Genomic DNA, 214,015 nt, shown 5'->3' on the forward strand with positions numbered 1-214,015 from the left:
GTTTTAATTTAAAAAAGAAAAGGAAAAAAAAAGAAATAGCAAACCACTTTAGTATTTTTTGCCAAGAAAACCCCAAGTGGGGTCATGAAGAGTTGAACACTACTGAAATAACTGAACCACAAGTTCCTGAAGTCTTAGGAGGTGGTGGTTATGGGAAATGAGTAATGAGAATTATCTCTGTTTGATTTAAATGCTTATTTACCTTTCATTCTTTTACTATGTGTTTTTTTTTTACTTTGATTTATTATGATATCACATGATTATTTTGGCTTGAGAGGTACTTGTGGGCAATTGGGGTTCTTGAGCAATAGATTGAAATAGGCCCTTTGAGTAATATGGACCTGGAAATAGACACTTGGAGGGCACATCAGGGAGCCCCAGTGCTACACACAGATAGTCCAAAGCTTCATATGCCATTTTTGCAATTTCTAAGGCACTTAGGTCATAGGATTTAGGAGTACATCTAATCCAAATGCCTCATGAGGAAACCAAGGACAGTAACCTGGCCTGATATTTAAGGTGTAAGTTGCAGTAGGAGAAAGAGTGAAAATGATAGGTCCAAGATGATCCAAACAGTCTGCATAACTATGGTTCCATCTCAAGTTCTCTAATTCTAAAGCTCACATCCATCTGCCCCTTGTCACTTTTGCATTTCTTCTAGCAGATACTACAATGGTTCCTCTCCTGATGATATAAGGTGCCCCCTTGAAAAGGGCTGTAGCTTTCCAGAATGCTCCATTTGCCAAGAAACACTGTGTATTGTAGTTATCTTGGATTGAGTCTTATCTACCCTGTTAGACTGTAAGGCCCTGGAGAGCTTTGCATGTCTAACAGTGTCTAGCACATGGCAGGGCTCAGCACAGTAGGCACTAAATAAATGTTTGTTTAGCAAATGAATTCTGGTGACAGGTCTTCTGAACTCCAGTGCCCCACCCAGAAGCTAAGAGTAGATAAATACCACAGGGCTGTACTCTAAATAAGATTCAGCACAAACCAAAATATCTTAAATGGAAAAAAAAATTAAGATTCCTTCATGACAAATACCACAAGTCATTTTAGCAAGAACGCCCCATGGTTTAATATAGTTTTTATGCTGTTTATTAATCATAACTCATATTTATGTAGCAGGTTAAGTTTACAAAGCCCTTTTCTCATAGCAGCTCTATGAAATAGATAGTGCATGAATTCTACCCCTCAGATTTCTCATCTGTAAAATGGAAGGACTGGACAAGATGCCGTCTGAGGTGCCTTCCATCTCTGGAGCTATGATTCTTTTATCCTATGATCCAAATGAATGAGGAGGTTGTGGAGTGGGAAAGGATTAAAGAGGGGATAAGGGTAGATTTAGATCACAGTATCTTGAGAGACAAGTATAAAATTTGAATGTGGAGGGGGCTAAATACAGAGACTTCAGGCCTTGGGTGCAATAATTTTCAAGTAGAATAGAACTGATGGTCCAATAAGGGGCACCCTCCAGAGCTGACAGCTGACTCACTCCCTGATATCAAAGAAAGACAGTTGTTTTAGGCTGAATACCTAAGTGTTTCTAATTAGTTTTCACTCTCTGGTGTCATAGGCAGATAAGTACCAATTAGCCAGGAAGTACCAATCAACTAGCTGGAAGGTGGCAGCAAGGAAGATTCTCAGTTTATGGGTTATAGAGAAAAAGGAGAGGGAAGACAGTGGGAGGAAGAAGGAGTAGGGAACATGTCTATAGTAGAGATATCACAAAAATAAAAATAAAAAAACCCAAGGCCAGAAAACCAGAAGTTTTTCTGGAATACTACAACACCGAAAAAGGAATATTATTTTCTTTGAAAATTCAGAATTCAATTGAGTTGATATCAAGGTCCCTCCAGCTCTAAATCCAATGATTTGTGATGATTGAGATTGCATTGTAAACACTTTGAAATAGTTATTTAACCATGAGACTTCAGCTGAGACGCTTTATTCTGCTTCCGTGCAACAAAAAACAACAATTAAAATATTTTGGTGACTCACAAAATCAAAAAAGAAAGAAAATTCCGAATTAACAGAGGACTTTTCAGGTTGTATATACTATGTCCAGAAAAAAAATTTGGTGTAATTATCTCCTGCTTAATGCTTTCTTCTACCGCCCTCTGTCCATCAAAATTGGTCTCACTTTCACCCTTGGGACTGCATCACCCTCTCTGGCAATACTGGGATGAAGTTGTAAAGACAGCTCACAGATAGTAATCTCCCATCTCACTTCTGGCAAATGTGGAGAAACATACACTCTATGGACTCTTCAGTGTGGGGACTGGGCCTACTGAGGAAGTTTTGGTGTTATCTAATAAGGGCAAGATTACCGGTGAAAAGGGATACTGTGGGCCAGGTACTGAACTAACTGAGAAAAGAGGGCAAATGTCCTGGTGGCTGATAGGTTAAAGCCACCAAGATCTAGACTGGCATCACCTTTGTCACTTACAAGTGAGAGGGTCAAATGAGTTAATCTCAAAGTCCTTTCTGATTCTAAATCCTAGATTATTCATACCCTCCTGTGAATTCTTTCTATCTGATCACTGGATTGCCTAATAGGAAGTACTTTAGGGGTATGAAGCACTCTGGGGAAGCGCCTCTTCTGATTAAAAACTCCAAGAGCAAAGAGATCATATTTACCATTTCCTTTTTTATCTCCCCAAAGTCCAGTCCAACGTACAGGTTCCGAGGACGCTTACCAGTCGATTGAACACACTAGCCAACGTTGCTCCTGCTGCCTTCTGCCCTCCTCTTCTACCAGTAGCATAGGCTGCAGATTATAGGATGTGGTTTCATAAACTTAGAAGGAGCCATGCCTCCTCCTCACATCCTCATGCACATCCTCTACCTGTTCACTGATGCCCAAGATTTCACAATTAGAATCAGTTTCTCTATATGTATAAAAGCTATTGTTTACACTACTTAACTCATGGGTTTACACTACCTAACTCCCAGAGCTGCCCCCCCCCCACCCAGATGCTATAGAAATGTGAGCTACTGTTACTTATTCTTTTTTTATCTTGTCAAGGATTAAATGGAAAATAATTGGGGTGGCAGCAGGAGAGGTGTGTGTGTTTAGCACACTAACCATATTGGTCACATGCCTCTTAATGGGAATGATTTATCAGAGCTTTTCCTGAGGGCTGGTGGGAGTGGAGAGAGAGACCACGAGGATGCTGAGAAGTTAGAGAGAAGCAGAGGGACCCAAAAGGAGAAAGGGGATCCTGGGAAACTCCCCTAACCAATCTTCACGCATATTATAATTTGTTCCAAGGTCATTCTGGTTCCTCTCTAAAAAAAAAAATTCTACACTCTTCCCTCCCTCTTCTTTTCCCACAAGCCTTATCTCTAGCCTAGAGATAGGGACCTCATTATTCTGAGCTCCCTATGAGAACAGCAATGTAGTTATTGATACAGGTGGCTATTGTCTTCCTATCCTAAGGCCTAAACCAGCTGTGAAATACAAAGCAATAGACTTTTAAAAGGTTCAACTGGTCTATTTCTAGAGGGAGCTATGAAACATACCCAAGCACACACACACACACACACACACACACACACACACATACATCATAACCACTTTAGGAAAGATGACTTTCTAGATTATTTTTTTTAATTAGAGAAGAAACATAATGTGTGAAAATAAATCTGTTGATAAATTATCTTCAGAATATTGTTGTCCTCATGACCTTCAGGAAATGAAAAGGCTTCGAATACCAATGACAGATAATTACTCCCTTTTAAAGGGAAGAAATGAACAAGAAAAGACAATAAAAGTAAGGAAAACTAACTTGTTTCCAAACCTATATAACACATAGGATCCCAGATCTAGAACCACAAGGAACCTCAGGGGCCACAGAGTCCAAACTTCCACTATCCCCCCACTTCCACCATTTTATATACGAGGAACTGGGAAGCTAAGGGACTGGCTCAAAGTCATGAAGTCTCAGGATTTGAATGCTTCTAGAAAATAGATCTGCTGCTAATACTGGATAATGACAATAGTAAGAATAAACTAGAATATAGATTTCCAAAGTACTTTATATACATTATTTCATTCGCAACTCTGTGAGGTAGGTACGATTACAATCTCCATTTTATAGATGGGGAAACTGAGGCCTAGGGGTGTCATGTGACTTGCCAGGATCACACAGCTAGTAATAACCGATGGTAGCATTCAAACCCAGGCCCAAGTCCATGTAGTTCAGGAATGCACTCTCTATGGACCCAACTGGTTACTGGGAGAAGTCAAACAGATGTGTAAGCTTCCTCCCAGTCCTCCCAGTGACATGAGCTCATCTATTCTCCGTGTGTGTATAACATTCTAGAGGTGAGGAATCTGTGGCCTCCTAGGCCTTTGGGTGTGGCCTTTTGACTAAGTCCAAGTTTTATGGAATAAATCCTTTTATGAAGGGGATTTGTTCTGTGAAGTTTGGATTCAGTCAAAGGGCCGCACTTGAGGACCTAGAGGGCCACACGTGGCCTTGAGGCCTCAGGTTCCCCACCCCTGCACCCCTCTCTTCTCTGTACCCCTAGTACCCATGGAGAGCAAAGTCTGAGTTTGTTCCTCCATGGGGTAACTCTTCCTCCTCGCTGTTCCTTGGTTATGGCTCTCAATAGTGATGATAGCCCGCATTGATGTGGTACTTTAAGACTGGCAAAGTACCTTACGTGTGCCAGCTCTCGTACCCTCACAACCTCCCTGAAAGGTGGGTGCTATTATTGTCATTCCCATTTCACAGATGAGGAAAATGAAGCAGACAAAGACCTTCCACAGCATCATACAACTGAGCATCTGAGGCTGGATTTGAGCTCAGGTCTTCCTGATCCCAAGTGTACTTCTGTAGACTTCTCTAGACCTAAGAGTTTCCCTGGGATGCTGCCCAGCGGTGCAGGCTGCCCTTCAAAAGGACCCACGTTCACTCTCAGTTGGCAGCACTTTTTTCCTACTTGTTCTTCGTCATCTGCCACCATTTTGGGGGCCTTCCTCTCTAGGACCTTACTCTTTTGGGGTAGCCTGGTTCCCTGATACCCATGTTCTCTGGAGGGCATGCATGGGCCTGAGCCAGCTTTCCTCCAGAGAACCGGAGCCTTGGTGTGTCAGACTGGCCTCTCTCTGATTGCCTTCGTTATAATTTTCTGTGTCTCGTATCTCTGTCTCCCAGGGTAGAGCCTAGGTACTCTAAAATTAGAGGTAAATCATCTTTAATGTGATATCGATGGACTAAGGAGGCCTCCGAAGCAAAGGAAATTCAAACCCTATTAAGCAGACACCAACAATTCCAGATCAAATCTGGTTAAGGGATTTAGCATCTGATTGGTATTTCTCTGATCCACACTCTACTTGCTCTAGCATCATCGTATACAGCTTATTTTTAACCAAAAGGAAGCACAGTCAGGAAAGCGATAGGCATTTATTATTCTCTCACTAAGGGCCAGGCATCGTGCCAAGTACTGGGGCTACAAATACAAGAAAAATGAAAACAGTCCCTGCCCTCATGGAACTTATTTTCTAATAGGGGAAGGTAACACACAAAGGGGAGCCAAAAGGAGGGGTGGGAGGGAAGGAAGAGCACTGAAGTTAACTGAGTGGGGGCATGGTGACAAAGTCCAGAAAGTCAGAAGCAGAGGAGGGAGGAGAATGATGTTGGGCCAGCTTGGCTCCCTCCCCAAAATGGAGGCTCCAGGAGAAACTTACCAACGGGAGAAAAGAGCTGGCATGATGGAGGGATGTCCCACAGGGTAAAAAGGCTGCAGAGGAAAGACGAATATTCCAGGGTGAGGAGGCCTCAGGCACTGCGGGAAGTTCCAGTAACTGAGGCATGATGTCAAAGTCTCAAAAAGTGGTCATGGAAAGAGCCCTGGAATTGGAACTGATTCCAAATTCTTATTCTGCTCCTTTCTTACGTACATAACTTTGGGAAAGTAACACCCTCTGGACCTCGGTGCCTGAGTTCATCTGTCAAATAAGGGGAAAGAATTAATGTCCTTTCTACATCACAGGGGTTAAGGGAGCAGGGCCCTGCAGTCTAGAAAATCCACGAAAAATGTTTTGGCCCTCCCTTCGTACCAGAGAAGTCTGATTTTTTTTTTCTTTTTCTTTTATGGGGTGTTCGCAATACCTTACTGTAAAATTTGGGTTAAGTATTTGGTCATAAGCTCTGTGTTATCTGCTAGCTTTCAAGGGTCATCTGCGGCTTCTACAAAACTCCCCCAAATTCTAATTTAATTTCTTATGCCAACTCACAACATATTGAAGCCACAATGGGGAAAGTCCAGATGTGGACCCCTCTGAGTTCTAAATGTCATAATCCTATAGGACTGTGATTTGTCCTAAGTGTCTTTAGGAAATGTATCAGCAAGGCAAGAAACTGAACTTTGTTCTGTGAAATCGAGTATTTTATCTGAGATACTAATTCTTTCTAAAGGCCTTCTAAAGGCCTTTCTATATAGGCCTTGGGGACTCCTGTAGGGACCTTCATTATTTGTGTGGAGGCTTTAACAGCCAGTAGGAATGGTATTCCCAAAGGATAAAAAGGGAATATTTTGAGGATCTGTGGTTTTGTTGGTTTGCACACAACCAATCGATACTGGGTGGGTGGGGGGGGGGGGGCGGTACATTAACATAAAATCAAAAGACTTAGTAGACAGTTTTCCAGAATTGGCTATGAACAAACTGGTGATGAGCCTCTCTGAATCTAGTTTGGATATCAACAGGCCTGTGCTCAAAACTTTTCCACCTTATAAGGATCTGCAAGATTATACTTTCAAGTTTAATTTTCAAGAACTCAAAGTCACCGTCACACTACAATGAAACATCAGGGGAGGACTCTAGTGGAGAGAGAAGGTAACACTCTTAAAATATTATAAGAAGGAAGAGGAGCTGAGAATGAATCAGGAGGATTCCAGACCATCCTTACTGTCACCCTGGAGAAGACAGTATATGGAGAACATAAAGAAAACCTGGTGATTGTTTAACCTGAAGCTAAAACCTAATTCTAAACATCACGGTTCTTTCACAGAAAGCTCTCTACTTAGAGGTCTGTTTGTCTTTACCTGTCTTCTACTGAACAAATCAAATGCTAGGGAAGAATGAAAGAAAGAAATTTATATAGATAAACTTCTCTATGTTAGGGGGCATACTATTTTATGAGACAAATCTAGTCCTAATAGAAACTCTGTTATAAAGCAGTAATCATTGAAAATTTATCGTGGTTGTTGTTGAGTCATATTTGACTCTTTGTGACCCTATTTGGGGTATTCTTGGCAAAGATATTGTAATGGTTTGCCATTTCCTTCTCCAGCTCATTTTACAGATGGGGAACTGAGGCAAACAGAGTTAAGTGACTTGCCCAGGGTCACACAACTGCTAAGTGTTTTAGACCAGATTTGAATTCAGGTATTCCTGACTCCAGGCCCAATGCTCTATCTATCATGCCACCTAGCAGTCCAAAAAACTGTTTGATACTGGTGAAAAATACAATAGTAGATCAATGGAATATGTTAGACAAGGAAGAATCAGAAATAATTGAGCTCAGTAACTTAGTTCTGATAAAATGGAAAACATCAGTTACTTAGGAGAGAACTCTCCTTATGTATGTGTGTGTAATGATTTCTGTCTCTTGGTTATTTACAAATAGCCCCTAGACATAGCTGCACATCTCCATTCTCTCTTTTTTAATAATTAATTTTTAATTTTTAATATTTACTTCCACAAGATTTTAAGTTTTGAATTTTCTCCCTCGCCCTCTCCCCCCAACCTCCCTAAGATGGCGTGCAATATGATATAGTCTCTACATTTACATTCCTATTAAATGTATTTTCATATTAGTCATGATGCATAGAAGAGTTAGAACTAATGGGAGGAACCACAAGAAAGAAGAAACAAAACAAAACAACAAAAGAAAAGGAGAGCAAATAGTATGCTTCCATATGCACTCAGACTCCAAAGTAGTTCTTTCTCTGGATGCGGATAGCATTTTCCATCGTTAGTCTTTTGGAGTTGTCTTAGATCCTTGCATTGCTGAGAAGGGCTAAGTCTGTCAAGGTCAGTCATTACACAATGTGGCTGTTACTGTGTACAATGTTCTCCTGGTTCCACTCATTTGACTCTGCATCATTTTATATAAGTCTTTCCAGGTTTTTCTGAGGTCCTCATGCTCATCATTTGTTATAGCACAAAAGTATTCCATTACATTCAGATGCCGTAACTTGTTCAGCCATTCCCCAATTGATGGATCTCCCCTCAATTTCCAGTTCTTTGCCACCACAGAAAGAACTGCTATAAATATTTTTGTACATGTGGGTCCTTTCCCCATTTTTATGATCTCTTTGGGATACAGACCGAGTAGTGGTATTGCTGGGTCAAAGGGAAGAGCTCTCATTTTGACAAGAATTATTAGGAAAACTGGAAAGCAATCTGGTAGAAATTAAGTTTAGACCAATATGTTACAGAACATACTGTATGTTCAAAGTTGACATATCATATGAATGCTAGAGATCATACCATAGAAAGCATCACTAGTATATTCTACCTCAACACACCCTTAGCTCTTGCTACAGGAGCTTTGGAATTAAGAAGTGACTATTCAAACATGAGCAGACATTTTCCCCCAGTAGACAGTATTTTATTTTTTCCAATTACACATAAAGACAATGTTTAACATTCATTTTTCATGTAAAATTTTGAGTTCCAAATTTTCTCCCTCCCTTCCCTCACCCTAAAATGGTAGGCAATTTGATATAGGTTATATATGTGCAATCATGTAAAACATATAACCTTATTAATCATGTTGTGAAAGAAGAAACAGAACAAAAGATAAAAATCACAAAAAAAGAAAGTGAAAATAGTATGTTTATTTCAATCTGTATTCAGATTCCATCAGTTCTTTCCCAGGACGTGGATAGCATTTTCCCTCATGAGTCTTTTGAACTTGTCTTGAATCATTTATTGCTGAGGATAACTAAGTCAATTATCACAATGCTGCTGATACTGTGTACAATGTTCTCCTGGTTCTGTTCACTTCACTCTGCATCAGTGCATCTAAGTCTTTGCAGGTTTTTCTGCCTCTGAGCAGACATTTTTAGCCAGAGTTCCCAAATGATGCTGACATTGGAGTAGAAGACACCAGCATAGCCATGGGCACTAGGCTATAACACTTGGTGGCTATCAAACCCGTATCTGTTTTGTTCAATCAAGGAATAAGATAAAGATGGAAGAGATCCTAAAAGATAATGCTTGTATGTCTTAAAAAGAGATAGTGTAGCTGGTGAGGAGAAAGCCATAGCCAAAGAGAGTATGCATATGTTTCAGTCAGTCAGTCAATGAGCATTTATTAAGCCCTTACGATGTGCCAGTACTATGACTGGGAATATAAGCACTAGTAAAAAGAAAGATAGTTTCTGTCCACAAAGAGATTATATTCTAATGGAGAAGACAACACACAAAAGTACGCTAAACAGCATAGGCAAGGGAATGAAAGGTAATTAGTGTGGCAACAAAGTCAGGATGGAGAAATTAGAAATTCAGAGTACAGTCAGGTACAAAATGAAGAAATGGCTAGCCTGGTCCCCCTTCTTAAATGGAGGTTTTAGGAGGAGATACTTTTATGTTTTCATATTTTCCATGATTGATACTTTCATAACCTTTCAGAATATATACAATCCCATTCCTATCCTAGACTCATAGAGTGTAGGAATCAGCTCCAAGGCTGCTGAGGGTGTTGAGGCTGGCAGAGAGATTAAAAGTGATGAGACTGCCATTAGCCTTGGCAGAACTGGAGATCCTTGGCACGTCCACCCCATGGGCCCCTTCTTCCCTGGGGATACTTGACACCCACTGTATCTCAGTAGTAATATAAATTACACCCTTGACAGGCTGGCTCCAGTCTACCTTTCCAGGCTTATCACGCATTAATCTTATTTATACACTCTACAATCCAGCCAGACTGGACTACTTGCTGCTACTTGACAATCCATGACTTCCCTGGTGTCTTTGCACAGTCTCTTCCTAATGCCTGGAACTAGGGACACCTTATCCTCACCTATGTGTTCAAAGCCCGCTTCAGGTGACACATCTTTCTGATCCTTCCAGCTCCCTAACAACTCTGTATTTAATTCTAGATCTAACCACCAGGGGGAGAACATAAGTGAGGTGAGGTCCTGTGGTGGCATCACAAGACACAATTTGGAGCTCTCTGGCTCAGCTGCAGTAAGAAACAACTTTTATTTTCCCTCTAAGTGCTGTTTTTGACTTGCTTTATCCAAAGCGGAAGGTATCTAGAAATATCTCAGATTTTATATTTTGGATTTGTTTGTTTGTTTTAAAACATGCTTATGAAGCTCTAATACGAGTAGTCTCTCCACTTTGCTCTCCCCCCTTGGGTACAGTTCCCAGATCCATATTGGCTGAGCCAAATGTGTATTTATGTAATAACCCTTCTGGGCTTATCTCCCAGTTTGCTTTCATACTTTTGGACATCCTCCATTGGAATGATTACTCTCAGATTCTAGTGTACCCTGTGGGTAAGCCACTTCTAAAACTAGAGGTCACAAGCCCACACTAGAGTGCTTCAGTACAGCAATTGGCCAGTAGATGCCATTGAATCTAAGCAAAGGCATTTATTACAATGCATAGTAAAAGTAATAGTCAATAGGGTTTATTAAGCACTTACTATGTGCCAGACTTCATGTCAAGCACTGATACTAAGTATTTTCTTGGGGGAAAAAAAGGGGGAAAACAGTCCCTGTTCACAAGAGCTCACATTCTGATGAGAGAGACAATATAAGAACAACTACGTTAGTACAAAATAAATATAGGCTAAATTGGAGGTAATTTGGGGGGGGGTACCAGCTGGAGGTGGGGGAAGGCTGGGGGAAAGCCTCTTATGGAAGGTAAGATTTGAGCTAAGCCTTGAAAGAAGCCAGGGAAGCTAGGAGGCAGAGATAAGAAGGGAGAAAATTCTAGTCATTGGGAACAGCCAGTGAAAATGTAGAGATGGAGTGCCATATTCAAGGAACAGCAAGAAGGCCAACGGAAGTGGGTTATAAAGTACATGGAGGAGACAAAATTATATAAAAACAACTGGAAAGGCGTGATGGGGCCAGCTTGTGAAGAACTTTAAAAGCCAAACAGTTTGTCTTTGATACTAGAGGTAATAGGGAGCTATGGATTTTATTGAGTAGGACAGTGACTGCCCTTTTGAAAGATCTCTTTTGACAGCTGAATGGAGGATGGACTGAAGTGGAGAGAAACACAGCAGGGAGACAAACCAGCAGGCTATAGTCCAGATATGAGGGGATGTGGGCCTGTATTAGGGTGGTGGCAATGTCAGAGGGAAGAAAACGGCACATATCAACAAGAATCAACAAGATTTGGCAACCTGTTCGATATGTGGAACGAGCAAGAATTATTAATTGAGGATGATACATCCAGATTGGGAACCTGGATGATGGGGAGGGGGTGATGCCCTCGACAGTAATGGGAGGGGAGGGCAAAGATCATGAGATCTATTTTGAACATGTTTAATTTAAGATTCTATGGGGCATCCAGTTAAAGATGTCGAATCGGCAGTTGAAGATGTGAGACTGGAGGTCAGAGAGATCAGAGCTAGATAAGCATATATGTGAATCATCTGCATAGAGATGATAGTTCAATCCATGTCAGCTAATGGGATCTCAGAGCTAGGGAGTATAGAGGTGTTTCAACAATTCAGCTAGCAGCTGTTGTGGGGGTGAAAAACCAACATAAGCCCAACAACAAAAATGCTGCCAGCACAGGTTCTTTTGATCTGCTTTACTAAGGAAAGTAACATTAAGGGCTTAACAATCTTATTTCAATCCAACATGCAAATATCATTCACTTAGTTTAGGAGAAAAATCTAGCACCCTGAACTTCAGAGCAAACACAAACAAATACACAATATAAACAGACCAAACATAATTCATACTTACCAAGAAACCATCAACATCTAGGTTGACAGGCAGCGGGGCTCTAACAGAGGCTGCCCAGAGTCCCACGCAAACACTACTCCAGGAGTGAGAGCCTCAAGCAAATTGCTCTGTCCTCTCTTTTTGTACAGTCTTTGGATGTCATCAATCATCTGAGAGACCAGAGCTTAGGTGCATACTATTGGCTCTGGTCTTAGCAACTCCCCATAGAACCCTGAGGACTTCACGTCCACATCTGCTTAGCACCTAGTAGTTACGGGTTTGGGCCTGGGGCTTTGCACCTAGTAAGGCTCAATCAAAGAGACTTAATTAGTTTATCATTCTAAAACAGTAAGAAAGTCCCACCTTAGTTACCAATACAAGAGGGAAAAAAGAAGAGGCCCCAGAACAGAACCTTGGGGTGGAGGCACCCATGATCATCTGGAATCAACTGGATAAAGATCCAGCAAAGAAGACTGAGAAGGCTGATAGGAAAGGACAGAGCAACATCACTAAAAACTTAGAGAGAAGAGAATATCAAGGAGAAGAGTATAATCGATGGTGTCAAAGGCTGCAGAGAAGCCAAGAAGGATAAGAATTGCTACAAAGCATTCTCCACATTGCTGTTGTCTGTCCTTCATTTTTTTAAGCCAGGAGCAAACTCTCCCACAAAACATGTGCGAGGCTCGAATTTAGAGTACCATAGTAATGAGGCACACTTAAGATACATACGTGACAAAGGCAACTCGCAAGTCCTGTTGTTTCAAATCCTGGAAGTTCTTTCTTATTGAATTCTCACATAGCTCCCTTTGGGTGCGACATTCTGCTGAAAAGGTTTACTCAGCTATTCCCAAGATCTGCTTCTCTCTGTGTCTCTCCCTCTTTCTCTCCCTCTCCCTCTCTCTCTCTGTCTCTTGCTTATTTTTCTCCCTCCCTCCCCCTTCTATAGCATTCACATTTCATTGATTTTGGGGTAATCTTCCGGGTTTTTTTATTTTTTTAAAGTTAATCTATCTCTCCTATGACTCCTTTCCTGCTGAATAAATTTCAAAAAATAAAGCACTCAAAACATGGCTGCTAAATAAATTCCTATTTTATCCATGTGTGAGCATTTAAGTCTCTTCATTTTAAATTCATTATTTCTCTGTTAGAAGATGGGTGGCATGTTTCATCTTTATCTTTTTTTAGGGACTCACAGCTTATCATTGTATTGATTAGAATTTCTAAAGAGTTTCAAAATTGTTTTATTTATAATATTGTTGTCATTATTCTCTTAGTACTGCTCACTTCACTCTGAATCAGTTCATAGAGTTCTTCCTAATTCCCTTTGAAATGGCCAATTTCATAATTTTTTAGGGTAAAATTATATTCCAGTAGGTGGCGCAATGGATAGAATGCTGTGCCTGGAGGGAGGAAGACTCATCTTCCTGAGTCCAAATCTGGCCTCGGACACTTACTAACTGTGTGACCCTGGGCAAGTCATTTAACCCTTTTTGCCTCAGTTTCTTCATCTGTAAGATGAGCTGGAGAAGGAAATGGCAAACCACTCTAATACCTCTGCCAAGGAAACTCCAAAATGGGGTCACAAAGAGTGAGACAACAGGAGTCTGCATTCCCTGACTCTTCTCACATAGCTTCCTATGATGATGCCTATTGCTACTTCCCTTTTGCCCCTTCAACCTTAAAATCAGGATCAAAGTTGGAGCCTAGAAATTGGGAAACTGCATAAGCCCACCTCACACAAGAGAGTAGGTACCTGAGTCACTCATGATTCCTAAGCTTTTGCCCTCTCCAGTTGGAGCCAATATGTATTTACTGTTGTTTTTTTTTTTTTAGTATCTTTTTTTACTTTGTATTTTTGGTGTCTAAGCAGGATGTTGAGCCCATGGGCACACAAAGCAGGTATTTCATAAATGTTTGTTTATTGATTGACAAGTGTTACTTTGCCTCTTGCTTGAGATGAGACAAAATAAGAAAATATTCAGGTACTTCTGAGAGCTTCAGGCTTTGAAAACTTTCTTTGATTCGCTTTGAAAAACTACAGAGGAGGGTGGCAGAATTAGTTTATTCCTTGGGCTATTTATTGTACTCAGTTCTAATATCACTGGTTTTTCATTTGAATTTAACCCATCGTATGATCCTCCTGTGTTAGATTGGTCATAGAAAATGGACAAGAGTTGCCTAGGATGGGCAGGGAGGGATGAGTTGCAACTTGCTTGAATGAAGGAAGTCCTCATATTGATGCAATCATGGATCCAGTGGAGTATTGGAGAGTACTGGAGTCAGTTATGAACTTGAGCAGGATCTATCAGATCATTTGCAAAATAGCAAATTTCCTCTTATGAACCATAAAATATACATGGAATGGGGTATTGGGGGTGGAGAGTCCAGGAAATTTTATCAAAAATTGTAGTGGGACTAGGCTTCAAATTTCTTGAGCATGTAATTTTACTGTATTGCTAAGAACTCTGACCTCAGTCCAATTATGCCTTGATGTTAACACTCCTTGAACCTTTACTCAAGCCTATAGTTACCTTACCATCAAATGACCCCGAGTGTAGTAGGTTAGGGGCAGGGGAAAATTATGAAAAATGTTTCCTAGGCTACATCTCTTGGGATTCTGGGAGATAACATCAGTGTAGTAGAAAGAACATTGGCCTAAGAATCAGGAGACCTGGATTTGAAACTTGGTTCTGCTTTATAATGACAGGAAAATCGTATCAGCTCAGTGGACAAGTTTTCTTATCTATAAAATGAGATCAGAGTAGAAAACCTCTAAGACAGTTCCCTTCTGTCTCTAAAGTCCTGTGATCTTTCTGTCCTTGGCACACAGAGCTTCTCTTTCCATCTGCAGCCCCTAAACAATTATCTTCAGCATCTCATATTTAAAGGAACAAAACATGAAACCTAGGAATCTTAATCCATTTGTTTTATGTTACTCTGAGTTGGGCCAGAAGCAGATCCCAGCTCTTCTGAAATGAAGCCTACAAGCCCAAACTGCTGGCCACCACAACCTCCTAAAAATAGTTCCTCAGAGCTAATAGCCAATCATTTTATCTTGCCCCATAAGGCAAAGGCAGAGCACAAATCATAACTTTAAAGACACTGTAGCCTTCACACTGGGAGGGTCACAGCAGGCAAGAAAACAAATATAGCCTGGACCGTATTGTCCAAGGAAGGTAGTATAAATAACCAGGGATGGCATTTTCCTATGTACGGTCATGGTCAGGTTACCCATCAAGGACAGTGTGGCTAACAGCAGTAGGCAGTGATTGAACAAGGGATGCCACCATGAGCTCTGCAGGAGGGCTGGTGTATAGTACAGTGACCCCCATGATTTCACCTGGACAGACAGCTAGCTTCCAGAACATTCTTTCTCCTCACTCCCAACTCTGGCTGGGAAGGCTGGTGTTTGGTTGCAACATCTAAAGTTGCAGAGGGGGATTGCTGATTTGGATGAAAGAGAATTCGTTACTGTGACAAGGAGCACAGGAAAGCAGGGTTTGTGATCAGAGACAGATGGGGAGAGGGCTACACAAATGAGACCCCAATGGCTGCCATTCAGTCATTCTCTTCCAACCCAAGAGGGTTCTGACTTTAGAGTCATCATGGAATGGCCGTATGAGCTTGTTGTCACTGAACAACCAGAAGGCTCTTCCCTCAATAATCTCTTCTCTTTCTGTTTCTCTCTCTCTCTCTCTCTCTCTCTCTCTCTCTCTCTCCTCTTCTCTTTCTCTCTGTCTCTATCTCTGTCTCTCTGTCTGTCTCTCTGTCTGTCTCTGCCTCTGTCATTAGCTTCCATGGATTAAACTAGCATATCTATAAAGATGGTTTATGAAATTAAATTGAATTGAATTGCTCTCTACATGTTGCCTTCCACTGTAGCATCAACCCAAGCCCCCATTATATAGATGAGGAAATAAGCTGAGGTTAGGTTACTTGCGCAGGGTCACACAGAGAGTAAGCATCTGAGAAAAGGAGTTTGGAAATGGTATATTTTATATATACCATCTAGCTGCCTCTAAATAGGTGAGGAAAATGAGTAATTTAAGATCTGTATTTGTATTTAACAACGTGTTTTGGTGTCAGGGGCTGGTCACGTAGCCGGAGTGAGGGATACCAGATAGGCAGCACTCAAGTTTCCACACGTTGTTAAGAGACCTAGAGCAAGGCCACCCAGAACATTAGGGAACTCTCCAATGGAAAATCTACAGGTGGAAATAGACAAGAATCCATGTGACTTTTACTAGTTTTCTAAAATATGCAAAGTTTGGTGTGAACTGCGTAATGAAAAAGCAGCTGAAAACAATCTGTACAGCCTTAATATTTTTTCCAGGAGCTAAACCTGGTCTGGGGTATCTTGTCCCAAGGTTTAGAGACCATTCCATTAAACTTACCATAAAGGAGCAACAGGATAGATATTCTTTGATGGTTCAGAGATACAGCCCCTCCCCGCTAAATTCCATCCCCAGCAAGGGCTGAGGGCACTGGCAGCCCTGGGATCTGGAAAAGCTCCATCGGCTATAAGAGGTGGCCACAGAAGCACCTGGGGCCTAATTATATGTACAAATCAAAACCCAAGATATTCAGTTCAATCCAGTCAAGGAATGAGAGAAAGCTGATATCCCAGGAGAGTTTGTACCCACTGGCTCTAGTCCCAGAGTCAAGGGGCACTCAATCCTAAAGGACCCAGAAACTCAGGCTTTGTCTCTCTGGGATTCTGTAGTACCCTATATAGAGACAGATGAGCTTCACTGGAGAGAATGAAAAGCATGTGACACCTGCCAGAAGGCACCAAAAACTTTCTCTCACTGGCACCAGAAACCTTGGGTGCGAGGGTAGGCAGCAGGCATAGTCAGGTCTCCAGTGTGGCACCATACTATCATCCTCTCTGCTTTCTCCCTTCACTCTCCGCCCATGCTGTCAACCATATGGTTCCTAGGGCAGCCTAGGGAAGCCCTTGGGGTGGGGGTGTGGGGCAGCGTAACAGGAAGGGGGACAGAGCTTCACAGTTTGTCAGTATGGCTTGGAGATAGCCATTTTACAGAAAAGGACACTGAGGCATATGCATTCTTTCATTTATTCATTCAGAGGCAACTAGGTGGTACATTGGATAGAACTCTGGATCTGGAGTCAGGAAGACCTGAGTTCAAATCCAACCTCAGCTGTGCGATGCTGGGCAAGTCACTTAATCTCTACCTCAGTTTCTTCAACTGTAAAATAGTATTAATGACAGCACACACCTCCTAGGATTGTGATGAGGTCAAATGAGATAATAATTGTAAAATGATTATCAGAGAGCTGGGCACATGGTACATGCTCAATAAATTAGTTATTCTCTCTCTCTTTAACTGTAGGGATTTACCAAGAGTCCAAGTCCTCAGTCTCTAATTAGAGTTAAATTTCATGCCCCACCCTTCTCATCTCTATGATGACACTCCAGGACCCTTTCCATTCCCCATGGAAAGAATTCGGGGCCCTTTCCATTGCTATTACAGCCAGACCCTGGTTCTGGGAAGCCACAAGGCCAGCAGAAGAAGAGGCAGACAGTTTATCCGAGCTTTCACTTTGAGATAGGTCATATAGGGTGCTCTAATCCGATCCCATGGCAAGTTTTCTTCTGACCTTATATCTGTCTGACCAGTTAACCTCCAGCCCTAGCCCTGACCCTAATCTCCCTCAAAGGTCCAGGAAAGGAGGCCAATGGCAGCTGCCCCAGGGCTGAGGCAGGCAGCGGGCACAGTGAGTTCAGAGGCTTGCCAACTGGCTTGGCTGAGTGGTTCTTCCTTCTAAGGTATTAGCTTTCATGATTGGCAGTGCTGCATGTTCAGAGGGTGAGGGGACTCAAATCTCAGCTCCCTTAAAAGACTCTAGGTGAATTCCAACCTATCTATGGTTATTGGGAATGTTGATCCTATCTTGGGATAGGAACCCCATATGTGTCTTTTGAGTCCTATCTCAGGAACCAGGATACCCAGTTCTGTTACTCACTTCCTGAGTGATACTAAACAAATGAGGCCATCTCCTTGTGCCTTCGTTTTTTCTGATCTGAAAAACAAAGAAGGAAAATAAATGTTTGTTGTTGTTTCTGACTCTTCATGACCCCATTTGAGGTTTCCATGATTTGCTGATTCCTTCTCCAGTTCATTTTACTGATGAAGAAACTGAGGCAAACAGGATTAAGTAACTTGCCCAGGGTCACACAGCTAGTAGTCTGACACTGGATTTGAGCTCAGGTTTTCCTGTTTCCAGGCCCAGCGCTCTGTCCACTGAACCACCTAGCTACCCCAAACTAATATATAGCCCCTTCCAATCCCATCAGGTATGTAGGGTGGATTCTTGCAGTTCCCCATACCTTTTTAAAGAATAAAGAGATGGGGGCAGCAGGGTGGCACGGTGAGTAGAGCACCAGCCCTAGAGTCAGGAGGACCTGAGTTCAAATCCAGCTTCAGATGCTTGACACATGTACTAGCTATGTGACCTTGGGCAAGTCACTTAACCCCAATTGCCCTGCCAAAGAAACAAAAATAATTAAAAATAAATAAATAAAAAAGAATAAAGAGATATATACACCTTAGATATGTTCTACTCATCCAACATAAAAATGAAATATTACTTTACCTGTAAAAATGACAAAATCTAAGTTGACTAATCAATCTGTTGAGCTTTACTGACTGTCTACAACATGCAAGGGGCAGCATTAGGGAGTAATAAAGAAACACAAGATGCCTGAAGTCATTCTCAGTTACTTCCTAACCATGTGACCTTAAGGCAGTCACTTAATGTCCGTTTCCTCACCTTTAAGGTGGGAATAAGGATAGCATTTGACACACAAGGTCACCGTGAGGACTAAATGAGACAATATTTACAATATGCTTAACATCTTAGCAGGCACCTGGTACACAGTAGGTACTTAATAAAGGCTTGTTCCCTCCCATTCCCCCTTTAGTTCAACAAACCTTTATTAAACATATATAATGTGCTATAAACAATGCTAAGTGCTAAGACAAAAAGAAACCCAAAACAATCCTTGCCCTCAAGGAGTTTATACTTTCTTCCACTGAGGAAGCTCATAGTTTCATTAAGAAGAAGAGACATAGCAAACAAAATCAAAAACGGCCACAGAGGGCAGTATGCACTAGTGTCTTGGCCATGCCTTATAGGTCACCAATGGGAAGACCCAGTCAGATTCTTTCCATGGAGAGTTGTGACCTGGCCTAGTCCTCACTACTTTGTCCTTCAGTCACAAATACCCAAGGAATGAGTAATAAACCAGGGACTCAAACTTTTTGTCTTATTTCAATCCAATGCTGCCTTTCCAGTCTCTGGACTATTTAGCTCATCTCTGAATTCCTAAGTTCTCCTATCTGCAAAATGAGGCAGATCACAGACCTAGCTACTACCTAAGTGGTCTCCACAGCAGAGGAGTCAAACACGCGGCCTGCAAGCCACACGTGGCCCACAACACTCCTGTGCACGGCCTGAACCAGATTAAAATGTAATTCGGAAACATTCATGGGCAGCTACATGGTACAGTGGATACAGCACTGACCTGGAGTCAGGAAGACTCCTCTTCCTGAGTTCAGATCTAGCTTTAGATACTTAATAGCTGCGTAACCTTGGGCGAGTCACTCAACCCTGTTTGCCTCAATTTCTTCATCTGTAAAATGAGCTGGAGAAGGAAATGGCAAACCACTCTAGTGGTATTTCTGCCAAGAAAACCCCAAACGGGGTCATGGAGAATCAGACACAACTGAAATGACTCAACAACAACATGGGAAATATTTTTAAAAATAAATTTAAACACAATAGAATACAGATACTATTAATATGGGGTTTTCTAAGTTAACATGTGGCCTGGAGTGATCCTTATGTATGGCTTAATGGCCCCATTTCCATTTTATTTTGACACCACTGGGGACCTCAGGAAAGGAACCACTAGGGGTATGATAGACAATGTTGTTTTGAAGAATAATTGGTTAGCCAACAAACATTTACTGAGCAACCCAGGGTATATACAATTACATACTGGTGGGAGGAGAGAGAAGACACACTAAAGAATAAACATGATCTCTGTTCTCCTGTTCTCTGGGAGCTTATAATTAGCCAGTTAGATCATGGTACTAATAATGCTAAGCTCATAGGTTAGAGCCCATGATGTATGAAGTGCTTCAGTTCCGTGAACACAGGCTCCATCCCCTGCTTCCAGTCAGATTGTCTCATGGACATGGCCTTCTGTATAGTCCAGTGTGTCTGGGACACCACCAAGGGCTCCATCTGACCAGCCCCAAACTTTGGAGGATGTCTAGAGATAGAGGAAGGGAGAATTAGGCTCTAATCCAGTGATAGTTTCTGGACATCCCTTATCTCTAGTTCACAAGAAGTCTTAATTAAAGGCCCTGAAGGGCCTCAGTATTCCCTCTCCCTGGAAATCACCTGGTATTTCCTTTTCTATACATGCATTGTGTAGGCATCATGAGATAGTAGAGCAAATGGAGACTCTGGAGTCAGAGGGCCTGCCTGGGATGAATCTTGCCTCTGAGGTTAGCTAGCAAATCACTTAACCTGGATCTTCGTTTCCTTCACTGTAAAGTGAGGGGTTGGTTTAGATGGCCTCTGAATTCCCTTCTTTCTCTAGGTCTGAGATCCTAGGATGCCTGGGCTCTGCACTTCCCCGGAGCCAAGCTCAGGTTTTTCCAAGAACAGAAACTTCCTGTTAGTTTCCCTCCCCTTCTTTTTTGGGGTGGACAGAGTACAAATGAGAGAACAGCTGCCCATGCCCAGAGGATTTCCCAGAAAGGAGAGATGTTTGTCTTATGACCAGGTGGCCGCTGTCTCAGCTGTGACCCCAGGGTTTAGGTGGGGGGTTTGGAGGAAGCTCAGTAATTTGATAAGAGGACAGAGAATCTCCACTCTCCTATATCCACCAGCCCCAAACCCTTGTTATCAGATGAGGTGAGCAGTAAGAGCAAACATTCACCTGTCCTTGGTGAAATTTGCCTCAGCCCAGTTCAGAGCCCAAAAGCTACCAGAGTGCCTCTCAGATCATGGTGGCAAGGCATCATGGAAAAAACAATGGACTAAAAGTTAGGAGACTTGGGTTTATATCCAGTCTTCTAGACTTACTAGATGTGACCTTGGTCAAGTCCTTTCATCTCTGTTTCCTCATTTGTAATTTTTTTTCCTTGGCCTGGATGTCGGATTTACGCATTTAGATAATTCCCTATGCGTAACCTTCCTCTCCCAGTGCAGGTCAACACCAACTCTGAAATGTAGTCTTAAAGAGTTGCCTAGGGTACTGAGAAGTTAAGTGACTTGAGGAGGGTCACACCAACATGTGTATGTGTGTGTGTGTGTGTGTGTGTATGTGTGTGTAGATAGATGCATTTATGAAAGTGAGGCTGGTGACTTTGCACAGCCTTCCCTCACTTAGGTCCAATTCACTTGCAAGTCATGGCATCACTTTTCCTGACCACCATCATGGTCCTATTCGAAACAGAAGGACAAACAACAATAACACATATATACATCTATACATATGTACATACATATCTATTTATATCTATATCTATCTACCTATCCATCTATTTATCTATCAGACTCAGAACTTGAGGCCAGGTTCCCCCTGATTTTTATCTGAGGCCAGCTCACTATCCTCTAGGTCACATGTGTCAAACCCAACACCTGTGGGCTGCCCATAACACCCCAAAGTATAGCCTGAACCAGAATGGAAATATAATTGAGAAATATTTAACAAAAGAAATAAAAATACAGTAAGACATTTATGTTAATTACATTATATGTAAAATATTCATAAATACTAAAACCTATAGGAAACATTAATATTCCATTTTAAAACTAAGTCAACATAAAGCCCACAGGGATCCTTTCTGTACAGTTTCATGGCCCACATTCTTATCTGAGTTTGAAACCCCTGCACCAGGCCACACTGCCTACCTGTGAAATTGGGGTAATATTTTAATTGCCTATCTCACAGGATTGTTGTGAGGAAAGCAAATTAGTCATCTGTGACTTTTAGCCATTCACAGCAGCTGACATATATGTACAGCCTGATTGTGTGCCCCAATTTCAAGTAGTGAGTTAGAGGCTGTGAAAAGGGTGCTAGGTTTAGAGGGGTGGGGAACTTGTGGCTTCGAGGCCACATGTGACTGAATGAGATCACAGGTGACTGAATGTCAAAGGGCTACACTTGAGGACCTAGAGGGCCACATGTGGCCTCAAGACCACAGGTTCCCCACCCCTGGTTTAGACAGTCAGAGGACCTGGGTTCAGATCCTGGCTCTGTCCTTCTCTACCTTGAGCAGATCATATAATCTCCATGGGCCTCTGTTTCCTCCTCAATAAAGTGAAGGAGTCAGACTAGGTGGCCCTAAAAGTCTGTTCTAGCTCTGAACCTATGATCCTCTGATTTAATCAATCAATCAACATTTAAGTGCCTTCTACGTGCCAGGCTCTGGGCTAAGTGCTGAGGAGGCAAAAGACAATCCCTGCCTTCAAGGAGCTCATGATCTAATCAGGAGGATAAGAAGTAAAATATATAAGAGGCAATAATTAAAAGAAGAAAGGCACTAGAATTCAGAGGAGTTGGGAAAAGCTTCTTATAGAAAGTGGAATTTTAGTTGGGACTTAAAGGAATTAGATCATCTCTTTCAGGTCAAAGGAGATGAAAAAAATACGTATTCCCTTGTGGTTTTCTTGTCTCAGGGCTCCGAAATACATCTGTGTTCTTGATGATTCACTTAGCAGAACTCTTAGTCAGGAAAGGAGGTCATCTCAGCTAAGCTGTTATCATTCCTCCATCTAGGAGGAATGCCCCCCTGTCCCCTGACCTGAGGAAGCTTCCCCTTTCTCAGTCTATGAGTGGCACTCTTTGCTGGGGGAGAGGGCACACAGGGAGTCATGATCTCAAACTCCTCTCAGCCTTTACTCTCTTTGAGTACCCTGAGCTCTGTGAAGAAAGGAATTACTGGCCATATACCAAATGAAGGAAGAAACTAACCAGCCTCTTCAAAGTATCCTTGTTACAGCTGCCATGGAAACATGTTAAGCTGAGAACAGGGCCCTTAAGAATAAGAACTTGTTATTCTTAAGATATACTTGAAATATTTACGGTATTTCTTTTTAAAAGATCCATAATTTGGGGGCAGCTAGGTGCATAGTGGATAGAGCACCAGCTCTGGAATCAGAAGGATTTGAGTTCAAATTTGTCCTCAGACACTTACTAGTTATGTGACCCTGGGCAAGTCACTCAACCCCAATTGCCTCCAAAAAAAAAGATTCATAATTTCATCAGTGTAAGGGTGCTCCCTTAACCATTGAATTGGCAACCCCTCTAAGCCTTTGTGACAAAGGTCTTCCAGGGCCAAACAAAAAAATTGAGCACCTGGTATCTAGCCTTCTGGTGTTGAACTATAACATAATGTAGAGTGTGTCTGTTGCCTCTGTGGATTGTGTGCGTATCTACAAGGGATTCTCTAAATGTGGCTTGTGGCGAAGAATGAATAGCTAGTTCTGAAATGTCGCCTATCCATCTCCAATGGGGTCTTCGATTCTAGCCAGGAAAGGAACAGGAAATTGGGACAACAAATTTAGCTGGTCTGCTCTCCTTAGATAGGAGATAGTGGAATAGAATTTTATCTATTTGATCCCTTAAATAGTTAGCCTAGGAGAAATGATTTTTAGGTTTAAACTTCTTCCCTGGTCACTATCTCTCATAGGGAAGGGGGTATAGCGGATACCTGAAGGTTTGGTTTCTCTCCACCAAATGCTAGTTACACAAAAAACCATGACAAATAGTGAAGATTGAATAAATCAATTTATCCCATCATACAGTAAACAAAATCAAAGAAGTTATACAGATAAGAACACACTAGATTATTCATAGAGTCAATGAGCTCTCCCGATAGTGAGTCCCTTCTGGGGGCCCCATTTTTGGAAAGGCCCGAGCTGATCTTCATTCCCCTCTGTATCAATAAACATAATATCTATGATGTTTGTGATTATGCCTGTATAGTTCTGTATAGCAGAATATAAGATACTCTCCATGTAGAAGGCAGAAGAAGTAAAACATTCATTCGAACACCGGAGGATCAAATCCCCAAACCAATGACTCCAATTCAACATAGCATCTACATCCCCAAACCAGTAAGTCCACTTCATCATAACAGCAAAAACCTTAAAGCACAATATCACAGCAGGGACCCAAGTCATCCTATAACCTTCCCCCCTGCTGCCCCCCCCCCCCAAACACTCATGAATCCTGACTGTCTGCTTGCCTGTGTTCTCACCCCTCTCAGTTCTCTGGTCTCTGAAGCTCCCTGGTTTCCACTCTCTGCTCTGCACTCTCCCTGCAGCTCAGTCAACTCGTTCTTACTCCTTGTCCTTGGGCTGAATTCTGACTTCTCTTCTGACTCCTGAATTCTCACTCCTCAATGGCTATGTTCTGGGTATATATACTCTTTTTAGGGCCCAAGGGCTTCACACCTCTCCTGACCTAATTAGAGCCTGGGGCTTCAAACCTAGTAAGTAAAAGGTGTAGGCCTGCCTACAATCAAGCCTCTCCTAGTCAAGCTTTCCTTAACTAGCTCCACCTGAGGCCTATTGAATGGGTGGGGAAGAACTTTAATCACATTAACACCACACCCTCCCAACCTTAATCCTACTACTTTCATTTACTCCTTAGTTTCCTTTTGTGTGTTGTTATTCCCCATTAGAATGTCAGCTCATTGAGGTCAGGGACTGTCTTTTTGCTTGTATTTGTATCTCAACACTTAACACAGTGCCTGGCACCTGTTGTTGTTCGTTTTTTATTATGAGTGACACGGTGGGGTGATGTCTTGACTTGAGCATGAATTGTATACAAGTGAGGCAAAGTTGCACAAAGTCGTCAGCCTCACTCTCTCTTCCAGAGTCACTGAAGTCCAGTGACAAGACAAAAGTCAAGATGACTGGCAATGGCCTGGGATGCAGTGGATGACCTTGGTATCTTCAGTGTCTGCCCAAGTTCTAAGTGCTCCATAGAGCCTGCTTCAGCTGCCTTCATGGTTTTTGGAACAAATTGTTCCCATCCACTCATGCCTCGAGCAGAAGTCTTTACATGCTTGGGGTAGACACTACCCCTCAACTCACTTATGGGTTTGAGATCCTTTGGTTACCCTCAATCTGCCAAGATGGGTTACTGGAGTGTGGATGCTACACATGCTATAGCTTCTTGGAGCCACAGGTAAGAGTTGAGTGTCAGGTACACAAAAGCAAATGAGTAGCTCTGAAATTGGCTCAGCAGGCTCTCACACCAGAGGTACTAGTCCTCCTTGAACAGCACTTAATAGATGTTTCCTTACTTCCTCCTTTCCTTCCTTCTTTCCTCCCTCCCTTTTCTTTCCTTTCTTTCCTTCCTCTCTACCTTCCTTCTTCCCTCCCTCCTTTCCTCCCTTCTTTCCTTCCTTCCTTCCTTTCTCCCTCATTCCCTCCTTCCTTTCTTTCCTTCCTTCTTTCTTTCCTTTCTTCCTTCCATCCTTCCTTCCTCTTCCTCTCTCCTTCCTGATGCATAGTAAGCACCTAATAAAGGCTTGTTTCCTTCCCTTCTTCCCTCTTCCCTACCTTCCTTCTCTCTTTCATCTTCTCCTCTCTGTCTCTATCTCTTTTTCTCTTCCTTCTCTCTCTGTCTCTTTCTCTGTCTCTCTATTTCTCTCTGTCTCTGTCACTATCTCTATCTATCTGTGTCTCTGTGTCTGTCTGTCTGTCTCTCATTCAGACACAAAATTAAATCATGATCTTCACCACCAGTGAGGAGAGTCATGTGAAAATGATGCAGGCTTACAAACCACAGGTTACCATAACATAACAGCAATCCCAATGGTGATCATGATCACGGCCATGATATTAAATGATGTTATAATGAGAAGAACATTGGATCTGGAATCAGATGCTCTGTGTTCAAATCTTGGCTCTGTTACTATTTGACTTTGGGCAAGTGTCTTAACTTCTTTGGGCCTTGATTTCCTCAATTGTAAAATGGGGAGCTTGGACTAAATTACCCAGAGGTCCCTTTCCCCTTGAAACCTATGATTCTACATACACTATTATTTTATATTTAATATATTAATACAAACTGTTAAGCACCATATATTTCAAATGCCTATAATGATAATATAAAGCACTTTCCTGGTGAAATTTGCCCCCTTGTACCTAGGACTAGGTAGCTTGTTCTGATTCATTGTTTACTCCCTTCCCCAGAGCATGTCTTTGGTGGGAATGATCTGACAATTCTTTTTGCCTGCATACTGTGGCAACTCCAAATGCCTCATTATCAAAAAGGTGAAGATCTCCATGTAAGAAGGAGGGATTGCTTTTATAATTCCTATTTAGGCTTCTAATTATTCCCTCTGTCCTCAGTCTCTGCCATCAGAATCCCCATCCACAATGTGGAAGGCTTATTTAACAAGTCAGATATAGCCTGGCATGAATTTAAAAATAGAGAGACATGATGCTGGGAGCTGTGCAACGTGACTCAGAAGCCAGACTGCCAGTGGGGAAGCCAATCAGATGTTTGCTGGGGGCGTTCATTGAGCTGTGCTGAGCTCTTCCCAGCATGGTTCCTGAGGAGCAGATACCCAAGGCAGTAAATCATGGTTATTTAAGGTGGATTTCTCTAAGGCACTTTAACATTCCTTCTTGTTGGTACATAAGTCAGGAGGGGGTGGAAAAGCAAAACATAATTACAGAACTGTTTGTTCTATTTCGATTTTTGTCCTATGGTAGTCTCCCCTCCAAGAATTCTCCAGCCTGACAATTTCCTACATGTTACTAGCTCTAAATAATAAGTAGGATCTAAGCTTGTCAAGTTGAAAGGCAAATGTGTGAGGATAGTGGGAAGAGTATGAAGACCTGAATTCGAATCCTGTCTCTGCCACACTACCCGGGTGACCTTGGGGAAAACGTCTTCAGAGGCAACATGGTGTTGTGGATAGATTGTTAGCTTTGGAGTCAAGAGGATCTAAGCTCCAATCTGATTCAGACACTTGGTAGCTGCATGACTCTACAAAAGTCGCAGACTCTCAGAACCTCCTTTTCTGCATTTGGGAAATGGGAATGCTATCACCTATCTCGCAGGGTCATTGTGATGATCATATGAAATCATGTATGTTAAAGTGTTCTGTAAATGTGAAGTGTTACTGAAATCAATAAACCTCAGTTTTCTCACAAAATAGAGAGTTAGAGAAAATGACCTCTGAGGTCCTTTCCTATCCACCATTGAAATACATCCCAATGTGGACCAGCTCAGTGCTCAACTCTCGGTTATTTGGGGGCAATAACGGACCAATGAAACCCACAACTAATCCCTAAATCTCATTTTTGTCTTAGAATCAATTTCCTCTCCCTACCAAATCTTTTGTTAGAGCAGCGGAAAGGTTGCCCAAATGACTGACAATAGCAATAGCTGGTATTTATCATGTTTAATGTTTATGCAGCAGAGATTGAATTGACTTACAGGGGCCATCCCAGGGAATATATTCCCAGAGCTCCCCCAGAAACTTCCGGGAGACTCCAGAGACATGGTGCTTAGGCCCTTTGGAGATGATGAACTGCCTAGCTGCTTCCAGCCCAGTGGTGTCTCAGACGTGAAAGGACTCGTCATTTTGGTTTAACACAGAACACTGTGAGTGGTACCTTGGTCTTCCCGCTTCTACCATACCCACATAGTAGCAGGGAATGAGAGGAGACAGCTTGCTGTGTCAAAAGGATGGCTCCTTCTTTCTTCCTTTACACCTCTAAGTGGTATTGTGTAACTCTGAGATTCCCAATGACACGTGGGGAATGGTCTGACCCTTCGTCATCCCACCATAATGATGACCATTCTGATTTGGCAAATAGAGCAGGATGACTCCTGTACCTGAACTTCTAACTGCCTTTCCCAATTTGAGTTTCTTTTCCTGAAGGGGTGATTGGGCATTAATCTGGTCATTGATGTATCCAGGCCTTGTGAGATTGAGAGGTCCTGAGGTCCATCACATCCAAGAAATGGAACTGATTGGTGGCCAAGGAAGCTTCTTTAATGGAGAAGATGACCACCAAAAGGATGATGAGAGGGGTTGTTTGAACAGTGCAAAAGTGAAGTAAAATGTACTTAATAAATGACTTAGTAATCCCACATACTGCTTTGTGTTCTGATGAGATCTGTCAACCCAAGCAGAGATTTTTTCTTAGCAGCAATCAGTCAACCAGCTTTTAATAAATGCCTACTCATGTGCAAAGTGCTGAGCTAAGCACTAGGGATATAAAGAAAGACAAAAAAATCGCCCCGTCCCAAGAAGCTCACAATCTAATGTGAAAGATAACATGAAAGCAACTACTTACAAATGAAATATTCTGTTATTCAGTCACATCCCAATCTTTGTGACCCCATTTGAGGTTTTCTTGGCAAAGATACTGGAGTGGTTTGCTATTTCCTTTTCCAGCTCATTTTACATATGAGGAAACTGAGGCAAACAAGGCTAAGTGACTTGCCCAAGGTCACATAGTTAGTAAGTGTCTGAGGCTGGATTCGAACTCAGGAAGAGGAGTCTTCCTGACTCCAAGCCCAGAACTCTATCCACTGCACTGTCTAGCTACCCTAAAGGATAAATTGGAGATAATCAAAAAAGGGTAGGCACCAAGATTAAGGAGGACAGGGAAAGTCTTCTTGTAGAAGGTGGGACTTCAGCTAAGACTTGTAGTGAGCCATGGAAGCCAACAGATGGAAATGAGGAAAGAGAGAATTCCAGGCATGAGGAACAGCCAGTGAAAATGCCCAGAGTCAAGAGATAGGGTGTTATGCATGAAGACTGGCAAGGAAGCCAGTGTTACTGGATGGCAGAGTATACGGAGGGAAGTAAAGTGTAAGAAAACTGAAAAAAGAAAGAAGGGGCCAGGTTATGGTGGGTTTGAAAAGTCATATACCTTTTTATATTTCATCCTAGAGATAGTAGGAAGCCACTGGAGTTTATTGAATCATGGTGGGAGGTGTATGACATCATTAGACCTGTGCTTCAGGCAGACCAATCAGAAGGCTATTGTAATAGTCCACGTATGAGGTAATGAGGACCTGCACCAATGTGATCAGAGGAGAGAAGTGGGGCATATATGAAAAATGTAGTTGTAACCTAGGTTACCGAATTCTGTTTTAAGTCATTCTGCCAATGGACACTGTGAGTCTTTTGTGACTATTGACATTTCTTTTGTGTATGGGAAATAAATACCTGTCCCATATCTGATTTACATTGTAAACTGAGTACATTCTCCTTTTGGGGAGGCCATAGATGTGAGCCAAAACCTAAGGCTTAAATAATTGCCTACAAGATGCTGGATTGGGGATTTAACAAGTCAAAAAATATGAGAAAAGGGAACCAACCCCCCCTCATTGAAGAACAGACTACCCCAGGAATGAACTTGTTCCAGGTCATGCGCTTGGGTCAAGAGTAGAGAGGACCTTCTTTTGAAGGAAAGAGTAAGTAAAATGCCCCAATGCCCTGGGTCCAGGAAGAGTTCTTAATTTTAGATTAGCAAAGTGTTTCTGAGTTTTACCCCTTCTCCCTGGTCTAGAATACCAAGTACTTTACATATGTAAGGACTTTAGTGGACTACAACCAGGTCAATAGTATAATGAGTCAGTAATATTAAAATGGCAGAAAAAAAACAACCCTAAATCACATGGCACTAAAGGCCAAATGTCCAGGACAGGTGAGCTGAGAGTCCTGCTGTGCTTTGCACTGGTTAGACCACATCTAAAGCACAGTGTTCAGTTCTAGGTACAGCATTTTTAGAAAGGATATTGACTAGTTTAATTATGTCCAGGGACCCTCTGGATTCTAAGATCTACCAAACCATAACATAAGAACTTAGTAGAGAAACTGAAGATATTTCTTTTGAAGAGGAGAAGACTTTGAGGGAACATCTTACCTTTCTTAAAATTTTGGAAGGACCTTCATGGTAGAGGGGAATTCCATTTGTTTTATTTAGCCCAATAGAGCAGTACTTGAACTACTGGAAAGAAGTTGCAGTGAAGCATACTTGGATTGGAAAAATGAAAAAACTTTCTAATAACTTTATTGCCTTTGATGATAGTAGATTTTGCCTCCTTGTGGATTGTCCAGTGAGGGATGCTGGCAAGGGGATTCCTTTTCGGGTATACATTGGATAATATAGGTCAGTTCTGGGATCCCTTCTAATTCTGATATTCTGTGAATCTGTCAGTGATAACTTTAGGTGGTGAGCAAGAAGAAAAAGAAGAACCAAGAAAAATGCAGCAGCCAAAAATTGGATTCAGACAAATCAAGGTCAGACTATTAATGACTTAATTTTTTCATCTTGGCGAGAGTCCCTGCATATGTATGTATGTCTGTTTGTGTGTAGATACATACATGGAGGAGACATGCTCCCCTCTTCGACATTTAAAGCCCTTCCCAACCTGGCTCCAGCCTACCTCTCCATGATTCTTTTTGTTTCTCTTCTTTACATACTCTTCAGTCCACCCATGCTGGTCTTTTCACTGTTCCTAACAAATGGCTTTCCATCTCCTGTCTCCTTGTCTTTGTACACACACACACACACACACACACACACACACACATACACACACACACACGCACACACACGCATATCGACGCACACACTTGCGTGTGTGTAACCTCCCTAGCTACCCAAAGTATGTAACTATTTAACACACATATTTACACACATAGATATAGATATAGATATATCTGGGGGGGTTGTAGTTAACTTCCCTGGCTATCCAAAGTATGTATCTATTTAACCATGTGTGTATACACATACACACATATTTACACACACAGATATAGATATAGATATATCTGGGGGGGTTGTATTTAACTTCCCTGGCTATCCAAAGTATGTATCTATTTAACTATGTGTGTATACACATACACACATATTTACACACACAGATATAGATATAGATATGGATATATCTGGGGGGGTTGTATTTAACTTCCCTGGCTATCCAAAGTATGTATCTATTTAACCATGTGTGTATACACATACACACATATTTGCACACATAGATATAGATATAGATATATCTGGGGGGGTTGTATTTAACTTCCCTGGCTATCCAAAGTATGTATCTATTTAACCATGTATGTATACACATACATACATATTTACACACACAGATACATAGATATATCTGGGGGGGGTTGTAGTTAACTTCCCTGGCTATCCAAAGTATGTATCTATTTAACCATGTGTGTATACACATACATACATACATATTTACACACACAGATACATAGATATATCTGGGGGGGTTGTATTTAACTTCCCTGGCTATCCAAAGTATGTATCTATTTAACCATGTATGTATACACATACATACATATTTACACACACAGATACATAGATATATCTGGGGGGTTGTATTTAACTTCCCTGGCTATCCAAAGTATGTATCTATTTAACCATGTGTGTATACACATACACACATATTTGCACACATAGATATAGATATAGATATATCTGGGGGGTTGTAGTTAACTTCCCTGGCTATCCAAAGTATGTATCTATTTAACTATGTGTGTATACACATACACACATATTTACACACACAGATATAGATATAGATATGGATATATCTGGGGGGGTTGTATTTAACTTCCCTGGCTATCCAAAGTATGTATCTATTTAACCATGTGTGTATACACATACACACATATTTGCACACATAGATATAGATATATATATATCTGGGGGGGTTGTATTTAACTTCCCTGGCTATCCAAAGTATGTATCTATTTAACCATGTATGTATACACATACATACATATTTACACACACAGATACATAGATATATCTGGGGGGGTTGTATTTAACTTCCCTGGCTATCCAAAGTATGTATCTATTTAACCATGTGTAAGTGTGTATGTGTGTGTGTGTATACACACATATACACACATGGAAGAGACAACATGCAAACAACAATGAAAAAGAAAGATATGGACAGGATAAATTGGAGATGGTCAACAGAGGGGAGTTACTAAGATTCAGGGGGACTGGGAAATTCTTCTTGTAGAAAATGAGACTTTAGCTGAGGCTTGAAGGAAGGCAGCAAAGCCAGGAGGTAGAGATGAGGAAGGAGACAATTCTAGGCATGGGGGACCGGCAGTGGAAATGCACGTACACACATGTATATATGCCTATGAGTGTATGTGTATATGCATATGTATATACTTACGAAAATACACACACACTTTGTGCAGCTAAGGAAGTTAGATAGATGTAGGGCAGTGTAACCCAGTTGGTGGCTTTCTCACAGGGCACTTGGGGGCCTGGACTCTTAGGTACCTTCCAGTTTTGTGATGTCATTCCACCCTCTTGATACTTTGTTTCACCATCAGTGAAAAAAAGAAAAACCACACGGGCCTGGCAACAATAGGTGTGTTGACTCACGCAGCAGATTGTGATTCGAAGGAAGCTGGGAAGCCTCCCTCCTCATCCCTTACCTCCGAATATGCCTGAAGTTCCCATGTGTTACTATGAGTTAAGCCTTAGCTCCAGAAAGCCCCTAGTAAAATCCAAACATGGCACCCTTAATCTATTAGTTCTCTAGCTGAAGACACGTCCTAGAAGGATGAGAGAAAAGACCAGTGAGGTAGGCTGTGGGTTGGGGTAGGCTCAGTGGGAAGGCTTCATTGTTCCAACGTAAGAATTTTGCCTACAGTCCTAGCACATCATACCTTGCCCTTGCCTCGAGGGCAATCCTTTGAGCTCACCACGGTCTTATGTTTGAGGGGTTTGCAGTTAGATCCATCTTCCCAGAATAGCCAGAGGTTCAAAGGTGAAATTCTGAGAGTATAAGTCACTTTTTTAACATAAATGTCAAGAAGCTCACAGCAAAGGAATCAGAATTTTATTTTTTAAACTATTTTAAATTATTCTAAGTATTCATTATTTAAGTATTTTAAGTATGTAAATATTCATTTAGGTATTATTATATTAAGTATTTTTTTAAGAATTTGCAAGAGAAGCCAACAGCCACATGAAGTGTCCATGAGGTCTGTGATAGGTGAGCAAGTCTGTGGGGAGCTGGGGTCAGGGACAAGTCATTCATTTCCTCAGGGAAGCTTTCCTTTGCCTTTGGGATAGTAGGATCATAAATTTTAGAGATCATCTAAACGGGGATAGAGGACAGGCAAGGTTTACTTACCTTCCTGAGTTCAAGTCTGGCTGCAGATGCTTCTTAGCTGTGTGACTCTGGGCAAGTCACTTAACCCTGTTTGGCTCAGTTTGCTCATCTGTCAAATGGGCTGGAGAAGGAAATGGCAAATCCCAAACCCCAAATAGGTCACAAAGAGTCAGATATGACTAAAAACAACTTAACAACAACAACCTCCTCTCTTTTTAGATGAAGAAACTGAGGCCCAGAGAGAGGAAGTCATTTTTCCAAAGGGTGTAGAGGCAACTAGATGGCGCAGTACTTAAAATACTAGTCTTGGAGTCAGAAAGACCTGAGTTCTAATATGACCTCAGACACTTACTAGCTGTGTGACCCTGGGAGAGTCACTTAACACTTAACACTTAACACAGCACCTACCTCCCACGATTGCCCTGAGAATCCAATGAGATAAATATTGTAAAGTGATTAGCACAGAGTCTGGGCATATAGTAGGTACTTAATAAATACTTATCCCTTCATTCATGTAAAGCCTGATATGGGCTTAGGAACTTTGACTTCTCACTACACCATATAAAATCCCTTCAGATTTTGAACTTGACTTTATTGTTAATTCACTGTCCTTTATTCTATTCTTTTTCATTTTATATGCATGTGAATGTGAATGTGTGTGATCCACTGATCAATTACCCATAGGGGAACATAGGTTATAGTCACGGTTGTGCTGTAGCAAATTATTGGCTTTGGTCAATAAAGTGTGACTTTACTGCTCTTAATAATTCTTATAGTCATCAACATTTAGAACCTCAGAGACATCCTTGACTATTCACTGCCCCTCACCCCACATATCCAATTAGCTGCCTGGTTGTACCTCCAGGACACCTCTCACACTCGTGCCCTCCTCTCCACTCACAGGAAGGACGACCATCCTGGCTCTGGCCCTTATCTCTCACTTGACTGTTGCAGTTAGCTCCTAATTGGTTCTAGGCCTCAAATCTCTGGCTCTTTATTCCATCCTCCTCAAAGCTCCCAGAGGAACATTCCTGAAGCATAAGCCTAACCCTGGTACATTCCTGATCAATAAACACCAGTGGCACCCTTCTATCTCTAAGATCAAAGGCTAACTCCTCTCTTTGACACTTAAAGCCCTTCACAACCTGGCTCCAATTGATCTCTCCACACTTATTTTCTGTAACTCTTCTTTGTTGTGACCCCATGGACCATATTGTCTATGAGGTTTTCTTGGCAAGGATACTGTAGTGGTTTGCCATTTCCTTTTTGAGTGGATTAAGGCAAACAAAGGTTAAGTGACTTGCCCAAGACCACACAGCTAGTAAGTGTCTCAGGTTTTCCCGACTCCAGGTCCAGTCTTCTATCCACTGAGCCACCTAGCCACCTCCTAGGCAAACAGGATTAAATGTCTTGCCCAAGGTCACATAGCTAATAAGTGTCTGAGGCTGGATTTGAGCTCAGGCCTTCCTGACTCTAGGCCCAGTGTTCTATCTGTTGGGCCATCTAGCTGACCCTCACTCTTCTTTACAACTTTGTATACCCACTACCTGTAAGTGCTTAATAAATGCTTGTTGATTGATTGATTCACAATGATAAAAATCATCGATGATTCCAAATATTTCCCATCTGTTCTATTTTGCTCCTTTGGTCCACTTCTTTGCTAATGAACTATCACTTAACTGAAGGCTTGGAGCTTCACAGAAGACTTTACTTTTTCTCCCACCATGGCCTCAAAACTCAGCCCCAGAATCTATCACTCAAATAGGGTGATCTAGAATTGTGGCAGTTAGCTGGTACGCTGGATGGAGCACTGAGCCCAGAGTCAGGAAGATCTCAGTTCAAATCTAGCCTTGGAAACTTACTAGCTGTGTGACACTGGGCAAGTTACTTACCCTGTTGGCCTCAGTTTCTTCATCTGCAAAATAAGCTGGAAAAGGAAAGGGCAAACCACCTTGTTATCTTTGCCAAGAAAACCCTAAATAGGGTCGCAAAGAGTCAGACACAACCGAAAAATGACTCAACAAAGAATTATGACACTAGCCGGAATTCATTGTCCTTTATTCTATTCTTTTTCATTTTATATGCGTGTGTATGTGAATGTGAGTGTGTGTGATCCACTGATCAATTACCCATAGGGGAACATAGGGTTACAGTCGAGGTCATGCTATAGCACTCATCAGTGAATTACTGGCTTTGTGTCAAACTATACAAGCTGGGTCAGTATCTAAGCCTTGAATAGCATCAAAGTCTTCCAGATCCCAGACTCTTTTCTTTACTAGAGTGCATAGCACAGAGATGAAAGGCGCAGGCTTGTCTAAAAGTCCCTTAGCATTTTGTGACTGTATCTTGAGCTTTGTGGTATTCCAGGGACATTGACTACGTTCCTAATCCCCTCCAGCTGTCTTGTAAATGCATGCCTTTGATCACAAGTGTAGGGGTTTGAATAAGAGAGTATAGATGGATCAGCACCAGAATTAGGCAGCAAGCCCAAGACTAGGGAAGCGGGAAAGGAGGGAGAGAGCCCTGATGCCTTCCCCTTTTACCTTACCTTCTTCCATTTACTCTATATGTACCTTGCGTGTACTTAGTTATTTACATTACATTTACATTAGATGTTTGAGTCAAGGAGAATTTTTACCTTTCTTTTTTCCCTAGCACTTAGCTCAGTGAATGACAGTAGGCGCCTAATAAATGTTTGTTGACCAACTGTTAGAAGGACTATTGGCACTGGCCCAGCATAAAATAGACAAGAACACATATCTTGCCTTTGATGTTCAATTTCCCCTCTCTCCTCTTTCAGTGCTTCTCTCTCTCTCTCTCTCTCTCTCTCTCTCTGTCTCTCTCTCTCTCTCTGTCTCTCTCTCTCTCTGTCTCTCTCTCTCTCTGTCTCTCTCTCTCTCTGTCTCTCTCTCTCTCTGTCTCTCTGTCTCTCTCTCTCTCTCTCTCTCTGTCTCTCTCTCTCTCTGTCTCTCTGTCTCTCTGTCTCTCTCTCTCTCTGTCTCTCTCTCTCTCTGTCTCTCTGTCTCTCTCTCTCTCTCTCTCTCTCTGTCTCTCTCTTTCTTTCTCTCTCTCTCTCTCTCACCACCTCAATGCTTCTAACCAAGGAATTACTCCTTTCAAGAATTATTTTTACAAATCTCTTAAAGAAAGATTGGAAATCTGACAGGACTCAAGAGAATTATTTTCTCCAATTATCTGATGGATTGTTGATCTCACAGATGAGGATTATCCTCCTCACCAATGAAGATCACAGTCATCCATGCCATTAAAAAAAAACCCAGTTTTTACATTTAATTTTTATTTTTTCTCAATTACATGTAAACAAAATTTTTTAACATTTGTTTTTTAAAATTTTGAGTTCCATATTCTCTCCCTCCCTTCCCTTTCGCCTCCTTGAGAAGGCAAGCAATTTGATATAGATTATACATGTATAGTCATGCAAAACATTTCCATATTAACCATACTACAAAAGAAAACTCAGACCAAAATAAAATAAACCCCAACAAAAGCAATAAAGAAGTTTTAAAAAGTATGTTTCAATTTGTATTCATGTGTCATCAATTCTTTCTTTGGAGGTGGGTAGAATTTTTCATCATGAGCCCTTCAGAAGTGTCTTGGATCATTGTGTTGCTAAAAATAACTAAGTAATTCACAGTTGATCAATGTACAATATTACTGTTACTGTGTACAATCTTCTGGTTCTACTCATTTCACTTTGTATCAGTTCATGTAAGTTTTCCCAGGTTTTTTTTTCTGAAAGTATCCTGCTTGACATTTCTTATAGCACAATAGTATTCCAGTTCAAACATGTATCATAATTTGTTCAGTCATTCCCCCAACTGATGAGCATCAATTTCCAGTTCTTTGCCACCACAAAAAAAGATGCTATAAATATTTTCATACATATATGTCCTTTCCTTTTTACTTTGATCAATTTGGGGTATAGACCTAGTAGTGATATTGCTGAATTAAAAGGTATGCACAGTCTTTGGACATAGGCCCAAATTGTTCTCCAGAATGGTTGGATCAGTTCACAACTCCACCAACAGTGTATTAGTGTCCCCACTTTTCCACATCTTCTCCAATATTAATTATTTTCCTTTCTGTCATATTAGCCAATATGATGCATCCATGCCAGTTTATTCTATGCACTTCTTATTAAAGTCCTCCCGTAAATCCTCCATAGAGGACCTACTTGTATGTTGAAGGCCCTCTTTAAGGTCATTTAATTATTCTTTCATTGAAGTACAAAACTCAGACACTTATCTCTTGTTCACATTATTTGATCAGCACATTTTCTTTTCTAATTCTGTGCTTGTGATGATGATTTTTGCTCCATTTCTTACATGGAAGTCATCCGTGGCACTATACCTAGACCTACTAACAAGCATTATGGAGCTTTCCATTGACTTCTAAGTACTTCTGAAATAATAAAGTTCCATGATTCCCAGTATGAAAGAGTAGGAATGACTCCTGGAGCAAGGTCTCCAAGGCAGTACATGGAATGGAATCATGGACACAGGTAAAAACATTAGCCTTAGTAAGTAATGGAGACATCTCTTCTATGACTAGAGTAAAAAAGAAGAGAGAGGGTCATGATGCTGCCAAGGTTTGATAAAGGAAGGAGGGCTCAAGAATGTCAAACTGACCCAATCTTCTTGGTGAATTAGGAGGCTAAGTTGTTGACTATGACTGGAGAGGGGAGAGCAGGGTGGTGAGAAGGTATGAGAGAAAGACCAAACAGAAGGATGGAATAGGAAGATTATTCATGTCAGGGATGGCCCAGGTGAAGTTATGTACAATGAATTTATAATTCTCTTCCATTAAGAAGATCAAAAATTAAATGAAGATAATATGAAACCATGTGGTTGCTACCAACTTCCGTCCACCTTTTCCCACTCCACCACTTTCACTGAGGAAAGTTAAGATGGCGCACAGTATTTCAGCATAATTGGTATTTTTTAAAATATCATGGATTGTCTTGGCTAAAAAAGTCATCATTTTTGGCCAGCCTTCTAGGAATGAGCCTCTCTGTTCTTAATTAGGTTGGTCATTGGACAGCAGATAGTCTGTCTCCAGAACTATGTCCAAAGCCTTTCCAAGTTTATATAACCTATGAGAGATTGTGCTTTATGGCGCAGCCTTCAAGGTTCCAAGATTACCTCCAGATCATGATGAGGACTATCATGGAGGAATGAAACTCTAATTAGAGAAATTCATTCATTCCATAGACTATTTGGAATGTTGTGGTCCAGGACACTAGAAAACTTGGGAGGCTTGAGATAATCTCCATACTCTCACAATACTAATTAGTGCTGTTGTAAACCAAGACTCTATGGAGCAGACCTGGAAGAGTATGAGGTAATTTTGTCCCTAGGAAGCTCAATATGGGATCCTGATGGGAGCACCTTATGCAACAGCTATATAAAAACAGAGCTTCTGAGAACCCAGGCAACTTCCTCGTCAACTATTTTTAATCTCCTCACTGGTAGTTTTTACTTTCCTGGATTTATTACTGCTTTGGTGACTGCTTTTACCTGGGGATTATTAGATATGTGTTTATCAAAAGACTTATTAATCTGAACCCTCAGGCTTTGAGTGATACACTGAACTATACATGGAATTGCAATCTGGATTGGGGGATATTTGAGGATATCAATGGGCTTTTTTGTTCCAACTAAACTGGGCCACCTACTATTCCCAAACTCAACATTTCATCTTCTCTCACTATGTCTTTACAAATACTGTTCCCTGTAGATGGAATATACTCCCTATTCCCTTGCTTCTTAGAATCTATAACTTCCTTCAAGTCTAATGTGAGTTGCCACTTCCTTTGGGAATCCTTTCTCAATCCCCTTGTTTATTAGCATTTTCAATCCCCTTAAATTATCTTATATTTACTTATCTGTAAAAATGTTACAACCTCTCCTCCACAGAATGCAGAGTCCTTGCAGTGAATCAGTACAACCATTTGGGAAAGCAATTCAGAGTTATGTAAATAAAGTGATGAAAATGTCCATAGTCCCAGTATGGATACTCCTGGGCATATAGCCTAAGTAAGCCATTGATAAAAAGTAAGTCCCCATGCGTAGCAACAATCTTGCTAGCAGCTGTTGTGGGGTACAAGAACCAACAAGACCAGCAACAAGAGTTGCCAGCACAGGTTCCTTGATCTGCTTTACTGAGGAAGGAAAGTAATGACAAGGGATTAACAATCTCACTTTAATCCAACATACAAATATAACTCACGTGGTTCAGGAGGAAAAGCCAGTAACCTGAACTTCAGAGCAAATATAGACAAATTACAAACACACATTAGAAACACACCAAATCACAATTCATAGTTACCAACATCTGGGTTGACAAGCCGGGAGGCTCTTAGAGCAGCTGCCCAGAGTCTCCACATCAACACTCCTTCAGGAGTGAGAGCCCCCAAACGAACAACTCTGTTCTCTCCTTTTATACCATCCTTAGCTGTCATCTGATTGACCAGAACTTAGGGGCATACTATTGGCTCTGGTCTTAGCAACTCCCCTTAGGGCCCTGGGGGCTTCCCACCTCTTTCAAACTAGTGAACTAGTTTGCTAACCAGCCTGGGGCTTTGCACCTACTAAGAGTCAATGAAAGACAATTAATTAAGCATTCTAAAACAGTAAGAAAGTCCCACCTTAATTACCTACACCATGTACAACAAAATGTAATGGCAAAGAATTGAGGGAAATGAAGTAGTTGCCAACCAATTGGGGAATGTTTTATTTTTTAATATAGTATGTGAATGTAACAGAATATAACTGTGCTTAAGGAGTGACAAATTTGATGAATCCAGAAAAGCATGGAAAAATTTGCACTAGTTGATTCAGAGATAATTAAGCAGAGCTAAGAAAACAACATACACAACTAGCCATTGTGTAATGTATAATTTACAACAGCATAAATGAACAAAATAACCAAAAGTGAATGTTGTAAAATTACGAAGAATAAACGTGGCCTCAAAGAAAAGATATGAGAAAACATTCCACTGCTTTGCTGAGATAGGAAGATCAAGACTGTGGTACATTGCACATATTTTAAAAAAAAGTTTTTCCCATGTATTGATCAATTTTGCTGCTCTTTTTGCTCTTTTTTTTCTTTAAGAACATTCTTTGTCACGTAGGACGGCTGTCTAGGAGAAGAGGAAGAGAGATATTGGAAGAAATTTTGGTTATGTTAAAAAAAAAGATGGGGGCAGCTAGGTGGCTCAGTGAGTAGACCACTGGCCCTGAAGTCAGGAGGACCTGAGTTCAAATCCGGCCTCAGACACTTCACACACTTGCTAGCTGTGTGATCTTGGACAAGTCACTTAACCCCAATTGCCCTGCCTTCCCCCCTGAAAAAAAAAGATGGAAAAGTTAGTTTTTAAAAATATTTTTAAAGAAAGTTCTTCCAGTCATTCTTCAAGTGATAAATGGTCAAAGGATATAAACAGGCAGTTTTCAGATGAAGAAATCAAAGCTACCAAAATCATATGAAGAAATGCTCCAAATCACTACTGATTAAAGAAAAACTAAAATGACTTTGAGGTACCACTTCACACTCATTAGATTGGCTAATATGACAGAAAAGGAAAATGATAAATGTTGGAGGGGATGTAGGAAAATTGTGACACTAATGCACTGTTGGTGGAGTTGTGAACTGACCCAATCATTCTGGAAAGAAATTTGGAACTGTGCACAAAGGGCTATAAAACTGTGCATACCCTTTAATCTAGCAACAGCACTACCAGGTTTGTATGCCAAAGAGATTTTTTTAAAGGCTGGGGGAGGAAGAGGAGGGACCTATTTGTATAAAAATGTTTTTTTTGCGGTGGCAAAGAATTGGAAATTGAGGGAATGTCCATCAATTGGGGAATAGATGAACAAGTTGTGGTATATGATTGTAATAGAATGCTATTGTGCTATAAGAAATGAAGAATAAGATACTTTCAGAAAAACCTGGAAAGACTTACAAGAACTGATGCAAAGTGAAATGAGCAGAGATTGTACATAGCAACAGCAATATTGTATGATAATCAACTGTGAATGACTTAGATATTCTCAGCAATACAATGATCCAAGACAATTTCAAAGGACCCATGATGAAAAATGCTATCCACCTCCAGAGAAAGAACTGGTGGAGTCTAAATGCAAATTGAAGCATACTCTTTTTCACCTTCTTTTGTCTGCATTTTCTTTGGCAATATGATTGCACATGTATAACATATCAAATTGCTTAGCATCTCAGGGATGGTGGAGAGAAGGGAAGAAGAGAATTTGGAACTCTAAATTTTTAAAAATATTTTAAAATTGTTTTTATATGTCATCGGGAAAAAACAAAATATTATTTTAAAAGTTCTTCCAAAAATACACTTCTTGAAAGAGATTTTATATTGTCTCTGTGACCCTGGCATTGTACCTTGCACACAGGAGACACAATAAATGCTGATGGAATTGAATTGACTCTCTGGTATATCTCAGATTATAACAGGTGGGTGGCTATTGATCTATTTCACCAATTCATGAAGTTGAGCCTTCTGATTATAGCTATTTTAGGAGAAACCAGACCAAGTCATGACATGATCATTTTTCTCATAAGAATCTTTGCATTCTTCTTATGAGCATTCAGCTGAGGTGCCTCCTATTCCATGAAGTCTTCCCTGATGCCCTCAGTTGTTATGCCATCTTAGTCCTCAAATATATTTGCCAAAGCAAAGACATATATATATATATATATATATATATATATATATATATATATATATATATATATATATATATATACATATATGATATTTCCACTTTATGCCTTGAGAATAGTCAGATCTGGAAATAGGGGTAGGCAGTCACCTGTGATATAGCATGCCAGGATGGTACAAGGTATACTTGTTAATATTATTATCGTTTCCCACCAGAAAGCTGTGCTTTCTATATTCTATAGGGATTTATTTTGTGATAAGGCATATATGTTATGGTGAAGATGCAGTCTCTGGTAAAAGAGAGTGGGCACAGTCTTCAAATATAGGCAAGTACAATTTTTCAACCATTGTCTAGAATGCGAAAATGCCTATTTCTGCCTAAGAAAAAAAGAAGTTGTATTTGCCAACCTTTCAAATGCTTTCTTTCCATCTCCTTGAAGCTTCAGTATTAGATGAAACTACCAGGAAACTAAAGAAAAGACAAATCCAGGGAGTTGCTAACACAGAGCTCTACAGGCTGTGAGGAAAAAAAATATGTTTATGAGTTCCATGTCCTTGCTTGCCAGCCCTCTTGAAGTACGGTCACTCCTTGCTATTGCTTGCTATTGCCACCTTTACTTGTAGCCATGGCCTTACTTCACAGGGACAGAGAGGAAGGTATGGGGACAGAAGAACCCACTAACAGTAGTTTAACTGCAGCATAATCTAATGCCTATTTTCTTGGCTTCTTTGTGAATGAGTCATGTGACAACAGAGATAAAAGATTTTAAAGGGGAGAATCTGTTTTGGGATTTTGAGCATCACTTTTTTTGATAGATTGTTAGCTTTGTTGCTTCTCCGCAAAGAGGACTAGTTGGTTTAATATTGTTGGCAATATCCAAAAGGAAGGGCAGTGATTTAGCACATTTAGAGAGAAGAAGAAAGAAGAGGAGGAGGATTTACTGTCTGTGTAACATTAGGCAAGTGTCCTAAATCTTTATAAGCCTAAGTTTCCTCATCTGTAAACTGAGAGGGGTTGGACTAAATGTCCTCTGAGGTCCCTTCCAGGTTTAAATCCCTGATCCTATGATCATAAGGAGATTGAGAAGTAGGAAAGACAGGGAAGAAAGAGGGCTGGAGGAGAAATTAAAAATCATTTTTCAGTGAGTTGGCTAAAAGGAGAGGAATAAAGGAAATAATTGGCATTTCAGAGGCAGTGTAACCTTGTAGCAAAATCTCGAACACTGGCATAAGGAGATTTGGAAAATGATCCCAACTCCACCACTGATTAAAAGATGTTTGCCACCACAGCCACCATAGCCCATCCCCCGACACCTCTATGAACCTCTTCTGTGTTCAGTAAGTTAGCTTTGATGAAGTAAAGATCCCTGCAGTTGTGAGAGGCAGTGCCACTCTCTGGGTTACACAAGACCAGGGTATTGGCCAGCCTTCCTGTACACAATGGGGAAATGTTCTCCCCAACAAGGGACAATATCTGGAATTCATTCATCTACATTAGAAAAACAATGTTTTGTAGTAAGGAAATCAGCCTCATGTGGCTTCTGGGCTTGGATCTGAAGTCCATCTACAGAATCCACAAGGGCTCAATGCTCCTTTGTGCATTATCCTCCCTTCCCAGCAATCTTCTCACAGTGACAGAGAAGGTACCAGAAGAGCTACTCAATGAAAACAGAAGTGAGGACTACGTGGCCATGTTGGTAAGCTCTTAAGTTCCTAGAGGGAAGAGATCCTGTCTTACTATTTTTTACAACTCCTATAACACCTAGAATGTAGCAGATCTTCAATAAATGTGTAGTGTGTGAATGAACATCAACAAATTATCCAAACATCTAAGGTTCTTAACACATATAAATTGATGAAGAGGTCATATTCTTAAAAAGAGATACTGAGAAATAAGGGGAAAGGAAGAAATGAAGGGGACTTAGCAGTAACAGATCTCAAATTATGCTACAAAATAGTAGCCACTAAAACTATTTGGTGCTAGCTAAACAATAGAAAGGTTGATCAGTGTAACAGATTAGATAAAGAAGACCCAGACAGTGTCTGATAAAATTAAGGCCATCAATTATTAGGGTAATTATTCTCCATTTAATAAAGGATTCTGGGAAAACTAGAAATCCATTTTGTGCAAATTAGGATTAGACCAATTTCTTACACCACATACTACAATAAATTTCAAATGGATACAGGGCCTAAATACAAAAAAAAAATGATTTTCCCCCAAAATTAGAGAAGATGCCTCTGATAACTATGGCTAGGGGTCATTCTTAACTAAACAAAGGCTAGAGATGATCATAGAAGATAATATAATTATAGAAAATTAAGAAATTTTTGCATAAGTGAAATCAGTGGAAATAGAATGAAGTGTTAGAATGGAAAACATGAACTAGAAAAAGTCTTTGCAGCAAGTTTCTCTGATAAAGATCTGATTTCCAAGATGTATAGGGAATTGATATAAATAGCTTTAAATGATGAAATATAAACCATCAACAACCATCTGAAAAATGTTCCAAATCACTAACAAAAGAGAAATGCAAATTATAACAACTTTAAGATGACACCTCATATCTACAAAATTGACAAGGATGACAAAAGATGAAAATGGTATCTATTGCAGAGATGGTAAGGACAGATGGAGGTAATAAAGGATCCAAGTTCTCTGGAAAATAAGACTACATTTTCCACTGGAATGTGGCCAAGGTCCAGGTAAGGGTGAAAACAGAGGGATGGTGGTAGCACCTGCTGTGAGGATAGGGACAGCAGTGGGATAGTCTTCTGGTCCATCACTAAGAGCATGCCGAAGAAGAGAAAAACAGAGGGGAATGTACCATTGCTAGTGAAACTGTGGAAACCAGCAGAAATTCTAAGCAGAGATCTAGACTTGGTATGGATGAAGCTTTCCAAACAGAGATTTTACCATGGGTTTTTTTTTCTACATAATTTTGGAAACAAGTATGAAGATGTACTTGTTCAGGAATGGGTACTGAATAAGAGATAATGAACAGGCAGATTTCAGAAAAACCTGTAAAACTTGTACAAACGGATACAAAGTGAAATGAGAAGAACCAGGAAACATTGCACACAGCATCAGAAACATTGTGTGATAGTCCACTATGAATGACTTAGCTCTTCTCAGCAACACAATAATCCAAGACAAGTACAAAGAACCCATGAAGGAAACTGTTATCCATATCCAGATGAAGAACTGATGGACTCTGAATGCAAATCAAAACATTTTTTCACTTGCTTTATTCTTTCTTGTGTTTTTTTCTTTTCTTTCGGATCTGTTTCTTTCACAACTGTGACCGATACGGAAATATTTTTACATGTTAGCAAAAGTATAAACTATCAAACTGCTTACCATTTTCAGAAGAGGGGAGGGAAGGGAGAGAGGGAGAAAAATTTGGAACTCAAGATCTTGTAATAACGAATGCTAAAATCTTTCTTGACATGTAACTGGACAAAAATACTACTAATGCAAAAAAAATGGGTGCTGAGATTGGTATTCTATTAATTTCTCTAAGATTCCATCCTGATTAAATATTTTATTTTAATATTGAATATTGCTTGCCTGGTCTGGTAGCATGGTGAAAACTGAATTTAGTCGACCTTAGAAGTTCCAAGTTTTTTTTTGTTGCTGTTGTTGTTGAGTGGCAGCCCAGTAAGCAAAAGCAGGTGGTTTGCCAGAGGAGGTAAATTATAAATAATGATACCTCCACAATCTAAACCGTATTCCATGTCAAATTAGGAATGAGTGGCATGCAAATTATATGTCAAGAACAGAAGGCATCATCTTTCCTCCCAAACCAGCTCCTCCTCCAAACTTTTGTATTGCTGTCAGGAATATTAGCAAGTTTGCAACCTCAGAGAACCTTCCCTCTCTCTCAACTACCTATTAATCAGTTGCTAATTTTTGTCATTTCAGTCTACATTTCCTGCGTTTGTTCCCTTCTCTTCAATCACATGAGTACCACTCTAGATCAAGCCTTCATCACCTTTCATGTGGACTACTGTGATAGTCTCCTCATTGGTCCTGCTGCTTTTCTTTCTCCAATTCGTACCCCTTTCCCTGCCACCCCCACCCCCGCCCCAGCTATGAAACTGGTATTCCTAAAACTCTGCTCATTCCTTGTTTAATCATGGGCAAGTCACTCCATTTTACTGGGCTTTAGCTTCCTCATCTGTAAAATAAGGGTGTTGAAACTAGATGGTTGCAAATGTGGTGCCTTCCAACTCTAAATTCTATGAAAAATTCAGTTTGGGATCCTTTCCTTTTCAAGCACCTTTCTGGGAGAACTCCACCCATTTTTAGTTTTTATATATTTCTTTCCTGGCCCTCCACACCCTTACCTTAAAGGCAAGGAAGAGACTTAGTCCCACATGCAACTAAGTGGATTAATAGTCAGCTAATTCAATACATAGACTCATTTTCATAGCAAAGCATCTAGACAGTGGTATCTGCCCAACCAGCATTTTCACTGGGCCCAGGGGAAGACCTAACTCAGAAAGACCTGAATTCAAACTCTGCCTCCAATATTTGTTAGCTACGGGACCTTGGGCAAGTCGCTTGACTTTTGTCTGCCTCAATTGTAAAATGGGGATAATAGCACCTGCATCACAGGATTGTTGTGGGGACCAAATGAGATAATATTTTTAAAATGCTTAGCACAGTGCCTGGAACATAGTAGGCATTTAATAAATGCTTGTTCTCTCTTTTTTAAGAAGGGAGAAAAAAAGAGTCATTCTCTTCCAAGGGATTCTTCTATTTCATTCATTGTAGGATCATAGAATACCAGAATGCTAGAACTGGAAGAGGCCTTAGAGATCATCTAGTCTGAGCCCCTCATTTTAAAAATGAGGAAACTGAGGACCAAGTCTCTTCAACAAGATACTTGCATCATAAAAGGTCGGTTTCCTCAGGGCTTGTGGTGGATCAGCCTCTTGATATTCAATGAAGAGCTGCTTTCTTTGGGTGACTCTGTTCTCCCAGATCACCATCAGAAATACCTGAATGCTACTTAATTATAATACCCAGAGTTGGCTCTAAAGAAGAGTTGAGGAAAATCCAAGTCCCTCCCTTCCTTGCAGAGGTGGGAACTCTGAGTAAGGAATATTGCATATAAGGACAGATACCATCGATATGTTGGTAGTTTTGCTGAATTGCTTTTCCCCCCTCTTTGTTACAAAAGATAACTTCCTAGGGGAGGAGGGTGATGCATGTGTTCAAGAATTAATGTGATATAGGAGCAGCTAGGTGATCCCGAGGTTAAAGCACCAGTCCTGGAGTCAGAAGGAACTGAGTTCAAATCCAGTCTCAGACACTTACTAGCTATGTGACCCCGGGCAATTCACTTAACCATGACCGCCTCAAAAAAAAAATAATAATGTGATATAAAAACAAATGGAATCAGCCAAAAATAAAGGTTTTTGTAAATAAAGAGGTAGAGGTTTATTTTAATAAAGGTAATGGAAAATAAAGACAGCTTAAATTTTGTTACAGAAGTAAGGCATTCTCTCTCTCTGAGGAAAAAAAAAAAGCATTTTCGAGTAGCCAAACCAGCTAACTTGTATGCTACTGAGGCTTATCAGGGCACACACGTAGTCCTCCTTTATCACACCAAAGTTTCTTCATCCTCTCTGGGCTCTTTAGCAAGCAGCAGCAACATATAAATGTCATCCACTGTCAGAATCCTTGGAAAATATGTTGGGATAGTCCCCTTCCCTCTCTCAGGAATATAGATAAACTTGTCCCCACATTACAGCTGGGAAAACAGTGGTTAAATGGAAGAGTCAGAAATCTGTGCAGCAGAATCATACAGGACTTAAGTTACTATTTTTATCATCTGTATCACTGAGTACTACTCTATCCCATTTTTACTGAATTCCTGCCAATTTGACTATAAAAGACCACAATCAGCCCCCAAATTAGAAAACCGTGTTTAATAATAATTTCTTCAGAGCTATTGCTAAATTGATACCCTATCTTGCTTTTCAGTGTCTACTAACAAAAGAAACCACCCAATGATTTTTTCCCCAAATTTCTGAGTTGTAATTCAGCCTTTGAATAAATGACAGAATTATTAAGAGGATTATCTCTGTCCCAGAAGTGTCTATTTATAGACACTAGTTTTTCTCCTCTTTTTCTTTTTTAAAATAAAATTTTATTGATTTTTTGGTTTTTTTTTCCATTGCCCAAATTTCTTCCTAATGTCCCCCCTCCTACCACTGTCAGAGAGCCATCCTACATAGCAAACGATATTTTAAAGGAAAAAGAAGAGAAAAAATAAGCAAAACTAATCAAGAGACTTTAAAAAGTCTGAATTATGTTTTAAATACCATGCTCCTGGACCTCTCACTTCTGCAAAGTGTGGGAGAAAGGAATAGGCATTTGTGAAGCACCTACTATGTGCCAGGCACTGTGCTAAGCCCTTTACAAATACTATCTCATTTGATCCTCAGCAAAGCAATGGGATGGAGGTGTCTTTCCATATAACTTCCTTGCAGCTAGACTTATTCTTTGTAATTTTGCAACATTCATTTTTTTATTGTTTTGTCATGTTTGTTCTTTCCATTTACACTGTTGTAGTCATTGTGTATATTGTTTTCTTGGCTCTGCTTACTTCATTCCTCATCAGTTCATATAAATCTTTCCATGCTTCTCTGTATTCATCATAAACACCATTCCTTATAGCACCAGTGATATTCCATTAGATTCATGTAAAAGCACTAGACCTGGGGTCAGGAGGATCTGAGTTTGAATCCAGCCTCAGACATTTACTAGTTATGTGACTTGGGGCAAGTCACTTTAACCTCTGCCTGCCTCAATTTCTTCATCTATAAAATGGGGATAATAATAATACCTATTTCCAATGTTGTGAAGATAAACTGAGATAACATTTATAAAGCACTTTGCAAACCTTCAGGCACTATATAAATGTTTGTTAGCTATTATTACTATTATTATATACCACTGTTTGTTTGGTCATTTCCAAATTGAAGGACAGCAATTGTTTTTAATTGAACATTTTATCTGACAATTTTAGCACTTTCTTTTGAATTTCTTTGGAATCGGATTCTGTAGTAACTACTATGGTGTCATTTCACAAAAAATCATTGAATAGAATTATTTATTTTTTATTCTCTCATTCACTCATGCAACATTCTTAATGTAAATAGTATTTTGTTTTTTCTAATTACATGTAAAGATAGTTTTCAATATTCATTTTTTATAATATTTTTAGGTCCAAATTTTTCTCCCTCCCCCTTCCCCAAGATGGCAAGCAATCTGATATAGGTTATTAGCCATGAAAGAAGAAACAGACCAAAGACCAAACAGACTAAAGAAGAAACAGACCAAAAAAAGATGAAGCAAGTGAAAACAGTATGCTTTGATCTGCATTCAGACTATCAGTTCTTTCTCTGGATGTGGATAGCATCTTCCATCATGAGTCTTTTGGAACAGTCTTTGACTGTTGTATTGCTGAGAAGAGCTTAATCTGTCACAGCTGATCATCACACAATGTTGCTGTTACTATGCACAATGTTGTTCTGGTTCTGCTCACTTCACTCAGCACCAGTTCATATAAGTCTTTCCAAGTTTTTCTGAAATCTTCCCGCTCATCATTTCTTATAGCACAATAGTATTCTATTACTTTAATATACCACAACTTCTATAGCCATTCCCCAACTAACAGACATTCCCTCAATTTCCAATTCTTTGCCACCACAAAAAGAGCTTCATGCAACACTTATGAAGCAACTACAGAACATTGTACTAGCTCTTGGAAAAGTACTAAGATAAATAATGCAAAATCCCTTCTCTTCATGGGGCTTGTGGAGATAAAAACAGACATGTAAAAAGTATAATAGAAATTAAAATATCTATGCATTAAGGATATAGCTCTCAGCTCTAGCTGAGAAAAGTCTGGTTGGGCAGATACCACTGTCTACATGTCATTCTGTTATTTATTGAATAAGTTGACCATTAATCCACTTAGCTGCATATGGGACTAGGTCTCTTTCTTGTCTTAAGGGTAGAGGTAGGGCCAAGAAAGAAATATATGAAATGCTATACATTAAGATGGAGACATCATGATTACCAAAGATGTTTCTACAAAATATAGATGTATAAGGTAGATGTCAGAATGGAATTCCATTACCTATATTGGACATTTTTAGAGTGTCAAGTCCAATGACAACATTCAAAATTATCTCTTTTCTTATCATCAATGATATATAGGGACTGGAAATCATCAATGTCCTAACTCACCTTGAGCAAGCAATAAGGTATGTCGAGTGGAAAGATTCCTCCCATTTGCAAGTAATTTCATTTTCCTTAAATCAGTCACTGAACTTCATTTGGACCTCACCTATAAAACTGATGTATTCTAATGTGTGTTACAGCTATTAGTGTACCTTCTATATTATAGTATGGTAGAGCAGATAAATGCTGGACTTGGAGTCAGTCACTAAGAATTCATTAAGTATCAATTATGTGCCAGGCACTGTGCTAAGCAATGGGGATACAAAGAAAGGCAAAAGTCGGTAATTGGCTCTCAAAGAGCTCACAGTCTAATGAAGACAAGATATGTACAACCATGTACAATAAGGACACAGGAGAAAGTGGAAACAATTGACAGAGGGAAAGCACTAGAATTAAGAGGCACTGGGAAAGCCTTCTTGTGGAAAGTGGGATTTTAGCTGAGGCTTGAAGGAAGCCAAGGAAGCTAGGAAGTTCAGGTGAAAATGGAGAGCACTCTGTGGGGGACGGCTAGGAGAAATGTCCACAGTCAGAAGATATAGTGTCTTGTTCAAGGAGTCAGGAAGACCTGGATTCAAATCCTCCTTCTGACGTTTAAGAGCCATGTGACAATGGGCTAGGAGCAGCTAGGTGACACAATGAGTACAGCCCCAGATGAGTCTTCCTGATTCCAAGCCCAGTGCTCAATCCACTGCACCATCTAGCTACTCCATTTATATGTACACTTCATTATTAATTTTTTTCCCGCATATGATTAGATATCAATAGATTAACATCCTTTACCCTCATGTCAGAATGTGCCCCACAATGTGATTTGCCACGGGTGGAAATCTTGTCCATAAATTCAAAGAGAAGTTTCTCAGTTTAAAAAAACAAAACAAAACAAAAACATTGCATAAGTCACTTCTTGATCATTCCCAGAGGGAGGGAGGCATTATCTTGTAATAAATTGTATCTTAATCCTAATAATCAGGTTGGTGCCTTGGGCAAAAACTTGCTTAATTTAACAGATTAGTCACCTTTTGAAAAGTCATTATTTTCTGGGCTACTGACTATATTAATCATTCAGGTTGTACAGGCAGATGAATGTATTCATGCATGTGTATGTACTCCTAAGTGTATGCGTAAGTCTATCATGATTATTTATGCTTTCCTTGAAACATTGTTAAACTCAAAATAAGTTTGGCTCATTGTGGCCTTCCCCTAACCTGGATAGAATGTTAATTTATACTTTATGGTGACTAGGGTGGCAAACACTTTTTTATTCAGTTCTCACATTCTACTGAATAATTTTCACGGCATTTAGACTTACCATACCAGTGCCCTTGAGAACTCAATAATAATTCACATTTATGTAGCACTTTGTAAGTTTTCCTTTCAACATTTCTATGTGTTAACTAATCCCTTCCTTCCTTTCTTCCACCTGCAAAGATCCCAGTCTAGGCCTTCATTATCACCTGCTTAGGTTATTGTAATAAATAACTCCCTAAAAGGTCTTTCTCCCTTCCCACTCTCCACATGCATCATTCTGTGGTGACAATAATCTCTCCTATGGATAGATGGGGTCATGTTCTGATCAAAAAATATTCAATGACCCTTTTTTGTCTATCGAGCAAAGTTCAAACTGTGATACCTGTCCTTCAAGGCCCTCCACGGTGCTACCATTCCAGACATATCTAATATAACCAGCTTCAACAACCTCACCCACAGAGATAATACATGCTGTTACTGTATCTTTGAGAGGAAATGAAATCTTGGAGTGACAACTGTCATTCTATGAGGAGTCTGTTAGAAGAGGGAGAGTGGAGTCTGTGACCTGTCATGGTAAAAGACTCATTGAGATACTGACAGACAGAGAATGAAGAGAATTTCTTTCCTGAGAGATTTGTTTTAACTCTTATGTTGCAAAATTATAAATTATAAAGAGAATTCTTGAGAGACTTTGGCTATTATTTTGAAAGAACTGAATGGGAGGACTTTGTTTCTAGAACTGAGAAGTCAATAGCTGGACCTTAGCTGTCATCTTTCTCGTAGGCTGTTGAAGCTGGTGTTGTACTCACATTATTCCCCTCCATGTTCTCTACAATACAGTCAAGTTGGACAATTTCCCCAGATGCATTCTGCCTTCTCACAGCTGTCTTTGCTCGGGATGTTCTCTATGTCTAGAACACTCTCCCTCTCTTTTTTGTCTATTGGAGAATAGACAATGCAATAAATTAAATCTTAATGTAAATAGTACCTTTTCTACAAAGCCTTTCCTCATACCCCTAGTTGGCAATAAACATCCCTCTCAAACTTCACATTGCACTTTGTTTTGTAATTCTTTTATATAATTATATGATAATGCTACTATAATATTTTGCATATAGTTGGTCCTTGGTTATTGTATTATTCATCATAGTTTTGTGTTGTCCTTAGGGACAACTCCTTGAGGTCTGGGAATATATTTTATCTAAGCTTTTTATTTCCCTAAGCACCTAGCCCCAGAATATTGCTCTGCCCACAGTAGACACTTAGTGCCTACTTTGTTGTATTGTATTATATTATTGTAGTGATAGAAGTGTTGCCCACATTTTACAGACAAGGAAATGGAAATTCAAGTATTAAAATGAATTATCTTGAGTCATACAACTAGTAAGCACAAGAACTGGGATTTGAACTCAGATCTCTTGATTGTAAGCCTAATGTTCAAAGAGAAGTAGCATATATGTCTGGGTGCTAGTCATGTGTATACATTTAATTATGAAATCTCATTTGTGGCTATGTCTGGGTCAATATTATCTAATCAGATGATAATCAGATTTCTGGGAATTTGTCAGGAAACCCCCTATGCTATTTTTTGGTAAGATATTTTCCTAACTTGGAAATCCTGAATTTTCAAAGGGAAAAACAAAAAACCTCTGCTTTTCTACTGTACTTCAATATTCTGAATTTTATTATTACTGCTTCCCTCCTCTCTCCTCACCTCCTTTTCTGTCTCCACTGCTCCATTCTACTTCTCTCTTTGCCCTACCCTTCCTTCAAAGCTCAGCTCATGTTCCATCTCTGCCATGGAGCTTAAGACTTAGGTGCTTAATATGTGGTTATTGGAGAAGAGAAAAAAAGTAAACTGGAAATAAGATACGTATTTTTTTTCTATTGAGGAGAAGAAAACGTTAGCTGAACTCTGAACAGATCTCAGTTCTGAAGCGGCTTGGGTTAATCACCCGGATGCTCTCATGAGTTTGCAGTGTACAGCACCATGGTCAGCGCCTGTGCAAGTGGGACTATATTCTCCTGCCTCTTGGAGAAGAGATAAGGCTTGCTCTTTGACATACATGTTGCTCATAGACAAGATTTATTTCATAAATTGATTTCAATGTTAAAGAAGGCTAACCTCCAACCTGTTAAGGTACAAGAAGGGCCTTTGTAAAGAAGTGATCCAGAGAGGAACACTACAAAGGACATGAAGGTGGAGCCTCTCTACAGAATCACAGGATTAGGAGGGATCTCTGAGATCAAAGTAAAAATAACAGTGGCTGTCATTTACATATCAATTTAAGGACTGCAAAACACTTTATGTATATAATTTTATTTAATCCTTAAATCAATCCCATTAGGTAGATACTATGGGAATTATTCGTCACATTTTACAGATCTTCTAACTGAGGCTTAGCGAGGCTTACTAACTTGCCTTTGGTCACATACCTAATAAGTATCAGAGGTAGGAACTAGGGCAGCCTGGCTCCAGCCCTCAAGCCACCATCCCAAGCTGCTCCTATCTGATCTCTTTCTAAAGGAGAATTTCCTTTAATGTATACCTTTCTCATGCCCATTCTACTTTGAGGTGTCTTTAATTGTGATTGGAAGTTTTTCTTTATTTTCAGTCAATCAAGCAACCAACAAGTACTTAATAAGTATTTTCTATGTTCCAGCACTGTGGTAACCACTCAAGATACAGGGAAAAAGCAAAAACAGTCTCTGCCTCTAGAAGCATGTAATTCTAATTGGCAGTTGCTCTGAATCTAAGTCTCCTTCTATGCAATTCCTATCCATAGTTCCTAGGGTTGCTCTCTAAGGCCAATCTTTTTCTTTTTTTCCATATGGCAGCCCTCAGAAACCTGAGGTTGCTATTGTGTCACCTCGTCTCTAAGTCTTTTCTAAGATAAACATCCCCAATTTCTTCAACAGGTTCTTATAGAAATGGTCTTTAGTCCTCTCACTATCTTAGACAACCTTCTCAGAAGTATTCCAGCTTGTCACACTCAAAACTGAACACAATGGGTCTGATGTGGCCTAAGCACAGTGGTCACAGTGGGCCAACTATAAGCTTCCTCCTTTAAACTGTTCAGTGATGTGGGAGAAAGAACATGGAACATGGAGTTAGGAGACCTTATTTACAATCCTGGCTTATTATGATGATTCCATAATTATGTGTGTGTGTCTGTGTGTGTCTATGGACAAATCATTTAACTAGTCTAAGCTGAGCTTAGTTTCCTAATTTGTAAAATGGGAATGGTACCAGTATTACCTATATATCATGTTTATTTTGAGGAAACTATTTTGAAAACCTTATAGCCCTAACAACTGTGCATGATTATTCAATAGTGTGAAATTTGTTAAAGTAAAGAAATGAGGTGAGTGTCCTGTCCAAAAGAAGTGAAAGTTATTATTCTCTTCCCTCCACCACTCCCCACCCATAAGTAAATAAAATGACAAGATTTATGGGACTTGACAGAATGACTGAATTTAATGCTTCTTGAAGTTTTCCATTTCAGCAGGGTTTTGTTTTAAAAATGACAAGACAAGATAAAATAAATTAATTTATGTACACTTTACAAATGTTGTATCAATAGGGGGTTTGCAGCAACAATAATAGAAATGTTAATGCCATAGTTATTTGACTGTTGCAAGAGCTCAACCACCTGCAACTCAACAACATCTGTCATCCTGAGAATAGTGAGTACACTGATCTTGTAAACATGTTTAGAAGCATTTGCGGTGGACAATGGAGGGTCCAGCTTCATCATACTCCTGTTTGGTGATCCACATCTGTTGGAAGGTGGACAGGGAGGCCAGGATGGAACCACCGATCCAGACAGAGTATTTCCTCTCAGGAGGGGCAATGATCTAGAAGAGAAAGGTAACAATCACAATGATCAGACAAAATAAGAAAAGAATGGAGAGGGGGGAATCCTGAGGTGGGAGGGAGAAGCTATGTAGATGAGAAGTGCCGAACTCCAAGAGATGTTCCTTGTCTTAGATAAGAGTCATTGCTCAGTGAATTCGGAGATTTAAAAATTAACTAAGAATGATAAAGTCTCCATTGGCTTCTTGCCCCCTTTAGGACCCTACCTTGATCTTCATTGTGCTGGGGGCTAGGGCTGTGATTTCTTTCTGCATACGGTCAGCAATACCAGGGTACATGGTGGTACCACCAGACATGACATTGTTGGCATACAGGTCCTTCCTGATATCAATATCACACTTCATGATACTGTTGTAAGTGGTCTCATGGATACCAGCAGATTCCATACCTTGGGACCAAAGGCAAGACAAGGGAAGAAGGAAGAGAAGTGAAGGGAGGAAGGGGAGGAGAAGGAAAGCAGAAAGAAATTTTTAAAAAGAAGAAACAAACAAACAAAAAACAGAAATCAAAGTGAGCCATTTGGCTCAACGGGCTTCTCATGGATTAGATTATAGACAAAGTGGACCCTGAAAAAGTCCCAAAGCAGTCTCTTACCAATAAAGGAAGGCTGGAAGAGGGTTTCCGGGCAACGGAAACGCTCATTGCCAATAGTGATGACCTGACCATCGGGCAGCTCGTAGCTTTTTTCCAAGGAGGAGGAGGAAGCAGCAGTGGCCATCTCATTCTCGAAGTCCAGGGCCACGTAGCACAGCTTCTCCTTGATGTCTCTCACGATCTCACGTTCAGCTGTCAAGTGGATGGGGGGCAAAAAAACACTGACAGGTTAGCTGGAGAAAGTGGAATATGGAAAGGCCCAATGCACACCCGTGAGAACGCTCACGAGCCCATCTACACATCCTATTTGCTTAAGAACCCCGGACCACAGGAGGCGGCATACATGCGTGGGGGCAAGGACCCGCTCCTGGTTAGGCAAGGTTGAAGCCCTTGCAAAGTTCGTTTTTTCTTATTGTTAGGGTTGGAGGGGGCTCTCGGGAGGAGGCAGCAGTTGAGAACGAGTCCTGTGGGCAGCTTCCAAGGGCCTGGCTGACTCCCATACCTTATTCCCCGTCCCGATCTCCCTCCCCTCGGCTTCAGGTGTCTGCTGCTGCTCACCAGTGGTCACGAAGGAGTAGCCACGCTCAGTGAGGATCTTCATCAAGTAGTCAGTGAGATCCCGACCGGCCAAATCCAAACGCATGATGGCGTGGGGCAGCGCATAACCTTCATAGATGGGTACGTTGTGTGTGACACCATCGCCAGAGTCCAGCACGATACCTAATAGAGGGGGAAAATGACAGATTGAAGAGGATTTAACAGACCAGAATGAAAAAACACATAAACTTACTACGCGCAAGCGCACGTAGGCACACACACACACACACACACACACACACACACACACACAGACCCCAAAACGCAACAGAGATATGGAAAACTGCTGTAACATTTTCCTTCACATCAGAGCACTGCGTGGGGTGGGGGGGGGTGGGGGGGCGCTACTAAGTAGTAGGATAGGATGTGCACCTAAGTAGGCCAGCAATGCTGCTCTGTAATTTGGTGTGGGTTTAATAACTTCTTTAGGGGTGAAGGTACTTGTCCAGTAGTATCCTGGATCTATGAGGCCACTTTAGGTGCCATTTTGCTTAAAAAAAAAAAAAAAAAACTACTGAAAGGCGGAGCATGTAGTCTGATGGATTTAAACGGTGCATGCACCTAAGCGCCCTTGCTAATCTGGCCAGTCTGGGAGAGGGGAGGGGAGTTGGGGTGAGGTGAAGGGAGAGAACTGCGAAAACAAGCAGAGAGAGGAGAGGGACGTCGGAGGTAGTTGGTAGATAGTTTCGCCAGTGCTGAGAGTCTGGAGGTGCTGTGACTGTGGGCCAGGATGTGTTTCTTTGTAAAGGCAGGTTCCTGTCTGGAAAGAATGAAAATGGGAGGGGGTGGACCTATATAGTGAGAATAACTAGTGTGTGTAGAGTGAGCCTAGAGGCCAGGGCGGAAGGCCCAGTCCGTCTAAGTGTGGGGTAGTGTCTTCCTAGCCAGGTCCAAGCCTATTTCAGACCCGGATGGATTGACCTCTTACCGGTGGTACGGCCGGAGGCGTAGAGGGACAGCACAGCCTGGATGGCCACATACATGGCGGGGACGTTGAAGGTCTCAAACATGATCTGGGTCATCTTCTCGCGGTTAGCCTTGGGGTTGAGGGGGGCCTCGGTGAGCAGAGTGGGGTGCTCCTCGGGGGCCACTCGGAGCTCATTGTAGAAGGTGTGATGCCAAATCTTTTCCATGTCATCCCAGTTGGTGATGATACCGTGCTCGATGGGATACTTCAGGGTCAGGATACCTCTTTTGCTCTGAGCCTCATCGCCTACGTAGGAATCTTTTTGACCCATACCCACCATGACGCCCTGCAGTGCAGGAACAAAAGAAGAGAAGGGGGGTGGAGGGGGAGAGAAGCATTAGGCTCCAAAAAAGGAACTTTGGAGTGACACCACCCTGTGCTGTTGGACAGACTTGGGGATAGGGAAAGTCCCACTAACTCTGAGTCATTTCTATCTAGTAATCCTAAAAAAGTCCCCGAGGTTGACCTGAGGGAGGTCATAAAGAATTCACATTTACATGGCACTTCAAGGTTTTACAAAGCGTTTTCCTCAATGCTACCCCAGGAGGTATTTGGCACGAGTGTAATTGCTCCCCTCCCTCCCCATTTTGTTGTTGTTGACTCGTTTTAGTAGTGTCCAACTCTTCATGACCCCATATGAGGTTTTCTGGGCAAAAACACTCCAGAAGAAGTGATTTGCCATTTCCTTCTCCAGCTCATTTTACAGATGAGGGAAACTGAGGCAAGCAAGGTTAAGTGACTTGCCCAGGGTCACACAGCTGACAAGTGAGGCCGAATTTGAATTCCGGTCTTCCCGACTCCAAGCCTGACACTCTATCCACTGAGCTACCTAACTGCCCCACCTCCCATTTTACATAGGAGGAAACTGCAGTTCAGAGACGTTACTTGACCAAATCATTAAGCTAGTCAGTGTCAGAGTCGGGATTCGAACCCACATCTCTTCATTTAAGTTCCTGTGCTTTTTCTTCAGTATTTGGTGTCCTCACTGGCTGGATGCTAGCGCTTTGAGGAATATACAGGGTTGGTGCTTTCAGAGGGATAGCATCTCCGTAAAACAAGACCGGTTCTGTTTTTCAACACCCTCTCCCTCCCCTGCAATATCTACCTGCATTGGGGGAAAGGGAAAGGGTTTGATGTACTAGGTCTCACCTGATGACGGGGGCGGCCTACAATTGAGGGAAACACTGCCCTGGGGGCATCGTCTCCGGCAAAGCCGGCTTTCACCAGACCAGAGCCATTGTCGCACACGAGGGCGGTGGTCTCATCTTCGTCGCACATGGTGTCTGTTTTCTGCAAAGAGAGGCCCTGTGTTAGTGCACTGTGTTGCCACCCGCCTCCCACCAGCTTCCCTGGTCCCTGGTCTCATGGACAGAAGCAGAGCTGGGACCATGGGCCCGCAGCTATCCGGGCTCGGAGGGCAGGGAGACTTGTGCGATTCAAAAAGGCCGCTATGTTCCTCGTAGGCACTCGCTCAGTAACAGTGTTCTGCGTCTTGCCCTCCGGTTAAGTACACTTCAGCTGAACTGCTTTGTTTCTTCCCATGGTTAGGAGTCCAGGGGTGGGTAATTAATTGACCTACACTAGGATTGGGTTGAAGGACCCAGTAACATGGAGATTTGTGCCCATCGTACCGTCTTACTACGTACTTAACAACGTCTTACTACGATCCAGAGTCAGTAGGGGTCCAATCTTTCTCTCCCCGCCTCCCTGAATTATTGAAGTTGAATTATTTCGGATTGAAGATGCTATTAAAGTAAACGTGTCCATATGCCCTTTTTATACAGACAGAGGGAAGCTCAGATAGTTTGGGGACCTTTAAAAATAGACGAGAATCCGCATAACTGGTTCATAGATGTGCAGCTAGAAGGGACCTTAGAGATAAGCCATCTCTATCAATCCCCTTAGGTGGGACATTTCCATCTGACTCATCTCCCTAGGTGCAGGAAAGAGTTGGAGAGGGAGGCTGAATTCCCTCCTCCTCTCTCCCCAAATCATCTTTTCAGTAAGCTCTCCGTTTAACTGTGTCGCCTGAAGAATTTTCCCCACCCGCGTTCCTTGCCGGCTGTCGCTGTTCTAGCAGCTGTGACTGAGTGGAGCTCCCTGTAAAATCTCAATCTCTAAATCCAAAAGGCTTGGATGTCAAAGTCCTCTCGCTGTTTCCCTGGGGTGGGGAGTGAAGGCTGAATGAGGAAGACAGCCGTCCTTCCTTTTTGTCTAGCTCAGGTGGCTTCCTCGGTTTGTACCTGGAGCTCAGCTTAGGAGCGAGCTATCCTCTGCTTCCTAACTGTCAGTGGGACTTCAAGAGGAAGGTCATAGTCCCTGAGACGGCTAGATTCTTTTTCAACTAAATCTGGGACGGAAGGGAAAGCGGAAGCCCAAGATGAAGTGGTGAAGTTGAGGAGTGGTGCCTCGAGAAGTTGTTGAAAGCCTGGAGAAGCGGGTAGGACGGGGCTCGACGTGAGCAGGGCTGGGAAGAAGCGGTTCTGTGCGCTTGACAAGTGGGAGACAGTTGCGAGGGCGGTGCTGAGCTAGGCTGATTGCTGGTCTCTCCACTAGAAACTGTTCCCACTTTCCCTCCTTCACACCCTGGTTCTCCTCCCCTTTCTTCCCTCCTTTCTCCCACTTCCTCTTCCCTACCTGTGTGGGTGGCTACTGGTGCCTCTTAGCTCCGACTCGGGCCCCTGGGTATGCCGCGGGAGGCTCTTCTCTTGGAGTTGTCCGGTGTGGTGGGTCTACAGCCCCCCAGGCAGGTTTTTATATAGCCCGCGGACTCTCCGCTCCCCGCCCGCGGACTAGACCCACAGGAATGTCTCTACCCTTCTGTAGCCATATTTGGGTGTTGGGCACTATGAGCCCCCTCCCCTCTGGTCCCTCGGCCTTGGCCCCCAACCCCCGAGCTCTGCCCAAAGAAGGAGAGCCCTGGCCCTGGCCCAGGTAACACGGGACAGGCCGTATAAGGAGTGTCTCCCCGGGCCTGCAGCTCCTCCCCAATCCGCCCCTCCAGCTGGTCAGGGGAGTTGGGGGCAGGGGAGAGGGTCATCTCGGAGGGAGGGGAAACAAGAGGGGTGTGCACGTGAGTACATTGATGTGCACGTATGTGCTCATCCGCGTGTATGTGCTGGGGTGCTTCCCATCCCTGATCAATAAGTGACTATGAATATAAAGCAGAAATTGAGAGGATGGGTTTGGTTGGATTTGGAGAGATCAGAGGAAATATGAACGGTGGGCCTCCGCCCTAGAGGTGCAGCCCCTACTTTTCACAAGCCACCAAGCCTTACTGACTGACATCTCTTGGGAGAAGGGAGGAGGAGGTGTGTAAGTGGTGGGGCTATGAGGAGGGGAAGAACAACAGCTGCTGTCCCGGGATGCCTCCTGCGAGTTCATCCGCCTGAGCGAAAGGGAACAAGGCCACACTCCATCGGCTTTCCATCACCCCACCCCAAGGGGAGAATCAGGCAGTACGCGCAGCTGTCCGGGAGAGAACAACTGACCAAAAGATCTGAGGAGACGCGGAGAGAAAGCAAGGGGGCTCCCAGGGCCAGGGGCCAGGCAAGGCTCATACACACTCCCAGCGCAGGGACCCAGTCCAGCAAGGAGCTGTCCTCTCTCGGGCTACCAGAGTGTCGGGGCTGGAGGTTCCCATCACAGTAGTTTTCCCGTAAAGTTTGTTATAACCCAAACTCCTGGCACTGCCCTGACCCAAGGGACTCTATGGAGGGCAGCTTAGAATTTATTCGGAGATGACCTTGGGCTATAAAGCTAGCCTCACTGCTCCGGGACAGATGGACTGGAAGTGTGAAGCAGCGACAGTTTACTAGCGGGGAGGGGAAGGCAAGGATAAATGATTAGGGAAACGCTACTAAATAGAATCTGTCCCCCCTCTCCCCACGCCCACTCCCACCCCCCGCCTTCCCCAATTAAGAGGGAATACAATTATGGTCCAGTGGTTTGGGCTCATTTGGGTTTTTGTTTTTGGTGGGTTTTTTTTTTTTTGCCACTCCAAAAGGCTATGTAAAATCAGCTTTATATATAGAGGATGATTTCCAACCCTGCGCAGCCAGGCCACTTGCCAGGATGCATTGGAGAGTTACCATATACCTAGAGCCTGGGGCAATGTATTCTATTTATATCTCTGATATGTTAGAATCTATTTTTTTTCAATTTTCTAAATGGATTTGAATTTACTTATGTCAAAGTGGAGGTCCAGTACTAATGTGATGTCAGTAGAGTTTACACCCACAGTTGGTAGTGACAGTCTCATTTTTCTTTGGATAATTCGAGCAACAGTAGTAGCCTGACTGAAGGAAGATTTGAGTGTTTTATTTATTCTCACATTTCAGGGGTGGCTGCCAGTGGCTTTTTGGGCAGTGGACAATCATTCTGGAATTATCAATTTTTCCAACGGTAGTTAAATTTCTGGTTCATTGCTGAAATAGCATTTCACATTTGTCGGAGATCAGCTTCTAGAACAGGTGTGGCTTTTCTTAGGGAGGGATAGAAAAGCAAATGCTATGCACTCTCTTCTATTCAACAGCATCTATTCCTCTACATGGTCAAGGGCAAAAGAAATCAGCTTAAAATAGAGACGGGGAAGCCCAAAGGAATAGTGTTCTTAAGTTTCTGTGGCTTCACAGAATGCTGTTATTTCCTCCATTTCTTCAAGGAGTTTTCTCTTCCTTAAGCTTTCCAATTATTTAGTGTTGGCTAAATGGGTCAAGAGAATGAAGAAAGCTGCATTTCATTCTTAACTCTTTCCTATTCGATTCTATGGAAGGGAGAAGGAAACATTCAGAAAAGGTAACCTGCCAGAAAACTGGAATATACCTTTTACAGGGAATGACTAGTTTGGGTCCTTGTGGGGATGGTAAGCAACTTATTTGCTTTCAAACAATAGCTATCTAACTTCTCTTTTGTTTAAATTTCAGTGGGGGAGGGGAAGAGGAAGGGAGTTTTAAAAGACTAGCTTAAAGGAACACAACTTTAACTCTATAGTAAGGTCTTCCTAGCTGACAAAGCCCATTTAGAGTCAACTGCAAAAGTACATTAAAGTTGCTTATGAATAAAACATGCAAAAACTAATGGAAATCAGCTACTAGAAACACAGACATCTCAGAGATGCTGAGAGGGAGAGAACACCCTATTCAGGGATTTCCTTCTACCTCACATGATTGAAGCTGGTTTAATTGGCCTCTAACAGAGCCTAGTAGGAGCTACACATAGTTCCATTACAGACCTGCTAAATTCTCATTGGTTTAAAGGAACAGGCTTGAAGGGTATTTTGGGGAGTTGCTTATCCATACATGTACAATTTTGGGAACAGTAGACTGCTTGTCCCCTGAGTGAGCTAGTACTCTGTGCGTAACATTTGAGAACTATCCATCAATAAAGGCCAACCATGTAGGGTATGTTTGACAGAGATTCTGTTTGGCAATGTTTCTAAAATTCCATGTCTTGGTACTCCCCAATAGGGCCCCTTCTGCTCCAACCTAGAAGCTCCCTACCCCACCTTCCCTCCCATCCAACTTTCCAGTCTTCCCTCATACTGTCCTCCCACCCCAGCTCAAACGCCCTGCTCTTTTCCTCCTTTATCTATATACTTAAAAAAAAAAATCTTGCTTTTTTTTAATGTGCCTGTAACTTTCCAGAGATTCTCCTGTCCTCTCCACTCTCCCTAAATATTACTTTAAGACTTAGTTCATATTTTCAAGCTTCCTTTGCTAACTTTATTCTATTTGTTTAATAAACAATTAAAGCATATTTGTGAAAAGCCCTGGACATAGGGGGAGGGGAGAGAGAAGAGATACTCCAAAATGACAGCTCATTCACTTCATACCCTCATAGCAGTTACATTTTGTATTAGAGTATTTTTAATGGCTCAGCTCAACAAATATATGATACATTCGCATTGCATAAATGCTTGCTGACAGTCTCCAGTTGTTTCACACATGTTGAGTAATTCAAGAAGCTAGATTATAAACTTAAGAACAGAAGCAAATAGTGCTGTGCATATAGTAGATCCTCAATAATTTTGAATGAATGACAAGTTTGACTGGAGTTGAGTTATAGTTTTACCAATGTTACCATACTTGACAAGAAGAGTGAGAATTGGCAAAAACCTAAGTCAGGATCTTTTTCTTAATTTCATACCAGATTAGTTAAGGGGTATGATAGACAAATGACTTGGATTTTCCCTTTTCCTGTTTGGGAGAGCTTTTCTTCACCTCAGGCTGGCCCATCTCCACTTCTGTACAAGTCTTAAAATTTGATCATGCAAACAGAAACAGCAAGCTTTTCCCCTCCCTCCCTTTTCCACTGCGATTTATTTCTGATAATCTTCCTTACAAAGACAAAAAAGTTAGAAAGGTTAATGTCTTTGCAAATTACAAGGATGGTTTTATACAAAATAAAGCATCAGTGGTATAAAAACAGAATTATCTGATGTTTTAGGATGATGAAATCTATATACGGCACCTGAAAATTAGAGGGATTTTTAAATACCCTTTTCAAAAACATACATCAAACACTTTATTTAAGACACTTAGTGTTTAACTGGAAGACTTTTAAAGTGACATACAGCATATAGGAAAAGCTATTTTTTTCTTTCAAAGTTTATTAATTTATTTTTAGTTTTCAACATTCATTTCCACAAAATTTTGATTCACCTCCACCAGATTTTCTCCCCATCTCTCCCCTCCCTCCGCCCCAAGACAATGTGCATTCTGATTACCCCTTCCCCCAATCTGCCCTCTCTTCTATCACCACCCGCCCCCATCCCCTTCCTTTCTATTTTCCTGTAGGGCAAGATAGATTTCTATATCCCATTGCCTGTATATCATCGTATTTCCCAGTTGCATGTAAAAACATTTTTTAAAAACACTGATCTCCACATTCTCTCCCTCCCTCCCCACTCACCCTCATTGAGAAGGAAAGCAATTCAATATAGGTTATACATGTGTAGTCATGCAAAACACTTCCACAAGTCATGTTATGGAAGACTATATTTCCCTCCATCCTATCCCACCCCCCATTTATTCTATTTATTCATTCTATTCCATCTATTCATTCCATTTATTCTATTCTCTCCTTTGACCCTGTCCCTTCTCAAAAATGTTTGCTTCCCATTACTCCCTCCTCCCATTTGCCTTCCCTTCTAATCACCACCTCCCCACTCCCTTCCCCCCTACTTTCCGGTAGGGTAAGATAGATTTTCATACCCAATTGAGTATGTTATTCCCTCCTTAAGCCAAATCCAATGAGAGTAAGGTTCACTCATTCTCCCTCACCTCCCCTCTTCCCCTCCATTGTAAAAGCCTTTTCTTGCCTCTCTTATGTGAGATAATTTACCAAGTTCACCTCTTCCTTTCTCCTTCTCCCAGTACATTCCTCTCATCCCTTAATTTTTTAGATACCATCCCTTCATATTCAACTCACCTTGTGCCTTTTGTGTACACACACACACACATATACACACACGTCAACTCACCCAGTGCCTTTTGTGTATATATACATACATGTATATATATACACATACACACGTGCGCACACACACACACACATATATACATATATATAAATTCCCTCCACTTACCCTAATACTGAGAAAGGTCTCATGAGTTACAAATATCATCTTTTCCATGTAGGAATGTAAACAAAATAGTTCAACTTTAATAAGGCCCTTATGATTTCTCTTTCCTGTTCACCTTTTCATGCTTCTCTTGATTCTTGTATTTGAAAGTCAAATTTTCTATTCAGCTCTGGTCTGAAAAGCTATTTTTTCCCTTATGTACCCTCAGGGATTAAAATGTCCAGGAACAGGCAGGTGGGGCTAAACCAATATTTTCACAGTGCTCAGCCACAACACAGACGAAGGTATCATATTTCAATAGGGTAGTGTTTGATCTCCATGGTGGAGTGGAATTTACCTTTGCTCAAATTATTGGAGAAACTGGAGGTATGTAAAGCACTGTCACTGATTTCAAGATCAAAAGCAGTTGTGCTAGTTTAGTTCTAACAAAGAGCCCCTGATATTCATGGTAGACATAAATTCTTTAAGTACTGTATGCTATGTTACAGATCCCAGAAGGGGAAAATATATCCAAATTTTAAACAAAAATTAGTTTAGCATGACCAAACTGCATGAAGGTAAAAATCACATTTTATATTGAGAAAATGAGGTTTCAAAAAAAGTTTTTTTCTTATTTCTAAAACCCTGCCCTAATCTTTAATACATCAAGTGTTCAATCCAAGATCTCCATGACCTCTTAACCACCACTCTTCTGAGTCTTCATTAATGTTCTTTGTGCTGAATTTACATTATGGCCACACCATATTTTCCCTGCTTATTGCCAAAGAAAGAAGTCTTGGATTTCTGAGAGCATTAAAGAGCTATCAAAGGCCCAAAGGTCCCAAAATGACCACCTTTAAGGCACACATACTTTTTTGTAGAAATATCTATCTGAGAGAATTCTTATATGGGTATTCCTTTTTAGCAGAAGTATATTCTATGGTGTTATTTTATAGAAAAGCATTATGTAAGAAAGGGTGCTCAATGTTTTGTAACTGAATTTAAATGTATTATCAGCAATGTTTAACTTGGGTTAAGATATAATCAATCAACAAGCATTTATTAAACATTTACCATGTGCTTACATTGTGCTAAATGTTGGAGATAAGAAAAAATAAAAACTAAAGAAGGAAGAAATAAAAGATAAATTTCTGATTTTGGAGCTGTGGAAGAGAAAATTGCTGTATCTATAATTTTCTAGGGAAAAAATATGATCTTATTGACCCAAGCAAATAATTAACTTTAAAAAACCCCAGATTCATAAGGTACCACCCTAATCCAATTTTTAGAAATTGAATAAACATAAAAATTATTCTAAATTCCAGTATTTAAATCTAACTTGATTTTTTTAAATGTTACTTTTTAAAACTTATCATTAGGCAACGTGGTCAAAGGATAGTTCTCAAAGAGTTGCAAACTATTAGCAACCATATGAAAGGATGCTCTGAATCACTAATAAGAGAAATACAAATCAAAACATCTCACAGCCTGCAAACTGACAAAAGTGATAAAAAAAAATGGAAAGTCAGCTTTGGAAGGGCTGTTAGGCAGGCCAGTTGATGCATTGTTGATGGAACTGTGAATGAGTGCTACCATTCTGGAGGAAAAAATTGTAATTATGCAAATATAATGTCCATACCCTTTGACTTAGAGACTCCAATGCTAGGCACATACAAGGTAGTAAAGAATTGGAAACAAAGTAGAAGCTCATAGATTTAGAAATAGCTAAGCAGATTGTGGCACATGAATGTAATAGAATATTTTTCTGCTGTAAGATCTGGAGAACGTGATGAATAAAGAGAAGCAGGGAAAGACTTCTATGAATTGATGCAAGTGGAGCAAAGCAGAGCTAGGGGAAAAATATACACAATGGCAAAAAAAAACCCCAACAAAAAACCAATGTAACTGAAAAGAAGATGAATGTTGCAAAATAATGCACTAAGTTTGATCCCAAAGGAAACAAAGAAGATGCCTCCTCTTGCTCCTTGGCAGAAGTGAGGGTATATTAGTGTAGAATATTGCATACAACAGATATTTTTCAAAGTGTTGATTGATTTTGATGATATTTTTTCTTTGTTATAAGGGATGGCTCACTGGGATAAAGATACGGAAAAAAAAGGTAGATGATATAAAAACAAAAGATATCAGTATAAATAAAAAAATTTTTTAAAAGACCAGAAAAGAATTTTTTAGGTTAAAAAATTATCATTGATAATTGAGACACCAACACAGACCCGTTATTTATCAGGCAGCCATAAGATCTGAAATTTCTCAGTCCCAGGTCACCAATGACCTCATGATTACTAAACTTTATTAGTCTCCATCCTTACTCCTTCTTGCTGAATTTAACAATACAGTCCACCCCCTTGACTTATGGTCCTTAGCTACTAGGACACTAGTCTTCCTGGTTCTGTTTCTTCTCACCTGTTTCCTTCACTAGTTCATTTTCTTTCCACTGTGCCCCCAAAATTGGAGTCCCCCAAGAAGACTCCTCTTTACTCCACATTCTCGCCTACTCCCGTCCCTTCAGTGATCATCAGCTTTCCGAAGATGACTCCCAGATCAAGTATGACAGCAGATTTCTTCCCAGAGTTTAAGTGCCATGTTATTTTGTACTCAACATAGCCCAAAACTCAACATCTCACTACATTATTTGTGCCTTCTCATAGCTTCCTTATGTCTGACAGCATGCAGACTCAAAATCTGTCATTCTTCTCTCTTCCTTCTCCCTCACCTGGTAAGTTTATTGAGCAGGAGAGTGACACGGTCAGATCCATGCTTCAGGAATTTAGATCCTGGATTAGGGTGGTAGCCATGTGAGCAGAGAAATGTGGAGTTAGACCTCAAAACTGACTGGATGTGTGGCACAAGGGCAAGTGAGGATCCCAGGGTGACACTAGTATTTCAGATGGGGTTTCTGGAAAGATGGTGGTGCCCTCAGCAAAAATAGGAGAGTTTAGAAGAGCGATAGCAGGGAGAGACGGAAAAGGAGGGAAGATGAATTTGCTTTCGGATATGCTGAATTTGAGATGGTGATGGGGCATCTACTTCAAAATAAATAGTTCAAGAGATAGTTGATGTGGGATTAAAAACCAGAAGGGAGATTAAGGCTGGGAATATATAGCTGAGATTCAATTATGTAGAGATAAAGACTGAACCCATACAAGAAGGTGATGTCACCATCTTTTTGAGAGAGGATAGGGTCCAAGGCAGAGTCTTGGGGGTAAGACCACACTCAGGGGTCAGGATACAGATGAGGATTCAGCAAAGGAAACTGAAGAGTGGTCAAGTCAGACAGAAAGGATCATCCAATCAACAAACATTTATTAAGCACCTACTATGTGCCAGGCACTGTGTTAATCACTGGGTTTACAAAAAGAGGCAAAAGACAGTCCTTGCCCTCGAGGAGCTCACAATTTAATAGAGAAAACAACCTGCAAATATGTACAAACAAGCTATATAAAGGATAAATAGGAAATAACTAAGATGGAAGGCACTACAATTAATGAGGGATTGGGAAAAACTTTCAGCAAAATAATAGGATTGTAGTTGAGACTTAAAGGAAGCCAGGAAGTCAACAGATGAAGACGAGGAAGGAGAGCATTCCAGGCACTGGGAAACAGCCAGAGAAAATGCCTAAAGCAGAGACGGAGCGTCTTGTTCATGGAACAGTCAAGAGGCCAGTGTCACTGGATCAAAGAACATGTGGAGAGGAGTAAGGTATAAGAAGACTGGAAAGGTAGGAGGGGTCAGGTTATGAAAGGTTTTTAATGCTAGAGGATTTGGGGTTTGTTCTTGAAGGCAATAGAGAGCCAGTGGAGTTTATTGAGTCGGACGGAGACACAGTGGGGCCTGCATTTTAGGAAAATAACTTCAGTGGTTGAATGGAGAATGAGTTGGGGTGGAGAGTCTTGAGGCAGGCAGACCCACTAGCAGGCTGTTACAATAAAGGAGTGACATGATGAGGGCCTGCACTAGAGCGCTAGCAGTGTCAGAGGTGAGAAGGGGGTGTATAAGAGATGTTGTAAAGGTAAAATCAACAGGCCTAAGCAACAGAGTGAATATGGAGGAATGAGATAGTGAGAAGCCAAGGATGACTCCTAGGGTGTGAGCCTGAGGCACTAGGAGGATGGAGTTGTCTTCTATGTTAACATGGAAGAGTGTGGGTAGGATTTAGGGGGAAAGATGATGAATTGTTTTGGACAGGTTTAGTTTAAGATGTCTACTGGATATCCAGCTTGAGATTTCTGAGAGGCAATTGGAAATGAGACTGGAGGTCACAGCAGAGAGGTTGGGGCAAAGATAGGTAGATTTGAGGATCATCAGCATAGAGATAAAAATTAAATCCATGGGAACTGATGAGATCACCAAGTGAAGTAGTATAGAGGAAAAAGAGAAGAGGGCCTGGGTGACACCTACAGTAACAGAGTATGATCTGGATCCAACCACTGAGGAGCGGTCAGATAGGCAGGAGAACTAGGAGACAGTGGTGTCCTGAAAAATTAGATTAGAGAGTATCAAGGAGGAGAGGATAATCAACAGCGTCAAAAACTGCAGGGAGGTCAAGGAGAACGAGGACTGTGAGAAGGCCATTGGATTTAGCAACTAGGAGATCATTGGTAAGCATGGAGAGAGCAGTTTCAGTGGAATAAAGTCAGAAACTGAAATGCAAGGAGTCAACAAGAGAGTGAGAGGAGAGAGTGTGAGAGAGAGAAAATGGAGGCACCAATTGCAGACAGCCTTTTTGAGGAGTTTATCTACAAGAAGTATAGGACAATAGTGAGCAGGGATGGAAGCATCAAGAGAAAGGAAAACCTAAATTCCTTATCTTGACATTTAAACCCTCCATAATGTATATTGTACATAATGTAGCCCTTCCATGCTACTTTCCTTTACTCTACATTACAAACTGTACTGGGGGCTGTCTTCCAGTCTTGTCTTGCCCTCTCAAGCTTCTTCACATAAATAAAAGCTTTATTCCATGCCTAGAAACACATTCTCTACAATTCTATTTTTTGAAATCTTTCTTCCAAGTCTAATTCAGGTGCCATCTCCTCTATGCCTTTGCTGAAAGTAATCTCTCCCCTCAAATGTTCTTATAGCATTTCGTCTGGTCCACTCCTTTGCCTCATCACATTCGATCTTGCATTATGTTTATTTGGGTGTCTCCTCTCACTATTAAACTGTAGGCTCATTGAGCAAAGGGACTGCTATTTTTCAACTTTGTAACCCCATAACTTCGCACACTGCCTTACACAGGGGAGCTGTTTAACCAAAGGGTGAACTGAAGTCTGCCATTGTTTTGAGAATATCTTGATAGTCCTATTGCTTCGGAACAGTTCAAATGTTTTTCCATATAAGAAATCAACAAGCATTACCAAATACAAAGACTGAAAACGTATAGTTCCAAGAGATGCTACTAATTGGGTTTCTGCTGCATTATTAAAGGTGTTTTTCTGTGAATTCCTTTTGGCATTTTAGTTTAAGATGTCTACTGGATATCCAGCTTGAGATTTCTGAGAGGCAGGGGGAAGACAGCCAGCAGTACAGTTTGTAATGTAAAGTAAAGGAAAGTAGCATGGAAAGGCTACATTATGTACAATCTACACTATGGAGGGTTTTTAATGCGGGATAGGGGGCACCTAGGTTGCACAGTGAGTAGAGCACCAGCCCTGGAGTCAGGAGGACCTGAGTTCAAATCCTACTAGCTGTGTGATCTTGGGCAAGTCATTTAACCCCAACTGCCCTGCCTTCCCCCCTGTAAAAAAAAAAAAAAAAAGAAAAAGAAGAAAGAAAAAAAAATTAATGCCAAGATAAGGAATCTGAGTTTCCTCTGCTCTTTGTATCTTGGACCTGTGTCTGTCCCTCTGGTGAAGCCTATGGACTTTTTCTCAGAATAATGTTTTCAAATAAATAAAATACATAAAAGTTATTAAAATAAATTAATTGAAATATTTAAAAAAAATTTAAAACAAGTTCATAGACCCCAGGTTAAGAATACCTGATCTAACAAGATCCTTTTTTGGGGGGGGGGGGATGGGGGGGAAGGGAAATAGTGAATTTGTAATTTTATTAGTGTATGGGTCTTGGGTGATGAAACTCCCTCTGTCAATGCAGACAACTGTTCTGCAACTTAGTCTTAAGAGATTCATGGGGGAGGGGGTGGTATGGAATGGCATAATTAAGTACTAACATAATAACTATTTTACAGTCAGAAAAACACTGGACAGTTGACAAACTGACTTCTTTTTTCCAAGCTGTTGTTATCCCTCTATTCCCAGCCCCCACACTTCAACTATGCTTAATTTGGGGAGCTCTAATATATGCCAAATTCTAATTTACAAGTTATAAACATGGAATTAGAAGAATTAAATTGAGGGATCACTCTCTCTAGGTTGCTAATGCATTTCTTTCCTTTGTTAGCCACCACATCGTTAGCCTATTCTTCTAAACACATTCAGTCTTTTAATATATAAGCTTCTATTACCCAACGTGAAGAGAAGGAAAGACAGCTGCATTTTATAGAACTAAGAACCCATCTCTCCTCAACTAATTTAACTTATGACCTTTTCAGCTGTTGGATCAGGTTGTTTTGGCAGGCATTCTGCCAGAGCCACAAAGTATGGACACGGTAACAACTCCCTATCCAATCTCTAGCTGTTAAGCCATCTGTTAGACAGAGATTGTTTGATGACATTAGTCAGAATGAAACAATTCCCTAACTACTACCTTCACCTTCTAGATTAAATTAAGTTGTACCAGAGAAGGAAAACCAAGATCAACGATTAACCATCATTTTGGGCCATTCTGTGAACAATTTCATATACAGTGTAAAGAATAAAGGTGCATGAGATCTAGGGTGGATGCCATACTAAAAATGTAGTTTCTGAGGGCAGGACTGCTTATGGGTTTTGGTTTAGGTTACTCTTTTACTAAACAGAATTACATTTAATCTCAAATTTAATGAAGATCCATTTCTTTCTTTTTCTTTTTTTGGGAGGGGGGAAGGCAGGGTAATTGGGATTAAGTGACTTGCCCAAGATCACACAGCTAGTAAATATGTCAAGTGTCTGAGGCTGGATTTGAACTCAGGTCCTCCTGATTCCAGAGCTAGCGCTCTACTCACTGTGGCACCTAGCTGCCCCTAAACATTTCTTAATTTGAACTATAAGGTGAAAAGGTTTGAGACTATTTCAGTTTTGCTACCAATCCTATATAAACTAGGCCTCCCTTTGAATAAAAAAATAACACTAAAAAATTCTGTAAGGTTTTTATATCTCTGGATATTTTATCCTTAAAAACATATGCCAGATGCCCCAGACTGTCTTTAGCGTGTACTACAACAGAATTTTAGAGTGGGAAGACGTCTAGCCTAATCCCTCACTTTAGAAACAAGGAAACCCAGAGTCAGGATAAGAACCTAAGTTCTCCTGACTCACAATCCAGTGTTTAAAAAAATAATATTAAAAACAAAGGTCAACAATTACGACAACCAAACAATTGATATTTCTAGGCTTAAGAGAGATTTTTCGGAATGCAAAAGGAAACAAATACTGCAGGAATGGAAGACCAAAATTCCACAAAGGCATAAAGATTTTGTGTCAGTTTCCAAATAGAGTACAAAAGAAACAACATACTATTTAGTCATAAACTTTTAAACATTTTCAATAAAATGAGATCAAAATGCTCCAAATTTACACATTGATACAACTCATCAGAAACATTTAATGATTTTGAAAAAGAAATTACATTTGCCCCTGGACATAATGTTCATAATTTGCTTTCAAAACAAATTCAAAATAAGGATTGCTCTTTAAGCTTCCAAGTTCTTCTGCTTGTAATAAGTCTTTTACCTCTGGTAAATATTCACTAAGCTGAATACCTGTAAACATAAAAATATATTATTAACACCATAAAACTGTCTACTCAAGAAATCTGACTGAATGCAGAAACATCTATGCTTCCATTTGGAATTGTCACTTGTTTGAATTTGAAAAATATCCTATTCTAATTCTGTTTCATTTAAAAAGGCACTTTAACAATTCTAACATAATATTCTTAAACAGAAATTTTATGGGGCCGAATTGATTTTCCTGGATTAGTTTAAATATCCACCATTAAAGTTTTAGTCCAATGCTTCACTGATGCGGTGGAAGTCACAGGTTCTTGAAGTCAATGTCAGTGGAGTGGAAGCTCTCAAGTGAAAAGGCTTTATGTAGGCATCTGGCCACAGACTCTAGTTCAGCAATGGTGCATCTTCACCCAAGGACCAACCCAGCTAACTATGGAATGGCTCATTACCATAACAGGGAACTGAATTATTTGGCCACAGTATCTCAAGAAAATTGAAAAAGAATGAGGAGTTGTGGGACACACACGAGATTATACCAACAGAGGCAAAATGATAAAACTCTTTAAGAAGCTAAACTATAAATTACATATGAAATCCATGCTACGGTTCTGAAATGTTAATTTTTCACTTTCATCCTTACTTCACATTTTCAGTTAATACAAAAAACTGTTACAACTAAGAATTATTTTAAAAGTACTTCCAAAAAAACCTGCTCTATTTTTTGTTTCATTTCGGGGATATTTAAATTAAAAAACACTTGTCATTTTGAAATTTTGGCCATATTATATAGAACTGATTTCATAAGGTATTGCAATTTTATGGTTAAAAACCACACAGATTTAAGGAATCATTTTGTTATGTGTTGTCCATTAAAAAAAACCTGGCTGACTTGTTTAGCTAAATCAAAATGAGATATTTTGCTAGTATAAAAATGATGGAGGTCCAAATAATAATTTTTAAAAAGAGTTCATTAATGATTGTAATACAAAAATGTATATGTGGGTACAAGTCCATTTTCATAAATAATTTCAAAAATAAGTATGTGCATTTTCTTCATTTAATAAATAAGATCTATTAGCCAAAATTCAGGTTCATAAAAACAAGTTACTTAAGATACCAGACTATGAGGTTTTCAAAATCAGGGACTATATATTATGCACAAGGCTCTTTTATATGCAGTAAATGTTTTGGGTTTACTCATATTAAGAGAACAAATTTTTAACAATTTAATAAATTATTAACACTTCCAGTAAAGCTTTAGTATCCTTAATTTCCTATGAATAAAATGATGCTAATCATATTTGTGAAGTTATCACATTAATTTAAGAAAGGGATAGTTTTTGTGAGAAAATAGGTACTATAATGGTGAACTTTCTTATTAAAATATATATTTTAACCCTAACATAGGGTCACTGTATTTAGAACTGGAAGGGATCTCAGAGGTTACCAGTCCAAGTCCCTCATTGATTTAGTGTTGCTGGGTTTTTTCTTGCAGAATTAAAGGCATATTTTTGTAAGGGAAAACCATATAAGCAACTTAGAGAGGGTCCTTAAATACCTAAATAGAAAGGTGACAAATAAATTCATGATATGCTTACAACTAAAGATACCAAACGTCAAACTCAAGTGTCCAGTCTGTAGCCATGAGGATGGCAGTATGGAGCAGAAAGAAGAAAAGATTTGGTGTTTCAGGCTGAATTCTGATTCTGCCTCTTCTTGCCTACAGTGATGTTGACCAAGTGACTTGTACTCCCCTGGACCTCGGGATTCTATGGGTGAGAGTTCTGAACCTGATGACTTCTAAGGCTCCTTCCACCTCCAAATTTATGATCCTATGATCTTAGCTTGTTGGTACAACAAAAGTACACAGGTTTCTAATGTTATCTTGCCATGCCAGCTTTGCAACCTAAATGAGTATGAGGCATCAAGTTCTTTTCCAGGCCCTGACTGCTCTAATAAAGAGACAAATGTGGAGAATTTCTGAAACAGACTGATAAAGAACCTATTCAATTTTAGCCTCCCCACCACCATTTGTAGAGAGAAGGATTATCATTTATCTTGCCCCAGACAGATGACACATACTCCTATATCTTAGCAGATAATTTTTAGGTGCACTTGCAAACTACCTTTCCTCTGTTTAATTAATTCTTGACTTTGAGATTGATGATATAAGTTTTAAATTGTTTAAACTACACTTTAACCACTTAATAAGGAATTAAACTTATTTCTCTATATAGCTGCTAAAAGAATTGCGTAAAAGAACTGATGGTGAAATTATAATTCCTAATTCAGCATCTATTCATTCATTCAACAAATATTTGTTAAGCAACGAAAATGTGTACAGCACTGTGCTAAACAATGAGGAAAATACAAAGAAAAATAAGAAAATTCCTGCCCTCAAAGAACTTATAAGAGAACTAATCACTTACCATCTTTTAAAAGTTTCTCTAAGATTTTCACAAATATACTGTCTTTAGATGCTTCAATTGGATCATCTTTACCATCTGAACTGGACCAACTACAGAACAAGAAAATCAGCATGAGGTTTGAAATTCACAAATTAAAACCTTACAGATGACTAAACACATGGTACCTTGTGGATGGGAAGAGGTGGGGCAAAGATACAGAAGATTATGTATTGGTTGGTCGTTCTTTGTACTCAAAGAGGACCAAAATGACATCACTATGCTAGAGTCAAGTTACAATGTATCTGATTGTGGCTGATCAGACCAATACGAGCTCAGAATGCTCTACTACAGCTCAAGCACAAATAGTCCACGTGAAGATTTGGGGTGGATTCTCTAAATTTGTGCAGCTCATGTTTTTTTTGAGCTACTTCAACTCTGCTTAGCACCTCCTCTGATGAGGGCACACCATGCTGAGTGGTCCTGTGCCAGTGTCTCCGATGTCACAGAAGATTATGTATCTAAGACTAATTAAACATTTTGGAATATAAGAGATGCACACACTTAAGTTTTCCAAAATGCATCCTGAACTTACCTATACATTTTGCCAGAGCTGGACGTGTTATATAAATATTTAAGCAGAAAATCATACTTTAAAAATACCACTTAACTAACTTTCCCAAGGAAATGCTGAATAGCAAATATGAGCAATAGCAAAATGAGTTTTGCAACCTAAAGCATGATTTCCTAAAGAACGGGCAACAGTCAGAATGCATGAACACATATGTTTTTTAAAAATGCAAGTAAAATGGGCAGTGTTCCTTGAACCTACATAGGGTTAGACATATGAAGCTGGGAAAATTTTTGTTGTTTGAAAGCACCTAAATATAAACCACAGGCAAGTAAATCTACATAGTCAGTTGTAATTCTATATTCCACAACACACTACAGCTTAAATTAAAACGATGATTTTTTTTAAAAAAGCAGCCAAGATGAATAATTTTGCACAAGTGGGGTGTGGCACAGAATCAAATGAGAAGACTTGCTGGATGCTTTTGAGGATGGCTTCTGAGACCAGATTAACAACAATTTTAACTATCTGGGAGTGCTCTGGGGAGGGAGGAGGTAACTAAATAAAAATAGCTCTATTCCCTCCAATAAGGAAAATGGTGAGCAGGGGAAAAGTTTTTTAACTATCAGGCCAGGACATCTTTAAAATTTTTTTTCTGAGAAAGAGACCCATGCCCACAACAGACTGTCTTTAATCCTTCTCACATGGCAAGTTTTAAAAGAACCATTCCCATAGATGGAAATGAAGAATACCTAGGAAGAAGGCAGATACACATAAAGGAAAGGCTTGAAAATTTGGATACTATGCCCTCAAATCTAAGAATTTTTAATCAAAATGAAACTGGTATCTCTGACCTTAGTTTTGTGAAATGGAAAAATAAATATATTTCCACATTTTCCCTCCACCAGTTAATACAGAAAAATTGCTTTGCATTCTGGATTTCTATCAATTCTATGCTAATAGATTTACATCCTTGAAATGTTCCATTTTTGCCCTTAAAAAAAAAAATCAAGGATCACACTGCTCCTTTCCCAAACTAGGTCTTAAAGTCCTTACAGGTTTGCTTTTAGTTTCTGGTTTTTTTTTTTAAATGGGCAGGGAATGTTCAACTACAAATGACAAGAGGACAAATTCATCAACAAATTCTAATGAGTGACCCAAATGGAGTAAATTCATTGTGCTGTTAAGTCTTACTTGTCTCTTAGAAGAGCTTTGCAAAGGATTTCAAGCTTGAGGTCATTTATGTTTGCATCTTCCTCCTTCATAAAGGGGAAAAAAAGTTGATTAAATCCTTATTTTAAAAGAATGATAAAGATCACTTGTTTCTCACTAAAACTTCCCACTACATTTAGATTCAAGGCATGTCAGCTCACAATTATGTACTCTTATTCTATTTTGGCTACTTGGCGATAAGAGATAATTATACTTCTTGTTCAATGGTGGGATATAATTACAACAGTCCCACTGCTATGCCTAGGTAGAGGTTTATGTTAACTGCATGCAAGAAGAAAAAAATTACAAACTCATATGTGATAAGGGTAGAAAGACTGTACAAGCTCTAATAAAAACTCATTTTTTGAACAAAGAAAAATCATTATCATAAATCCAAAGACAGCCTCTTATTTTTCTCTGCCTTATTAAATTATTATCAATCTATACAGTGAAAATTAATGCTTTATGTTAAATATTTTTCTTTTTCTCCTTAAAACATAATCAATCCCTGGAAGGAATAACAATAACATATTAGGTCACTAAGAGAACCTTATGTGAACTTATTTACCAGTATATGCTATGATAACATGAGAACAGTAGGAACCCTAGGAAGCAAGAAGTTTAACTAAAATTGGATCTTGAAAAGTCATACATAACTACTGACTAAAATTTGTTCAACTTACTTCATATACTCAGAGTGAAGTTTCAGAAAAAATAAATATAATCAAGAATTATCACCCAAAACTTTTTAAGAAATGCTAGGGTCCAGTTTCTGTGGCAAACAATTGGAAAACATAAATTGCTAAAACTGATTAAGTTCATATCTGACTAATCAGGTATAAAACTAAAGAAATCATCCACATAAACTTAAGACAAAAACCAATAACTAACAGTTCTTGAGTCCCTACTACTTTCAAGTAGTGGAACCAGGTACTGAGTGTCATGGCTATATATAACTTATGGAGAGGTAATGAAAACCAAATATATAGATTATTTTATCAAATCATTTAGGAACTTCTGGGTCTATTTATTTATTTATAACATAACTGAAAGAAGCCACTGCATTTTTCTTCAAGGGGAACTGAATGCTGGGTTCACCATTACTAAAGGTATTTAAACAAAGATGGGGTGACTACTTAGTGCCATACGTATCTCAAACTCAGTATGTCCAAAATAGAACACTATCTTTTGCTCTTCAAACCTACTGGTCTTCCAAACTTCCCTATTACTGCCAAAAGACACCATCAGATTTCGAATCACCCAAGGTTGTAACCTCAGTATTATCCCTGACTCTTCACTTTTACTCACCTGTATATCCAGGTAAATCACCAAATCTTGCCATTTCTCTTCTGTGTTCATATCACATAGGTATTGCCTTAGTTCAGGCCCTCAACACTTTTCAGCTAGGCTACTGCAACAGCTTCCAATTTGTTCTCTCTGTCTCAAGCCTCTCTCTACTCCAATTCATCTACCACAAAGCCACCTAGGTGATCATCCTAATACTTAAGTCTGGATCATGCCACCCTCCTGCTGTTCAAACATTACCAGTGGTTCCCCACTTCCCCAAGATTAAACACTCTTCTATTTGACATTAAAATTTTTTCACTATCTGTCCCATCCCTAACTTTCCAATCTTAGATTTTATTCTCATCCTCACACTTTGCAATATTGGCTTACTTACTGTTCTGGACACACGACCCTCCATCTCCCATCTCTATGACTTTGTGATGGCTGTCTCCTGTGCCTAAAATATGCTCTCTCCTACCTTTACGTCTGGGAATCCCCAGTTTCCTATAAGACATAGTTCAATGATCCAACCATTCTGGAGAGCAATTTGGAACTATGCCCAAAGGGCTATAAAAATGTGCATAGCCTTTGACCCAGCGTGTGATACCACTGCTGGGGCTGTATCTCAGAGAGCTCATACAAATGGGAAAAGGACCCACATGTACAAAAATAGTTATAGCTGCTCTTTTTGTGGTGGCCGAGAATTGGAAACTGAGGGGATGTCCATCAATTGGGAAATGGCTGAATAAGTTGTGTTATAAGAATGTAATGGAATACTATTGTGCTATAAAAACGATGAGCAGACAGACTCCATAAAAACCTGGAAAGACTTATACAAACTGACGCTGAGTGAAATGAGCAGAAACAAGAGAACACTGTACGCAGTAACAGTCACATTGCATGATGACTAACTTTGATAGATTTAGCTTTTCTCAGCAAGGCAAGGTTCTAAGACAACTCCAAAAGACTCATGATGGAAAATGCTATCCACATCCAGAGAAAGAACTGTGGAGTATGAATGCAGATCAGAGCATACTATTTGCTCTTTTTTCTTTCTCATGGTTTCTCCCATTGGTTATAATTCTTCTCTACAACATGACTAATGTGAAAATATGTTTAACAAGAGTATATATGTAGAGCCTTTATCAGACTGCATGCCATCTTGGGGAGGGCAGGGAGGCAGAAAAAATTTAAAACTCAAAAGCTTATGGAAGTGAATGTTGAAAACTAAAATTAAATTTAATTTAAATTAACTTAGAGAAAAAAAAAGACATAGTTTAAGAGCTACCTTCTACAGAAAGCCCTTCCTAGTCCCTCTTTCTTTCCCCTGCCTTCTAGCTGCTTATACATTCCTCCCGGAGAAGGGGAAAGGGAGAAATAAAAGCATAAACAGGGGGAATTAGGATGGAGAAAAAGACACAGATAGAAATCATAACCCTGAACGTGCAGGGGATGAACATTCTCACAAAACAGAAGCAGATAGCAGAATGGATTAAAAACCATAATCCTACAATATGCTGTTTACAAGAAACGCATCTGAAACAGGGGGATACACATAGGGTTAAGGTAAAAGGGTGGAGTAAAATATATTATGCCTCAGCTAAAGTAAAAAAAGCAGGTGTAGCAATCCTAATCTCAGACAAAGCAAAAGTAAAGATAGATCTAATTAAAAGAGATAAGGAAGGACATTATATCCTGCTAAAAGGCACCATAAACAATGAAGCAATATCATTGCTTAACATATATGCACCAAGTGGTAAGGCATACAATTTCTTAGAGGAGAGGTTAAGGGAGTTACAGGAAGAAATAGACAGCAAAACTATAATATTGGGAGACCTCAACCTCCCCCTTTCTGAACTTGATAAATCTAACCTCAAAATAAATAAGAAAAAAGTTAAGGAGGTAAACAGAATTTTAGAAAAGGCACATATGATAGACCTCTGGAGAAAACTGAATGGGGATAAAAAGGAATATACTTTCTTCTCAAAAGTACATGGCACATACTCAAAAATTGACCATGTACTAGGGCATAAAAACCTCACAATCCAGTGCAGAAAAGCAGAAGTAGTCAATGCATCCTTTTCAGATCATGATGCAATAAGAATCATTTTTAATAAAGTACCATGGAAAAATAAGCTAAAAACTAATTGGAAACTAAATAATTTAATTCTAAAGAGTGAGTGGGCCAAAGAACAAATCAGACAAACAATTAATAATTTCATTCAAGAGAATGACAATAATGAAACAACATACCAAAACTTATGGGATGCAGCAAAAGCAGTTCTTAAGGGGAGTTTTATATCTCTAAATGCTTACATGAATAAAATAGGGAAAGAGGAGATCAATGATCTGGGCATACAGCTGAAAAAGCTAGAAAAAGAGCAAATTGAAAACCCCCAATTAAATACCAAATTAGAAATACTGAAAATCAAAGGAGAGATTAATAAAATTGAAACCAAGAAAACTATTGAATTAATAAATAAAACAAAGAGCTGGTTTTATGAAAAAACCAATAAAATTGACAAACCTTTGGCCAATTTGATTAAAAAAAAGAAAGAAGAAAATCAAATTACCAGTATAAAAAATGAAAAGGGTGAGGTCACCTCTAATGAAGAGGAAATCAAAACAATAATTAGGAATTATTTTGCCCAACTGTATGCCCATAAATTTGACAACCTTAGAGATATGGATGAATATCTACAAAAACATAAACTGCCCAGACTAACAGAGAAGGAAGTGAAATTTCTTAATGACCCCATATCAGAAAAAGAAATTGAGCAGGCCATCAACAAACTCCCTAGGAAAAAATCTCCAGGGCCAGATGGTTTTACATGTGAATTCTATCAAACATTTAAAGAACAACTAATTCCAATACTTTGTAGATTATTTGGGAAAATAGGTGAAGAAGGAGTCCTACCAAATTCTTTTTATGACACAAATATGGTACTAATACCCAAACCAGGTAGAGTTATACATTCCTCCCTCTCAAATCTATTTTGTTTTTTTTTTCCTGTATGTAATACACATGTACACATGGTTTCTCCCATCAGAATGTAAACTCCTTAAGGGCATGACCAATTTCATGCTTGTCTGTGTATCCCAAGAACTTAGCAAAATGACTGGCATAGAGTAACCACTTAATAAATACTTATTTATTCATATGTGTCTAACAATGTAGTTGCAAACCAAAAGAACTACCAAATAGCTTACTAAGAAAAACATCATTTTTCAGTCACTCATTTACCCTTCCAACCACAACCATACAGGACTCCAAATGCTTGCTAGTATTGTCATCTCAGAATAACAATCCTTCCAGCTGAAAACATGAACCTTTTGGGTAACATTTAAAAATTATGTTGGAATAGACAGACTAACTTGTCACCAATACATTCAGGTCTGAGTGAGTCCCTGAGTCTCTCTACCGCTTAGGTCATCTTTAAAGTTTCTTTCAACTATGAGAGTTCATGGTTCTATGATTTGTACCTTTGAAAGTTCATTTATACATGATTTTCTGAAACATTATTTAAAATACCAGATCAGAGTACATTTTGAAATGAAAAAAAGTACAAATTGGTTCTCCAGTTTTAAGATTAAAAACATTAAGAATGCCATCAAGCATAGAATTCTGTATCAGGGCCTTCAAATGACAATGTATTTCTAGGACACATTACAGCATGCAATACACCCCGGCAATATGCTGATGGAGAACACAGAAGTTACCCAGAATGCATTCAGTGACAGAGACAGAAGTAATGGTCAAAGCAACTGTGTGCCTTCAAAGGAAACAGGGTATTCCCCTACTAGCCCTTTCATTTACAAATCTTGGTGAAGACTGAGAAATTTTGAATTAAATGATACATGTAAATAGACTACAGTGAATATTTGACTGAAATCCTGTGTGTTCTTTCCTATTGCTGTTAAGATCATACTTATGCTTCCAATATTGTATGGATATGCCTCATTAACCAACAGAACAAGGAAACTCACAGCAACCCCATAACATATTTCAGAACAAAACAAGCATATCTAATTCCTTTTCTATTCCTCTCACTCTCTAAATGTGTCTAAGAATAAAAGTGGCAAAAACTGTTATCCTCAGTGCTATAGATACATTATAATAACAATAATTAAAAAAAGGATTCAAGGGACAAGTACTGTTTGTAAAAGCTGTTACATACTATCAACTGTTTCAAATCATAAAACAAGTGAAAAATTACTGTATTTTGGAAGTCAAGCATCAAGGTAAATAGGCTTTATCCTATTTTTACTGCTGCTTCTTCACTATCCTCCAACCTCCAATCCCTGACTCCGATGGGTTTACCTAACACCCATATGAAAGTGACTCCCAGATCCAGCCCTATTCATTCTCCTGAATGACAGTTCCACGTCAGTAATTATCTGTTGGACAGTCCAAACTGGATGTTCTATAGGTATCTTAACCTTTACATGTTCAAAACAGAACTAATGTTCTCCCCATGCCAATCTGTCCCCACCCCAATCCTACCATTTTGTCAAGGGCACTGTCTTCTTCCCTCTAGTCACTTGGGTTTGCAACCCTGGAATCATCCTTGACTCCTGCCTCACATTGAACCCATATACCCAGACACTTGCCAAACCTTGTCATTTTATGTCCATTATGTCTCTCGGTTGTATCCCTTTCTCTATATGCACACAATTTCCCTTCTAGACTCTCATTTCCTCTTCCCTGAATTACTAAAATTGCTTAGTAATTGATGTCTGGGCTTCAAGCTTTCCCCCTCTCTAATCCACCTTCTACCTAGCTCTAGCTGCCAAAACGATTTTCCAAAAGCACAGATGTGACTATGTAATACCTCTGCCCAAGAAACTCCAGTTTACTAGACCTAAGAGCTCTCTATAAACTTTAGGACCAAATATAAACTCTGCTGCTTGGCATTTAAAGCTCACCACAGTCTGGCCCCTTCTTAGTTCTCCATTCTTTTTACATATTACTCCCTTTTACACATTCTACTATCCAGGTGAACTAGCCCTGTTGCCGCTCCTCACACACAACTCCATTTCCGACCCCTGGCCATATTCCATGCCTAGAATGCACTCCCTCCTCACTTCTATTTTTTGGAATTCCTGATTTCCTTCAAATCTCAGCTCTAATATCATCTTTTGAAGGAGAAATTTTTTGGTTCCCCCCGCTACTAATGCCTCCCACCTCAACGTTGTCTTATATATGTCATCTATGGTTTTATATATAGTTGAGTGTTGTCTCTTCCAATGGAATGCAAGTTCTTGGAGGGAAGAGGAACTGTTTTACACTTTTGTCTCTGTATCCCCAAAGCCTAACATACAATAAGCACATAATAAATGCATGTTGCTTGAGCAAATGGATCATGAAAAAGAGAGAAGGGGTTACACTTAGCAAGAAGTTAGGACATTTTTTCCTTAAAAACAGCACAAAACAAATCTTGGTGAAGACAAATTTTGAATTGAATAATAGGGAAACTTGAGGACATGTAAAAAGACTACAGTGAATATTTAACTGAAATCCTTAGGAGCTATTCAAGAGGATGTTTTAAAGATGGAAGTCTGTCCCAAAGCTTAAGTTCTGGAATTAGTGAACATGAAGTATGTCAAGCAGATGTATCAAATGGAGGGATTTTTTTGAGAACATAAGAAGAAAATGACATCTATATAGAATATAATAAGGAAGGGAACTGGTTCCAACTGAATAGTTTTCCTGAAGGGTTAGTACCAAATATTTCTGTTTTTTTTTTTAACCTATGATAAAGCTTCCTGAACAATCACCATCTAAATATTCCAATCTAATTGGTGAAATATTAGGTTCTCTTTTTCCTCTTTATATTTGTTCTCTTCTTCACAAAGTTAAGAGGTATGAAAGTTGACATTGGTAAGGGATTTTAATGGGATATTCTTTTATTGTGTATGAGCTTTTCAACTGATTTTCCTTGATTTACCTCATTGATGTAGTCTAGCAAGTCTAGAGCTTTCTTGAAGTCATACTCATTGGCTCTTCTGTTTTCCTCACATATGTACAGCTACGGCAAAAAAAAAAAAAAAAAAAAAAAAAAAAAAAAAAAAAAGAGGGATTATTTTTAGTAAGATCACAGGATAGATAACAGCTTATTCTTATCCCCAGAGCATAGTGCCTGGCACAGAGTAGGTGCCTAATAAATGTTTACTGAAATAAAAAAACATCCACAGAAGGTCATCTATTCCAGCCCCCTCATTTCACAGATGAGGAACCCAGAGAGGTTAAATGATTTGCTCAATGTGATCCAGGTGACACACAACAAAGCTGGGATCTAAAATAAGATCTCTGACTCCAAATCCAGCATTGTTCCCACTATATCACAACAACCCTCCATAGGGGCTTCTGAAACATTTAGATACAAAGAAGTAGCTGTAAGACTGTGTAAAATACATACATTGATCAGCTGTGGTGCAGTCAATACTGGCATTGTACTGAAATTAAACTGTTTCTCAGCTAGTAGCTGCTCAGGTAGGGTCTCCTGATGTAGTAGAAAGTGTTCTTGCTCAGACATTTCTAGTATGCAAAGGAAAAAAAGAAGAAATATCAGTATAACTTCCAGGTCTGTTTTGTTGTAGTAAAAATTTGAATTTTTTTTAAAAAGTAAGTTTAAAGACTCTCTTAGATCTGTTACTGTATGATCTTATGTATGTTTTAATTAACATACGAAGTGGACAGGAACCTGGGCAAATGATATATTTGTAAAAGGTTCCTATCACAGTGCCTAGCATACAGTAGGCACTACAAAATACTTATTCTATTTCCTTTTCTTCATTTTCCCCTGGGCGATACCAAAGTCAGACAAAGTAAGTGATAAGCAGGCTAACAACTATCCCATATTCATGAATGGTGGTTTCTTTATAGCACTATTTACATGGTTTTGCTTTTTTTTTTCCTGGAAAAATACTTTCCCCCCGTGAGATTATTATGGCATAATTTCATTAAAACGGGGAAACCGTTCTTATTTAAAAATTTTAAGAGAGACTTGCCCATGTCACCTAGGATAAGAATACAAAAATATTATAACAAAATAATTGGAGCACAAATATTAAATATCAAAATATCACCATTAAAAGGTTTGGGGAATCAGAATATTGATTTATAGGCTACTAGTCCTGAAAACATTCTCATTACATGATATAGTAAAAGACAGTGTTAAATTTAAGAGGCTTCACCAAGATATCTAAAAACAAGAAAAAAGGAAAGAAATTAGAATAAATATCCATTTAAATTCTTTAGATTTTGAACACATTGTTAATTCCTGGCAGATTCTGAAAAACTTGCTTCCTCTTTCACAGTATGAACTATGTCTACAGACTATGTATACTTTAAAACAGCTAGCATGACCATTTCTTTACAATTATAAAGGACAAAATTTTTAGAATTTCAATGAAGGATACAGATAAAATAATATGGAAAACCACCACCAAGTTATAAATTATATAGGAATTTCTAATTATTTTAGAATAATGTTCATAATTGTGGTTATGATTTTAATTTATGAAATTTAATCTTTGTATGATGAACTAACAGCAAAGACTATTATTACATGCCTTTGCTTAATTGTATTTTGGGAGTGTACTTTGTAGAAAAGTTGTCTTGAGTGGTCTGTGGGGTATTGTCTGTTGTAGTAAAGCAAGCTACCAATAAAAATATATTTTAAAATCTAATTATGGCATAGTAGAACAAAATGACACGTACTTTTCTAAACAAGATTGAAACATTTCAAGAAAATTCAATTCAGCAAGCATTTATTGACTACCATAAATAAAACACTATGCTTGGCACCAAGGACAAAAAAAAACCCCAAAAGCATCACCCTCAAGAAGTTTACATCCTATGAATGTAGCACATATATAATTAAGTATAATAAAAAGCAGGAAGTGATGAGGACAAAGAAGAGATGGATACAAAGAGCTATAGGAATGTCTTAGGATGGGAGTGGGGAAGGCAACGTTGAAGAGATGTCACCTGAGCCAAGTTTTGAAGAAACATAAAGATTCTGAAAAGCTGAGGTGAGGAATACGCAATGGTTTGTGCCAAACTGATCAAGTCAAAGTAAAATGTTTTATTCTTGGAAAACAGAAGATTGTATCCCAAAGAGATCAAAGAGGAAAGAGACCAAAATGTGCATAAACACCTGGAATGTAAAGGGACACGACAATTGGGAAAGGCTAAACAAATTATGGTGCATTAAGTATAATGGAATGCTATTATTACACTGTGGAGATAACAAAAGGGACGGTTTCAGAGAAACCTGGGAGGACTGCATGAATTGACAGAGTGAAGTGAGCAGAGCCAAAGTAACTTATATAATAACAGGAGCAATGTAAAAAAAAAAAAACCTTTGAGAACTAAATACAATGGCCAATAGACTCCTGATGAAGAAGCAATGAAGAATCTGACAGAGAGGTGATGGATTCATAGGAAAGAATACGACAATAAGACATACATATTTGAATATGTTCAATATGGGAATTTGTTTTGCTTGGCTACAAACACGTATTCCAAAGAGTTTTTTTTCTTTTCTTTCCTCTCAATTTGGGGCTGAGGGAAGGGGTGGGGGGAGAGAGAGTAGCAATAGGGTTTCAAAAAAAAGAAAGAGTGGTATTGAAGCCTTTGTTAAATGCACTGAACAGAAGGAAATACAGTTAAGCAGGACAGCTCTGAAAATTACATGCAGAATTTATTATATATTTAAAAGGAAAAGCAAACCAAACATAATAGAAATTCATGTATAAGCCTTTTCCTGTTCTACTTGATATAAAGAAATACTCATTTTATTTAGATTAAGTTCAGTCAGTATCAATTACATAAAAAAGCGAGTAACTTTATTATAGTACAATATTTATGAATGCCTGCAAATTATTCATTCTACACTGCACATGGTTGTTAGTATACCTGATTTATAAATGTGTTTAATCCATGTGAATTTAAATGTGCTTGTGAATTTATTTTTCAATGATCAATAAGCTCCAGAACTAAAAATTAAGGATTGCTATTTAAGATGTATAGGAATAATCACACAGTAAGTCTAAGGAAAAACATTTCCCTTAAAAGAAAGACTGATACGTGCTGAAAGGAATGTATACAATTCAATGACAATGGAAAACAGTCCCTTTACACTAAAATAATTAACAAGCCTTGATTTAGCTCTTCTCATTCCTCACCCTCGCATTTAATCAGTCACCAGGTTCTGCAGATTCTTCTGCATTTTTTATGACCATCACCTCCTCTCTACTCATATCACCCCCTGGTTCAGGCCTTTACCTTCCACCTAGACTACAGTAATTGGCTCACTTGTCTCCCTCTAGTCACCCATCACAACACTGCCAAAACAATCTGCCTGCAGCACAAGTATGACCATGTTATTTCCTTGTTCAGAAACCTTCAGTGGCCCATACATTAAAATACAAGCTCCTAGCCTGGCATTCAAGACCCTCCACCATTTGGATCCTTGCTACCAGGCCAGCCTTACTTCCCATTACTCACATCCATATGCTCTCACTTCAGACAAACTGTACTATTAGCTATTCCACAAAGTTCATAACCCATCTCTTGCCTCCACAAATTCACAAAAGCCTCTGCAAGGCTAGGAATGGCTGCCCTCCTCTTTGTTTTTTAGAATCTTTCTCTTCCCTCAGGGTTCAGCTCAAATGCCTCTCCATAAACAGCCTTCCCGGATTTCCCAAGCTCAGAGGGCTAGTTCCCTCCTCCCATTTTCCTAGACACCTTGTCTGTGTCTCTTCTTTGTACATATCACTGTTTTGTGTCATGCTTGTGTCACATCCCTCCAAGAAGAAACGTGAGCTCCTCTGGGGCCAGGGAAATATCGAACCCAGAATGTGCTTTCACAAGAATCCATGATCACAATACAACTGTTCTGATATAGATTTAAAATTTATACCCTGAGACCAGCAAAGGGTCTCATACATGGTGGGGACAGAGACAAGAACTAGGCCTGTGATTTCACCGGCAATGGAAGTTCCCTGTGCTGATGCAGGTCAGAACTTTGTAGGGTTTTGGCAAAGGTCCCCCAGTCACTATGTGTCAGAGGCAGGACTTGAACCCAGGTCTTCCTGGCTCTGAGGCCAGCTTGCTCTTCGCTATGCTATGAGGCTAGTTGGATGGAATTTATCAAATTGTCTCTTCTGCCCCTCAAAACACTCCGTCCTTTTTTTTACCTTCAATTTTTTCTTGAATTAAATCTTCTGAAAAATCTGAAGCTAATGCAGCTAATTTACTCAGGCCAAGGAGTGTTTTCTTTTTTGCAAAGTAACGAGTCTCCATATTTGCCAAGCCCAGAAGCGTTGTGTGAGCCTAGAGTAAACCAAAATATAAGAACAGATTAACATAATGGGTAATATATTTTTACTTTGAGGAAGCTGAAATAAAGAATGAAGAAAATTCGAATACACAACTTCTTTTTACTTTATATAAAATCATACATTCAGATCTGGAAGGAACCTTAGAAGCCAGAAAGTCCAACTTCTTCAGTTTACAGATGCAAAAATCTACATAAGATGAGATTCAACTACTTGTTGAAGACAAAAAGAATAAGTTTCTGAGGGAGGATGTGAACCCAGGTCTTCCTGAGTAAAAGTTCAGTGACTTATCTGTTTCATTATTGCTATCTCTTTTGTATCAAGACTTACCAACTTAAGCATGCCCTTTTCACTAATCTGTGAAAAGTGAGCACCCTTCAAAGACCCACACTCCACCATGTAAAAGAGCCAAGACGAGGACCCAGACCCGGGGTGGGGAACCTGCGGCCTTGAGGCCACATGGGCCTTCTAGGATCTCAGTTTTGGCCTTTTGACTGAATCCAAGTTTTACAGAACAAATCCTTTTATTAAGGGGATTTGTTTCATGAAGTTTGGATTCAGTCAAAGGACTGCACCTGGGAACCTAGAGGGCTTTAGTATAGCATTTTACCAAACCTGTCCAAATATGAACTGGGATAGAAGTCCAATAATACAATCACTATAAACCCGAGGAAACAGGTTCTGATTTTTCTGGGGTTTTGTGTGACAACTATTTCTTCTCTTTGCCATCAAAGAGCAGCTATAAGTTGCCTGGGCAAGGCTGGAAGTCAGTTCTCCTGAATCTCAATAGAGAATGTCTGGTAACCAATACCAATAAATCAAATAGATGAGACACCTAGAGCTTCTTTGTGAAAGGAGGTAAGTTATGAATTATTTATACTGATATTTTTACAAGCAAAAATCAAAACTACATTTATTTGTTCTGTAAAAAAACATTCTTTACCTTTTCAAAGTCCTGGCTATTGATTTCATGTAACCAGCTGAGGTGCTCATGGGCCTGCAAAAAATTTGTTAGCTGTCCATGCTGAGAAATGGGCTGTGATAATAGTTTGCCACGCTTTCCCTTCTCCAAATACCAACGGAAGAGGAAATCTGAAAAATTCTATTAGGAATAAAGGCAAGAACACATTATCATATAGTAATACACTTTGAATAAAAGATATGTATTAATAAAATGCCATTTGTTCACAAGTCTTATTTGGTTCCTAAAACAAAAATGTTATAAAAATCTGTTTGATATATATGATAGAAAGGCACACAATGAAAGGGCTGGAAGTTATTTTTGCAGTGATCCACGCTAATGTCCTCATTTGACAGAGGAGAAAATAAGGCCCTGAGAGGCTAAGGAATGTGCCTAGGCCACAAAGCTGGCAGTGATGCCAAGGCTAGGGCCTGGGACTTCTGATTCTCCATGCAGTTCTCTCTTTCACACATCCTACTGACTAACCAAAAATGCTTAATGAAACAACGACCACAGAAAACAGACAGAAAGGAAAAGTTTCTTAGAAACTGTAGATTACTGTGCCCAGTCAATGAAAGGAATCCTGCACCTCTGAAAGTGTGTCCACGCTATGTTAAGGAAAGTGGTTTTGAGAAGCAAAATTGTCATGTTTTATACACACACATAGGGGCTGGGGGCCAGAGCCAGTAAGAATGGGGCTCAAGTCCCACTTCTTTGTCTCTCTGAGCTGCAAAGTCACTTAGTAACTAAGACCACTGCACAAGGGATCCTGGCAAAGTGAGTTTCCTCACCAGAGGTTTCCTGAGACCAGTGAAATCTATCAGTCTATCTCTGTCACTGTCTGTCTGTCTATCTATCTATCTATCTATGCATCAAGATCACATATCTAGACTTGGAAGGGTGTGTCAAAAGCTAGTTAGTATTACCTCCCTCATTTTACAGAAGAGGAAACCAAGGCCTAGAAAGGGTAAGTGACTTGCCCAAGGTCACACAAGGAGTAGCCAGGTCCTCCGACCACAGAACAGTGCTCTTTCCACTGTCCTATGCTGCCTCCCTAATATAACAAATGATGACAATGTTTATCCATTTGTATTAACTAAAAGGCCACCTGCTGCTTCAGCTATTTCGGAGCTTGACTCAATATACTCAAAACAAAACTCATGATTTCCTTCCTCTAAAACCAACATTCCAGCACATGTTCTATTTTTGCTAAGGGTATCATGATGATACCCTTCTAGTCACTCAACTTTGCAACCTTGGGATCATCTTCCAATTTTTCTCTCTCCACATTCAAGAAGTTGCTAATTTTTGCCAATTCTACCACAAAATACCTTGCATCTGTCCCTTTTTCTAACATAGGCATCACCAGAGGTCAAACCCTCATTACCTCTTGGCAGCTCACAACCTCTTGATTTCCAAGTTTCTGTTTCTTCTCTAATCCATCCTTCACAGCCCACCAAAATAATCTTCAAATCATGTCACTACCCTGCTCAAGAACCTTTAGTTGCTCCCTATTGCCTCCAGGATAAATGAATATAAACAATTGCTTGGCATTTAAAGAAATCCCTTTAGGAGATCATTTTGAAGTATTTTCCCAGACTTACAAGGTCATGGATCCAGTCAAAATGTCTTACCTATGTGATCTTTTCTACAGTCACCACTTCCTCTTCCCACTCATGCCTTTGTCCCCTCATTCCTAGAATGCACTTCCTCCTCATCTGTGCATCTCAGAATACCGATCCAACCCAACCCAACAAGTATTTGTAAGCACCTTCTATGTGTAAGATACCCACTCGGCATGGGGGAATACAAAGACAAAAGAGAAAAGAGTCTTTCTTCAAAGAGCTTACATTTTGCCAGAGGAAGATGGCCCATCAACATGCTTACTTCAATATTCACCTCCCTCACTCCCTCCTCCAGGAAGCTCTTCTCTTATTCCTCTACTTGTCAATGCTCTTTCCCCCATCTTATATCTACATACTGGTATATATCTTCAGTCCTAAGCAGCTAGGTTGCTAGGGAGAAGGATTTGAAGTTGGAAGGCCTGAATTCAAATCTTGCCTCAAACACTAGCTCTGTGACCCCGGGCAAGTCAATTAAATACTGCATGCCTCAATTTCCTCACCTGTAAAATTGGGACAAAAATGACACATACCTCCTAAGTTATTGTGAGGACAAACAATATCTGTACAGCACTTTGCAAATCCCAAAGAACTATATAAATGCCAGCTATTATTATCATTATTATTATTATCCCCCCCCCCCAAAAAAAACTGCCTTGAGGGCAGGGACTGCTTTTTGTTTTGTCTTTACAGACCCAGAGGCTAGCGCAGTGCCTTGCAATAGGCTCTTAATAAATGACTGAGTGACTTAGGCAGAAAAAGTCAGGCAGAGTGTTCCCTTGTGTTTTTGCTGCCTCCCATAAACTGGTTCTTCTATTTTCTATAGGAATTTAAAAATAAAAAGCAAAAAATAAAAAGTCCCCCCTACCCGCCTCTGAAATGTCCAAGCTAAGGGGGGCTGAATATCCCCAAACCTCAGCAAATTTCAGCTATGCTTCCATCACAATGAAATGACCCCTTTGGCTTACTCGATAACTCAAGACACTGCTAAGAAAATGATCATTCGCACTACCACAAGTTGCTACAGAGCTGTCCGAGCTGTCAAAGGCACAGAGACCCGGCAGAGCTCTAGAAAGAAAAGAACATTAACTCAGAGTCACCAGATCTGACCTGACCTCCTGGCCCTGGGTCTAGGGGCAAGATACTTACTCTTTAGATTAAACCTTGGCTTCCTTCCCTGTAAAAGGGGATGGTACCTATATTACAAAGCTAAACTGTATCATTGACAGGAAAGTATTTGGTAAAATCAAAAAGCACAATTAAAAGCAATTTATTCTTAGGGTCAAATATTAGCGCACTGCTCCATGTATAAGACATACCCTTTTTCGAAAAATTTGGGGTCTAAAAACTGGGTTTGTCTTATACAGTGGTTGTAGATCTTTTTACTTGCATTTCCCACTTTTTCACCCTTGTCTTTGCACTCATCGTTTCGCATTTGTTACCAGTACATTAAGTTACGTTTTGCCACGTTCTGCCCAGAAATGGCTCAGAAAAGATTTTCATACAGTGCTGAATTCAAGTTAAAAGTGATCCAGTTTGCAAAAGTGAATGGAAATCATGCTGCTGAACGTAAGTTTGGTACTTCTCCAAATGAGAAAACAATCTGAGCCTGGCTACGGGAAGAAGAAACTGCACTGAAAACACCACCGGCAGAAGAAGGCCATGAGAGGCAAGTCAGCAAAATGGTCTGATTTAGAGAGGGAATTGAAGATATGGATTGAAGAGCAAAGGGCAATTGGAATTCCTGTGTCCACAACAATGGTTCAGCATGAGGCAAGAAGAACTGCTGATGAAAAAGAAGTTACTGATTTCAAAGGAGGACACAATTGGTGCTTCACGTTCATGAAACAGAATGGATTAAGCATGCGTACATGCACCAGACTTGCCCAAAAGATGCCTGAAAGCTATGAGCAGATGAATAAAACTTGAGTTCAATCACTTCATGTAATATATTTAAAAAAAAAAATTTTGGGTTCCAAAATTAAGGTGCGTCTCATACATTGGAGCGTCTTACACATGGGGAAACACAGTATTTTCTTTGAGAGGAAAGGGAATAGGCATTTGTATTATTTATACAGAGCCTACTTATGTCAAGTACTCTTCAAGTACTAACTCATTTGATTGTCACAACAACTTTGGGAGGTAAGTGCTGTTATTATCCTCCTTATACAGACAAGGAAAACTGAGGCAGATAGAGGTTAAATGACTTGTCCAGAGTCTTACAACTGGTCTGAGGATGAATTTGAACTCAGGTCTTCCTGACTCTAGACCCTTTGCTGTCCACTGTGTCATCTTGCCTGGTGCAAGAGAAAGAGAACTTACATTGGAAAGACTATTTGGAGCCAGAAGATCTAGGTTCAAATCCTGGCCTTGTCCATTACTGAGTGACCTTGGCTATGTCCCTGAGCTTCTCTGTGTCTCTCTTTCCTTCCTTTATATAAAATGAAAGGGTTGAACCTTTCGATGGGACCTCTAAAGTTCTTTTCAGCAATTAACCAATGATGCTCTAAGTATCAAATTCATGAAGTTCAAAGGATACGGTGTACATCAAGTCTAAAGCACCACTCAAATATAAACTACTACTACCAGTCTCTCCTTTCAGGAGTAAAGAGGGCAAACATTATTAAACAGGTGTTGAGCTTTCTAAGAGCAGGGCATACATGTACTTTTTCTAAGTTTTTTTCTTCTTTCTAGAAGTTGTAATTTGCTAAACAAATTAGAAGACAACTTAGAGAAAGTAATTAGATTTTAAAATGAATAGGGAGGCCTCATTAGGAAGGGCAGAAAAGATCTAAGTCTCTAAAATGAAGTGCTGAGGATTAATATTAGGGGCTTGAGCACTGTTACACAACTGGGAATTTCAGGGTCTCTAGACGTGGCCACGTTCCATGAACCAGTTAAACATAACTAGAAGAGCTAACAAGAGGAAGACTTTAAGAAGATGGTCAAATGTGAGATAAGTAGGCTCTAAACTTTCCCTCTAAGCATCCTCTTATGCATATGTATGTAGCTTCTAATATTCTGTAAGTGTTCATGAAGCACAATGACTTTTGCTATACTTGTTTTCTTTTCAAACAAATACTAGATTTAAAATATTGAGGTTATGCTCTAAGATTCTCCACCTAAATATTAAACTGTGTTACCTGATCAGCAAACTGAGTCATGTAACGTTGTAGTCTGGTCTGGTTATCAGTTTGCTCACACATTTGAACCAAGATATCAAAGTCACAGTATTTCTCTGCTAAAGAAGCAGCCCACTGGTGCTGTCCAAGAGAAACTATGAAACCAAAAGGAGAGGAAAAAATGTATTAATAACAGCACTACTTAGGTGGAAATATTTAAGTGACTTCAGTACTATCAGTGATTTCACCTTTGCAAAAAATGTATGTGTAAGTCCATCTTTAATCTATTTTAAAATTAAAATGTTAAGTAATGAGAAATTTAGCTAATGGATTTAATTTCATGCGCTATACAAATTCATAATAGATGCAATTGCTCCAATTACATTTGGAAAATAGATTACTGTTGATTCGTGATTAGTTTCAATTAGAGAAATTATATTAAGCTGCAAATGATTTAACCAAAAAAATTTTACTGAACGTGTGGCTTTCTCTTTGTAGTGTCTGCAAATATACATGAGTACTTACGAAGAGGAGACAAGATATCTGCTCTTTTCTGAACATACTCCATTTCCAGATTATTATATCTTTCTTGATCACTGGGTTTGTCCACAGATTTAAGCTGAGAAACATAACTATCCAGGTAAGAGTCAATTAGTGCTACGACCTGCTCAGTCAGGATGTTTCTCAGATTGGTATCTACTTGAGGATAAACCACCTTTAGAACAATTCCATGTTGTCGCACTATGGCAGTTCGTACACCAGCAGGGCCACTGGTTGCTTTAAAGCAAGGAAAAAAAAAAATTTCAGAAAAAAAAAAAAAAGGAATCTTGTCAGATACAAAAATTAAATGGTTATATAACTGTATAATCACTTACTTAAAATTCAAATAATTTAGTTATCACTTCTGGAAGAGGCAGGCTTCAAATAACATCATCAAGGCCTATCTTCTAACTGTATCTAGAGGTGATCTGCAATTTATTTTCATTGGCATTGTTTTCTGTGTTCAGCAATTCTAGGCAGTTTTCTTGCCTTAGAGCATGAAAGCTTTTTTGATCTGTAGCGTTTTTCTTGGAGAGCTATAATCCTTAAATTGTCTATACATCCTTCTTTTGAGATTGCTATATTTTATTTATAAAAGCACATATAATGATTTCTTTTAATGATATTGTTTTCTCCCCCTCTTCTTCTACACTATCCTTCACATCTGTGTAGCTCCATTCCCAATCAATTTATTTTTTCTTTTGTTTCCTTGGTGAGACTTGCCACCATAGATTCAAGTTTTTCTACTGAATTTCTGCTGTGTGGGCCATAAATTCTGCTCTCGCAATTCTTATTTCTCTTTTAAATATTTCAAGAACACCATCATGGGCTCCATGCTCTCTTGGGAATCCCTAAGGTCCTCATCTAATCAGGTGTTAATTCATTTTCCTTTGTCTGGACTCTCTGACCTGATCTGAATTATTAATATTTTCCCTGTTACCTCGTTATGCTTAAAGCCTTTGAGATTTCTTCCTCCAGAAGCAATTTCATTCTTTTCCTCATATTTTTCCCTATTAGTCATCTTCTGACTTCTTCCCCTTTGATGATGGTTTCCCTGGGGGCTGGATATCAAAGCCATCTCTGCATCCTCCCACGTTGGACAACTTACAGTTCCCCAGTTTTGATCTCTGCTCCAACTGGCCCCAGTTGGATGCTAGGCTTTCTTCCTCAGGCTTAGTGAAATATTATACTTTGTCAACATATGTCCTGGCCCAATTTCTTTGTTCCTCAGCTCTCTCTAGCTGAGCTCTCTGTTCATACTTAGTGCTAACGCGATGCTGTCCTAATCTTAGCAAGCATGTATTAGGGGGGAGCAGTAGAATTTTGAATTTTTATTTACAAAACTAGCATATGGAAAGATACAAACTCACGGATACAATAAATCATTAGAAATAAAATGTTTTAAGAAGCAATAATAAAACTAGAATTAGGTGCCTAATTTTTAGAAGCTTACCTGTCCAAGGAACATATTCAGGTTCTTTTTCTGTGAGCTCTTCTATTCTATATAAGGTATTTCTACTTTGGCGATACTGACTGGCTGCTTGCAGCATATCCTGGGAAAACAAGAAATTATCTATTTCTGAAAATGGAAATTCAAAATATTTTTAAATTTAAGTTGAAACAAAAAAAATCTAAATATGTACTAACACCTATTAAGATATGTGTACTTGAAAAAAAATTCCCTATACTTTACATTTCTATTACCATAAATTTCAGTTTTTTGAAAGAATAGATAAAACTGGAAATATAAGCACCTTAAAAAGAAATTAAATAGAGCATACTTTTGTACATATTCCAGAATACTCTCAAATAGATGTGATCTCATCAATGTGGATGTTCCTTCCAATGACACTGCTTGCAAGTCAGCCAGGCCAGTCAAGTCTGTGCAACTCTTATCCATGTTCTCATATAAACTCATTAAAATGATCTGCCTGAAATGCTGGAGACCTGCTTCACTTTCTCTTGACATCAGGATGCCAGTGGTGTAATCAAACTGCCTGTGTGGCATTGCTTGCTCTCATCACGTGACTAGTTCACCTTTTCTTCCTATCTTATTGGATCTTTTATTCCTATTCTTCAAAGTTTTTCATTGTTTATGTAGTGCAGCCTATTCAAACCCCATATATTGACCTATTCATTTTCAATAATTCAAATTCAATTATTCAATATTCAATATTTCAAGTCATTTTCAATTCTTTCAAAAATAATGTGTTGCATGTCCCTCAGCCATACAATAATACTGATACAGACAATTCTTACTTTACACAAATTCATATTATGCAAATTAAACTTTACGTAGAGAATCGTGAAAGATTAGTTGAGGATAAAATTGCTTGCTATTGTCAGATACATGAGAGAAAAAAAGACAGCTGCTGTCCAAACATATCTCAATAGCATCGTAAAAAATGTTGGGCAGCCAACCAGCAGGGATAAAGACTAGGTGCAGTGAGTGGGGAAGGGGCAACATTTTGCACACTTATGTTTATTTTACCATACAGTACTGTGCATGCTTTATCATTAATTTTACCTTTCATTTCATAATTCTGTTTATTATCATGGTACGGTATTTAATATATCTGCATTTTAGTACATTTTACGACTTGCATAAAGGTATTATTTTGTGTATGTCTTTGTTAAAAAGAGACCTGGGAAAGACCTTAGCTTAAAAAGGCCAAGGTCTCCCACTGCATCTGGGACCACCTCCAGTCGTCCTGATTTATATCTTGCTACTAGACCCAGATTGCTCCAGAGGAGAAAGTGAGGCTGGTGACTTTGCACAGCTCTCTCTCACTTGACTACAATTCACTTACAAGTCATGGCATCACTTTCTTGACACCATGGTCCTCTTTGAGAACAGAAAGACAAACAAGTGAAATGGGGCTGGGCATAGGGGCATATTTGCATTATGTAAAAAATCACTTTACACAGGTCTGCAAACCGGTCCACTCACTTAAAGTGAGAACTGTCTGTATTTTAAAAGTTAAGCTTGTTTCCAGAAGCCACAGGTCTTTCAAAGAATTTTACAATTTTCTGAAAGGAAGCCTGACTGCTTTCTCCCTTGAGTTTTATTCTAGAGGTTTTAATTATTTATATTTTTGCTCTCTTTTGATTCTCACAACAATTCTTGGAGGTAGGTGCTAATACAGCCCCATTTTATAGAAGGAAAATTGGGTAAGATGTTAAATGGCTTGACTGGAGTCACACAGCTAAATAGGGGTAGCTAGGAAGCACAGTGGATACAACACTAAGCCTGGAGTCAGGAAGACCAGAATTCAAATCCAGCCTAAGAAGCTAGCTGTGTGACCCTGAGCAAATTACTTAATCTGTTTAACTCAGTTTCCTTATCTGTAAAGAGATAATAACAGTACCTACCTCCCAGGGGTGTTGGGAGCACCAAATGAGCCAATAATTGTAAAGTGCTGAGCACAGTTCTTGGCACACAGTAAGCATTACATAAATGTCAGCTATTAGTGGCAGTAGGTATCTAAGGCAGGTATCAAACTCAGTTCTTCCTCACTCCAAGTCTGGTGCTCTATTCAATACATCACCTAGTTCCTCAAGTTGTCCACTTAATCACATCTACTTAGTCCTTCCTGTCTGTGTGGTCAGGCCAAACTTATTTTAGGTCTTTTATAGTAGGTTCTTTACTATTTCAGGACTTGATGCAAAGAGCAGTGTCATCCACAATCAGGAACACCTGCAGGACCTCATTATCCATGGGAAATTCCTCTTAGATATGTTCTAGCTTTCCTACATCTAGGTGATAGGCAAAGATGTCCCTATTTTATGCCTTGCCTGACATTTATGACCACAGAGTCATTAAAAAGGGCTATCTCTATTGTTATTCTTTTAAGGACTCATGATTTTGTGTATGGATGCTAGAGATCTTGCTGAAAGAGAACCTCAAAGGCAGTGTTATGCGCTACTGAATCAAATGCTTTTTCATAATCACCAAACAATAAGCACAGCAAGGATATATCTTTCAAACAACTTTGAAATGGAAAAGAATATTACTGTGGAACTGGGATTCGTGGCCTAGGGTCCAAGGACCTCTAAAGGTTTGTCTTTAGTCAGATTTCACGAACTTAGGAGGGGAGGAAAATTACATCTTCATCCCAATATAACTTGTTTCCTTTGTAACACTATGTATTTTATTTTATGAATTTAAAAACATTAGTCTGAAAAGAAGTTTAAGCGCTTCTCTAGACTACCAAATGGGTTTATGTGAAAAAGGCTAAGAATCCTTGCTATGGAATAGCACTTGTGAAAGTTTATATGTTTCCTTCTTAAAACCTTTCATCAAGGATGCCCTTAATTCATGTATAAGTGAATTTCACAAATATTTTGTAGAGATGAGAAAGCAGGCATATTGGTTGGTAGTTATTTGTGTTTTCTCAGTTGTCCTTTTTTGGAGTATAAGTAACATGATATTTTTTCTACACTTTGTTATTTTCCTTTCCTTCTGATACCTTGAGAATGGTTGCCTCAATGCCTTCACAATTTAATCACCTTCAGCATGAACCTCCACTACACAGACCTGGTCCAATCTGACAGCTTATCCTACCTTCAATTCTAATTAATGTCATTTTATCCAGGACTGTAATATTAGAGTACAATATTAGAGTGAATATTACTCTTCAATCTTGGAAATATAAATGTAAATATTTAATCTACATCAACCTTTAAAAAGTTTGAAAGTTCTAGACATTCCTTTCCAAATTAAAATACTTCAATATGCCAAGCAGAAATAGAGCAACAACTAAACTTAACCTAAACATAGTACTCATTGGTAGTATTATAAACATAGTAGGTGTTTAATAAATATGTATTATCTGGTTCATAACTATTCCTCTTATAAAGTCTTACTATGATGCATAATCTGAAAGGAAGTACCCAGAATTCTTACAAGTTAAGCCAATGTGGCATACATTCAGGAAAATAGTCCTAACAATCTAAAAAAAACCTTCCAGTATTGGCCAAGACTGTCTTGAGGGAAAGCCCGAGTTGGAGTAGGATGACAATCTGGTTTCTTGACCTTAGAAATGCATGGACCTATTTGCTATGGTATGGAAGAGTTATAAGCTGCATTGTGGAAAGAGGTCCCACGTAGTAAGGAAATAACAGATCTTTTGAATTACTGATGCACAATTAATCACTTTTTTTTAAAAAAAATTCATTATACCGAACACGTGGTTAAAACCACAAATTCCCAAACATTTACCCAAATGGAATATCTGGGATCCAACCTTTTCATTTCTTTCTACACTCATTGTCTCCCAATCCCAAAACTCTCTTTTTCCTTACCTCTGCCTCCTGGCTTCCTTTAAGACTCAGCTCAAATCACACTTACAAAAGGCCTTTTCTGGCTTGATATTTTACTTTAATGAAATTTAGACTTTTAATTTGTCATTTAAGTAAGTGTATTGCACTACACTTTAGTACCTTCAGGATGTTGTTCACATTGATCACCACCTGTGCCCATTCAACAGATTCCATTGGAGTATCTTTCAAGATTTGTTCTTCTTGTTCCAATAAACATTCAAAGATGGTATCTATCTGTGATACCTGTGAAAAGAAACACACAAGACTTAAAATGAACATTAAGAGATACAGAAAAATATTGTGACAAAATACTATATATATTTATGTTAAACACCCTAAAAAGCACAGAGGTGAAAAGATATTTAATACGATCAAAAACATATATTTAAAACCAAGAGATAGATTTGCAGTGGAGAAGCACTGGAAATTTTCCCAATACAAACAAGGGTGATGTGAAAATGGTACCTCTCTCTATTATTGTTCGGCATCTATAAAAATTAGAGAAGGAAATTTAACAAATTAAAGTAAAATGTTAGCAAACATAAAATTGTCTCTATTTTCAGATTACAAGATGATTCACTAAGAAAACTCTGGAAAACTGGGAAGAAACTGAGATTATTATTAGCTTGATTAAAGTAGCAAGATACAAAAGCAAATTCATAAAAATTATTAACACTATATAAATTGCAAAGAAGGTTCCAATCTATGTTGGTAGAGGAAGTTTCTCACTATGAGTTCCCAGCATCAAAGAACTCACATCTATGGTTTAAAAAAATTAACAAAGACCAAGAAGAAATTATATTAGAAATCCAACTTAAAATAACAACAATAGCTAATATTTATAAAGTGCTTTAAGTTTTACAAAGCACTTTACATATTCTTTCATTTGACCTTCACAATAATCCAACGAGGTAAATGCTATTATTGTATCAGTTTCACAGGTGAGGAAACTAAAGCTGGGAGAGATTAAGTGACTTGCTCAGTCATACAGCTAGTAAGTATCTAAGGCAAGAACTGAATTCAGACTTTCCTGCTTCAACTCCAACTTCAACACTCTAGCTACTATGCCACTTACCTACCTTACATAATGTATAAAATACTGGTGAATTAACATCCTAAAACACTCCAGACATTGAATATTCTATCTTTCCCCAGGCCTTATGAACATCTAACCCTGTCCTTCATCCTCACCTCCATCCCCTCAACCCTCAGTTCTTTTCCAGGCTATCACCTTTGCATTGGCTACACACTATCCTCTCTTCCAAATCTCAACCCCTTGGTGAACTAATTCATGCTGACTTCTACTCTTGAATCTCTTGACCTCTGTCCTATCACAATCACACCTTGCTAAACCCCAACCATATATTACTTCCACCTTATGTCTCCTTTGCTCCTATCCATGAGCTACTGAATAAAGCTGAAGGAAATCATGAAACCTTAACAAATGGGGCCGCTACAAATTTGTTATGTAATCTCAATTTTCCTCTATCTTCAGCATTATTCTACTGCTCCCTAATCAATTTCACTATCCCACTCTCCATAGCAACTATTCCAAATCTTTTCATCTCTCCTCAAGCTTTCTGCCATGGAACTTGCCTCATAATTCACCACAAAAAGTGAGGCATAACATGGTGATCTCCAAATTTTGTATCACTCAGGCATCTTCTCCCTTTATCTCTCCTTCAATCGTATCTTGGATGGAGACGAGGCCCTTGTCCTTGCCAAGGCCAATTACTCTACATGCATCCTCCAGCCTATCCTGTCCTGTCTTCTCCAAAAGATTGTCCTCACTATCATTTATACTCTTTCCCTAATCTTTAATCTCTATCTACTGGCTCTTTCCCAGCTGCATATAAACACCCATGCTCCTCCATCCTTAAAAATATCTCAAATTCACCCATCCCTACTGGCTATCCTTCTATTTCACTCCTCCCCTTCTTTGCTACATTCTTCAGCTTGGTTCTTCCATTTCTTCTCTTATCATTTGCTTCTAAATCCTCTGCGATATATACATACATACACATTCACTTATATATATATGAGGTAATCAAAAACAAACACTTTCAAAAGGGGACAGGGTCAAGGGAGAAAATTCAATAAAGGGGGATGGGTTGGGAAGGAGCAAAATATAGTTAGTCTTTCACAACATGAGTATTGTGGAAGGGTTATACATAATGATACACATGTGGCCTGTGTTGAACTGCTTGACTTCTTGGGGAGGGTGGGTGGGAAGGGAGGAGGAGGGAGAATTTGGAACTCAAAGTTTTTAAAAACACACATTCAAAAACAAAAAAAACTAGAAAATAACTAGAAAATGCAACTAGAAAATAAGATACACAGGCAATGCGGAGTAGAAATTTAGCTTGCCCTACAAGAGGGGAAGGGAAAAGGGGATGGGAGGGGAGTGGGGTGACAGAAGGGAGGGCTGACTGGGGAACAGGGCAACCAGAATATACGCCATCTTGGAGTGGGGGGGAGGGTAGAAATGGGGAGAAAATTTGTAATTCAAACTCTTGTGAAAACCAATGCTGAAAACTAAATATGTTAAATAAATAAATTAAATTAAATTAAATCCTCTGCGATCTGTCATTCAACAACCAAAAATGTCTTCTCCAAAGTTATTGATGATCTCTTGATCACTAAATCTAAAAGTCTTTTATTGATCTTCATCCATCTTGACCTAACTGCAGTCTTTGCAACTGTTCAACAACTCCTCCTGGATTTTCTCTCCTCCCTAGGTTTTCTTGCTTGCTCTTGGTTCTCCTCCTATTTATCTGCCTGTTCCTTCTCGGTCTTCTTTGCTGACGCACCCACTCACCAAGCATGTCTTCCAAAGATCTGTCCATAGCCGCACCTCTATTCCCTCTATACTATCTCACATACTAATCTCATCAGCTTCCATATTTAATTATTTTTATGTACATGACTCCTAGAATTCCATTTCCAGCAAGAGTGTCTCTCTTGAGCTCCAGTCAGTCCTGCATCACCAACTCCCTTTTATCAACTTGATCTGGACGTCTTTATAGGTATTTCAGACTTGACATGTAAAAAACAGATTTCATTACCTTTCTCTGCAAACTCTCCCTTCTTATTTATTCAAGTAATAAGCATTTTATATTAAATGCATATATATTATATATAACATGTAATGTGCTGTATTGCATGTTTACATACATAATTATATTATATTATATATATTAACATTATAGCTTTACCAAATAGATAAATACCAAGAAAGATAACATCTTACCTCTCTAAAAAAGACATCTGCAGGAGTAAGACTTGGTGGAACATCACGTTCTCTTTTGTTTAAAGCACTTAAGATAGCAGTATTCACCAGGTCAGAAAGTCTAGAATGGTGGTTTTTGAGAACAATGGCAGCCGACAACTTTTCAGCATGTTCACAGAGCAATAGCCGTGTTGCTATGGGCATCCCTCTTAAAGGAGAGGTGCCCAGACGATCAAATAAGCCAACCTTGTGAAAAAGATAGACCACATGCTCTCAGAAAAGATTTATAGTAATATTTTAAAAATCTAGTTAATTTTTCACCTAGATTGAGTTTAAGAAATCTTCTTTGATTCCTACAGTATCTGACCCTCTTCCAGTCAAGGTCAGGGAGCTCTTGTAGGCTTCCTGTCCTCATTCTATCAGAAGTATCAAAGAAATCTATGGGCAAAATAAACCTGAGGAACCACTTCAGTATTTCTTTTTGAACACACCCTTTCCTACAACTTGTAGACCTTCTTGTTTCAATGCCTACCTTTTTGCCTTGACTTCTGACATTATCACCTAGTCACCTTGTAGCAAATGACCTGGCAGTTCTAAATTTTCAGGTATATCCTTGACTCAATAGCACTTAACAAATATTTATTTTTATGAAATATAATTTTTTTATATCATAGCACTGAACAATTCTTATAAGTGAAACTCACTCTGGACACATAATGAAGTTAAATTGTATTCCATTACTACATTTATTATGTTACTGTATTTCCATGTTCCAAGTTTAGACTTAACTCAGTATACCTATTTAATGAAAATAAACAAAAAACATACTTAGATACTTCAACTTATAACATGTAACACACACACGCACACGCACACACACAAAAGAATAAAACATGACATGGATATATGCAAATCCTTATTTGAAATTCTTAAAAATTCCTTCTTAGAAGACAAAAAGTTAAGGCGATGACTTATACAGTAAGTTCTCTTGCTAGAGTTAAGAACTCTGGCTCAAAATTAAAAGCTCAAAGCTTTGATCATCTTTTATCATCTTGATTTGGATGTCCCATAGGTATTTCAAACTCGACATGTAAAAAACAGCTTAAAATTAAAAGAATGTAAAATTCAGGACAGAAAGCCCATAACAGACATTTAATGATATAGTAATTAAAAAAAAATCCAAAACCTCATCATAGCTTTCCTTTGTAAGGCAACTACTATTTCTTAAAGGAGCCTAATGAATAACTGTGTGACAATTATATCCAGCAGTAAACATTCTTTTTAATCCATATTTAAGAAAACTCCAACAATCTGATCAAACAAGTTATTTCTTCTTTTGATGGATAGGGAGAACTGGGTTTAAGTGCTACCTCTGCCACTCATTAGCTAGGTCACGTTGGGCAAATCTCTCTGAACTTGGTCCTTCATACATAAAATAATAATAATAATATTTATACCAACTGGACAGGGTTATTGTGAGAACATCTGATAAACTTTAAAGCATTATATAAATATGACCTTTGTCATATCTTCCTTAAAAAATCATTTTTTCTTACTTCCTCCACCTAAATTTGAAACTTATTTTTATGTTAGAAAGTTCCTCCCTAAATTTCCAGAATTTTTTCTTCCTAATACAGAAAATATTATTTTTACAGAAAATATTAGAGAAATATTATTCATGTATGACAGCAGATCATGCCCACAATGGCAGCTCTCTCAATAAAATATATTAAGGGGATTAGATTTTCCATTTTCTTCATTGTATGGACTTGAAGAAAGTTGTGGTACACCTCATAACTGTTAAACAGGCAAAAATGGTTTAAAAAAACGCGGTAAGACAATGTTGGAGGTATGACTAGAAGACAGGCACGTTAGCACTACTTACTAATAGGAGGAGTTCTGAATAGTCTAATGACTCTAGAAAACAATTTGGAACTATGTGTGATAAATCATTAAACTGTTCATATGCTTTGATCCAATAATTTCTCTACTAGAGTATATATATCTAGTATATCCTCCAAGGAAATCAAGGACAAAAAGACACACACACACTACTCACAGCAGCACTCTTTGAGGTAGCAAAAAACTAGAAATAATGAATAAAATTTGGCATTTGAATGTAATGGAATGTAACAGAAACAACATGAAGAACTCAGAAACTTGGGAAGGCTTGTATGAACTGACACTGAGTGAAGTAAAAAAGTCAAACCAAGAGAACTATACACACAATGACCACAATGACAGAGAGAGAAACTGTAAAGGACATGAGAAATCAGATTGATGCAATTACTAATTTGACTCCAGGAGACTTATGATGAAATGTACCTTTCTGTTCTCAGTGGAATGGAGGTGGAGTGTAAGGGCTGAATGAGGCATATGCTGCCAGAGAGTCAATATGTCAGTTTATTTTAACTGTATTTCTTTGTTACAAGAGAGAGATTTACTGCAGGGGAGGGGGAAAGAGGGAGGGAGAAAGATACTGGGAAATTACAGTACTGATTTTTAAAACTATTAATAAAACATTTGTTTAAAAAGATGTGATAAACCCACATCTCTCCAGGAATGTTTTGATCCTGGGTGTCTGAAGTTCTCAACAATTTAGACTCTTACTTGATGAATAAAATCCATAAGGAAACAATGGGCTTTCATCTTGTCTTCTAGTTGATGAAGAATGATAAGTGATGTATTACTGAATCCTGGTGCTTCTGTTAAAACATAATGATAAAATCTGAATACTAAGTGTGTTCTAGTTTTATATTATTGCTAATAAAAAAAAGAAGAGTAAAATCAAACATTAGGCACACAGAAAGACAACTATTGGTAACATAATCCAAGAATTGTAAAATTTAGAGGAACACTTTTGAGACCAAAATAATTCTTTGTTGGGACTCTCCATTTTTTTTAAAAACAATTCTAGTGCTATCAGGAGAGAGATCCTCCCTTTGATATTTTTGCATAATCATCTCACTAAAAAAGGTTAATCATTTATAGCATTTAAAGGCTGATAGCTATAAAGAATGGCCATCAAGTATGTAGATTCAATTTTCTTAATTTCAGCAATGGAAACTACTCAAAAATAAAATTATAATGCAAACTCTGGCAGTCTCTTATAACTAACAGGGGATAAAGAGAGTCTGATACCAAGTGTTGTCGCTTATGTGATTATACATATGATTTATGTGAGCTGAAAGCAATAATCACGTTAAATTCATTATTTAGTTCCTGATCATATATGCCAAATATCTGAAAATTATAGTTGACAATCTACTTTAAGAAATGAAAAAAAAAATGATGTAAATATATTTCCCCAAGATAGCACAGTTAGCAGATTTTAGAGGTGACCTGCAAAAATGATACTAGGCCCAATGCAGTCCAGGTATTCAAAAGTAAATTCTATCAAACTTTTACAGCACAAATAACTCCTGAGTTAATAAAGCTTATTCAAAACATAGAAAGAGATGGTAAAATACCCAACTCCTTCCACAAGCAATAAGATATTGATCTCTAAACTTTAAATGAAACTAAGAAAACCATAGACTAGTGGCACTAATTTATACTGATATGAAATACTAAATAAAATATCTGCAAATAAAATATAACAGTAGATGCTAAAAAAAATCAATTGGGACAAAATACAATTTATAAGTAGAATGTAAGGATGGCTTTGCATCTGGAAATATCATAACTTTTAACACAAGGAAAAAAATAAAAATATGATCATATGTCCAGTGACACTAGCCTCTTTTTTGTTCATCAAACAGGACACACAATCTTTGGGTTCTGGACATTTTCACTGGCTGTCCCCTATACCTAGAGTGCTCCCCCTCATCATTTACACCTCCTGGCTTCCCTGAAATCACAGCTAAAATCCTATCTCCTAAGAAAGCCTTTCCCAACCCCAATTCTAGTGACTTCCTTCAATTGGTTATTTCCTATTCATCCTATATACAGTTAGTTTGAGCATAGTTGTTTGTATGTTGTCTCTCCAATCAGACTGAGAGATCCTTGAGGCCAGGAACTGTCTTTTGGCTTTCTTTGTATCCCCAGGGCATAGCACTGTGCCTGGCACATATTTCATAAATTGCAATAATAGTGGTTACTACTGTAATTTTTTATAAAATAAAATTAAAATACCCTCTTTCCTTCTCAGAATAAAATTAACATAACCAATGTTAAAAGCTTATTAATTTTCTTACCCTCAGGGACAGATTCAGCCCATCGTGGATCAGAAGCTGGGTAGTCATCCACCAAATCAACACTGATTTGGGTCACAGCTCTATCCAGCTGAATGTCAGAATCCGAATCAGAATGAGATGAAAACAGTTCATCAACCATGATTTGGGCATGAACTAGATCTTTTCTGCAACAAAATTAGAAATTAGAAAGGAAATTGCATAGGTATATAAATAACCACCCATTAGATTTCTTTCACTAACGGAATAAATATAAGAAGTCAAAAGATGCCCAATCTGATTAAGAAAATAATTCTGAAGGAATTGATTTTGTATCATTTTAATATTGACTCTACTCTGTAATTGAGACAATTCTGTATTATTGTCCCATTTTGTATGATTACTTTAGGCAATTTGTTTCTTTGCCTGTGAGCTAAGTTTAGAAGTTCAGTTCTCCTGCTAACGATTGTTCTATTCTTGCCTCAGGGAAATCTATTATCCTTGAGGGATGCAGGTGGACACCAGGGAATCTAGTCCAATTTCTTTACAGCACCAAGCTATCCTTCAAGGATGTCTGGTTTGTTATCCAAAGAACTCTGGTCCACTATCTCTGACTTTTCAGGGGGACTCAAACAATGAACATTTCTTAGTCACAGGAGGGAAGGAGGGGATTGTTGCTAGCCCCTCATTCCCCTATGCCACAACTCTGTAAGTAATCATACTAATTTCACCATTTATGATGTCAAACTCTTAACCAATCATAAGTTATTCTCCACTTATGAAGTCCTGTTCTTTGTTCTGCACTTCCCTGAAAATATAAAAAGGCTAGCCATTCTCACTCTCAGGGGTCTTAGCTTTGCTGAGGAAGCCAAGATCCTATTTATTGGTAAATTTGCACTTTCCTAATAAATTGATCATGCTCAGAACTTTGTGCCTTAGCTTACCTTATTTTGATTGCACCAATTCTTAAAAACAGTCATGACCAAAATAAAGAAATATACATTTTCTCTGGGTAAATACCAGAACATAAACTCCTTTAAAAAATATTGTGATTAGAAGTTCAGGGATGAAATAATAAATGATTTTAATATATGGATAGGAAACACCTTGTTGGGGGGGAAAAAGTGTTTTGCTCTCTGAGTCAAATGCTTTTTCATAAATATCGAACAATATACACAATGGGATCTTATAATCTCTACATCTTTTGGACAACTGAACAATGGTAAAGATGTAGCCCATGGTTGAATATTGTTTATGAAATCTTGCATGCTCCTTACTAATACCCTCATAAGTAAAGATAATGCTCAAGAAGATTTTTTATAGATGGCAAAGTAGGCATACAGTAAGCTTTTTTTGGTATAAAGTCTGAGAATTTTTCTAAACCTTGCATATCTTTCTCTCTTTCTACTACTTTACATATTTATCCCTCAATAGTCTCATAATTTTGTCTCTTCCAGTATGACAGTGCAATTGTTCCATTTAGTGAAATTCCTATCATCTTTATAAGCATATTCAAGACTATGGTATTAGAGTCCCAGTGTGACTGTTCCACATTCCTTGATAAGAAAAAAAAAATGTGCTATAGTAATCTTTACAGATCTTTTTCACTTTTCTTCTGTTTATTGCCCTCTATATATTTAAACTTATATGAATTGATGCAAAGTGAAGCAGAACTAGGAGAAAATTGTACACAGTAACAGCAATATTATAAGATGATCAACTGTGAAAAACAAGACAATGTTCCAAGACAATTCCAAAGGACCCATGATGAAAGATGCTATCCACTTTCAGAGAGAGAACTGATGAACACTGAATGCAGACTGAAGTATACTTTTTTCCACTTTCTTTATTTTTATTGTTTTATTTTGTTTGTATTTTCTTTTATAATATGGCTAATATGGAACTATATTTTGCACAACTTCACATGTACAATCAACATCAAATTGTTTACCTTGTAAAAGTGGGGGGGGGGGGGAGAGGCCTGAGGAAGGAGAGAATATGAAGCTAAAAATTTTTTTACATATAATTGGGAAATATTTAACAAAATAAAAAATAATTTCTAAATAAATAAGTACTGATAAGTAAGTAGCTGCCAAAAAAATACCATGAAAAATATTGCAACTTGTGCACCAACATTAGTTGGTAAGAATAGAGAAGCAGAGAATTCTATGAAGATCTTGCTATCACCCTCCAAATTAAATCTACACACTTAATGACCTCAATAAAAAGGAGGGGAAAGGATAGGGTGGTAAGTAATAGCATGGGACGAAAGGTATAAGAGAGACCAAAGTGGTGTAGATTACACAGAAGCCTCATGTCTTTATATCATGAACACTTTCTTCAAGAAATTAGTTGATATGTGTTGGCTATCATATACAGAAACAATATCACAAAAAAAAAGAAATAGATTATATTTTAAAATACAGGAAGTGGGAGTCATCCATAAATCAGCTATCTGTGTATAGTTCAGAATTGTCAGTGCAAAGATCAGAATTGGTAGAAAGCAAGAAGACTAATGAAAAAAAGACATAATGTACAATTGAAATAATTCCATTTTCATCTATTTAAACAAGCAATTAGCAATGACGTCAATTTTACCTTTAGAAGAAATCAAAAAGAGCCCTCTCAACATTCTGCACCAAACAACTTTAAAATAATGCCTCAAAATGAATTCTGGAGTGGCAGAGCTAACAAAAGGTGAGACATTCTTTCAACCCAAGATACCTTAGGACTTCAGAAAGAGAGATCTATGACACAGGAGTGGAGGCTGGCCTGGAGCCCACATGGATGAAACACTACTAGTAAGACTAGGTGGTGGCAACAGAAGCAGCAGCAGTCTTGGGACCTACCAAGCCAGAGATGGTAAGGGGACCTGGCAACTGGTCAGAAAGAGACTACAGGGTACTCCAGTGCTAGGCAGGACCAGACTCTGTTTGGCAACTCCACTGCCTAAGCTCACTTACGGGTCATAGATCATACCACCTAGAAAGTACCAAAACCTTCCAAACCCCCAGAACTTGCACTGAAACAGCAGTGAGAAAAAGCCTGAAGCTTGAGAAAGTACCCTTCCACCCCTCACACCTGCCACAAAGCCTAATAATGACACAAATTCCAAATAAAGAAACAGGATGGGAAAATGAGCAAAGAGAAAAAAAAAGGAACCTGGCCACAAAAAGCTACTATGGTGACAGGGAAGAAAAACAGAACTAATTAAAAGGGATGAGCAGGGAAACTACATTTTACAAAAAGGAACCATATCCAAAGAAGAAATATCAATACTTAACATATATATACCAAATGGCACAGCATCCAAAGTCTTAAAGGAACGACAACTTTCCCCTCTCAGAGCTAGATAAATCTAACTATAGAACAAATAAGAAAGAACCCAAAGAGACAGAATCTTTGAAAAGATTTCTGGAGAAAATTGAATGGGAATAGAAAGCAGGATACCCTTTCCTCATCTGTACAGGGCACCTTCACAAAAACTAACCATGAACTAGAGTATCAATATCTTACAACCAAATGCAGAAAAGCAGAAATATTAAATTCAACTTTTAAAGATCATAATGCAATAAAAGTTAAATTTAATAAAAAGCTATGGAAGCACAGATTAAAATTTAATTGGAAACAAAATAATCTAATACTAAAGAATGAGTGGATCAAAGAGCTAATCACAGAAACAATCAATAATTTCATTAAAGAGAATGACAAGAATGAGACAACATTCCAAGATTTGTGGGATGCAGCTAAAGCAGTACTTAGGAGAAAATTTATATCTCTAAATTTGTACATCAATAAAAGAGAGAAACAGTATATCAATGAACTGGGCATGCAACTAAAAAAAACTGGAAAAAGAAAAAATTTAAAATCCCCAATTAAACACCAAAACAGAAATCCTAAAAATCAAAGGAGAAATTAATAAAACTGAAAGTTAAAAAAAACCCACTGAACTAATAAATAAAACTAGGAGCTGGTTATACAAAAAATAAAATAAAACAGATGCCCATCAACCAGGGAATGGCTGAACAAGTTGTGGTATATGACTGAGAGAAAATTATTGTACTCTAAGAAATGACAAGCAGGATGCTTTCAGAAAAGCCTGGAAAGACTTATACAAACTGATGCAAAATGAAGTAAGCAGAACCAGGAGAAAACTGTACACGATAACAGCAATACTATAAGATGATCAACTGTAAAAAACAAGACAATGATCCAAGACAATTCCAAAGGACCCATGATGAAAGATGGTATCCACTTTCAGAGAGAGAACTGGTGAACACTGAATGCAGAGAGAAGCATACTTTTTTCCACTTTCTTTATTTTTATTGTTTCATTTTGTTTGTATTTTCTTTTGTAATATGGCTAATATGGAACTATATTTTGCACAACTTCACATGTACAATCAACATCAAATTGTTTACCTTGTAAAAGTGGGGGGAGAGGCCTGGGGAAGGAGAGAATTTGAAGCTAAATTTTTTTTTAAATGTGTTAAAAAAAATTTTTTTACATATAATTGGGGAATATTTAACAAAATAAAAATAATTTCTAAATAAATAAAGGAAATCAGACTGTGGAATCAGAGCATCTCTTTAAAATGTCCTAACTCTATGAATGCCTACTTCTTAAATGCTATGACTACAATCATCATAGAAATTCTCAACTGATAAAATATTCAGGGAGCATAGTGCAGTGGACAGAGAGTTGGTCCTAGAATCAGGAAGACCTGGATTTTGAGTGAGACCTCTGATACATAACAGCAGTGTGTTATGAACAAGTCACATAACAATCTCATTCAGTGGAAGATATATTTGGAAGAATTCCTTACACAGAAGATTACAAGTCTAAACCAATCTATTCTCTTACTCAAACCTCAAGACCCTGTAGTATTCTGTGAAACCTAAAGGAACAGACATGCCATAAGGATTGTTCATTTATTCAACAGTGAGTACCTACTACTATTGTACTAAGTGTTGTAAAGAATGCAAAGACTAATAGGACATGCACTGGTCCTGATAATGTTGCACTCTGGAGCCTCCAGTAAAAAACTCAGGATTTGTTATGAAGTGACCTGACACATTATTATCGGTGTAGCCCAAAAGAAAAGCACTCAACTTAGAAGGCTTAGATCTTAGTCCCAGTTATGCCACTATTTAGCTCTATGTCTTTTGGCAAAATCACTGGGCCTCAAGTTTCCTCATCTGTAAGATAAGAGGACTAAACTAGAAGATCTCTAAGGTACCCTTAAGGTCTGAAATTCTGTGATCCCTTTCCATCCCGACCTGGATTACTGAAAATCTTCCAGAACTTTTACAGTGAAGTCACAACATTTTTACAACACATATGGATGGCCAGATGAAGGAAAAACTAAGATTCACTGCTTAAGGGCTGGGTCTTTTAAAACAGAAAAGGCTTGTCTCATTGCTCCCTCTACTGACCAGAAGACTGAACGCAGTTAAGAAAATAGTATAAAGGATAAATACAAAAAAGCAAAAACTTTAGAAAGGTAAGTACATTAGAATGCTAGTCCAGGGATCCCCCAATTTTTGGCGGGGGGGGGGAAGGGGAGAGGGGAAAATTTTTTCATTTCCTAGAAACCGTGAAATCACAAGAGTATGCCTTCATATATGGGCACATACTAATGCTAAAATCCCCGACCAGCACAAAGGGGACAGAACTGACTGCTATATTCCTTCTCTCCTGAAAATCCCCTCATTCACTAAGAGGGGCACATGGGGCAAGGTATAATAATAGTAATTGGCTTGGGGAACTACAAAGTAGGGTTCTCAGATCTAATACATCTAGTAGTTCCCAACCTACTGGCAAGAGACCCTCGATCTAGCCCAGTCCTCTTATTTTACAGACAGCAAAACGTAAGCTGAGAAGTTAGATTTGCTCAGTCACATACCTCACTAAGGACAAAGCCAGAATTAGAATCAAGAATCAAATATATTCACCAAAAAATTATTCAAATATAATCTGAAGACCGTTATTTCATATTCTTCCTAGGAAAAAAACTTCAGTTTTTTTCAATTTCACATCAAAGTACATTAATCCACTGTGTTTATGGCCTGGTTTTAAAATATGCATAAACAGACCGTTCCCACCCCCACAACACTGCAAAGCTCAAAGTTACAATTCAATGTCATTAGCAAAACCTCCCACTCCTACCCTTTGAGGGTCTGACTGTTACAGGATCATAAGATTTTGAAGTGGAACAGACTTCAGCATTCACCTACTTTAAAATGTTCTCATTTAATTGATGAAGAGGCTGAGGAGCAGAAAAGCAAAGAAACTTTCCCAGGTTCACATGAGGGATCCCCCAAGATAGTGGATCTGGGATGCCAATCTAGGTCCTCTGAATTCCAAATTCATTACTTTCTTCTTCACCCTCTCCTGCCTCTCCAAGTTGCTAACTTTGTTGGTTTTTTTTGTTAAGTGATATATTGAAATAAAATTTATCCTTGGACTTACAATCATGCTTCACAAATATTGTATACCTGCAGTACTGAAGAAAAGCAGCTTTTAGCAATCTTGTCTTGTCTTCTTGTGCTATGACATCCATTTTTGCAGTGTTTTCAAAAACTGGACTCTGGAATAACAAATTGTATTTTGGAGATGGAATCAACAGAACATTTAAAGTTGTTGGAATAAATAGCTACATACAGACTCACAACAAAAAATAATGTCCTAACATGTGCAGAACACACCTATAGGTTTGAGTTATTTATAAAAGCAAACTAAGCAATACCAATCTTAATTGAATTCAATAATCATTTATTAAGAACTTATTTTATGCCAGGAACTATGCTAGTTAAGAGAGACAAGAGGATAAAAATGGCAGTTGCTACTCCCAAAGTGCTTGAATCTACCAGTGGGGATATATCGAATAAGAGAGTACTGGGACAAACTAGAGATCACAAATAGAACTCTAGGAAAATTAAGGAGAGAAAACTTTCAGCTGGGGCAGGGATTAGAGAACATATTGTAAACTGAGCTTAAGTGAAATATAAAATTCTAACAGGCAGAAAGGAGGAGGGAGGGCATTCCAAAAAGGCACCACAGCATAGTAGAAAAAATGTGAGATTTTAGAAAAAGAAATTAAAGACTTATGTTCAAATCCTAGCTTTGATATTTACTTTCTGTGTGGCCTTGAGAAACTCACTGTACTTCTCATCTGTAAAACAATATGGTTAGACTAAATGATTTCTCACATCCCTTCCAGCTTTAAATCTATGATCCTATGGTTAGTGTAGGCATACAGGATGGTTGGTGTGAAGACATGGAGGCAAGACATGGCATTCCAAGTTCAGGGAATAGTTAGTTTGGCTGGAACAGAGTACATGAAGAAAAGAAATGTGAATAAGGCTGGAAAGGTAGGTTGGAACTAGTCCATGTAAGACCTTAAATATCAAACTTTTTTTTCATATAACTATAAATTATTTTGATTTCCTCATTGGAAAACTGTCTGTTCATATCCTTTGACCATTTATCAATTAATAACTAAAATAAATGCAAATTAAAACCTCAAAATATCATTTTTCACCTACCAGATTGGCTAAAATTGAAGGGGAATGTGACAAATGTAGGCAGGGATGTGAAAAAACTGGGACACTAATTCATTGTTGGTGGAATTGTGAACTGATCTAATCCAGAACAATCTGGAATTTTGGCCAAAGAGCTATTAAACTACCCTTTGATCTAGCAATACCACTACTAGGTCTATTTCCAAAGATGATTAGGGAAAAATGAAAAGAACCTATAATACATTCAGAGAGAGCTGAATGTTTATAGAGAACGTTTATATAGAAAATGTTTATAGCAGCTCTCCTTGTGGTGGCAAAGAACTGGAAATTGAAGAGATGTCCATCAATTGAAGAATGGTTAAACAAGTTGTGATAAATGATTGTGATGGAATACTTTTCACTATAAGAAATGATGAGCTCAATGATCTTAGAAAAACATGGAAAGATTTGCATGAAATAATGAAGAGTGAAATGAGCAGAACCAAGAGAACACTGTATACAGTAACAGCAATATTGTTTTAAGAACAACTTTGATCAAATAAGTCATTCTATTGGCAGTTTCATGTGCAATCATCTTTTTTATTATACTATGTCATAGAAATGCTTGTTTTATTCCATAATTAAAAATAAAAATAAAATTGTTTTTAAAATATCAAACTTAAAAGTCATGATTTTATCCTCCTAAGCCAAAGGTGTTAAACATGTGGCTTCTGGTTGGCAACACTCCAGGGTGTAGTCCAAACCAAATTAAAATGTAACTGGGAAATATTTAACAAAATGAAAATACAGTAAAATGTAGATATTATATTTTAAAACTAAAGTCAATATGCAGCAGGATCCTTAGGCAGTTTGGTGGCCTCTATTTCTATTTGAGTTTAACACCAATGCTCTGTGTAGTAAGTTCTAGTGGAATACAAATTCAAAATCAGTCAACGATGTGATATGAGAGGCAAAAAGATGGGATCTTAGGCTACAAAGGATCCTGGTGCCCAAACTAGAAAGTCAAGAGTCTCATTTTACACTGTCCCAGTTAAGGAATAGCATGTTCAGTTCTGGGGGCCATTTTAGGAAGGACATTGATAAGCAAGAGAAGGTAATCAGGATGGTGAAAGATAAGAGGACCATGAGTATCCAGTGAGAATAACTGAAGGAATTAAGAATGCTTTGCCTGGAGAAGAAAAGATTTAGGGAGGACATGCAAGCCATCCAATTATATCTGAAGAGGTATTATGAAGAAGGACTCATACTCTGAACCTTAAGAGGGCAGAAAACAGGAATGAGAGAAAGTTGCTGAGAAGCAAATTTAGTCTTGAGGTAAGGAAAAAAATTCCTAACACTTAGAAATACACAAAGGTAGAATTTGCTGTCTTGGGAGGCAGTTGGCTCTCCAATCATGAAAGGTCAACAAGACTGAATGACCACTTCTTGGGTATTTTAGCGAGTGGATTTCTGTTCAGGCACAGGTTCAACTAGTGGCTCCTGAGGTTCCTTCGGGTTCTGAGTTCATGTAATTCTGAGCTAACTTGTGATGTGATTGCAAGCTAGTGATGTGATCAGAACCCTGCACTGGGAAGATTACTTTGAAAGCTATGTGAAGGTTGTACTGGGCAAGTGACCAGGTAGGTATCTATAACAACAGCATAGGTAGATGATACAAACTTGAACCAGGGTACTGGTAGTATGAATGGTGTAGAGATCAGTACAGTAGAGAGGGGCAAGAGATGTTGTGAAGGTATAATCAACAGAATTTGGCAAATGATGGCTATGGAGGATGAGAAAGGGGGAAGAATCAGAAATGACTCAAGTTTTAATTTCAGAAGTTTGTGGTATCATGAAGAAAAAAGGGAAACTGGGAGAGTAGGGTAGATGTAAAGGCAAATGATGATAAATTTGGCTTTGGATGGCTTGAGGTGTTAGAGGGACATAACAATTGGAGATACAGGCCTCAATTTCAGTTAAGGGATTACAGTTAGATATAAAGATTTGGGAGTTGTCTGTGTAGAGGAGATACATCTTTTTGTTGTACTATATATATACACACACACATATGTGTGTGTGTGTGTGTGTGTGTGTGTACATATATGTATATATAAAATATTGTGTTCTACGGAATGTCAAAATTTCTTAACAATTTCTAAGTTTAAATAACACATACATTAGCACGTCCAAAGGGAAAAATATACTCCAAATTTCTCTACTTTGCCAAATAAACTTTTAAATTGATTAGATGTTTTATATTACATAGGCATAGAAAATGGTGAACAAATTCAAATCACTCATTATTTTCAGTCTTTTCATATAATGTTGACAATTAACTTGAGGGACTATATAATACCTCATTGTTTGGTCCAGCAACTGAAGACGCCAAAGAATCTTCAAGGTCTTCTGGTAATACTGAAACATTTTCCCTAGAAACAATTGCCACAAGTCCACTGTTCCTAGAGAAAAAAACTGGAAGACCAGCACAAGAACCAGCTCCTAAAATACTGTCTCCTAAAAGAAAGAAAGACATAATGATAAATGTTATGCAACAGAAAGGAAATATTTTTCACAAAATACTCTATGGTTCAGAAATTTTCCTTAATAAAACTTCACTTGCCAACCATGATCTAATCTCAATCACACGTGATATTAAGGATTAAACATAAATGCAAGGTATTAAAAACTTTTAAAGATAATTACAGTTCAAAACTTATTTTTTTCTCTTTAGTATTTCTGCAAATGAACACTCAAGCCCTTTGAGGAAATGAGTGGGAAAAGGAAATGGACTGAGAATTAGCAGGGATGCTGGGCATGCTGGTGCACACCTAGAACTCCTGGTAACTTAGGCAGCTGAGAGCAGTCAATCTCTCAAGTTTGAGAGTTGTGAGGTACAGTATGCTAAGTCAACTGGGTGGCTATACCATGTCGACACAATGCCTAGGGAGAGGAAAACTGGTCCAGGTTCGAAATAAAGCAGGCCAAAGCTCCCAGGCCAATCAGTAGTGGAATCAAATCCATAAGTAACCATTGTATTTTCAATCTAGGCAAGAGAAGGAGATCTGGTCTTTAAAAATTTTAATTTAAAAAAAAATCCACAGAGCTGAGTTAAAATCTGGATTCCTGACAATTACTAATGTGACCAGAGCTAGTCACTTCTATGAATTCAGTTTGCTCTTCTTTAACATGAAAATAATAAATAACATGAAGAGTATTACTTACTTCTCAGGACTGTTGTAAAGCTAAAAGTACCACATAAACATTGTTTTTCAAAGCAGAAGAGGCAGTTCGTTGCAACACAAAGAGCCCTGGGGGAAAACCTCCAGTCAGGGAGTCCCTGCTCTCATTCTGACTCGTCTACCAATTAGTTCTGCTGCAGGATTTTATCCAAGTTGCTTAACTTCAATTTACTCCTCTGAGAAATTAAGGGTTTAAATTAAATCACCTGTAACATCACTTCCCAAAAGTCATAATGGTAGAGATAAAAAGCTAGCTCTGTGCCCTTCCTTCTTAAAGATGATCATACTATTATAGTAAGAAAAAAGATGGTAAGTTGATATAGCATGTCTTATGGCAAAGTGGGAGGTCTTGAAGACTGGGTATGCAAAATTATAATAGAATTATGGACTCTACTTTCCAATTTTCTCCATCTTGTCAAAAGTAATTTAATCATATTTACATAGTACCTACCATGACCAGACCACTGTAACAGTCTTTGATCGCTTCTCTTATTTATCAATTTCTTTCCTATCTGCTTCTCTACTCTAGAGAAAAATATTATTATTTTCTTCCTCTTAACAGCATGAAAATTTTACCACAGCTGTTGTCCCCCAGTAAACAGGTGATGTCCATTATGGAACTAGGGATAAGTGTCTTGTAAGCCTCTGAGGACATTATATGCAGAGAACCATTGGACTAGGGAATAAAGTGAAAGAATGGTAAAGAGGATTAAGAAGCATAAGCCATGCTTCCTGTAATTACTACTTTACCATGAGCACTGAAGGTGATTTTCTCCTGAGGTAAAGAACATCTTCCAGTTCCTGTGGAACAGGCAAAGACAGCATTTTCACCATAGAGATAGGCAGCCTGGTTTGAAAAATCAGGGACCAACAATCGGGACATCACCAGTTCTTCAGACTGAATAATTTCATTTAAGATTCCAAAAAAGCAAAGAAAAAGAAAATTACCTTTTTTTGTGCTTAATTACCTATTTCGTATTATACACAAATCAATACAAGAACAAAATATTTTAAAATTTAGACCTAAGTCAAAAGGACATTTATGATAAATGAGCCAGAGACAACTTCAAAAATAAGTTCATATACAAGTGTATAGGAAAATAAACCATTTATAACCATAAAATCTAAAATCTTATTCTATGTCAGAAAATAATAGCTGACAATCATAAAGTACCTGAATGTATAGTGTGCTTTACAAATATTACTTCATTTGAGGATAACAAAAATCCTCTAAGGTAGGATGTTATTATTATCCTCAATTTACAGATGAGAAAACTGAGGCCAGGCCCAAGGCCACAGGGACAGTAAGTGTCTGAGGCAGAATGTGAACTACAGTCTTCCTGACTCTGAGTCTAGTGCTTTATGCACTGAGCCACCTAGCTGCATAATTCTCGATAGGAACTACAATATAGGCATTATCTTCACAATTTCACAGGTAAGGAAGTTGAGGCACAAAGGAGGTAAATGTAGGGAGCCAAATTTGAATGCAGATCTTCCTGACTCCGGGTCTAACACTAAAATCTTCTAGTAAATGGGAGTTTAAAAAAGTAATTTAAAATATATAATATAATTTAAAATAATGTACTGATTTAATTTAGAATTGACATTAGCATAGGACATTTTTATTCTTATATCCCTGACCAAAAACCTGGAGCACAGAAAAACCAAGCAACTTGTCCAAGTTCATAAGTCAGTGACAGAATTAGAAACAAAACCAAGTTGATTCTCAATCAATCAATAATCCAAAGGATGATCAAATTATCAGATGAGCTATTGTTATTGATAGGTAACACTTTGCTGTCTAGTTTTACATAAAGGGATTAAAATATGGTATGATTTTATTAAATTCATTCTATAATAAGAATTCAAATTCTGAAAAAGTCTCACAAAATGCATGCTTTAATATTTAGCAATTTTCATATGAAAGTCCTTAAAAAACGAAATGAAAAGATTTAGTATACCATTTAATCTATACTGATAAATTTTAACTTTAACGGTTCTGACTTCTGATGGCTTCTGCCAGAACTTTCACAAAGATCTGATTCTGCTCCTACTTGTCTGATCACTTCTCAGTCTCCTTTCTCATGATGCCCATTCTGGCCTCTCTGGTAGAATGCACTTTATAGCTCTCCTTTAGTGATTTCATCAGCTCTCAGAAGGTTGGGCTGTCATTTCTATATATATGACTATATATATATATATTCTATATATTCTATATATTCAGCCCCTAGCTCTCTTAGCCCCTGAGCTCCAGGCCTGAATCACCAAGTGACTCCTGGATATGTCTACCTAAATGATCAATGAACATCTCAAATTGAATATATTCAAAATAGAACTCATCGTCCTAAACCAGAAGTTCTTCATCTTTTTGTGTCATGGAATCCTCCAGCAGTCTCTTAAAGAGCCCTTCTCAAAATAATGTGTTTAAGGACATGAAAAATTGGTAGAAGAAACCACTTACATTGAAATACAGTTTATCAAAGTTAAAACACAAAACAAGTTCACAGATTCCAGGTTACAAACCCCTGCCCTAAATTCACCCTTCTTCCTAACCTTTCTATTTCTATAGAGTGTATTACCATCCTTCTAGGCACCCAAGTTCTTAACTTCAGTCATCCTGACTCTTCACTCTTTCCCCTCCCATACTAAATCAGATGTTAAGCCTTGTCAGCTCTATCTCCAAAACATCTCTCATATCCCTCTCATTTCTTCACGCATGGCCACCACTCTAACTCAAATCCTTATCACCTCTCATATGGACTACTGCAATTGCCTCCTAATTCATTTCCCTGCTCTTATTCTCTCTCCTCTCCCAGCTCCTCCTGCTGAAAAGCTCCAGTGGCTTTCTATAACATTCAGATCAAATATAAACTTCTCTATCTGGCATTTAAAGCTCTCCCCAACCTTTCCAGTCTTCTTACACCACTCCCCTCCACAAACTCTGTGATCCAGTCACAATGGCCTGCTCGCTCCCCTATGACCACAGCACTCCATCTCCCATCTCCACGCCTTGTACCTGCTGCCTCCTATGTCCAGAATGCTCTGCTCTCACACATCTGACCTTTGTTTCCCCAGCATGCTTCAAGATTCAGTTTAAATTTCATTTTCTGCAAAAGGTCCTTCCACACCCTGCCAGCTTCAAGGAGTTTCCCCTCTCAGATGACTTTGCATCTATTCTACAAACAGTTAGTACATACCTAGTTATTTACATGCTATCTGTCTGAATATACTGTAAAATCCTAGAAAGTAAGGGCTTGTTTTTGCCTTTTTTTTTTTTTGCATCCTCAATGTTTAGCAGAGTGAGATAAATGCTTGACCAACTAGATCACCTCAGAAATCCCAACAAACTCCAAGACTGCATGATGTGGAAAGACAAAGATTTAAAGCAACAAGTGACAGGTTTTCAATATTTTTAAATTAAGTGGAAGAATATTTCCACCATCATTCAAAACATAATCAACATAATTAATTGTACAATTCCATCCTGATGATTTAAATAAAATTCCATATAATTCCTTACCTGAAAAGGTGGATTATACTGAGTAACTTCAACAGTAACTTCCCCAGAGAGTTGATAGCCAGTATCCTCTACTGTTATTAAAGAATAATACGTGAGACATGGACTATCTCCTGGGTGCCACGCTGATGCTAAAATCACGAGTCCATCACTATTCAATTAAAGAGAAAAAGACCCTCAATAGAATACCTAATCAGTCCTATAAATTCATTTATTACTACCTAGGGAAGAGAACACACAGCAATGTTGATTATTTGTTCAAGTTTGTGAAGTCTCTACTTAGTTGTTCATGCCTCTTATCTCAAAAATCCAGGGTATTTTTAAAAATCAATTACGCAACTTAAGCCACTGATTCTCCAGGTTCAATACTACCTCAACTACCAAAAGAATCTTATTTCTTTCTCTCTCGCTCACCCCTAACATCCATTGGAGTCACTAACACTTCTATTCAGTGTAAAAAAAAAAAGAAAAGAAAACAAAAGGCAAATTCCCAATGATAACATCAAAAAAAAGAAAGGAAAAAAGAATTACTATACTTAACATAACTGGCTAGTTTTTTATGAAAACTAATTCCAGTCCAAATGGACTTCAAATATAAGGGTGAATCAACAATTTTAACAAATGCAAGCATTTTTTCAAAATATTTTATATCAGAAAAACACATACATACAAAATTGCCAAAGTTAGAAAAACTATGTATCCTATTCGGACATAGTAATGAAGGTATGCAGAAATGTATATATTACTTATTGACTTATATTTATATATTTACTTATTATATTTTACTTATTTCACTAGAATGTTCAAAAAAATTAAAAAATAAAAGTAGAGTGGTTACTGGTCAAAATGAATACCCTGTTGGTTATAAATGGCCACTATGCCAAATGACAACTTCTATACATAATAGTTTCAGAGGGGATCTAGGAAATTACAGACAAATAATCCTCACCTCAAAAAAAGCAAAACTGTAAAATCTATTATAAAGGGCAGGATCACTAAATGCTTAAATAAAAACAACCTATTGGGAGAAACACAAAATAGCTCCTGCAAAGAGCAATTATGTACAAGCCATGCTGAAGTACAGTCCAGAGTCAAGAGTGCAGCACGAAGAAGAATGATGATGCACCTAGGCATTCTTCTTAAAATGGAGGTTCTGGGAGGAACCAGCCAATCAGAGGAAGAGGCTATAAGGGCTAAGGGTACTTCAACTGAGAAGTTTAGGGCATCCTTCTGGTATGTCATTTTGTTATTCTAATTTAATAAAGTATTCTCTTGTCATAGAGAAATGCCATGAGGGTACAGACAATTTTCCTGTTGTTAACTGTAAAGTTTAAATATATATCAGAGTCTCTTAATAGTCATCTATAATTCCATGATTCATAAATTGGTTAGAACTTGAAAAATTAATTTATCAAATATATACCATGCATTACTTTGTGCTAAGCATTTCAGGGGCTACAACAATGAGCAAGACTGTTCTAAAGGTATTTTACAGGGAATCCTTTTATAATTTCTGTTTTTATCTGTTTTTGAAGCAATTACAAGTCTGCTACTTACTAGGTGAAGTACCACTTTATTTGCCCTAAGATTAGCTTTCTTCAAGTTTCAGAGGATGCCTCCATTATTCTAATATTTTGAGATTTTGTGAAAAAATTTATGTTCACTTTACCAACATTCTGATAGGTCCCAGCTTTCCCCTGTCCATTTCTTTCCTTCCTTTTTCATTTTTCTTTAATATGCTGTCATCTCCCATTAGACTGTAAGCTCTTGAAAGGCAGGGACTACCTTTCCTTCTGCTTGAATTTATACTCTCCATGCTTAGCTCAGTGCCTGGCATATAATAAGTGCTTATTAAATAGTGGCTGACTTGAACAGACTTGTTAGAAAGAGACAGAAAAAGAGAAGAGGTTTGAGCTGAGAAATGAGAACAAGTAAGAGAGAAAAATTCAAAAGCAGACAACTATTCTGTGCATTACAGCATATTCATTTATCTTTATAATCAAGTCATCAAGAAACTATTATGTCTAGCATCCTGTTTAAGAAGGAACTAGTTCATTTTAGAAAGTTTTCTATCAAAAATGGTTAAACTAAATACCATTTTTAAAGTAAAAGTTGTATACTTAATTAATCTTGAAATTTCACTTAGAGAACATATGTCAGTCTTCAATGACATCTAAAAATTGAAGTATTTCTATGGAAAAAAATTTAAGGAGAGAATACTATGAACATCTATTAGAATACCATGGTATGAATATCATAATAGAATGCCATAAAATGATCTGAAATAGAATGATAATTCCTTTATTTCTATGTATGTTTCTCTCCTGTACCTTTCCACCAGGGAGAAATGGTACAGACAGAAAAGCAAGAGGGTCCTTTATAAAACTGCACTGAACATGAAATGAGCGAAATGCCTGACAAAAGTATCTGAATGCACTATAAACAAGTTCTGAGAGGTTTTTTAAAGCACACATTGGGAATATGAAATCCTAGTATGTATCTTAATTATACGTCACACCTCAAATAATCTAATTTTTTCTAAGCTATACAAAATACAGGCATTTTCAATATGAAAAATTTATATTCTAAAAAATGTATTTGTAAGTTAGCTATCTGGAACTCAGGAGACATTTCCCACAGAAACCATATTACAAATGGTGGTTACCATCATAGAATCACACACCAAGAGTTGGAAAGGGTATTAGAGATCATGTAGCCTACTCCCTTTGTTTACAGACGAAGCCTTGAGAACAGTAAAGAATTGAAGTTTACCCATGAAATAAATGACCGTCAGGATTTGAACCCAGCTTCTCTGATTCTAAATCTCGATCTATATTCCCTATAATAAACATTACCAAAAACCTAGCCTCAGGTCTGTCTACAGAAGACAGTCTGGTTGAACTTTAGTACCTGAGCATTATTTCTATGTGAAATATCACTTTGAGTTTCACTTTGGAATACAATTATATTTACCCCCCTCCTCTTCCACACCAAGAGACAGGAGCAGGTACAGCACTGCTGAGGCTGCTTGCAACACTGGGAAATGTGAATAGGAAAAGGCTCCAAATACCTCCAGTGAGAGTGGACAGCAGTGGTCTCTTGTTGTTTGGTGTGACCAGGATGTTTTGACAAAGTTAGATATTCAGAAGTCAGGGATTAACATTGCACAAAATGTGGAATCAAAAAGACCATTCAGACAGATAAAATATGGAACATGTGGAAAGGCAAAGGTAAAGAATGCTTACCATAGTACCAATGATGTTTACAAACTATTACTATCCCTTCTTCCTTGTAAAAAATTAATTGCTTACCAGTTCTGCTGCAAGTCTAAATATTCAACGTTGACACCCCCTTTGATTTCTTCATAATTACTATCTGACCCCTAGAGGAAGAGATGGATTACAATAATGAACATAATTAAATTTTAAAAAAATAAACACATTAATCAATGATTGCAGAGTTCCTAGAATTTTGTTAACTGAACATTATTTATATATACTATATGTACACTTGTACAGAAGTGCTACATGGTGAGGTGCTCTATACAAGTGCTACATTCTCTTTAAAGATAAAGAGAATAAAAATTAGTTTTGTTTTGAGAATTAAGAGAATCAAAATTAGTTTTGTTCTGAGAATTTTCAGATACTCTTTAAAATAACTGAAGGCGACATCATCTTGGAAGAAGGACTTATCCACAGAGAATGGTGTACACATTGCCAAACATAGCTACTATATCACTTATTTTTGGCTGTTTTTCTTTGTTACAAGGAGAAGGTTCAATACTTGGTGGGTCTTTAAAGGGTGTTGGGGAAATACAGAAGTGACTATTACGTAAAAACAAAAGGTATCAATAAAACATTTTTAAAAGATAGGTATCAGTCACAAAAACAAAGCTGAAAAAATCCACTGGAGAACAGTTTCTCCCTTACCCAAATTGCATCTGTGATGTTTTCCTTAAGGGCTTTATTTATGTCCCAACTTTGGCCTTGTCTTTCTGAAGTACTGTCTATTTCCCATTTGCTTAGGGTTGAACTTGTAAGGGTGTAATAACTCGCCTTCTCTTTGTCCCAGAGGACACTAGAAAGCTGCATGGGCAAAGAAAAATCATTCTTAAGTCAGTTATAAGAAATACAATTTTTATCACAAATCCCAAATATAGTATGGTTTTTGGCTATGTCATTTATAATTCCAGCACAATTATTACTCAGATAAAATCTTATAAAACTATAGCATTCAGAATTGTATAGATTTACCAGGGTAATCTGAAATTTGGCTTTTAACCAGTAACTGAAGTATTATGGTTATAATTATGGTTATAATGTACTTAGCAATAACTGAGTATCTATCTGTATAATAACTATTAGGATCTGTTAGGGGTAATAGATTCTATAGTCAACTTTAAACATGCTTTTATTAAAATAATTTTATTTTTAAGAATATTGTAAAGTCAGTATACGGTTTTAAAATTATACAAAGTATTGATAGATATACCATTTGGGTACTTTGATGGCCTATACAGATGAGTCCTTAATAAATATTATTTGATGAGGACTCAAAGTTGCACTTCTTTAGTGATTCTACAAGACCGTACTACTATAAAAGAGAAGAATACACTAAGTCATCAGAACATTAGACAGAAGTGAAAACTGATTAGGTTCACATTAGTCTTCTTACTTCATTTTTCAAACTTACTATGTGGTCACTGCTGGGAGACAAAATTCCCAAAAGAGAAGAAACTTTTCGACCAATTCCTGAAAGCATGCCTTGACCCTGTGGAAGGACATGTTGATGAATCTTGCCCAAGTTCTCAGGTATCAGTCGAATTAGCTGGGTCCTTGAAGAGGCCAAAATAAAGCTTCCACCCTAAGAAAAAATAACACTGCAATCAAAATAACTTCTAACATGTAAACTTTTGAAAAAAATGAACAATAGTAACAAAAAGAATGCTCGCTACAAGCAAAATCATATGTATCCTAAAACTAATGCTAAAGTATCAAAAATGCAACTTGTTTTTGTCCAAATACTTATTTATATAGCAGCCCACACAAATTTCGCAGAAAAAAAGATTTTCTGCGTAAAAATCTCAAATTTCTCAGGGTTGTGATCTCTATTTTTATAAAGATTGCTCAATTATAAATTTAATAGATCAGTGATTAAATTTAATAATATTGATAAATCCATTTATCATAGGGAAAAGCTATTCTTCACAATTTATGCTGTGACTTCTAATCACCTGATAAAAATAACCTGTTTGTCTAAAATGCTGTTTAAAGAGAAGAGGTTTGAGCTGAGAAATGAGAACAAGTAAGAGAGTCTGTCATATTATTCTCATGTGTTAGAATTCTATTATATAGCATTCACTCCCCATACTGACAGGTCAAGACATAAGATTGAATTGAAGCCTTTCCCCAGACTACCTCACTGCTTTTCTTCTTCTGCTTTTCTGGCCTAACTGGTCTGATCACTGACCCCATTTTTCAACCACCCAACTTCTACCTCTTAGATGCCCCACATATACTCCTAGGACACAAAGGAAAATATACACCATACCTGTACAGCTGTTAGAAAATTCCATACTTTGTCTGTACTTCCAAAGTCAACAGAAGTCTCTACATAGCTTTCTTCATGCACAAGGCTGGGCCAGTATCGAACAGATCCTTCTCTGGTGGCAACCATTACAGCCACAGACTTGAAATTAAATTATATTAAAATACACTTAGCAATTATAATATATAGGAAAACTTCTGTGATGATTTCAAAATGCTGATAAAGATGTTGGTTTATAATCTTAATACTGGAAAAGGTTAAGTAAAAGCTGTGTACATGTTTTTGCTTTTGATTCAGACTTGTGGTTTCACATGACATTGCAGGGAACCCCCTACGTGGAAACTCCTTCCATCAATTCTAACTTAAGTCTTAGAGGATGGTCAGGAACACTGTTATTTTTTTGAAATAATATTTCATTTTTCCCAATTACATGTAAACACAAATTTTTAACAATAAATTTTCTTTTTTCACATTTTGAGTTCCAAATTTTCTCCTTCCCCTCCCCTAAGATGGCAAGCAATTTGATACAGGTCATATATATATATATATATGCAATTTTTAAAAATATATTTCCATATTAGTAGTCATGTTATGAAAGAAAAAACAGACCACCAACAACAAAAAACCAAACCCATGAAAAAATAAAGTGAAAAACAGTATGCTTCAATCTGTATTCAGACTCCAGCAATTCTTTTTCTGGAGGTGGAAAGCATTTTTCACGAGTCCCTTTAGGATTGTCTTGGATCACTGTATTGCTGAAAAAAGCTAAGTCATTCACAGATGATCACTGTACACCAATGCTGTTACTGTGTACAATGTTCTGGTTCTGTTCACTTCACTTGGCATCAGTTCACTTAAGTCTTTCCAGGTTTTTCTGAAATCAGCCCACTTGTCATTTCTTATAGCACAATAGTACTATCATATTACTATCATATACCACAACTTGTATAGCCATTCCCCAATTGATGAGCATCCCTTCAAGTTCTAATTCTTTGCCACCACAAAAAGAGTGTACAAAGAGCTCCTTTTCTTTTTTTTTTATGTCTTTGGGATACAGACCTAGTAGTGGTACTGCTGGATCAAAAGATATACGCTAACTTGATTTGCCCTTTGGGCATAGTTCAAATTGCTCTCCAGAATGGCTGGATCAGTTCACAACTCTACCAAGAGTGCTTTAGAGGAACACTTTAAGTATGATTATTTTAATAAAGGTATACGTTATTTACCTGAATAGAATGACCTTTATAGGTTGCAGGGAGGGAGAGAGCCACCAAATCAGCACTCCATTGGAAATCACTGGGTGGTAGTTGAAGTTCTTTGCAAACCGATAACTGTAACACAGTACCAGGATATACAACTCCTCTGATCAAACAGAAATATACATGTGACTTCTCTCTTTTCTCTTCTGTTCTGAACTCTGATCCACCGATAAAAATTGCTACACTACACATGTGCCAAGTGAGTCAAACACTGTCACCACTTCCCCTTACGGAAAACAGGCCCTTCACCCCAAGGCCAGTAGTGCCCCCTCAGCCATCATCCACAGAGGTAATTCCTGGGGAGATGTGGCCTGGCAACTCTGACTGTAACCCTCACCTCCTTAGCAGCCAAAGCTCCTTGAAGACCCAGAAAAAGAAAAAGTTTTCCCCAGTCCTTGTCTCTGTCATATGATTCCATATCATAAACTGCTAGGGTTTTAGTCATGAAAATGATACTAAGGAAGAGACATTATCATCTGCTTTGCTACTGCATCCTTCTAAGGACCACTGGGCACTGCCGTCAGACTTATAGCTGCAATTGCTAATGGACCTTGAGGGCAGGGCTGTTTTACTTTTTTGTCTGTTATCCCCAGCACCTAACTCAGTGCTTTGCAGTAGCGTTTAATAAATGCTTTTTCATTCATTCTTTGCAGTTTAAGTTATGAAATACTTTTTAAAAAGTCAAATTTTCAGCTTGCTATTATTATTTTAAAACAAAGTAGCTCAAAGAAATGACTGAAGTATGTTAGCTACTATAACAATTGCTTGGCTATTGTAATAATTTCCTTAAAAATTAACTAGCATCTTCTCAGTTGGTCTGTTTGATTGTTTGCATGTAAAGTTAATTCTTAATTATTATATAATTCCATGCTTTTGGTTCTCTTTCCTGTCTTGCAGCTAGGCACCAACAATTCTTCCCAACTTGTTTAGTGGGACTCTTTGCCCAATGATATTATTTCAATGATAGCAAAGAAGTCATCTAACTTTGAAAGCAGTGGGCAGAAAGAAGTAAAGCCTTGTGAGTAACATGAGAGGAACTACAATAGTCAGAAAGTCAGGAGCTAAGGCTTACCTTTACACTTAAACATATTTATGCTGCCTCTGCTATTAGAATGGCTTTAAGTTACCTTGAAAATTTTATCAAGCATTATACAGTATATGTAAGATATAGTTCCAATCCTATGATAGGTTCTTTCTAGTTCTTACATGAGAAGGCTTTAAAATCCTGGCTGAAAGACAGTGGAAATCAGTCCAGCCCTGTTAAACCAATCTGCTATCATCGGTCTATCCTGCCCCATTTTCTACAAACTAATTTTGATAACACTGTTACTAAGAATTTGGCTTTAGTCACTGACATCCTGCCCCCCGCACTGGCTTTCAATCCCTCCCTAATTGCCTACTGTTTCTAACTGGATCTCAGCATTCCAGACCAGTACACAAGAATGCTTTCCACTTTTCACATGACCATTTTCTGTGCTGTTTTGAGCAGATTTTCCTCAGTCTGGAATACATTCATTAAAAATTTCTATGTTTCTTTATTCAACTAAATTAACAGTCAATTAAAACATGAATCTCTAGAATATGTTTGGAAATTCTAAAAGGGGAAAAGGAAGAAATGATTCATCATGTTATTTCCCAATCTATCTGCATATATATACAGTATCATATAGTTAGTTACTTTACAAAACTAATGAATATGTATATTCATAAAAAAGTATCCATAAAGAACAGTTTTATTTCTAGTCAACATTTTTAAAGCAAAATTTAAAAAAATAATTACTTTCTCTTCTTTACAAAGCTCTTACCTTAGCAACTGGTGACTGACCGATCTTCCAAATAATGAGCCTTTCTTTGAAGACCAGCCATGCCCATCCACTTTCATCTATATGGACAGTCAACTGATCATCAGCTAAGAAAGAAAAGGGAAATTAAATTATAAGACAAGCCTCAAAATAGGACTTCAAAATACAAAAGAAGTTAGCAAAATTCATAACATTACAGCAAAGCCACACTAAAGGGACTTAATCTAACCCAAAGGTAACTTAATCTAATATGAAACTAATTAAAAAGAGAAAATATCCTTGGATAATTCAATTACTATAACTTATTTCCAACATATCTTTTTTTTTAATATAATCACTTTTAAAAAATACATATAAGTAGCCACGTAAAATCCCAGAGAGAATTTCTTGAAAAAAATGTTCCAGTAAGGGCTTCTAAAAAGCATCTAGGTTCCTTATCTGTTTTGTAAAAAAGGGAGGAGTGGGGTGGTAAGGCTCAGATATTCAATAAGCTGACTTGCAACTGTCACATTCTAGTATATAAAACAGAACCCAATGATTTCATTAAACAGAATGTCAAGCATGCTTTTGGCAAAACTTAACTAGCATACCTATGTCACTCTATTATTGTGGTAATAGAAAACAGTGATAGCATGGACAAGTAAAATCTTTGATCATCTAAAAACTGTTTTCAGTCATTCACAAGCTCTTTCCCTTTGGAAAAAAATAGCTACCTGTTAATGTTTACGGAAATTTTATTGATTTGAGTTTCTCTCTCTCCTTTTTCCTGTGCTAAAGGTTAATGATATCAGAGGATGATCAAATAAATGCTATCTTTACTGGAACTAAGTAAGCCTCTCTACCCCGGCTAAGTAGTATTGAATGAAACAGGGATAAGATTAGACTTGTTGATCTTCAAGTATGGAGATCTTGAGAAGGTGGTGCTGAAGCACTGGGCTGTGTAGATTTGCAAAGCACTCCTCTGGCTCCTCAGGAAGAGTCCCCCTGAAGTGGCATCGATATTTCAGGATTTTGAGGAGTGTAGTCCCTGTGGAGCAGAGAGTTTCAATCTATTCTACTTCTTTTAATTGAAATAAGTTTAAATTGGGATCCATTCAAAATATGAAAAAGTTCCAGGGCAAAAATTTCACTTAGTTCTAGTAAAGATAGCATTTGATCATCCTCTTTGTGGATTTATCCCTGCCATTTGTTTTTTCTTTTCCTTCATCTGATTCACGTCCTCTGATATCATTAACCTTTAGCACATGAAAAAGAGAATCACTGGCAGCTGCAGACAACAGTGCACTCTTTTGATGATGGGGCCATTGAACTGATGTGTTTCACTGTCTGTTTGTTTGTTTTTTTGGAGGGGAGAAGGCAGGGCAATTGGGGTTAAGTGACTTGCCCAAGGTCACACAGCTAGTAAGTATGTCAAGTGTCTGAGGCTGCATTTGAACTCAGGTCCTCCTGACTTCAGGGCCGGTGCTCTATTCACTGCACCACCTAGCTGCCCCAAACTGATGGGATGCACTGGGCTTTACCTCTGTCATACTGAAGGTGACTAGTTATAAAGGGAGATATGTACCCCTGAAGAGCAAAACTAAACCTCCACTGAAGAAGGAGCTCATGTGGAGTGAACTGTGATATTTGGGATAACTGAATAAGGAGCCAAATATCAGAACTGGCTCAAAAGTTCATCAAGAAAATTCATTCTAACCTGCAAGCTTCAAAACAGTCTTTTCTTGGCATTTCTGAAGGTCCAGGGGATCAAGGTCAGAATTAGATTTTAGGTGGAGTAATTGGTCATAATTAGTTTATGCATGTACTCACAAGCACATACACATACACATTCTCTCTCTGTATATACACCCATATATGTGTGTATGTGTATGTGTGTAATATGTATATGTATAATACATGTATATGTAACATGTATAATATATATGTGTATATATGTGTATGTGTGTGTGTGTGTATGTATACATATAAAAATACCATGCATCATTGCCAAATCTAATGGCCTATTCTCAACCCTCATACATCTTGACTTCTCTGCAGCCTTTGACATTATCCATCACCCTGTTCTCCTTGACACTCTCTTCTCTAGGTTTACATGACACTGCTCTCTCTTGACTGTCTTCCAACCTGCTGAACTGCTTCTTTTCAGTTTTCCTGGCTGGATCTTTATCCAGGTCATGTCTGATATGTGTCCTCCAAGGTCTGTAAGTGTCTCCCGAGGCTCCATCCTCAGCCCTCTTGACTTCTTCCTCTATATTATTTCACTTGTCGATCTCATTAGCTCCCATGAATTCAATCATCATTCCTATGCAGATGATTTTCAGATCTATTTATCCAGCCATAACGCCTCTCCTGACCTTCAGTCTCACATCTCCAACTGCCTATTAAACATTTTAAATGAGATATTCCATATCATATTAAGTTTATTATATCAAATTCTTTCCCCCAAAATCCTCCTCTCTTCCTACCCTTCCTATTTCAAGACCACCACCATGTTCCAACTCACCCAGGCTCACAACTGAGAGGTCATCCTTGGCTCCTCACCCTTTCCCTTCTCCCCCATATTCAATCTGTTGCCAAATCCTGTAGATTTTACCATCATAACAACTATCACATATGCCCTCTTCTCTCTTCTGACATTGCTATCACCCTGGTGCAGGTCTTCATCACTTCACACCTAGACTATCAAAATAGCTTTCTGGTTGGCCTCCCTGCCTCAAGTCTCTCCTCATTCCAGTCCATGCTCCACTCAGCTATCAAATCGATCTTCAAATATAAAATCCTGTTTGTCTTTTAAAGCCCTTCATAACCTGGCTCCTTCCTATCTTTCCAGTCCTCTTATACCTTATACCCCTCTATTTATCCTGCAATGAAGTAACTTTGGCCTCATTGTATACTCAGTGTTTAGTACACTGCCTGGAACATAGCAGGCACTTAATAAATACTTACTGAATAAATAACTGTTCCTTGTACATGATACTCCACCTCCCAATTCCAGCATTTTCACTGACAGGTAACCCACACCTAGAATTCCCTCTCTCTTCATTTGTCTCCTGGCTTCCCTAACCTCCTTCAAGTCCCACTTAAAATTGTACTTTCCCATCTCTCTTAATCTTAGTGACTTCCCTGAGATTATCTCCAATTTATCCTGTATATATCTTATTTATGCATAGTTATTTGCATATTGTCTCCCCCATTAGACCATGAGCTCCTTGAGGGCAAAAACTATTTTTTAACTCCCCCCCTGTCGTTTTTGCATCTCCAGCACTTGGCACAGACTACTTAAATATTTAATTCATGTAGAATGATGGTAGAAATTTTGATGCCTAAAATTTACTGCTGAGAGCCAGGAGAACATTATACACAACCACAGATATGGATTCTGTGAGGACTAACCCTGACAGACTTTGCTCGTCTCAGCAACACAAGGTACAAAGACAACTCCAAAGGACTCATGATGGAGAATGCTATCTACATCCAGAGAAAGAACTATGAAGTATGAATGCAGATTGAGGCACACTTCATGCTAGCCTTTTTCCCCCCTTTTTTTCTTTTTCTCTCTTTTGTTTTTGGGTTTTTTTGTTTTGTTTTGTTTTTTTGGTCCTGTTTCTTCTTTCTCATGATTCATTTCATTGGTCATAATTCTTCTCCATAACTTGACTAGTGTGTAAATTAATTCAATGCGAAGTTATACATGGAAGTTATATGGGATTCCATGCCGTCTTGGGGAGGGAGAGGGAAGGGGAGGAAGAAAATCTGGAACTCAAAATTATGTAGAACCGAGTGTTGTAAACTAAAAATAAAAAAAAATTAAATTAAAAAAAAATAATAAAATTTAAAAAAATTACTGCTGAAATCCTTTATAAAAATTCTAGGAAACTCCAGGGACACTGTGATAGCATATGTGAATTAAAATATAAATACTCCATTATTTAGGAAAAACCAGTTCATCAAGTAAAGTCAGCAAGCATTTATTAAATACCTACTATGTGCCAGGAACTGTGCTAAATGCTGAGGATTCAAATAAAGACAAAAAATAGCCCCTGCCCTAAAGGAGCTCACAACCTAATGGAGAGGCAATATGCAAACAACTATGTACCAACAGGATAAGAAGGAGATAATCTCAGAGAAAAGGCACTAAAATTAAGGAGGACTGGGGAGCACTTTTTCTGGAAGGCAGGACTTTGTAGACACTTGACAGAAAACAGAGAAGCTAGGAGGTGAAAATGCCCAGAATTGAGAGATAGAGCATCATGTACAAGGAACAGCAAGGAGGCCAGTGTCACAGTGTAGAGTATGTGGGAAGGTGAAATGTTAAGAAAACCAGAAAGGTCATAACTTAGAGTTGAATCTCTTAAATGGACAACGTGGCTAACCTTCAACCTTGTCTTTCTCCACATTCTCTCTATAGTCATGACGGATTAAAGGATAAGAAAGAGAAGTGGAATACTTTCCTGTTCCTTTTGGAATTCTTTTCTATAGAATTTCTGTTATAGGTTTCTCATTCTGAAGGCAGAATCCTCTTTGTATAAACAAGTCAAAGATCACAGAACAAACTTGTATGAGCAGACTCTGTGTGCGATACAAAGACTATGGAAATAAGACTTTAGCAAAGACTTTGTTAATATCTATGCTCACCTTGGTTTCTTCTGCAATAGTTAGTTAATATCCTTCATTTCAAAATCCCATTGACCTATTTTGGAGGGTTGAAACTATTATGATTCTTATTAGTCAACTTTTAATACTGGTTTAGATTTTGGCTAAATAAAGGTTAAAGCTGTTAAGATTTAATTTGGTTACTCAAGAAACAACCCAGGCAGTTATTTGGTTATTGAAGTTACTAGTTACATCCCTCATGGTCTTAAATATATTGTGAAAAGCAGAGTCAAACACATATAGATGCAAATTATAAATTCTGGTCCTTTATTCCTATCCTAGGCTTTCATTTAAAGTTTCTAAGATAAAAAATGACCAACATCACCTACCTTCTGCCAGTGCTAGAGCTTCCATAACTTTAACAGGAAGAGAAGATCCAAAATTTTTCACATCATAGTTGATAGTCTCACCAATAGACTGGTGCTGTACCATTCTCGTGGGTGTTCCGCTAAATGAAATAATACAGCTTGTCACTTGTTTTGTAATTTAATTTCCTCTACTAGCTTAAACTTGACGTAATTTTAGCTTATAGGTAATCTAAAAACAGGGGATAGGATAAGGAAAAATGAGATATTGTGGAAAAGGCACCTTTCAGGTAGTTAAGAAACTTAGGTTCTAGTTTCAACTCTACTAATAACTAGCTATCTGGACTTGGGCCAGTAATTACCTCTCAGAGCCTCAGTAAAATATGACCAGACGATCCCTTCCAGTTCTAAAATTATGAGTTTCTATGAGATATATGCTCATTTGTGGTACTATATAAGAAAATTAATGAATCAATTAGCATCTAATACAAGAGATTTTTGTTGTCATACTATTCTTTACAGCAAATATGGTAAAGTGGAAATAACTTTCTTCTCATTTTTTAAATTATTCAAAATGCAGTAAAAATCCCATTTCACCATTTACAAAGCATTTATTTCGTATACAGTGCTCTACAAGGAAAGAGAGATTAGAAGATTTTTTAAAAATCATTGTCCTCAGGAGCCTTACATTTTACAGTAAATAGTATCTTATTCCAAGAATCTTGCAATGAAGTTCAAAAATCTTTTCCATGTACACAGTGCTCCCTCAATGAAACATGAAAACTTTATAATACGGTTTTAAGTAGCTAGGTGAGATAAGTGCTGCATAAAGTGCTGGACTTGAACTTGGGAAAACATCAATTCAGTAGTGCCTCAGATACTGAGCTGTGTGACCCCAAGCAAATCCTTTAACCTCTTAACCCTCAGTTTCTTTATCTGTAAAATGAGGCTAACAATAGCACCTACCTCCTCACAAAGTAGTATAAGGATCAAATGAGATAGGTAAAGCTCTTTTCGAGGTATAATGTCTGTTGTTAGTATGGGGCCTTATATTACCTGAAGGGCTGTTATTTCAACATGGGCAGCTGAGGAACAGATAAAATGAGTCTTGTTCACTACAAATTTTCATTAAAGCAACAGGTAATACAACAAAAACATTTTGTAGAGCATTTTGCCCAAACTGGATGCATTAGAGATGAAGTCACTTGTTCAAAATGCTTGTTTCTTTTCCATAGAAACTATAAAAGTAACTTTTCCCATAGAAACTACAAAAGTACCAATCTGCAGCCTTCCTACTTCTAGAAGAATACAAAAAGTAGCAAAACAAAGTGCTGTGTTGAATGTGACGCAGAAAGGAGATCACCATATGCTACTTGATTAGTAGCAATTAAATGAGTAAGTCACGCTTTGGAGGGAGAATACCATCCATTCTCCATCACTTAGATGACAAATTGTTATTCCTAAAATATAGACCTAATGGGAAATTGGACATTCATTATCATGTCTCTCAGAGCAAGTCACTTAAGCTCTCAACCTCAATTTTCATCATTGGTCGAGATTTTGATACTGCATGACTTCCTTCACAGAATATAAAGGAAGCTCTTATAAACTGTAAAGTACTACAGGAATGTAAAATACTATTGTTATTCTGAAAACAATTAATCATCCTCTCCCTGAGTCACTCATTTCAGCTCATGAGAATGACCATAAAAGTGCAAATTCAGGCCAGCAAGCAAACAGTTTCAAAAGCAATGGTATATGACTAAATGTGCTTTCTGCCCCCCTTCCCTGTGGTCTACAAACATATCTTTGTCTCTCCTATCTTTACTGAAAAAAAAAAAAAACCCTCACTTGATCCTACTATCCCCACTAGATATTGTCCTCATATCTGCTCCCTTTCTGAGATATACGTCTTGAGAAAAATATCTCCATTTTGGTGCCTGCACTTCCCCTCCTTTTACTGGATTCTAAATCTGCAATCTGACTTCCAAATTCATCATTCAACTGAAACTACCTTCTCCACAGTTTTTTGTTCAGCCATTATTCAGTGGTGTCCAACTCTTTGTGACCCCATTCGGGGTTTTCTTGGCAAAGACACTGCAGTGGTTTGTCATTTCCTTCTCCAACTCATCTGACAGATGAGGCAAACAGGGTTAAGTGACTTGCACAGGACCACACAGCTAGCAAATATCTGAGGCCAGATTTGAACTCAGCAAGATGAATCTTCCTGACTCCGGGCCCATCACTCTATCCACTTCACCAGTTATCTGTCCATTCTCCAAAGTTACCAAAGATCTTTTAAATGCCAAATCCAATGGCCTTTTCTCAGTCTTCATTTTTGTCAACCTTTCTGTAGCCTTTAACACTGTCAATCACCTGGATATCCTTTCTTCTCTGGGTTTTCATGATACTGCTCTTTTTTGATAATTTTCTGTTTTCTTGGTCTTATCCACTGGTTCTTCATCCATGTCATACTAACTAAGCTCACATTTCCCTCAAGACTCTGTCCTGAGCCTTCTTCACTTTTCCCTCTATATTATCTCAGTCAGTAATCTCAGTTCCCAGAGGTTCAATTAACATCTCTATGGACATGATTCCCAGAGCTATTTATCCAGACCTTGTCTCCCACTAGAGCTAATCATGCATCAACTGTCTTTTGGACTCTTCTCAAACTTGATGTTCCATAAACATCTCAAACTCGACATGTCCAAAACAGAACTCCTTCCTTCCCCACCCTACCCCAATCCTCTCTTCTTCTCAACTTCTTTAAAGTCGAGGGCATCAACATCTTTTCTCAGTCCCAGAGGTCTGCCACCTTAGTGGCATCCTCACTGTCCAAGTCAAATTCTGTCACTTCTACCTTCACAAAATCTCCCATATTATGTCCCTTTCTCTCCACTCCCACAGCCACCACCCTAGCTCAGGTTCTTATCACTTTTCACCTGGCCTACTGCTATAGCCTTCTAACCAGTCTTCCTAATTCACATCTCCCTTTTAACTCATTCTCCACTCAGCTGTCAAGATGAATTTTTCTTTTTTTCCCCCAAATTTTTTAACATTTTTATTTAAAGTTTTGAGGTCTAAATTCTATTCTTCTCTCCCTCTTCCCCGCCCCCCTTAGACAGTAAGTAGATATAGGCTATACATGTGCAATTATGTAAAATGTTTCATATTAGTCATTTTCTATAAGACTCAAATAAAAGAAAAAAATGAAAGAAAGTAAAAAATAGCATGCTTCAGTCTATATTCAAACAATAACAGTTCTTCCTCTGGAGGTAGATAGTATGCTTCATCATTGGGATTGTCTTGGATCATTGTATTGCTAAGAATAGCTAAGTCATTCACAATTCTTCATCGAAAAATATTGTGTTACTGGGTACAACTTCTGGTTCTATTCACGTCACTGTGCATCAGTTCATCTAAATTTTTCCAGGTTTTTCTGAAATCATCTTGCTTGTCATTTCTTATAACACAATAATATTCCATTACTATCATAGACCACAGTTTGTTTAGCCATTCCCCAACTGATGGGCGTCCCTTTGATTTCCAATTCTTACCCACCACAAAAAGAGCTGCTTTAAACATTTTTGTACAAATAAGTGCTTTTTCCCTTTTTTTTTTTATGTCTTTGGGATATAACAGTGGTATTGCCTGATTAAAGGATATACAGTTTGACTGCCCTTTGGGTAAAGTTCTCTGCAGAATGGCTGGATCAATTCACAACTCCACCAATAGTATCCCAGTTTTCTCACATCCCCTCCAACATTCAACATTTTCCTTTTTTGTTGTAGCCAGTACCAGATTTCCTTAATAATCACCACTTCATAATACAGTTTGAGATCTGGTACTGCTAGACCACCTTCATTCGTTTTGGGGTTTGTTTTTTGACAACCATGAGCTTTTGTTCTTCCAGATGAATTTTGTTATTATTTTTTTCTAGACCTGTAAAATAATTTTTGATAGTTTGATTGGTATGGCACTGAATAAAATAGATTAATTTAGGTAGAATTGTTATTTTTATTATAATGGCTCAGCCTACCTGTGAGCAATTAATATTTTTCCAATTGCATAGAGCTGACTTTATTTGTGTGAAAAGTGTTTTATAGTTGTATTCCTGGATTTGTCTTCGCGGGTAAACTCACAAGTATTTTATATTGTTAAAATTATTTTAAATGGAATTTCTCTTCCTATCTTTTGCTGCTGGACTTTAGTTGGTAATATATAGAAATTTATGTGAGTTTATTTTGTATCCTGCAACTTGCTAAAGTTGTAAATAATTTCCATAAGTTTTTTAGTTGATTCTCCAGGATTTTCTCAATGTAACATCATATCATCTGCAAGGAGTGATAGCTTTGTTTCCTTGATGCCTATTCTAAGTCCTGTAATTTTTTTTCTTCTCTTATTGCTATATCTAACACTTCCAGTACAATACTGAATAACAGAGGTGATAATGGGCATCCTTGCTCCACTCCTGATTGCATTGGGATGGTTTCTAGCTTATTCCCATTACAGATAATGTGTGCTGATAGTTTTAGATAAGTATCACTTATCATTTTAAATTAAGCTCCATTTATTATTTTTTCTAAAGAATAAATCTGACTAGACTCGTTAGCCCCCTGCTCTATGAACAATTCCTATTACCTTCAGAACCAAATATAAAAACCTCTGGTATTTAAAGCTCTTCATAAGCTGGTCCTCTCCGACCTTTCTGATCTTATACTTTACTGTTCTCCATGAACTCTAAGTACCAGTGACACTAATTTATTGAAAGCTCTTCATACACCACACTCCGTTCCAGTGCTTTTGTACTGTTTCCCCCACGCCTGCAAAGTTTTCCTCCTTACCACTGCCTCTCAGTTCCTTCAATTCTCAGTTCCAGTTCCCCTAGTTGATAGTGCCTTCAGCTTCTCAAAATATCTTCTCAAAGTACCTATATCTTGTCTAGTTATTTGCATGCCGTCTGTCTCCACACACAACGAACCCCCCCCAATCCCCCCCGCCGTGTGTGCTTCTTAAGGATTTACCAGTGACCAGCACATTTTAAGCTCTTATTAAACGCCAGTTGACTAACTTCTGGACTTTGGAATCCGGAAACCTGAACTTGAGTGCTGACTCTAACATTTCAGCTGTATCACTATCAGCCAATCACAAGCTGAGCCTCAGTTCGAGCATCTGTAAAAAGGGGGCCATACGTGCACAGTGGACTTCACAAGATTTTGGTGCGGAAAGCACTTTGTAAACCTTAAAAAGTTCAATCAACATGGATCATTATGACTACTCAACAACAGGTGGTGGGTGTGAAAAGGTTTATGGGCGGGGGGAGGGGGATTTAGAGAGGGACACCTTCCTGTGCGCTTTTCATTGCACGACTCAGTTCAGCGCCACAAGCATTCTTTGGGCAGGGCCAGGCCAGGCTGAGGGATGGGCACTGGGACACAGCCGCCCCGCCCCCCCCCCAACCCCCAAGGTGGTTGGACATCCCATTCCGGGAGCCCAAACAGCGCAGGGCATGGGATACGCGCGCGGGGAAGCTGCCCCTGCAGCCCCACGGGATGTCACGAAATGGTCCACGCAGCGGTTGACGTGGCGGAAGCGGGGGGGTGGGGTGGGTAGAGGAGATGGGGAGAAGAAATCAACTTACCGCACGCTCAGGGAGCTCCGGCGGCTAACTGGTGAGAACAGCCCGGGCGAGCCCACGGCTGGCCCCAGGGTCAGGCCCTTCCTACCCCCCGGGCGGGGAGTGGAGACCGGCGTGCCTCCCCCCAACGTGCCCCTGCGGACCCCAGGTCCCGGGGTCCGCGGGGAGGCGGAGGCAGTAGGGAACATGACGGGACCGGAGCTGTATGGATCCAAAACACGAAAGCTAAAGGGAACGCGGGCCGGTTGAAAACGAGGCGCGCTGAGATGACGTCATGACGCCCGCGCCCGCTGGTGCTTTCCGGTCGCATGATTGGGCCTGGCGTGCGCGTTTTACGGGAGTGAGGTCGGAAGTGGAACTTCCGGAAATCCCGCCTCCTTCATCCCGGAACTTGGATTGTCCCACTTGTAGATGGGCAGCAGAACTCGGTGGTTTTTAAACAAAGACCCTGAAGGTTCCTCCTGGGGCAGGGAGGAGGAACCTGCAGCCTGTGGTCCTCTATGTCCTCAAGTGCGACCCTTGGACTGAATCCAAACTTGAGTCTAGGCCCTGTGAAAGGTCCCCAGGCTTTAGATTTGGCAGAAGCCACGAGAGCAAGCGGCGCGTGAAGTTCAAGAGAGGCATCGCCAGCCGCCAATGTACGGAAAAGGGTTCTTTGCAAAAATCCTACTTGCTCCCCTAGGTAGCGAGGTGGGACAATCTGTAAAGTTTTAAACTTGGAACCAGATGACCCAAGTTCAAATCCTGCCTCTAATACTTAGCGGTGTAGCCCGGGACCAATCACTTAACCTTTCCTCAGTTTCCTCACCTATAAAATGGAGATAAGAATAGCACTTTCCTCACGGGGTTGTGAGGGTCAAAAGAGACACCACGGAAAGCCCTTAACGTGTAAAGCGCTTTGCAAACCTTAAAGCAACGTGTAAGTGCAAGCTCTTATTACTGTTCCGGGCTTTCTGAGGCAGCTGGATAGCGTCTGTAGAAAGAGCGCGATCTGGACACAGTGCCAGCGTTCAAACGTACATTCTGCCGCCCGGTGTCCGAGTGAGCTCCGGCGATCGATCGTCAAGTCCTCCGTTTTCTACCTGGGTCTCTCTTCTGTGACCCTTTTCTCCTCTGGCACTGCTACCAGCCTGGTGCGGGACCGCATCACCTCACACCGGGTGTCAGGTTACTTCCTGACCCCGAGATCGGGCGGATTCCCCCCTTCGTCTATCTCTTTTGAGCAGTCATTTGCAATTGTCCGCGTTCTGCAGTAAACGCCTTGGAAGCGTGGAATCTCTTTTGCCCTTCTTTGTGTCCCCTGCGCTTAGCACAGTTCCTGGCACATAGTAGGGGCTACATAAATGCTAGTGGGCTTGGCAAATCACTCATCCTCCCACGGCCTCTGTTTCCTCATCTCTTAAAATTAACAGATTGACTTCTGAGTCCCTTCCGGCTAGAATGCATCTGTGGAATTTTCCACATAGGTAGTTGGATACTTCATTCATCAAATATTTATCGGGCATTTAGCAATGTTCAAAGCACTGGGATTAGCCCGTGTGAATGAATAAACGAATGAACATTTATTAAGGGATTACTTACTATGTGTTAGGCTTTGATCTAGGGAAATTTCAGTCTTCGGGAAGTTGTGAGAATGGTGAGCGGACAGACAGTAATTCCTTAACACGCTCTTTCCAAAAGCTACCCAGTCAGTCAATGAGCACTAATTAAGCACCTACTATGGGCTAGCCACTGTGCTAAGCACTAGAGCTTGGCCCAGAGCAAGAAGTGAGAAGAGGGTAGGGCTATATAGGATTATAAGGCATGGCTCCCTGGAAAGGGAAGGAGGGAGAGATATTGGGAAATATAGTTCATGTAAAATCTAAAGATTGCCAGTGGCACGGTGCGCCAGCCCTGGAGCCAAGAGGACCTGAGTTTAAGTGCAGCCTCAGATACTTACTAGCTATGTGACCCCCAATTGCCTCCAAGAAAGAAAAGAAAATAAAAGATAACCATAAAAATTTATTTAAAAAAAATTGTGGTGACTATGTGGTGACAATCATTGGTGACCTTAGAACAAGTCAGAAGTCATATCATAAGGGGGTGAGAACTGAGAGGGAGGTGAAGTGGATGCAAGAGGTTTTTGAGAATTTCACTGAAAGAAAGGGATATAGAACATTATCAGGAGGAAATTGGAAGGTCTAGTAGCTGTTCCTCCTCAAACACAACAGCCCATCTCCTGACTGTGCTTCTGAACTCAAACCTGGAATATTCCCCCTCCTCACCCAGACTCTTAGAATCCCAGAGTCCTTCAAGATTCAGCCCACAGGCTACTTCAACAGGCCTTTCCTCATCACTCTCGCTAGCCTCCCCCCCCCCCACCATAAAGTATCTTCCATTTACTCTGTATATATACACACATATATCAATATACATGTCCTTGAGGGTAAGACCTGCTCTTGCTTTTTCTTTGAATCCCCAGTGCTTAATGCAGTGCCTGGCACACAGTAAGTGTTTAATAAATGTTCTCTGATTGGTTGATGGAGTCAAGTAAAGGATTTTTTTTTTAGAGTTAAGAAGATAATGCATAGAGATTGAAGATGGGAGAAGATAATGGTGGAATAAAATCAAGGGCACAGGTAGAGGGTTTTAGCCTTGGCAAGGAAAGGGGCATTGCTTCCTGTAATATTGTAGTAAAGAAGGAAAGAATGGGAAATGAAGTTGAGGGCATTTGAGGCACAGAATTGGAAAGAACTCCTAATGAAACAGTTTTAGTCTTTTCAGCAATATGATAATTCTCTGCTTAGGGCAGAAGCAGGTGGTGGAGGTGGTTTGAGGGGAAAAAGATACAAGTTTGGAATGGTTGCTCTGGGCATTTCAATGGCCCATTAATGAAAAAAAGGCAACAAGATTCCTTTGCAGCAATGAGAGTAAATGTAACATAAATGTGTAGCAAATCCAGTCTTTAGGTTTGTGTGCTTAGCTCCAAAGGTGTGCAGTAGCACTTTACTAGGAATTGGATATGGAGGCAACCCAAGAACGGAGTTTGAAAAGGGATGAACAGTGATGTGGAAGGGATCCAAGGATAGCAAACAGCTGAATGAGTTAATAACATCGAGACAATAAAGAAAGTGAATCCAGAGCAATGGTGACAGACTAGGAGAGGAGGGAGGGATGAGGTGCTTGGAGGTAGAGAGAAGGACAAATAATAGATTGAGGAGGAGTGAAGTGGAAGAAGAAATAGAAGGAGTTATAGTCTTTTTTTTTTAATCCAGAGATCCTGCTGCTAGGCATGTGTGTCAAGATAGAAGGGTCCCACATATGACAAAATGTTCCTAACAACATTTTTTGTGGTATTGCAAAGAACAGGAAACAAAGTAGATACAGACCCATTGGGAAATGGCTAAACAACCCATGGTGTATGAAAGTAAGGGACTATTAATGTGCCATAAGAAGGGATGAATATGAAAAATTAAGGGAAGCACTGGTAGACTTACATGATTGATCAGAACAAAGTAAAGAGAACCAGCAAAACAACATACACAATGACCACAAAAATATAAATGGGAAGAACAACAAAAGACACTGAACTTTGTGCAACTATAATGACCAAGTATAACCCTAAAGAAGAGATTTTTTAAAAATGACCCTCCTTCCACTTCTTTACAGAGGTGAAGGAGGGGGTCCATGTATGTAGAACATTGTATATGCTGTTAATCTTGTTGAACTGCTTTATATTTCCTTTTTTAAAATTCTTTGTTTCAAGGGAGGACTTGCTAGGTAGAAGAGGAAGGGAAATATTTTAAAATGAAAGTGATGTAAAAACAAAATACAGCAGTGAAAATTAAATTTTAAAAAATAAGCTATAGTGTAAGAGGATTTTCAGAGTTCTGGATCATAGATGCTGAATAGTTAGAGGTGGTAATGGAGAGGTCAAGAGTATGACCATCCCTGTATGTGACCAAGACATCGAGAAGGTACCAGGTCATGGCAGTTGGAATTGATTAACAAAAAGGACAAGGTGTTGGAGGAGACATCGGATGCATATTGAAGTCTACAAGTATGAGAGCAAGAGCTAGGGTGGAGGGTAGACTGGCTCTAGGTGCCTGGAGATAACAATAACAAGGATCTGGCTAGAGCTGTTTAGATCAAAGGAGTGAAGTACAAGAGGTTGCTGAGCCATGACATCAAAAGGCAGGGTCTAGAAGTGGCTATGAAGAATAAGGAGCCTTATTCCAGGATTAGAGGGGTGCTGGGAGGGAAGGAGGCATGAAATAAACTGCGATGAGGATTGGAAAATGGTGACCAGAGAAACTCTCTTCTGGGGGAAGCCAAGTTTCTAGGGTTTAAGATAAGTCTAAAAGAACGAGATTCTGGAGAGCAAAATGGAAGGGGAAAGTTGAGCGGAAAAGGGACAGGGGAGTGAGAAGGCTGAGGTGGCTGGAAATGAAAGTGAGAGCTTTCAGAGAAATTATTCTTGCCTAGGTAGCCTTTTTTAAGAGATTGAAGAGAGGAGAAAAGTTGGCAGAAATAGGATAATAGACTATTATGTTTTTTCCAGTAAGCAATGATAGCTCTGCCTCAATCTCTGGTTTGACAGTCAAACGGCATTTTTTTTTAAGCACTTATTGTGTGCGTGAAACACTTAACTGTGTGCCAGGCAAGTTCTGAGGATATAAAGGAAGGCATAAACAGTCCCTACACTCAAAGAGCTCGCATTCTAATGGGGGAGACAACAACAAATAACAACGTACACAAGTACAGGATGAATTAGAGATAATCCCAGAGGGAAGATACCAGCCTTAAGTAGGACCAGGAAAATCTTCTTACGTAAGCTGTGATTTTAGCTGAAAACTTGAAAGAAGTCAGGAGGCCAAGGTAAGGAGGGAGAACATGGGGGCCAACCAGCAAAAATGATGAACTGGGAGATGGAAGGTCTCGTGTAAGAAACAGCACAAACCAGTGCCACCAGATTGTGGAAGTGTATGGAGGGGATTAAAATGGAAGAAGATTGGAAAGGTAGGGAGGGACCAGGTTATGAAGGGCTTTGAAAACCAAAGCAAAGGATTTTGTATTTGATCCTAGAGGCACTAAAGAGCCACTGGAGTTTACTTTGGGGACAGTTGATTTGTGCAGATCTGTCCTAGCCAGGATGTGGGTAGATGGGGAAGTGTGTGTTCGGAGGCCAGAGCTGAGTCTGACCCCATAGGTTGAGGCTTGATAACATTTAAATAGTTTAACAGAGTACCTAATTTATTGTACAGACTAATGGGAAACCTTTCCATTAATGGGAGAATTAAAAACAACTCAGCTTTATGTGGACCATTTTAACAATTGTTAGGCATGATTTGGACTGGGACTCATATTAGTTTCTCAACACATTTTGAACAGTCAAACCATAAATCCTTCAACTTCCAGATGTTTTATCCTATTAAAAATACATCAAACCAAGTTATCTTCGCCCTTCAATTTAAGGAGGGGAACAAGACTGACATCTCCTCATTTCCTATCTGGCAGCATTCATTTTGGACTTCTTTGACTTCTCCGCCATACTCCTTTCCCCCCAACTACCAGTATCTTCCTGGCTCCTCCCACCCCTTTTCAGCTTTCTTTTGTGTGTGTGGTCTTCCCCGATTAGATTATAAGCTCCTTGATGGCAGGGGCACTCTTTTTTTGTATTTATATCAGAAGTGCTTAGTAAAGTGCCTGGCACATAGTAGGTTAATAAATGTTTGACTATTGTCAGAATCCCCATGCCAAGACCACCCCTCTCTTTTTACCATTAGGAGACACCCTGTTTTCCAGAGCTGAGGCCCAGCAAGCAAGCTGTGTCTTGAGCTTGGCATAACAATCCTTTGTGCTCACCCTATGGATGAATTTTGCTGCAGCAAAATCCCTCATTGTCATGGCTACAGCTCACTCTACAGCCACTGCTATACGTATCAAGGTTTGGCTTCACTAAAGTGGGTCATCTCCTAGGGAAAACCCTGGCACATGTGTCTAGTTTCCCTTCTCCAACAGAACAAAGAAAGCTTTTTGCTTGTGAAACCTGTTAGCTCTTTGTTTTTATTTTATTTTTCAGAGTTAAATGTGGTTGTGATAACCTGTGTGAGTTCTTTGATACTTTCAGAGTTAACAGTGGTTGCAGAGCTGCTGTGGCTCTTTGGTTAATTATTTGGTTTGTCAGAGCTAGCAGTTGGGGCATTACTTCTTTGAGCGCTCTGGTATTTTATTTTCCAGAGTTAGCAGTGGCTGTATAACCTTTGACTCTTTGGTCATTTATTTTCAGAGTTGACACTACTGGCTCCAAAAGTTGTCAGAATCTGTAAATGGATCTGTTGCCATGGCAATCAACTACCCAACATATTTACTACAGGTACCTAGAAAGATACTATACATGATTTGTGAAAAAGATACTAATAAAATCCATTTTTAAAAGAAAAATAATCTACTTGATAAAGTATCAGCGCAAGAGTGCTTTTCCAATAGGAAATTGGAAAAATTTTTGCTATTTATTTTTTTTCTAATTCATATTGCAAGGTTTTGTTTTTGTTTTTATGCTTGAATCTGCATAGCTGAATGTCTAGTCAGTGCCCCAATGTACACTTAGATAAGAAATGACACTAATTAGTAGTTATAAATTTTAATTCGTGATACAAAAGTTTACAGAAAAAAACTGAATAGGGCAATGCTAGAAAATAAAATATAGTGATCACATTTGGAAATATCTCTATGGCATAAGGAGATTTAGCCTTTTAGATTAGCTTTTTAATTGTGCTTAATTTTTTTTTTCTTTTGCAGGACCAAAGTAGTGACATATATAAACTAAAGAATACAGGTAAATCTTGTTAAAGTGATTGTCACAGATGTACTATTTTTTTGCTGATTCAGAATATGTGGCAATTTATTAATAAATTCTCTTACATGGAAATAAAATGTAGCTCTTGATACTTTTGTTACTTTTGTTCACACACAAACTCTTTCTCTCTTTCTTTCTCTCTCATAGATACAGCCTTCCAGTGCAACAAGAAAATTAATGAAGACCTAGCATGTACGAAAACTTTCATTTTAAAAAATCACTTCCTAGTTATCACCAACTTAAAACAAGTATAAAAAGCATAATTAATGGCACTGATATGGAAAATAAGTCCAATGGTTTTCAGCCTTGTTTTTAGGAATTTGAAATATAAGATTACTGCTATGCATGAAAGAGAAATGGGCTGTTTAAGTTTTACATTCAACAGAGTGATTAGTTTTTAATTGTAATTATTGTTTTTGTCTTATAAAAGAAACTAATAATGAAAGATCTCCAAATGTTTCGAGATTGGAAATCTCAATATCTCAGCCTTAAATTCAAGGATATTTAACCAGCATATACAAAGTTGAAAATTTTAGTTTGCCTGAGAAATTACCCAGTTTTTAGGTTATTCACCAAGCCCCCATTGTATATGTAAGTAAAATCACTGGAGGATATCAAGTGGAGAACTGACAGCTAGGTGGCAGCTCTCTTCTTGTTTCCCAAAGCATTCATACTAACATGTATATATATTAAGTAAAAATATATAGAATGAGTCTCCCCTATTTTGAAGCTCTCCAGGATAACACAAAGTTATTAAAAATAAATATCACCTCTTCAGTTCTGCCCCATGTACTTCCAAATAAATTCACAAACCCTTCAAACCAAAGAAGAATGTGACAATATCAACTTACCCTTTACCCAGGTTAAGTTTCTAAATTTATATATAATTCTTAAAATTATGTGGTAAGGCTTAGCACATACAGTTAATACAATGGCCACAGTAATGAAAAAGGGAAACAATATTGAAAGACATCAAAACCCTGATCGATACAAAGACTTTCATAATTTCAAAGGAATTACAGTGAAGTCTGCCTTCTGCAATGGCGGCCTTTGCCACCTTGGTTAAAAAAAAATAGGGGGGGCGAATTATAGGTTAAAAAAAAAAGAGGTGCATTTTATCGGTCATGGCCAATGTATTGATTTGTTTTGCTTAAGTATTCATTCTTACAAGGGAAGGGGTCTACTGGGGGCCAGCAGCAATAATTGAGAATGAATAGTTATATAACAAGGAAGGAAAGAGAATCAATAAAATAATGTTTTTAAAAGAGCTGCATTCTCATTTTATGTAGCTCTCTCAAGAAACCAGTTTGGCCATGAAGCAAGCAGAACATTAAACTGGCCTATAGTAATCAGGATTTTTTTACTTAATTTCCCTTTTAAAAATTGTTATTTGACAATATTTCCAATGAATATAACAAGAGACAACAGAAAATGACATGTCACACTATATTCTAGTATATAACAAGACAAAGAAATTATATAAAACCTTAAAATAATTTTGGTGGTTTAGACATTTAGAAAGTTACAATAATTATTAAAACTCTGAATAAAAAGGTTTTGAACGCAAGTTTCAAAACAGTATTTTGTACAATTTGCAAAAATATATATTTCAAATAACTTGAAGCTTAAATTATAGATTTTATACATATCCTCCAAGCTTTTTTTTTCCTGTCTGTGGCTTTGTTTTAATGTCTCTGGCATAGATTTACTGTAAATTATATATTTCATTATGCTGAAATAAAGCTTTGCTTTTTCATTAATTTTTTATATAGTCCATCTGGATTTGAAAGAAGTTCTTCATGTTTTCCACATTCAGTAATTTTTCCTTGATCAAGAACAGCAACCATGTTAGCATTTTTAATGGTAGAGAGACGATGGGCGATAATCAATACTGTCCTTCCTTCCATTAATCGATCTAGTGCTTCTTGTACGAGATACTCATTTTCAGCATCCAGTGCACTTTCAGAGGGAAAAAAGACACAAAGAAAGCAAAATGTTATTCATAAAATTTGAGTGACCATGTATATTATATACTTGTGTATGTATTTATTGTGAAGTACTACTCTTTCGTTAGAGCTGAATTTTTGTGATACCCAAAATTGCTTCATGGTTCTTGAGTGAAGCATGCTATAAATAAAAATAATCTTGACAAACTCCTTACCTTCATGAAAAGACTAGTAAATAAAAGCATTTTGCAGTATGGTGTAATGGGGAAAGAACATGGAATATTGATCCAGGAGACCAGGGTTAAAACCATTGGATTGAAACTTAGCTGAGTGATTTTGGGCAAACCACTCCAGTTCTCAGTTCAACTATCTGAAAACTCATGCTAACACTTATATTACCTACCTCAAAAAGTTAGGAAGAAAGTGCTCTATAAGCCTTAAAGCTCTTTAGAAATAAAAACTCATTACTTTGAGTGACTGAAAATGAGGAAGAAAAATGATATATAAGTGAATTATCAACAAGTATTTGATGGGGAATAGACCAACAAGTTACGTCTCTCTTGAGTATTTTTTTCTAACTGCAGCACAGTTTGCAATAAAGACCAAACAAAATAATTAAAATGGAAAGAACAGCATCTTTGCATTTTTCAGTTTGTGTCACAGAATTAAAAGTGTTTGCTGAGGCTGGAATATATTCTAACAAAAAAAAATGTGTATGTTTTTCAATTATCCTCACCTGGTTGCTTCATCCAGTAGAAGAATTTTGGGATTCTGAAGAAAGGAAATATTTAATTAGGAGGTAGGTAAAAACCTAAGTAGCAGTAAGTATACAGTATCAAGTGTAATTCCATAAAAAGAAAAGCTAGAAATATTTATTAAAAACTCTCACTTCCCTTTTCGACAAGAACTGATGAGAAGTTGGTGTTTCATAAATCTAAAAACATAAATTATCTAAGAAACAACTACCTATTTGATAATAAAAGCTGAGCAAACTGGAAAGCAGAATAGCATAAATTAAGTTTATATCATTCTGGACAATAAATTTTAAATGGCTACATAATCTGATTAAAAATAATAACATAAAAGAAAGCAAATCATATATTTCTGTTTGCCTCAGTTTCCTTTTCTGTAAAATGGGGAAAATAATACCACCCACCTTCCAAGACTGTTGTGAGGGATCAACTGAGATAATAATTGTACAGCACTTAACAGTGAATGCTATATACATGTTATGTATTATTATTCTATAAATACTCTTATTGTTACCACCACCACCACCCCACTACTGCCACCACCGTTACTATTACCATTCTCTGCCAAGAACCTTCAAATTATTTTATATGTTTGCCTTTTATCTTCACACCCATATTCCAAACCATAAACCACTGAATTTACATTTCCCCAAATGGTTTCAGGCTTACCTTCAGCAGAGCACGAGCAATTGCAATACGTTGTTTCTGCCCACCTGATGATGAAAGTAATTTTTAAGGTTGAGCGTTAAACAAAATTTTTCTGGCTAGTTACAAATCACTAGTGAAATAGACCAGGTGCAACCCGACAGGATTAAATCATCAGGATTCAACTTTTTCAGAACAGAAGGGCAAAAGGGTATGTGCGTGGGCGCGCGAGCGAGAGTGTGTGTGTGTGTGTGTGTGTGTGTGTGTGTGTGTGTGTGTGTTTCTGAGCACCCACCTATCACACCTTCCCTTCTCACCTTGCCCTACTCTCCCTACTTTCCTTAAAAGGTCAGATAGTACACAGGTAGCAGTAGGAGGTAGAGGAGGATCCTGATGGAGTGCAAAAACATTTCAGCTCACATGCTTTGTAGTGGAAAGAGTTTTGGGTTTAGAATTATGGAACCTGAATTAAAATTTAGTCTATTGCTATGTAACTTTAGGCAAGTCAAATTATTTGTGTATTAGTTTTTATTTAAAAAACAAAGGAGGGGGGAGAGGGTAGTCAGAAGCAAACACTTTTGAAAAGGGACAGGGTCAAAGGAAAAAATTGAATAAATGGGGAAGGGGATAGGATGGAGAGAAATCTAGTTAGTCTTTCATAACATGACTATTATGGAAGTGCTTTGCATAATGACACATGTATAGCCTATCTTGAATTGCTTACCTTCTCAATGAGGGTGGGTGGGGAGGGAAGAAGAGAGAGAATTTGGAACTCAAAGTTTTAAAAACAAATGTTAAAAATTGTTTTTACATGCAACTGGGAAATAAGGTAAACAGGCAATGGGGTATAGAAATCTAACGTGCCCTACAAGAAAGTAAGGGGGAAGGGAATGGGGGGGGCCGGCAGTGATAGAAGGGAGGGCAGATTGGGGGAAGGGGTAATCAGAATTGCATGCTGTCTTGGGGTGGGGGAAGGGGAGAGATAGGGAGAAAATTTGTAACTCAAAATTTTGTGGAAATGAATGTTGAAACTAAAAATAAATCAATTAATCTAAAAAAGAAAAAAACAAAGGAGGGATGACATCATCTTTAAGGTCTCTTTTAGCTCTAAATCCTATGCTCTCATTTCCTTCTCCTAACACCTCAAACTCTGGTTTAAAGCAAGCAAGCATGTTTGAGGACAGTGGGGAAAGGCTTGTTGGTAATGGAAAGAGACAGAAAGTAGGACTGCTATCAACCTTTGCTGTCATCCTACCCTTTTCCCATTCATCCAGAAAGATCATAAGATCACAGATTTAGAGTTGGAAGGGACCTCAGAGGCCATCTAGTTCAACCCCCACATTTAAAAAAGGAAAAATGAGGCCCAGAGAGAGTAAGTGATGTGTCCACAGCTTACTAGAGACAGAGGAGGAATCTGGTCCCAAGCAAATTCAGCACACTTCCCACTGGACCATACTGTTTCTCAAAACCCAATGAACCAGATGACCTCCAGCACCATTATAACCAGAAAGGGGACAGAAATGTGTATCTTTTCCTACTTTCCTAAGATATTCAGCTAGAATCTACAAATAAAAAGGAGTGTACAAATATCAGTCATCTCAGTGGAAGAAGACAAAGCACTGGTGGAATTAATGAGGGAACAAATATGAAAGGACTTTTAAAATGTTAAGAGTAATATTCATAGATATGTTGTTATTGTTCAGTCTTGTCTGATTCTATGTGACCCCATTTGGGGTTTTCTGGGCAAGGACATTGCAGTGATTTGTCATTTCCTTTTCCATCTAATTTTATGGATGAAGAACTCAGGCAAACAAGGTTAAGTGACTTGCCCAAAGTTGAACTTGGGGTTTTTCTTGACTCCCAGTCTGGCATCCTATCGACTGTGCCACCTAGCTGCCCAATATTACTACTATTCATATAGAAAGTATTAATGTTATTATTATTGGTAATAAATAATGAAAACCATCAACCTTATGGACACTTTAACATTAATTAATGCCACTACAAACTGTTTGAACAATCACATATTGAGTTTTTTGCCAAAGATGAAATTGCCAAGTAGTAGCCAACTACAATCCTGGTAAAATGGAGGAACAATGGACCTTACCATCTGCCCTGGCAATAATACCCTGTACACATCTGGCACTGACATCTGACCTGCCACCATACCTATATGCCTGTGTTCTACCCACTGGACCTCGCTATCTCCTTTGCTACAGAAACCGAGGGCCTCTTCATCTGCCCTACAGCTGAACGCTCTTTGTGTGTTGTTTTTCCCAATTAGAATATGAACCCCTTTGAAGCTGGGCCTTTTTTGCCTTTCTGTTTGTATCTCTAGCTCTTAGCATAGTGCTTGGCATTGAGTAAATGCTTTCTTCATTTATACCATCTGCCATATAGAGCAATACAAAATAAATCTGGTCCCTTTTCCACGTGACAGTTCCTTTGCAAATTCCCCCATGCCCATTCTTCTTTAGGGTAAGCATTCCTAATTCCTTCAGCTACTGTGCACATGGCAGCTTCTACACTAAACGTCCTCCTGGGTGCCATCCTCCAGATGTTGTCTATGCTTAAAGTGTGACATCCAGAATGGAACTCAGTAGTCGGGCAACTAGCTTCTATTAAGCAGGCACATACTATATGCCAGGTACTGTGCTAAGTGCTGGGGATATGAAGAAAGGCAAAAAACAGTCCTTATTCTCAGCGAGATCACAGTCTAATCGAGGAGATAACATGCCAACAACTATGTACAAACAAGATGTGCACAGGACAAATTAAAGATAATCTCAGGGAAGGCACTAATATTAAGGGGGATTAGGAAAGGCAGTCAGCAGAAGGTACAACTTTAGCTGGGACATGAAGTTAGTTAGAGAGCCAGGAGACAGATGAATAAGGATAGAATTCTGGGCATGGGTTACTGCCAATGAAAATGCCTGCAGTCAGGAGATGGTTTCCTGTGTGAGGAACAGCAAGGAGACCAGTACCAGTAGATTGTAGAATACAAAGAGGGGAGTGAGGCATAAGAAGACTGAAAAGGCAGGGTGGGGCCAGGTTATGAAGGGCTTTGAAAGCCAGAGGATTTTGTATCTGATCCTGGAGGTGAGAGCATTCCAGGAGGGATCTGGCACAGACGATGGTGGGCCTTCTCTATCTAGCCACCAAACTCCTATTAGTTCAGTGGGTAGAACGCAGGCCAGGGAAAGAAGATGCCGAATCCCAATTCTGCCTTTGATTCACTGTGTCCATCACTTTGAGCAAGTTACTCTATCTTAGGCACCTCTAGAATCTGTGTCCTCATAGACTGTGCCAAGTCACAAAATATCTTTATCTTGAATCAGGCGTGGGGAATCTGTGGCCTTAAGGCCAAGGGTTCCAAATAGTAATAACTATTTATGGATCCTTTTGGGTTATTTTTGTGTGCTTATTTTTAATGTATGTAACAGATTTTCTAGAAAGTCTGGAACGTACTATAAACCAAAATATAGTGACTCAAACTTCTTTGTCAAATAGAAAGTGCCACAAAATTGCGCAATAATAATTTAGTACCAATCTTTTTGCTTCAAAAGGAAACAAAGACATACCTGAAAGCAGAACACCCTTTTCCCCAACCACAGTATCGAAGCCTTGGGGAAAATTGTTGATGAAAGTAGCAGCATTAGCTATGTCAGCAACTTTCCGGATCTCTTCAGGAGTCACCAGGGAAGGGTTGTCCGCACCATATGCAATGTTTTCAGCAATTGAGCAAGAGAACAGAATCGGCTCCTGTAAATTCAAACATATCACTTACTGTAGATACAGCAGTGGTCTCTAAACATCTCTGCTAAATATAATGAAGCTTATACTTTCAAGTGCCTGCTGCACATCAAGTTTCTCAGGATATGTGACAGTGAGTAAGGGAAGGCAATTGATAGGTGAGGTAAATGAACTTACTTTACTAGAAGACTGACAGGCCTCAGTGGAACTTTAAACTAGTGTCAGCTACTTCCTGATGTTGGCAGACATACATATGTCAACACTCACCCACTTCTAGGTTCTGCACTTACCAGTGCCAGGAATATCAACAGTATAGCCACTGAGGAACTGAGAGCTCTGTGTCCCATTTCTACACTCACAAACTAAGCTTCTGTACCACCTTCCTGCACAACCGAGCCCTTCACCGTTCCACAATTTTTCTTTTCTCAATGTGCTATTGGGGCACAAGTACTCCCTATTCCAAATGGTGGGCTTCAGGGAATGTGATCTATGGCAAGTCACTTTATCTCTCAGAGACTCAGTTTCCTCCTGTGTAAAAACAGAGATTAGGGCAGCTGGGTGGTACAGTGAATAGAGCGCCAGGCCTGCAGTCGGGAAGACTCATCCTCCTGAGTTCAAATCTGGCTTCAGGCACTTACTAGCTATGTGACCCTACGCAAGTCACTTAACCCTGTTTGCCTTAGTTTCTTCCTTTGTCAAATAAGCTGGAGAAGGAAATGGCAAACTCCACTATCTCTGCCAAGAAAACCCCAAGTGGTGTCATAAAGTGTCAGGCACAAGTGAAATGACTCAACAAAGAAACAAAAAACAAACCAGAGATCATAAGGCTGTATTTCTGTTTATCTCAGAGGATTATTGAGAGGATCTAATGAGAGACTGTAAATACATGAAAATGCTATGTGAACATAAAGCATTATGCAAATGTTGTCATTTTATTATACATAACCGAGGCATGAAAATTGCAAAACAAATTTAATTCATTAAGAATATTACATTATCTCAGGCACTGGCAGATTGTTATTTGAAACAATAGAGCTTAAGTAGTTAAACTTTTGGTTGAAATATAGCCGCTATTCAGTTAGCATGACATATTCAGCTCTTATTAAAGAAAAATAAGCATTCATAAAGGAACTGTAAGATATTATTATTTTCTTCTTCCTACTTTGCAGTCCTCCATGAATTCACATAGCTGGCTTTATTTAAGAAAGCCAAATCTAAACTCCATGGAGCGGTAGACACGTGCTGCACTTGAAGTCAGAAAGATGTGCATTCGAATCCAGGATCAGACACTTACTAACTACATGATCCCTAGGCAAATCACTTCACTTTGAGCCTAGTTCCTCCGCCAGTGAAATGAAGATAACAATCGCACCTACTTTACAAGATTGCTGTGAGGATCAAACAAGAGAAAATAGATGCAAAGCGCCTTGCCAACCTTGCAGTACTACGTAAATGTTACCTGTTATTATTTATTATTGAGAAGAAGCATGGTTATAGTGCAGTGGTATCAAATTCAAGTAGAAACAGGGCCACTAACGCACACAAAAGCATCCCTGCCAGCCCCATATTGACTTAGTTTTAAAATGTAATGTTATCTGGCTAATACAGAAATACGTTTTGTATGACTTCACATGTGTAATCAATACCATCTAGTTTGTTTTCTCAAGGGGTGGAGAAGGGGCAGAAAGAAGGAAAAGAATTTGAAACTAGAAACTTGAAAAAATGAGTGTTAAAAATGTTTTAAAATGCAATTGGGAAATATTTAATAAAATAAATAAATAAATTTTAAAATGAACATAAAATGAGAATAAAAAATGGAATGTAATCCACATCTTATTGTTGCTGTTGTTTTTATTTCTTTCTGCTAAATATTTGCTAATTATATTTCAATCTGATTCAGGTCACAATAGGGGCCTGCAGGCCTAAAGTCTGACATCTCTGCTGTAGTGAACAGAGAGGGGACCCTAGAGGCAGAAAGGCCAGGGTTCAGGTTCTGCCTCTGACCCATAATGGCTGAGTGGGCAGGGGCTCTAGCCATTGTCTAAGGCCGTAAGTTGGAAAGAAAGGACTGGTGTACATCGGTAGGGGAAGTTTCCTTATCTGGGGGCTCCCTACATAATAAATGAAGTCACAGCTCTTCTCTCATATAACTTTACCAACAGTCATTCCAGCAACAGGGAGCTGGCAGATCTTGGACAATTATAAGAATTTTGGTTTTCCTGACAATGCCTGTCCAAAACTGCCTGGCTTTGATTCAAAGCAAAGGGAAATGGGGAGATACCTGGCCACACCTGACAATAACAACCCCTGCCTGTGAGAAGACACATTTTCTGCATCTAGTTTGCTTGCTAATCTTTGAAGCATTTTATCCAGAACAAGATCTGGTGACAGAGAAAGCAAATAAAAAGTGATTTTGGAAGAAGCAACAGGAGGCAGAATACAAGTTTCACTCTTTCGTCATTGCACAGATACTGACTGCCCTTTCAATTCTTCTCCTAGTCCTCAAGACTGACTGCTTTGTAGAAGTATCACTTCCTCTAGTACCCAGTGAAAAAAGTAGTGTTACATCTGTGTAAAGAAACCCCACGCTTCAAGGTACTGTATTTCTTGAATGCTTAAACAAAAGACAGTGGCTTAACTGTTCAGTGAAACTTCTATTCTTTCCTTACAGGAAGGTGGCAAGCTAGATTAAAAACAAATGACAGCAAAGGAACATAATGAAAGAATCCACAGGAAAAATGGAACAGACTGTCATCACTGCCATACCTGGCTCACCGTCCCCATCTTAGATCTCAGCCAGACCGGATTTAACTGACGGATGTCACAACCATCGACACTGATAGTTCCTTTTCCAAAGTCAGGGAGAGAGAAGGAAGAACATACATCAGGAAGAATTGAAGAATTTCTTGATCCTAATGATCAACCCAGAATACATATAAGAAGAATTCCGTGGGGACGTTTCAGACTTAAGTTTTTCCATAGATCAAATCCAAAGAGAACCTAAAATTTTAGCTAGCAAAATTAACTCCAGACCCTAAGTGCCTAAGGCAGCATCCTTCAGTCAGTATTTGTTGACAATGGTAAGAAAAGTTATAAAAATACACCTCTAGAAACAAAGGTCAAGGTTATGTTCTCTTGTCCTCATCTGGGATGACGTAAACTCTGGATTTAAACATTTAATTAACTGGTCACTTTTTGATACCCCTCAGTATATCCCTTTCTCTTGAGACAGAGGAAAAATAACCCATGATCTACATAAGACACTGTACCACTTGTTCACAATTGTAATGAGCCCCAAATTTGTATTCACGTTATATTATGGAAACACAATAGGATCGTAGCTTTCTTATTTAAGGGGAACATCTAGTCCGACCCCCTCACTTTCAGCTGAGGAGAACAAGCACAGAAAGGTTAAATGAATGTCCAGAGTCACACAGGTAGTAGGAGACAAAGTCTGCTACTACCTCTGCTGCCAGTGCTCTTTCCACTACATCACACTGCCTCCAACTATTAGTTTCTCTTTGGCAGGGAATCCTTGAACTCAAAAATTCGTGGAAAGAGCAAGCAACTTTTCAATATGATGGTTCTACAAAGGAAAAAGCCTCAAGTGGAGCCCAGGAAAGCTCCATCTGAACACACCAGGAGCCAACTAAGTCTTTTATTGATTTAAATGGCCACAAAATACAGCAATGGGTTAGGCCAGCTCAGCATAGCATTGGTATGAAGGTGTCCCATGCAGGAGCCATGGGACACACAGCCAGCCAACAAGGCTGAATCAGTGAAGCCCTAAGTCAGAAAGCTTCAGCTTTTTTGTTTTCTCAAACTAAGATAAGATGAACAAGTATTTATGGTGCAACCGCCTATATTCAAAGGGCTGTGCTAGGTGGACTTGGGGGATACCAAGTGGCATATAGAATCCCCACTGTCAGAGAGGATAGAAATGTCTTTGTGAAAATAAAACAAAGTACGAAAAGTTAAATAAAAGGCTCAAATATTTCAGGATAGTAATAGAGATTTGAGCTGATCTTATGTTGGGTGGTAATTAATATCATAAGTTATTAAAAGGGCAGGCAGGTGGCGCCATAGTGCACGGAGCACTGAGCCTGAAGTCAGGAAGACTTCCTGAGTTCAAATCCAGCCTCAGACATTTACTAGTTTCATGACCCTGAGCAAGTCACTTAACTCTATTTGCCTCAATCCCTCTTCTGTAAAATGAGCTGGAGAAGGAAATGCTAAGTCACTCCAGTATCTTTGCTGTATAAACTCCAAATGGGGTCACAAAGAATCATCCATGACTGAAATGAATGAACAACAAAGATATTAACCACTGATAAGCTCTGCCCAGGTATGCTGAAAGCACTTAAAGTACATTTTTAAAATAAGTTATAAAACTTTAAACTGTAAACAAAAATAATGAAAAACTAGACTTTCTGAATTTAAATTTGATTTACAAAAAAACCCTCAAAATTGCATTTAAATGACTGACATAAAGAAAAAATACACAAGATAATCATGTATAATTTTAAAATATATAACTATGTCAGTGAGAGAGCTGCCATGGCTGGAGTCCAGATTTTCTTGGACTCTTGGCTGACACAGAACTTTAGCAATGTGTCTGAGAACTGGACTCAACTGCATTTTTCCATCTCTAATTTCAAAGGCTAACAAGTGCGGCTCATGAAAACAGTTTCCAGACTTCTAGACTGGAGGAATTTAAAATCATACTCTAATCCATGTGCGAAGTAAGCAGCATTTTCATTATGAAGAACATGAGCTAAGTACTATAAACCTTAAAAGTTCACCAGGAATATAGTCTATTATATTTTTTACCCTTTCTCACAATAATCTTGCTTTGGGGTTGGGCAGCATGCTTGCTGTAGCTTGTTAAGAAGACTTAGGTTATACCTTAAAAATAACTTCCTGTCCCTGAGTTAAGCATTTTACACTAAAGAAGGGTGTGAACATATCTTTTTTGGTCTGGATCTGCATTTTCACTGGTATAAGGAACTATGAAATTCCCTCTGGAATTGCATATTCGACATTACTCTGCAGGTTTTCAGTCTTAAAGTTGTCTGGGGCTAAGAGAAGTGACCATTTTTCTCTGAATAGATTGAGGAACGTCTTCCCATAATAACTTCGGTGTATTTCAGGTTACAGGTGAAGAGATGAAGGGAGCTGGATTAGGGGAAATCTAAAGTTCCTTCCAGTTCTGAGCCATTCAAAATGTGAGGATGCAAAATACAGAGAACTGTATTATGCCTACTGGGGAATTCTTGCACAAGGGGCTACCATATTGGTTAAGATATCACTTTGTTGGGAAAGTGACATCTGGAGTTTGATTAAGCATGGTATATAGTGGATAGGATACTCAACTTAAAAGTAATAAGACTTGGGTTCAAATACCCCTCTGTCACCATCTGTGTGATCCTGGACAAGTCATATAACTTCTCTGGGCTTCATTTTCCCCATCTGTAAATAAAGAAGGCTGGAATCAACAGCCTCTAAGATCCCTTCCAGCTCTAAATACATGATCCTATGGTCGCTCAGCTTGTCCTCACTCGGAGTAGGCATGGAAAGAATTGAATGACCAAAGTGGTTCTACCTTCTAAAGTCTCTACATGTATTACTTACCAGAAATAGGATCGTACAGCCTTAATAAAAGTGATACCACTGTGGATTTCCCTGAACCACTTGGACCAACCAGAGCTGTGACAGATCCAGATGGAATTGAAAGGCTAAAATCTTGGAAAATCTTCACTTCTGGGCGAGCTGGATAAGCAAAATCGACTCCTTTAAATTCTAGAGCACCATGGAAGTTTTCTTCATCTAATAAAACACCCTCTGAAATAGAAAGCAAGACATAAATCATTTAAACAGAAAATCCAACTTGGGGCAAAAGTCACATCTGATGAACCAACTCCATTTTAAATACCAAGAGAACTCAATGTAAACCCACCATTAAAAGGAAGTATTGGCTTTCTCTCAAGGAGCTCCCAGAGGCGTCCTCCAGCACCTAGGCCTTTCATCAGCTCTGAATAGAAAGAACTCAGGCCTGGGGGGAAAAACAAGAAATACAAACTTAGAAATATAACATCAAGAAATAATGATTTTCCAGAAACTTCTAGGAACATCAGCATCTCTATGTAATCAGAACTTCAGCTGAAAATCTCATGCCCTTGTACAACTTATGATTCTCATCCTATAATCCCACTTATTTCTTAGAAAAGCTCTTTTAAAGTAATATCAGCAAGACATAAAAACGGTAAGCTGGCCCAAAACCTAACTGCATTGTGTGCAGGTGTCTGTATGTGTGTTTTTACCCTATACTTCTTAACTAAAAGAAGAGCATGAGAAGAGCTCATTTTACAATTGAGGAAAATAAGGCTAAGAGAGAATCTTCCTATAGAAAAATTGTTTTGCTTTCCTCATAGTTAAAAGGTATATAACACTTTCCAATTTGTTTAAAGAAAAGGCCAAGAAATCATGAAGATCTCATTTCTATAGAGTAAGAATTGAAAATGAAAAAAAAAAAAAGGCAACATGTCATGAAGCAAAGACAACCAGTCTCAGAGTCAAAAAGCCCCAGGTTCAAGTTTGACCTCTAACACATCCTCACTGAGTAAATGTTAGGCAATCACTAATCTTTCAGTGCCCCAGAAAATTTTCTAATACTCTGGGGTGCAGAGCAGTAACTGATCTATGTTGGTTAAGGGAATTTCATCACTGCTGATTCCCTGTACCAGTAGTTCTCAAAGTATGGTTCAGGATCAACTGGGGGTCTCTGAAACCCTTTCAGGGGATCTGCAAGACCAAAATTTTTTTTATAATACTAAGATGTTTTAGTTTCAAATACACTAAGTACAGATAGCTATAATCAACATAAACAAAAGCTCTTTGGGGAGACCTCAATAATTTTTTTTGAAGAGTTTAAAGGAGTTTGATATAAGAAATGTTGAGAACCATTATCCCATACCAATGAAACTGCATATCTGAACCACCACTCTCAAAAAAAAAAGGAATTTTAAAAGAACAAATCTCAAAGCAACCTCTTCATAAATTATCTTCCAAGCATCACATAATTAGTATTCAATAATAAAAAACCCCAGAGGCCAGTGTTAACTGACAGAACATACATTTTACAACCTTCCCCCTCAGTAATTGTATGCTCTACCAGAAGGATGTTTAAGCCAGACACAATTGACCCAATCCATTAAGTGGGTAAAGGACAGTTGGCTTAATTAGGCCACATTGTGAAAGCACCAATACTTAGGGGTCTCTTAAACAAACATATTGTCCTTTGCATGATATTACTAATTTATTGTTAGTAGGGTGTGTGCTTGGGGTTGTCTTTCTAGCATATGTACATTAGCTTTAAGCAATAATGTTTTTAAAGTTTAGGTTCCTATAAGAAATCAGTCCAGAAAGGGTTTTTGTTTCATAGGCCCACCACAGAATTCTCATAAATTCCAAGTCTTCTTAAAGCATTTAAAATAAACTTTGCCAAAATCAAATGCATCTATTTTTCAAAGATTATTGATTGCACAAAGTGAGACACACTTGCATCAGTGGTGAAAGGGACCTCAGAGATAATCTAGTTCACACTTTTTATTTCTCACTTGAGGAAACTGAGGTCCCATAGCTAGTTAGTTGCATGGTTAGGTCTCCTGTGTCACCATGCTCTTCTACTGAACACAACCTTTCACCAAATACTTCTTATGACAATAAGTCAAATAATGGCCTTGTAGATCAACTCTTTGTCTCTGTGACTCCTCGGTCTTTCCCTTCTTTTCTCCGCATTAGAATTTAAGCTTCTTGAGAGCAAAGACTGTCTTATTTTTTTGTTTGTTTCTATCTCCAGCACCTAGCACAGCACTCAGTAAGTACTTAATAAATGCTTTTTCATGCATTCATTTATCTCAAAATTGAGATAGGCTATGTGGCCATGAGATGAAATGGAGATAATTTATAACCTTGGCCTCCATAGCACCATACTCTAATCAAATGGCTAAAACAAGGGATTCCAGAAAAGATAGGGCAGCATTTTCCAACCTTTCAGGATGTGAACTATCTGTGAACTTGCCAGGCTGGAATGAGTAGTCAGGTACTAGAAATATCCATGACAAAGTCTGATAACTCTATGAATCACCAAATCCTCTGTCTGTCTACATTCATTACCACAGTATCCCATCTACATATGTATACTCACAACAATAACTGTAAGAACAATAAGAAGGCTGTATTCTAATGACACATTTCTATGTTGTAAAATATATAATCAGAATGAAAAATAATAGAGGAGGCAGTGGATTGAGGGTCTAGAATGTTACATTTTGAAAAATCATTACTTTAAAATAATGCCAAGAAACAAACAAACAATATACATTTTGGAATCTTGGTGCAAAAGGAGGAAGAGAAGTCAAGGGTTAGGTTAAGGTTACACTCTACTCTAACTTAGCTGTAGTAAAAGCATAAGCAGCCAATCATTCAACAAGTATTTATGACTACTTGGCAGATCTTCCCAAACTTGGCTATGAGGGAGGATGTGAATAAGGCAGGAAGGCATGGGAATTCAGAAGTACACAGAGGGATCCCTGGTGGGCTTGAGGGAGAAGAAGGGCAGGAAAGGAAACTTCTTTGACTTTACAATTTGCCTAGTGCTAGTCCTGTTTACTTTCAGTTAGGCAGGACAGACAGGTATTTTTTTTTCAGACAGCTGCAAAAACAGACAGCTTTGATAGGGCAGGTCAAAGCAAAAGTTAGATGGAAGTAAGTGACGAATCATTGGGTTTTGTTTCATGTATGATTAGTTAATTTTTCCTCTCTAAGTCCATCATTTAAGTGTTGAATTTTTTAAATCTTTTTTATATTACTTACCACTAATGCTTATTCCAACCCAGAAAGCATACATTAGGAAGGAAGAAAGTTCACCCACTGTCATGTGGGCACTGCCCATCAGCAATCCACCTTTGTAGAGGACAGAAAGTACAATCAGATTCCCAGAAAATCCTGTCTGTCAAAGGAAAAATACACAGAAATCAAGTCAGAACAAACAAATGGAGCATGTCATCATAAAGCATTCTGATTAGTAAACAACTGCAAACAAAAATATTTTCTCAAATGCCATCTATGAGTAAATATTGGAAGTAATCTTATCATCATCAAAATATAAAGATAAAACTTAATTTGGTGGAAAGAATGAAAACAAAAACCAAACCCTAATGGCGTTGGCCTTGGAGTAGAATAGAGAAAATGTACTTCTGTCCCTTTTTTACAAGGGACTAGGAAATATTAAATATTTTGTCAGATATCATTGACAGATTGATTTGTTTCACTGAAATGCTTTAACTCCTCTCCTCTTTTATTCTTTGAGACAAGGGATAACTCTGTAGGGGACACTTATTGTTACTTCAAGGTATTTATGTGTACATATGCATGAATGTATGTGTGCATATATATGCGAGAATGTGTATATATACACACAAAAATGTGGGGTGGGGAAATTCATATATATATTACATACATACATATACACACACACACACACATTCATACAGGATGGGGATATATATGTGTGCATATACATACATACACGCATACACACATAGATATCTGTGTGTGTGTGTGTATGCGCGTGTTGTTATTCAGTTATGTCTGACTCTTTCTGACATCGTTTGAGGTTTTCTTAACAAAGATACTGGAGTGGTTTGCCATTTCCTTCTCCAGATGAGGATTTCCTTCTCCATCTGACAGATGAGGAAACTGACGCAAACAAGGTAAAGTGACTTGCCCAGGATCACCCAGCTAGTAAGTGTCTGAGGTCATATTTGAACTGAGGTCTTCCTTACTCCAGGCCCAGCACTCTATCCACTGTGCCACCTAGGTGCTATCTATTTATCTACATGTATGCATGTGTGTAAGTAATTGGATGGGGACTGGAATTGTGATTTCAATGGGACAGGGGGTTTCTGGTGAAGAATTTTCTCTACAAGCATAGACTGGTATCTTCTCTTTGACTTAGATTTTTAAGAAACTGTCTAAAACATTGAGAGGTTCAGTACCCTGCCTTGCAGCAGTGAGGATGGGTTAGGGTCATGGCTTGAATGCAGGCCTTCCTGGCTCCAAGACCAGATCTCTGTTCACTATGTCCTGCTGCCTCTCAGATATACATGCTTAGTGTTAACTGTGGATAGCACTAGTCTGTTCTATTAATCTGTAATTCTCATCTGTCTTAATCTCTCATATATATATATATATATGCTTTCCAGTCTCCATTTATTCTTGGGTTTTTTCCCTCAATTCAGAGTTTTAAATATAAGGATCTTCAACCTGGACATGACGTAAAATGATCTTCTCAGACTTGTGCCAGAAGATTGCATATTTCCACCATAATTCTAACATGATACAATCTCTTTACATTCTCCAAAAAGTGATTTACTTACTGATCCAAAGAAGCCTGCCCGAGCAAATGCCTCTTTCTTTGCTAATTGCATCACATGAGCCACTTTGCTGGTGTATTTCTCTATTTCATTCATTTCTTTCCCAAAAGCTCGGACAGTTCTTATGTTTCCAATCCGTTCTTCAGCTAGCTGGGTAGAACAACAAACATTTTGCTAGAGTCATGTTCCAATAGTTTCTAGGAGTAAAGCACAGCTTTGCTAATCTCTAAAGACAATTTTGAGTTCCAATGTTCTTTCCAATTAAAAGAGGGAGAGTAAGAGAGAAGGAATATGGGGGATACCTATGTGATATAAAGACAAAAGATATCAATGCAACTCTATTAAACAGTAAAATAGAAATTTTCAAAAACTGTTTCCAAAACACAATTAAATGTTATGCTAGGAGAAATTAAGAATCCCATAGTTGAGAATTTACCCTAAGAACATTATCACAAAGTGGGGGGAGGAAGCTATCTATTCAAAGTTATAATAGCATTATTTATAATTATGAAAAACTGGTAGCAATCTAAATGTTCAACATCTCTATATTGGTTAAAAAACCTGTGGCATAAACAATAATGGAATAGTACAAAGCATTCAACAGTGACAAATATTAGGCATGGTTTAAAATACAGAAAGACTTATATGAACTAATGGGAAATTTAAAAAGAGAACCCCACCCCCCCCAAAATCATATACTCATTGACTACGGCTACATAAAATATTATACATTGGTAAAATGAGGGCTTGGTCTTGACAAACTTGAGGTCCTTTAGACTTAAGATCTTGTGAACCTAAGCAGATACAAGGAGAAGGGGTGGGAGTAGGAAGTGATACATGGACAAAGACAATAGTTGGGAATATAAGAGAACGGAAACCTGACAAGTTTTTACTATTTCTACATGGAAGACCGCAAGACTCTAGATTTAGAGCTGGACAGGAACTTTGAGGTCATCCAGTACAACTCTCTCATTTTTTATAAAGATAAGGAAACAAAGGCCTAGAGACATTAAATGAATTGCTCAGGGTCACGTACATAGAAAGTGGCCAAACTGAGATCCACACCCAAAGCCTAGGACTCCAAGTCCAGTCATGCTCTTTCCAATGGAAAAGAACTGCTTTCTATCTTTGGAGTAAAGTCAGTAAGTTTAATGGCTTTTGTTATTAAAGCTAAGTTCTTAATAAACAACTTATACAATAACAAAATGTCATGTTGGCTGGCAAATAACTCCTCCTCACCCAATTCCAGCCCCCCACCCCTAAAAAAAGGAATGGGGATAATGTAGAGAAGTGGGAAGTTCATATGATTTTTTTTGTCAAGTTAAATCCATCCTTAGATGTGAGTGGCAGTTAGGGTCCTGTGATCCTGAGAGCTGAATGGGGCTCTATAAGAAAGGAAGATACTAGAAGAATGCAAGCATCACCTCTCGCCCTATTGTCAAGTGACCACAACACCTTTCCCCTATAGCTACTGAAAACTGCATAAAAAGGAAGGAATAAAAGCTTTACCTGTGTTGCTTGCGCCAGGGAATCTTGAGTCCTTTGGGTTAATTTTCGTAGATACCTTCCATAAATCACAGCTAGGATAGATATGGGAGGTACCACACCCAAAACAAATGCAGCCAGACTGGGAGAAACAAAAAACTGCAGAAACAGAAAAAGAACAATTTACACAGTTTTGAAGAAAGTCTTAGCCACTGCAATAAAAATGTAAGTACACCAGATCTATTTTTTATCAAAAAGAAATTTTTTTTTGAAAAAAAGATACCTCTTGCTTCTCCTTTTTACTGTAAAGATAGGGGGATATGGGTGTTGTACATGGTGACTGTGAGATACAGTCTGAATTGGCTGAGTTTATTTTATTGTTTTCTTCTTTATTACAAAGGTAGACCCACTGGGAGGGAATTAGGAGGGGTCTATTCATAAATAGCTGTAATGTTTAAAAAAAAGGCTTCAATAAAAATTCAGTTAAGTAAAATAAAAATAAAATACACTTACGGCAGGAAAAAGAAAAAAAACAAAATGTATATTTCTGCTTTCTTTGGTCATTTTATTTTTCTCTAAAAATTCTATAAAGTAATCTCAAGGAAATATACAATATCACATAAACTGTATTTACAATGGACTTTCACTTTTAAAACATTTAAAATGCTTTTTATTCAATCTTCATATCTATTAAATATCAAAAATGGAATCCCATTTAATAATACCAGTAAAAACTAACATTTATATATAACTTACTATGTTCCAGGCACTATGCTAAGCACTTCACAAATATTATGTCATTTGATTCTCACAACCCTGGGAGGTGGGTGCTATTATTATCCCCATTTTACAGATGAAGAAGCTAAGGCAAACAGAGGTTAAGTGACTTGCTCAGGGTCACATAGCTAGTAAGTGTCCGAGTCCAGATTTGAACTCAAGTGCTTCTGACTCCAGGCCCAGTGCTCTGTGCATTACTGTGCCCTGTGAATTTTGTTATTGTTTTATCTAATTTGATGTAATAGCCCATTGCATTTCTGGAGGGTAAGATAGAGTTAAAAGGCTAGATGATAACAATTAGGTGGATTTCAAGGTAGTTGAACATACAGATCCAAAAAAAGTAATTAGTTATTAAGAGTTTAGTTTCAGCTTGGAGCAGTTCCTCAGCGGAGTTACCCCCAGGACCTTTCCTTGGTCCCATACTGTTTAATATTCAAAGAGTGTAAGTCTCTTGTGGGCAGGGACTATCTCACTCTTATATTGCTCACCCCAATGACTAACACAGTACCCAGCATACAGTAGATGCTTAATAAAAGCTTGTGTATTTAACGATCGTGAATGGCTTAGATAAAGGCACAGAGGGCAAAACTATTGAGTTTGGAGCAAAACTGGCAGGAGAAGCTACCATACTAAGTAAAAAAGTGAACTTCAAAAATAATTTTAACAAGCTAGAACATTGGGCTAGATCAAATAAGATTTTTTTTGGAGGGGGGGAGAGGAGATTTTATTGATGTAGGGAACTTTTCATAAGGAAAATTCCCTATATTGGTCAGCAACTGTTCTGAAGCTTAAGATACCTGGACAGTTTCCTGGGGACACAGAGAGGTTATGGGATTGCCCTGGGTCACACAGCCAGAGGGAGAACTTGAGAACTCAGATTTTCCTGACCAGACATCAGCTCTCTATCCACTATAGCATCCTGCCTCCCAAAAAATGAAACTTAATAGAGATCAATATAAACTCATTCTAGATTTAAAAAACTTCATATGTACAAGATGGGAGAAACATGGCTGGACATTATAGTTCATCTGAAAATGATCTGAGTATTTTTGTGGAGTTCATTGAGTCAACAATGGGCTATGATAGCCCCAAAGAGTTCGTGTAATTTTATATTATAAAGATTACACAATGAGAGGAATGTCCAGAACTAGATGTGATAATCCTACCTCACTCTCCTCTGGTCAGACCACTTGCGGAGTATTTTGCTCATTTTGTGGCTCCACATTTTCAGAAGGACGTTGGTAAATCAGAGAGAACAACCAGATGATGATAAAGGACCAGGCAGTCACTCAATAAACATTTATTAAGTACCAACTATGTGCCAAGCATTGTGGGAAACACTGGAGGAGGACAATTAGGGAGCTGGAGATGTTTAGCTTGGAGAAGACTGGGTGGGGGTTGGGGGAGGGGTGCAAATCTGCCTTCAAAGTGTTTGAAGGAATGTCATTTCATGGAAGACACCTTAGATTTGTTCAGCGTGGTTATGGAGGGTGGGCTTAGAAGAAAGGAGTGGAAGTGACAATGAGGCAAATTTAGGATTGACGTAAAGAAAAACTTTCAAAAAATTAGAACTGTCCAAAAGTGGAATGGGCTGATTCAGGAAGGACCGCACCTGACAGAGGTCATCAAACAAAGACTGAGAATGCCTCATCAAATAAGCGGTGGAGGAAATTCTGGTTCATGTACAGGTTGGACCCAATGGCCTCTGAGGGCCTTTCCTAGTCTGAAATGCTGTGAATTTGTTATTTGTTTTTCCATTTTATACACTGACTATTGTCTCTAGTGAGATGTTCTTATATCATTAAGAAAAAATTCTTTTATTCCTACCTTTTAAATCTTTTTATCAAAAGCCTCTTTAAATCTAGTCATTTGAATTGTTTTTCTTACAGATACAATTTATTACATTGCCCCCTTCTAAATACTAAACTGTCCTTGAATTACAGACACAAATACTACTTGGCCATAATACTTTTTTGATATATTTGTCAATATTTTATCAATATTTCATTTTTATTACATATTTGTCAAGACTTTATCTTATGTTTTGGTACTGGTGCTTATTAATGATCTTGACTTGTAATTTTCTTTTTCTGGCTCATTCCTGTCAGGCTTATGAAATAAAACCCTATTTCCATCAAAGAAAGAATCGAGTAGCAGGCCCTCTTTGTAGGTAGAAACAATCAATATAATAAAGAGATCATTTGTTCTTTGAAGGTCAAAAGAATTCCCTTGTGGAACAACCCATTAGAGGCATGTTTGATATTTCCTTCTAAGGTCAGTCTACTTAGGGTATCCATTGCCTGTTTTGTCAGTTTGGCTATTTTATATTTTTGGAGATATTTATCCATTTCATTCAAGCTATCAAATACCTTAGCATAAAACTATGCATTATATAGTCTGAATATTTTATTAATTTTACTTAAACTGTGATCACCTCTTTTGTGGTTCAGTAACTAGAATTTTTATTTTCTTAATTACATGTTAATAGTGGCTTGGTCTTTAAAGATGATTTATCTCATACATCAGCTCCACATAAGTATTGAATTGTTGGTCTTTTCAAAAACCAGTTCCTGGTTCCCTTTATCACTTCAATTGCTTTCAGTCGTTTTTCATCATACTAATTTCTGTCTATGTCTGGACAGTTTCCTGCCTTTCTGGACAGTTTCCTGCCTTCATAGAGTTTTTTTGTTCCTTTTATAAGTTCTTTAAATGCAACTCATTAAGTTTCTGATAGCCTAGTTTTTTCTAAAGGGAGATTCTCAGACACATACAATGGACTTGATGCAAAGTCAGAAGTAGAACCCAGTAGCTTCTCAAACTACTGTTGTATCCCTCAGATCATACCACTCTAGCACTTGTTCCCTAATTAAGGAAGAAGCTAATGCTACCATCTTACCTTTAGTCAATTATTAAATATGAACAGAGACTCAGGTGAATTTTTCTGATGCAGGAAAAGTATTAAAAATTTGTTCCCTACCTAAAAACTACACATGAACCTGAGATATTTGGGGAAGACTAGATAAGTAACAGGCAAGATTGCCCTTTCAACAGGCTTCTTTCTTCAGTTGAGAAAGAGACCGAATGCCAAAAGGTTAACTTTGGTAACACTGCCTTATACATTGTAGGTGCTGAATATTTGTTGAATGGAATGAAATGGAACTGAACAGTCCTTCCTTCTCTGAGGTGCCAGGAAATTTGGTTTTGTGATTTAATATTGTTGCCTTTGAAGGCTGCCTACAGCGCAAAGAAGCTGGAAAATTAAGCTTTAAAAAAATGTTTTTTTAAATCATTTACTAATAAAAGATTACAGTCTCCATCACAAGTATAATATATAGGATGCAAACTTTCCTGTGAGATAGAGGAAAAAAAGGAAAGAGAGAAAGTGAAGTGTTACTAAGTGCTATATCCTGTAAGAGGGAAAAAAAATATACAAAGTATGAAATGTTTAAACCATTCGCAACTTAGTTTCTAATTTTTTGAGACAAGCTTCTCTATTTTGAAAGTAATTAGACAGTCTAATTCGTATTACATTGTAATTATTTGTTCATGTCTTATCTCCCCAGCTGGATCCTAAGTTCTTTAAGAGCAAAGGCTGACAGACTGTCTTGTGTGATCTTTGTATTCCCAGAGGCTTAGCACAGTGCCTCACCACAACAGGTATTTAAATAATCATTCATATGGAATTATACTGGAGTTGGAAAGTTATAGACAGTGCATTACCACTTTTTTTTTCCTATGAGGGAGAAAAGAGAGGGGAAATTGTCACCGTATTGCAAAACAGAAATGGAACGCTCCCAGGCTTTTCTCTTCCAGTGAGATTAAACTGACATTTGCCACTCCGTGAAGTGTTCCTTACCTTTATTATCCTTAAGCCCTGGGTGCAGAGTCCTGGGAAATCCAGGGTTCAGGGCATATACCTGTCTCCTAGTCTTTTGAAAAAGGGAGAGCTTCATTTTGAGAAGAATTCAGTGTTAGAGCTCCTTGAGAAAGGAAGACTTAAAGCCTGAAGAAAATATGTAGTGGGAGTCTATGATGAGAACTTAGTTCTACTCATCTCTTTCTGAATTGTTAGCACTTATTCCTGCAGTTTCTCTGTGTAGAGAGTCTTAAGTCAGAACTCTGCTCCAAGTGCACACTTCCAAGATTCATCAGAAAGAGCTCAATGAAACCTCTTGCCCAATAGAAGTCCTGGTCCTGAACATACCATATGTGATCCCCAAAAACATACCATCATTCCAATGCCAACTGAAGCCTGAGCTCCAGCCCTCAGTCCATCAGAGAGATTTTCAGTTATTGAGCGCCCCAGAAGCGCTGTGTCTGAGGACAGGCGGTTAATCAGCTCTCCTGTCCGGGTCTTGTCGAAAAAGGCAACCTCTTGCTTTAGAACAGAAGAGAATAAATTCCCTCTCAATCTATTCACAATGCGCTGGCCTGTAAAAAAAAAAGGGGGGGGGGAACAGAAGCATGTCAGGTATAAGCATCATTCTCCTACTAAAAGGTCCAAAAGGCCCAACAAACAGTAATCAATAAATTCACTGTGGTATTTGATTTGCTATGACAGAATCTGGGAGAACAAATTTTACTTGTTCATATGGTAGAAGATGATTATCCCAATGTATTAATCATCCTTGAAGCAGAATGGCATAGAAGATAAAGTGCCCAAAGTGGACTCCAAAGTCCTGAGTTACATTCTGTATCTGACACGGGGTGTATGACCTTGAACAAGTTACAACCTTTCAGTCTCCTATGCAACTCTCTGAGCTTATAAATTGGAGAACAGTTAAAGATATACATTGGTAGAGGGAATTACTCACTCTGAGTTCCCTATATCAAGGATAGGTCAGGTCAAAAAAACAAAAAATCCAAAACTTGCTAGGTCATTGGAAAGGAATATTGTTTTCCTTTTAATATCAGTGTAGTCTATGGAAGCTAAAAGAGGGATGTATTGATTAAATACAAGATGAACTAACAAAGATTTTTATTTTTATTTGTGGAGCAGGTCTAGGCAAAATAAGTATAATCCTTCTTTTGTTTGACAACCTTCATATATTTAAAGAGAGTAATCAGGCTTCCCATAAGTCTTCTCTTCTTGAGGCTAAATATCCTCAAGTTCTTTTAATTGGTCATTATGTGGAAATAGTTTTGATTTTCCTCATCATCCTAAGGGGGTGGGGGGTGGGGAGGGAAGGGGAGTCATGATACATTCCAGCTAGTCAATGTCTCTTCTAAAGCAAGGTACCTAGAACTGAACCAAACTCCAGAGGTCATCTGACCAGGGCTGAGTACAATGGGACCAGCACTCATTCAGGACACTAGATTTCTTTGGAAAAGCTTCACTCAGATCACCCCTCCCCCTGCCCCCCAATCCACCTACCCCCAGCCCAAACCGGATCTTTCCCATTATTTCACCTTTTCTTTCAATGATATTACCCTTTTCCCTAACACCCAAGATCAAAACCCTTGGTCGTCTTGGATTCTGCCTTTTCCTTTGACTCTCCTATCTAATCAATCATCAAGACCTATAGATTCATCAAGTTCAGCAACATTTATTAAGTAATGACTATGTCCAGGATACCGTTCTGGGTGCTGAGGGAGATAAAAAGATTAAAACGTTATTCCTGCCCTTACGGAGCCTGCAGTGTTTTGGGGGTTGTGACACATATATGAATTGGCATCCTTCTGGTCAGGAAGTTCTCTCTTCTGCTCAAAATTCTCCAACTCTTTGATAATGCTCATTGTATAAAATTCAAACTCAGTGGGCCTGGCATTTCAGGCAGTTCACAATCTGGTGCTCCCTTTAGTTTCTGGTGTTATTTCATACTCCTCCTTTCCCTTCCTGCATGCTCCAAACTGGATTACTCTCTGATCCTATGCCCTAGGAAACCCTCTTGACTTCCTCTGCTTCTGTCCAGCTTGTTCCCTAAGTCTAAGCTTCTTTCCAAGCCTTTACTCTTTGAATTCCTTGAAAGCCCAATTCAAATGCTAACGCCTCCAAGACGCCTTCCCTGCTGTCTCACAACCAGGCTTGTCAACATTCTTGCCCCTAAAATTGCCCATAGAGCTGTTTTGTAATGAAAGCATATATCATACAATAATAGGTATGATGGCTATCTATGTTGTAATGTTATCCCTCTCCAAGAACGTAAACTCCAAGCTCTTACGAGAGCGGGATGCCCGGTGAGCATCACTACTTGATGTCCCATCGGCATCTCAAATTTAACACGGCCAAAAGTGAACTCATCACCTTCCCCTCCTAAAGTCACACCTCCTCCCCAATAATCTTGAGCGTACCATGCTTCTCTTGTCAGTTGCCAAGTTCATAACCTTGGACTTATCTTTGACTCTTTCCTCTCCTTCAGACAAACATTTGTGAAATTCTGTTAATTCTAGCCTCCATTCACATGGCCATGACCATAGTCCAAGCCCTTATCATCTCTCTCCTGGACCACTATAATCTTCAAATTAGTCTGTTTCCTTTTCTTCTCCTGTCCAATCCACCTTTCACACAGATGCCAGAATGGAATTCCTAGAGAATGTGATCATTGGCTCTCTGTTTAAGAAGCATTTATTAAGTGCCTAACATGTGCCAGGCACTGTGGAAGGTGCTGGGAATACAAATACAAAAAGAGAGAGGGAGAAAGAAGGAGAGAAAAGGAATGGGATGGAATAAAAGAGGGGAAGAAGGAAGGAAGGAAGGAAATAGGATCACTGAAGCATTTTTTTAATGTACAAGAGTACAGAAAGAAGAGCAGTAGGAAACAGATGAGCAGGGCAGCTTTGAAAGTTCCAGGCTGATTTGTTATATACTTTAAAAAGGAAAAGCAAGCTGGGTATAACAGAGATCCACGGTTTCATGTGGGGTTGTCTTTTTCTGTTCCACTCTATACATGGAAATGTTCATATTATTTTGTGTTTCTTGAAGTCAGAAATTTTTAAAAAGTGTTTAAAAAACAGAAGACTAGGTATATGTATTTGGCATGGGACAGGATTGGAGAGACTCGGTATAAAAGGAAATGATGGTCATATAAAAAATAAAAGTAAACATTAGTCAATAAAACTAAGACAAAGGGTATGGTTTATCCCTAACGTGCTTTATGTTCAAAGTCTCGGGAAATATTGATTAGAAAGCCATGGCCTGCAGTTTTCAGAAGAAGAAATTAAAGATATCTGTAGTCACATGAAAAAATGCTCTGAATCACTATTGGTTAGAGAAATGCAAATCAAAACAACTCTAAGGTACTGACATCACACCTGTTAGATTAGCTAACATGACGAAACAGGAAAATTGTAAATGCTGGAGAAGATGTGGGAAAGTTGGAATACTACTGCACTGTTGGTGGAGTTGTAAACTGAACCAACCATTTTGGACAACAATTTGGAGCTATGCCCTATTGACCCTGCAATACCACTTCTAGGGCTGTATCCCAAAGAGATCATATAAATGGGAAAAGAACCCACATGTACAAAAATATTTACAGCAGCTCTTTTTGTGGTGGCAAAGAACTGGAAATTGAGAGGATAGCCACTAATTGGGGAATGGCTGAACAAGTTGTGGTATATAAATGTAATGGAATACTATTGTGCTATAACAAATGATGAGCAGGCAGACTCCAGAAAAACCTGTAAAAACACATATGAACTGATGTTAAGTGAGGGGAGCAGAACCAGGAGAACATTGTACACAGTTACAGCCACATTGTGTGATGACTAACTTTGATAGACTTGGCTCTTCTCAGCAAAGGCTCAGGATAGAAAATGCTATCTACATCCAGAGAAAGAATTACAGAGTCTGAAAGCAGATTGAAGCATACTATTAGCTCTCTCTCTTTTTTGTTTTGTTTTGTTTCTTCTTTCTCATGGTTCATTCCATTGGTTATAATTCTTCTTTGCAACATGACTAATGTGAAAATATGTTTAATGTGAATGTGTATGTAGGGCCTATATCAGATTGCATGCTGTCTTGGGGAGGGGGAAGAGGAGGGAAGGGGAGAAAATTTGGAACTCCAAAGCTTGTGGAACTGAGTGTTGTAAACTAAAAAAAAGAAATTAAAAAAAAAAGAAATGGAAAAAAAGCCCTGGCCCGCAAAAGTAATAACAATAATGGCTAACATTTGTAGGGGCTTTACAATTTATACAGTTTATTATTTTACGTTATCTCATTTGAGAATGTAGGCCTTTTCTTCTCCCCCTGGTTGTTACCATTCTTTACCTCTTTGAGGGCAGAAAACAGTTTCTATTTTGTCTTTGTATCCCCAGTGTCTAGCAGAATGCCTCATGAAGTAAGCATCTGATAAATGCTTATTGAACTAAACTGATCTTCACAACAGCCTAGTGAGATAGGTAGCACAACTATGACTATCCCCATTTTACAGTTGGAAGGAAATGATGTTCAAGGCAAGTGATTTGGCCAAGGTCACATGGCTGATAAGTAGAAGAGCCAGATTCAAACCCAAGTCTTTTTTCTCTGGGTCTGACTCAGAATCCAGGGCTCCTTCCACTAAGCCAACCCTGCTAAAGTACAGGTGAAATGGGAAGGCCAAGATAAAGTCTGCAACACCAGAGAGAAGTACTTCTTTGGGGTAGTGGACAGTTCTTTTTACCTGAAGTCTGCATGAGGTAGACACGAACCGAGTTAGCAGCAGCACCACACAAAAACACTCCACTCAGAAGGGTGCAGAGGTGGGTCAGGTTGTTTACATAGTCTCCAGTAGGGTTTGTATAAATGATATCGATGATCTTTCCCAGGAAGAAGGGAGCTGACATGGTAACGACACTGGACACAGTCAGGAATCCAACTGCAGCTAAAAAGAAAACCAGGGAAACCCATCAGAGCTTCAGCAGCAAAGAAGGTAAGAACACTGGCTTCTCTGCCCAGAATTTACATTGTTGACACTCCTTTCTAAAAATGTCTCCACTAGATTTACCTGTGGTAAACCCACTCTGTGGATGGTCTTTACCCAGCATAGATCCAGACTATGGTATTCAGGTAAGCAAGGCTGTTGAATCCCTCCTATCTGCCCTCCAACCTCCGCCCCCCCAACTCCCATTACTGGCTCATTTCCTAGATGGGTTTCTCTACATTGGGAAACGGTTACAAATGAAGCTAAAACATAAATACTTTACAGCTGCTCCTTTCATAGTAGCCAAACACTGTAGACTATCCCCATCAATTGGGGGATAATTGTCTATACTCTCTGCTTTCATCTACTTCTTCCACTCTTCCTTACTTCTCAACCCCTTTGCAATATGGCTTTCAACCTCATCACTCAACTGAAACTGCTCCCCCCCTCACCCCACACATCTAATAACTTGCCAAATCTTGCCATTTCCACTTCCACAACATCTCTCATCCAATCTCTTCTCTTCACTCCTTTATTTCAGGGCCTCAGCAAAAGCCTCCTAATTGGTCTCCTCACTTCAGCTCATCCTCCACACCACTGCCAAAGAAATTTATCTTAAGTGCAAATCAGACCACCTGATGCCCCTACTCCACTCCAGTGGCTTCTTCTTTCCTCTAAAATAAAAATCCTGTTTGTCTTTTAAAGCCCCTCACAACCTGGTCCCAACATATCTTCCCAGCCTCACTGGATATAAATCCCTTCTTCCCTCAAGCCTTGTACTCTATTATACAAACTGGATATAGAGATTCTTCATTCTTTGTATTTGTAGTCCCAGCACCTAGGACAGTACCTGATATATACAACAGACATTTGCTAAATGTTTATTGATTGCTGATTGAAGGAAGCTAGGAAAAGTTTGTAATTATAACTTCATTTAAGGAGCCTACTTTATTTTAGATGATGGTGATGGCTACTGGGGAAAAGTTGCTAAGTTCAAGTTAGAGGCAACCTTAGAGTCTCAATGGAGAAAGTGAAAAGAATCAATTTAACAAGTATTGTAGCACACTTTACTGAGCAGAGAAATAAACTGTGAGATTTTTATGAGGGAAGAGGCCAAAGGGATACTTAAGTTGCAAACCTAAGTAACTCTTAATGGCCCATGGAAACCCATGCACTGGAAGGCTTTGACGAAGCAGCTGAATTTAAACAAATGTTGGAAACCAGTCCCTAATATTCACTTCACTTGTGATAAGTAACCACCTGATCTTGAGAGACAGTATGGCATAGGAAAAAGGAAGCTAGCCTGGGAGAGAGCAAGACATGGATTCCAGTCCTGCTTCTTTACAGACTAGTTTGTGAGACCATGAGCAAGTCACTTAAGCAATCAGGGACCCAGGCAGGTCTCTAATGCCATAAGTTATAAATTGCTGATCTTCATCAGTAAAGAATTCCCTATACCAATGAGATAATACATCTGGGTCCCCCAAAGAGGGAAGCATGTCTTTTTTATAGCTAAACGCCCAAAATGCCTTACAGAGGGGGAGAATTTAAGAGCCATAATGAACAGATGATATCTTTGGGGCAAAGGAACACCATGAACACAGATTCAAGTGTCCCAAAAGCTTTAATAAGTGTAAAACTACACTAAGACTTTCAGGACATTCTACATATCTAGAATCACAAATGAGCACACAGCTGTTTATCATAATGTAAACTGTACAATGAGGAGATAACATTACCAAAAAAAAAAAAATCTAGGCAAGCCAAGAGGGAGGATAACTAACCACACAAATACTGTTTCAATGGCTAGATTCCAATTTTGATACAAAGCTCCCTTAAGGATTTTCATATAGGGTTCCCAAACATTTTGTTAGCAATGGTTATTCCCAACCCATCATAAGCTTGAATACCAGTCATATGACTAAATCTGTACCAAATAGTTATTTAGTAGAGGTGTAAAAAAAAAAGCAAAAAAACACAACTCTGGAGAAATCTGGAATGCTGCCTTGAACCCCCAGATGTAAGGGGACTGGGTCCTGACCCTATGCCCTGAAGCATAGTTCTTCACCACACCTAAATGAGAAGTTACATAACTCATAAAACTCTGAATCAGAGTATAGGGGCCTAGGTGTTCAGTGATCATAATCATGGCCCAGTGGATGTTGTAGAGCTAGACAAGAAATCCATTTCAAGCCTTGTTCCAAAGTTTGGAATACTATCTCTAAACCTCAAGCTAATAATGATAATTGAAGCTGGACTAGAAACACAAAGGATAGAGACTCTAACTCAGTGTTCTGAGCTGAACAGTACCTGGTGTTTAAAAAAAAAGCAGTGCTTTCCTTGGTCCATAGGAGAAGCTTAATAAATGTTTGCTAAATTGAATTAACAAGTGTTCTGGGGGGAAAGGAATATTCTGATTAACTGAGGATCACCTCTTCTTGCGGAAACTTTCTAGAACACTTTGATGCATTATTAAATACATCACATCAAAACACCTAAATGTTTCTTTGAAGGATTTGGGATAACAGCTGTTACCAGCATAATTGGCCATTATATATTGTTTTCTGTTCTACATTTTATACACTTTATTTCATTTGACCATCACAACAATTTTATGAGATACATACTACAAGTAGTTATTTCCATTTTGAAAATAAAACTGAGGATGAGAGAAACTAAGTGACTTACCTCCAAGTTACTTACTGATAAGTGTCAGAGATGGGATTCAAAAGCCCAGCTCTTCATCACTTTTTTGACTCAACTGCTTCAGGATTGCAATTATAGACACAATTATGCATTAGTAGTGACACAGATAAAATAAAGGTGCAGGAAACTGAATTGGGTCTGTAAAGGGTCTTGGGACAAAGCCTAGAAGCTGTCTTTTCACTAATTCAATACAGTCATGAATCTGTGACTTCTCCAATGTGGGGATTCCCTCCATCTTCATATTATCAATCTGCAACCTACCTATAACTCAGTAATTAAGAATTAGAGGGCCATCCGAGGCTCATAAAGACTAATTTGCCCATGGTCACACATCTAAACAGTGTCCAAGGAAGGATTTGAACCTTCCTGACTCTAAATCTAGCATTCCATCCACTATACTATGCTGTCTTTCTGTTCTCTGACTAAATGTCTGATATCAGCTTATTTTCTTGTATTTTGCCTCTTTTTGTAAAAAGCAAATGAGAAGTAAAAAAGAAAAAAGACCAAACATTTCAGTTCCTTTTCCATAAGTTCAAAGACGTAGCGGTAGAAGGGACCTTATAAATAACCTCCTTTTAGAGGGAAAGAAACTGAGGCCCAGAGAAGTTAAATGATTATCAAAATATATATATTTTTTAAGGTTCAAGGACACCAGGTTAAGAACTCTTGCTTAAAGCCAAGACTCCTTCCATTATACTCAGTCTACTTATCCTCTTAACCCATTTCCTCTGGTTTTGCTCTTTTGTCTTTTTATTCCTAGTACCTGGTATAGTACTTGGCACATGGTAGGCACTTAATAAATACTTATTAAATGAATATGAATTGCCTTGCTCAAGCCAGGCTCACTTAAGTTTCCAACTCAAGCATCATTTGAGGCTTCTCCCATAAAATTCCATTACTTCTTTCCATTTCATGAAGTATATAGTACCAATACTTAAAATTAATCTCCTTTTCTTCCTGCATTTCTCAAATTCTCTACAAGCTCCCAATATTACCTAATCTTAACTTAGCAATTTTTGCCCTTATGTAGCTATCATCCTTTTGATCCTTAAAATGTTTTAAAATTCCTTTTACTTTGCTTTCCTGGTATTTTGCCAGACCATGAATTCCAAAGAGTCAAAAGAAAGGAACTTGTTTGCCAAAAAGGAAAGGTAAAATGTCATGAAGATATGGTTCATTAATAGGAACATGGAGGGTCCCTGCTCATTTCAGAGACAAGGTCCCTACACTGGAATTAGGAAGGGTCTCTTTTTTGATGATACTATTGATTCCTCTGCATTGCTTCCTCCCTTCTTGTTACAGTATTCCTAAGATCAATTAGTAAGTTCTTGGAACTTCATTAATACCTCATTCATTTAAACAAAATAACTAAAAAAGTGGTCAAAGAGTACAAATAAGTTTGGCAAAATAGCCCCAAAATCAATCCCTAGAATTTTTTATCAGAAACTTGAAAGGTATTTTGTAGCCCTCAAAAGATGCCTTAAATTAAAATGAGGTTGTTAGATTTATCACTTATTGCCTGGAGGAATATGGACTTGGAGGACATGGAAGGAAAACCCTAAAAAGAATCCTTCATAGCAGTGTTACTGTTTATACAGTACAAACATGATTGGAAAATGAATAGCAAGTTTTCACACAAATTATGCAAGTGTTTAAGAGGTCCTTTTTTTTTTAATGTGGCTTAAGCATTCAGTGGTCCCTCCTATCAGTCAGATAGCAAGAACACAAGCAGAAGCTCTTTCTTGCCCCAGCTGTTCCACCCTAGAGCCAGGCAGCAAGCATCTGGAATCTCAAGCTACCTTTTGGTTGATGAGATAAAGGGCTATCGAAGAAAAAAGGTTACAGTGCAACTTTCTAACTAACCACAAGAAGAAACTTGCTGTAAATTCTTATGCTAAAAGGAAAAAGTGGAGCAGTGGTAAAGGCTAAGGTTAGAAGACACTGACTAGTTTTTTTCCTGAGAAGGAGAATTACAATTAAGCTATTTTTGGCTTTTTTAAGCTTTTCATGTGATGGGCTCTTTTAAAAAGAAAAAAATAAATAATGTATCTTATACAAGTTTGAGGTTTAATTTTTGCAGACATTAACTGATTTGAAACATGGTACACTGAGGAAAGGACAAAAAGGAAGAGAGTGTCACTATTGTTTACTATAGTAAAATTACTATAGTAATTTAGGGTTTATGTTTTAAAAAAGAATTTTTCAGCCTTCTTTTCTTGGTATGTGTATATGTTTTAGATTGAAATTTCATGGGCATAATTGTAAAAACAACCACAAAATAACACAACCACTTCTTAACCCCAACCTTGGAAGGGTTGTATGGCATTAACCATTACACAACTCCTTTTCCTGTAAAATGGGTTGATGTCTTGATATGTGGATTTAAAGACTTGTACTCCTCAAATTGGGGTCAGGGTTAGGGCAGGGAATTTGTATTTTCCATAGAGAATGTGGTTGGTTTTTAAAGATGGTAGTTCTCTTATACGTAACTTTAAAACATGATTCATGACTGATAAACCCTACTTCATTCTGGACCCACACTGCCAAGATCTTAATTGGTTTGAATGTGTCCTATAATCCAATGAATCATTATGACTTTATAGAAATTTGTCCTAATAATGCTATGACATAAGGCTTCTAGCTTTTTAAAAAATGTTTTGTTTACTTTGTACTTGTTGCTATACATGTTCTTTTAGACAACAATATTTTTATTTTATCATTAATCTGTTCTTTTAACTATCTCCAACTAAATTTAAGCAAAATTAAAAAACTCCAAATATATAAGTACATAATCCAGCAAAACAAATCCTCAAATTAGCTTTGGATATCTCTTTCTGCATTTTCAGTTCAGAACTCTCTGTCAGAAGGTGAACAGCACGATTCATTTTTATTCTTTTGGACATGCGATTTATCATTTAATTGATCAGTTCTAAAGCTTTTCAAAACTGGTTTTCTCTATAAAGTTACCATTGTATAAATTGTACTCTTGGTTTTTCCTCATTTTGCTATGTGCCACCTCACAAAAATCTTCCCAGTTTCCTCTGAAACCTTCCATTTCATCATTTCTTATGGCACAATAACATATTTTCTTACATTCACATACCACAATTTGTTTTACCATTCCCCAGTAGGACAGCCCCTCAGTTTCCAATATTTACTTACCATAAAAACCAACCACATTCTCTATGGAAAATACAAATTCCCTGCCCTAACCCTGACCCCAACTTGAGGAGCACAAGTCTTCAAATCCACATATCAAGATATCAACCCATTTTACAGGAAAAGGAGGTATATCCTTTAAGAAGAGTTAAAATTTTCTTTTAAAAAAAAGAAAAGAAAAAAAATCATTTTGCCCCTAGGTTACCAAAAATCAACATAATTTCCTAAGCGTGTCCCTTATTAAAAGCATAGCATATCATCATCACCAAACCCAGATTTTATATTTTTAAATGACTTAAATCAATAAGAGCAAAGACAATACCTTATATTTACCTAGCACTTTATATTTGACAAAGTGCTTCCAAATACATTTGAGTCTCATAACACTATAGGCAAGGCAAGTATTACTGTTCTTTATTTAGGGTGAGGAAAAGACTGAGAAAGCTACTAAGCCTTCTAAATTCCTAGTAAAATACTTCTCGTGCTGTTAGTCTAGGCCTGGGTTCTTAACCTGGGCAGGGATCCCCTAAGGAGTCAGTGTCTAGATTCCAAGGGTTCCAAGAATGTGGATGGGAAAAAACATACACCTTCACTTTCACTATTGAGTGAAGTTTAGTATTTATGCATGCAACAAACAGCAGCTTGTCAAAAGGGTCTATAAGCCAAAACTGTGGTTAGCTTAACTGTGGTTAACAACCCACAGTCCAGACTTATGTTTTAATCAGAGTAGGGAATCCCAGTATAGGGCACTCCCAGTGCAGAAACTCTTCAAAAATACCTTTAGGCAAGGCATCTATAACGAACAAGTCTCAGAGCTGTGCAGAGTGCCAGGAAGTCACAGGAACACAGGTTTAGAATCAGAAGAGATCTCAGAGATCAACGAGTGTAACCACTTCATTTTTCAGATGAGGAAAGGGAAGCCCAGATTGGCTAAAGAACTTGTCCATGATCACACAGCTAACAGCATCCCTTTTTGTATCCCTAGTGCTTAGCACAGTGCCTCTTAATGTTTATTGATTGACTGATGCTGCCTGACAAATCAACTTAAAATGACAAGCTGCCTGCCCTCTGAGCATTTACCATCCAAACACTTACTGGTTATGTACACAATGGCCAATAATAAGTGCAGTGAAGACAATTTTTACGTCAGGAGACCTAAATTTGAATCACTTTATATAGTTGTCTCCCTCATCTATAGAATGAGGGATTTGAATTAGATGATCTCTGGGGTCCCTTTCACAACAACATTCTATAATCCTATTAACCTCTCTGAACTCTTTCTCTCATCATTAAAAAGGCTAACAATATTCACTTCCCTACGTCCCAGGATGGTTTTGAGGAAGAAGCTAGATAAACTTCAAAATGCTACATAAATATGTTGGCATAGGTACACAGTGGATAGAGTGCCAGGCCTGGAGTTAGGAAGATTTATTTTCCTGAGTTCAAATCTGGCCTCAGACACTTGCTAGCTGTGTAACCCTGAGCAAGTCACTTAACTCTGTTTGCCTCAGGTTCCTCATCTGTCAAATGAACTGGAGAAGGAAATGGCAAACCACTCCAGTATCTTTGCCAAGAAAACCCCAAATGGGGTCACGGAAGACACAACTGAAACGACTGAACAAATATTTAATAAAACACCAGATTTAAAGATATAGTCTTCCATACTCTTCTGCCTGTTCAAGATTTTCAACCAAGTTGGCAGTCTTTTGGAGAGTCTCTAAAACCCTTAAAGTAATTTAAAAGAAAGGTGGCTTTTAAGCTTTAATTGACAATGAGCACTATTTCCTAAGAATAGGGATGGCAATTAGACTTGTGATTTCACTGGTTTAGGGAATTCCAGGACGAAGAATTTTCTTCTACCAATGCAAGTCTGAACCTTAAGGATTGACTAGAGCCCTGATGAGTTAAGTGGCCTTATGCACGTGGACAATATGTAGGGAGCTCCCTATCCACTATACCTCTTGGCATAATTACATAGGATCCTAAATTAGGAACTAGAAGGGACCTCAGAGGTCATTTAATCCAACATCCTCAACCTTCATCTTACAGATGAGAAAAATGAGCCCCAGATAGATGAATAACATGCCCAAGATCATATAGGGAGTAAGTAGCAGAGTCAAAAAGTGAACCCAAGTTTGATTCCAGAGCTAACACCCCTTTCTACTCAATCATGCCTCATGCAGCTAGTACTGGTAGCAAACTAAGCCACAAAAACTGCCTATTAACCACATGAATTATGATTTTTTTGGGAAAGCTATAAATGCATATTTTGTTATTCGTTTCTTTTAAGAAATTACTTAGTTTTCCCCCCTAACCAAACTCTATAAGACTATTAATTGCAGATGAGATGATGGTCTATATAGGTTAGGGGAGTTTCTTCCCTGGAAGACACTGAAGTCATAAGTCTGGAGGGTTTTCAGTGCTTCCAAGATTTAGCCACAGTTTCTCGAAGCTTTTTCATTTCCAGATCTCTGACTGTAAGCATATTAGTTGCCCTGGGAAAAGTTTCAAGCTAATCCAAGGTGAGGCAATGGGAATTCAGTAGGTAGAAACAGTATTGAGTAATCAGAAAGTTGAAAGGTTTTCACTTTCACCCTGAGGAAAAAAAATAATTACATGATTCATACATTTTCTTTGAGCAAATACTGTAAAATGCATATTACAATAGCAGTTTATCTATAGCTAAGGCTAACCAATAAGTATCTGAAAGCTGGGTCCTCTTCTCTATTCATTTTATCTCTCTTGGGGATGAAATCAGCTCCCCTTTCTCAATTACTATCTCTATGCAGATAATTCCCAGTTCTATATTGCCAGCCCTATTCTCTCTTCTAAGCAGCAGTCCTGTATTACCAATTGCCTACACTTCAAACTGGATGACCTGGAGACATATCCAAAGCAACATGGCCAAAATAGAACTCATTGTCTTTCTCCAAATTTTCTTTTCCTCTGAACTTCCCTATTACTGGAGAACGCAACAGATGAAGAATAGATGGGTGGGTCCTAGTATCCAGAAAGCAACTCACTTGGACAGTCTCCAAGTTAAAAAAAGGCATTTATTGGGATGACCCACCCAAGTGGGGCCTGTTTCCATATGGGAGAAACAGAGTGATTAGTTGGGTTAGGGGGTCTTAATTTAAATAGTTTTGGGGGATAGAGAATGTCTGGGAAAACCAGGTTATCTGAAGGTGCCATGATTATACAGATAAGCAATAAAAGGGGAGGACTATTCCAGGATGTCACATAGTCCATACATATAAGCCTAGAGGATAGGAAAGAGGAGGGGGAGAGTTGTCAGGTTAATTGGCAGTGCTTTGTGAAAGTACACAGGTAAGTCCATAGTTGAGGGCTTCAATGCACAGTCTTTGATCACTTCTCTGGCTGGTCACCTCCTGCATCTTATCTCATATCCTGCAGCCTATTTGCTGTCTGTCTGCCTCACCTCCTCACTACCATCCTCCCACATTCCCAACTTCAGTATCCTGGATTCTCCCCTTACTCACCTCACATAACCAATCTGCTTGCAAGTCTCAATGTTTGTACTTTCAGAACATCTCTTGTAAACACTCCTTTCTCTCCACTTACAAAACCACCACCAACTTTCACTGTCTAATCAGTCTCACAGCCTCAAATTTTTCGTCACTGGAATCCATCTTTCACAAAGTTGCCAAAATGATTTTACTAAACCCCAGGTCCCATGACCACGTTGCTCCGCTCCTCTGCTCAATAAACTGTAATGGTTCCTATTGCTTCCAGAATCAAACATAAAGTTCTCTGGCATTTCATGCTCTCTGAAACCTAGCTCCCTCCCACCTTTCCGGACCATGACCTATGACCTACATGCTTTCTTCATACATGAGGATGTCCCACATCCGTGCCTCTCCCCCAGCTATCCCCCATGCCTGTAAAAGTCTTGACATCACTGACTTCTTTCAAGACTGGGATCAAACACTACCTTCTACAGGATTTCTTTTCTGTCCCTCTCCCCCCACACATAATTAAGCTTCGGCTCATTCCATATCTTACTATTTAGATGTAGTCTCACCCATTATTAAATAAACTTCTGGAGGGCAGGGGCTGTTTTTTGCCTTTCTCTATGCCCAGAGCTTAGCACGATGCCTGACATATACTGAGTTCTTAGTAAATGCTTGTTGGTTAACTGAAAATCCAGCCGGTTTTGAAAGACAGGATCAACCAAATTTCTAACTAAGCAATTCAGACATTCTGAGATTCGGATGCTCTACTTAAACTGTTTCTACAGACTATATGGGGGATATTTGTTGAACTGTGAATAGAATGGTTCGGGAGAAAAAAAATCAGTCCAACTCATCTGTTAAGTATTCTCTTGCCCCCACAAGCTTGTGAAGCCCCAACTTTCATATAAAATAATGAGGAATCTGCCCCTTCACTTGAAAACACAAAAATCAGAGGCGGCTAGAATGGATTTAGAACTGAATGAGACCTAAAAGAAGTCCATCTCAACCCACCCCCTCACTGGTAAGATGAAAGGTGAAGGACAGAGAGGTTGACTCCATTTGCCCTGTTCACAAAAGTACTGAGTGGCCGAGTCGGAATTCTAATCCAGTTCCTCTGCTCCAAACTCAACACTCTTTCCATTGTGCCACTGTTTTGTCCCTAACAGACGAGGAAACTGAGGCTCGCAATCGGGAGGTGACTTGCCCGTGCATATGCAGGCAAGCTAAGGGGCAGCGCTGGGATTTAAAACTGGGTAGGTCTTCGGGCTCCAAATCCCATGCTCCTTCCTGCCTCATCCAGCCTTGATCTTAATTTAAAAAAAAAAAATTTAATTAAAAAGTTGCGCACAACTCAGACGGGGCGGGGGTGGTCGTGACGGCTCTGAGCGCGGCAGCGGTCACTCAGTGGTCAATGCGGCCAGGGCCGGCACGGTCCAGCCTCCCGGGTGGCCCCGAGTGCCGGGACCGCGGGAGGCAGGCGGTGGAGTCAATGTCAAGAGCGGGGACGCCGGGGGTGGGGGGAAGCCCTACCTGTTAACCTCCAGCGCTCGGGATACGCCAAGCCCAGGAGCTTCTTGGCCTCGGAGCCGCCAAGGGGAGGCGGGTGCTGGGGAGAATTGTCGCGGCCGCCGCCGCCACTTCCCGCCGCGACAGTCGCCGAGCCCTCGCTTCCGACCCGAGCAGCAGCTGGTCTCTGAGCCGGCGCGTCTCCCGCGCCGGTCGTCCTGCACCTGCGGCTGCCGGAGAGCCCGGCGCGGAGCCCCAGGAGCCGCGCGAGCCGCGCTGCCTGTCCCGGGAACGGCGGCGGCCCGGAGGCGGCGCTGGGACCGCCGCTGAAGCAGCGCGGACGCGCCGGCAGCGGGGAGCGGGCCGCGGCCAGAGCCCACTGAGAGGAGCAGCCGCGCGCGCGCCGCAGCAGTAGCAGCAGCAGCGGGGGGACGCCGCCACCGCCGCCGCGGGCGGGGAAGCTCGCCATGGGGCCCGAAGTGCCCCGGCGCCGGGACACCCGCCCCCCACCCACCCCCCCACTGCTCCAGGAGCCCCGGGCCGGGCTGCAAGCTCGGAGGCCGAGCAGGGAGAGGGCGGCGGAGGCGGCGGCTGGCTACTGAGGCGCTCCAGGGCTCGGGGCTGGTGCGCGGCTACTCCGGCCCCGCCCGCCGCCGCCGCCCGCTGTGCCTGCCCCTGATAACACTGCTCCGAGTTTATGCTATGTCATCCTTCCTTATCTAAGACCCTGGAGCCGTCCCGTACGGCTCAGCCTGCCCAGGGGGCTCCCCATTTCCCTCTCCCCAACCTAGCAATCGATCCCCGGCCCCAGACCGGAGCATTACTCAGGCCTTGTAACCCAATGTCCTCGCTCCCTGCGGCTCCCACAGCCTGAGCTTTGCGTCCACTCTTCTTACACTCTAGCCCCGAGACTGCATTCCACCCTCCTTAGCCTTGTGTCCCGTCCCCGGGGCACCCCATCCCCTCTGTTCACCCCATCTTTTCTACCCAACTTCGGAGTCAATTCTAACTCAGCTTTGAACCGATAAGCACCGGCATCCTCGTTTCGTGGGCCAGAACACGTGCTTGTCCATGCCCTTCCCTAAGGAGATCATGTCAAGTTCCCTCGTGCTCTCCACCTCCTCTCCCCCAACACTCACTCTTCTCCATTCCCCGAGACCTAAGGGTACCCCATGTCCACTACCTACTCCCCCTTTCCTGAATCTGTACCCTATCCCCGACTGTGCCGGTAACAGCCAACGCCAGGCATATTACGAAAGTAAACCAGCTCTTTCCCAGGTCCCCTATATCCTCCTGGTCCCCCACCCCCCGACACCCCCGGACACTGCTCCCTACAGCGTCCCCTGGTGTTTCCAATAGGGCTTCAGCCTTAGGAGAGTCTATTCCACCATGCGCCACCAGGGGGACTAAACCAAGGTGCCCTAGGCTGGAGAGCAGAAAGAAGCGCGGGGAAAGCTTGGGATTGAATTCTGCGGCTGCGCGGTACAAACTCTGGGGATCTTTTTCGCGCTCCTCCCAAGGTTCACCACGCCCCCTTGCAATCTGGGAACCCTTGGGTGTGCCCTTTCTCACGCCGGCAGCTAAGGCAAGACGGACAGACTCGATCAGACGATGCCGAGTGAAAGGATGAAGTGAAGCTGCCTGGAGGGCCCCGGGAGCACAGCCTTTAGGTCACGCCGCCGACCCGGTGCGGCTGAACTGACAGTGTCGTTACCCCTATGCCCACGCTAATGCCAGGCATTCAAAGATTGGAAGTCCAGTGGGCTGGGCACCTGGCTAACGGTGAAGATGATAGTAATAAACAACCAACATTTATGTAGAGTTTCACATGGGTGACCACATACACGTGCATCGTATCCTCATAACCCGGCAAAGCAGATGCAGGTATTATTATCCCCGTTTTACAGATGAGTAAATTGAGAATTAGAAACTCTTAAGAACCCTGTGAGGTAGACGGACGCAGGTATCATTACCCCATTTCACAGATAAGTAAATTGAGGCTTAGAAGGCCTAAGTGGCTTTTTCAGGCACTCACTGCTCATCAAGCCTCAGAGCTTAGGGGGGAAAAACAGGTCTCCTGGGCGCAAATACACACAATATCACCTCTGCCTCCTAACCTGCCTCCCCCACCTCCACCTCCCCCTGGTTTCCCCAATAAACCGGGAAGCCTGCACGCACTGGTCCTCCTAACCATACCTGGAAGACCTTGCTCGTTTTTGCCTAAGGGTTCTAGAGCAGAAGGAGTGGTGTCTTTTGAGGAAGAATAAGAATGGCACCAGCTGACAGAGCCAATAGAACTCTTAAATCTACAAAGCTCTTCTACACGTGTTATATCATTCGATCTACACCCCTGGGGATACTGTCCTCATTTTACACATGAAGAAACTGAGGCTGAGAGCTTAAATCACTTGCTCAAGATCGCCCTGCGTCTTGCGCTTACCCCTCTTTTCCTCCCCCGCCCACACACTCTGGGAGTCCCTGCGTGTGTCCCGGGGCCGGTAGGATTGGAAACCAGTTCTTTCTGAGCCTGCCCCTTTCAAGATACAGAAGTGGTCTGTCAGGTTGTAGCTGTAGAAATCATGGTGGCTCACGTGTGAAATCCACTACAACTCTTGCAAGTTTTATGTCCTGACTCGGAAAGCAGCTGTGTAGCCTAGCTGTGAGCCTCAGTTCCCTCACCTATAAAATGGGAATGATAATCAAAGGACATAATATTTGTAAAGTGCCTGGTATGTGTTAAGTGATACATAAATACTGGCTATTCTTACTAGTAATGCCAGCAGGAGTACTGATCTCATATGGGTGTTATGAGGATCGGATGAGGCTTTATGTAAAGGGTTTTGCGAAGATTGGATTACTACTTACGTTCACGGTCAGCTGTTTCTATTATTCTCATTCTGATTTAGAGTCCAGTAATTCTTCTACACTGACTCCAGCAGAAATCCATTGTAAAGGTTGATTTAGGGAAAAGAATGGGAGATGTGATGGGACAGTCAAGGTTGAGAAGCAGCTGAGATTGAATAGAAAGAGCCTGCGATTTGTATCCTAACTTGAATCCAAGCTCTGTGGATTCTCAGCTGATTGAGCCTATGCAAGTCATGTAATCTCCTTAAGCCTCAGTTTTCTCCTCTGTAAAATGGGCATGACAATTCTTACACTAAAAAATTGCAGCATAGTGGATAGAACTTGGGGTAAAGAAGACCTAGGTGCAAGACCTGCCTCTGACTTTGCCCATAAATGGACAAGTCACTTAAACTCCAGGTGTCCCGAAGAAAAGGGACGGACTTCCTATACAACAGGTCCAGACCATCACCAATACACTACCTCTATGCACCACACTTCCCCTAGGATAAACTCATCAACAGCAATCTCATCATCAGGGTGGCTGCTTCAGCTTTGGTACTCAAAATTCCCTCAATATTCTCAGTTGCCTCTCCACTCTAAATAAAGGGCAGAGCAAACAAACAAACAAAAAAACTCCCCCAAAGCCTCCCTTCACTGAGGGCTCAGAATTTTCCAGCCATCTCTCCCATTTCCTGTTAGATTTTCTGCTGACTCCATGAACATCATGCCCCTGAGCTTCCTACTAATTGGTCTGGTCCCCTCCCCCTTTTCAATTTTCTTTTCTGTATTGTCTCCCCCGATAAGATTTTAAATTCCCTAAGGACAGGGACAATCTTTCTTCTTCTCATATTAGTAGTATCCCCAAGCCCTTTGCAAGTGCCTGGCTCTTAGTAAGTGCTTAATAAAAGCTTATTGACTGATTGGCAATCCCTGCTCCCAAACCTTTGCAGGACTTACAAGAATTGTTGTGTTGTACAAAGGTGAGCTATCGTTTTGTGGGACCTGAAAAGCCAGAATTGAATCTGGTCTTTAATTTATAGGCAGCAGGGCTCTCTCCGTCTGCAGTGCAGGTGACCATCTCAGCTCTTCGCGTCCATACCTTTTGATCCAGCGATACCACTACTAGGTCTGTATCCCAAAACGGTCATAAAAAAGGGAAAAGGACCCACGTGTACAAAATATTTTAGCAGCTCTTTTTGCAGTGGCAAAGAATTGGAAACTGAGGGGATGCCCATCAATTGGGGAGTGTTTGAACAAGTTGTGGCATATGAATGTAATGGAATACTACTGTGCAATAAGAAATGATGAGCAGGTGGACTTCAGAAAAACCTGGAAAGACTTACATGAACTGATCCTCAGTGAAGTGAGCAGAACCAGGAGAACATTGTATACAGCAACAGCAACACTGTACAATGGCCAACTCTGATAGAGTTAGCTTACTTAGCTTTTACAATGATCCAAGACAATTCCAAAACGCTCAAGATGTAATATGCCATCCACATCTAGAGAAAGAACTATGGAGTCTGAATGCAGATTGAAGCACAATATTTTCTCTTTTTTAATTTCTTTTTTCTTTTTATTTCAGAAATTCTTCAAGTACAAGCTGGGCAAAGTCCGCGAGAGAGCTGAGTTAGGTTCAGAGTGGTTTAATGTCAGGAGGGTGACTAGCAGAGATGAATTTTTTTAGCCAAAACAAATCGTGAAATTTCCCACTGGGAGGATTATGATCTATAGTCACTGATTCCTCTAATTAGTATTCCCATTTCCTTTCCCTCTTAAAAAATGATGTCTTTAAATAAAATGTAACCTTTTGAAGGGCAGTAGTTTTTTTTGTTTTTGTTTTTTGTATTCCTAGGCTTAGCACAGTGCCTGATACTTAATAAACACTTACTAAATGCTTGACTAGAATAAAGTAAAGACCTGAGCTCTAATGCAATCATGATTCATTTGACAAAAGTATTGAATAAAAGTATATATGATAAGATGCTCTAGGAAGATTAATCCAGGAGCAAGGTTTAGAATAGCCTAAACAGTGAAGAAACTGGATACTATGAAACTACTTGGGAAGTTATAGCTCTAATTTACTTTATTCACAGATGTACACATTGTGTGAGGTTTGTCCATTGTTCTCCAAGAGGACCATGACATCAGGAAGATGATGACATGACTTGCAAGTGAATTGGATTTAAGTGAGGCAGGGCTGTGCAAAGTCACCAGCCTCACTTTCTCCTGCAGTCATGTGCATCCAGTGGCCAGATACAGATCAGGACAACTAGAGATGGCTCAGCAGTACACACATAGGGCCTTCATAAAAGGAAGAGTAAAGCTATGGGTATTACTTCTGTAATAGGTCCCCCTACTTTGGAGCATGTAAAGATATTTCTGCTTCTTTCTGGGGGACTTTGTAGAAACTTGAGGCTATGATGAGTTGTCTCCCCTTTGGGTGTTGAACTAGCTAAAAAGCAGATTCCACACCAAGCAGAAGAAGAGTTGGCTTCTAATTAGTGACTCTCTTGTCTTCCACACTGCAGCCAACAAGATATGATTCATAAATAGAGGAGGAGGACCATCAAAAGCCTTTACTTCTATAATGGTAACAAGAGACTGCTGCTCCCCGCATGGAACAGGGGACTAGCCTGGGATGTGTTTCCTTCCTTTAGCATTGACTTCAAAGGCTTCAAAAGTCTCTGGAAGGTCTGTGAGTGGGATGAGAAATAGCAGGTTTGTGGGTTCAGCAGCAGTGGGAGTGGACTGGTAACAAGGAGAGTGTCACCATCAGAGAGAAAGCAAGATCACTAGAAAGATCGGACTGTGCCCAGTAGACATGAAATGTAAATAGGTAATTAGCAAGCTTACAAAAAAACTGTGTACCAAAGAGGCTTGAATATAAACTTTCCAACTGTGATACCAACAAGCTACTGGATTCTGCTCTAATCAGTCTATGCTTCTTCATTGCTTATTAATAGTACCTACTTCATAAAAATGCTGTGAGGCTCAAATGTTTCTCTGAATTCCTTATTGGTCATTTCTCATAGCAAAATAATACACCAATCTTTTTTTTATCTGGATACATAATTTCATGTGTGTAGGCTGCCAGCGGGCACTGAGAGGTTCATTCATTTGCTCAGGGTCACGAGGTCTGTGTGGAATAGGCGGGACTTGAACCCAGGTTTTCCTTAAGTCAGCATTCTATCTACTGTGCTATGTTGCCTCCTCCCTATTCATAGATCATAGTTTTTTCAGCCCCTGCCCAATTTATGGGCACCCGCCTTGTTTCTGGTTCTTTATGGCTACAAAGAGAGCTGCTATGAATATTTTAGTATATATGAGGGTTTTGCTTCTATCTTTTGACTTCTAGGATCATATGCCCAAAAGGGAGATGGCTGGGGCTTTTTCCATTATTCTTCTTCAATAAGCCTTTGAGTAGAATCCTATAGTTCCAGGGAAACAATTCAGGTCTCACAGGTGTTCTACTCTTTGTCCCATCTCAATTATCTTTAATTTTGCTTAAACTTCTAAAAAGTAATCATTGTGAAATAAGCTGAAAGCAGTGTCCACTGACAAAATTTTATGCTCAAAAGTATCCCCCCACCCCAAACACTACAAAAGCAATAGTATAGACATTTAAGGTGGGCTGTTGCTCTGTAACTTAAGGTTAAATGTCAGAGGCATCTATAACATTTTTTAAATGTACTTTTATTCATATCTCTTCTTTTTACATTACTTCCATTTCCAAATATGTTCCCCAACCCACAGCAAGTGCTCCCCTGTAACAAAGGTTAAAAGAGGAAAAAAAGCAGTCCAGCGAAATCAACCAACACATTAATTATCTGATAATATATGCAACGTTCAATTTATCTCTGCAAAGAAAGGGGAGAGTTCATTTTTTTTTCAGCTCTTTCAGGCCAGGCTTGATTATTATAATTACACAGTTTTAATTTTGTTGTTTTTGTTTTGTTTTTTAAATTTCTTTTCATTTACATTCTTTTCTCGAACAATAAATTTTATTGATGTCTTTTTGTCTTTACAACACCTATGTTTCCCAAAGTACTCCTATGCATTTACATTCTTATAAACATGCATATTTTCCTACTTCTACTTCCTTCACCCCGCAGCATTTCATATAAGTATTTCTATGTGTAATAGGAAATTACTAATGACTTCAAACTTCAAATGCATTGTTTCTTACAGCATGATCCTATTCTATTACATTTTTTTCTTTGCAATCATGAAATTTACTGAAAAATAAAAAGAACACAAAATCTAATGGTATTTCTTGTTTGTCAATTACCAAATCAAATCATTTGCAAAATTCAGGCTTAATGGCTCAATTCCACATATAATCCTTCATGTATTTGTTTAAATCATACAAGTTTCCTTAATCAATGCAACCACTTAAATTACTGTACTCAACAACCTTCTATTTTTTTCTCTTTTAAAAATTTTTTTTTTCAGTTCTGAATTCTCGCCTTCCCTCTGGCCCCTCCCCCATGCATTGAGTAGGCAAGAAATACGACACCCATTACACATACGAAGTCATGTAAAATATATTTCCACTCTGGCCATGTTGTAAGGGGGGGAAGCAAGAAAAATAAAGAAAGTGAAACAAAATATGCTTCAGGCTGTACTCGGATTTCATCAGTTCTCTCTCTGGAGATAAATAACATTTTTTTCATCATGAATCCTTTGGGATTGCGGTGGATCATTGTTTTGATCGGAGTAGGTAATTCTTTCATAGTTGATTGTCATTACAATATTGCTGTTACTGTGTACAATATTCTCCTAGTTCTGCTCAATTCACTTTGCATCAGCCTGTATAAGTCTTCCCAGGTTTTCTGAAACCAGACCCTTTGTCATTTTTATTACATTTTTAATAAGGTAGTCTGGCCAATGGAGGGGAGGGGCAGATGTGCAGATATCCTCCATCTACTTTCAGTCTAAGCAACCATGTGGAAACTTGAGGGGAGCCAGTCACCAAAGATAGAGATTCAGAGGTTCAGATTGGGTGATGATTTGAAGTCTAATTGGCTGTGGAACCGAAAAATTGATGACTTGGGAGGTTTTGAGCTAGGACTTCGTGTGTGTATGAAAAGAGTGATCTATCGATGTTTAAATATGCTTTTTTCCTTTCTGGTTATGAAGAGGAAGGACTTTTTAGAGCTACTAGGTTGGGGAAAAGGTAACTGCTCTATTTCTTACTTGGCAATGGCAGCTGTGAGTGCATGGTCACTTCTACCTCTCTGTGTTTGTTCTTTCCTTTATTAAGTGAATGAGGATCTATCTGGAAGTGAGCTTGTCTAGGCACTGAACTTGTGAGTTTTGGAGATCCAGAGGTCCCATCAGGGGTCCCTTTGATAACTGGAGTTGGTAGTAGAATACACTGAAGCCACTTAGCCACAGGAGCCAGAAGCTGACCAAGCAGCAATCTTTAGAGAATTTTCAAGGTCTGAAGAAATTGTGGGTTGGCAGCTGAATGGCTTGGCCCAGCAGCAGATCAACCAATCCGAAAGAGAAACTGTAGCTATGAGGACCCAGCCCACCAGAGCAACCTGTCCATCACCAACAGTACATTTTTCAGCAAACTTCACAAGGATGCCACAAGGGGAGAAAAGGACATTAAGGACCAGGAGTCAGAGGCTACCCATTTATTACCCCAAGTTCTATACATATATTCCTCACAACCATTAAATGTTAAGTCTGAGCCCACCTTCTCTTTGTCTATGCAAGGGAAAAGTGCACCCCCAGATTGGGAGGAATCGTTGTCACTATACCTTCTCAGTAAATCATTTTTATAAAAGCTAATCTAGTCTACTGGTTGATGTTCAAGGGCAGCATGATGATGGAAACTCATGAGTATTAGGTGGGCAGTAACTCATATCAGTTACCCTTATAACTTCCGAATTAGTAGTAGTCCCTCTGGAGATCCAACCTGCCAGGGCCAATGAATATTGGAGGAGTGAGCCCCAAAGGGATGTTACACATTAATTCATTACAGTTTGTTTAGCCATTTCCCATGTATTGAGTATCTATTTTCCTTCTAGTTCTTTGCAACCATTGGTGCCTCAGTGGGTAGAACACTTGGCCTGAAGTCAGGAAGACCTGAGTTCACACTTACTACCTGTGTGATCCTAGGCAAGTCACTTCACCTCTGTTGGCCTCAGTTTCCTCATCTGTATAAAGGGAATAAGAATAGCATTTATCTCCCAGGGTTTGTTGTGAGGATCAAAAGAGATAATAATTGTAAAGCACCTGTCATGGTGCCCAGCACATAGCAAATGCTATACAAATATTAGGCATAGCTTAACTTTTAAAAATTTATTGTAAGCTTTCATTTTTATATCACCTTTTAATTCCAAATATATTCTTTCCCCTTCCTTTCTGCAAGAAATCATCTCCTGCAACAAAGTAAAAGGAAGGGGGGGAAAAGGGTAGTTCAGCAAAATTGACCAAGACATGCCAAGCTTAGTCATTAAAATTACATAGTGTTCAGTTTGGGGTTTTGTTCTATTTATATTGTTGTAGTCACTATGAATATTGTTTTCCTATTTCTGCTTATTCTACTCTGTTTTAGTTTATATCTTCCCATGATTCATTGAATTCTTCATATTTATGGTTTCTTATAGCACAGTAATATGCCACTATATTAAGGTACCACAGTTCGCTTAGCTATCCCCCAATCAATGGGCATTCACTTTGTTACCATTTCTTTGCAACCACAAAAAAGTGCTGCTATGAATATTTTGGTGCACATGGTTGTTTTTGTCAATTAGTCATATCTGACTCTTTGTGACTCCATTTGGGGTTTTCTTGGCAAAGATACTGAAGTGGTTTGCCATTTCCTTCTCTGGCTCATTTAACAGCTGAGGAAACTGAGGCAAACAGGGTTAAGTGACTTGCCCAGGGTCACCCAGCTAGGAAGTGTCTGAGGCCAGATTTGAACTCAGTTCCTCTTGACTCCAAAGCTTGATTCTAAAGCTATACCACCTAGCATTTAGGGGCCTTAGCTTTTAAAAGATTGACAATTGTGGTTTGATGGGGAGGGCAATGGGATGGTGAAGGGAAGTACAAACAGAACTATAGTTCTGTCCACAAAGTTCTTCCACAAAACAGTATCATCTAGTCAGGGTTGGAAAGTAGATATGGACCTTAAACTGTCCCCTTAACATCTCTGGGGTTTTCTTTCTCCTGTTCTAAATAAGAATAATTAGTTTCTGCCTACCTTGTAGACTACAGATCAGGATAAAGTTCTCTGACTTCTTCTAAAAAAGGCAGCAAGAGTTGTTAAGGCTGTTGGTGAAAAGGAGCTCAAATGTGGAGATTAGAGGATTAGAAATTAGAGACACCCAAACTAGGGCTACTTCTTAATTCAGACAATGCAAAGCAAAAGATTAAATCCTCCCTTGTCTTACAAAATGCCCTCTTACTAGAGGTAGGGATGCACCAAAGGGGCAGGATGTATTAGCCTTTTGTGAATGAACTTAATAGATTTAGTTGCAAACAGGTGTTCAATTCCAGAGGGGACTTTATTTGACAGAAATTTGAACTTAGTTGGGTTTGTTTTAAAAGCAACTCAACCTACTATTTATTGTACCTTTCAAAAGGCATGGGCAAGGGACCAATTGAGGCAGCAGGAGCTATAACACCCAGGAGTAAAACAGGTTGCCAAAGAAAGCAAAACAAAAACCTTTGAGTTGGCACAGTCTGTGATCTGATGGGTGGTAATTTGACTCCAGTTAGTCTATTTCTTTTCTTCCTAATTGAAGCATGCAGCTCATTCTGTAAAGGGCAGGATAGTGGGATGAATCCCAAAGGTGGGGCATGCAGCTTGGTCAGTGAAGCGTGCAGGGGGAAAGACTTCCACTGCAGCGGGGGCAGTGATGCTACAACATCTGCAGAAGAGGGTAGGATTAGAGCTCTTTAATCATTTGGGTTGCATCCTTTTTTGCTGGTGCTTAAGTATGTAATCTGATCTCTTTTGCAATATTGTTCCTTCAGGCTGGAAGTATTGCATTTAAAAAAACTCCACCCCTTTTGACTTTTATAGCCTCAGTGTTTAGTGCAGCTTCTTGCACAATATGGAAAAAATTGAGGTGCCATTTTTGTCTTCTCCAAAGACAGCCCAGAGAAAGGAGATCCTTTTGGTTAATGCAATACCTTACAGGCAGTAGGTGTATAAAGAAGGGTCATTTGATTGACAGATGTTTAATGAGAATTAACCAGAATTACCAACATGTGAACAATTGGGTTAATCAATCAACTACAACTCTTGATGCTGCTGATCCTATCTGGGATACCACGTCTTTTCTGTCTGGCTTAACTCAACTCCAGTGCTTGTCTAGATTTTAACATACATGCAGAACCTTGCATAGCTGGAAATACAGCTCAGGAATGTTCTACTGAAAGCTATGGGAACGAAAACAGACAACTGGGTCTAATCCAACATTCTTTGCCTAGGCAAATATCACTTTTTTTTTCTTTTTGGCTTGAAAAGAGCCAGAGGTTAAATCCAGACAGACTGAAAAACCACCCTATACTATTTTCTAATCCCTTTCTAGTTTCCTCTTATTCAAACATTTTCCCTTCTTCCCTACCCCCAAGAGTCAGAAGCTGAAAAAGAGCTTGAAATGACATGTGTAACTTAGATAACAGTGCTTAATTTGCCTTCAGGGAAGGCAGGGACCACCTTGGACCCAGAACAGGATATAAAGGAGTTGTGACATTATTCCATGGCTTCCTACATGTCAAGTCAAGAAGCATTTATTAAGTATTTACTATGTGCCAAGCACTGTGCTAAGTGTTGAGAATACAAATGGCAGCACAAAGATAAGATTCCTCTTCTCAAAAGAGTTGACATTCTAATGAGGGAAAATTACCCATAAAATACAGCTGAAAAAGGGGGGTAAGGTAGGGCAGGTGGGGGATGCAGGGAGAGAACATACCTGGAAAAGTTAGGAAAGCCAGGAGTAGAGCCTGAGAAGAATGAAGACACGGCTGGTTTTTGTGTTTTTCTTTAAAATGAAGCTGCCCAGTGGCTGAACAACTTGTTCAGTGCAGCCCATTCTGGTTCAGTCCTACATGTGTTTCTCCTTACCATCATACTGGGTGTTCCCCTGTGAGCCCTACCCCCAACCCCCAAAAAAGACTATATGTTAGTGGTAGAGTGGACCTCTGGTTGGGGCAAGTGCTTTGAACTATTATTCTTGTTACACTACTTACATAAATGCCTTTGCTTTAAAAAATGGAGTCTATTCATTGTTAAGAGGAAGCACCCCCATGGGGGTTCATGTAGGATAACCACCTACAGGCTTGCTCCTGGAATCTTGAAAGTAATAGCAGCTGCCCCTTTGGGGACCAAAGCTGCTAGTGCCACTGTGAGCCCAAAGTGTGTGTGAAGGAGTTACACTTGTATGTATGCATGCTATTTCCCTCATAGAAGGCAAACTTCTTGAAGGCAGGGGCTGTTTCATTTTTGTATTTGTATACCTAGCACAGGTCTATAGTAGGCATATAATAAATGCTTGTTTGTTGAGTAATTGTTTCTGTCCTGTTCTGTGAGTCTAAAGCATATTCACTACTAGGTTGTTTTGGCTGACTCTTGGCTTTATTTACTCATCTAGCTCCGAGCTATCACCTGGGCCTAGTCTTTCTAATAGTGCCCTCTAATAATGCCCTCTACCCATAGCATAGGCTCCCTTCAGTCCTCAGGATTAGAGTGCTAACAATTTCTGTTTAAAAGTTCCTCCCCCACTCTCCCTCCTCAACTGGGCTTCTAAGTTCCTATTTCCTGGTACGTTGCCACACCTCGGCCCATCTGCAGAGCAGAGATAACTGATATTCCCTAATACCCTCCAGACTCCTATTAGTATCCCAATGTATTTCTTTGATGAGGACCTCATGTTTCTTTCCTTTCCTGTTTAAAAAGAATTTTAAATGGACATTTTATTAGTGCTTCAAAAAATCAGTGCCATTTCCCAAAGATACCCTCTGCCCACCCAATACTCATTTCTAAAAATGAGGATTAGTTAAGCCAAACAAATCAACACATTAGCCATGGTTTGACAAAGAATGCCTCATCCTGCCCCTGCAGTCAGTCCACCAACACTCTGAAGAGGAGGGAGGCTTACTTTGCAGTCAGTGCTTTGAAGACTGTACTCTAGTATCATTTTTTCTTTCCATGAGGGTAGTCAGTGTGAATTGTTCTGGTTCTGTTTATTTTTATTCTATACCCCATTGATTACCCTCTTCTCAATACTCATTTCTCTCTAAGTTTTTATGATACCACTCTCTACTCCTTTTCAATCTCCTTTGCTGGATCCTCATCCCAATCACATTCTCAATGACAGATGTCCCACAGGACTTTGTTCCTTTTTTCTTCTCCCTCTATACTCTTTCATTAGGTAATCTCATCAGCTCCCAAGGATTCAATTATTATCTCTCTGCTAATGATTCTCAAATCCACTTATCCAACCCTAACCTCTCTCCTGACCTGGTCCATCCTCACATCTCCAATTGGCTATTTGACATCAATAATTGGATGTCCTGTAGACAGTTCAAATACAACACCTCCAAAATTGAATTCATTAACTTCTCCCCAAACCTTATTCTCTTTCTAACTTCCCTATTACTGTTGAGGGTACTACTATCTTCCCAGTCCCCCAAACTCTCAATTTGGGTGTCATCTTCAACTCCTACTACTTCTCACCCCCATATCTAATCATTTGCCAATGTCTGTAAATTTTTACTTCATAACACCTCGAGCATAAGCACCGCTTCTCTTCTCTGATACTGCCACCAATCTGGTGCAGGCCCTCATCAACTCATACCTAACTATTGCAATAACCTAGTTGGTCTGCCTGCCACAAGGCTCTCCCCATTCCAGTCCACCCTCCATTCTGCTGGCAAAGTGATCCTCCTAAAGTCAGGTCTAATCATATTCCCTGTAATACCCCCACCTTCCCCCAATAAACTCCAGTGGCTTCCTATCACCTCTAGCATTGAATATAAAATCCTTTGTTTGGCATCCAAATCCCTTCATAAGCTGTCTTCCTCTATTACCTTTCTGATCTTCTAATACCTCATAGTCTATCATACACCCTGCCATCCAGTGATACTGGCCTCCTTTCTGTTCCTTGAACAAGAAACTCTATTTCTTGAGTCTGGACATTTTTGCCAGTTGTCCCCCATGCCTGCAATGCCCTTGTTCCTCATCTCTGCCTCCTGGCTTTCTTCAAGTCCCAGATATAATTTCAGCTTCTACAGGAAGCCTTTCCTGATCCCCCTTAATTCTAGTGCCTTCCCTCTGTTGATTATCTCCAATTTATCCTCCATATAGCTTGCTTGTACACAGCTGTTTGCATGTTGTTTCCCCCATTAGACTGTGAGCTCTTTGAGAGCAGGAACTGTCTTTTGCCTTTTTCTGTATCCTCAGTATTCAGCACAGTACCTACTACATAGTAGATGCTTCATAAGTGGTTTGTGGCTGACTTACTCTATTTAAACTACAGTTAATTCTCTATTTAAACTACAGTTAATTTGAGAATTTCAGCATATAAAAAGGGAGGGGTATCTATGCACTAGTTTCTATGTGCCTTTAAATTTTCCTGAATTATTGTCATTTCTTATAGCATAATTATGCTCCCAAACCATTACATGCCACAGTTTATTCCCTCATTCCCCCAAACAATGAGCACTCACTTTGTTTTCAGTTCTTTGCTACCAGAAGGAGATATATACTTTTGTGTATATCTCCTTGAGGTTAGGAAGTTTATTTTTTGTCTTTTTTATCCCTAGAACCTACCATAGGTTCTGGAACATAGTAGGTACTTAAAAATGTTTGTTAATCAATATGGGATCTTTTCCTCTGTCTTTGACCTTCTTTGCCTAGTAGAAGTATCACAGTGTTAAAGGGTATTACAATTTAATGACTTTCAGTATCATCATAAATTGTTTTCCAGAATAGTTAGATAAATTCATACTACACCAACAATGTATTAGAATGCCTATCTTGCCCTAGTCATTCCAATAATTTACCAGGATTGCTGCATTTTGCCCTTGTCAGATCACATCTGGATCATTGCTTTTAGTTCTGGGAACATTCTGAGTTTAGGAAAAACATTGTTAAAGTGGAGAACGTCCTGAGGGGATCAATGAGGAAGGTGAAGGGATTTGAGCCCAAGTTATATGAAGATCATATGAAGACACTGTGCATATTTAGCTTCCCTCCTTACCTCCACCAGGGAGAATCCTTAGCTTCCTTCATGGCTCAGCTCAAGCACTACCTTCTTTTTAAAATAAAAAAAAAATAAAAGGTACTATTTTTTCCAATTCCATGTAAAGACAATTTTCAGCATTCATTTTTTGAAAGATTTTGAGTTCTAAATTTTTCTCCCTTCCTCTTCCCCCTCCCCTCTCCCCAAGATGGCAAACAGTCTGATATAGATTATACATGTGCAATAATGTAAAGCATATTTCCACATTAGTCATGTTGTGAAAGAAACAGAACAAAAAAAACACGCACACAAAAAAAGTGGAAATAGTATGCCTTGATCTGCATTCAGACTCCATCAGTTCTTTCTCTGGATATGGATAGCATTTTCCATCATGCGTCTTTTTTGTATTGCTGAGAAGAGCTAAGTTATTCATAGTTGATCATCACATCCTGTTACTCTTACTGTGTATAATGTTCTCCTGGTTCGGCTCACTTCACTCAGCCTCAATTCATGTAAGTCTTTCCAAGTTTTTCTGAAATCCAGCTGCTCATCATGTCTTATAGCATAAGTTATGGTATATGAATATAATGGAATATCAAGCAATATGTCCTGAAGGAAACCCTTCCAGGTTCCTCCCTAGCTACCAATGTCTGCCTGTAAGGCTTCCTTCCATCTGTTCTACTTTGAATATAGCTTGTATGAATGTCTTCATGTACATGTTGCATCTCCCATTAGAAAATTGGTTTGTTTTTTTGGCAGGGCAATTGGGGTTAAGTGACTTGACCAAAGTCACACAGCTAGTACATGTGTCAAGTGTCTGGGGCCAGATTTGAACTCAGGTCCTCCTGATTCCAGGGCCGGTGCTCTACTCACTTTGCCACCTAGCTGCCCCTTTAGCATTCATTTTTTACAAGATTTTGAATTCTAAATTTTTCTCCCTCTCTTCCTCCCCTCCCCCCTTCTGAAAATGGTAGGCAGTTTGATATAGTTTATATATGTGCTATCATATAAAAATTTTCCATATTAGTCACAGTTGTGAAAGAAGAAAAAGATCAGAAGAAAAAACACACGAGAAAGAATAAAGTGAAATAAATATGCTTCTATCTTCATTCAGAGTCCATCGGTTCTTTATCTGGATATAGATAGCATTTTCCCTAATGAGTTCTTTGTACTTGTCTTGGATTATTGTGTTGCTGAGAAGAGCTGGGTTGTTCATAGTTAGTCATCACACAATGCTGCTGATACTGTGTACAATGTTTTCTTGGTTCTGCTCATTTTACTTTGCATGAGTCCCTACAAGTCTTTCCAGGGTTTTCTGAAATCTGCTTGTTCATCATTTTTTATTGCACAATAGTATTTCATCATGGTCATATGCCACAGCTTGCTCAGCCATCCCCCTATTGATGGGCACCCCCTCAATTTCCAATATTTTGCCACCACAAAAAGGGATGCTATAAATATTTTTGCATATGTAGGTTCTTTTCCCTTTTTTTATGATCTCTTTGGGATACAGACCTAGTAGTTGTATTGCTGGATCAAAGGGTATGCAGTTTGATTGTCCTTTGGGCATAGTTCCAAATTGTTCTCCATGTGATTCATCTTTGATCACCTTTCTTTCAGTATAGACTAACAACAGAGAGAGATATGACAACTTAAGAGTGTTAACATAGTTTCTACCAAAAATATGAGAGGGTTTGCTCGTTTCACAAGAATGTCCTCCAAGAAGGCAGATCTTGACACTTCTGGGTAAATTTACAATTTGAGTGGGTAATGCTTGAAACATAGCAGAACATAAAGAGTCCTATTCCTCCACCTCTTGGTAGAAAACTGGAAGTGAAGCAAGTGGAGAGTGAATGGAATGACTGGGTGAAGCCAGGGGAGAGGGACAAAAGGCATCTGAAAAAAGAACAAAACCTTTTACAAAAGTGCAAACCAGGATTTAAAAAAAAAAGCAGTTTCCCAATAACTGAATTGCTGAATTTTAGGAAATAATTCTAACTAAAGATCAGGCTTCTTTCATTTTGCAAAGTTGTTATGAATGAACAAAAAAATATTCTCCAGAGCAGCTTAGCTGAACACTTGTTTATGCATTGTAAGAGTATACTTGGCCTTTGAATAGTGGCAAAAATGAAATCCCATTAGAAGAAATTCTATAGAGTGCTTTTGTGTTGAAGAATTTTCTAATAATGTGGAGCAGGGTAAGAAATGAAGGTATGGACAAAACACCTTCCTGTGTGAGCTCAGGGTACTTCTTTTCATTAACTCACCATAGAGAAACTAGACATTAAAAACATTTTCATCTTCAGCTCCTGCAGACTCGAAATTGCAGTTTCTAATTAAGTATGCTCCTAAGTTTTAGTAACTCACTTTTATGTTGCACTCCAAAGCTTATACATGTTTTCCCCACCACAAGTTTATGGAGTAGATTCTATAATCTCATCCACAAAGATGCAGGGTGCAATCCATCCATCCCTTTTCATCTTCTTTGACTCTTCTTTCCCTGAAGTCCTCCACAGGAGATTCATTCGACATGCAGGAAATCATCCTGAAGGCCTTGTAACATTAAATCGGTACCATTGCAACATTTAGGCAGTCCCATTTGGTATCCCTTGCTTTTACTCCATGGCCCCATTTTGGATACCTTCTAGTGCACAAGATAGGTAGTCTAAGTGTTCTTATCGCCATTTTGCAGATAAGCAAACTGAGACTCAGGGAAGTGGTTTCTTCATGATTACATGGTTATCAGAGCTTCTGTGCGGAGGGACTTTAGGCATCATTTAGTTATAGAATTATAAATATAGAAGTATAGGGAACCACAGTTTAATGTTCATTTTTATAGATAAGGAAACAGGCCCAGGCAAGTGACTTGCCCAAGGTCATATATGTAGTTCTTTAGCATCATAGCTTGGAGTATGTTGTCCCAATCTCAGCTGATTCGCTTTCAGTTGTGAAACAGATTTCATCTGTAATTTTGTAAATGGACCCATTTTGTAAATGTACCTATGGTTGAGGCATTTCATATACCTCTTACCTTTAAAGATAAGGAGTTTGTTACCTTGCCATTGTTCCATAAAGAAGTAGAGAAAATCAGCTAAGCAGTATGTGAAAGACTCAACTTCAATAAATACTTACTAATGGGAAGAACACAATTAGAGTAAATCACACCACACCAATTTGCCAGCTTTCTTTTTTTCATTTGAGGACATTTTTCTCATAAAATCTAACTTGCAATATTACTTTAAGTGGGTCTTGACTTGGAGGGAGGAGAAATAAGTATACAAATCCACAGGAAGTGGAGCTCAGTCTTCCTAGGTGCTGATTCATTGAGCTGTCTATTGAAATGACTTTGGCAGTTGAACCACTGCCTCATTAAGCAAAATAAATCATCACAGAAGGCACAAGCCTCTTTTATTTCACAGTTAACTTGCCCTTCAGTTGGACCCACATGGAGGATACACAGCTAAAAACTTTGGCCCTCTAAGAACAAACTTCAGAGACAGGCCCCTTTGTTAAGTGAAAAATAGCTGTTCTAACATAGGAGCAATTCAAAGAGCCACATTCAAGATTTTCAAGATGAGTCTGGCATCTGTTCTTTAGCAAGTTGGTACTTCCTGCAAATTGAGAGAATCTAGCTTATGATATAATTGGAAAAGAGTACTGCTCTTAGAAGAATTAGGTTCCAGTCCAAATGACTCTACCACCTGCTCTAGGTGAGCTAGGGCAAATTGCTTCAACTCTGTTTCCTTAGCTGTGAAATGGAAATAGTGATATTGTCTGTCTCTCATATCTAAGGAAAAATCATGACAGGAACTAGCTGAAGTGGATGTATATGAATCTTAGTGCATCTTTGGAGGTCTATATCTTTTTTTTTTTCCTGGTCTGGACCTGAAATTGCATAGACTACCAATGCCTTGTATAGGCAAGTTATAACTCACTCTTAAAGAGTTGCCTGGAACACTGAGTAGTTAAAGTGACTTGCCCAGAGTCTTACAGCTTGTCTCTATCAGTTAGTCAGTCAACATATATTTATTAAGTGCTTACTACGTGCCAGGCACTGTGCTAAGTGCTGGGGATACATATACCAAAAAAATAAAAAGAAAGGAAGACATTATTTCCTTGAAGGAGTAGCAGTGTAATTGGGGCAGATGACAAATAAGTCCCAAAGTGGGGCAGCTAGGTAAGAAATGAAGAGATAGCTGAGCTGAGGTTCCCCCTTAAATGAAGGTTTTGTAAGTCATGACTCCACATCCTAGCACGGGGTGGTGAAGAGGTGGAGCACCAACAAAGCTCATGGGATCTTACAGGATGATGAGGTTTTCTTAGTAATGAGTTTCCTGGGGCATGGAGGAGAAGTCAGAAAAGTACCAACGTAGAAGAGCAAGGTGAGAAATCAAGAAAAGTTTCGAACTGAGTGTCCTCTTTAAATGGAGGTTTTGTAGTTAGTTCTACCGTCCAATCAAAGGGATAGAGGCAGGGTTTGAACCCAGGTCTTTCTCTGAAGGCTGGTGCCCGGTACACAATGCTATACTATTTCTATTTATAGCCCTTCATTGTTGAATTTGTAGACTTTTGAATTAGTAGGCATCAGTCCTCCTATACTGTCTCTCACAGGTTGGTCTTTTGGGGTCCCATCAACATCTAGGCCCCAAGCCATGAATGTCCAAGCACTAGTTATAGCTAGACTTAAAATTACATAAGAAACTGGGTGTGTGTGCGGCTGTGGGAGGTGTTAAAAAAAGAGGCACATACACATATGTGTTCAAATGCATGGATGATATGACAACTAAGTGATAAGGCTACTCTTATATGTAAATTTTCTTACTTTACACAAGAGGTCCTCCCTGATAAAAGATCCCAGTTTTATTGCTGATGATACGGGTGGATGGTATCACGTTTTCACAAATCTTATGGCTTTCAAGCTTCGCATGTGTTTTTCTATGAGCCAAGTGAGGCGGTATAGTCTGGTGTAGGGATGCCATCCAGCAGCAACAGCCTGAACCAGATTGAAATGTGATTTGGAAATGTTTAACAAAATAAATAAAAATACAATGTAATAATAGATGTTAATTTATAGTGTTCTGTGTCAATATGCAGCCCACAGGGATCTGTTTCTATTTGAGTTTGTCACCACTGATTCTGGATAGAGCCATGAAATCAACAGTTCTAGATGCTAGTTCTGACTCTGCCCTTGTGACCCTAAACAAGATCTAATTTCTGTTTGAGTCTTTCCCCTCATGTATCATGAGGATAATAAGTTAATATTATTTTTATAAGAAATGAGAACATAAATGAATGGTAACTGAGTTCTATGATCATGTCTAGTATGATACTGGTGGGTACTCAATAGAGACAATGAAGAAACATGCTGTATATACCAGTATTTGCTGGATCTAAAAAAAAATACAGGGCTATATTTTTTTCTGCCAACTTAATATCAAGAGCTAGGAGTGGTCCTGCCTCGTTCAATACAAAATGCTGTGCCAAAAGTGCCAAAATGTTGTGGAATGGGTTTGCTACCTCACCCCCTGCCCATAAAATCTTAAGAACTAAACTGTGGGTAACAGCCATAGACAGAGCTAATTCTAGGGTCTATCCAATGGAGAAAATCTCCCTTCTTCGGAGATCCTGGGCAGTGGTTCAAAAAGGTAGTCACTGGATGAGAGAAGTGGCTACTTTACTGTGCTTACACATCACACACACACACACACACACACACACACACACACACACAGAGTCAGTCCCTGAATATCACCATGGAGCAAATCACACAAGACTACATGTTATCTTTTTGTAAATTTTGTTATTTTTTAAACAAAGGGGAAGTCTTCTGCATTTATTAAAAAGAAATATAAACTTTGTGTGATTACCAGTGATTTGTCTTACCCTACATTTCCTACTGATTGCCTTGTCAGGTGCACAATTTTCTATGGATATTGATATGATGTAATAGATGACTTTTTTGGGAGCATGTTCAGTGCAAAGTAAGACAAACTGCTAAATGCCAGCTACTTATAGAATTTTGGAGATTTGCTAATTCTAGGGCTTTTGTGATCTAATTCAAGAAACTAGGATATACTATATCCAATCAGGAAACCCTTAGACTAAAGTTTACTTTTCATCCCTCCCTCAGTGGATGGTGGGCATTAAACTAACATTATGAATTAAACACTTGCAATAATACTATCAAATGAGATAACACATATAAAAGTGCTTTGCAAACCTTAAGACCCCATATAAATGCCAGTTATTATCGCTTTTTTTCCTCCTCCTGCTGACTATGAAGAGTCCAGAATAAAGAAGTTGCTATGGACAGACAAATACAATGGTGAAAGATTCCTTTGGACTAGGAAATAGTTCTGCTAACATGTTAACAGGCCTTTAATGTAATTGCCAATACTAATGCAAAGCTGATCTGAGAAGTTCGTATTTTTGGGACTCCATGAATGAGAGAAAACTGGGACAATATAGAATTGTGTTTCCTCCTTCCCCCTCAGTGATTCACTTGTGGGCAATTACATAGTTTAAAATAAAGAGGACATATTTACTGTTAGCTGTAAGAACCTGTCATAATGACATAATTTCCTGGGAGACTACATGGAAGAATGGAGAAAGGAATCACTCCTGGAATGTTTCCAATTTATTTTAAACTGATCTAGAGCATAACAAAGCAGGACAAGACAGACTTTAGAAAGACACACTGCTGTTGTTAATAATATCACAGGTGTCCCTGTATGAGTCACTTTTAGATCCCAGCTCAAAGAAAGGCTCTCCAAACAAATAGAAGGCCATTTCAGGACTTTCCAGCTGCAGTCAGCAAGCCCTGTGTATGCTTTGGCATCTGCGAGATTTCAGGCTGCAGCTGGAGGGAAGCCTACAGTCATTTACACTGTCCTACAGCAGCCTCTCTGTCCCTTTATTGTTCACAGGACAACCATTAATAGAATTCATGGAGCACTTAGTTCTTTGGAATTTTGCCATGAAAATGAAGGTGCGTTTAGGGCACATACTAAGAGTTGCATACAGATTACAGGCTGAAACACCAAGTACCCTACTACAGGCAACCCTAATGCAAACCAATGAAGATTAATCAGTGTAACCAAATTCTTTAAAATAGGAGTTTATCTTTTTCCCAATTACACGTCAACATGATTTTTACAAGATTTTGAGTTCCAGAATTTTGTCCCTCCCTCCCTCCCCTCTTCCTAAAATGGCAGGCAATTTGATATGGGTTATATGTGTGCTACCATGCAACATATTTCCATATTAGTCACAGTTGTGAAAGAAGAAAAAGATAAAAAGGAAAAAAATACCATGAAACAGAATAAAGTAAGTGAAAAAAGTATGTTTCCATCTGAATTCAGAGTCCATCAGTTCTTTATCTGGATATAGATAGCATTTTCCTTACTGAGTCCTTTGTCCTTGTCTTGGATCATTGTGTTACTGAGAAGAACTGAGTCATTCATAGTTAATCACACGATGTTGCTGATACTGTGTACGGTTATTTCTGGTTCTGTTAATTTTGCAAGTCTTTCTAGTTTTTTCTGAAATCTGCCTGTTCATCATTTATTGCACAGTAGTATTCCATTATATTCATATACCACAGCTTGTTCAGCCATTCTCCAATTGATGGGCATCCCCTCAATTTCCAATATTTTGCCACCACAAAAAGGGCTGCTATAAATATTTTTGCACATGTAGTTCCTTTTCCCATTTTTATGATCTCTTTGGGATACAGACCTAGTAGCGGTATTGCTGGATCAAAGGGTATGCACAGTTTGGTTGCCCTTTGGGCATAGTTCCAAATTGCTCTCCAGAATGGTTGGATCAGCTCATAACTCCACCAACTGTGCATCAATTTTCCCATATCCTCTCCAATATTTATCATTTTCCTTTTTTGTCATATTAGCCCATCTGAGAGGTACAAGGTAGTACCTCAGAGTTGTTTTAATTTGCATTTCTCTAATCAAAAGTGATTTAGAGCACTTCTTCATATGCCTACAGATAGCTTTGATTTCTTCATCTGAAAACTGACCATTCATATCCTTTGACCATTTATCAATTGGAGAATGGCTTGTATTCTTATAAATTTGACTCAGTTCTCTATATATTTGAGATATGAGGCCTTTATCAGAGATATTGCTGTAAAGATTGCTTCTCAGCTTTCCACTTTCCTTCTAATCTTATTTGCACTGGTTTCGTTTGTACAAAAGCTTTCTCAACTTAATATAATCAAAAATTATCTATTTTACATTTTGTAATGCTATCTCATTTGGTCATGAATTCTTCCTTTTTCAAAGATCTGAGTAGACTATTCCTTGCTCTTCTAATTTGCTTATGGTATCACCCTTTATGTCTAATCTAACTTTTATAATAATCTTTTTACCTTCTTAGTTTCTTTCTTATTTTTGGTTGGATTTATCAAGTTCTGAGAGGGGACAGTTGAGGTCTGCCACTAGTATAGTTTTGCTGTCTATTTCTTGTAACTCACTTAACTCCTTTAAGAATTTGGATACCATACTACTTGGTGTATGTATGTTCAGAATTGATATTACTTCATTGTGTATGGTATCTTTTAGCAAGTTGTAGTTTCCTTCCTTATTTCTTTTAATTAGGTCTATTTTTGCTTTTGCTTTGTCTGAGATCAGGATTGCCACATCTGCTTTTTCTTATTTCAGCTGAAGCATAATATATTCTTTACTCTCCATGTGTCTCTCTGCTTCAAGTGTTTCTTGTAAACAGCATATTATAGGATTCTGGTTTTTGATCCACTTTGCTACCTGCTTCTGTTTTATGAGTTCATCCCTTTTACATTCAGTTATGATTACTGTGTATTTCCCTCCATCCTATTTTTCCTGTTTGTCCTCTCTCCTCCTTGCACCCTTTCTCTCCTTGACAGTATTCTGTTTCTGTCTACTACCTCCCCCAGACTGCCTTTTCTTCTGTCAGTCCCTGCTACCACTCCCCTGCTCCAAGCCCTTTACTTAATCTCTCCTTCTACTTTCTTGTCAGGTGAGATAGATTTCTATATTCAACTAATTGTGTATATTGGCCCTTTGAGCCAATACTGATGAGAGTAAGGTTAAAGCAATGCCTATCACTAATAGGTTTTTTGCATCTCTACATGTGAAATAATTTACCCCATTCTACCTCAACCTTCCTTCTTCTGCATCCAGTGTACTCTTTCTCATCCCTTTTTAAAATATCATTCCCTCAAATTCAACTTACACACATACCCTCTATGTATATTCCCTCTAGCTGTACTATTGGTGGTACAATTTTTAAGAATTACAAATATCATCTTTCCATGTAGGGATGGGAACAGTTCTGCTCCATTGAATCCCTTATGTTTTCTGTTCTCTTTTTAAACTTCTCTTGGGTCTCGATATTGGAGATCAAATTTTTTGTTCAATCCTGGTATTCTCCTTATGAAAGCTTGAAATCCTTCTATTTCAGTGAATGACCATTTTTTTCCCCTTGAAGTATTACGCTTAATTTTGCTGGCTAGGTGATTCTTGGTCATAGTCCTAGCCCCTTTGCTTTCTGGAATATCACGTTCCATGACCCTGTGATTCTTTAATGTTGTAGCTGATATGTCCTGTGTGATCCTGATTGTGGATTCCTGATATTTGAATTGTTTCTTTCCGGCCACTTGCAGTATTTTTTCCTTGACCTGATGGTTTTGTAATTTGGTTGTTAGGTTCTTGGAGTTTTTATTTTGGGATCTCTTTCCTGAGGTGATTGGTGGATTCATTCAACGCCTATTTACCCTCTGGTTCCAGGATATCGGAGCAGTCTTCCCTGATAATTTCTTGAAAGATGCTGTCCAGGTCCTCCTTTTGATTATGGATTTCAGGTAGTCCAAGGATTCTGTCTCTCCTGGATCTAATTTCTAGGTCAGTTGTTTTTCCAGTGATGTATTTTACATTTTCTTCTTTTTTTTTTTTCCCAGTCCTTTACTTTTGTACTTCCTTTTCCATTTGGCCAATTGTAATTTTAAGGAGTTGTTTTCTCCAGTGGATTTTTGTATCTCCTTTCTCATTGGACCAATTCTACTTTTTAAACAGTTGTTTTCTTTTTCCAAGCTGTGGACTCCCCGCCGCTCCCCCCCCCCACCTTAATTCTCTTGCATCACTCTTCATTTCTTTTCCCAATTTTTCTTCTACCTATATGATTTTTAAGCTCTTCCATGAGTTCATTCTGTGCTCAAGACTACCTCCTGTTTTCCTTTGGGGTTTCACCCATAGGTGTTTTGACATTGTCATCTCTTCTGAGTTTGTCTTGATCTTCCCTATCACTGTAATAACTTTCTATGGTCAGATTCTTTGTTGTTGTTGTCGTTTTGCTCATCTTTTTTGGCCTTTTTCGTTTCTTTTAAATTTGAGCTTTGCTTTTGGGGTGTAAGGGGCACTGTCTCAGGCTTCTTGTGCCAGTGGCTGCAGGCTCTGGCTGTTTACCTGGTGCTGCACTGAGTCCCATGGGCGACCCTCGTGTCTGGTACTGCCCTGAGGGTGTGGGGGTGGCTGGTGCTGTGCTGGGGTCCTAGAGCTGGTGTCCGGCATTTGCTGAGGTTGGTTGTGTGTTTCTGCATTTTCCCAGGGCCATACTGAAGCACATGGAGGTCTGGATGCTGGAGGTTGCCTGTTTGCCCAGGGCTATGCTAAAAACACATGTTGATTCTTGGAGCTGGAATCTGCCCATTACCCTGGCTATGTTGAGGCACATGGGGGGGGGCAGGGTCCTGGTATTGGCATTTGCCTGCTTCACGGCATTGGGGGACTCAGGATCTCCCACTAGTTTGATGAGATGAGGCTTGCTGCTGGCTTGTTGGGACATTTCCTGTCCTTGACTGTGTTCCCCTCTTACCTAAGAGAGAAAGATTTTTCTTGCCAATTGTCCAGGTTTCTTGGGTTAAAAGATTGCTTTATCTCATCTTTTTGCTGGTTCTGCTGTTCCAGGATTTGTTTGGGGGCACTATTTTATGGTTGTTTGGGGTGAATTTGGAGAATTATGGTGATTCACTGCTTACTCTGCCATCGTGGCTCCTGGAAGGCCATAAGCTAGTTTTATTGTATCTCAAGTCAGAAGTATCTGATAGGCATATGTCTGCCAAATTCAATAAATGACTTTCAGCTCATATAAAGGAGGTAAGGGTTTGGGGCCTGGCTGGGAAAGAACAGGAGATAAAGATTGAAGGCAAAGAACCTCCAAACTAAGATTAAAGGCTTAAGCTCACTAGAGAACTAGAATTTGATGATTATATTCCCTTTCTGGGGAAAAAAAAAAGTTTTATTGTGTAACTAAAATGGCAACTAATTTAAATCTTCCAGCAATAGAAATGGACCGAAACTTGTTTTTCCATACTTTAATCGTTTATCACATGTACAAACTAATTTTGAATTCTGTTGCATGTCTTAATATAGTCCTTGTAATCATTTAGGTTAAGAAGATTATTGTGGAATAGATCAATGGTGTTCTTGTGAGGAGAGAATATTGCTTGACAGTCACTCAGATCTCAAAAGAATTCCATTTTCTTGTTCATATTGGAACCTAATTATCCTGTTAATTTACATATTTTACTTTATGTATTTGCCTAGT

The 214,015-nt window shown here is 39.0% G+C and overlaps 3 protein-coding genes across 3 annotated transcripts; all 3 read right to left on the reverse strand.

The window, feature by feature from the left end:
- Positions 1 to 54,797: 54,797 nt before the first annotated feature.
- On the reverse strand, positions 54,798 to 60,116 carry ACTA1 (actin alpha 1, skeletal muscle). Its single transcript, XM_036753808.1, has 7 exons — positions 60,021 to 60,116; positions 58,533 to 58,673; positions 57,345 to 57,669; positions 56,378 to 56,539; positions 55,820 to 56,011; positions 55,432 to 55,613; positions 54,798 to 55,206 (listed from the first exon to the last, which is right to left on the reverse strand). Exons 2-7 carry the CDS (start codon positions 58,659 to 58,661, stop codon positions 55,063 to 55,065), a joined length of 1,134 nt encoding a protein of 377 aa, XP_036609703.1. The 5' UTR covers positions 58,662 to 58,673; positions 60,021 to 60,116; the 3' UTR covers positions 54,798 to 55,062.
- An 11,832-nt stretch (positions 60,117 to 71,948) lies between these two features.
- On the reverse strand, positions 71,949 to 141,340 carry NUP133 (nucleoporin 133). The gene is made up of 26 exons (XM_036757187.1): positions 141,055 to 141,340; positions 135,438 to 135,556; positions 130,459 to 130,562; positions 128,621 to 128,725; positions 127,398 to 127,535; positions 126,540 to 126,710; positions 125,777 to 125,932; positions 125,159 to 125,229; positions 121,851 to 121,998; positions 119,081 to 119,228; positions 117,448 to 117,605; positions 114,087 to 114,178; positions 107,614 to 107,777; positions 106,028 to 106,122; positions 103,439 to 103,663; positions 100,309 to 100,431; positions 96,320 to 96,419; positions 94,852 to 95,103; positions 94,348 to 94,481; positions 89,565 to 89,723; positions 88,481 to 88,616; positions 84,694 to 84,812; positions 84,223 to 84,303; positions 76,970 to 77,034; positions 75,229 to 75,317; positions 71,949 to 72,829 (listed from the first exon to the last, which is right to left on the reverse strand). The coding sequence occupies exons 1-26, from the start codon at positions 141,237 to 141,239 to the stop codon at positions 72,693 to 72,695; spliced, it is 3,474 nt and encodes a 1,157-aa protein (XP_036613082.1). The 5' UTR covers positions 141,240 to 141,340; the 3' UTR covers positions 71,949 to 72,692.
- A 6,317-nt stretch (positions 141,341 to 147,657) lies between these two features.
- ABCB10 (ATP binding cassette subfamily B member 10) lies at positions 147,658 to 187,836 on the reverse strand. The gene is made up of 13 exons (XM_036756445.1): positions 187,392 to 187,836; positions 176,284 to 176,484; positions 171,912 to 172,114; positions 166,931 to 167,065; positions 165,425 to 165,571; positions 163,860 to 163,995; positions 160,942 to 161,037; positions 160,617 to 160,826; positions 157,752 to 157,831; positions 154,814 to 154,994; positions 151,257 to 151,300; positions 150,572 to 150,606; positions 147,658 to 149,848 (listed from the first exon to the last, which is right to left on the reverse strand). The coding sequence occupies exons 1-13, from the start codon at positions 187,834 to 187,836 to the stop codon at positions 149,617 to 149,619; spliced, it is 2,145 nt and encodes a 714-aa protein (XP_036612340.1). The 3' UTR covers positions 147,658 to 149,616.
- Positions 187,837 to 214,015: the final 26,179 nt, after the last annotated feature.

Source organism: Trichosurus vulpecula, chromosome 4, assembly GCF_011100635.1.
Source record: "Trichosurus vulpecula isolate mTriVul1 chromosome 4, mTriVul1.pri, whole genome shotgun sequence".
Taxonomy (NCBI): Eukaryota; Metazoa; Chordata; class Mammalia; order Diprotodontia; family Phalangeridae; genus Trichosurus; species Trichosurus vulpecula.

Coding starts and splice junctions, on each gene's coding strand:
- ACTA1 (XM_036753808.1), bottom strand. CDS start 58,661: ATGTGCGACGAAGATGAGACCACCGCCCTCGTGTGCGACAATGGCTCT. Junction 56,540..57,344: donor CGCCTCCGGCCGTACCACCG/GTAAGAGGTCAA, acceptor CCCCTCTATTAG/GTATCGTGCTGGACTCTGGC. Junction 56,012..56,377: donor CTACTCCTTCGTGACCACTG/GTGAGCAGCAGC, acceptor TCCACTTGACAG/CTGAACGTGAGATCGTGAGA.
- NUP133 (XM_036757187.1), bottom strand. CDS start 141,239: ATGTTCCCTACTGCCTCCGCCTCCCCGCGGACCCCGGGACCTGGGGTC. Junction 128,726..130,458: donor GTCAGTCACCAGTTGCTAAG/GTAAGAGCTTTG, acceptor ACTGTGTTACAG/TTATCGGTTTGCAAAGAACT. Junction 84,304..84,693: donor CTGCACCACAGCTGATCAAT/GTATGTATTTTA, acceptor TTTTTGCCGTAG/CTGTACATATGTGAGGAAAA.
- ABCB10 (XM_036756445.1), bottom strand. CDS start 187,836: ATGGCGAGCTTCCCCGCCCGCGGCGGCGGTGGCGGCGTCCCCCCGCTG. Junction 160,827..160,941: donor GCCAATACTTCCTTTTAATG/GTGGGTTTACAT, acceptor TTTCTATTTCAG/AGGGTGTTTTATTAGATGAA. Junction 154,995..157,751: donor AGATGGGGACGGTGAGCCAG/GTATGGCAGTGA, acceptor TTGAATTTACAG/GAGCCGATTCTGTTCTCTTG.